General features: G+C 37.4%; 5 protein-coding genes and 1 long non-coding RNA gene across 16 annotated transcripts; 2 read left to right on the plus strand and 4 right to left on the minus strand.

Moving 5' to 3' along the window:
- Window positions 1–335: 335 nt before the first annotated feature.
- On the minus strand, window positions 336–151,733 carry LOC5567851 (putative ferric-chelate reductase 1 homolog). 2 transcript variants are annotated; one of them, XM_021842560.1, is made up of 9 exons: window positions 151,628–151,733; window positions 150,446–150,465; window positions 8,325–8,942; window positions 8,110–8,263; window positions 7,695–8,000; window positions 7,411–7,637; window positions 6,993–7,349; window positions 1,120–1,254; window positions 336–1,059 (listed from the first exon to the last, which is right to left on the minus strand). In XM_021842560.1, the coding sequence occupies exons 3-9, from the start codon at window positions 8,928–8,930 to the stop codon at window positions 922–924; spliced, it is 1,923 nt and encodes a 640-aa protein (XP_021698252.1). In that variant the 5' UTR covers window positions 8,931–8,942; window positions 150,446–150,465; window positions 151,628–151,733; the 3' UTR covers window positions 336–921. The 2 variants fall into 2 exon arrangements, with proteins under 2 accessions (XP_021698252.1, XP_021698253.1); XM_021842561.1 differs by having other exon boundaries at window positions 1,120–1,236; window positions 150,446–150,462; window positions 151,628–151,711.
- LOC110676064 lies at window positions 34,000–35,356 on the plus strand. Its single transcript, XR_002500038.1, has 2 exons — window positions 34,000–35,124; window positions 35,184–35,356. It is a non-coding gene; the product is annotated as an uncharacterized LOC110676064 (long non-coding RNA).
- Window positions 151,734–159,208: 7,475 nt separating the features above from the next.
- LOC5563943 (tctex1 domain-containing protein 1) lies at window positions 159,209–172,753 on the minus strand. 3 transcript variants are annotated; one of them, XM_021842564.1, is made up of 5 exons: window positions 172,676–172,753; window positions 172,313–172,527; window positions 172,169–172,245; window positions 171,519–172,015; window positions 159,209–159,499 (listed from the first exon to the last, which is right to left on the minus strand). In XM_021842564.1, exons 3-5 carry the CDS (start codon window positions 172,172–172,174, stop codon window positions 159,331–159,333), a joined length of 672 nt encoding a protein of 223 aa, XP_021698256.1. In that variant the 5' UTR covers window positions 172,175–172,245; window positions 172,313–172,527; window positions 172,676–172,753; the 3' UTR covers window positions 159,209–159,330. The 3 variants fall into 3 exon arrangements, with proteins under 3 accessions (XP_021698256.1, XP_021698255.1, XP_001648261.2); XM_021842563.1 differs by having other exon boundaries at window positions 171,519–172,018; window positions 172,676–172,751; XM_001648211.2 differs by lacking the exons at window positions 172,313–172,527; window positions 172,676–172,753 and having other exon boundaries at window positions 172,169–172,293.
- An 11,395-nt stretch (window positions 172,754–184,148) lies between these two features.
- Window positions 184,149–204,218, minus strand: LOC5567853 (PX domain-containing protein kinase-like protein). The gene is made up of 6 exons (XM_001651832.2): window positions 203,413–204,218; window positions 194,168–194,309; window positions 193,965–194,108; window positions 193,052–193,900; window positions 192,679–192,992; window positions 184,149–187,052 (listed from the first exon to the last, which is right to left on the minus strand). The coding sequence occupies exons 1-6, from the start codon at window positions 203,512–203,514 to the stop codon at window positions 186,621–186,623; spliced, it is 1,983 nt and encodes a 660-aa protein (XP_001651882.1). The 5' UTR covers window positions 203,515–204,218; the 3' UTR covers window positions 184,149–186,620.
- A 3,309-nt stretch (window positions 204,219–207,527) lies between these two features.
- On the minus strand, window positions 207,528–209,844 carry LOC5567856 (nucleoporin SEH1). Of its 2 annotated transcripts, XM_001651831.2 has the most exons (5): window positions 209,769–209,844; window positions 209,565–209,704; window positions 208,051–208,703; window positions 207,832–207,977; window positions 207,530–207,769 (listed from the first exon to the last, which is right to left on the minus strand). In XM_001651831.2, exons 2-5 carry the CDS (start codon window positions 209,673–209,675, stop codon window positions 207,594–207,596), a joined length of 1,086 nt encoding a protein of 361 aa, XP_001651881.1. In that variant the 5' UTR covers window positions 209,676–209,704; window positions 209,769–209,844; the 3' UTR covers window positions 207,530–207,593. The 2 variants fall into 2 exon arrangements, with proteins under 2 accessions (XP_011493333.1, XP_001651881.1); XM_011495031.2 differs by having other exon boundaries at window positions 207,528–207,769; window positions 209,565–209,782.
- Window positions 209,845–209,979: 135 nt separating this feature from the next.
- Window positions 209,980–260,952, plus strand: LOC5567854 (acetyl-CoA carboxylase). 7 transcript variants are annotated; one of them, XM_021842566.1, is made up of 12 exons: window positions 209,980–210,289; window positions 225,389–225,600; window positions 225,762–226,197; window positions 248,430–248,547; window positions 252,849–256,051; window positions 256,118–256,386; window positions 256,446–256,608; window positions 256,669–258,788; window positions 258,853–259,127; window positions 259,193–259,534; window positions 259,598–259,732; window positions 259,799–260,694. In XM_021842566.1, the coding sequence occupies exons 2-12, from the start codon at window positions 225,453–225,455 to the stop codon at window positions 259,928–259,930; spliced, it is 7,341 nt and encodes a 2,446-aa protein (XP_021698258.1). In that variant the 5' UTR covers window positions 209,980–210,289; window positions 225,389–225,452; the 3' UTR covers window positions 259,931–260,694. The 7 variants fall into 7 exon arrangements, with proteins under 7 accessions (XP_021698258.1, XP_021698260.1, XP_021698259.1 ...); XM_021842565.1 differs by lacking the exon at window positions 209,980–210,289 and adding an exon at window positions 225,080–225,173 and having other exon boundaries at window positions 259,799–260,952; XM_021842568.1 differs by lacking the exon at window positions 225,389–225,600.
- Window positions 260,953–265,167: the final 4,215 nt, after the last annotated feature.

The following is a 265,167-nucleotide window of genomic DNA, read 5'->3' on the forward strand; positions in this document are numbered from 1 at the left end:
GTCAAATATCAAACCACAACACAAAATGAACTAGCTATCGAAATGAATCTAAGTGGGGTACGTGATTTTCACGTAGGAGTGATGATCATCAACAGTAAATATTACTGTAGTCTCATTTCACCCTTACCAACGGTTAGATGATTGCTACCGTTGACAGGTAAATTGAGGAAAACTTCATTTTATAGGAACCCACATGAATTTTCACGTAGTCTTGACATGTAGATTATTTTGAGTGTATAATGAAAATAAATAAAGCATACAACAATAATATGATGGATGGCAACATTTATTTTAAACTGTCTTTTAGTTCTTAACATACTAGTGATCCTAATTCATGAAATGTTTTATTTAAGTACGACATGTTATTTTACGTTTTTTTTTTTCCTTTGTTGCTTATGTTATCAATAAGGTAGCCTGGCTTGAGTTTCGCTAACATACGAATCATTTAAAATACATAATAATACGAAACAAATACATCTAAATATCAAAAATTCGCCAGCTATGTCCCATCTCGCAGTAAATACTGATTCCCTGAATAATTGGTGGGTGTCCTGCAATTTTTTTTCTCTCGTTGCAAGATGGCACATTTCTGACTGCTTAACTGCTCTCAAATAATACACTTTGTCTAACGCGTCTCCACTTACTGTACAACAGGGATGTACCCTTTTTCGAAACTGTCATTGATTGTTCCGCGCGTACTACAAACGATAATAATTACTGCACTGTACACACTTATCTACACGAAAATTCTGCAAGAAGTTGATTTGAATTGTACAGATAAATCGACACTGTGCGCACGTTTCAAGCGATTGCGACATATCCGCTTCTTAAGGCGGTACTCTGTAAATTAGCACAAGTAATCAACAATCAAAGGTATACTGGTTTCCGCCTGGTAGATTCTGTTCTAGAACAACAGAGCACTTAGTTCATGATTTGCTTTTTTATACTCTCGACGGCGTCTTCAATCGGAGCTAGCACCGTGATAACTACTAGAGCCACCACAAACGCCACGATGATGAGTATGTAGAAGAACAGCATGACCTTCCGGAAGCCCGAGAACTGAAAATTCAAACATGCGTTAGTTATATCTAGCTTCAAGCGAAAAGCTAGAATACTCACAGCAGCATCCTGTTTGCGATCCATGGAGCTCATCGAATTTCTTGATGGAGTCATGTCTGCCATCTGCATAGAGGTCACGCGTTGGTTGTTACGCCTCTCGCTTGCGCAGCCGCCGATCTGTATCCAGGAGAAAATCTTATTAGGGCGTTTGGAAGCAAACTGTTCGGGGGGATGGAAATCATGATGTGTTAGTATAGGAAAGGAAAAATGTGATCCGATGTTAGGTGCTCTTCTGATGATTTTTACAGATGGTGCAATACTTTTTGCATTTGTATGATATTTACAAAATGACGAGACTCATGTCCTCAGAAATGTTAATTGCACACTCATAGTTGGAATAAATTCATTGATATTAGTTTAGGGGCACACAAGAGGATCAAAGGTAATTATTGTATTGTTGCAATAAGTGCTTCTATAATCCTGCTCTGCATGTTGAAACTCACGATTAAACAGAAACTAAACTATTCTTCTTCAAATAATAACGAGATCTTCTTCAAATAAAAACGAGATTTCTTTATTTCACGTAAAAAAGAACAATTTTGGAGTTGTAGATATTTCCTCAACATGCAACTGTTCAATAAAATCATGCTGAGAGTGGCCCGCCGGTCAACATTATATACACGTTGACAATTTTCTCGATTTTCCGGAACAAAAAGTAAGAAGACAGTTCCTGTTCTTGGCGTTCTTAATGAACTCCTGAAGGTTTTTTAAGCTTTTCTCTGCTTAAAAAACTGATTATGCCTAAGTAATTAATGAAGGTTCTTAAGTAGTTCTTAACCTTGTCTTCGTGCTCGCCACACGATAAACAAACGTAAAAATGGTAGACTGGTAGAGAAAGCTCTGAATTCAAAACTGTTGATTCTAACAGAACACTAAAAAGAGATGCTGACTCCCTCCTATTTGGGACGAAGAAAGAATTTCTCAGAAACACACATAAGGAAGAGTTTAGGTTTAATTTCAAAAGAAACAAATTTTAATGGCTTTTTAGAATATAACCGCCAGCTTAGTCAAACTTTTTGAGTTGTGTAATAAGTCGTTACATAGCAGATTTGTTAAAATTGATCAACGATCAACCGCGTTTTGTTGATTTGTTATCGTTAATTGTCATATGCATCTCCATAAATGTATATATTGTGCTACGTAGCACCAACGGAACTAAACATTGTCCTGTTTAACATAGCATTTGAAACCAACTTGTGTTTTCCTTCCTTCATAGTTCACAGATTTGGGTGGTGGAAAACGGAAGTTTGGCATACAGATGTTTGAAACAAAGATGTTTGGCCTAACAAACGTTCAGCCGAATTCTCGCGCAACGTTTCAAAAGGACCTATCTAACATTGAGAGGCTCTCTTTGTTCACTTTCTCTTTAATCAATAACTGAGTCACAACCTTTTCTGTTGCGTTTTTTTTTTTGTATGAAACGCTAGTCAAGGAAATTGCCTTTCGATCTATAGTGAAAAACTTCCAAAAAGCTTCAGTATTCCACTGTTATAATCTAAAGAGAGCGAGAGAGTAGAGAATCTCTCATTTGTACATAACTTCTTTAGTAATGTTCAGCGAGAATTTATCTTTCTTTAAGCAATAAGTTATTCTTTTCAGTTATACTGTTAACCATATCATTGATTGACAGTTCAACATCGCCAAACGCATTGTGCTAATGCTATATGAGCAAATATATGTTTTTTCCTGTGTTGTACAAATTACAAAAGCTCGACTATTGATACCGTAAAAATATTATTAGCACTTAGCTGAATAATATTTGAATCATATTGTTTTTGTCTTCTTTTGAGTTCTTTCGCATTATTACGCAAAGACACTCATTTGGTTTGCACTTCAGTCGTCGCGCTGTTGTATTTTGTACATCACTAGTGAAAAAGCTCGCTTTTCGTTCACAACAGCAGCGTGGTGGTTTTGACGTTGGCAAACCGCGTGACGACTGGAAGGTTAAACATCGATTTAGCCAGACATATTTATGCCAAACTTCTATTTGGCCAAGCGCACATATGCCATTTCTCCGTATGCCAAACGTCCATGTGTCAAACCTATTACCACAGCTTTTACTTTACTACACCCCAACCTCTTTTTACGACCGTTATCGGGGGGTCGTAAAAATAATCGGTCGTAAAAAAAATCAGGGTTATAATTATGTTTTTGAAAAATGCAACGTCTAGATGCGGAAATATTGATTTGACATATTCGGCAAAGTTGAAGCATGGGTTGAGAACTTTCCAAAATGGCCGTTCAAGTTTTCATATTTTGGTAATAGATGGCAACACTGCTCGATTGTTATCAAAAGAGCCAATTTTAAGGGGGTGTGATATGCAAATACCAAAAAAAAATTAAACATAACGATACCGAATGTTCCCCAAAGTTGAAGGAAGTGTTGCGTGCCATACAGTCGGTTGAATCACAAATGTTCATGTGGCTGGCAACACTGTTCAAAAAGAATAAAGTAAAGATTAAAACCATCAAACCTGAGCGGAACAGAAAAATATAATGCTTAGCAACATAGCAATACTCTTCAACTTTAATACAGTTTTTCATGAAGGATTCAAAATTTTTTTCTTAGCTGGCAACACTGCTTAAGTGAAATTGCAATACCAGGCAGTACAAGTGTGCATGCAACTATTGTTTTGCGGATATCTCAGGATCCTGACCACTTAGAAAGATGGCGTCTTCGACAAAGTTGTTCAATAGCTCAAGGACTATCATTATTCTAGCGAAGAGATTCGAGATTTTGCCACCAGGCGGTGCTAGTGAGCATAGAATTTTTGTTTTCCGGATAGCTTAGGATCCTGACCACTTAGAAAGATGGCGTCTTCGGCAAAGTTGTTTAGTAGCTCAAGGACTATCATTATTAAAGCTATGAGATTCAAAATTTTGCCACCAGGCGGCGCTAGTGAGCATGAAACTTTTGTTTTGCGGATATCTCAGGATCCTGGCCACTTAGAAAGATGGCGCCTTCGGCAAAGTTGTTCAGTAGCTTAAGGACTATCATTATAAAATCTATGAGATGCAAAATTTCGCCACCAGGCGGCGCTAGTGAGCATTAAACTTTTGTTTTGCGGTTATCTTAGGATCCTAGCCACTTAGAAAGATGGCGCCTTCGGAAAAGTTGTTCAGTAGCTCAAGGACTATCATTATAAACGCTATGAGATTAAAAATTTTGCCACCAGGCGGCGGTAGTGAGCATGAAACTTTTGTTTTGCGGTTATCTCAGGATCCTAGCCACTGAGAAAGATGGCGCCTGCGGCAAAGTTGTTCAATAGCTCAAGGACTATCATTATTCTAGCCAAGAGATTCGAGAATTGGCCACCAAGCGGCGCTAGTGAGCATAGATTATTTGATTGCCGGATAGCTCAGGATCCTGACCATTTAGAAAGATAGCGTCTTTGGCAAAGTTGTTCAGTAGCTCAAGCGCTATCATTATAGAAGTTATGAGATTCGAAATTTTGCCACCAGGCGGTGCAAGTGAGCATAGAATGTTTGTTTTCCGGATAGCTCAGGATCCTGGCCACTTAAAAAGATGGCGTCTTCGGCAAAGTTGTTCAGTAGCTCAAGCGCTATCATTATAAAAGTTATGAGATTCGAAGTTTTGCCACCAGGCGGCGCTAGTGAGCATAGAATTTTTGTTTTGCGGATAGCTCAAGATCCTGACCACTTAGAAAGATGGCGTCTTCGGCAAAGTTGTTCAGTAGCTCAAGCGCTATCATTATAAAAGCTATGAGATTCGAAATTTTGCCACCAGGCGGCGCTAGTGAGCATAGAATTTTAGTTTTGCGGATAGCTCAGGATACTGGCCACTTAGAGAGACGGCGTCTTCGGCAAAGTTGTTCAGTAGCTCAAGCGCTATCATTATAAAAGTTATGAGATTCGAAATTTTGCCACCAGGCGGCGCTAGTGAGCATAGAATTTTTGTTTTGCGGATAGCTCAGGATCCTGACCACTTATATAAGATAATAATGATTATAAGAGCCAAGAGATTCGAGATTTTGCCACCAGACGGCGCAAGTGAGCATAGAATTTTTGTTTTCCGGATAGCTCAGGATCCTGACCATTTGGAGAGATGGCGTCTTGGGTAAAGTTGTTCAGTTAATAAGCAAAATAGCCAAATAAAAGTTTCATGCTCACTAGTGCCGCCTGGTGGCAAAATTTTGAATCTCATAGCATTTACAATGATAGTCCTTGAGCGGATGAACAACTTTGCCCAAGACGCCACCTTTTTGAATAGTCATAATCAAGAGCTATCCGCAAAACTAAAATTCTATGCTCACTAGCGAGGCCTGGTGGCAGAATTTTGAATATCATAGCTTTTATAATGATAGCGCTTAAGCTACTGAACAACTTTGCCGAAGGCGCCACCTTTCTGAATAGTCATAATCCAGGGCTATCCGGAAAACAAAAATTATGTGCTCACTAGCGCCGCCTGGTAGTAGAATTTTTCAAATCTCTAAGCTTTTATAGTGATAGTCCTTGAGCTACTGAACAACTCTGCCGAAGACGCCATCTTTTTAAGTGGTCGGGATCCGAAGCTATCCGGAAACATACATTCTATGCTCACTAACGCCATCTAGGGGCAAAATTTCGAATCTCTTGGCTAGAATAATGATAGTCCTTAAGCTACTGAACAACTTTGCCGAAGACGCCATCTTTCTAAGTGGCCAGGATCCTGAGCTATCCGCAAAACAAAAATTCTATGCTCACTAGCGCCGCCAGGTGGCAAAATTTCGAATCTCATAACTTTTATAATGATAGCCCTTGAGCTGAACAACTCTGCCGAAGACGCCATCTTTTTAAGTGATCGGGATCCGAAGCTATCCGGAAACATACATTCTATGCTCACTAACGCCATCTGGGGGCAAAATTTCGAATCTCTTGGCTAGAATAATGATAGTCCTTAAGCTACTGAACAACTTTGCCGAAGACGCCACCTTACTAAGTGGCCAGGATCCTAAGCTATCCGGAAAACAAAAAATCTATGCTCACTAGCGCCGCCTGGTGGCTAAATTTCGAATCTCATAACTTTTATAATGATAGCCCTTGAGCTACTGAACAACTTTGCCGAAGACGCCATCTTTCTAAGTGGCCACGATCCTGAGATATCCGCAAAACAAATGTTTCATGCTCACTAGCGCCGCTTGGTGGCAAAATTTTGAACCTCATAGCCTTAATAATGATAGCGCTTGAGGTACTGAACAATTTTGTCGATGACGCCATCCCTCTAAGTGGTCAGGATCCTGAGCTATCGGGAAATCAAAAATTCAATGCTCACTAGAGGCGGCGCGTTTATAATGATAGTCCTTGAGCTACTGAACAACTTTGCCGAAGACGCCATCTTTCAATGGTCAGGATCCTGAGCTATCCGGAAAACAAAAAATCTATGCTCACTAGCGCCGCCTGGTGGCCAAATCTCGAATCTCTTGGCTTGAATAATGATAGTCCTTGAGCTACTGAACAACTTTGCCGAAGACGCCATCTCTCTAAGTGGTCAGGATCGTGAGCTATCCGCAAAACAAAAGTTCTATGCTCACTAGCGCCGCCTAGTGGCAGAATTCCGCTATTGAATGACCACCATATGTTAGCCCTTGAACTACTGAACAACTTTGCTGAACATCATGATGTTCTATTTTGAATACTTTTTAAGATAATAATCATTTATAAAAACGGTCGTTAATCTGAATTTCGGTCGTAAAAAAGTGGTCGGAAAAAAGAACCGTCGGTAAAAAAACGGTCGTAAAAAGAGGTTGGAGTGTATTAGAAATTGCAATAACTACTGTCTTAGCCCCAAGAGAATTCGATGAAACATTCTTCTTCACGTTCACCTCTATCAAACAATAAATGCACACACAAATTCCATCACCAGAAGTACTTACGGAGAAGATCAAATGCATAAACACGTGGAATGCCACGAACGCAACCAGAATGAAGTCCAACCATTCCGGAAGCTCAGCCTTTTGCAACTTAACAGCAAAGAATATGGCAACGATGGCAATGATGTGAGCCAAATTTCCTCCCAGCCAGTGCAGCCAGTTGAACAGTGGTCTCCGCTTGGTTCCAGGGTGTGGTCGGAAGTAGGCACCAATAGGTTGCAGGAAGCACAGAACTGTTGTAACCACACCCAGAATGGCGTGAGGGTTGTCCACTTGCGACCAGCCTCCGATTTCTACAAATATGATTATGAAACCAGCTACCGTCAGACACCAAGTCAGCACCATCAAAAATCTGTGCCACTGTAATAAAAATAATAGTCAGTACATCTGAAATCGGTGTGTTCTTCATAAGCTAGCATACAGCAAACCATTGATCCTTTCCACACAGCTGGCTTCCGACCCAGGTCTGACGGAAATAACGTGCCAAAAGAATTCCAAGTGATGCTGTTCCAATCCACGCCGTCAACATGAGAGCCCCGTGCAAACGTAGCAACAGTTTAGACATTCCTTGAACTGGTCCAACTTCGGCCAGAGCCAAAGGAACTCCGGATACATGGCGACCGATGTCGTGATACGAAACGTGTGTAGCTGAAACATTCGTAGCGTTTAAATTATATTGCTTCACAATCAGTTCACATCACTTACAATCAGCTTCTGATCCAGTTGCCAACAACAGATGATACTTTCCATTGATCAAATCAAACTTCTGTCCCTTCACGGTAGTAACGGCGTCCCGTTCAACCTTGCAATGGATCACACCATCAACGTACGATTTCTCCAACAGGCGAATGAAGTTCTGGGCAATACCCTGGCGAGATACTCCGTACGGTCCGGCGAATGTCCACGAAGCATAAGCATTGACAGTTCCCTGCTCGGGGACACATTCAACCACCGAATCGTCACCCATTTTGGCATCGTTTGATAAACCAACGGCGATATACGCTGGACGATCTGCAAAAACAAAATCAAATTAATCTTTAGATCATATTTAAATTATCATATTTCAATTTTACTACATATTATTCAAACCGCCCATTATTTCAAAACTTGACAAACTTACTGTATCCAGACTTCATTTCGAAAATATATCGCTCTCCTTGAACAATCGTGGCTACAACTGCACGACAATTCCGGGTTTCAACGCATCCCTCAGGGAACCCGAAGCATCCCTTGGTGTCTCCACAGCCTTGGTAGATTGGATCGCTTGAATCGGTCTAGAATCAGAACAAATCAATTACATCTTCAAGCGTTAAACTATAATTCTTAGAATATTACCGCAGCGGTGACACGTGGAACATACGGTGGCACAGTGGTGGTTGTTGGCGGTTGCCGGGTGGTGGAGATTCCAACCACTGGAGGAGGATTCTGGCCAGTTTCTACGACCTTCACTGGAACCGATTCCAATCCAACCCAAAATTTGTCGTAGTCTTGAGCGATTGTAGCGTTGAATACAACCTCTCCCTTGAAATTAGCGGGAGCGATCCATTCGAGAGCCAGATCCTTTTTGGTTTTTGTATTGGTGTGAGTGGCAGTGTTGCTTTCGCCACCGCAGTTGATCAGTTTGATAGCGCTCTCGTCGGTCAGTTCAAACTGACCCAGCACTTCGTTCGGTGGGAAACGGTTGCGGGCTTGAATCATGAAGCCCTTGAACACAACATTGGCGGGGAAGGATTCGATTTCGACCTGCAGCTGTTGGCCGCTGCCCACGACCGATGTGACAGGTGTTATCCGGAAAGGAGAGGCAGTCGTAAGGGGCGGAATACCACCACCGTGGAACGGAAGCATCGTTTCGCACACGCTAACCGGGGCACCATTTGGCAAAGTGATGATTGGGCCGATTAGTGCGCTGAGCACTAGCGCAATGCTCAGCATGAGCCTCATGATGAGTCGCGTCTGCAATGGGAGAACAGAAAGTAAAAGTTAGACTACATGTAGATATTTGTGTTAGTTATAAGAGACTCAAACATATCGAATGTGAATGGGTTTGAGTTGGAAATCACAATGTCTTATTTTCAACGAAGTAGCAATAATATTACACTGAATATATCGCCAAAAAATTCTTCCGTTTTAAGAGAAAATAGCACTGTACTTTTGATCTACGCATAATTTTCGTGCTTCCCCTTTTATCTAGGGAGCCGGACCCAATTCTTGGCACTTTTGATTCACTTCGGCAGTGGGGTATTTTGAAAGCTACAAAGCTTATATTTGGCCACAATATGCTCCTTATTGCCAAGTTTCAGACAATTCGGCCGAGAAAAACTCCCCATGCTGAAGTGAATCATGGAAGTGTCCAAGTGGTTCTGCACCCTATTTGGACTTTTTGGTACCAAATAGTTTATGTTCAAGCAAAGGTTTGAAAAACACCCACAAAACATAAATTTTGTTCAATAACTCTATAAAATGTATGTTTTCAAATCGATTCTACCCCATTACCCCGAATCTCATTACTCCGAATACCATTAACCCGAACGCCATTACCCCGAATTCCAAAACAAACATTCGGGGTAATAGAATTTGGGTGATGGCATTCGGGGTAATGGGGTAGAATCGTCATCTATAATTCGACAATCACGAGCTAAAACTGACCCAATTCCATACTCATAAACTTATGGAAATTTAATCATTACAACACTTGAAACAAAAATTAGTTTTTAATTGCTCAAGTCTTCAATAACATACAAAGATATCGACCGTGATAATTTTATTGTGAATTTGTTTATCGGCATATCGGTCCACTTTGCTCGAAGTAAGAGGGAGCATGGAGAAGAAAGCAATGAATACTAGATGGATAGGTAACGTAAGGGAACGGCGAGAGAAATTGGATTAGATGTTGAAGAGGCCATACCATATTAAACAGTATTACTTGAAACGTCACTTCCTTGTGGCTAACGTCCCCTATGGGAACGGCTTGGGTGTGTTTTGAGAATGACACTACCAAGACAGCCCAGGCTGACCGGATATCAACCTATCTCAGAAGAAGAGCTTGATGGTACAGGTCGGACTCGATTATCCGGAGTATCGATTTATTTTTCACTCCAAATAATCGAATCACTAAAAAAATTGAAATCTTTGACAAAAGAACTTTAATATTAACTTTTTTCGTTATATTATTTATATAATGCGGTGGCGTAGCCAGAAATTTTTTCTAGGAACAAGAAAGACCCCTATAAGAAAAAAATTTTTTTTGACTAGTATACACAAAAAACACTTTTTCAAACTTCCCTTTTCTCAAATACGTTCTAAAATGCAAAACCATTCATATTGTATATTGCAATACCAAATTATCTCAGATTTATGCAAGAAAATTGAAAAACAAGAACATCAAAAAACAAATTCCGGATAATCGAGTCTAAAATTCCGGATAATCGAATCCCGGATAATCAAGTCTCCAGATAATAGAGTCCGACCTGTATTACAATGATTTCAAACCTGTTTTTCTGTTAATTGCACGAATAATAAAAATATTTCCAGAAGAAAAACAATAAAAATTTAATATTTTTCAAAGTACCGTTCAAACTTGAATTTTTATTATTGCCAAAAATCAGTAACTAGAAGAGGCTTCAAGAAAAAATGAGAAAGAATAGGCATGTTCTAAAATAAAAATTATGAAAATCAAAAACTAAAATTCATAGATTTGCGAATAAGAATAAATCATTGTCTAAAATGTGTTCAGATTGATTTTAGATAGCTAAAAATGATGTTAAGATCGAACATAAAAATGTGGGTATTAGAAGTTTAACAGACTTTTCCACCTTTCTAGCAAAATCCTCGAAAATTCACCAGAACTATGATGTTTATTGAAAGCGAAACTATGAACTGCTTCCAAAACCATTCGCGAAAATCTTTCGAATCTACTATTCAGCTTTTTTTTTGTAGAGTTTTCTACAATTATCTGTCGCGGTCCATTTGGTCGATATCTGCGAAGATTTCTAACGAATATCTGACAAGGTTTTTGTAGATTTTCCGACGTTTTTTCTTTTTTTTTTTTTTTTGAGAAAGTCTCATTGCGGAATAGTAGAAGGGTTGAAGTCGTTTTTTACTCAATTCTGAAACCGTACATGGTTTTGTGTTAGATTTTGTTTAGATTGTTTATTGAAACTCTCTGACGTACTCTAAGAAAGATACTAGGTTTATTCTTGGCTAAATTCTTAGTGGATCATAGTACAATCTTGTATTGACGCGTTTGTCATCAATATCTGTGGTGGAAAACAAAAGATTTTCCGCAATTCCGCTGGTGGTTCGGTCCGTACTACGCCACCCGGACAGTTTTTTTTTTTTGTAGGTGATTGTGAATTATGTGAAGATTTATTTCAGACACTGCAATTTAATTAGAATTTTCCCTTTTGGGATGTGTGTTGTTGTAGAAAATATATTAAGAATTTAGTGATTTGACATGCTTTTCCAGTGCAGTATGGTGATACCTGATTTTTGGGAGAACACATACTTTTTTCGTTTTGGACTGTTTGTTTTTTGTAACATTTTGCATTCTAATTTCAAAGTAATAATTAACTTTATGCACCCAATATAGCCAGTATAGACGTGCTTAAAATAAATTTCATGTCAAGGCTGACGAAATCGGGCAAAAAACAATGCTAAAATCGGGGGTAGACAAAATCGGGTCAAAAAGGGTGCTAAAATCGGGGGTAGATAAAATCGGGGGTACACAAAATCGGGGGCTGACATCGGGTCATTACTGTATTTAACAAGCAGCAATTCACTACGGCAATTCACGTAACAGTGGTTTTATACTTTAAATAAATCGTTTTTTCTCTTTTCATTGCCGGCATTCAAAAGATTAAACTAAAAACAATTAAACATCAAATGTCCTGGCTCCATCGCCAGCTTTTCAGGAGAATCCTGACCTAATACCCCTTTCAATCCCCAACTCCGTAGCACTTATGAGGGTGTCACTGAGTCGGAGGCCTCTCGTTAAGTAAGTGCTACATCAACATTTCCTTCCCCAATTCCAAGTTACGGTAAAAATGGGCGTGAGCAGGAATAGTGAAATTCATGGATTTGGTATTTTTGTTCAGGATTGGATCAAATTAAATTAAATTGAAATGGATGGCAATCAACACCTTATTATTGCACTTATCTGAAGACCCAAATAGATAACCTCACATCAGATCAGAGACATTAAACTTTCTTCAATTTCACTTACACGCTCGTTCAGATCCACTCTAAAATGAGTAGATTTCGACTCACTTCGGAAAGTGGAACTGCTCAAAAGTGAGTAAAGCCATTGTTACTCACTCTAGAGTAACATTGTCAAATGTCAGAATTAGAGTAACACTTACTCACATCGTTTAATCTGAAATTTGCGAAAGTGTGACATACTTCGAGCAAAATAGACCGATATGCCAGTAAACAAATTATATAGACCTGGATACTATTAACTCTGTAAACATTGTACGAGTACCTGGCCATTTTTTTATGAGTGGTAACAAATTGGCTGATATGGAGTAGTGTTTGATCTTTCGGCCTTGACGCTTGCTCCTGCGGGGGCGGGCGATGAGGGCAGAATCAAACATGTCGCGCGTCGGTAGTTACGAGTGAAAAAGTGCGCGGTCCGTTACTAGTGTTAGATCTTTCGACCTTGACGCTTGCTCCTGCGGGGGCGGGCGATGAGGGCAAGATCTCGGGTCGCGCGCTTATTTTCTCTGAGTGCTTTTATAGTGCCGAGCAAACGAGTGGAGCTGAAAGTGGATTGTTGCTGCTCAGTCAAGGATGACGGATCAATTGGTGAGCTACTATTATCATGCTACTATTTCTAATATATAAAATATGTATGACTGCACATTTAATCGTAAATATGATTTTTCAACAAACTATGAATGGTTCGTCACTGTGAGTGTCGACATGAACTCTGATTCATGAATTATTATTTAAAAAATTACCTAAAATTTTACCTATATTTTTGTAAATAAAAAAAAAACTTTGAATTGTTCGACACTACAAGTGTATACTTGCGAAAGGTTCACTCTATTCAACAAACTTTGGATAGTTCGTCACTGTAAGTGTCGGCATAATAATTGTTTATCATGGTCTAATCGCTTATCAAAGTAAATCCTGTGACCCAACGATCCTCCCCATTAACAAAAATCCCTCCCAGTAACCTTTGTGGAGATGCAGAGGCAAACACGGTCTCCAAATAACAAAGGTTATACACTAACATTCCTTCCCCAAATCCCACCTGACTGCAAGGACGTGGCCGGCGCCGTTATTGACCCTGTATAAATAGAGGCACTGAATTATGCACACTGAAGAAGATTACGGCCAATCCCAGCCGAACTTCTAGTTGATTGTTTGTGCATTTTCACTGACTTCGGTCAATAACGGAATAGCAACCATTGATATGTGTAGTCAGTCTAAGCTAAGCTAAGTGGTAACAAATTGGCTGATATGTGATCTCACAATACAGCATCCAAGTTAATATTGTTCTTGAACCATCTTTTTAATTTTTCAAGCTACGGGCGAAGCATTGAATACATTGTTTAAAAGTAATTCAGCACAGACATCACCAAAACTGTTTGAAGTCATGTCATCAATCAAAGTTGTATATTACTGAGCTATTTCCAGGGGTTGCAAAGTATCCAACAAATGTTTCTATGCAGAATTGCAAGATCTTGGTTATAGCATTCGCTAGCCACTGATCGCTCAACCGCTCAGCTACCTATCATACGCGCTGATACAATGTCGATAGTTGTGAGTACGACTACGGGACATCGTCCAGTTTTAGCACAAATACGTTAAAGAGCTTCAGGTTCTATTTACGTTTAGGCGTGTTACAATGCCCTTTTAAAGACGCTCCTTTCGCTTCTACGTTTTCATCCATGGGAAGCCTTTGCTAATTCCTTCCATCATTCTTTTTCTTTTCCTATCTCGTCAAGTGAGATGATAACGTGTAATGAAGAACGTTCCTCTGGAAATGATCTTCTAAATTTCGGTTACATTGTTAAAATCAGTAAACACAACGAAAAAAAACTAAAAACAATAGTTTCAAAGTATCAAAAGTACGATTTCTGCTAAATAATCACAATATCTCTGACTCACCTTATGAACACTTGAATGCAATCGTTGATTATTTGTTATAATAGAAAACCAATCACTATATCTAATTCAATAGTGAACTTTTCAGAAAAAAAAAAAGCTCCCTCTACCTATCACCATTATACTGCACCTAGCTTCAATATTTAATTTTCCAATCGACCGAACTGCATTCCAGTAATTTTAATAAACAGCACTATTCAGAGGCAATCAGCCGTAAACCACACCGAAGTGCAGGGCACTCCAGTACCAAACGAGAATATTTCGTCGACGCTCCGGTACAAAAAAAATCCTAATCGCTCAGCCCCGCACGCGATCCAAAGTTTACGGCTGATCAAAAGTTACTGGACGTGGTTGAGGCCTAAAATGGTATAAAATGCCTAGGACTCCACCCAAAACCATTTTCATTCACCAGACCAGGTCACCAATTAGTAGCATAAATCAATGAAGGTATAAAAATTCGGTGCAAATGCCGCCAACCACCGGCGCGGTAACAGCTTGGCCAGTGAATCATCCATTAGCACCAGAATAGAAAGGAATGGTAAAACAAACTATCGCCACTATTCGCTATGTACCACATTCCCGGTAGAAAAACCGACGCATATAGGATATTTAACGTTCAATGGGACGTTTGAAGCCGTCACTCCTCTCTATAGCGGGAAGTGTGTGACCTGCTGCGTTTTTTATCGCCGCAGTGTAGCAGAGCAATGTTTTGTCTAGTGAGCGGTGCTTCGTTTACCGTTATTATATAAAAAAAAATAGAATTAGGATTCCACTTACTAACAGAATAATTAAACTGTGTCTTAAGAACAAGCTTTTGGTATTCAAACATATTTTCAGGACAGCCATGTTGTATGCTGTACCAACATGGACTAGCTATTGAAATACTAGGAAAAAACTCTGCGTAAATTAAACTTTCCGAAAAAATTTTACTTTATATTCAAAACTGACCATAAATGTTTTGATGGCTATATTTTATATAATAACGATAAATGAGGCACCGTGTGGTGGAGAACAGTGTAGCGCCATAAACGTACGGAAGTGAACCGGCATCCAAAAAGGAATCACTGAACTGAATGAAAACATTGGCTGTGAGCAACCCACCGAGAATTGGTAAACACAAAGCACGAGAGCACACTATTCACTGCAGTGGATGAGGCGGCGATTCTCTTTCCTAAACAACGAGAAGGGGTTGGTATCACGTGCCCACCACCACACTATTAACGGTCACCTCTGGCAATTGCTGCCACTAAGGCGATGAGTTGATACCTAGAACAAGCGACGACGACGAAACAGCGATACGCGTTGACCCCAACTCAAGACGGGAAAAATGAAAATTCAGGCCAAGGATTTACGAATAATTTAGCGATCACTGTTTGACGCTGCTATTGGGGGTTCGCTTGCTTGGAGAAAGAAAAATGCTTCGTAACAGTTGTAAATGAATAATGGATTGACGGAAATAGTAACATAGTGACCGGCATATGAAAACTAATCTGAATTCAACAAATTGGTTGAGTTTAGATTGTAAATGGTGGCCATTTATAGAATGTTAAATTAAAGAGGGAAACGCTTAAAAAATGAGAACAAAAACAGATTTGATCAACTGAAATTTTAATTGAAATGTGAATATTCTTCATTAAAGACTAGTTTAATATAGAAGTAGCATTATTTATGGTGGTTATGGCAAAGGAAAACGATACAATAGTCATAGCAGTAAATGCACAGCTTTTCAGTGAGATCATGTTAATGATAACTGATTATAATTCCGGTCCTGTCTAGGATATCGATTTCCAGGGCATAGACTATGTTAGGATAAGGGACCGTCCATAAATGACGTAGCATTCTAGGGGGGAGAGGGGAGTCTACGATTTTGCTACGAACCATGTATAAGGTATGGGAAAATAGGCTACGATGGGGGAGGGGGGTGTCAAAAATTGGCCAAAAAATGCTACGTCATTTATGGACGCTGCCTAACAAAAAATCTAAATTGGCATGTAAAGCCTTCACCTTAACCAACATCAATTTCATAATGGTGATGAATCGGAACTACATATGTTGAACAATCTAATGCGGCTTTCAAACAAATGATCCCGATAGTCGTTATAGCTACAAATTGTTAAAGCAAAACATACACCGTATCGAGAGTGAGCACAACAAATGACACACATTAAACGGTTGACCTCACAATTGGTGATTGACGAACTCCGTTACCTGCAGCGAAGCGCAACATAATAAGCAATGACATGAACTAATATCATTATTTTCTCTGGAAGTTCCTCGAACCATATATAAACACAGTCAGTGTGCATACATATGTACCATACTCTATCGGGTCATTATGATTGCCATTAGGTATGGAATTGGAGCAAGTAGATATCAAATGTACTAGGAAGGTAGAGGAGGTTGAAGCTAAAAATGTATGTTTTTGTTCACAAATTGATTTGATGTCAAATTCATAATTTTGACATAGATTTGGTGGAAAAGACAGATAATGTGAAGGAATTATAAAAGAAGCTAGCGTTCACGTTACAACAAAAATCGGAATAGTTAATCAGAGGCAACGTGAAAACATAGGTAAAAGACTGGCTTCAGACAAACAGATGTAAGTAAATTTAATGGGAGCTTCGCGTTGAACCTGTTTTTGACATCAATAATTTTCCTTTTTTTATTCTTCTATTAGGATCACTCCAAACATTGCATTCATTTTCCATATCTAGGTGTTCTGTGTTAGCGAAAAATTATCATCCTAATTTATTAAAACTGAATTGAGGCCGTAGCAGATAAGATTTTTTACAGGTGAGTTGATTTCAACAGCTCATAAAAACACAAGCAAAACGCTTTCAATAAACTTAACCTTACTTGACCTAGAAATAGAACGCATTTATGGTGACAATGGATTTTTTTCTTAAATAATGAATATTTTTTTCGACCTTTGTTCCAATGCACAGTGGTCCAGGCATCAGTTTTACGCGGAATAGACTTATAAAAAAACACATCTGTTTACAATTTTATTTTGTCTTTTTAATGCCGTCAAAAAATATCTTTTGTGTTTGCCCCAAACTGAGATATTCACAATCAAAGTAGGCATGTTTTGTGTGAAAAACAACAATAACTAATAAATGCAAGGTGATACCGAGTTTCTTCAATCACCAAACTACGCATTTTTCAAAGCTCTAAAAGTTTTTCATAGGCTACTTTGATGAGATATTTGAATTGAAAACGCTAGAGCCAAAGAACCAGTTTTGTTCGGACCACCCTATGTCACCGTAGGAAAAAAGTTCTAAATCGGTCAATTTAAGAGATACAAAAAAACCTTTTTTCGGCAAAATTGCTTGAAACTGAATGGTCTACAACTTTGCTGAAGCATGTGGAACTTCTATAGAAAAGAAAGTTAGTTACACAATTTCTATGAAAATGTGGTTCACCCTAATTTTCAATAACATCAAACAAAGGGCTTAGCTAATACAAACAACTTTGTAGAAGACCGTTTTCGTTTAATGTTTCATTCTAAAGCTCAAAATGCATCTTTCTGCGTAAAACTGCTTTCTGGACTTAGTGCAATGTTTCAACATTGTATAATCTATGTAACTCATAAGTACTATTCCAGGGAAGGAGCTTCAGAAGCATTTTCAAAATTTTATTTATTTATTTTTTTTTTTTTTTCGATATGGCGGAGAGGCCTGTGTCACCTGCAAACAAAGATTTTTGATCAAACTGCATAGCAAGTTTTTGATCTTTTTCACAATTAGTTAGTAAACAAAATTGTTCCCATTTTTCAATGCCCAAATTGGACTCAGAGTTTTTTTTTTTCTAAATTTTAGATAATTTCCAAAGGTCTTGGAGTCAGGATCCAATTGAGAAATTTTATGTTTCTTAATTAAGAAAATCATTTTTAAATTCCTTTTGCAGATCCTGCCATATAATTGCCATTATATACAACCTTTGCACCCGTTTTTGCATGAAACTTTACCCTTTGAAGAATTTGTCTCTTCGTTTTTCATTCACAATGAGCATGGACTCCACCGAAACGCGCTTTAGTTTAATTTGCTCTTAATTAAATACATCTAAGAAGTTTTCCGAAAGTACTTTTTGGGGTTTCTCTGAGAAGAACTGTAAGTTTTTAAAAGAATTCCTATAAATAATCATCCTGCAATTTCTTTAGGAATTTCGTCAAAAATTCCTTCAGGAAATCCTCCAAGGGTTTATCCACGGATTTTTTATAATAATATCCTTTTCAGAAATTTATGTAGTCCTATAAGTCCTACGATTTTCCTTTGGATTCTGCAGATTAGTTTTTTGTAGTGTTCTTAAACATATTCATTGATAAATTCGGTTCCGGGTCATTTGGCCGAATGCTGTTTGGCCGAATGCCATTTGGCCGAAAGAATCATTTGGCCGAATGCCATTTGGCCGAATGCCGTTTGGCCGAAATTGAAAACAATAGTGAACTACAGTTAGCATGCTGTCAATGCTGAAAGAAGAAAATTCTAAATGCATGTAATTATTTCGCTTCTTTGCTAGCGGCCATAGCTGCCAGCAGAAGTTTTCGCATTGCATTTGTAGTCAGCTTTTGACAGTAACTTAAATGGTGTAGAACTTATTCGTTCATCTGTAGCATCGGTTTGCTTTAATGCTTCGAATCGTACTAAGTAAATTAATTGATAGATCTAGCAACCACGAGTTTTCACAACGGAAAAACAGTGAGAGCTAGTGTTGGAGGAGAATAACATCTCAGATAGGTTAATCCTTGGGCCTAATAATGTGTTCTTATATAAGACTCTTACGAGCGTATTAAAACCCATAATTCCAATAAACTACGAAAAATATTCAAAGATGAAAGAACAGCTTATGATCAGAAGAAGGAAAAACCTCTTATAAAAATTTAAGCGAGTGTAATGCGAATAATTATTATATCAGTATAACTACAAAGAAATTCCGATGATTAAATGAAGGTTTAATTCCCAATTAAAAATAAGCTTAACTATTGCCCATAGCCTATGTTTGAAAGAAGGAAAAATGTCTGATGAAAATCACTTAAAACCCTAGCATACCGTTGGTAATCCAGAAACGAACCAACCATTAGCTTAGAGTCTTGACGCGACTTCACAACTTCGTCCTGAATTAACGAATCGTTTTATTTATTCACTTGGAGCACTAACAAAGCAACAAACATGACCAAATCATAAAAAATCAAAAAAATATTTAAACCTTTCTCATCAGCGTTGAAGCAATTTGATTATATTTTTTGTTCGTAATTCGGCCAAACGGCCTTCGACCAAACGACCCGCACAGCCAAATGGCGTTCGACCAAACGGCATTCGGCCAAACGGCATTCGGCCAAACGGTGTTCGGACAAATGGCCGGACACCGATAAATTCTAACCATAAAAATAAAACCTGAAGGAAGCATTGGATGGAGTCCTGAAAAAATCTCTGAACATAATGTGTACCTGAATGAATTCCTGTTTCAATATTTGGAAGCATTCTGGCATTCCAGGAAAGAAGTCACAGAATTAATTTCTGGACAAATCAATGCGAAATGATTTCTGCATAAATTTTCCCAAAAGTTCCTAATAAATCCATGCAGGAGTTTCTTCAAGAATTTCTTCTAAACATACTTCAGAAATTCTTTCAGTGAGTCCTCCATGAATTCACCCAGTTTTTTTTTGTTCTGAAATTATTCCTTGCAGAAATATATGTGATATCTAATAAGTAATATCATAGGATATTACGTTTTGATTCTACATACTACATTTTGGTAGTGTTATTGGAGATATTCATAAACAAAATTAAAATAAAACCAGAATAAAGCATTGGATAAACTCCTGAGAAATGTCTGAACTATGTATTTATGTATCCTTGAAAGAATTCCTGTTTTGATGTTTGTAAACTATTCTAGGGAAGTTGCAAGATCAATTCCTGACAAACTTTGTTGTAATAGCTCGCGGAAATCATAACATAATGCTTCAGGTTATTCTGGCTAAATTTCCAAGTTTCAAAAATTTGTTCATGAATTTGTGGGGAACTTTTTAAGAAATCTTTAAAATAACTTCAGGGAGACCTCTATGTATATCAAATTCTTGAAAAAAAATCTCTGATGGAGACCCAAAAAAATTCCTGATGATATCCTTGAAGAAATAATTTTAAGATTTCTTAGGTGATACCTGAAATAATTCTCTGAATAATCAAAGAAGGAAATATTCAACAAATTCTAAAGCTATTTCCTTTTATCTGAAGAATTCTGCAAACTTGCTTGCAGTAGCCCCAACAGTATTCCTGAAGAAATTCATATGATAATATCTTAAAACTACTCAAAACAAACTAATAAAAAAATCCTTAGAGTAATATCTTGGGGAATCAGCAATTTTTAGAAACACCTTGAACAATGTTTAGAAATGTTCTCTGAGAAATTCCTGATGTGATTTTGAATCTGTTTCCATTTCATTTATTTTCTGAAAAAAAATTGCAACAGAGTTTTTGAGGAGTCGTTGGATAATTCTCTGAACAATTTTTTTTGCATAGTCACAAATTGCATTTCATCAAGGATTTCTAGAAAAAAAAATGAAAAAGCGATTTTAAGTGAGGTTAAACTTTACAGGGAACAAAAGAAAAATAGTCTTGCAGTGATTCTAAAATAAAATAATTCCTGTAGCGTTACTATGGGTTTAATTTCCAATCTAATTTAAAAGGGAATGCATAAAAAAATCTAAAAAGTTGTAGAAGTATACCCTAAGGCAACATCTAAGACTAACACTTTGAGAAATTCTTACAAACTTCCCAGTTTGTTCTTTGTTCAAATTTCTGAAATAATCCATAACATAATTCCTTAATAATGGAAAAAAAAAGTTTGTCGAGATATTTTAGATAATTTCTCGAAGATGCCTGGAGAGCAATTCTTTGTGAAATTGTTGTAGAGATTTTATATAAATTCTAAGGTGAAATAATGGAAAGACTTCCGAAAAAAAAAACAATTGAGGCAGAAAATATTTAAAGATATTGCTGAGCACTCGATGGAGAAATTAAAGATACTCCCAGGCACAATTACTGGATTACATTATTGTGATGGATATTGAAGAAATTCCTTGAAGAATCTGAGGAAAAATATATAGTTGAAAATAACGAGGAACGATTTTTTTTTGGAGAATACCTGGATAAATATTCCAAGATATCTGTTTATATTATTTGGCAAAAACATGTTGAGTTTCATAATAGATTTTCGGCAGATTCCTGGCAAGATCCATTGCGCATTGTAGATGAAATCTTCCAATAATTGCTTGTAAGTCTTTTGCCAAAGGTCTGATATTTGGTTGAACTCCAAGAATTATTCAAAAAGATTATCATGATGCAAATAAACATAAACATGTTTTTAGAAATTCAAATGAAATATTCACCTTTGCAGCAAAGCAGTCAATTTTCATTTTTATTTTCCGTCAGCCAGGGGGGAGGTCAACGACCCTAGGTAAAACTTGCAATATGTATGTTATTAGCTGTAAGGAAATTAAACAGCTGTGTCCTTCTGTAAAATATTTGGATCCATTAGAGAAACATAGTCCGATAACAATTTTATTAGTATATTTTACACCAACTTGGACTGCTTCAGCCATTGTGGTGGTTCAATATCAAAATCAGTGAGAGACACTACTACTAGAAGTAGGTGCATTTTCTGATATTTTTGTTGGAATTATCTATTAATAAACAGATGGAATAGAAGTTGCCTGCAGCGGCAGGAGTTTTTTCATTGATTTGAAACAAGTAGAACGGTTATCCGTTGGAAGATATTTTAAAGGAGAGGAGCTGAAACTGCTTGCTACAATATCGTCATACGCATTTCCTTGGGTAAATCCATTCGAAATTGAAAAATTCGAACGGCTACCCGACGAACGAAAATAAGCTTGTTAACACGCTAAGTACCGACATGGGCAAAAAATGTGGACGGTAACCTTCGCACGACGATATCTCAGCTGATAATCAATCAATTTTCATAATTTTTTCACCATTGCAACCGTTTACTATCCTGGATACGTTTAGTGAAGACCGACTGAAATTTTATGCCACCATGGCTGAGAATTGGCCGGATCAAAAAGTTCCACATTTTTTGCCCACCTTACAAGCTGGTTGCTGGTTGTATACAAGCGTTGCATGCAAGTTGGTTATTCCGGAACTAGGTTTGCGGCCGGATATTTCAAAATTTTGACCAGCTAGAAGGGTTCTGTCTTCGGGAGAGTTGTACAGGGCAGTGCTCGCTTCCTTATGGTATATGTAATGATACAAAATTCCACCACTACGTGGCGCTAGTGTACATAAACACTTCCGGTTTACTGCTATTGAAGGATATCTCAGAACCTAAATGAGATATAAAATTCCTGTCTTGGAGAAAGTTGTTCAGAGTGAGCCTAGCTTCCCCGAGGGACCTAGCATAATTCCAAATTCATCCACTACGTGGCGCTAGTGTACGTTAACACTTCCGGTTTGTCGATATTGAAGGATATCTCGGAACCTAAATGAGATAGAAAATTCCTGTCTTCGAGAAAGATGTTCAAAGTGAGCTTAGCTTTCCTGAAGGACCTAGCATAGTTCCAAATTTATCCACTACGTGGCGCAAGTGCACTTAAACACTTCCGGTTTACTGCTATTGAGGATATTTCGGAACCTAAACGAGATAGAAAATTCCTGTCTTCGATAAAGTTGTTCAAAGTGAGCCTAGCTTCCTCGGGAGACCTAGCATAGTACCAAATTCATCCACTACGTGGCGCTAGTGTACGTAAACACTTCCGATTTACTGCTATTGAAGGATATCTTGGAACCTAAACGAGATAGAAAATTCCTGTCTTCGAGAAAGTTGTTCAAAGTGAGCCAAGCTTCTCCGAGAGGACTAGCATAGTTCCAAATTCATCCACTACGTGGCGCTAGTGTACATAAACACTCCCTGTTTACTGCTATTGAAGGATATCTCGGAACCTAAACGAGATAAAAAATTTCTGTCTTCAAGAAAGTTGTTCAGAGTGAATTGAGCTTCCCCGAGGGACCCAACGAAGTTCCAAATTCTTCCACTAGGTGGCGCTAGTGTGCATAAATATTTCTGGTTTACTGCGTTGCGCTAGCATAGCAGTAAACAGGGAATGTTTATGTACACTAGCGCCACGTAGTGGATGAATTTGGAACTATGCTAGGTCTCCCGGGAAAGCTAGGCTCACTTTGAACAACTTTCTCGAAGACAGGAATTTTCTATGTCGTTTAGGTTCCGAGATATCCTTCAATAGCAGTAAACTGGAAGTGTTTACGTACACTAGCGCAACGCAGTTAACCAGAAATATTTATGCACACTAGCGCCACGTAGTGGATGAAATTTGAACTTCTATGGGTCTCTCGAGGAAGGTTCCGAGATATCCTCAATAGCAGTAAACCGGAAGTGTTCATGTACACTAGCGCCACGTAGTGGTTGAATTTGGAACTATGCTAGGTCTCTCGGGAAAGCTAGGTGTTGGACTTTCCCGTTGCACTCGCGAGACACTTATTCCGGAAGAGACTTTAAAAGCGCTGGTGATACGGTCACTAATAATTTATTAGATTTGAACTGAAACTTGTATTAATTTTGCGGACTGTATTTCACAAGTACGTAGTAACGGTACTACAAACGATCAAAGGGTACCGATCCCGGCGGTGATCGAAATTAAACTAAACTCTTCTCCTACTCAACCCAGCAGTGATGCTGTGAGAGCTGCTCACTTGTAGCCTATCTCTTCGGCGTGGCCGAAGATTTGTAGAAGCAGCTGATCGTGGTCACTCACTAAGGCATCTTTTTCCTCTTCTACAGGGACGGGCATAATTATGCGTATATTACTTCCTAACATTCCGCCCGCCTTGAGTTCACTCAAAACTAGTTCAAATTTAACTAAAACTAATTCACACAACTTAGAATATACTGAAGATCATCTTCGGCTCCCGCAACCCTTGTCGACGTTGTTGCCTTCGCAAATAACGAAACCTCTGCTCGATGATCTTGGCCGTTCGTCGTGATTGGCAGCAACACAAGCGATACCTTGACCATGACTCGTTAGACTTGTTGACTACTACTGACTGTTCCCATACTTCCGCTTCTTGTAAACATCCAAATGTTGTTTGCCAGTAGCATAGATCTTGATATCCTGTAGGAAGATAAGATGGCTTGATTCCGGTACGTATTCGATATAAGAGGGACATAACTTAGGAGTCGCCCCCTGGCGATAACAGATGAATTTCTATCGGTGCCAAAGTGTGCCCCAATGGGGGCGTGAAAGTTTAGCGGAAGTTGGTGTCCCAGTGGAGTAGATTTCTGTCAGCTGAGGTGATGAGGCTTGGTCAAGTGTTCGATGACAGACGTTGGCAGTCTTGAAGATGATCCTGGTAAAAGGGAATTCGATTGGCTTCTGCAATACTCTTTATATTCAATAAACGTAACTTATGATGCGGCCCCTGACATAAACGACATGCAGTGTCGTGTACCGCCAATTTTGCCCCAAATGGGGCCATACTTAGCTGAGTTGACCTTCAGTAGGTCAAAACGATGGGCGCAATCCTGGTTGCAGAAGTTGGTTGCAATCTGTCGAAGAATAACAGCGATTGGGATCCGAATTTGAAATTGATTTAAACGACGTAACTTAGTTGTCGCCCCCTCGGCAGATGTGGCTAAATTGCCACGATTGCCAACGATTGCCCCCAATGGGGGCGTACTTAGCTTAGTTGAACAGGTTGATTGTAAACAGATGACTTGCTCCGAACATATAAGGTACCGTGGGGTAAGTGGATACAGAAAAATCAATAGTCAACTTCATTGTTATGTACAACTAACGTAAATAATGTAATTCAAACTTTTTTTCTGTGGATAACAAATGAGGGACTAATATTCTTCAAATCGTCATTTATTTCAATTTTTATGATTGTTATGTATTGATTATGAGGGACTTGAAAATTTGCGCCAAATGATCCACTTGCCCCACCATGATGGGGTAAGTGGATCACCAATAACAAATATCTGTTCTCAAAACAAATGTGGTGTAATTATGTATAGTACGAATGCTATTACGCTCGTTCTTGCTGTTAGTGCTAGTAATGTTACATTTTAATACTTTGAAATTAAAAAGTATCTTTATTTAACCAAAATATATGTATAAACATATTGTATACATTAGTTCACACTAATTCGACAAAAAAAATATTGGAACTAGAATAATTTGAAGAAAATTCATCCATTTATACACATAAATTATATTGAAGTATTGTAAGATTATTCCTAACGATGTTTTATAAAAACACTCGTAGTTTAAAAATATTAGCTACATTTACTTTTGAATAACAAACTGAAATCCTTTTATTCTTTTTATGAATATATTTGTATCATCTGTCTAGAACAATTTATATGCTCAAAAAAGGTACGATTATATGCTTTCGAGTGGAAAATTTGTATATTTTGCTCTTCTACAACTTAGCTTAGATAAACCACGAAAAGTTTCGTGTAAATTTTAAAATTATTACTCTTTATACCAGAAAGGTTAAAATAAACTTTTAGGTGGATTAATTCAAATTTTCTTTGTTCAATTTGACAAATTTAAGCTAGGCATGAATAAAGTTAAAGGAAAACAACATTTGCGGATACTAAAACTTATTAAAATTATCGTAACCAGTCTGCCAATAAATAATAATAATACTTGATCCACTTACCCCACCCCATTAAAAAGTAGGGGTAAGTGTACCATGTACAAGATATCTGTATTTATTTATAAAAATCACATATTTTTCGATGTGATTCATTCAATTAGAACTGAAATGCTCACCACGTGTCGAAAAAACTAATAGTATTTGACTTTAGACAGAGATACTGTGGATTTTTGATTGATGGAAAACAATTTTCAAATTAATTAATTTTTGCAGCAAACAAGTTTGCTTGTGTTGGTGTACGTGTAGAACCAGTTTTGCAATAGTATCAGTGTGGGCGTAAGAATATAACCTGAAACGAAGCAATGGTGCGAAAACATTAAACATATTCAAGTATTTATGCTTAATATTGACGAATGATCCACTTACCCCACTGATACACTTCCCCCACTGTACCTTACGGCATCCACGCAGAATTCAAATTTGGATGGAGACTGTCGAATGGAGAACGCATCAGAATGTTCCGAGACATGATGATGAAATAAAGGATGATTGGATACATAACTTCAGGGTTGCCCCCAGGCAGTAGCGACGATCTTCATCGCAGGATGCCTATAGATGCCCCGTATATGGGGGCTAAAATACATAGTTGGCATTACAGCGATTCCTCGTGTTGACAATCGTAGATGGGCAGAATACAAATTTTTGAAATTGCTCGGCGGAAATGGCCGTCCTTGGTGCGGACAGTAACAACTCTCATGTTCCCATCTTGACCAGGGTAGATCTCCGTCACTCGCCCTAACTTCCACTTAAGGGGTGGAATGTTGTCCTCTTTCAATAGAACCATAGTTCCGACATCAAGATTATTTCTGTGCTTAGTCCATTTGTTGCGATTTTGGAGGGTTGACAAATAATCGGTTGACCACAGCTTCCAGATTACCTGGCTGAACTTTCTGCCATCTGGAAAGCCTGCCTTCCGTTAGGTCCATAAGACTAGGTTCTGATACTGCGGTGAGCGGGCGTTGTATCAGGAAGTGTCCTGGTGTGAGCACTTCAAGGTCAGCTGGGTCGTTGCTCAGTGGAGTCAGGGGTCTTGAGTTTAAACATGCCTCTATCTGAGTAACAACTGTGTGCATTTCGTCCGGCTTTAGCAACCTGTTACCGATCACCTTTCTCATGTGACCCTTTAACGATTTAACCGCAGCTTCCCATAATCCACCAAAATTGGGTGACTTGGCCGGTATGAATTTGAAGGTAATAGAGTCTTCTGCGGTTTTGGCAGACAATTTGTCTTGGAATTGTTCCTGCCGAAACATACGATCTAATTCGCTTAGTTGTCTTCGAGCTCCAACAAAATTCGTCGCATTATCGCAAAATATTTCCACTGGCCTTCCTCGTCGGGCAACAAATCTTCGTAGAGCCGCAAGAAACGCATCAGCTGTAAGGTCCATCACGACTTCTGCGTGAACAGCCTTGCAAACCATGCAAACGAACAGGCAGATGTAGCATTTTATCGGAGCGCTCTTTCGAGTTGCGGGTTGCAGTTCAAATGGTCCACAATAATCAATTCCCACACGTTGGAAAGCAGGGGCTGGCGAAACTCTTTCGAGAGGAAGATCTCCCATGAGCTGTTCGTGAACTCGTGGTTTGGCCCTGAAACATTTCACGCATTGGTGTGTCACTTTGCGTGCCAGATTTCTGACATTGATTGGCCAGAACCTTTCACGAACGCAGGAAATCATCAACTGCGGCCCTGCATGCAGAAGTCGGTGGTGATAGTCGATCAATATCAACATAGTTAGTGGATGTCGGCTGTCCAAAATCATTGGGTGCTTTCGCCCCTTTGAAACGGAAGCATTACCTAGCCGCCCGCCGACGCATAGTACCCCTTCAATCATCACAGGCTTCAGATTACGGAGTTTTGATGTAGAACGGACTTCATTCTTTGATGCAAGGTCTGATAGTTCCAATGGGAAGCATTCGGATTGGGCTAGCTGCACCAAATTCAGCAGAGCTTCTTCATGATCGGCTGCCGTAATTATTCCCGATTTTCGCTGCAACCTATTACGAGGCTTACAGTTGAACAAAAAACGGCGTAGCCAAGCTGTCAAGCGGATGAGACTCAGTAGCGTTGAACACAGTGTGAAGAACTCATTTGGAGGCACAACTTGCAGTGCTGCAGACACTAGTGGTTTCTCTTCCAACATTACCGAGTCAAACTGTTTTTCCGGAATCTGCGAACTAGCTGGCCAATAATAAGTTTCTTTCTTCAGCCAATCTGGACCACTCCACCAAAGAGAGTTATTCGCTAACTGATCTGGGGTGGCTCCACGTGAAATAATATCAGCGGGATTGTCAATCCCTGGAACGTGGTTCCACATTCCACCCTTCGTTGCATGCTGTATTTCCGATACGCGATTGGCCACAAAAGGTTGCCATCTTGATGGGTGTGATGAGATCCAGCATTTCACAATTGTAGAATCAGTCCAGAAGAAAAATTTCGCAGCTATCATCATACTACTAGAGACGGATTCGTATAAGTGCGCCAACAGAAGCGCTGCCGATAATTCCAGCCGTGGTATTTTTTTTTTTTTTTTCTTCTAAGCAATGGGGGGATAATCTGCTCAACAGACGCCGTGTGGGGTTAGGGACCATTTACTACATGCAAGCAGTAAACAGGACTACACCCCCGACCCACTAAACCATTTCCATTGCCGCCAAACCCTTCGTCTCTCCGGGACCACCAAGAAGGCATTGCTTCGAAGAGGGGCTATTGCACATCGCATCCTCCAGGTTAGCTGCGTAGCCATGCAGCAACGAACATCGATGACACGCTTAGGGGGGTCCACCAAGGTAGCATGCTGGCGCTTTGCCAGCTTCCCAAGTGGTCCTCACCTCCCGTTGTCCGCTGAAAGCGGGCAGGGTCGACCACTACGCCCGCGCCCAGCTGCACCGCAGGTATCAAGAACTGATACTGCGGGCTTCGCAATTTGACCTACTGAAGGCTCAGGCCCTATCAGCTAGCACCAGCTGGGATTGCTGACGAAGGGGCCTCCACCTGCCCCGAACAACCAGAGGCTCGTATCCACCCAGTAGGCCGGCGCCACGACAGCAGCGCTACCAGGATGTTCTCCCCGCGGCCACTTAATCGCTGTAAGGGTCGATTTCGACCGTAGGGCACCGGTATGACCTACGTGGCCGACTGCGAACCCTTGGACCACCTGTTGTTTAGCGTCTGCACTAGCCACTCCTCGAGTCCACTCGCCACCTCCTTTGCAGTTCCGAGACGATGTGGGTGATAGCCGATGAAACGGCATTCCAGCCAAACTCGTCTTCACACATCCTCTGGACCAAATTGTCCGGAGTCGTGTCCCGACCGCATGTGGCTAACATGCGGTCACGCATTGTGCGGAAACGCGGGCACACGAACAAAACGTGTTCCGCCGTTTCCTCTAAACCTGCACAAACTGGACATTCGGGAGAACCCGCATGACCGAAACGGTGTAGATACTATCTAAAGCAACCATGGCCCGAAAGGACCTGTGTCAGGTGGAATGTTAGTTCCCCATGGCGCCTATTGACCCAGATATCTAACCTCGGAATCAACCTGTGAGTCCACACTCCCTTGGTGGAACTGTCCCACGCACGCTGCCATTTGACCATGGAGGCCAGTCTGGCAGTCCTGCGTATGCCTCTTGTGCCGCGCATTTCGAAGCACTCTATGTCTTCCATGATAAGGATACCAATAGGCACCATACCGGTGATGACGCAGAGTGCATCGTGTGACACGGTACGGTACGCGCTCGCAACCCTCAGGCACATTAGCCTATAAGTACTCTCTAGCTTGCTACGGTAGCTCTTGGTACTTAAGGCCGTGCCCCAAGCCGGGCCACCATACCTCAGTATGGACGAGGCGACACTGGCCAGAAGCTTTCGCTTGCTGGCGTACACCGCAGAGCTATTGGACATCATCCGGGACAGTGCCACAATAGCTGTGGAGGCTCTCTTGCAGGCATAATCGACGTGGCTACCGAAGGTAAGCTTATCGTCGATCATCACCCCCAAGTGTTTGACGGAGCGCTTCGAAGTGATCGTGCAGTCGCCTACACTGATCACCGCTTGCTGCACCGACTTTCGGTTGTTGACAACAACCGCCTCAGTTTTGTGGTGAGCCAATTCCAGTTTCCTGGAGCTCATCCACTCCTCCACAATTGCGATCGAGTGGGCTGCAGTCAATTCCACTTCTTCGATCGATTCACCGTAGACCTCCAGCGTAATATCGTCGGCAAAGCCAACGATGACCACACCCGCCGGGAATTTTAATCTCAACACCTCGTCGTACATGACATTCCATAACACCGGGCCCAGGATGGAACCTTGCGGGACTCCTGAGGTTATGTGAAAGCACTTCCGACCCACCTCTGTGTCATAGACTAATACCCGATTCTGGAAGTAACTTCCGAGAATCTTGTACAGGTACTCGGGTATCCCCAGACGCAGGAGCGCATCGGCAATAGCCGCCCAACTGGCACTATTAAATGCGTTCCTTACATCCAGAGTCACTACTGCGCAGTAGCGAATCCCCCTCCTCTTACGCTGGAGTGCTATCTCAGCGGTTTTCTTAACCGTCAGAATAGCGTCTACGGTGGACTTCCCTTTCCGGAAGCCGAACTGGTTGCTTGAGAGACCATTTACACTCTCAGTGTACCTCAACAGTCTGTTGAGGATGATCTTCTCGAGCACCTTCCCCGCCGTGTCAATCAAGCATATTGGTCTATACGCCGACGGGTCACCAGGTGGTTTCCCCGCCTTTGGCAATAGTACCAGGCTCTGCCTCTTCCACGCATCTGGAAATACTCCCTCGTCCAGGCATATCTGCATAGCAGATCTGAACATCCCTACAAGTTCCTCATCGGTTACTCTATCCTCATCGCCAGCCCCAATCCCCGGCTGTCCTACAAAAGGAGGCCATGGGCTAGGGTTGTGGCGCGGAAAGAGCCCCTCGATGATCCCCTCCAGCATCTGTGGAGATTGCTCCGTAGGAGCAATTGCACCTCTTGTCTTCGCCATAACGATCCTGTAGGCATCACCCCACGGGTTCACGTTGGCACTCTGACAGAGTCTCTCAAAGCAGTATCTTCCAACCAAACCCAAGATACCCAAGAACACCCAAACCCAAGATACCCAAGAACACTAATCAACAGAATCTTCCACTTGTACAACACAAACCACCATCAACGACAGCAACAACCCGCCTCGATCACAGAGTTTCCCATCCAATCACCACCAGCAATTACAGTCAATCAATCGAATCTCTCGAACAGAGGATGTTCGTCCACGATAATAAGGTCCAACACTGTGTCATCACTACAACCAATTATCGAAGTCAACAACAATCCCTCAACGCCTGAAATCATCAGTCAACCAGCAACCGACTCTCCATCCCGAAATCCATCAATCGTTATTTCAACAACAAACCAGAAATCAAACCGCATCTATCGATCCATTCCATATATCGCTGGACTGTCGGAACGAATCATTCGGGTTCTAAACAGAGACTACAACAACATCATGATAACATGCAGACAAACCAAAACAATCCAACGCTTCCACACATTTGTAAAAGACCCTATCGATAAGCTAGATCGTAGTAAAATAATATACAAAATACCTTGTAGCAACTGCCAACAGTGCTACATAGGTATGACAAGAAACAGATTAAAAACAAGATTATACGGACACAAAACACACACCAACAAACTTAATAGATTAACAGAGTTAGGGTACAACAAAACAGATGCAGATATGCTATCACTAAAAGAGAAAACAGCACTTATCGAACATTGTATTGACCACGACCACCGTTTCGATATGGATCGCGTAACAGTATTAGACAGTAGCAACCACATAAATACACTTACCTTTTTGGAAATGTGTCATATCACTAATACACCACATACAGTAAACCATCGCACAGATATTAGTAGCTTAAATTCAACATACGCAGCCATCCTACAAACCATATATGAAACATTTCAAGATCGTCAAATTTCAAGTCAACCACCATCTTCGAACCAACCGTTACCGCCTTCAGATGTGTAGTGCAGTTAAAGTGGCTATATTAAGTGAAATTCAAAGAAAAGTTGCTACGTTTCACTTAATACTATATGTAGGTTCTATCGTAGTAACATACTAAATTATAAAACTTAAATTTACGTCTGTTCACAGCCCATGTACAAATTCCAAAACCTTGACACCAACAGTTATATGTTAACATACACGAAGAACGATTAAGTAGAATGTAAGTGAACGAACATAACATGTAACAAAACAAATAACATTCCCCTAATTACAGTATCCCCAGAAGAAGACTCGATTCTGAGTCGAAACGTCGGGAAAAATCTAAAAACATCGTTTTGATTCCTCCCAAGACTGCAGTGCCGAATCCAGTAGCTATAAAATTCACATCAGTCGAACCTCTTTCTTCTTCGTTCAATACATTATCATGGCCTCCGTACAATATGGATATTTTCGCTACATAACTGACACATATGGACACGAAGCAACGAAAGCAATGAAGGAGTACGCTCACTGCCAAAGGAAGCTGGCGAATATGTTGAGCCGCAAGAAATTCCTCCTCGCTTGCCGGAAGAAAGGAATCTTCCCACCCCACATCTCGAAAGCGCTGAAATGCGCACACGAAATGATCGCTGAGAACGGTCCGTTCGTAAACAAGGTGGACCGTATCATGACTAGATTCAAAAAGTCTGTACTCAATCTGGAAATAAAGCAAACGTTCTACAAAATCAACATACTTCACCAGAACATTCAGCAGTTGCTTCCTAAAATCATTCAACTAACGAGCAAAACCACCGCAGACAGATTTGCCGATGTTCAAATCGTAGCATTCCAAAGTCATCTTCAGAATAAGAATAAAACCACATCAAACAAACTGCGCAGAATCACCAATGGACCTGAAGAACCACATAATCTAGTTAGCTTCAACGAGAATGCCGTACTCAATGCTACCGCTATCCAAGTTCCAAACGAAACGTTGCATCTTCTGAGTCTAGGACCAAAATTTTCTCTACCCTACACCGACATACCACAAGTACCACTTTATCACGTCATGGCCGATGTGGAAAGCATACTCAAGACAGACCACAGTAAACAAGTGCAAGATCAAAACAGATGCAGAATCGTCAACGTAATGAGCAACTACATACACGGTTTCAATCAGTCCATCAAGTGTTATGATCCGGTCGTGCGCTTCTGCACATCAGCTTCGCGCACTACCACACGCTTCCTCAAAAGATATCCCGATATTTGTGTCCTATCCGCAGATAAGGGTAACAGAACCGTCATAATGTACAGAGAGGATTACAACCGTAAAATGAGGACCCTGATAGAAGTTGATGACACCTATGTAAGAGTGAGCAGAGATCCAACACCTAGCTTCCAATCGAAGAACAACAACATAGTAAAGAGACTAAAAGATCTGAAGCTTATCGACGAATACACTGCTAAGCAACTAAGCAGACACGATTCGGTATGCCCAAGGATCTATGGCCAACCAAAAGCCCACAAACCTGATCTACCCCTCAGACCTGTAATACCCAACATGACCTCTCCTACGTACATGTTGTCCAAATTTGTAGCTCGAATTTTGCAAGATTCGCTGAAGAGCAAATACAGCACCATCAGTTCATTCACATTTTGCCAGGAAATCCAAAGCATTCAGCTACCAGATGGATACATTATCGCTTCTCTGGATGTCGTGTCACTTTTCACAAACGTACCTCGGGAGCTCGTCAGAAAAACTATTATGGACAGATGGCTAGAAATCAACACTGACATCAACATGGATCTGTTCATCGAACTCATCGAGTTATGCATGGATGCTAGCTTTTTCAGGTTTGAAGGGCAGTATTTCAGACAGATTTTCGGCACAGCAATGGGTAGTCCACTTTCGCCCATCCTCGCAGATATCGCTCTCGACACAGTCATAGACAAAGCTATGTCCTCTCTCCCTTTTCCAATTCCAATATTGAAAAAGTATGTGGATGATATTTTCATTGCTATCCCTGTCGATGCCATGGAACTAGTTGTACAAGAGTTCAACCGCCACGAAGAGAGGTTACAATTTACAATCGAAACCGAAATAGAAGGAAAATTACCCTACTTGGATATGACTGTCATCAGAACGGAGGATCAATCCCTACATACTGAATGGTTCATCAAACCCATCGCTTCAGGAAGGATACTAAACTGGCATTCCTTTCACCTACCGAAATACAAGGTAAACGTAGCAAGAAACTTCATACACCGTGTCTGTTCTCTGTCCACCAACCTAAACACCACAGCGAAGAAGGCAATCGTACAGAAGCATCTCATCAAAAATGGATACCCAAGAACACTAATCAACAGAATCTTCCACTTGTACAACAACCAAACAAACCACCATCAACGACAGCAACAACCCGCCTCGATCACAGAGTTTCCCATCCAATCACCACCAGCAATTACAGTCAATCAATCGAATCTCTCGAACAGAGGATGTTCGTCCACGATAATAAGGTCCAACACTGTGTCATCACTACAACCAATTATCGAAGTCAACAACAATCCCTCAACGCCTGAAATCATCAGTCAACCAGCAACCGACTCTCCATCCCGAAATCCATCAATCGTTATTTCAACAACAAACCAGAAATCAAACCGCATCTATCGATCCATTCCATATATCGCTGGACTGTCGGAACGAATCATTCGGGTTCTAAACAGAGACTACAACAACATCATGATAACATGCAGACAAACCAAAACAATCCAACGCTTCCACACATTTGTAAAAGACCCTATCGATAAGCTAGATCGTAGTAAAATAATATACAAAATACCTTGTAGCAACTGCCAACAGTGCTACATAGGTATGACAAGAAACAGATTAAAAACAAGATTATACGGACACAAAACACACACCAACAAACTTAATAGATTAACAGAGTTAGGGTACAACAAAACAGATGCAGATATGCTATCACTAAAAGAGAAAACAGCACTTATCGAACATTGTATTGACCACGACCACCGTTTCGATATGGATCGCGTAACAGTATTAGACAGTAGCAACCACATAAATACACTTACCTTTTTGGAAATGTGTCATATCACTAATACACCACATACAGTAAACCATCGCACAGATATTAGTAGCTTAAATTCAACATACGCAGCCATCCTACAAACCATATATGAAACATTTCAAGATCGTCAAATTTCAAGTCAACCACCATCTTCGAACCAACCGTTACCGCCTTCAGATGTGTAGTGCAGTTAAAGTGGCTATATTAAGTGAAATTCAAAGAAAAGTTGCTACGTTTCACTTAATACTATATGTAGGTTCTATCGTAGTAACATACTAAATTATAAAACTTAAATTTACGTCTGTTCACAGCCCATGTACAAATTCCAAAACCTTGACACCAACAGTTATATGTTAACATACACGAAGAACGATTAAGTAGAATGTAAGTGAACGAACATAACATGTAACAAAACAAATAACATTCCCCTAATTACAGTATCCCCAGAAGAAGACTCGATTCTGAGTCGAAACGTCGGGAAAAATCTAAAAACATCGTTTTGATTCCTCCCAAGACTGCAGTGCCGAATCCAGTAGCTATTTGGTACCAACATTAGCCAGATCGACATCTAGCACGGCCAGTGCCTCTAGCAGGATTTGACCTCGCTGGTTCGTGATGCGGCTTCCCCATTCCACGGCCCAGGCATTGAAGTCACCCGCTATTACTACTGGCCTTCGCCCTGTCAACACGGTCGTCATGCAGTCCAGCATCTGCGTGAACCGCTCGGTCGACCAACTCGGAGGCGCATAGCAGCTACAAAAGAGGACCCCGTTTACCTTGGCGATCACGAAGCCCTCGTAGGTAGTAGACACCAACTCCTGGACGGGGTATTTACCCGTCGTCCATATCGCCGCCATTTTTCCGGATCCATCCACGACCCAGTTGCCGTTGCCGGCGGGTACTCGGTATGGGTCCGATATGATGGCGATGTCCGTCCCCCACTCAGCAACTGCCTGGTACAGCAGTTGCTGAGCTGCGTCACAGTGGTTCAGGTTCAGCTGCGTTACCTGCACTGTGACTTTTCGTTAATGGCTCGTTTGAAGGTCGGGCACCTTGAGCCTCCCGTTGGATGATTGTTGTTCACGGACTTGCCGGAACAAATCAAGCACTTGGGAGGGTTCTTGCAGCCTAGTGCCTTATGACCTTCCTCACCACAACGCCTACACAACTTGGTCCTATCAGGGCCTTTACAGCCCCAGGACTTGTGTCCAGGTTCCCTACACCTAAAGCAGATCACCGGTTGCTCATGTATGTTCAGTGAGCATACTGACCAACCAACCTTGATCTTGCCTACCTTAGCGGACTTATTTGCGTCCGCCACAGGTAGGTGTACTAAGGCCACCTGAGTACCTGCCGGACCTTTCCGTAGCTGAACGGCAGCGGTGGGCACCTGAATCTCGCACTGTTGCCGCAGTGCTGTGACGAGCTCTTCTGCGTTGGTGATCTCGTCAAGGTTCATCACCTTCAGAGTCACTGACTGCGTCAGAGCCCTCACTTCGACACCCTCGCCAAGGACCTCTTCCGCCAAACTTTTGTAGGCGGCGCCCTTGCGCTCCTTGTCGCGCTTAAGCTCGAGAATCATTTCACCTGTACGAGTGCGTCTGACACTGCGTACGTCGGCTCCAAGATCTGCGAGCTTCGCGTCACTGCGCATCGCCTTCAGGACTTCCGAGTACTTGGACTCTTCCGTCTTGATGATGATCGCATCACCCTTTTCGCGCTTGGCACCTACCCTCCTACTTTTCTTAGGCCTGGTATCCCTGCGCTCCTGAACTTCCTGCTTCTCCTTCTTCTTCTTTCTCACTACGGTTGTCCAGGGGGCGTCCCCCCCTGATCCGCCCTAACCTGTGGTGATTGAGGACCTCTCAAAGGTCGCAACCCCCTGTTCCCATCACTCCGTGAGGGGCCAGCCTTTTCGGGCCCACCCTTCTCGGCTTTCCGGGACGCCTGGCTGGGGTCCGATTTTCCGGCACTTCTGCCGGTTTTCGGGGTTAATATCCGCCTGGCCTCAGTCGCCTGGGAGTCAGTCGCCAGCCGTGGTATGGATTGCCCTTTCTTACGCTTACTCAGGTCTTCCAATGGCGCAACCTTTGATTTAGCCATGATCAGGTTTACTGAAACTTGACCGACTTGGTCTACACACCGAAAGTATACTGCAGCACCGTACGCTTTATCGCTTGCATCGCTGAATCCATGGAATTCGCAGGAAACAACTTCCTTCCCAAAACTAATCCATCGAGGAACCGAGACAGTATCTAATTTGCAAAGATTTGCTCTAAAATCCAACCATTGTGACTGAAGCTCGTCGTTTAGTGGTTCATCCCAGGAGTACTTCGCTCTCCAAAGCTCCTGAAGAAACAGTTTGCCTTGGACGACTACTGGACCAACCAGTCCATATGGATCGAATAGGCGTGCTATCTCGGAGAGAACAATACGATGCGTGATTGATCCGCCAGACCTGCAGTCTGGAACCTTGATCCAAAGTGTATCCGTAGCTGGCTCCCATGTGAGAAATAGCGTCTTTACGGTCGCCTTCTCGTCTAAATCCAGCATTTCCCTATCATCTCGTAGATTCGAGGGAATCGCCTTCAAGACCTTTGGATTGTTGGAATTCCATTTTCTAAGGTTGAAACCTGATCCTTTCAGAAGCTCCAAAACCTCCTTGCAGAGTTGCTCACCTTCTTCAACTGTATGCGATCCCGCCAACATGTCATCGACGTAGAAGCTTTTCTTGACCACCGTTGAGCCTATTGGATATTGCGCTGCTCCATCGTCTGCACACTTGTTCAAGCAACGAGTGGCAAGATACGGTGCTGAAGATGTACCATACGTTACAGTTGTGAGCTTGTACGTCTTTAGCTTATCTTGAGTTGCATCTCTCCAGTAGATTTTATGCAGTTGCTGATCTGCCTCACTCTGCCACACCATTCGATACATTTTCTCGGCGTCTCCTACAACAGCGAACTTGTACAACCGGAATCGCAAGAGAATGCTCCGCAGATCGTCTTGTACGACAGGTCCAACCATTAGGACGTCATTCAACGACACTCCCGTGTCCGTGGAACATGACGCGTCAAACACAACTCGCAATTTAGTTGTAGTGCTGTCTGGCTTCAACACTGAATGATGTGGTACGAAGTATTCCGGCCCAGCTTGTTCATCGTCGGTGTCTACCTCTTCCATGTGGCCCATTGAGAGATATTCGTGCATGAATGCCGCATACAAGGCCTTAATTTCAGGATTTGCATCCAGACGCTTCTCCATCGAAAGATATCGTTTCTTCGCTATTGCCTTAGACTGACCTAGTTTCTCTAGCATATGTTTCCTTTTCGGCAGCGTTACTCTAAACTTTCCATCCGGATCTCTTGTAGTCGTCTCCTCAAAAATGGATTCACATGCAGATTCCTCGATTGACAAACAGCTCTTGGTGCGGCATGATTCCAATTCCCAGAATCTAGCTAGCTCTTCATATAGCTCTTCCGTAGTTACCGACGAAGATGCTACGGTATTGTAACTCACGACGGATGTTTCTGGAATTCCACCTGCCACTATCCACCCAAGCTCCGTGTTCCGCAGAATCAATCCCGTATTGGTCAGCTTTCGTTGCGCATTCAACAGCAGATCGTAGAATATAACTGCTCCCAAAATCACATCGACGACTCCAGACTCATTAAATCTTGGATCCGCGAGGGCAATACCGTTCGGTATGTTCCAGGATGAAACATCGAAGCTCTGCTGCGGCAGGTTCGACGTTACTTTCGGAAGCACAAAGAACTTCAGCTCACACGACACATATGATGAATTGCACGACGAGACTGATGCTAGTACTGCTTGCTTACTAACCGAGGAACAACCACCCACTCCTTTTACAGGCAGATTCTCTCGAAGACGTTTGAAATTCAGCCTTTGCGACAACGTTTCAGACATTATGCAAATCTGAGAACCGTTATCTAACAAAGCTCGAGCAAAAACGGTATTTCCGTGGCGATCACCGATTTTCACGATAGCAGTTGATAAAAGTGCAATATTAGATTGGAGGTGTGTTTCAGGAGGTGTAGCAGTGTGGTGTACAGTTGGAGTATTGGTGGGAGGTGACCGTGCATTCGCTGAAGATGTACTTTGTGTTTGTGTAGACTGTGGGTTTTGATGAGACGTGTTCCGGTTTTGGGTTTGACTAGATTGCTGGGGTGAATTCGCGGCTTGAGGTCTTCTCAGTGGACCTTGAGAAGGGGGTTGATGTGCAGTTGATTCCTGATTCACAGGGGCTGTGTAGGGATGTAGAAGATGATGGTGATGTTGCCCACACTTGCCACACGACGCCCTCGAACAATCCGAAACAAAGTGCCCTGGTCGTAGGCAGTTCAAGCACAAGCCAAGCTTCCGAACAGTCGCCTTCCTGTCAATGACCTTCATCTTTCCAAAGCGCCTGCACTGCTCAATGGAGTGCGGTCCTCCACTGCAAACTTGAAAATTTCCATTGGATGGTATTGCTGCGTGAACCACAGAACTCTTGATAGGCCGCTTAAAGTCGCTGCTTTTTCTAGAGGACGTAGACTGCAGTATTGCACAATGTGTTTCCAAAAACTCCACCATGTCCTTGTACGACGGAATGTTCTTAGAACTATGGTGCGTTTCCCAGTGACGAATCGTATCATCATCCAGCTTCTGGGAAAGCATGAACGCTAACAAAGTGCTCCATTCATCAGGCGTTTCTCCCAACTTCTCCAACTGCTGGAGGTTGACCTTGAACGTCGTAAGGATGTGACTCAGTCCCTGAAAACTTTCGAATTTCATTGGTGCCAAAGCGAAGATTGCTCTCAGATGCTCCTGTGCAATGAGTTTATGATTCTCATATTTAGATTCCAGGGTGGACCAAGCCAATGTGTAATTGGCGGCAGTAGCTTGAATCTGGTTAATTTGGAGTAGGGCATCATCTCTCAACGACGAACGCAGATAGTTGAATTTGTCTATCATGTTCAGCTGATTATTATCGTGAATCAACGACTTGAAATTGTCACGAAAATTAATCCATTCAGAGAGCTTCCCTGAAAAGGTAGGAAGCCTCAATTCTGGATATTTTATTCGTGATGGTTGGCACACTTCCGCACATAACTGCCGGTCCACTGCAATTTCAACGTTCCTGGCTGACTTCGCATAGAGTTGCTGCTTCAAGCGAAAGTATTTGTTTTCAAACTCCTTGAAGATTTCCTCGTTTTCCCTCCGACGTGCTTCTGCCATAGACACTCGGTCGACAATCTCTTCGCCAGCACCACCCGCAGCACCTTCATCACCATCCAAATCCTCAGTTAGAACCTCTATCTTCACACGCACATCACAATATTTATCGTACACTTCATCTAATTTTTGCATACGAAATTGCAAAACACCTCTATCACGTTCTTCTTCGTAATTCAATAAAAACTCCTCAATGTTTTCCAACGTAATCCAAGCATGACGCTCCTGATTCACAAACGCTCTTAGATCAGTCACTGGCATATTGGCTGGAATCACTTGAATTTCTCACTGAATGTAAGCACAACACACTCCCGAGACCTCAAGCGACCGACCGAATTGACTGAAGACAGACCAAATTATCAAATAGAAGTACACTTCCCAGCAATCTTTAATAGTGCCTTCAACGGCAATAAATCATAAACCCCGGAGAATCTCAAACACGTTCTCCACAGTGTTCTACTAAGTTAAGGTACAATCTTGCATGCAACTTTATGCTCATCAAGAGCTTTTATGTTTCTACCTTCGGTAGAACTTGAATTGATGGGCGCGATATGCAGACCAATCCAGACACCTCATCCACTCAATCCCACACACACTCTACTTAGCTGACGTCCTCCGGTGATCTCCAGATGTCCACTCCAGGCTATGGGTACAGGAACGGTGGTCCACAGAAACAACGAGCGATGTCTCCGATCCTCTGGGTAAATGCAGCAACCACACACGTATATCCCAATATCCACAGCAGCGACGGCAAAGAATCACCAACAACGGCACGTTTCTTCTTCGACTATCCCGGTCAATCACACAATCACTCTCCCGATTAGCGTCACCACGCCGGTAGGACAAAGCGTATTGTCAGCCAGGGTTGCCATTATGCCAGATTAATCTGGCGCTGCCAGACTTTTTATTGAGAAACAGACGAAAAGACAAACTACTCAATTTGCAAGACTTTTCCAATTCCAGCCAGACTTTACAGCAATAAGTAAAATATTTAAGGATTTTCTAACAAACATTATTGCGGCGCCTAGTAAAAAACATACAGTGGCGGAGAAACGCGCGTTTACCGCTACGGCTATCTGGGCCCCTATGCATGAGCATATGCATTTCAAAACGTCAAGCTAAAGTTTTAGTGTTTGCTTGACTGAAATTCTGATTAAAGTGAATTTATATCAATTTTTCATTGTCAGATTATTCTTTTGTCACCGTCGAAAATTGGATCTAGTAGCATTCCTACACAAAGGTGTTTGCCAGATTTTGCAAGACTTTTAATTTTGGATTCGCCAGACATTTTCCAAAATGTACTGGTATCCCTGTTGTCAGCAGTTCGATGACCGAATCGAACCCAAGCCAAGCACATCGCGAACAAGCTATCTCTAAAATGGCAAATCCGGCTCGTCAGGACCAAATGTTGGACTTTCCCGTTGCACTCGCGAGACACTTATTCCGGAAGAGACTTTAAAAGCGCTGGTGATACGGTCACTAATAATTTATTAGATTTGAACTGAAACTTGTATTAATTTTGCGGACTGTATTTCACAAGTACGTAGTAACGGTACTACAAACGATCAAAGGGTACCGATCCCGGCGGTGATCGAAATTAAACTAAACTCTTCTCCTACTCAACCCAGCAGTGATGCTGTGAGAGCTGCTCACTTGTAGCCTATCTCTTCGGCGTGGCCGAAGATTTGTAGAAGCAGCTGATCGTGGTCACTCACTAAGGCATCTTTTTCCTCTTCTACAGGGACGGGCATAATTATTCGTATATTATTTCCTAACACTAGGCTCACTTTGAACAACTTTCTCGAAGACAGGAATTTTCTATGTCGTTTAGGTTCCGAGATATCCTTCAATAGCAGTAAACTGGAAGTGTTTACGTACACTAGCGCAACGCAGTTAACCAGAAATATTTATGCACACTAGCGCCACGTAGTGGATGAAATTTGAACTTCTATGGGTCTCTCGAGGTAGCTAGGCTCACTTTGAACAACTTTCTCGAAGACAGAAATTTTCTATCTCGTTTAGGTTCCGAGATATCCTTCAATAGCAGTGAACCGGAAGTGTTTATGTACACTAGCGCCACGTAGTGGATGAATTTGGTACTATGCTCGGCCTCTCGGGAAAGCTCGGCTCACTTTGAACAACTTTCTCGAAGACAGGAATTTTATATCTCATTTAGGTTCTAAGATATGCTTCAATAGCAGTATACCGGAAATGTTTACGTACACAAGCGCTACGTAGTGGATGAATTTGGTACTATGCTCGGTCTCTCGGGGAAGCTAGGCTCACTTTGAACAACTTTCTCTAAGACAGGAATTTTCTATCTCGTTTAGGTTCCGAGATATCCTTCAATATCGACAAACCGGAAGTGTTTATGTACTACACTAGCGCCACGTAGTGGATGAATGTATTACTATGCTAGGTCTCCCGGGAAAGCTAGGCTCACTTTGAACAACTTTCTCGAAGACAGGAATTTTATATCTCATTTAGGTTCTAAGATATGCTTCAATAGCAGTATACCGGAAGTGTTTACGTACACAAGCGCTACGTAGTGGATGAATTTGGTACTATGCTCGATCTCTCGGGGAAGCTAGGCTCACTTTGAACAACTTTCTCTAAGACAGGAATTTTCTATCTCGTTTAGGTTCCGAGATATCCTCAATAGCAGTAAACCGGAAATGTTTACGTACACTAGCGCCACGTAGTGGTTGAGTTTGGAACTATGCTAGGTCCCTCAGGGAAGCTAGGCTCACTTTCAACAACTTTCTCGAAGACAGGAATTTTCTATCTCGTTTAGGTTCCGAGATATCCTCAATAGCAGTAAACCGGAAGTGTTTACGTACACTAGCGCCACGTAGTGGACGAATTTGGAACTATGCTATGTCCCTCGGGGAAGCTTGGCTCACTTTGAAAAACTTTTCCGAAGACAGGAATTTTTTATCTCGTTTAGGTTCCGAGATATCCTTCAATAGCAGGAAACCGGAAGTGTTTACGTACACTAGCGCCACGTAGTGGATGAATTAGGTACTATGCTATGTCCCTCGGGGAAGCTTGGCTCACTTTGAACAACTTTCTCGAAGACAGGAATTTTCTATCTTGTTTAGGTTCCGAGATATCCTTCAATAGCAGTAAACCGGAAGTGTTTATGTACACTAGCGCCACGCAGTGGTGGAATTTTGTATCATTACATATACCATAAGGAAGCGAGCACTTCCCTGTACAACTCTCCCGAAGACAGAACCCTTGTAGCTGGTCAAAATTTTGAAATATCCGGCCACAAACCTAGTTCCGGAATAACCAACTTGCATGCAACGCTTGTATACAAGCAGCGGGAGGTGGGCAAAAAATGTGGAACTTTTTGATCCGGCCAATTCTCAGCCATGGTGGCATAAAATTTCAGTCGGTCTTCACTAAACGCATCCAGGAGAGTAAACGGTTGCAATGGTGAAAAAAATATGGAAATTGATTGATTATCAGCTGAGATATCGTCGTGCAAAGTTTACCGTTCCACATTTATTGACCCGTCGGTACTTTACGTTACAAAAACCTTCGTCGGTATAAGCAGTGTTAATGAGCTATTATCATCATTTACATTTTACATGATGGGTATTGTTCTTAAGCAAGGGGAATTCCGGCAACGAAAAACATTACCATTCATCTACATGGTACGAGCCTCGAAGACTCGCCTACGCGAAGGGCATTCCCAAAAGTTAGACTTATGGTTGCACCCGCAATTTGCACATAAAAACTTTTTGGTATTTTCCTTCACAGGACAGATAACTTTAGCGTGGAAAGAACCTCCACAAATCATGCATTTAGTATCCATGCGGCAATGTTTCGTACCATGACTTCATTTTTGCTAACTTTTAATAATGATTACTTGGACTGTGGACAATTCAAGTAAATCATTTATTCCATTTTTGATCTATTCAGGTCACTTAAGAGACCTTTCAAGACAACTTTGAACAAACGTTCAGTTTTGTCGTCATAAGTAAAAAAAATTGCGCTGATTCTCTTTAAAATGTTTGAGAAGAAGTTCGTGATTTTTAAGAGTTTCCGGCAAAACTCAGCAGTCTCCTTTTATTTGCGATTCGGAAGGAGACCTCTATTCCCCTAATGGAGTTCAAGATCTCCTGCCTAAATCCCCCAAATTTGGAACAACTGACCACGATAGGCAGCACTCTTTGCTTCCTTACTTGAATCAAAGAGCCTGGGCTAGAGACTGCTTCAATTTGGTGTTCGAAAAATTTGTCTAGAGCATCGAATTGATTGCTCATTATCAACATTATCCATTTCACTCTTGGAAGAAAGTTCGGATTCCGGAGAAACGTCCTTCTTTCCATTCTTGCCGCGTTTAGTGACAGTTTTAAATCCCACTTTTTTGAAAGGAGGTTGTGAATTCAGAGATTCACCCTTCCCTTTGTTTGTAGTTGCAACCATGTTTAGTGAATAAACGAAAGAAGACGTGACCTTCGACAGTTTTTTTTTTTTTTTCAAGATGGCGACCACCGCTAGGTTTCGCCAACGGGTTCAAATCGAAGGCACGGTCCAAACAAGGATCGAAAAGGGATCATTAGAAGAAAAAATAGTACTTAAAGCATTGTTTTTGCAGCTCTGAGAAGTTCTGTTTAATTGCCATAGGTAAATTTAAAAACTTCCGAGAACAGAAAGAATTTGTGTACGCACAGCACGTGGGTACGATGCGTACTGATGACCGCAGTAACACTTCATTATACTGTACTTTCTATAGTAAAATAAAATAACGTATAATAGAAATGCACTAATAAGTAGCTTGAGATTCATCAATTCTTGACCTAGATTCGTAACCCATGAAGGACGCTCTACCAAAAGAACATTGAATTGAGTTGAATATAGTTGTCATCTATCAATCAAGTTCATTAGATACCTACTCTATATTATCAGAGCGAATTCAAATTAGTTAGATGTGATGATGCCTGTTCCTATAATAGTTTGAGGCTCATAGCAGTCACATCATCATTCCTCTACAATAATGGCATGCCTACACATTCGACGGTGCGGTCTCACTTGCTCAATGCATGTACAACATGAACAGCAAGCAAAATTAATGACGCTGCACACATTTTTCAACCTTTCTATGGAAACTGCTTCACTGTCTGGCGTGGTCGATGCTATGCTAGCTAGAACCAGGTAGGGGGCCGTTCATTAATTACGGGATTATGGGGAAGGGAGGTTTGATATTTCTTATACGCCATACAAATTATGTTTATTTTTGATACAGAAAGTTTCACCTGGGGAAAGGGAGATTGAAAATCGTAAAAAATATCCTATTTGAATGTCGTAATAATTGAACGGCCCCTAAGCACCTCCGCGAGCAAACGAGTGCTTCAGTTTCAGGCTCATAGTCGAACACGGCACAAGCTCGTAGCACGGATCTGTTATCGAGAATTTTATACGATGCACACATAAAATAATATGAAATAATAAATCTTGCATGCAGGGAACATAACAATCAGTCCAACAACCCACCTAGCTTGTAACAAAGGTTGAAAATTGGAGCAATGAACTATCCCTCCTCCAAAGCGCTTCAACAATCGCCACCCACCCAATCACATGGAAACTTTCTCGTTTGGATGAGGTGGCACTGAAACCATCCTGTTTAAGTGGATTATTTTTCCATTGGCATACTGGAGGTATTGGACATACATCAGGGAGTCTATTTTTCCTAATTTATGTCTTGAAAATAACAACCAAACGAATTCGTTGACTGCCCTAATTGACCCTAGCAGAAGAACGAATACCAAACCATGTATTTAAGTCGAATACAATATTAGAATACCTTTTTATAATGCCTTTATTAGTTCATTTAATATTGCGTTCATTTCTTATGTCTAGGTGTTCTGTGTTAAACAGCACTATCATCCTGAAAAGGTATAACAAAATTAAAGTTTCATTAAACTTTTTTAAACAAAATTTTACATTTCATTTGCCGAGCAGTTCAGAATTTTTAAGTCAGATGTGAAAATATTGTATAATATTAGCCCCAGCATGCTGACTTGAGGAACAACAGCTCTTACAGGAAGTCTTGCAGACTTGGAGTTCTGATAATTAACCTGAAGTGAACGATTTGACAGATAACTTTGGATTATTCTAACAATGTATGTTGAAAAATGAAAGGTATTTTTTTAATTTTACAATCAACCCTCCATGCCAAACACTGTCGAATGCTTTCTCTATGTCTAGAAGAGTAAGACCAGTAGAAAAGCCTCATATTTGTTGAAACAAATCAAATTTATTACACGTAAAAATTGATGAGTGGTCGAATGTTCATGTCGGAATCCAAACTTTTCATTGGCAAAAATTGAATTTTCGTCGATGTGGACCATCATTCTGTTCACAATGACTTTTTCGAAAAGTTTACTGATGGAGGAAAGCAAACTTTTATTTATTTATTTATCAATTTGCTGTGTTAAACGACGTATAATCAAATTGGCTCCAATGAAAGCTATGGCAAAAACTGATTTTTTTCCAAATAGGGCCTACTACCAAAGACACCGTGACACATGAAAAGAAAGATAGACGCGGTTCTCAACTCATGACGGTGCAGCTATTTGTTCTCATTCAATATGTGCCTCTACATGTATTCTACATATTGTTATAATTTGATTGACTATCTAGCGAAGATAATTTACCTCACCACCTGACCCAAGCACGGTGCACATCAAACTACAACAGGTCCTTTACTGGAGCCGACTTCTTGAACATAAATACACTTATACATATGTGCCAGTCATTATTCCATGCTGCCATGTTTACCACTTTAATCCGTTCAATTCACAAACATGTCACCCGGGTCAATCAGCCAGCGGTGTCAAAGTTGGCAACCAGACAAGTTTTGAGGGCCTCGGCTGTTCAAGTAAATGCTCTATGCTGTTGAAATGTTTGAATGATTTATGATTCGGTTGTTAAATTGAGTCAACAGTTGATTCGCACACAATATTTGATTGGATCTCAAGGTGGTTGACATTGGAAGGGAGTGCCAAATGGAGCGGAAGCGGTGATCATGCTAGAGTCAGTCGTGATAGCATGACTAAGGGGAGGGAGGTCTGAGTCGATGTGGGATATTGGAAGGTGCGGTTGAAGCATTAAATTAATATGTGTTATGACAAATATAAATAAATTAATTTGAACTACAAACTAATATTAAACCATGTTATTAAGATGATGATTTTTTTAAAAATCTGCGCTCTTGATCACATTATTTCTCAAAATATATAGAGAATAGCTTATCAGTAGCTAGTTCTGTGGTGACAGCACAGTTCATCAGATCACCATATAATACATAATCACCATGATAATAGCTAAACAGAAATAAGTCGAAGTATTATACCTCAATTTGATACGTGATTGTTATAGTCTGATCGTGGTGTGATACCAACAACAGCGAGCCAAAAATTGAAGAATCATTAGTCACCATCAGCCGATTATTTCGTTTACATTTTTCTCGTGACTTATACAGACAAACATATACATATTGGATTATTGAACAAACAAAATGGATGACCTTCGAATGAGGTTATGTTATTTTAACAATGTTGACTAAGAAGCCTTCGGGAATTGTTAACGACAGTTTTTGATTTTTTTTTTCACGACGTTTCGGTTCATTTGGAACCATTTTCAAGGTCATATACGGACCCGAACGTTGAGAAAACTAACGTATAGAGGAAAACTATCATTTTCAATTCCCCGAATCCTGCTTAGCCAACTTTATTTCAATGGCATGTGGACATGTGGCATAATGAGCGATTTTCGCTGAAATTAGGCAGCCTAGGAAATTAGGATGGAATTTGAAGCGTCAAAAAGTAGCATAAGATCGAATTTCAAGCGTAAAGAGAATTAGAAACGTGAAAAAGTTGTTAGTTGTTCTCAGGTTGGTTTATCCGTGGTTCTTCACAAGGCTATCAATAAGGATGACGGAAACCAAAATCTTACGCCATTTTTGAATTCCTGTTTGTTGAAATGAGCATGAGAATGAGCATTAATGACCGTACAATTTGTAGTTGCTACTCCGTGGTTGACCGGAATAATCAAAATTGAACCAACAGATGTAGCTTGGGATTAGCATACCATTCTCAATATAAAATTTCGCGAACTCCTAGCTGAGTAATGCCAATAACGGCACCGGCCACGTCCTTACAGTCATCGTGGAAGGGAAATCATTATCGTCATCTACTCATCGGTCTCTTTCGAAAAATATTCATATGGCATGGGTTTCAAATTATTTTCACAAACCGGAAGTCATCATCTTGAACTTCAAGATGGCGTCAGATATCGATTTCCGGCATCTTCTCATTGATCCTGTTCCAGAAATACCCATATTACATTGGCTCTCGATAGTTGCCCTCAGGCAGGAGCGTTCGTTGGAAATTGGAGCGTAAAAAGTGGTTTGGCTATATATTGTTAAAATGAACAACTTTGCAGAAAACGGCATTAAGTATTGAAACAAACTAGCTATTGCGGTTTATATAACAGTTTTCAGCATATTACACACACTTGTAACTAAACAAGAGGTAAAAAGATGCAAATCAAATACATTGGGACAAATCCTGCTTCTCAGCTGTTAAATTATGATATTTTTCACATGTTCACATGAGTTTCGTGTCTTACTCATATATTTTTCCAGAAGTTATCACATCCCAAGTTACCAAATAGAACTTTCAGTTGACAGCCTTTGCTCAAAGCCTTCGGACGTATTTTCACTTTGCTCCCGTGCTTCGTACTCCATACTGATTCCGTGATGAGTAGTGTAAGGAAGAATACTCTTGTGGTAGATTTTAACGTTCTTCCAGTTCGACCCGATGTCGGTAAAGTTCAAAACTTTATGGAGAACGAGATTAGTTTGAACCTCGCGGATGTCATTAGTGTTCAATTGCACAACACCCGCAACTGTGTGTACATTGAGATGAAGAACAATGACATAGCGTTGCGGTATGAGAAACTTAACAATCTCAAACGCATTTTTGTGTATAAGGACCAGCCGTTCAAGATTCCCGTTTATGTGGATAGCGGGGCAGTCACTGTCCGAGTTTGCGACCTTCCTCCTTCCTTGCCTCATGCAACCGTCGGAGACCATATGATGAGGTATGGAGATGTTCTCTCCATACAAAACGAGCGCTGGAAAAATTACTTTGGCGGAGTCTACAACGGAGTGCGAGTTTTGCAAATGAGACTCAAAACATCGATTCCATCATTCATCTCAATTGAAAGCCACACCGCTACGGTTCTACACCCAAACCAGAACAAGACCTGCAGATATTGCTCTAGAGCAGTACATCCCAACCAAAAATGTGTGGATGTAACCGCATCCGAAAACGCGGCAAAAACAACGACAGTCACAACTGCAAAATCTACATTCAACGAGACAGATTTCCCATCGATGCAAGCTATCCAACCATCTTCTTCCCGCGATACTTTTAGTGAAATTTTGGCCAGCGCCAAGCGTTCACTTGCAGAAAACGAGGGCAAACAGAAAAGTAAACCTACACAGCAACCGAAACAACAAATCGCAAACAACAACGCCGATGACGATGACGATGACGACGACGACGCGAACGATGACAGCTCATCCTCTCCGTGCGAAACCTACGATGGGACCAACAAGCGACGGCTGTCAGCTAAGCGCGGCAAAGAAAAAAAGAAAATGTGTGCCACTCAGGGATCCCAAAGCGATTGTGATCCCAATTCACCTGTTATTTTCAGTTTGAAAAAATAGTTTATTCGGCCCCGTGAAGCTTTATGGCGTTTGGGCCTTTCAAATAAATAGAATTGAAAAAAAAAAAAAAAAAATAGAACTTTAATTCACCCTCCGTGCTTACATTAGCGGGCTATTGGTTACTTGGGGTTTTTAGGAGTTCAAGATTGGTTTAGAGACATTTTTTTTCTATTTGATTTGTAGACAACATATGCTTCTGATTACTTTTTACGTTTCAATGCTTATATTTATCAAAGATGGGTAGAAGGAAAAAGATAACCGACTTTTGTCTATTCAAGGCGACTGCCGCTCTTGTGAGCCAAAAGTTAACTAATACGTAACGTTCTCTTAGTGACCACCAAATGTAGAGGTGTTGATTTATGACATTCACGTTTAAAAAAGCTACACAGCCCACACGGGGTTGCTCGATATTTCCAATCACCTTTGAATGCCACAAAATGTATGAAAAACAAGAAGAAACCAACACAGGAGCGATTTTGTAGCATGTTTAAATATAACACAAATTTTGTGTTGTTTCGGAAGAGCCTGATTTTGTGTAAGTCGTACTTAAATGATTTTTTTAAGCATGCTTGTTTTGTTTCCTTCCTCTTTATTGTCATTTTTCAATTGCACGATGATTTGAATTCAGCCCGAGATACGCGCTTTTGACTCAACAGATGACAGTAGTGTTCCTATATAGCGTGTCGTCGGCAAAATGTATGGCAAAACATAAAGTCGTTTTTCTTTTTCCTTTTAACCATCTTCGTATTTATGCAAGTTTTTTTTTTGAATTTTTTAATACAACAGCCTATTATTTTGTACAAACAAGATATGAGTCTAGTCCAGACATGTTTTCTTCAAAAAAAAACTCAATGTTAAACTAAAAAAACGCTAACCATTATCAACCCAAATTTGAGTTCGTTTATCTACATACAGTATTGGACAAAATATTTGCAACGTTTTCGATTTTCCATTCAAAATGGTCTACATTAGAGGGTTCGACCTGAGTCCAAAAACAGTTTTTCTGTAAGGCTATTAGATTTTCAGATAAATAGTTTTGAATTTTTCGACGAAAATTACAATCCAATGAAATCATTATTACTTTTAAACTCGTGATTGAAAAATCATTCAAAAACATATGTTAAAATTCAAATTATGTATGATGTTCTGTGAAAATTGAATTCATATCGGTCCATAAATAACTGAGATCAAGCTTTCCAAAGTTGACCATTTTGTATGAAAAATCGAAAAAGTTACAGGTGGTAAAAAATAGAAAAATGACTGTTTCTGATAGATTTTCTTGTACCTCATTACATGGTATCAAGATATTCTTGGAGTATGACACTAATGTATTTTGTATTTTTATTGTTACAGTATGTCAATGTTGAGAGTTTTTAAGAAAACCAGAGAATTTAATGTAAGCACAAGGTATACTTTGAATGAAACATACTGCATAATCGTAATATTTTACACAGATCGTTATATTTATCTATTAGAATTATGTGTGTGGTAAATATATTTCAATTCAATTTTCTAAAACTCATCAAGAGAAAGTCTCGAAAACGTTTTTTTTTTTGCTTTATTTCAATACATGCTGATGAGTTGTATCACAGTCTGTTTTGATTTGTAATACCTCCTTCTTTAACGCTACTATATTCTCTTTCTGATGGATAATTGAGGCTTTCATTGTCTCAAATTCATCAGAGATAAACTGTTGCAAATTTTTGATAGTTTCCATTTCAGCTTCAAGTTTCGATAACGACTGCTTAATTTGGAACGACATATCATCGATCCTTGAGTTTGTTCTATCACTTGCTTCGAGGATACCGTTACGTACCAGCTGTCGTAGATCGTTTAAAGAATTTATCATTTCATCGTTCTCACTTGGTATAGCTTCACGATTCTCACTAGAGTTTATTCTTGATTGTTTGTGACGTTGAGTATTTGTTTTTTCAAGTTCGTCGGGAGAGTCACTCAATAGACCTCTATTTTTGTTGCGTCTAGACATACCATTATATTTAACTAATTTCTACTTTTACTATTGATACGAACCTAATTGATAAGGATTACTTTTGAAAAGAGTGGATTTTTTAGACAATAAAATCATAAAGAACAATCAACGTTCATGATTTGGCCATAGAAAACATTTTCCCTAAAAGCAAATTTTGAAAATGAGTTTTTGTTTCCAAAGTATATTTTGACAAAGATGAAATCAAGGGGACCATAATCAACCTTTTGTGAGATTTCTTGTTGTTGCTCTCCATTTATCCCGTTTTTATTCCTTTAGCTAATGTTAGTCAACACTTTATTCTAGGAACTTTGCGATCGAATTGTTAAGCTCCTAGTGTTAAACATAAGCTACGCTAATGACTGAAGAGATCAATCGACATAGGTTAAAACTCTAGGCCTTACTCAAATATTTCTACCATAAATCAATCGATTATAAAATAGGAAAGTCTCCTAACCCGGAATAATATACCAATTCACAGTTTCCGACTGATTTTAGGTTTCATCAGTTTCATAACTTTTAATTACACCCAAAATCGATTCGACATCTGCATGCAAGCGACTATTGGACACCCATCCCGCTAATCATGCTAATTATGAATACCTTACACCATCAATCACTCCAAACCGGCACCTACCAACAAAATTTACATTTAAATGCACAACAACGTTAAAAGCCGATAAACAATTTAACTGTTCTACAAAAGCAAATCATCGAATGCCGAATGGCTACACCACTATGATCCCCTACCCGTGGAAAATGGCTCTTGAAACAGTTCCAAAAGCGAATCGAGCCCCTCGAACCAACCTTCCCAACATGAATTGTGCTGACTGAGGTGGCTCATCGCTCACCATAATAGTTCGCTTTTCACCGAAATTCATTACCTTCCTCACCGATGATGGAGGTTAATTGAAATATTCGAACGGTTGTGCGCGGCTTACCCATAAGCCAGGCCAAGCCACGAATCTAACGGCATAGCCTGAAGAGCTCACCGAGTGCATTCCACTGCTATACAAACTTGCTGGCGATATTGATTGTTTTCTTTCATTGACTGGGTCAACGGCTTAACTGCATTAATTTACGGATAGAACACAAGACAAAAGAATATGGGCGCGCACAGTGGTACAGAAGATCGGAAAACTGGTCAAAAATGCATTTATTTGTTATGCTGGGCTTAATGCTTTCCAGTTCAAAATAATTTATATAGAAGCAAACCATGTGGATTATACACTGATTAAATCGATTTTTCGTCGCACAAGAAAATTTTTTTAATTCGAAATGTCCATCGTTATTATTACAAATTTCCTTTCAAAAATGCTTCACTCTTTTAGGCGTTTTCCGCCAATCTCAATGAATAGCCTTTTGAAGTTGAAATGTTAGGATTTTCCACATACCATCCTTAGCTATATTTGACCTAAAACAAAGTTAAAATATTCTGGACTAGTGGGGTGGGGTGTCATAGGGCAAGGGGTGGTTCGATCAGCATAAGTAAATGCCCCTTTTTGGTCGACATCCATGGTCCATTACTCGTGTCCTAGTGGAGTAACTTTTATAAAAAAAATTGAATGATTGTGAAAATGGGTAAAAATTTTAAATACAAATAAATAAAAGTATCATTTGGAACCTGGACAAATGACTGTATAATAACAACACATGGAATGCATAAAAAGGTGCGTCCCTCTTTGAGTATGCACAACACTTGGCATTATCAAAATTGACCCACTATTTTAAGACTATTAAATGTCATTCCATCTTATATACCAAACAGACCAAACAGTCCTTAGTTTAGAAGTCTGATGAATTTTTATCCACAATTTCTAGGGGCTTCAAATAATTGAAGGTGTTCAGTTTCTCCTGTCGAAAAAAGTCAATAATTGTTATAACGGGCAGCATCAAAGTAATTTGAAGTACGAAACAAAATATTCGAAATTTGTAAATTTTTAGAAAGAGATGTTCAGCTTTTATACAAATGAGTATAAATTTAGAGAAGACACTCTGACAATCTGCATTTGAACCATAAAACCGCCGATTCCTGTCGCAGGCAGTGAAACGTGACAGCATATCATAGCTACAAACGAGCAAGTACAGCTGTTGTTAGAGCCAGTGTTTCCTTCAGAATAAACATCAGTGCTCTTGGCGAATGCTCATCAGCCGACCTATCTGGATTGTCATTTTAATGTCCTACGTGGATGTATCCTCCGATAAAGCTTAAGTCAAGCAGCACCACCGTCAGCGAAACGATGCCATCCGGTCGATAAACGCAAAAACCCAACAACGATTCAATGGCGGCGAAGCTCGCCTTCCACTGTCACCATCATCATCGTCATCGCCGACGGATAGATACCTATCAAAGCATCATTAACACCACCGGCGACCGGCAAGTGTTTGTCCATCCACCAACATTATCTGACCAGGTTGAAAAAAGAGTGAACACTTGACAAACGAACCACCCTGGACGTGGTCATGGGCGTAGCATGGATTTTCATCAGACGGGGCGACGACTTTAGAAGTTCTTTCACGAATTTATTATAGCAAAGGTCGTTTCGGTTTATTCAAAATGGTGGACCTCTCGTTCGCCAGCTAGCCACACAATTTGTGGTAAAGCTCATTTGTCGAATAATTTTAGGTATTTCTTCACGTGATATGTCTCATGTTTCCCATGGAAGACTTATGTTGAAATCTTCCATTCGAAGGTTAATTTTGAATTTGACCGCCATCCTGAATTGTGTCAGAGAAACCGTGTTTTCACCATTTGCGCACCATTCATTTGAAATTCTGATATCACGAACAAAAAGCTGATAATAACTGAGTTAGAGCAACAAGAAGAAGTAGGTGACCAATTGTATTTACCCAATAAAATGAAATATTTTCTAAATCATGTTCTATGGTTTTGACGTATATTGCGAGAACAATGAATGCAAACTTAATTTTTTGTGGAACAAAGTAACAATTTTTCAATCGTTGGTTCTTTCTTCGAATCAAGTGAAGAATAGGAGTATCATCTCTAGTGGAAAAATGTGGTTTTACACGCTATCTTGATTTTAAGTAGCATGTTGGATTTTGAGGTAAAATGATTTATAGTAAGATCTTTGACAGAATTCTAATTGTTTGGGGAGCTCCAAAAATTCTTGGAAGATAAATAATGACACAAATCTTTTATGAACAAACGCTGAAGAAAATCTGTGAGAAATTCAAACAAATAAAGAAGATATATCCAATTCTCAGGACGATTTTTGGAAAAATTTTTTAAAGAAGTTTGATTGTAAGAACGACTTTTATCCTGAAAGTTAATTATGACGCAATTTTATATAAATATGAATGCTGAAAAGAATCTTTGAAACGTTTAAACTTCGTGGCAAACTAGGTGGTTTTAACTTTTTTTTTGTCTGCCAGAGGGAAAACCTATTCCTTCTCCTCGGGTTACGCCCATGGGCGTGGTGCTGTTGCTGGTGTCGATGTCTTCGGCGGAACTGTTGTGATTGCTGTTAAGATTAATGCTATGGTAGGTTGAAGGCGGCCGGCAGCTTCTCCCAAAGCGCTAACACAAGCCAGGCAACCTACCTGCACAAAAGCGCGAGGAGGTCCGATAATGATCACCGCGTACAACGAACGGAAGGGGTCAACCTACCTACAAGAGTGGTGGTAGCCATCAGTGTGCTACAAACTAAAATGACTCGGCGACAGCGATGACGGCGATTCGGCGTCAAAGCGAGACTAAATGAGTTACTAGCCCAAAGCTGCCAGGTGTAGGAAGGAAGGTCGATCTCAGTGAAGGTAAAGCCAAACAGGAAGCAAATTTGCTTCCAGAGGTAGGCGACATGATTTGGCGATGTGTTTTTATGGCTTTGAAGTTGAATTCCTTGAACATACTTTAGATACCAAGTTACGTCTCCACGTTTTCTATTTGTTTGACGTTTTGACTGAATATCAAAATTTTAGGATGTTTGCTTGTTAACACATTTGAGTAGATTTCGAATTAAAAACGTATATTTCATTCATCAAAAAAGCATCTTTTAGAATTACTCGAATTGAGAAAAAATACTAGAACTACACTACCATGTCCAAAAGACGATATTTTGCAAATTTAAGCTTCTTGAGAGCACCCCACGCAAATTTCTACTTAACCCAAAATTCAACTAACACGTAGATAAGTAGAAAAATAAACAGTACCGTAAAATGGGGTGTTAAGGGATGAAAAATAAGTTCAACTGGAATTTCAAGCAACTTCCAGTATGTCAATAATTGAACAAAGGACAGTCCTACCATTCTCTCATCGTGTATATCAAAAGCCAAATACATTTATGAGGATACTATGACAGATTTCTGAGATAATCATTAAAATATGTGATTTTTGACGGAAATGCAAAATGGGGTGTTAAGGAATTTGAGTTTTGTAAATAAAACCCTATTTTGCCTACAACAAAACATAATCTTTTCGGTCAATAATTTTGATGCTTTCATTCAATTTCAAACTTAATCAGATTTTACTTCAATATAACAGTCGACTCTCCACATCTCTGTGTTCTACATCTCGATATCTCTCCCTAAGTCGATGATTGCTTCGGTCCCTTCATTCTGCATACGATTCATCTCTTCATATTTCGATATCCTCCTTACTCCAATATCTCGATGTGTTCTTGTTGATTTTTTGTTCCCAATTTTCTCTCCATGTGTCGATATTAACATTATCAAAGGTAACTACCAAATTAACGTGGTTCATAACAATTTGGAAACTCTAAATAAAGTATGTTTGTTTATTAATTTTTCTAGTAACGGAATTATTTTCAATCTAGTGTTCTTTAAATTTATGTTCTTTGTCTCGATCTGTCCCATTCGATATCCTTCGATATCGAGATGTGGAGAGGCGACTGTATTAAACTTAGAACTCCTGCAAATGCAAACCATTTTGTTTTAACTGCTAAATTTTGCATAGTTATTGATCCATTTGGGAGCTAACAATACATCGTAAAATTGTCTTGAAATAATTTGTATACTTATATTCAACAGAATCATAACCTATACACTTGCAGTTTACGGATCCTATAAGCTATAGAGCAACTTCGTTAATAAGCTATCATATAAAAATAATTTCACCAAGCTTTTAGTTTTAATAATGCAAATAGCCAATTTGCCCTGTAAAAAAACACTACACTAAACTACGTATTTGCATTCAACACTCAGTGGCATTTCGAAAAAATACTGAAGAAAAGTGTTGCAGTATGGAGCAGAAATCTAACACACACTCTAAAGCATAATGCGCTCAGTGTTCGATGAGGCCGCGAAATTTCTCAAAAAGAGCTCGGGAATGACAACATATTATTATTGTTTTCCACTTCATAGGATTACCACTGAAAGGATTAATGGCTTCAAAACCATTTCCAAATAAAATAATCGTTCCAACATTTCAAACATTTTACTAGTGCGATCGAACAAGTTTTTAAAACAGTATCAAGAAAATCCCTTATTTACTTTAATACGTTGTTCCTACCAGTTTTACCGATTTTCGAGATTAGACATTTTTGGTGATATTCAGTAAAAAATATAATATACTCCTTAACTGTTACAATGTAGTTTTACTTCACGGAACAAGCCAAATGTTTATTGGAGTATGTTACGACATAAATTGAATGAATTCAGTAGCTTGGAAAAAGTAGAAAAGATAATCCCTTAACACCCCTCTTATTTTCAAAAAGAGACTTTTTCCATAAAAATTATCAGAAGTCGAAATCTAGATGAAATTTTCAAATGTTTTTGTCTGCGTTATGATCTCAATTAAATATACTTATCATCTAATATACTCACATATTTTTCTTAATATTGTTTCATAGTTTTGTAGTTGAATGAATTTAGCCTACAAAATTCGAACAAAAATGTTTTGAAACGTTTTCAATATGTAGACTCTACAATACTTTATTTCAAAAGCTATTCCCTATCACATAATGCAGTTCACAATCCTCCGAACAAATGAAGCATTTCAGATGACTCATATATGGACTTTCGACGTTTTTGTGACTTGTCAAACTTGATGGAGAAGTTCAATCCCTTAAAACCCCACGAGTCCTTAACACCCCATTTTACGGTATTGTTCTTCAGATTGCCAAGTATCTTCAGAATAGCGTAAATTGTTCTCTTACCAAGAGTTGAAGAAATGAGATTGATTTCTATACAGAGTTAATGAAAAGAAAAATGATTGAAAGCGTTTTTTGGGTTTTTCTAATAAACGGGTAAAATCAACCACGTTTAGAATGCTACTAATAATGAATAAAATTTCTATTAATATCTAAATTTCTTTTCAAAAACAAAGTGAAAATAAAAATTAGGGTGTTAGAAGCGAAGCGGTGTAAGAGACGAAAACCTTGTTTTGAGAAAAAACGACTTTGAAAAGTTTTTTTCAGAAATTATTCATTCTATACAAATTGTATGGGAGTCAATAAATCAAGCCAATCTTCAATGGTTCATTTTATTTTTCCTATTGGACGAAAAAAATCACCTCAAAATACCGTTGAAGAACTTGAAAACAGTAGAACTTTTAAGTATACTTAACTCAAAACCGACCAAAAGGTCACTTACACCCCTTTGCGTTTGGGCCCCTCAATTATGCTATTGATACTACTTATTGATCATACACAGTACAAACGAAAGCTGAAAGATTATGACAAATTGAATGTAACAAAAAGCCTAAATCAAATATGACAGATATTTATGTGCGATCTCAAAATTATATTACTGCTGGTTTGAAAATAAGCTTTATGCAGCTAGCAAACTTGGATAAAAATGGAAAAAGAATTCTATTTGATAATGGAACTTGCAATCTCTAGAGCGATAACTACAAACTCTCGGCTATGTCACCATCTAAGAAGTTAATGAAAGTTGAACACGTTCTACCCAAGATGAATATAGGTATCACATGTTTGCTCCGATGGTTGACGGTTTCATCGAGAAGTGATTGAAACAACAGTGAACAATGCACTTTAGGCGGTTTCCATATAGACTGGCGGCCACAAATAATTTTACCATATAACGTCAAATATCTTTTGTCAATTTATGATGCGAATATGGTTTTTTGTTTTCAACAATTTTTCGTGTTAGGGGGGTCCGTAGCCTTGAGGTTACGCTTTCGCTTCATAAGCGGAAGGTCATGGATTCAATTCCCAGCCCCTCCAAAAAAAATAACCCGTCCAGCCACCAGAAGACGCCGCACGGAGGACCGTGCTTAGGAGGGGAGCACATCCATCCTCCGTCAGTTTCAGATGGTGACTGAGACAAACTGACCCACTTCGCAGGCAGCTAGCCTCAAACGACTCAGGAACACGGCAAAACGAACCACCGCGAGAGCAATGGACTATGGCTTATGGAAATCGATTGGACCAACAGCAGAGCACTCTCCTACCTGCTCGGTGTGAGAGCAAAAGAGCAGAAGAGAGTGAAAGCAGATGTAAATATAGATTAGTTAAAAATAGAACTGTATCGGTAAGGAAGATACAGATAAAACTAATTCCGGCACAGTAGTGGCCACAAGCACGGAGTGCCTTAAAAAAAAAAAAAAAAAAAAAAAAAAAAAAAAAAAAAAAAAAAAAAAAAAAAAAAAAAAAAAAAAAATTTCGTGACAAACTTTTGAAAAGAGTCTGTAGTGAAATAATGAGTTTTGTTACTATGTTAAATATAGGGCATTAGTACGAAAAATGCTGCGAAAATTATTATATATATTAGAGCTCATATAGTTAGGGTTATATGAATCATATTGAGATATTCAATTATCCCCTGAAATAGTATCAGGTTGTTATTGAAAGAAAATTGTTAAAGCACTGAAAAAAGTCAAAATTCACTGGATGAAAAAATGCAAATATGTGCAGCTAAAATGTTCACCATCCTCTAGTTTACATCTTACATCTTATCCCTTGGAAATTGATTTTGGCCTGGGACAACTTGGGACAAAAAAGTATTGGATGTGCAAAGTATCGATAAAATTTAACTGATTTTTTTTTTCAGTGTAGACCTTACATTTACCCGATCTAATACAGTACTGACCCGATTTTGTCAGCCCCCGATTTTGTCAGCTTTTTGACCCGATTTTGTCAGCTTTTTGACCCGATTTTGTCAGCCTATTTTAAATTTGTCAAAAAATTGTTATCGTCGTGTTTTACCACGTGTACATTAACATTGATGATGATGTTTGATGTCATGCACGCATGGGCGTAGCCAGAGGGGGCAATGGCAATGCCTTTTATTAAGTGTTCAAAATCGGTATTACCAATATAAGGGAGGGGGAGCCCCCGATAAAAAAAAACTGGCTACGCCCATGTCCATCGCCCTCTTAAAAGTCCATGTAACCATGTAACACGTCAAAATTTGAAAAACAGGAACAAAATAAAATGACCCGATTTTGTCAGGTTCCCCATTTTGTCAGCCTAAAATTCATCGAGAGGCTGACAAAATCGGGTCCTTACTGTATATTTATTTCATTTTGATTTTCCAACAAAGGTTTTTTTAATAAGCTGTCAAACAGTGTATAAAGATCTAAATAAAATATTACGATTTATAAGTATATTTCCTCCAAAGTGTGCCATGAGTAAGCATTACATTTTCTATTTTTATTAAAACTTTTACTTTGACATACTGTATCATTGAAACAACAAAAAATCTTGCTCTTATATTCCAGGAAAATCTATGAGAAACAGTAAGTTTTTCGATTATTGGCCCTTGATCGCCCATAGTGCAATTTGGAGCGCCTGATTTTTGAGCGTGGCTAGGTTTATTTAGTGGCAGATTCATGTGAATTTCTAGCAAAATAAACCGAAGTATAGTTGAAAGAGCATTGATTGGTTGACAGATGGTCAGATTTTATTATTATAAGCTTTATTGAGGAGATTTTCAGCCCGTGGCTGGTCAGATTTGCTTCAGCTGTTTGGTTGTTCGCTTGTTATTTTAATATGCCTGCTACAATTTTTCGTCGATATGCAAATTGCGTGCTGTTTAATATTTACAAAATTTTGTTGTCTAGGAACAGATAAATCAAGAAAATATTATCGATTTAATAATCCTTGAACTTATTATTTTTAAAATGGTAATAAAATATTAAGTTCTACTTGCCAAATTGGTCCACAAGACGAACCTGTAACGGAAAAAGAAAAAGAAATATATAATCGTATTTTAAATAGCAATGCATTATATCGTTCGTTGTGTGAAAATATTTTGCGACAGCGAGCTTGATTTAAAAAAAACTTGTAGATCGTCGCAGTTACGGAGCGGAACATTTCGTATAATGACGATTCACATTAGGACGTTTCGCATAACTTATGGATAGACGTTTAGCAAAATGGTTGTTTAACATAATGAGAATTATATGCCTTCATTAAAATGCTATATGTTCTTGTACGAAATATTCATTATGCCAAACGTTTGTATACTAAATGTCTTATGCAAAACGTCTTTATGCGAAATGGGCCTCCTCCCGCAGTTACTTTGGTGTATTTTTACGATCATTCATTGGACAATCAGAAATAATGGCGCCGAATATACCAAAACGATTTGATGTAACTGCTATGATAAACAAACATTTAAAAAGGTTCTTTTAATATCTACAGCTCCAAAATTTCACAGTACTTTATTATTTAAATACACGTACCTGTCAAAATAAAGTGGAATAAAATGGTGTAGTACTCAATTCGGTTTTCATTTACTGATAGGTATTCCACTGAACAGCTTGTGGATTTATTATTATTATTGTTATTCAGATCTGTATATCGTATAAAAAATATTTTGAGGCTTTGCAGGCAAACTTCGGACGGAACTTCAGCTGTTTCAAGAAACAAAATAATTAAAGAATCTAAGCGTATAGTTTTCAAAAAAAATACACAATACACACACTGAGGATAATATAACTTCAAAAATCATATGAATAAACTTAAGATTTTCATAAAGAATGATCCATAAAAGGATTATGGTCGGTTTTACCTTAGTAGACAGTCCTCTATAGTCGCACTAGGGGCTTTTTGCGGCCGTTTTGTTATAAAATGTTGCAAAATATTTTTTGACATGAAGGTCAGAAGCTATTTATCTGATAACCTTTGATTCACAGCTTAATTTTATTCAATAAATGTTAGAATTAAATAGTATCGCTTTAAAATTCAGCTCCTTTGCGCCTATAGTAGATCTATTGTTCTTATAGCAGCACTACTAAGAGAAACAATGTTTTAAATTAATTAACTCATTACGCGTGGTAAAGATGGACAAATTATGGGTGAAATTATGAAAAAAATCCACGTGCTCGGCTGGGATTTGAACCCAGGACTCTTGTATGCTAGACGAGCGCTTTACCAACTAAGCTACCGAGCCACTTGGTGACCCAATAACTGAGTTGGTTACAAGTTTAGAATTCAAATCCCTACAGACCACGCGGACCCCTTTCATAACCAATATCCATCCATCTCTTGTTCCTACACACGCGGAGCGAGCGAGTGCGATTTATTTAGTGTTGAAACTGTTTGCCTATCGTACCTACATCGCTTCCACAACAACTGTATTGTGGAAGAGTAAAGATGTGGGAAGGCTATCAACGTGTCGTTCTCACTCAAGTGACGACATGACTACTACAGAGAGGCAGTACACTCTAATATAAACTGACACTTATATTAAGCTGTTCGGTAATCCAATCCGCATGGTTATTAAATTAATTAACTCATTACGCGTGGTAAAGATGGACAAATTATGGGTGAAATTATGAAAAAAATCCACGTGCTCGGCTGGGATTTGAACCCAGGACTCTTGTATGCTAGACGAGCGCTTTACCAACTAAGCTACCGAGCCACTTGGTGACCCAATAACTGAGTTGGTTACAAGTTTAGAATTCAAATCCCTACAGACCACGCGGACCCCTTTCATAACCAATATCCATCCATCTCTTGTTCCTACACACGCGGAGCGAGCGAGTGCGATTTATTTAGTGTTGAAACTGTTTGCCTATCGTACCTACATCGCTTCCACAACAACTGTATTGTGGAAGAGTAAAGATGTGGGAAGGCTATCAACGTGTCGTTCTCACTCAAGTGACGACATGACTACTACAGAGAGGCAGTACACTCTAATATAAACTGACACTTATATTAAGCTGTTCGGTAATCCAATCCGCATGGTTATTAAATTAATTAACTCATTACGCGTGGTAAAGATGGACAAATTATGGGTGAAATTATGAAAAAAATCCACGTGCTCGGCTGGGATTTGAACCCAGGACTCTTGTATGCTAGACGAGCGCTTTACCAACTAAGCTACCGAGCCACTTGGTGACCCAATAACTGAGTTGGTTACAAGTTTAGAATTCAAATCCCTACAGACCACGCGGACCCCTTTCATAACCAATATCCATCCATCTCTTGTTCCTACACACGCGGAGCGAGCGAGTGCGATTTATTTAGTGTTGAAACTGTTTGCCTATCGTACCTACATCGCTTCCACAACAACTGTATTGTGGAAGAGTAAAGATGTGGGAAGGCTATCAACGTGTCGTTCTCACTCAAGTGACGACATGACTACTACAGAGAGGCAGTACACTCTAATATAAACTGACACTTATATTAAGCTGTTCGGTAATCCAATCCGCATGGTTATTAAATTAATTAACTCATTACGCGTGGTAAAGATGGACTAATTATGGGTGAAATTATGAAAAAAATCCACGTGCTCGGCTGGGATTTGAACCCAGGACTCTTGTATGCTAGACGAGCGCTTTACCAACTAAGCTACCGAGCCACTTGGTGACCCAATAACTGAGTTGGTTACAAGTTTAGAATTCAAATCCCTACAGACCACGCGGACCCCTTTCATAACCAATATCCATCCATCTCTTGTTCCTACACACGCGGAGCGAGCGAGTGCGATTTATTTAGTGTTGAAACTGTTTGCCTATCGTACCTACATCGCTTCCACAACAACTGTATTGTGGAAGAGTAAAGATGTGGGAAGGCTATCAACGTGTCGTTCTCACTCAAGTGACGACATGACTACTACAGAGAGGCAGTACACTCTAATATAAACTGACACTTATATTAAGCTGTTCGGTAATCCAATCCGCATGGTTATTAAATTAATTAACTCATTACGCGTGGTAAAGATGGACAAATTATGGGTGAAATTATGAAAAAAATCCACGTGCTCGGCTGGGATTTGAACCCAGGACTCTTGTATGCTAGACGAGCGCTTTACCAACTAAGCTACCGAGCCACTTGGTGACCCAATAACTGAGTTGGTTACAAGTTTAGAATTCAAATCCCTACAGACCACGCGGACCCCTTTCATAACCAATATCCATCCATCTCTTGTTCCTACACACGCGGAGCGAGCGAGTGCGATTTATTTAGTGTTGAAACTGTTTGCCTATCGTACCTACATCGCTTCCACAACAACTGTATTGTGGAAGAGTAAAGATGTGGGAAGGCTATCAACGTGTCGTTCTCACTCAAGTGACGACATGACTACTACAGAGAGGCAGTACACTCTAATATAAACTGACACTTATATTAAGCTGTTCGGTAATCCAATCCGCATGGTTATTAAATTAATTAACTCATTACGCGTGGTAAAGATGGACAAATTATGGGTGAAATTATGAAAAAAATCCACGTGCTCGGCTGGGATTTGAACCCAGGACTCTTGTATGCTAGACGAGCGCTTTACCAACTAAGCTACCGAGCCACTTGGTGACCCAATAACTGAGTTGGTTACAAGTTTAGAATTCAAATCCCTACAGACCACGCGGACCCCTTTCATAACCAATATCCATCCATCTCTTGTTCCTACACACGCGGAGCGAGCGAGTGCGATTTATTTAGTGTTGAAACTGTTTGCCTATCGTACCTACATCGCTTCCACAACAACTGTATTGTGGAAGAGTAAAGATGTGGGAAGGCTATCAACGTGTCGTTCTCACTCAAGTGACGACATGACTACTACAGAGAGGCAGTACACTCTAATATAAACTGACACTTATATTAAGCTGTTCGGTAATCCAATCCGCATGGTTATTAAATTAATTAACTCATTACGCGTGGTAAAGATGGACAAATTATGGGTGAAATTATGAAAAAAATCCACGTGCTCGGCTGGGATTTGAACCCAGGACTCTTGTATGCTAGACGAGCGCTTTACCAACTAAGCTACCGAGCCACTTGGTGACCCAATAACTGAGTTGGTTACAAGTTTAGAATTCAAATCCCTACAGACCACGCGGACCCCTTTCATAACCAATATCCATCCATCTCTTGTTCCTACACACGCGGAGCGAGCGAGTGCGATTTATTTAGTGTTGAAACTGTTTGCCTATCGTACCTACATCGCTTCCACAACAACTGTATTGTGGAAGAGTAAAGATGTGGGAAGGCTATCAACGTGTCGTTCTCACTCAAGTGACGACATGACTACTACAGAGAGGCAGTACACTCTAATATAAACTGACACTTATATTAAGCTGTTCGGTAATCCAATCCGCATGGTTATTAAATTAATTAACTCATTACGCGTGGTAAAGATGGACAAATTATGGGTGAAATTATGAAAAAAATCCACGTGCTCGGCTGGGATTTGAACCCAGGACTCTTGTATGCTAGACGAGCGCTTTACCAACTAAGCTACCGAGCCACTTGGTGACCCAATAACTGAGTTGGTTACAAGTTTAGAATTCAAATCCCTACAGACCACGCGGACCCCTTTCATAACCAATATCCATCCATCTCTTGTTCCTACACACGCGGAGCGAGCGAGTGCGATTTATTTAGTGTTGAAACTGTTTGCCTATCGTACCTACATCGCTTCCACAACAACTGTATTGTGGAAGAGTAAAGATGTGGGAAGGCTATCAACGTGTCGTTCTCACTCAAGTGACGACATGACTACTACAGAGAGGCAGTACACTCTAATATAAACTGACACTTATATTAAGCTGTTCGGTAATCCAATCCGCATGGTTATTAAATTAATTAACTCATTACGCGTGGTAAAGATGGACAAATTATGGGTGAAATTATGAAAAAAATCCACGTGCTCGGCTGGGATTTGAACCCAGGACTCTTGTATGCTAGACGAGCGCTTTACCAACTAAGCTACCGAGCCACTTGGTGACCCAATAACTGAGTTGGTTACAAGTTTAGAATTCAAATCCCTACAGACCACGCGGACCCCTTTCATAACCAATATCCATCCATCTCTTGTTCCTACACACGCGGAGCGAGCGAGTGCGATTTATTTAGTGTTGAAACTGTTTGCCTATCGTACCTACATCGCTTCCACAACAACTGTATTGTGGAAGAGTAAAGATGTGGGAAGGCTATCAACGTGTCGTTCTCACTCAAGTGACGACATGACTACTACAGAGAGGCAGTACACTCTAATATAAACTGACACTTATATTAAGCTGTTCGGTAATCCAATCCGCATGGTTATTAAATTAATTAACTCATTACGCGTGGTAAAGATGGACAAATTATGGGTGAAATTATGAAAAAAATCCACGTGCTCGGCTGGGATTTGAACCCAGGACTCTTGTATGCTAGACGAGCGCTTTACCAACTAAGCTACCGAGCCACTTGGTGACCCAATAACTGAGTTGGTTACAAGTTTAGAATTCAAATCCCTACAGACCACGCGGACCCCTTTCATAACCAATATCCATCCATCTCTTGTTCCTACACACGCGGAGCGAGCGAGTGCGATTTATTTAGTGTTGAAACTGTTTGCCTATCGTACCTACATCGCTTCCACAACAACTGTATTGTGGAAGAGTAAAGATGTGGGAAGGCTATCAACGTGTCGTTCTCACTCAAGTGACGACATGACTACTACAGAGAGGCAGTACACTCTAATATAAACTGACACTTATATTAAGCTGTTCGGTAATCCAATCCGCATGGTTATTAAATTAATTAACTCATTACGCGTGGTAAAGATGGACAAATTATGGGTGAAATTATGAAAAAAAAATCCACGTGCTCGGCTGGGATTTGAACCCAGGACTCTTGTATGCTAGACGAGCGCTTTACCAACTAAGCTACCGAGCCACTTGGTGACCCAATAACTGAGTTGGTTACAAGTTTAGAATTCAAATCCCTACAGACCACGCGGACCCCTTTCATAACCAATATCCATCCATCTCTTGTTCCTACACACGCGGAGCGAGCGAGTGCGATTTATTTAGTGTTGAAACTGTTTGCCTATCGTACCTACATCGCTTCCACAACAACTGTATTGTGGAAGAGTAAAGATGTGGGAAGGCTATCAACGTGTCGTTCTCACTCAAGTGACGACATGACTACTACAGAGAGGCAGTACACTCTAATATAAACTGACACTTATATTAAGCTGTTCGGTAATCCAATCCGCATGGTTATTAAATTAATTAACTCATTACGCGTGGTAAAGATGGACAAATTATGGGTGAAATTATGAAAAAAATCCACGTGCTCGGCTGGGATTTGAACCCAGGACTCTTGTATGCTAGAATATAAGTGTCAGTTTATATTAGAGTGTACTGCCTCTCTGTAGTAGTCATGTCGTCACTTGAGTGAGAACGACACGTTGATAGCCTTCCCACATCTTTACTCTTCCACAATACAGTTGTTGTGGAAGCGATGTAGGTACGATAGGCAAACAGTTTCAACACTAAATAAATCGCACTCGCTCGCTCCGCGTGTGTAGGAACAAGAGATGGATGGATATTGGTTATGAAAGGGGTCCGCGTGGTCTGTAGGGATTTGAATTCTAAACTTGTAACCAACTCAGTTATTGGGTCACCAAGTGGCTCGGTAGCTTAGTTGGTAAAGCGCTCGTCTAGCATACAAGAGTCCTGGGTTCAAATCCCAGCCGAGCACGTGGATTTTTTTCATAATTTCACCCATAATTTGTCCATCTTTACCACGCGTAATGAGTTAATTAATTTAATAACCATGCGGATTGGATTACCGAACAGCTTAATATAAGTGTCAGTTTATATTAGAGTGTACTGCCTCTCTGTAGTAGTCATGTCGTCACTTGAGTGAGAACGACACGTTGATAGCCTTCCCACATCTTTACTCTTCCACAATACAGTTGTTGTGGAAGCGATGTAGGTACGATAGGCAAACAGTTTCAACACTAAATAAATCGCACTCGCTCGCTCCGCGTGTGTAGGAACAAGAGATGGATGGATATTGGTTATGAAAGGGGTCCGCGTGGTCTGTAGGGATTTGAATTCTAAACTTGTAACCAACTCAGTTATTGGGTCACCAAGTGGCTCGGTAGCTTAGTTGGTAAAGCGCTCGTCTAGCATACAAGAGTCCTGGGTTCAAATCCCAGCCGAGCACGTGGATTTTTTTCATAATTTCACCCATAATTTGTCCATCTTTACCACGCGTAATGAGTTAATTAATTTAATAACCATGCGGATTGGATTACCGAACAGCTTAATATAAGTGTCAGTTTATATTAGAGTGTACTGCCTCTCTGTAGTAGTCATGTCGTCACTTGAGTGAGAACGACACGTTGATAGCCTTCCCACATCTTTACTCTTCCACAATACAGTTGTTGTGGAAGCGATGTAGGTACGATAGGCAAACAGTTTCAACACTAAATAAATCGCACTCGCTCGCTCCGCGTGTGTAGGAACAAGAGATGGATGGATATTGGTTATGAAAGGGGTCCGCGTGGTCTGTAGGGATTTGAATTCTAAACTTGTAACCAACTCAGTTATTGGGTCACCAAGTGGCTCGGTAGCTTAGTTGGTAAAGCGCTCGTCTAGCATACAAGAGTCCTGGGTTCAAATCCCAGCCGAGCACGTGGATTTTTTTTCATAATTTCACCCATAATTTGTCCATCTTTACCACGCGTAATGAGTTAATTAATTTAATAACCATGCGGATTGGATTACCGAACAGCTTAATATAAGTGTCAGTTTATATTAGAGTGTACTGCCTCTCTGTAGTAGTCATGTCGTCACTTGAGTGAGAACGACACGTTGATAGCCTTCCCACATCTTTACTCTTCCACAATACAGTTGTTGTGGAAGCGATGTAGGTACGATAGGCAAACAGTTTCAACACTAAATAAATCGCACTCGCTCGCTCCGCGTGTGTAGGAACAAGAGATGGATGGATATTGGTTATGAAAGGGGTCCGCGTGGTCTGTAGGGATTTGAATTCTAAACTTGTAACCAACTCAGTTATTGGGTCACCAAGTGGCTCGGTAGCTTAGTTGGTAAAGCGCTCGTCTAGCATACAAGAGTCCTGGGTTCAAATCCCAGCCGAGCACGTGGATTTTTTTCATAATTTCACCCATAATTTGTCCATCTTTACCACGCGTAATGAGTTAATTAATTTAATAACCATGCGGATTGGATTACCGAACAGCTTAATATAAGTGTCAGTTTATATTAGAGTGTACTGCCTCTCTGTAGTAGTCATGTCGTCACTTGAGTGAGAACGACACGTTGATAGCCTTCCCACATCTTTACTCTTCCACAATACAGTTGTTGTGGAAGCGATGTAGGTACGATAGGCAAACAGTTTCAACACTAAATAAATCGCACTCGCTCGCTCCGCGTGTGTAGGAACAAGAGATGGATGGATATTGGTTATGAAAGGGGTCCGCGTGGTCTGTAGGGATTTGAATTCTAAACTTGTAACCAACTCAGTTATTGGGTCACCAAGTGGCTCGGTAGCTTAGTTGGTAAAGCGCTCGTCTAGCATACAAGAGTCCTGGGTTCAAATCCCAGCCGAGCACGTGGATTTTTTTCATAATTTCACCCATAATTTGTCCATCTTTACCACGCGTAATGAGTTAATTAATTTAATAACCATGCGGATTGGATTACCGAACAGCTTAATATAAGTGTCAGTTTATATTAGAGTGTACTGCCTCTCTGTAGTAGTCATGTCGTCACTTGAGTGAGAACGACACGTTGATAGCCTTCCCACATCTTTACTCTTCCACAATACAGTTGTTGTGGAAGCGATGTAGGTACGATAGGCAAACAGTTTCAACACTAAATAAATCGCACTCGCTCGCTCCGCGTGTGTAGGAACAAGAGATGGATGGATATTGGTTATGAAAGGGGTCCGCGTGGTCTGTAGGGATTTGAATTCTAAACTTGTAACCAACTCAGTTATTGGGTCACCAAGTGGCTCGGTAGCTTAGTTGGTAAAGCGCTCGTCTAGCATACAAGAGTCCTGGGTTCAAATCCCAGCCGAGCACGTGGATTTTTTTTCATAATTTCACCCATAATTTGTCCATCTTTACCACGCGTAATGAGTTAATTAATTTAATAACCATGCGGATTGGATTACCGAACAGCTTAATATAAGTGTCAGTTTATATTAGAGTGTACTGCCTCTCTGTAGTAGTCATGTCGTCACTTGAGTGAGAACGACACGTTGATAGCCTTCCCACATCTTTACTCTTCCACAATACAGTTGTTGTGGAAGCGATGTAGGTACGATAGGCAAACAGTTTCAACACTAAATAAATCGCACTCGCTCGCTCCGCGTGTGTAGGAACAAGAGATGGATGGATATTGGTTATGAAAGGGGTCCGCGTGGTCTGTAGGGATTTGAATTCTAAACTTGTAACCAACTCAGTTATTGGGTCACCAAGTGGCTCGGTAGCTTAGTTGGTAAAGCGCTCGTCTAGCATACAAGAGTCCTGGGTTCAAATCCCAGCCGAGCACGTGGATTTTTTTCATAATTTCACCCATAATTTGTCCATCTTTACCACGCGTAATGAGTTAATTAATTTAATAACCATGCGGATTGGATTACCGAACAGCTTAATATAAGTGTCAGTTTAACAATGTTTTATTAAACAAAATATTTGATAATTAAGCACTTTTTTACATCAATAGAAAGTTTTTGACCCACGGTTCAAAGGAAAAATATGTAAATTGTGAAAAAATACGGGTTTGATTTGTGTTTTGCCTATGCCGTGAAGCTAGTGCTACTACAGGAACAGAAATTATAAATAGTGCTACTATAGGCACAAGTGTTCCTAAATACAAAAATATCAGTTTTTGTAGTTTTCATATTATCCCCACAAAATCAAGAAACATTAGAACTCAAGAAAATATGCTTTAAAACCCCAAATTTGAGTAAACCTGAGTTTTTACCTGTAGTTGGTGTTCGCGCCAACGCGAAGTTTTTGAGTTGTGAGTCCTTCCCACCCCTGTCCCATGTAACCTCGAGCCGCCGCGAGTATTTCGGCCTCTCATCCCGACCACTAACAACCACCCCAAATAACACACACACACACACCACGTCGTTAGTTTTGCCTTGCACCCCATCCATTCGAGCGACATGATCAAACATGTACCTGTGCGCAGTCAAGCCGACCAACCATCCAGCTATGTACAGCGTGAAGCAGCACCCAAAAGAGTTTCCACTACCACCACCACAACAGACACCAGTTAGCAGACCGATTGCAGCATCCAGTATGTAGTAAATAACAGGCAGTGGAATTTTCCACCCTCGTCTCCACAACGTTGTGCATGCAACGCTTTTGGCTACCTGCCACCTATAAAGGGAGCTTGCATGCGCAAGGAGATTCATTCAGTTTTCATTCAACCTTTGTAAAGTTAAGACAATATAGAAGTTTAGTTCAAGTTACCAAACCGCCTTTCCCTCCACCAGTGGAAGCCAAACAGCCTTTTTGAAGGCCTTTGAAAACGTGAGTAGGGGGACAAGTCGGCCATTGTGCCGGCCATCTTTGGATTCCGAGATGTTTCACCTTAAACCACTAAACGGAAATTCTCATAGCACTTAAGAGGAACCATACACTGATACAAGTGTTGAAGTAGTGAGAACCATGAACAAGTTTTTAAATTTACTATTCCAATTACGATTGAGCTTGGGGCCCAGATAGCCGTAGCGGTAAACGCGCAGCTATTCAGCATGACCATGCTGAGGGTCGTGGGTTCGAATCCCGCTGGTCGAGGATCTTTTCGTAAAGGAAATTTTCTCGATTCCCAGGACATAGAGTATCTTCGTACCTGCCACACGATATACATATGCAAAAATGGTCAATCGGCAAAGAAAGCTCTCAGTTAATAACTGTGGAAGTGCTCATAAGAACACTAATCTGAGAAGTAGGCTTTGTCCCAGTTGGGACGTAACGCCAGAAAGAAGAAGAACGATTGAGCTATCAAGAGCGCCTTATACCGTTTTGACTCATATTCCGAACACTTAAGGTCAGCAGTGACTTCAAATGCATCTGATAGGCATAAATTAGGTGATATTTGTGAAAATTTAAATTCCTTTACAAAGTCTAACCCTTAGCTGTTGGGTGTACCGAAAAAAATATTTATTTAGACTTGTTTACTATTGTTTTTACGTTATAGTATGGAACAACATTTTGATTCAAATACCGAACACTGTGTTCATTCTGTCTCATATTTCGAACACCTTGACTCAAATTCCGAACAGCACGAATAAATCTTATTCAAATGAATAATTTCGCAAATAAATTTATCTGAGCTAGTCTTACTGGTCTTCAACTAGAGAATCATCACTACTCCAAAGCTATAAAATAGATTTGAAAACGTTAAAATTTAATTGCAATTGACAGCCATTTCGTAGTGATTTGATGACATATTTCAGCGAAACATTTCAACCAAGTCGCCATACAAAAACCGAGTGTTCGGAATATGAGTCTGTTCGGAATTTAAGACAAAACGGTATTTGCGTTTTGCTCCCTCTCGATCCAACCGCATCGATAACCGAGCTGTAAGCGTTCGCGCTTGACAATCCCAAGATCCTCGGTTCGATTCTGGCTTGCTGCAAGTTTTTAACCATGATATAGTAATTTTTACTGTCGAAATGGTACCATGGTAAAATTGAATACACAAAATATTTGAAATAAATGCAAATTTAGTTTGCACAAATCAAGTGGCGTTGTGTATTTAATTTAACCCTCTAACATAGTATTTAGTAGTATTGGCATTAACAACTCGTATTCATTGTATATAGGGTAGGTGTGTCAGTTATGGCCATAATTGATAAATCCATTACTTTCGAATTTTTAATTATTTTGTGGGTTGAAGTTGTAACATACCAATTATATCTTCATCCTGAAACATTATAAAAGTTTCAAAATATGAAAATCTTCGAAAATGTTCATATAGCGAAAAAGGGAACCACTATGGCCATAACTAGTACACTTTCTCTTTTTAATGTTGCATTACTTCATTTAGTCTGATATGAATAAAGCATGCAGAGAAATTGACATGATAATTTTCGTTCACTTTGTACACGGTTGATTATATCCTTCGTTCATCTGAATGAGCCTGAGAACCACCAAATTTATACCACAGCAGGGTGAACTTTTCGACCGGAGCATACAACAAATTAACCACAACCAAACCGAGTCATTAAAATACCGTATCGGATTGAATCTACCAAACCAAGGACATTGGCCGTATAATTGATGACTGCCGTCATCAATTCAGTTCACTTTACTAGCTTTCGTGGTCACTTGTCAGGCGATATTTGGTCAAGAAACACGATAATAAATGGCAATCAATAAATCGCCTGCCAAAATACGTCATTCCGCTCACCCATTACCTACTTTATTCTGCCAAATCTCCTAGAAAACAAAGTGCGAAATAATAAACCGGTGCCACTCACGAACAAAACACCTGTGCTAGAGGTTTAATGGAGTGCTAGTAGCGTTGCTTCTCATCTCTTCTTGTAAGGCTTTAAGTGGTACCAACAATCCGTCTATCAGAAGCACTTCAAATATGGTTGAAAGTATGGAGTTTATCTATACTTAGCCTAGGACTCTTCAAGATTCACCGTAAAGCATAGATGAATGAAGCCTCATTGCTAAAACCGGTCTATAATCTTGGGACTCAAACAGCATCTATGACTTACAAATTACTACGACATGCTGCATTCCTACTTTTGATATGTATAAAACCAAATGTGGCTGCACCGAATAGCCAACCGGTTGTAGCATTTATGTTAATGTAAGGTGTTTAATTGTGTTTTCTGCTAGATTAATTGCATTAATAATAAAAATGGGCACGCATTAATCATTCACACTTTTCCCTGGTGTGCCGGAATCATGTGACAGTCTTTATCGGACGAATGCGTCCGATCCATACTTCCGATCGGAATACATTTTAACACATGTTTTCGTCCCAAGCACCAAAATAACGTTATTTACTCAATTTTGAGTTGCTGAATCCACTTCCACTTTGAAAAATAACATAGCACGGGCAGTTTTTGAGATTTGGCTGTTGAATCTACATAATTTGCCTATTTCAACCGTCTTGCATGCAAGTTTGTCAGCTTGTATGGCAATTTATTTGCCTAAATTACCACACAATTAGAACTTTGTTAGTAAAAGAATACTAATCAACTCACAAAGCCTTAATCAAAACTTTTGGATCTTTTCTGCATGCTTGATGGATTATATTACTGTGGCGACCGGTAGCTCAAAATCGTGACGTGTAGGAGAATTTTTGAGGGTGGCATCGGATTCAACAAGCCCCAAATTCACATATAATTACATTATGTATAATTCCATCGAGTCATGTTATGTCATTCAGAGATATGGAATTGGGTGGTGGTATTCGGGGTAATGGCATTTGGGATAATGGGTTAGAGTTAAATTCAATTAACTATAAGTGGGTTTGGTGACCGTATGATTACTGTCATCATGCACTTAGGCAAAATATGCTAGGGAGTGGTTGTTTAATTCCCACTTGTATTACTCAAATTACGTACTATGCGAAAAATGACTGTATATTCTCTTCCTGTTCCTGCGTACAGCTGTACCTAGCCATAAATCGTGCTCCTGGTCGTGCAATGCACAAATACATTTTATATCGACTCATGTCGGGCATATCGCACCTGGGAAAACATTCTTTCGAAATGAAAGTATCAATGAGAGATTAAGAGGGGGATTAATCGATTCTTTTGACAACTATTTGTGTGATTGATTTTTCCTACCAGTAAGATGGAATAAAACTGTTTTAACATAAGTAGCAGAGAGGCGTAAAGTAATACCTAGCCAATGTCAATAGGTACATGAAAATTACAGGAGTTACCTGCAATGCTGTTCGGAAAAATAGCAGTTCACATCAGTTTTAATACATTTTTTTTAATTTGACGCGTTCTAGTTTTGTTTTTATACAAGCAATTGAGATGACATTTGCCCCTTAGAACTACAAATATGGTCAACTCTCTAGCTACAAAATACTTAACTAATTTTTCACATCGCCTGCCGGAAAGTAAGATACAACGTAAAATAGTTCGAGATAATAGATGTTTTCTAAAATATCGTTTTAAATGATTACAACCGACCCTTTACATCTCGATAATGAAGAGATTATCGAGACAGGGAGAGCGAAACAAGGAACTTTTATTGATGAATTCTAGATTGAAAATTGCTCCGACACTAGGAACATAATAAACAAACGGAAGTCATTTCATGTTCGCTTGTTTTGGATCGCTAAAATGAAACTAAGTCTCGCTCATTGTTTTTAGTCCATAACCTTGGCAATACATAAGCCAAAACTACCAGTATTCTTTCTAAGCTAATCTTGTGAACAAATTCAAAGATCAAAACTCATAATTTAGTTGTTTCTTGCACGCTTCATTCATTTTGTGCAGAGGATGATAGCTTTTTTTTAAATAATGTTCATATTCTAAACCGGTTAAATTTTTAGATAAAATATACACAATTTCCATAATATTACTATCAATTAAATAATTGTAATTCATTTGACCATTCTAAGAGCTAATCTGCCCATAACTGCAAAACAGTCACATTCGACATTTTTGATAAAATGGAGTTAATACCATGGAGAGTCATCAAATGATAAATACTTTCGATCAACTTACTGAAATCTGTGAGATTGTTCTAGAAAATTCGAAAAAAAAAATACCAAGTTGTTTTGTCACATTCGTAATTATAACCGCATAACAGTCACATTGAGATTATAAATGGGCCTCGTAATGTGATAGCAATGAAATTTATATCAGAATTATTTTCTGACAATTCACCTAGTATGCGATATGATTTGTACAAAATATTAGCGTCAAATAAGCACTTTTGAGTTCCTGGTAATTTTTAGAAATTTTAGTTTCCTCTCATACAGCCATAAAATGCACACTTGGTATTCCATTTACTCAATGCCTACTTTTGTCTAATGTTACAAACATGCATTTATGGGCAGTAATATAGTAAACTTAACATCGAATATAAATAGATTTTAAACAAAAAGATTTCGTTAAACATTTCCAAACTTCTGAATAAACCTATTATTTGTGCCGTGTTGCCAGGCTGGGCTAGCAACAAAGTGCCCTGTTGCAATCCAACTCAACTAAGTGGAACTGTTGTCTTCGCCAAAACGACCAATGGAAGTGGTCTTTTTTGACAGGCAATTGGTTTTCGTGTTGTACTTTGACCTGACACGTCTTGTCTCTGATCAACATGTGCAGTAAAAAATGGGAATCACATCTAGACAGGAACATAGGGAGTAATATCGAGATGTAGAGATTCGCGATGTGGAGAGTCGACTGTATTACTATAAATTGATAAGTCCTCTATACCGAAATAGTGTACAATTAACAATCTTTAACAATATTAGTCAGTTGGCGTCAAACCAGTCGTACAACTAATTAGGCTACCTATTGGCCCCAACAGTCTCTGAATTCATCCAATACGGTTCCAGATTACTAAGTCAAGCGTGCATTAACAACCGTACAAAATTCAAAACATACTCACGTGCTGTGCTCACGTTTCAATTAACGGGCAACGATGAATTTTCCCATGGTATCGGAATAGCAAAGCATCAAATCGGTCAGGCGTAAGTATTTTTTGCGTTAATATCTTCATAGCTTTTGTGTTCAGCATTCACCAGTTAGATCTCCATTTCAAGTACACAAAAAACCACTTCAACTATTCTCGCATCACTTAACTATCGCCGTTACAACCGCCACCGCACCACGCGGTTTAATGTCCAAGACGAAGTGTCTACCGGCAATACCTCTGACTGCTACGGAACGAACCGAGTAACGAAAGGAATGTCGAGTTACCTAAGGAGCTCCAAGCGCGCTCCAAGTTTGTTTATTAGTTTTACGATCAGGTGCTAGTGCCGCGAGGAGAAGTCAAGGATCTTGCGGCTCAATTATCAATGCATTCCTTTCGGCAATGTTTCGAATTTAGCCGACTGCGGTATGGCAGAGAACTGGGAATCAATGTGAATAGAGTTGGGCTTCGTACGATGAATATCACGTCAGGAGTCACGATATGTCCGACCTGGTTGATCATTAAATTCGAATGTAAAATGTTTGTTTTCCTCACATGTAGAGTAGATTGAAATATCACGTCAATCAACTCAATACAATATACTCCCGTGCAAAAATTTTGACTCACACCATCATCCCCACTAATAGAATTAAAAATCGAAAAAATAGTCATTCCAACAGTGGTTATCACGCTCAATTGTATGGGTGCTCTAGTGTAGGTTGTGAACCTTAGAGCAAAACAATATGCACTCTGTCTCAGAAAACACCCAGAACCTGGGTAGGGCTTTGTTCTACTTCGTCGTAAGCGCTATTATTCGTCGTATCAAACTTTAAATGTTCCACTACGGCGGATATTCAAACTTACCTGCAACATAGATTCATTATCCAAGTGTAATTTTGTGAAAGCTTTTATGGTTCGAGCAATTGTACACCAAAAATGCAACAAAAATACTGCATTTTAGTAAATAACTTCAGTTCAATTATCCACTTTGCACTTTTTCACTGAAATCGCATGGACAAACAATATTTGAGAGAAATGCTTGGCGATCGACTGAGCCACACCACTTTCCAACACAAGTTTCTTCTCGCCCCCGTGGGTGACTTACTTCGCCGGGCACTTATTTTCACTATGGAAAACCTTCGTACTTCTTCACTGAAGGATTTCATTCCAATCACACGCCATAAAACTTCAATAAATCATCAAATTTTACGAAATTTCCTCAACCACCGCGTATAATTGAGAATATAAGTAAACAATGTTCAATCCGTCGTACTGAGAAAAACTATAAGGGTACATCCCTATGGGGTTGTACGAACTGGTGACGTAGGACCACGTAACAATTGAAAATATATTGCATCCCAACGGCACAGCAGCAGCGTCCTCGGAAACATCCTCAAATTGCCGTATTGTCAATAAATCGTAATAAATCAATTATTGTATGCTGCTATGAGATGAATTAAGCAATTATAGCAAGTATGTGGTAAACACATTAGGGAATATTACACAATTAACTCTTTGACACATTTGTTGGCTCTGGAAAGGGCCGATTGAATTGTTGAATTTGCGTAACACGGACACATTTTGACGGCGCACTGGTTGCAATCCTCCTCGCCCGATGAGATTTGCGGTGCGGATGACGATGTGCGCTTCAACAAGCGGCTGTGGTCGATTTTCTTCAGCCATCTCGTACAAACAGCTTGCCTTTGGTAGCGAGGAGCTGAGCAGGTTTGGAGGAGCTCTTACCAGCTCGAAAGCGAAAACAGAATGAAACCGAATTCAACGAAGGAGGGATGCTTTATACCCTTAGAATAGCAGATGATGCTCCTCCTTTCAAATTCTTCGTTTTCTTATCTGGGAAATAGGCTATATGAAACTGATGTCTGGGTAAGGGATGTACAAGATGAACATTGTGCTGTTATTGCATCCCGACGGCACTGCAGCAGCGTCCTCGGAAATATCCTCAAATTGCCGTATTGTCAATTATTCGTAATAAATCAATTATTGTATGCTGCTATGAGATGAATTAAGAGATTATAGCAAGTATGTGGTAAACACATTAGGGAATATTACACAAATAACTCTTTAATTTCGTTTCAAAAGCATTCTAAACATGTCGCAATTTTGTTACATGTGATCATTTTCGTAATCGAAGTGTTCTCATAAAATATGGCAAATCAAAGACACTGTCGGAAATTTCACTCTAGTTTACAATCGTTGTGAAGTGTTGAGCACTCACCCCGACGGCACTGCAGCAGCGTCCACGAATAGTCAATTATTCATAACAAATTAAATTTTGTATGAAGCTGCGAGATTGATTGAGAAATATAAGATCTAATAAGGTCGGAAATATTATATTTTCAACTCTTTTCCACAAATGTGATGGTCCTGACAAGGTCCGATGGCAGATAAATAGCACTGCGGGAAGTTATCACTTGATTGCAATGGTCAACCGGGAAATCCTTAACGCAAACAGCAACAGCAACGGGTAGTGGATCCCCGGGCTCAAGTCGAAATCTGAAAACGATGCTCACTCTTGGAATCTCGAGCGATTCCGAAGCGCGATTAGCAGCAACTCCTCGGATCAGCAACTCTGGGGGCTTCTGGTAATTGGCTCCTAACGGGCTTGCTTCTTGACCGCCGATGCTGAATTTATCACGGGTCGAAATCTGGGAGCGCGGATAAATTTGCGGCGGCGACGACGATGGCTTGGACGCTTCTCCGAGCAGCAGTAGTTTGCCGCTCGGAGAAGCGCCCAAGCCGTCGTCATCGCCGCCGCAAATCAATCTTGCGTCTTCCTCTTCCGACGACACAAATTGGACGCGGGTGCAAAAGCAAAGCGAGAATGACTCGCCCGACCGTGTTCACAGTCCGACCGCAAAAAGAAGACTGAGGGAAGAAGCAGGGACCCGTTTGCTTTTATAGTGGGAAGCGACACCGTTGAAAAGTGGTCGAACGTGATTGGTTGGATAAGAAAGGGGTCAACATTTATCAAATTTTCAATAGTTTAACAACAAAATTCAATTTTCGGATATATTACTAACGATGCGTAGATACATTTCTGATCGAATGATACTAAAATCGTAATAATTGGTTCATAAACAACTGAGTTATTAACGTTCAAAATCTCCCCTAATTTCGTTACATGTCTCATTTTCCGTACTTTTAAAGTGCACCCCAATATAGAAAACAAAGACGTAGTCCTACGTCAAAAAAAAAAGCTTGTGCGCATCAATGTGTGCGCGACGCTCGACGTAACAATACGGTTCCTTTGATTGTGTTGTTTTCGCTGTACTGTGAGCAAATGTCATAATTGTACGGTCAAAAGCAAATGTGTTCGTATGTTTGGGCTGAATTTTGATGACGTACAATGAATTTTAAAAGAAATTAGTATATTCCATCATGCTGAAGGAATGGAGGGAGATGCCCGTAGATCTGTATATTCTAGTAAAACATTTTATTATAGCGTTGATATGTTCTGTTTCAACCACTAAATACATCACAGTGAGCCGTAAATTGTGAGACGAATCTGGAAACTGATTGCGACGGAGTTGAAAACGATACGACGGATTGAGAATACGGTAAGATGCATTTTCTTTGCATTATTTCCAAAAAGAGATCAAGATTTATCAAAATGTTATTGTACAATGCTAAAGCCGTTTTGAAAAAGAATTGTTTGGCATCGGTTTGTATCAGCATCATTCACTGCAATACTGGGAAAATTACAGTTCTCACTGATCAATGCTTAATACGATAGATACTAGCACATCACCCTAATGATTCTGGAAAGTATGTGCAAGTTTCGTTAAGGAAAGCAAAAAAAAACTGTGTATGATGAGCGTATGCAAGTGTTCGTGTGTTCAAATGTCACCAAGCTATCCAGCTTTTTACGCTAGCCATAAAACATACAGGTGATTCGATTTTGACATGTCTTGCCAACATATTATATAGCTGGGTCTAAGTAGGCAGTACCTTACGCTTGTTGATTAAAATGTCAAAATTTTTCACAACATTTGATACGGATTTCTACTCTTCTTGATTTGTTTTACATTTATCATTATTATTTCAAAGATTTAATTGATTTTTTTATATTTTAACTATCAAGATGCCTTTCATGTTGCCTGTACGTGCATGGACAAATGTTAGTTGCCACATATGAACTTTCTGAAACATTGGGACTATTGCCGAAGACCCTTGTTATTTGATGTTGTTCAAGAAGCAGCTTGATTTCCAATCGATAGATTCCACTCAAATCGTATTATTTTTCTCATGCGCTCCTATAACGCAGATATGATTATAAGCATAATCACAGCAGAAAATTGCAAACGTATTCAAGAAGCTGGAAGTAAAAATAATACTTCCCTCCATGAAACACAGACTTCACCTCTTATTGCTTAGCCAATAAAACTGGTAATTGTGCCAAAAATTCTCACTCCAATATCTTTAAAGACTCGCGGCTGGCTTTTATTATTTGCAGTGTCTCTCAAAAGTTGGATCAAATTTCAATACACAATCAGAGCTATCACGGCTAACAGCCCTATTTAAGTCTTATAATCAATATCAATATAACATAGAGGGTTGAAGGTTACCAACCTTCACATTAAATTGGCCATCTTGAGTAGTAGAAATGATAATTCTAATGAAAATTAAAATTTCACATCTAGAGGATTTAACTTTTTTCTTGTACGATCTGCAACTGATTATTGAAAGAGCATCAGCGATCAACGTTTTAGTAACAGTAATCCCTTTGATCACTGAAAAATATTCATAGAGTCAGTCCAATCTGCATACAATTTATATGATTCCGGCTACTACTTATTAGCTTCTGTTGCTTTTTATCCTAGAATTGTAAAGCAAAAGATTAAAAAATGGAAGAAAATCTTATTTACATTTCCTGAACATTTGAGTGAAAATGCCTGACATTGAATCGTCAACAATGAAAATTTTCATCATCTCATAGCTTGCTGCGATGAAACCATAAAAAAACAGTGTACGCTAGAAAAGTCAAAAGAGGGTGATTCAACAATTATAGCAACCTAGCGTAAAAAGCTGGATATACCCGTATAGGCCTATTCACATGACGTTCCAAAACAGCTGATAGGGAAGCTCTTTGACAGTTCTTCTATGAAAATGACAGCTTCGTGTATGCACCGGTCCTCCACCAATGTAAACAAATGCATAGACGGACCTGTCACATGAAAAGGCCTATTGTTGGATTCTGAAAGACCTGCTCCTTTGCTCCTTTTGTCACAGTGTGGCCCCGTCATACGTATGATAGTAAGAGCTTTTTGTTTTGCACTTCCTTGCCACTAGATGCAAACTAGTGATCCTTTATAGAGAGATAAGCGAAAGTAAAATGGAATGATTTGGCAACAGACCAGCAGTGCTGATTTTGCTCGGCGTCGAGAATAATATTGTAACACGGACATGAATTCCTCATTGCTAAAAAGTGTATTTTGTTTCGTTATAGATCTTTGAGCTACATATCCAAACTAATAAACAGCCGAAAAAATCAACAATTAATAATCGCATTGACAAAAATTTAAAAAAGAAAAGTATTTCATTTTTTTGCTTCATACAAAATTACTTTTACCGAAATAATTTCAAGCGGATTACATTACTCTTCAAGAAAAGTTCAAAACAAACATAACGCATGTTCGTTTGGCTCACACTTTGACAGCTCTCGCTGCTCGATTGGCTCACACTTTGACAGAAATGTCAGTTTCCGCGAATCTCTCTTATAAAGGATTACTAATGCAAACGAAAACCACGTGGTATATCTGTCAGAACACTTGATAGCATTGGGAACAAGGGTGGAACTGGCCGCTCTTTACTGCTACCCCAACGTGTCACTGGTACTAAAAGGTAAACAACCATACAAAATTCCGACAACCACAGTTTTTTTTTGTTTGAAACTAAAAATCATTCGATAAAAATGTGTTCACTGTGTTTCGGTGGGAGAATAGAATACAGTGAACACATTTTCCTCTAAATTTTCTTGATTTTGAACGAAAAAACTGCTTTTGAAAATTCCGAAATCAATGACGGATCCTGCCCCCTTAAAGCTGTAATTCTGTTAATAAACGATGGAAATGCTGTGAAAAATCAAAATTATTTTGTATTTTCTTGACTATTTGATGTAAGGTGGTTAGTATAATTAAACAATTATTCAATCTGAATAATTGTTTAATAATTTCAAGGTTTCAACACTAATGAACGGTAACATCCCAACTTACAATTTTAACGTATAAGCCAGAATTATTTGCCTTCTGATATATAACAGTTGAATTAAAGCAGCGAACGCTGCAAATAATGAAATTGACAGATTTAACACGGTAGGTATTAACGCTAGCTGTAACGGACGTGTTTTGTAGCTACAAATCTCAGCTAAATAAATTTCGCCTGTTATCGGTTTTGCTGTTTTCGCTAAACTGTAACTCAACACCCTAAAATTGGAAACCTCTGGATATCTGGAGATCGTGAGTTCGATCAAAAGTGGAAAAATTTATTTTAATTGTGTAGCTTTGGGAACAGCAATTTATGAATTAAATTCCGGAGACCTTTTAAATAGTGTATACATGAGTTAAAGGCAAAATGTGTAATTTTTTTGACTTCAAAGTTTGAGATATTTTTAAAACCATAAATTTTGTAGAATGAGTTAGCCATATATTTCTATTTTATATTAACTACTTAGGCTGATGTAAGTATTAATTTTATTTTATGTCCGAGAGCACTTAAAAGGCCTAAAGCGGGTTAAATTATTTAGGGTACAAACTTGGCTACAAAAAAATATCATCCAAAGAAGTTAATTTTACGTGTTTATTTTATTTTTTTCTTTCGAACAGCGACGAAAAAAGAAATGCTTCACTCTTCAACCACCTTAAAGGTTGTTCTAGGAGTTCTTTGACTTTGACAAATTTATTATCCTGATAGGGTAAACTGATAGGTTTTCCAGCCCTTCAAAATTTTCGATTTTTTGAGGGTCGTGATAACATGAAAAAAAATATTATAGGTATCAGCTTCATCTCAAAACCAATCCTTCAAAGATAATTACAGGTATTTTTTAGCGTTTCTGCTATAATGAATTCTAATTTGTATATATTACTTTTGGTTATTGGAATATTAAACATTGTCGATTTTTTATTATTTCAAAATGACATCGTTCTTCATAAATAACGGCTTATCTTACTCCAACAACTTTCAGTGTAGATGCTCGGCACCTTTATCAAGTATCGAGTTTTACAGCGCACGACCGAGGGTGAGAATTTGGAATGTGGGGACCAGACCTGATACAGCTGAACATAGAACAACTTGGTTACTATGAACTGTCTACCCAAATTAGCCCCTTTATTCTACGTATAAAAATGCATTCTTATACGTATAATAAGGGGGTTAATTTGGGTGGCTTTTAATAAAAAAAAAACTTCCTGTAGGATGTGGTTTGCTACTCATGGTGAACTTTTGTTGTAAATGTGACATTCAACTAAATTACATTTCTTTGGAAAACATTTGGCTTGGATGGTAGAGTCAATGACTTCGATCCGTAATTAATTAAATCGAAATTAATCTAACAAGATAACTATATTTATGATGTATCACGTGAGTTTAGAAGAGTCAACTTAGCTGACAAAAATTGACTTGCTTCCATTTCAGATCATTTTGTCACAATCAATCCTATCTGCAGAATCAGCCGGAATGATAAATATGGCACCATGCGACAGCAACGACGCAATGCAATGGCTCAATGGATTTTGTGAGTGAGGCTTGGTGATCAACTGGGAATCCTAAAATATTGCTCATAGCATACAGAAAGCTTGAAGTTTGTTCAAGAAATAACAGTACACCAATGCAGATTTCTTACATATTATAATGTTGTTCTAGCATTTATAACCTCCAGTATTAGTATATGCCATACATACTGCCCCCTTTTCAATAACACAATTCATGTGAATTAACGTCAATATGACCCTCTGTACAATCATCTGAAAAATCCAAATTCGACTAAATGTCCTTTCGACTAAATGTCCTTTCGACTAAATGTCATATATTTTTAAAGCAATCAAATTATGTTCGACCAAATGGATGTTCATTCGACCAAATGTACTTTCGACCAAACGTCATTCCAACAAACATCATTCGACTAAATGTCATTCGACCAAATGTCATAGATTCTATGAAATCATACTGCACTCGAAATATGAAATATGTTTTGGAACAGGGACTACTTTATTTCATCCGTTAAACTCTTATGACGGTTCTGTTGACATTGACGTATGTGCACTGGTAACTTGACGGTATGTACTAATCTTTGTCAAATCTAAACTATGTGTTTCATTTTTATAACTTCTCAATGAATTTCTAAAACATTCACGGCATGCTATCGACTGAGCATTTAGATCACTGGAATTATATGTTTTAATTCCCTGAAGAAGATGGAATTAACACAGAAACGTTGAAAGCAAAGAATTTAAAAATAATTTGATTGCTTTGGTTACTGCGAAACCGAGAAATCCGCCAGTCTCCTAAAAGAATTCATAAAGAAATCGTTGCAAAACTTCAGAAAGTTTATATAAATGCATACAAATCTTCTATAGAACTACAGTATGGCCCATAAAAAAAATGCGAAAATCGTTATATCATGTTTTATTGTAGTTTTTACATAGAAAATATGAGTGAAACATAAATATTATCCATTACTTGTATTGTTCAATCTATTTAGACTCAGTTTTTCACTTTGGACATGATTTTTATCTGTTACTTTCACCATACCAGAGAGGAATTGAGAGCATGCCTTCAAATTTTATCATGCGGACATCGAGTTCAATATCTGTGTGATGAAAGCTTCTAAAACATCAACGATGGCGTGAGATTCTTCACAGGCCTTGTCTCCAGCATACGCCCATATCAAATGATAGAATTGGTGCATACCTGGGTAATTGGAGAGTTAAACATATTTTCGAGAAGACGGCTCATTTTGGAGAGCTTTGATTGAACCTTCATATAAGTGTGATAAGCGGCTCCGTTTTGCTAAAAACCTATGAGCTAGTATTGATATAAGTTGTCTCTAGCCGAAGGAACAAATTTCATCCTCAAAAATCGGTAATAGGCCTCCGTATTTATTTTTTATTCAACCTTAACAAAAAATAAAGGCATATCAAACCTATAAGACGCAAATGCCCTCAAAACTATGACCCTGGCAAAATATTTTATTGTGATCATGAAAAACACGTTCTCTAAGAACTCCTCCATCCTCTGATACCAAACAAACTAAAATTTTCAACAATAAAGTGTGATTTTTGAAGGTGGAAAGTTTATCACCAGAGTATACGACAATCAGACGCTGTTTCTAGCTTTGGGCGGACAAAACCTTTGAACTTATTTGCTTTATTACATAATTTAGGACAGTAAGAAAAATATGACAAAAAATGTTCTGGATAGCGAAGTTGTGTCAGAATATACTACAATAATCAGAAATTACATTTACTATCAAAAACAATGAAAATAACGTTTGTGGATGCTATATTCACGTTTAAACAATTTTCGCATTTTTTTTATGGGTCATACTGTATTGAGGGCATCCTTGAATAAAAATCTGAAATAATATTTTGTGAAATGCCTATAATAATCCAAAAGAAAATTAATCGACAAATTGATGAAGTTAATTCTAGGTCAACTCAAACTTCGCTGAAAACTTGCAACTTTTTAATCTTGTCATGAACAGATCTTTTCTTTGTTGTGTTTGAACAGTTTGGCCTGCACAAAAAAGCACAGCAAATTCTTTATTCCTATTTTGCTAAAATTTTCAAGCTAGCTTGCTGTGAATTTGGCATACTAAGCTATTTTGAAACAGTGCCATCGGCGCATTTTTCAATGGTAGGCAAAAACGATGTCCTTATCTTAAGAACTTTATGGAATTTTACAACACCCAAAAACTGATCTGTTTTGATGATAATCTAGGAATGTAGCTTGAATTTGAAATCATTCGATATTCGTAAGTTGAAATTTGGTTCAATTATAGATTCTTATTGATATACGGAACCAGCACAATTATCTAGCCTAACACTGATCTAGTACATTTACTAATGGGACTCATCAACTCCTAGCTGAATAATGAAATGCCTGTTCAGATTTTTTAACATTTGAGGCATGACCTAATTTGAGCTTCATTTCACAGTAACTCTACTAAGTCTTAATGATGTACACAGTCATACAATTCTACGACTGTGGTATCTCGGCAAAATTACACAAATGATAATGGAACCAGCTCAGCTCGCGTATGAAGCTGATATCAAACTATCATTATTGTCATCTGTTCCTGATTCCCTTTTTTCTACACCATTACCGCACCGTATTCGGAATAAACGCTGAGATTTCAATTAATTTCAATTTCCCGCATCGCTGCAGCGCTCTTTTCCAAATGAAAACAAATGCAGCTTCTGGTATGCTGCCGTCTGATGGCATTCTGCAATGAGATACAGTTACCCCACAATTGTGGACGTTTACACATTGTTTATATGAAATACAATGTTAACCATACTCCTAGAAGCGTTGATTCATAACTGTGGATCATTGAAAATTACACCACAGTTATGAATCAAAGATAAGACTATTCCCAAAGAAACGCCAAAACGTGTGCTTTCAATAACAAACCATTGGTTTGGCTCATAAATAAATTCATGATTGTGTGTACTGATACATAATATGGATCGGTTTGATCCATGATATGGATCCTCCTCTCTAACTGTCCACATTTTTAAAATGGACAAGTTTTGAATTTTCTATCGAAATTGACATTTTATCCCAAATTTAGAAGTGTATTCCCGAAAACAGCTATATTATGCAGTATTAGGGAGGTAATTTTGTTCTGTCAGTTGCACGCTATTTTGTTTTGAAAAATGACCCTAGTTGATCCATAACTGTGCGGTTGCTGTACCCGTTTCGAGTTAGTGTCGTGAAATAGATGAACATCCAAAAAACTACCATGATTGGAACTTGATCATACTTGATGCTGTTTGCTGCTTCAGCTTGGGGTAGGTTTCCATGTTCCCCCATAAGCACTCTTCAAGCCAAACACATGTGTTGAGCTATTTTGAATGTTTTACCATCTCTGCTCTACCATCCAACGTTTTCATCATCATCATCACCATTAGCATCATGATCATTGTTAACCCAAAAACACCCCATTTTTCATGCCATTAAATCACACATTCATGACCAAGACTAATCCAGCCATGAAATTCGGCTAATTTGCCGGTTGTGTTGGATAATGGCTTGGAAATGTATTATCTAATTAAAGCGTTTAATCTTCTTTCCAATCAATTGCGCTTTCGATGCTATATGCAGCATTCTACATAGATGTAGCAAGGTAGAAGACAGATAAATCTTGAGATGATAGTTTAATTTTGTTGAGACGTGGGAAGGGAATAATTGTTTAAATATTGCATGACTATGAAAATAGTAATGAGAATCGACAATTGAACAACCAGAAGTATAGGAGAGCACTTTTATAATTGAAAATTATTGATAAAAAAGAGTACACAAGCTAAAACACAAAAGAATACTAAGAATTGAAAACAATTTGAATAAAGAAATTTTTGATGAAATCATCAATTGATGTGACATAGATGGTATCGGCAAAAACGGAAAAAGTTTCTAAACAGATTGTCAAATTTCCTATACACACGTCTATGTAAAATGGCAAAACTATGCACACGCTGACCAATCGACACACAAGTTGAAAGTAAAAATTGCACGTGAAAAGTCGGTCGATTTTTTTTCTCCATTTGATTCTGGTACCCTATCCCGGCAAGCGCCGGGATACGATTTTTGGGCCGCACCACCAGGGAAAAAAATACCTTGCTTGAAGTGAAAGCCCGGAACGAATGGATGAGTGCGTGTGGCGAAATTCGGGCACCGAAAAAATCGCTCTGTAGTCCGTGAAAAGAAACAGTAAAAGCTATCAACATCGTTGCAGGTTGGCGGTTAAAAGTATGATTTCAAACAAAAAAAAGCGCTGATTGGGCAGAAGGAAAATTGGATTGCTTACTGGATGGATTGATGTAAGCTCTTAGCGCGGTTAAATATATACATTTTCTCCGATTGATTGGCCAGTTTTCGACGATTTATTTCCACACAGAACGAGTTGTAATTTTAGACATAGCGTTATCTTAAAGATGAACGTGGAACTACTTAGAGCTCAAATTTAGATAAGCTCATTGCATGTTTCCTCTTCTTCTCGTTCGTGAAATAGTTTTCACACTGAAGTAAAGCATGCTACTCTGCTTTATGTTCTATGATTCATTTTAAAAAGATCTGTTTGATTTTATATCATGATTTTTTTTAATAACCTATAATTTTCAAATATTTGAAGTATAAAAAGATTTCTTTAATTGTATTTTGAGGAAAAAATGTAACAACTTATCATTTATATTAAAAAGCAAATATTCTATTTAGAATAATGGCGTACCTCTTTGAATTCAATCATATCAAGACATAACAAATCAACATCATCAATGGATGGAATACATCCTCCCTAACATGGCGTTATTATTTTTAATTGAGCTTGTATGAAATAATCATTTCTAGACCTACTTATATACATCAACATTATTTGAAAGGGATTGGAACAGGGCCATAGCAATTTCGGTTACTCAAATTACATCACATTGGATAACGATGGTCCAGCAGTGACGAGATGCAAGGTTTCCGGCTTATGCCATATAGGTTGCAAAACCATTGTAATGGGCGCAACATGCTGTAATAATAGGGGTGTATAGTGGTGTTTTGTTTATTTCATGCTTTAAAAAAGAAAGATATGTTTATTTGAGATTTAAGTAATTATCAGAATACTAGTAGTAGAACTAGTCAAAACAATATATATTCCTAATCTCGTTAAAATCCATTTGTAACATTTTATGGTGTTGAAAATTGATCTGTCACGATTTTTATCGTCTACGAAAATTGTTAGATTCGGCTGGTCAGTTTTTGAAAAATGTGTCTAAAGTGGAAATAAAAAGGTTCCATCTGCACGCAGTGCTTCGTTAAAGCTCAATCAAAAGTTGAAGATGCATCGTAACCAAGCCTCAAATTTAAGGGAGTACAAGTCTGGAGAGCCGGACAGCGGATCGGGCTGAGTGTTTAATCAGATGGTCACTCGCTGGTGGTGACCAATCGATCAGATTTTCAGTTTGAACCGCTGCCTGGTACTCTAGATTTGTGCTCTTGAGGTTTGGCTTCGATTCATCTTCACCAAGAAAATCGTTTTTTTTTTCGTCGTCGCGTCGCCGAAGTTTTTTTCTCGTCTTAGTTTGCAGGCGTTCTAGGTGCAATCGAGTTCAGGTTTTCGCCTCGACGTAGTAAAATTTTGTTTTTGTAAAATGAGCATGTTGATGAAAGTAGCTACAGCTGCTTAATGAAGGATAGATAATCAATTTAGTGAGCTCGTTTTATGCTTTTATTTTAAATGTACAATATATTATGACACGTATTTTTAAAATGACAACGATGAGAATGTTACTTAAATTAATTGATTTAACAAAATATGAATAGTTCGTCACTGTCCACTGACCACCCCCATCCTACACAGTGCGCCTTATGCACTTTGGGCGCATATCAGCACGCTTAGCGGCAAATGGTTGACATAATGACACGTGCACAGCGGCACATGGTTGACATAATGACACATGGTTGACATAATGACACTGAACTGAAAATTAAAAGAATTTTCCATGGTTTTTTAATATTTGCGTCACTCTTAGATTTTTATTCATGAAACCTGAAAAGCACAGTATTCAAATTATTATTACCATTTGTTTTTTTTTTTTTCAATATTAATTTTATTTCAGGTTCACGAAACTAATCAATTTCAGGAATGGGCATATGCCCTTGATAGTCTAATCTATGATCCAAGCCCTGATCCAACGGTAACCGGTAGGGAGGGTTCAAAATGCTATTTGGGTCTTAGATTCCATAACCCATAATGGTACCTAAAGAAAGATGAAGTTTTCTAATGTTCCGAAATATCCAAAATTTAAGAAGAAAAGAAATTGTTTTTCACTACAGTAGGTTAGAAATGGCAATTGACGGTGATAAAGTAAATTGGCGATGGAGATTGTAAAGTTCAGCGCCATTAATGGATACTTTTCTTACTCGATTGTGGAACTATGAGTATGCACTATTCAGACGTTTTATATGTTTTTTTTTTAATACGTACTAAAATTATTATAATTTCTATATTACATGATGAACCAACAGGTTTAAAGTTCCTAGTTCTGAAAGCAGGGAAAATAAAAAAACTATGCAAGAACGAAAGTAACTTGAAAAATTGCCTTTGTAATATAAGCTGATTTTCTCAATAAACTCTCTTAATTTACAGTTCCATCTGAATCTCGTAAATCCGTGTACAAAAATTTTATCTGAATTTGACAAACAGACAAGCCCAGGACGACAGATGCAGAATGAAAACGGCTGAAGTTGAATTCCTGAAAATTATTTAAATTACATAAAAATAACCTTGCGAGCCAATTTGTTTGACGAAACCAAACCCCGAATTTTCAAGAACATTGGTATAGAGAATCAAACAGCGCTCTGAGCTGAAAATTTGAACGATGGATGGCATGCAACCAATCGATCAAATTTTCAACGCGAAAGGTTGTCAGGTTCTCTAGATCTGCAAAATTAGATGTTTGGCCTTGTTTTATAATCACCTTAAAAAAGCAAAATTCAATTCTTATATTATCTCAAACTTGTAGAACGATTGGCAAACGTGAAAAAAAATCCAGATGTCAATGTTTACTGAGACCGTTTTTCCATAATTTCAGTTCATTGGGTTTAATAGCATTTTGGTTTTATAGCCTGGCGCACATTGGCGCACTTAAAGTACAGCTTGAAATAATATGCGCCGACTGAGGTGTGAAGAGTGACCACCTTAGTGTCCACATAGACTCTTATACATTAACATTACACACTTAAAATAAATTGCAGAATTCTGTGAAATAAATCACCGAATTTGAACCGTAAACAACAACAATACAGATTTTCCTGTGAAATCTACTATTTTACTGACAAAATCCGTGAAACAACCAATTTTACTGTAACCCTGTGAAATACTAACGAACAGTTCGGTAACAGCATTATTTTCACCAAACTTCTGTGAAATCGTGTGACAGCCGCTCTGGCAGGCATGCGCTTCTTTTTATTTGAGTTTTTACACACCACTAACAAGCAGCGAAAACTGGCTTAATGGTAGCAAGCCTGCTTCCTGGTCGGTAGGCCGGGAGTTCGAATCCCGGTCAAACCATTTTTTGTTTTGCTTTATGATTTCGTTCGATGATTTTTCACCGAACCTTCAGCTGTTGAGCTGAACTTACAGATGTTCACGTTGTCTTTAGAGCACTGATAGGTGATTTTTTGAACTGAGGTTGCATGAATCGCATCACTTACCAAGGTGAATTCTGATCATGCAACTATGATGCCTCCCTACTCACAAAACTCCTTTCCATGACAACCATTGAGATGCAGAGGTGATCTCGGTCTCTAGTAACGATTGTGTCACACTAACATTTCTTCTTTTTCCTGATGACCATAAGGACGTGCCCGACGTCGTTGTTGTCTTTTTAATGGCTGTAGTTCTTGAGCACGAATAAATCGTATTCAAATGAATAATTTCGCAAATAAATTTTTCTGAGTTAGTTTTACTGACCTCGAACTAGAGCATAATCACGACAACCGAGGAATAATATAGATTGGAAGATGATTGAATTGAATTGTAATTGACTGCCATTTCCTGGTAATTTGATTTTTTTGTCTTTATTAGTGTTTTTTAACTGACGCTAGTTCAACACTTCGCAATACGCAATACAAAAATCGAGTGTTCGGAACATGACTATGTTCGGAATATTTGTGAGTCTGTTCGGAATTTGAGACAGAATGGTATATTTGAGCTATGGGAATTGATATTTTGCCACCTAGTGGCGCTAGTGAGCGTCTAACTTCAGTTTTGCAATGTTTCAACAGCCTGGCCACATGGAAAGATGGTATCTACGGCAAAGTTGTAGTAGCTCAAGGGTTGTCTGTATTTGAATATAAAATTACACTTTACTGATATCTCAGAATCTTGACCACTTAGAAAGATGGTACTAGTGAGCATTATCATACAAAGTTCAATACCAATTAGTAGCTGGCGGCTAAATTTTGATTGAACTAGCTCGAACAATGGTAGCCTTTGACTTACTATATAACTTTGCGGAAGACGCCATCTAACTAAGTGGTAAGAGTCGTGAGATATCTGCAAAACAAAACTTTCAATCTCATTAGCTTCACATGGTGTTAGAATTTTGGAGTCTCTTGGCTAAAATAATGATAGCTTTTGAGCTACTGAACAACTCTGCCGAAGACACCATTTTTTTCTAAATGGTCAAGAACCCGGGATAACTGAAAAACGAAAATTCATTCATTCATCATTCCTACAGGATTCCCACAGTATTGTCACTGAAAGCCCAGGATTTTCACAGGAATCTTATAATTCCCAATTTAACCATTGCCACAGGAATGCCAAAATCTTCGCTGGAATACCAGAACCCAAAATACATACACACTAGAAATCACACATCTATACTGTTATCCCAGGATCCACACTGAAATCCAAAGAAACTTAAAATGCCCACTAGTATCCTAATATCCACACTGAAATTATAGGATTCACACCGGAAATCCAGCACCCATACTGAATTCCACGGATCTACACTGGAATCCTAGAATTCACACCAGAATCCTGATGGAAAAATTAAGAAATTCTTGGCTAGAATAATGCTACTGAACAACTCTGCTTAATACACCGTGTTTTTAAGCGCCTGGCCTGACATATCTGCAAAACAAAAGTTTCATACTGAATTGCCGCCTGGTGGCAAAATCTTGAATCAATTAGCTCCAGCAATGATAGCCTTTGACTTACTGTACTGTAACGGGTACCCCACGGGTCGAGAATGTTTTCGTGAAGGAAATTCTCTCGCCTTTCTAGGGCATAAAGTATGTTCGTACTTGCCTACACATGCAAAAATGGCCAATCAGTTCTCAGTTAATAACTGTAGAAGTGCTCATAATAACACTAAGCTGGGAATAGGCTCTGCCCCAGCTGGGACGTAACGCCAGAGAATAATAAGAACATGATTGTCAATGCTTTTCCAAAATATGCTATATATGTCCAGAACATATAAAACATCTATAAATTAGTACAGTTTTCGAAAACCTGCATCACCATCTTTGCAGGCCGAAGAAGCCTCAATAGTGATTGCTAGTTATTCATCTTAACTTGAAATGAATACAACAAAATGAAGGCTACTTCCAACCAACAAGTAATTTTTGAATCGTTGCGCCATAATAAAATTATTCACCCTCGTCTGTCGTCTGGGGCAACATAGAATTTGTAATTGGGTTGAATGTGCTGGGAGATTTAATAATTACGCAATGAAATCGTCTAGGAACAATAAAAACAGACTCATTCATCTGTGAACTTTTATTCAAATAGGAAATTCAACCTTGTTATAATTATGAATATGACAAAATTAGTGTGCATCTCATTCTAACCTTCGCTGTACGCCTTCCTCCTCCTACCGGTATGGAACACAATCATATCGCGTCAATGAATGGAGTAAAAATCTACGATGCGATGCCGGTGGTGAATGCAACAACTCATGCAAACCTGTTTCGCATATGCGAGTAACCTTGGAATTACGTTAAAATAATAAAACCGATCGGATAGAAAGGAAAAATAACAGCTCTGTGTGGAGTCGTGTACTCATTTCATGCAAGCGAACATTTTAAAGGAACTAATTCAAAATTTTAATAGAACTTGTTCAAGATTTCATATTATAATTGACTTTGTTCTACAAAAAAAAAGAAGCAACATCTTAATTTGACATGATAAGAACAAACCAAGGGCAAAATATCGACAAATATGAATTGCAAAATAAACTAAGATAGAAAATAGCAAACACAATTATTTTGTTGACATTGATAAGAATCTGTTTAAAAATTGAGTTGCTTCTAACGGGAAGGGCCATATATAAGGCATAAAAAAAAACTTCAATGCAAGCACTTTTTGCTACTGTAATGATATTTTCAGCTTTTCTTGAATGCCTTAAAAACATCCAAATTAGTTCTAACGACAAAATTTAATTTTGTTTTTGATTTGCCATTCACCTCTATCCGGGATACTGTTACAATACCCAACAGCTCTACAAGCAAGTGAACCCAACATTCCTTCGTAGTGTGTCTGCATGTTCACTATACGGCTCAACCGCAAATAGGAAATGAAATGAGCCCACCAACCGGCCAATAATGTGCATTGATTGACCTTGCAACATTTGCCGGGAAAATGATGCTGTCATTCTCGCATAGCCTTACAAATGAACTGGTTGGTCTTGATTTATTGCTTCATAAACGGTATGCATTTAGCGATCAACGATGACAACCGCTCGGTGACGGTGTTATTCCATACAATTCATAGAAATGAACCATATGAATGTGGGATTCTGTACGTACACTGCCGTGAAAAAGTTTGGAGTCACCTACTGAAGAACATACAAAAATGTTTTATCCATATTTCTGTGATAACACGCCTAACTGAAAACTCTCTGTGGTCACAAGTTATCTTACTTCGTAGTTATTTCGAACAAAATTATTTTTTAATTTTGCTTACTTAATTTTTCTTGAAGTTATGAGACTACTCAACAATTGCACTGAAAAAACATGACTACTTTTCTGGGCATCGGATCACCCAACGGCTTTAGAAACATTATCTTATACTATTTAAACAGTACTCGCAAAACATTGGCGTAAGTATCGTAAAACTATTCAAAAAACAGTCATTCAAGTCATCGTGCAAAAGCTAAGGGTAAGCCTCCAGTATGGTGTATGTATCGTGCAAATATTTAGGGTCACCTGCGATGCATGCAAATCCTTTTTGTTAACATCTCTACCATGTTTTCGAACATATTCGATAGTCTATGACTCATCCAAACGCAAATAATGGTGCGTTCATAAATGGTATCTATTTCTAGAGTAAGTTCTAGTGATCCCAGATTTCTCCGCGAAAATTTTGCAAATGATTTTCATAGAATATAAGATAACGGTTCTGATGCCGCAAGAATTTAAAATTATGGTCAATCGAATGCTGAAAATATCTGGCATGTTGTTTCAGTATTATTTTTAAGAATTATAACAGCTTCAAATAAATTTTAAGCCAAGAAAATAAGTAAAAAAAAGATCAAAATACCTACAAAATAAGATTAACTATTAACCTTTCGAATGAGCCAAAGAAAGTTTTAAATAGACGAGACATAGACAAAACATTTTTGAGAGTGTGACTCCAAAATTTTGCACGGTAGTGTAAAAGTGTCCTCATCCGCCATCGTGTTGCAACGTGTGGCCATAGATCGACGTGACAGCACGGACGTGGGTATCGGACTCATTAGAAGCTGATCGAACCGAATGCGACCTTTCGATGATGCTTGTTTGGGTTAGTTGAACTGCATTGGCCATCAATTAATTGGACTAATTGAATTTATACGGTAATGGAATGTGTCACAAGTGAATGATTTAACGAGATTGGATGCTATTTACTCTACCTATCTTGTTCTCACGAAGTAATGTCTTGCGCTGAATCAATTAGCAAGAGATGTGCTTTTACTATTTCTAATAATCGCTTCTTCTAGGGAACAGATGGCGCTAGTTGCACATAATCTATTGTTGAGAAAAGTGCCAGATGGGGTAAGCAAATATAAAACATCTAACTAAACATTTTGTATGTCTGATGATTGACACAAAATTCAAACTATAGAAAGATCTATTTTATGAAGTAAATTAATTACCATCTTCACTATCAGTGATTTCGAGTAGTTTTCCCTATTTAGGGAATCATTCTTTTTTTAATTTATGCTGCAGGTGCTCATCCCATATTTTGGGATAAAATAGAACATTTTTTTACAGATTTTCATGTCCGGTATTAAAAATATCATCAATTTCAACTAACTCAATACAAAGAAAAAAGTATAACAATAAACTATATACAGTTGTGTTCAGAATAATAGTAGTGAAAGCCGATTTTCATACAAAATGCTCAACTTTGGCATGCTGTAACTTTGTTTCCATATGAGCAATCGGCAAGAAATTTTGGTAGTGAACTACAAATATGCTCAATTTCATTATCACAAAATTTGAAAATTTTTACACTACCGGCTAAAAAGTTAAGTACCAGGTGAAATCGCTCAAAATAATAGTAGTTTTAATAATTTAAATATCTGCTGTATTTTGAGTTTTAGAATTTTTCTTTATACATCGTTTCAACCATTTCCACCCAAGCTTTAAATGTATAGACAATACAATTTTTTACTAAATTATTGCTGAACAAAAATTTACAAAAGAAAAACTACTATTATTTTGAGCGATTTCACCTGGTGCTTAACTTTTTAGCCGGTAGTGTGAAAATTTTCAAATTTTGTGATAATGAAATTGATCATATTTGTAGTTCACCGCCAAAATTTCATGCCGATTAATCATATGGAAACAAAGTTACAGCATGCCAAAGTTGAGCATTTTGTATGAAAATCGGCTTTCACTACTATTATTCTGAACACAACTGTAGGTTCATGTACACACAATTTCTATGAAAGGTGTTTTTAGGACTGTACTCTGGGATAAAAATTCGATTAATCTATTTAAGGATAAAATTGATAACACGTTGAAGCTATGATCATTTCTTTCAAAAACATTTCTATATGCTGAATTTATGAACCAGATAGCCGTAGTGGTACGCGTGCGAGTTTAGACTCCAGAGCAAATCGGCCAGCTGCATTAACGTGTCGGTGTCTTTTTTAGACTAAGTAATATATCATAGACTAAGCATGTTTCAAACAAACGATAAAGAAAAGGTTGAAAGCATTGTACATTGTAATTGCAAAACTAATCATTCTCATACAAAATTTATCATTTAATTGACTTAACTTAATTCATGACCTTGGTAAAAAATAGTTTTGTAAATTGAATTAATGTAAAAAAAGAATTCGAAAAACAAATTTTTAATGTATCGATTAATTCCTGCAAATATTATGAGAATCTGATATATTTTCAAACTCTTTTTATACGTGTTATTTTTTTAGTGAGGGGGAATAGGAATTCATAGTGAGAAAAATCATATCCAATGTCAGAAAAACGAGATATAAAAGAAAAGGTACCCGAGGAGGAACAAATAACTCCCAATAACTTATTCATACCATATTTTGGTATCATACCAAAATTAGGTATTGTTCAGTTGTCAAAACCTCAATTTAGCATTATAATGGTATTGAAAAAAAATCTTTAAAACAATTAAAAATGCTTCATTGAGGTATTAGACAGCTGGAGGTATTGAACTACTATTGAAAAATTTCACTTTTATATGAAAATCCATCAATTATTATTGAGGTATTACAATACCTGATCTAATTATCAGTCTGGTATTCGTAGAATATGCTCAAAATATCATTTGACGTATTTTACTTCTTATGCAGGGCTCATTCATACCTCATTCAGGTTGTAAGTATTGGAAATTATCTGGTGTGGAATACCTTAGTTTGGTATTCAGACGTTATTTTCATCTGCTCGGGAATTGAGGTAAAAGGAACACTCTCGTGAAATTCAGTGAAAACCTAATTATGAATGGGTGTCAAACATTCTGAAAATATTAGAGTATTTTACTCAAAAGTTGTTTAAACAGATTTTTGAATTTAATTCATTTAAGGCAAGTTTTTTATTGGTGGCAACTAGCTTCAAGAATTTTGTGTAAACAAGGGACAGAAGATGAATCATTAACTTAACTGTTACAATCACAAGGTGCCCTGATAGACCGTTATCATGAGAAAACAAAACTGTCAATGGAACGCTGTGGAACGAAACGCAGAATCAAAACAAAACAGTGAAAAAGGTAACCAGAAACACGTTTCTAGGGTGACTAGATGTTCAAATTAAAAATGAACCCCGATGGTTTGCATGAGGTACTGTTCAAATTAGCGGGAGTGCACGGTAATTGATTTCGTTTGAATTATGTTAGAGTTTTCGCCATCAACTCAATGTGCTTCTAACAAAAATGAAACAAAAAATGTTATTTCTAAAAAAAAATGATATAATTATGATGTAATTTTGATATAATCCCCTGGTCGGGATAGAGAGTTGATTGTATACGGAACAATTTACTTACTTGTCATACACATATTCCTACGTATACTTGTAACGAACGTTTGAGGCAATTACCTGTAAAAAAAAAGAAAAAAGGAATAAATTATTACAATTTGTTTTACGATTAGACAAAAAACAAAATATATAAAACCTTGCCTCTCCTATTATATTATAGAAGAATGACTTAATGAATCTATTGCGCACCAAACCATTTTTTCGATTCTCAAGCTGATCCTGAGCGCCAATCTCATAATTGAACTAATTTTTTGAAACTATTTGCTTTTCCAGGTCTGTATGACACAGTTAAGGTAAGGTATGACACAGTTTCGCAATCTATCACATTTTATCAAAAAGTAATCAACCGAAATAGTGACGGTAAAAAAAGCTGAACAACGAAATTTTCTATAATTTATTGATATGCGACGTGCGCCCTGGATATGCTTTGTAAAACAATGATTTTCCGTAACATTCACATGTTAGTTAAGATTTTCGATTTAGAGACATAACAAATCATATGCTGTAGTACAGATATTCATAAATCAGGAATTCGTCACCCAATTTCAACCTTCCAATTATTTCAGGGTCTGTATACCACCACCTTGTTTTTCCACATTTTATAAGAAAACGAAACCAGGTTGTCTCCACGCATATTTATTGGTGTGCCCTCTGCTTCACCCACATCCGAAAAACGGCCAGATGATTCATTGCAGGGTACAGATTTTTTTGTTGGGTACGATACTTACATGATCAGAATGGGGCTATGAATAGGTGGTATGTGCTTATATTTTTTATTTCCGTTTTTATTTTTATCCTATCCGCCTTTTTCTATCATCCAATTCCTACTGGTATTCCCTATTGCCCAATGGTCTAGAGCTTTGAAATTAAAGGTCTTCTTCTGAAAACTTAAAGAAAGGAAGGCAACAGCGCTTTGATTGTGTAAACATGCATAACATAAATTTCGTATGGTAAGATACATAGATTATGTAGAAGGGGCCGAAGCAATTGTAGTAGAAAAAGTACAGCTATTTTACAAGACCAAGCTGAGGGTCGTGAATTCGAATCCCACCGGGTGCAAGGTTTTTCCGGAATTCTGAATGGTAATCTCTGTCCCACGTAACGCCAGAAAGAAGAGGAATTAGGTATGAAGATCAGTTCACCACTTGTTGTTCCACGGTGCGTCACGTGATTCTCTCTAACTGGGTGGTGAACCCAATTTGGCCTCTTCATGTGAAACCATACCGCATAAATACACTTTCAAACTGGAAACCTTCGAAGCATCAATGAACGCTCTCTCAGTGGCAAAAAACAAATACGGTCACACACCCGCAGCCAGTTTGGCGTGGATGAATGAGAATACACCGGGTCTGACAGAGATAAGTCTTGCCGGGTCCACGATGTATTGGGTTATACGAGAGAGGGTTGCAACTTGAACTCGAGCAGGAGAAAACTGTTGCGGAATACCAAATTAAGGTATTCCATACCAGATAATTAACAGTATTACTACCTGAATAATAACTACTAATAATTACTACCTCAATAAAGGTTATTACTACTACCTGGTAATTTACTACCTAATAAAGTGAAAGTGTTAAATAGGTAAGATCCTATAAATAATGTATCATGCATATGCTATGATATACATACTGATAATTGAATTAGATATTGCGATACCTCAATAACATATGCAGCATTTGCATACGAAAATGAACTTTTTCAATCAATCCTTAATAGCTTATCAATGTTCTAATATTTTCTAAACAATATTCTCAATACCATTAAAAAAATAATATTTAGAATACCTAATAATGGTTTGGTCAATACCTGAATTATTGACCATAACCCTTTTATGATATACTGTATGCAGCTGCTAGTTATGCTCTTCTACTCGGGCAGTGGCGTGAAGGGCGTTGAAATAAATCGAAAAAGTACACCCTGTGCTCCAATTGCTTTCGCTGTTGCTTGGCGGGGGTCTATGTCTGGTGGAAAAATCAGGTCTTTCGCTGCCGGCTCGTTGACTTTGGCATCAAATTGCAACGCATCTTGCAAATAACATAGACGAACATAAGGGAAATAAATGTCAAATACACCTTTGGAGTGAAAAGCGCCATTCAAATACAACCATAATGAAGAGTACAGTGTTCGATCGATTTTGGCAATACATCCGAAAATATATTGTTTCCGGCATCAAACAGTCCTTTATAATTATACTAACACAATTAATAGTGGATGAAAACAGAAAAAAAATTGCTTAAATTGTTCGGTATGTTGTCAAAATCAAACCATGCCCAAAAAAAATGGTGCCAAAATCGACTGTACACCACCTGTTACTTCTATCGAAAAAAGTGCTTAACATGTATTTGTAGCACTTTTATCAACATGGAACTAATTTCACTTGTAACGTCTATCGAAAAAAGTGCTTAACATGTATTTGTAGCACTTTTATCAACATGGAACTAATTTTGCGCAAATGATGTTTCGGTACTCAGAGGAGCAGTTTATCTCGTAATTTAAAAAAACTTTAAAATTTTGAAATCATAAAAAACAACTTGAAAAATGATAAATTATCATAGGAAACGCATTAAATCACGTTTTCCCCCCACAAGTTTATAAGAAGTGCGTTGGATGATTATGTTTATCTCTTTGTGTGGAGATACAGTTGCGCTTGAGAGAGCTCTTACTGTATCGTTTATGGCATGCAACTATAAGTTGATTTCTCACGCTTCGCATAATTGAGCCGGAGAGGAGTTAGTTTTTGCTCACTAAAAATGAGTTCATTTTTTACTTGTTTTGATAAGCCGACGATGCTTTGAATCGTGCGAACCAAGATGAAAAAGAACTATCATATCTTAATAACAAACATAAATGAGACGAACGCAAAATTTTTCGCAAGGTTAAGGTGAAGATGAATCGAAGCCAAACCTCAAATTTTCAAGAGCACTAATCTGGAGAACCGAACACCCGTTTGAGCTGAATACTTAATCGATTGGTCACCACCAGCGAGTGACCAATCGATTAAGTTTTCAACTTAAACGGATGTTTGTTTCTCCAGATCCGTGCTCTTGACAATTTGAGGTTTGGCTTCGATAAATCGTCACCTTAAACAATGTCAACCAAATAATATCGTAAATATGCTTCAAGTAACATAAGGGGTTATGCATAAACCACGCGATCTAATTTTTTCAGGAACCTCATGCCTTTATGTGATCTTTTGTCCATACCATTATTGTATGGGCTGTTGTCTTTCGTCATACATTTCCGTCCTCACTATCGAACAGATTGATTTTTGGAAAACGCCTGATGGATCGCCCATTTATAATGTCGCACTCGTAGAGGGAAGGGATGATGTCGATTGTGTAGTAAAAACATGTGTTGAATATACGAAATCTCCGTACAAAAAAGGAAGAGCATTGATTCTATAAGTGATCTAAATTTTAATTTTAACCATGACAAAATTTCTGAAATTAATCAATCAGGAACTTTAAAGCATCTCAAAAACAAACTTTTCTGTAATCAAATTCCACAAGATTTTTCAATTTGAAAAACTACAGTTTAAGTATTTGTTTAGCACACAATATATATTAAGAATTGTCGAGCTATATAACATAACCCAAATTTCAAATAGTATCTTTACTACTTGACATTAATAGGAATCATTCACCTCAAATCCGATAAACATTAAAGCACTCCACCGGCTTCACCCTTATCAAATCAACGCTCACATGCAACCCACTTTTCCAGCAAAAGGCCCAAACCCAATCAATCGGTTATCCATTTCCTTGTCCACGTGATGTCTGCTGGTAGGAAGGTAACAGGTTCACGAAATGCGAATAATGTGCCACCACGTTATGCGCACCTTCCAAGCGCAACCCTAATCATCGACCAGAGAATGCTGCACACCTGCTTAGGTACCGACAGTATTGGACAATACATTTGCTACTTTTTCGAGATGTCCATACAAAATGGTCAACTTTGAATGTATGGAACGATTTTAATGAAATTTTTACAGCACGTCAGACAAAACTAGAAGTTTAATAGTAGTTTACGGAACAAGTTGCAGAATGATGATTTTTACAGCACGAGTCGTAAATTTATCCTACGAGGCTTGCCGAGTAGGATAATTACGACAAGTGCTGTAAAAATCGAGTTCTGCAACGAGTTACGTACAACATTTTTTGCAATTTCGTAGAAGACCACTTGAGGGAATCAAAAATTATATAGGAATGCATACACTAACATTTTACAATTTTGAGGAATTGTTGTGTTATGATTCATTACGCAACTCAAAACAGTTGCGTAATGAGAAAGCGTTGCGTAATAAATCATTACAGCACTGTTTTCAGTTAGGTAATGACTATTCCCGCACTGCATACTTCAGTGCAGGAAAGTAGGCGGTTTCATGACAGATTGGCGTGATGAAAAACAGCCTATTACGATGAGAAATTGCAAAAAATATATTTTTAAATAATTTTCCCATCCACGACTTCGAAAATATAACTTAAGCATTTAAGATTATAACAAAAATATGACTTAAATGATGAAAAATTGCAAACTATTAATCCCAAAATACAAGAGACCTACACATAAAGTGTCTTCAACAAACTTGTTCATCTCATTTAAATGTACAATTTTGCAGGTACATCGTAGCTATTTCTTCAATGCTTTAAATTACCGTCGTGCGGGTGACATTGGGCCATAAGGCTGACTTTGGGCCAAGATTTTTACAGCAAACTAAAAACAGGATAATGAATACAATGTGGTAAGCTTAAAGAATACGTCATAAATAGCCGCTGGATGGATATGGATTAGTTTTTTTGGCTCCCGTACTCCACAGAAAAAAATCCGTTCTCGTATCCGTGAACAGCAGACGTGAACTCGTCAACAACAAAAATACACCGTGAACTAGATCATGTATATGTGACCATTTGTGGTAGTTCATGGTGTATTTTTGACAGTTCACGTTTTCCAGAATTCTTTTTTGAGCGTGTAGTACGGAGATGCATCGAAAAGGGCGGTCAAAGTCACCCCCTAGGCCCAATGTCACCCCGCACGGCGGTATGTCAAAAACTAAATTTTGTAGAAAAATCACTTTGATTAACCCATTATTGCTTTGCACTCGTTAAATAACAAAATAAATGTTGAAATTGAAGTAACGTCTGAAGTGCAGAGAACATTTCATTTAAATTGATCCACCAGAGACCTTCAAAATTGACCACAATCAAACAAAAAAAAACAAAACATCCAAATATATTGTCCAATACTGTATATCGAAATGGTAGTGAATGTCGAGGAGCAAGTCAACTCCGGAAGTCATAGTCGGAAGCAATAAAAATTGATTTTACGCTCCTTTCATTTCGCTGGCTAGCTGCTGGCGGCCGGTGACGTAAAAAGGTGATCCATGCAAGTTATAATGTATAAAATCTGTTAGTGCCAAATTGTAATAAACCAGTGAATCAATTGTCATCCAGATTCTACCCCATTACCCCGAATCCCATTACCCCGAATGCCATTAACCTGAACGCCAGGAGATGGCAATTGGGGAAATGGCATTCGGGGTAATGGGGTGTTACTAGAAAACCGGAGAATCTCCTGCATTTCCCACAGCTACCTTGGAAGTAGGAGTGTTCTGTTAGTGATGGATGAGGTATTCGACTAAATGGATAGCACTGTGGTAAGCGGTTAAATCGATAAATTCAATTCTAGCGATGGATAGAACTGATGATGTTTGCGTCATAATGACGCAGAGAGATAGAGAAAAGACAGCTATTAGGAATAATGTTACAAATATGTGAAAGGGACGGGCCTGGGATTGAACCCTTGAACTCCTGCTTGCAAAGCAGAAGCGATAGCCATTATACCACCAACCCCGTGACAGTTTGATTCACTGTAATAAACTTAAAAGTAGGAATGTATATAATCAGATATATATTTTTAGATAATCAATTTTTCAATTTCATAAAACATAATTCGCACACCTTTGACCCTCACTTACTACGTCGTTTATTAGATTGGACTCCGGAATACGTTCTTCCAATGAAGCACAGGTGTACAAAAACTGAAATACACCCCAAAGTGTTGCAAAGATTTGTTCTGTGAATACCACACACCAAGACCAATCAACCCCATCCAGCAATTGTGGCCGAATTGCTCAAGCGTGAATTCTTTTTTACGTGTCATCGTAAAAACTCCCACTCCAAGGTAGCTGACAACAACTGCCTAAAACGAATGACGAATTTCGATTACTTCAGCCAAATTCAGTGCTAAATGTAAAATAAATTCCACGCTCAGAATTGTGTAATGAAAGTAAATGAAACCAAGACCGCAGCAAAGCGTGAATTCAACGTTTGGTGTCGGTTTTAGCGTCTAGTACGGCTAGCGTTCGTGCGACTCAGCGGAAATTGAAAACCTGAGCAATAAAATCCCTTTACGCATGATTAATAGTCATTTTTGGCGAGAACAGACTACCTTGCAAAGTGTTGTTCAGTCTCCCTCCAATTTTGGTAGTCATTCAGTACATTCTTGTTCCAGTACTACAGATTGAGAAAAATCATTTATTTTGTTTCAGATGCTTGTTGATGATGCCATCCAACAGTTTAGATCATTCTTGAGTGTATCACAGAAGAGTGCAAACGTGTAATCGACCATCACGGATTTGGGCCAAATTTGAATCGAATGTTGGTTCACTTGATACGCGCAGAAAGCTTAATGTTTATGTCAATCGCAGGGCTGGTGGCGATCAAGTAACCAAAATAAAGACATTTTTAAGACCTCATGCCTGGCAAAAATAAAACGAAAAAAGATAAAAAAAATAAAGCAAAAGGAGACCAAGAAGCAATCAAAAGCTACTAACAAGGAGCCAAAAAGAGACCAAACAAGAATCAAAAACAAACATAACAGAAAGCAATGACTACTCAGATAATCCAGACATTCATTTCTCTAAGTTCATTTTAAGAATTTCCTTGGGGATTCATTGTGTTATTATGGCATATGAACAGCAAAATCTGAATTAATTAACTCATTACGTGTGGTAAAGATGGATAAATTATGGGTGAAATTATGAAAAAACATCCATGTGCTCAGGTGGGATTCGAACCCACGACTCATGTATGCTAGACGAGTGCTTTACCAACTGAGAAACCGAGCCAACTAAGCAAAATCTAGCCACGAGTTTTTTTTTATTAAAACCCATTCAATTTGTCACAATGTAATCAAAACCAATACCAGTAGCGAAAAGTCATTGTATGCATGAACATCTAGAAATACATTGTATGGATATTTCATCGCAGTTTTCACAATAGAGTAAAAAGAACAATATGGGCTTGAAAAAAAATTACACAAAGGCGTGGAAAACGTGGTAATGGATGACAATGGAAACATTCACTGTAGTACTTCAACGAGTCAAGGTTAATGATCATTGAAGACCAAAAATTTGTTGAAATTTGCTAAAAAAAAATACATGATTGGCAAGCTATTTGTAATTGTGGTGAAAAGATCTTTATAACCACTGGTACAATTATTCAGTAAGTGCAAGTCAAAGAGTATGTGCAAAGATGGCTTGTCTTTTCCCAAGTAACCTAATAGCACTTTAATTTGCCTTGCGGGCTAATATAGTGCTATTATAAGCTGACATGCCCTATATTAGCCGAATAATATCCCTATAAGGTCAAAAAGGCGAATAAGCGGGCAAGTGGTTACTTGGGTCGAACAGAACTACACGTTTTCTGTAATTTTCTGGCCTGACTTTGCATCATACTACTACGAAAAAGTGGTTCAGAAAAACATTAAAATTGTACCAAAGAATAATCTTCTAAACACTCTAGAGCTATGTCCAATTGAACGATCTTAGGCTATCGTGAAGCAAAAACTCGTAAACATAAGGAGAGGCAAATAATAAGAAATATTTTTCAAAAGAGGTCGAAAAGGATACCAAAACTGAAATTGTTGGCGTTGTGCAAAATTATATTAATGGAATAAAACGCAGAGTTCGAGCATGTGTACAAAGAAAGGCAAAATGATGATTTTTTTACGTGATTGTTTCGTAAATTCACTCATTTTTGTATTATTTTTCTTTACTTTACGTTATGGAATTTCGGAGAACTCCCCAAGTATCCAAATAGCACTATAATTCACCCTGCGTGCTAATATAGTGTTAGTATACAGCTGATATGCCATATTAACTGTATAATAGCCCTATACAGCCAAATACTAGTGGTTACTTGGGTCTGCTGTTGTGGATGAAGCTGCTAGCAACGAATAATAAACATGATGACGAACAGAACCGAAGTGGACAAATCGACCAATGGGGAAGACAAACAACCTGGACGAAGGAATCAAGCAATTTTCAGGAGAGCGAGATACAATAAAGGACGAGGTGGACAGTTGACAAGCATAGCAGATGAACAAACCTGAGATGATATTTCAGCTAGCTTTAAAAATCGAAGACAAGTTTCATAGAAGTTTCCAAGAACAAGCTTACTCAGCACAACGTCTTCCGATTCATGTGCATTCCTCAAGGATGCAGGATTGCAGGAGAGCGAGCCTTGTGAATAGTGATTGGATATGTCCAAGCCCTTAAACAACAGTTTGATACCTGGGGGAGAATGGAATGCAAACCCCTGTCTCCAGCATTCCATTTTGGTTGCTAACTGATCAAAGCGTGTTGGTAAACAAACTCGTTGAAGGTGATTTGTCTGTCATAAATGTCACCTTCCATAGCGCTCAACTTGGCGTGCGAGTCCGCTTTATCATTTTCCGGAATCAAGCAGTGAGAAAGGACCCACACCAAGGTGATGGCATATTACACTGTTCGACAAAAAAGTAAGAGGTTGTTTCCGAGATACGACCGCCAAGTTGACGTTGGATAACGTTAGCTTCTTCTATTTGCTGGCTTGAGACAGTCACAAACTTATGAAACATTTCTTTTGCTAAAAATCCAATTAATTTTCACACTATTTGTTGCATGTCAATTCTGATTTATTTTAGACATTATGTATTATTATTTTGTATTAATACAAAATAATCACTTTACATATATTCAGAAGCTTAGGCGATTATATTGAAGAATTGTTTTTCAAATGTATTAATTCAAAATAACTCTTTTTCATTGATTTTGTGGCCCTGAAAACGGGAAATTGGGGAATATTACACAATCAACTCTTTAAAACACATTTGTTGGCTCTGAAAAGGGCCGATTGATGAATTGTTGAATTTGCGTAACACGGACACATTTTGACGGCGCACTGGTTTCAATCCTCCTCGCCCGATGAGATTTGCGGTGCGGATGACGATGTGCGCTTCAACAAGCGGCTTTGGTCGATTTTCTTCAGCCATCTCGTACAACAGCTTGCCTCTGGTGGCGAGGAGCTGAGCTCGAAAGCGAAAACAGAATGAAACCAGATTCAACGAAGGAGGGATGCTTTATACCCTTAGAATAGCAGATGATGCTCCTCCTTTCATATTCTTCGTTTTCTTATCTGGGAAATAGGCTATATGAAACTGATGTCTGGGTAAGGGATGTACAGATTAGCATTATGCTGTTATTGCAACCCGACGGCACTGCAGCAGCATCCTCGGAAACAGCTTCAAATTGCCGATTTGTCAATTATTCGTAATAAATCAATTACTTTATGATGTTACGAGATGAATTAAGTGATTATAGCAAGAATGTGGTAAGCACATTAGGGAATATTATACAAATAACTCTTTAAAACACATTTGTTGGCTCTGAAAAGTGCCGATTGAATTGTTGAATTTTCGTAAAACGGACACATTTTGATTGCGCACTGGTTTCAATCCTCCTCGCCCGATGAGATTTGCGGAGCGGATGACGATGTGCGCTTCAACAAGCGGCTTTGGTCGATTTTCTTCAGCTATCTCGTACAACAGCTTGCCTCTGGTGGCGAGGAGCTGAGCAGGTTTGGAGGAGCTCTTACCAGCTCGAAAGCGAAAACAGAATGAAACCAGATTCAACGAAGGAGGGATGCTTTATACCCTTAGAATAGCAGATGATGCTCCTCCTTTCATATTCTTCGTTTTCTTATCTGGGAAATAGGCTATATGAAACTGATGTCTGGGTAAGGGATGTACAGATTAGCATTATGCTGTTATTGCAACCCGACGGCACTGCAGCAGCATCCTCGGAAACAGCTTCAAATTGCCGATTTGTCAATTATTCGTAATAAATCAATTACTTTATGATGTTACGAGATGAATTAAGTGATTATAGCAAGTATGTGGTAAGCACATTAGGGAATATTATACAAATAACTCTTTAAAACACATTTGTTGGCTCTGAAAAGTGCCGATTGAATTGTTGAATTTTCGTAAAACGGACACATTTTGATTGCGCACTGGTTTCAATCCTCCTCGCCCGATGAGATTTGCGGAGCGGATGACGATGTGCGCTTCAACAAGCGGCTTTGGTCGATTTTCTTCAGCTATCTCGTACAACAGCTTGCCTCTGGTGGCGAGGAGCTGAGCAGGTTTGGAGGAGCTCTTACCAGCTCGAAAGCGAAAACAGAATGAAACCAGATTCAACGAAGGAGGGATGCTTTATACCCTTAGAATAGCAGATGATGCTCCTCCTTTCATATTCTTCGTTTTCTTATCTGGGAAATAGGCTATATGAAACTGATGTCTGGGTAAGGGATGTACAGATTAGCATTATGCTGTTATTGCAACCCGACGGCACTGCAGCAGCATCCTCGGAAACAGCTTCAAATTGCCGTATTGTCAATTATTCGTAATAAATCAATTATTGTATGATGCTATGAGATGAATTAAGAGATTATAGCAAGTATGTGGTAAACACATTAGGGAATATTATACAAATAACTCTTTAAAACACATTTGTTGGCTCTCAAAAGGGCCGATTGAGTTGTTGAATTTGCGTAACACGGACACATTTTGACGGTGCACTGGTTTCAATCCTCCTCGCCCGATGAGATTTGCGGTGCGGATGACGATGTGCGCTTCAACAAGCGGCTTTGGTCGATTTTCTTCAGCCATCTCGTACAAATTAGGGAATATTACACGGACGGTGACGGCTGTGCCGCTCGATCTAATGAACCAGAATGACCGCGCTAGCCTCCCGCATGGCAATGACAGCGGAGCACTGGCTGGTAGCGACGATTTCTGGCCGAAAACGATTATGCTGGCTGGTGCACTCAAATGAGCGGCTTCAGTTGCTGCGGCTCCGAAATGCGTGGTTCTTCGGTTCTAATGCGTGTTGTATTCGCGTCCTATTGAAAACTGAACTGAGGACGCGAATGACTCTCGAAATTTGCTCGCCGACCGTGTTCACAGTCTGAAGGCAAAAAGAAGAATGAGGGAAGAAGCAGGGTGCGGTGCGCTTTTATAGTGGGAAGCGGAACCGAAAAATGTGCTTGAACGTGATTGGTTAGATAAGAAAGGGGTCAACGTTTTACGATATTTCAATAGTTTGTTGCTAATAATCAATAGTGTCCTGCATTTGGATCGACGCGTAGATAAATTTCCAATCGATTCATGGATAAATATTGAAAATCTATCGATAAATGACTGAGTTATTAGCGGTCAAAACCTGACCATTTTTCGTTACATGCTCAATTTTTCGTTTTTCTGAATTGTACCCCCATATGTTGCCGTAAGACGTTATCCAACGTCAAAAAGTCGATCTGAAAGCACAAAGACCGGACAACCCGGGCTTGACAGTATAAAAATAAACAAAAATAATGGCGTTTTCAGAATGTTCGTGTCTGCCCCAGGTCATTTTTAAAATATACTAAGAGCCGTCGCATGATATGTTTTGGTGTAAGAACAGAAATGTCCCCAATGACAGGTTCCTCCGGGAAATTCCGGTGGTCACAAAAGTGGCCACTGTAGTCAAATATCCACTTAAGGTCTACAATAGCCCTATTTAGCACAAAACATGAAAAATGAACCATCGCACGATATGTATTGGAGTTCAATTTCAATTGTCCCTAATTACAGGTTCCCTCTAGAACATCCGGTGGTCCCGGAAGTAGTCACTGTAGTCAACTATCCGTTTTGAGTCTACAGTTGACCTATTTACGACAAGACATGAAGAATGAGCCGTCGCATGATATGCTTTGGTGTCAAAATCGAAATGTCCCCTATGCAAGGTTCCCTCGGGGCACTTGGCGGCGCCATGAGTGGCCAAATCTGTACAAGACTCTTTTTTAATTTATAATAGGATATTTTATGATAAGCTAGGGAGAAAACAATATTGCGCGACATATTTTGAGTGAATAAATTGTTTGATCCCAATTCGGATCCACTACCGGCACCGATTCCGGGGAAATGGCCATATCTTGGTTGTTTCTGGATCGATCTTAATACTTGGCGCACCAATCGCTTTAGAATTTGATCTTCTATCTCCATGTGTAGTAAAATTTTGAATTTTTAGCCGAGACCTTTACTAAAAACATGTCATAATTTTACTGCATAAGACATGCTTCCGGAAATCCGGATTATCACCGGTATCCGGTGGTCATAGTTCATCTCCGTGGATTCACCTCAAAACTAGATTAGTTGACCCGTCCATTACTTCTTAAAGAATTGAAATCGGTCAATTTTTGTCAAAGTTACAGCATTCCAAAGTTGGCCCAATTTTTGCCTGTCCCAGTTATTTTGACAACCCCCTGTATATCAAATATTCCATCATTTGCGATACTTCAAAAATGGGGAGGGTGCAAAAAAAGGGGGAGGGCTTCCTGCAAATCTTATTACAACTCTTCATATTGGACTTAACGTTTTAAACATTATATGGCACATGAATTCCGCTGTCCTGAATATAAAACACTGTGTCGGTTTATTGATTAGATTAGATTTTTAAATAAAAAATGCAAAAAGTTCAAGTATATTTTAAAAATGACCTGGGCAGACAAGAACATTCTGAAAACGCCATTATTTTTGTTTATTTTTATACTTTCAAGCCCGGGTTGTCCGGTCTCTGTGCATTCAGATCGACTTTTTTTTGTCGAACAGTGTTATTGATTCGATAGAGCATTCCGAGTAGCTCGTATGCCGCTAAGGAAATAGAGGGAGTGCTTTACCGGCTTCATCAAACGAACTCTATGCTCTATGGAGCTAAGCTGTCCATAAAGGCATAACTGTCCTACATGGAAATAGCAGGCATTGATAAAATAAGGCTCAATGTTTGAAGTTTGCCTTCTCATACAAATGTTTTACGCGTCGCCGGAGTGAAATGTATTCGTTTTGATTTTTTTTTTTTTTTAGGATTCCCCATTTTGTATGGCAATCGCCAAGCTCAAGCAAGTGGATTCGTTTTACGCGTCACATTAGTGAAATGTGTTTTTTTTTCTGATTCCCAGCTTGCCGAAATTGTGACTTCAGTTGAGGATGGATTACCAACTGATGAGTTCGTCTCATGCTTGTGCAAATAAAAATTTGTATCATGGCAATGTTTAAATTGTTTAATTGTGAAACAAACTATGGATGGCTCGTCACTGTAAGTGTTGGCATAAGACTTTATTCCTGTTTGAAATGAGCCTCTCGTACATGTTCTTTTATTTATTTATCGCAATCATTTAAAATAACCTATGCGCAGTTCGACATTAAAATTGTTGACGCACCAACAAATAACTTATTCAAATCGAAGCTACATGAATCGCACCACTTACTAAGGTGAATCCTGAGCATGTAGATTTTGATATCTCCCTGGCCAGCCATGGAGGTGATCTCGGTCTCTAGTAGCAATGGACATCACACTAACATTCCTTCCATTCCTCTATGACCGTAAGGACGTGTCCGACGCCGCTATTAACATTACTAAGAGTCCTCGAAATAGTACATTGAAATGAAGATGGTATGCTACTCCCAAGATACTTCTCTTGGTTCCGTGTACAATTTTGATTATTCCTGTCAATAACAGAATAGCAACTACGAATTGTATGATCATCAAATCATACAAATGTTTATAATTTTCGTAAAAAAAAATGAAATATCGATCAGAGGCAATTCGCTTTGATGCGTAATGTATAGCCGCTAATTCTGCGACATATACGAAGCAAGGGTTCGGAAACTTATGAGCGGCGCTATGAAATTAATTAAATACACCAAATCCAGTACATTCATTTGTTTTTGACCCGTTGGATACGCTGGAGCTTCAGGATTGAAAACAAAAGCTACCGTATTCAAAGACCGATAAATTCGTTATTCGATATAGCTTTATGAGATCTTCCGGTTTGGCTTTCCTCCACGTTTCTGTGAGTGAAGGCATTAAGTTAATTTGTAGCTGGCACCAAAGGTACTTCATGTGCTTTCCCCAGGTGCATATAGAGTCGAACCAGACCCGTAAAACCATGAGTGAGTTTTTACCCAAAAAATGAAGCTCAATCTCTACTGAATCACGCTTCCTAGAAACGACAACCAGTTTTCTCCGAAGAGCATTCGATTCCCAGCTTTACAGACAAAGTAGACAAATTGTCCAAGGTTTCTTGCAGAGAGCCTAGCAAATTTTCCGCCTCTGGTCCTGTAACAGAAATGACGGCATCATCCGCAAGTTGTCTTAGCGAGCAATCTCTCATAATACATATGTAGGGTAAGTGTACCAGTTATGGACATAGTGGTTCCCTATTTCGCCATACGTAATAACTTAAATGTCTTCAAATTATGAAAATTTTTGTGTGTTGTAGTAGTTAGATTTAAGGTATATCTTAATGTTAAAGTATTCAAAAAGACTTAAAATGTGAAAGTTATCAAAATGTTCCCTATGGCCAAATAGGGAACCACTATGGCCATAACTGGTACATTTTCCCTAGATGCAGCTAACGTAAAAGTTGTAAAGAAGGGGGCTTAAGCACGACCGATGTAACTGATTCGAACATTTTCTGAGAGTTTTTCTTTGGCTAGAGTTTGCTGTGCTCATACTTTGCGCCAGTTTTTTTACGAAATACCTAAAAACATCTCGAGAAATATCTTCTCTTTTTCGGAAATTCTTTCATAAATTTCCCGAGAAAATTCTCAATCAATTCATTTCTGTTAATATCTCACGAACTAATTCCAAATGCATCGAGAGTTTTATGTCAATTGTCTTAGAATTTGGTGGAGGAAATCCTGGAAAAAAATATAACTTGTTTATTATGAACCTCGTGAAGAAAAAACTTATTAACTTCTGCAAGGGTCTCTGAAGGACCTTTTTAACTCTGAGAAAGTCTGGGTGGATGGTCTAGATAAATCACTGAAATAATTGTTGAAAAAAAACTAACGAACAAAAAATAAATAGAGTTACCGGCTGTAATCGCTACATAAATGTGCGTACAAGTAATGGTAAAAATTACTGCAAACACTGGAATAATTTCTATAATATTACCTGAAAGAAAACCTTAAGAGAGAATAATCTTGTTCAGAAATGAGTCCAAGAAAGATAAACAGATAGTCCTGTAGATAGATACTGCAGGAGTATTTCCTGAAAGAAAGTCTGTAAATGCATAGAACATAGAGTTTGATAAAGAAGTCATAGAGGAATGCTGGAAGAGTTCCTAATTTTCTGTACGGACTAATTAAGAAATTCCTGGGAAAATCCGTTTTATTTATGTAGATTTCGATGAATCAGCGTAGAAACGCTTGGAGCAATTCTTGTAGGTTGTTCTAAAACAAAAAAACTGGTAGGATTTTTTTTAAACAGTTTGTTTATTCTCCTCCTTACTTTAAAGACCATTTTACCTAAAAATGAGACTTTATATACCCTTTTTAGTAATAATGCATAACATTTCTAGCATCCTCGGTTTTGCGACTGTGAGATAGAGACCTCTCAGCACTTGCTTTGTAACTGCTTAGCATCCTAGTAATGATACATCTTTTAATTGAAAAACTACTCTACAGTAGACTGCCTAAATCTGCACAGCATCATAGGCTCTCTATCCTAGTGAAGCATTACCTAAAATACCGCGGAGTCTACCTGAGACACATTAATGCCATAAAAAAGCGCTGCTTCTGAAGCCACTCGATATCAAATCTGAAACACATGTACTTGGATACGCATATACGTACCAACCCCGGAGAGCAATAGCCACGTGCAAGGTAATTTCTCGCAGTTAAACCACTCCAATTAATTTGCCCAAAAACCAGCCCGCGCTCAGTCTGTCTGTCTGCACTGTAGTCGCAAAGCAGTTGACGAAATATATGGTATGGTTATGGCGTAGGCACTTGCCTCTAAACTGCGCTGACAGTCGAGCAAAACCATCCGAAATGAAGAGCTTTCGTTCCTTTTGGAAATGTGAGTGTATGTACTGCAAAGATACCACAGACAAACCAACTTAATTCTGATGAATTTTCTATGAATCACACAGTCATTTCGAATGTCTAATGCTGCATATCTCACAACCAGAGGCGCACACATCGTTTTCCTTCGTGTTTGACGTTTCACACTAGAGCCTTCTGCAGGCATTGTTGGGCTTCATGCAACTGTGTGATGGATTCTGAAGAAAATTATTCTAAGTGCAACGTCTGTTTGTCTGTGGAGACGCGTTGACTGCCTAATACGCATCGCGCGCGATATTGTCGCCGACAATTTGCAATCTCGTAAGAGTCATTAAAGTTTTAATGAACAACTGGGTTGGTACTCACCGAAAACGCCGTTCATTACTGCCTGACGCTTCAAGTTTCGGTTTAGCTCACAGGGGTTTTCAGAACTTGGTGCGGCGATGCTCGACATCGAAATCTTTACCATGTTGAGATAGTTATTTTCGAACCCCTCATCCATTGCAGGCAACCAACAACCAAAGGGAAGAGAGCAGTGCACAAGCAGTGTTCACCATCCCAAAAGGCTGCAATGAAGAACCTAAACTTTATATGGACGTGTAGGTCCTACTTATGAGCGCGGTTCGCTGCAGTAGATATTTGTCGCAAACGCTGTGTGTACTCAGCGGCAATTTTCGGCTTGGTGAAACTTGACTCGAAAGATCATTATGCAATGCAAATTAACTTTGGTACTTGCAATTTTCGCTTGTGAGCATAATAGCTTCTGCAGCCAAACGGTACACTAGTTTGCAAGCATATTATTGTCGATTGATTTGATGTTTTGGGGATAGTTTTATATAATGAGTTCGGTTTGACTAAGTAGACAATTGACTGGTTTCATGCATATAATTATGAAAATGTACAATAAATAAGTCACATACAAGGTGAGGTAATATAATCATAGTCAATAACCCATGCTTTCTTAGGAGGAAGGCCAAGATCTAAGTCATTTATTTAAAATATGATGTGTGCAACGCTTCCCACCATAAAATGAGCTTTGAAACTTTTCTATACTTCTAAGCTTTATAAAGATTCCACTGTGAAATTTTAGGAATAAATTCCTAACAAATTAATCGTGAGCCACGCAGTATTGACACACTCAAATCTCAATCCCGCGAGTGCAGACTCATTAGGAATCTGCTTGGAAAATCTCATGCTCGAGTTTTTTCGTGCAAAACCACTCAATCACACTCAAGCCATCAAAAATTATTCAGTCATATATCCCGTCAAAAAGTCGTGGAAACAGAAAGTTGTTGTTTAAGTTAGACAGGATTACTATGATTCTTACAGTTAAGTTAAAATTATTGCTTGGTGTGAGTAAACTGTGGAAATACGAGTCAATGCGTCAAACAGATGAGCTAACTCATCCATGATTTTTTTACTGCTGAGTTGCGTAATTGACAACTAACGCATGAAAAATTTCAATCATGAGTTATTAGAATTTGAGCTCACAACATTAGAGCCACGTAAGGAGCTTCAAGTTAACCTTGAGCATTCTAAACAACTGAAAAGTTCCGACTTTCTGTATTTGTTTTTTTTTTTTGTTATTTCATTAGGGGAATCAAGATTTCCCCCCAAATCGCAAAGAAAGGAGACTGCCGCCTTTTGCCGGAAACTCTTAATGGTCGCGAACTTCTTCTCAAACATCTTGAAGAGAAGAAGTTACATTTTTTTACTTATGACGACATAACTGAACGTTTGCACAAAGTCTTCTTGAAAGGCTTCTCAAGGACTATAAGTCACCTGAAAAATGGAATAAATGATTTACTTGGATTTTTTCCAGTCCAAGTGATCATTATGAAAAAGAGAATCCAATCTAACATTCTTCAGAACAATTCAAAAAACCTGGAGGAAATTTTTAGAATCCCATTCAGTGCCGTTGGTGCCAAAAGTGGGATTATGGTACAAAACATAGCCGCATGGATGCTAAATGCATGATTTGTTGAGGTTCTTTTCACGGTAAGGACGTCTGTCGTGTAAAGGAAGATACCAAAAAGATTGTATGCGCAAATTTTGGGGGCATCCATAAGTCTAACTTCTGGGTTTGCCCTTCGCGTAAACAAATCCTCGAGACTCTTACCAGGCAGATGAATGGTAACTTTTTTCGTTCCCGGAAGTCCAAACTCAAAAGAAAGGTTTATGATGGAGGTATTCTATGAGCGTTCCCTTTATTATTAACTGTGAATTTTCTTTGTCAGTTTACTATTTTCAAATATGTATATCGCAAAAAACTCAAAGATACAAAGATACACGATGTCCTGGGATGTAGAGAAAATTATTATTCCGAAAAGATCTTCCACCTGAGACGTCACGAGTTTTATTCAGTGATACTCTCTAATGCTCGGTGGTGTTGATCTCGGTAAAAACTTCAAAAATGCCGATTTCAAGTCAATCATTATGCCAAACAGCCATTATTCCAAACGACCATTATCCCAAACAACTGTATACCAAATGATGTTAACCTTTCTTTGCTAACAAAACTTGATATTGACAATGCTCTCGAAACTTTAACTAATTCCAATGTTGAAGCCAGGAGCATTGCAATTCCAAAATGTGAAAAAAAAGTTCGAATCCGTCAGTATAGACGATGATCTTAAACTCTTTATCCGTCTTGAAAACGTGAGGATAAGGAAATTTCAACGCACTTGCGATCCTGCTATGAAAACTATAAGGCATGTTATAGCAATATGGACTAGCTCTGCAGAGGTTTCAAAATAAAATTTTGAAAATGATTCTGAAGCTTCCTTCTTGGTGTAGTACTAATGAGTTACATAGAATATCCAATGTTGAAACATTTGAACAAATGTCGAATAATATTATTAATAATTTTAGACAAAAAACATTGCTATATTCTATTGTCACGATAAATGTATTATATATCTAGGTTGAGTTAGATTAAGCAATGCATATGATTTGAGACTATGTGTACTATTATAATAAGGTAATAATAAATGCAATTTCAGAACATTTTTTATATTTTCTCTTCGTATCAAGCCGACACTCCTGCATTACTTGCATTTAATTCAATGATGGCAATCCGGAAAACTGACTCACCTAACTTATCATAACTGCTAAAGAATACCACACAGATCACTGCGATGTAAAGAGCTTCCAACCACATCGGACAAGTTAACCGCACACGAAGTGCAACCATTGTCCAGTCATCGTTCGTGAGTGCCTTGCATCGCACATAGCTATGCACTCCTGGAATAGCCGCAGAAATTCCAGCAACGTGCAACATCATGTCATATACATGACGTACACAATACGCCTAACGCATAGCAGCGAAGTGCTACGAAGTCGGTATAAGTTGATGGGAAATTCCCAGCAACTATCGGAATCACTGGGGCATACCACACTGCAGCACATAATAATTGCCGAAAGGTATCAAACGAATGGAATGACTCACGGTCGATCTAGTCAATTGAGTTACGATAAAACGATTCATATAGGAACCCCTTCTGTGGGAAGCAAAGATTTAAAAATGATCAGGACAGGAAGTGTTGTGCGATCGCTACACGATCACCATCGTCAACTCTGTTCAGACGTGAAACACTTCTCATCCGATCTGCCATAAATTAAACTTGTTGCTTGACTCTCGGTTCAGTGAAGTAACTCTAAATTCACTCTCAGAGACTCTATGTATCAATGTATTTGACCATACATTACGTTACTTCCCAACCGTTTACTCAGATGTTGTATATCTTTTATCGCCTACTTTGTGTACAAACAAAATCAATCAACACTAATGCGATGAAAATTAATTACTTGAAGGTTTATAACACAAACTGATAACAGCTTTATGCAATATTCGTCGATTTGTTGTAACAAAACGCTTCACAAATTGAATGTAATCCATTTCCAAATTGCACAACACATTTTTGGATCTGATCGACCGCAACAAACCTCCATCCATTCACAGTAACCAACCAACCTAATTGCATCGTTCAGCCAGTCAATGTCAATTCCGGGGACATATTTATCCATTCAAACTACATTCGCAATTTCACTGTCAACGGTCAGTAATTTGGAGTCACTCAATTATTCCAATTTGTTCGATTTCCAAATCCCGATACACCGCAACTCAACATACCCATTACCACCTGCAATTCGATTGCAAAGGATACACCACATCGACACAATTACGCCAAGTGTTACCGCACTTTGCTCTGGTGCTGCCGCCACCAGTGGCAAATTGCGATTACAGATCACGTACAATTGCCATCCTGTCAAGGTTAAAAATAGTCATTTTTGCTAGCGCTGCTGCCGTGGTTGCTCGCGCCCTCTTTTCGTGGCTACTGTCCAAACGCATTCCCAATCGAACCCAACTAGGGTAAATGGTCCAATTTTGGGATGTAACTAAAGTTGTAAGCCATTAAATGTAATAAATTTTGTATTTAGGAAACCGTCGGAAATCAAAACGCCGAAGTCCAAAACGTTGAATGCTAAAATGTTAGAAGCACGAAACATCGAATGCCAAAACGTCGAAAAAGAAGAATTGGACGGGATCGAAAAATTCGTGGAAGAATAATTCACTTCCTAAACCACGTCGAAAGGACAAAACGCTGAATGCAGTTATCAATCTTTTTATGAATGATAATTTTATGAATATGCATTTTGATTTGTCTTTGAAACGTACATCCTTTTCCATTCGTAGGTTTCACAGAAGTTTTGAGAATATAATTTACAGTTTCTATATTTTCAAAGCCAATTTATTATTGTTATGAGTGTAGTCATCAAGAATCTATAGTGTCTATCTAATGCAAAAGCTGATTTCTCGTGAATATTTCCCTTCGCATTCTATTAAAAATGAACGTAGAACGACTAATTTGTCCAAATTTTATGCAAGTTCTAACAATCTGCACAGTGGTTCTTGAATTCATATCTATGTCCAACATATCCTCGATTCAGAATTCATGCTATTTTGATGATCTTCCACATCATTTCAAATTACAAGAAGATCGAATCAAACGTTGCACAATTTTCTAGTTTTCGAATAGGATGAACTTCGAGGAGGGAGATGAACGATTGAACAATTACCCTAATAGAGTTAGCAAATTTCATATTCAGTTATAATAACATAAAATATTTTCAACTTTTTTTTATATTCATTAACGAGATTTCGCTAATTTCATCTCGGGACCAACGGCTTTACTTCCCTTCCGAAGGAAGTTGTTGTAAAACTTTTTGCTTCATAAGTAACTATTTCGGAGATGGGATTCGATCTAAGGTGAGAGATATGTGTTCTAACCACTACACCTGGCCCGTCTTTAAATATGATAGTATTTTTATTATTACGGAGATATTAGATGAGTCACAACTAGAGCACTCACCCTACAACAAGCTGAACTCTGTAGCAAACCATCATCATCATCACACACAGGCTCAATTTACATTCCAAACAGTGAAAACCGGTTTAGCAAACAAATCCCAGCAAACGGCGTACCGCTGACCAATCACCGCCGACCAGCTTGCCACCAAGCACCACAAATCGGAGTTACGAGATGGCCGTGTTTGGTTTGCATAGTAAGTATTGCATACTATTTTATTACTTATTCAGTTCGTTTCTCAGCCATTCATTCAGAACCGAAAGCATCGATATGGGTCTGACTGATACCCAGATTGTTGGATTATTTTTAGCCGATTTGGTTTGATTTTGATTCTGCGAACTTAGTATTCAATTGAACTTTCTTAACTCATTTCAATTCACTCATAGGTCTATGGTTCAATAGAGACCCTTTTATCGGGGAAAATAGTTTTCAGTTTTTTCTTATTCCCAAATTCATTATGTTAAATGACATGACATTTTTTCATATAATCAAGGACTTGATAAAATTTATTGTAAGGAAACCCAAAATGATCACAATAATAACAATTATGAGTATCTTACTCAGTGTCATATCAGAAAAAACTGGAGTAAACTTACAAATGTTATTTATATTGTTATGTATAGATATTTCTCTGAATATTGTTTTGCGGTCATTCATATTCTGATCCAAATGATCCTACAGGGACTCCCTTAAGTATTTTTCAAGTATTTTCTCAAAAAAAAACCGTAGAAATTCTTTACAGGATTTTTTTTTTCTGAAAATACTCCTCAGAGTCTTTAGGTATTTCTCCCAAAAAATTTCTTCTTGTATTTTTCCAAAGATTTCCCCGGAGGTATCGCGAGAGCTATTCCACAAAAAATCTTTAGATATTCTTCAAGGAGAGTCCTGTCCTCAAATTCTAGGAATTCCTTCAGAGATACGTTAAACATCTGAAGTTTCCTCTAGAGACGAATTACATGTCATTTACAGAACTCGGTCATCCTCGATTTGCAGTAAATTTTTCACATGTTTTCGGTATGGTATGGAAAACACTGATTTTTCCATAGATAAACCGATAATTTTGACTTAAGAATAACTTTTGAAAATGGCCTATGAGTTTTTGTATGCAATTCATTTGAAAAACACCTAATAACATCTATAGGATACGGATGTTTGGAATGAAGTTTTATAATGGAGAAACCTAAGGTGGATTTTCAAAATTTTGTTTTTTTTTGTAAAATAAATAGGGGAACATTGTCCAATTCGGACCAAGTAACAGCTTTATTCGTCATATCTTTTCAGCACGATGAACTGCATGAACATTTTTATGCTAATTCATTGTTTCCTTTTGTTTTTTGGTGATCTACCGTATGTCTTAGTTATACATACTAATACGACTTCCTTGATTTTCTACCAAGTCAAAAAGACTTTTACGGGATGGAGCTTTTGGAATAAACTGAGTACACGTTGAAAATCAAGAGGTCCGGATTGGACCAACACAATTGTTGTGATGTTCGAACTAGTTGAGCACAAACAATGCATAAACATATCAGAACCATATGGTCAGCTAAAAACATAGGCTCCGGGGATTCCATTATAAAATAACAATATTGTTATATTGTTACATTGAAGCTTGGAAATAATTTTGAAAGACAGTACACTAGAGAACTTCAAAACAACAAACTAATATGAAAATCAAACGAAATAACTGAATGGCGTCAAATTTATTGTGTAAGATCCAAACCAGAAATTGAAAAACGGTACGCACGATCTTTATAGTAGCGCCACCAATATTGAGAAATGCTCGATGGTCCGAATAAGAACAGAGTCCAAATCGGACCTACGTTTTGATGACAAAATGGGAGTCTTAAAGTTATTCCAAACAATGATGATTATCTTGATAACCTAGAAGAATTTATTTTTGAGTTATTTCAAATTCAATGCAAAGTTTACAAATTAACTAATAAAATAGGCCTTTTCATTACTTATTCTATGGTCCTTCATCAAGAACGATAGGTTTTCAAGAATATATGCTGTATTTCTCTCTCTATGAATTGCTTTCTCTCGATAGATAATGCCGAATAATCAATGAAAAAGGTATACTTTATTATTGATTTTTTGCACTAAACTTGTAATAACTCGAATATGGCTACTTCTAGAGAGGTGATCATGATAATCATTATGGTTAAGAATAATTTCTATATTCTTATTTTATAATCAACACATTTAGAATATCCAGTGAGAGTTGTTCTTAGAGAAAGTTTTGTATTATAAATTGCTCCATCATAAAATTTTGTCCAAAACATATGTTTCCTATACAGATTCGGTAAAAATTTGGAAAATATTAAAAAAGAGGTTCTTGTGTAACTTAGAATTCAAATTTTATTTTTGTTATTTTATAATAAAAAAAAATAAATATTTCTTCCTTTTTTTTGTAGTTCAAATGGTTCACTTCAACTTTTCCATAGACCATTTTTCCCTAAAATCAACAGTTGCGCAACTAGTATTTTTGAAACATATTGCATAGGCCAAAAGTTATTGTTGAGTCAATGTGATCAATTTCTCTACGTAAAACACTTATTCTACCATACTGGAACAATGTACAAAATGTATTCCGATTATCAAGCACAATTTTAAATTTCTGGGTGGAATTCGTCTACATGTTCCTGTAAGAATTCAGTCAAGATATTCCGCCAAAAATTCTACCAAAAACTCGAACGAACTCTTTTAGAAATTTCTTATCCAATTCCTCGATAAAATACTTAACCATAAAAATTGTTAGTTATTCTGGAGGAATTACTATAGGAATTCTTGACAATATCACGGTAAGTTCTTGAGGTCTTCACGGTAAGGTGTCTTGAGAAAAAAGGAGGAATTATTAGAAGCTTTCCTAAAGAATTCGCTTTAAAAAAAAGATTTTATAGGAATCTCTGGAAAATTATTGAAGGAAAAAATGGAATGCTTTCTGAAAAATTCGTAGAAAATTTCTTGTGGATTTTTTGAGGATTACTAGAGGTTTCCTGAATAAGCTCTAAAAGATTTTATGGCAAATTCCATGTGAGAATTTGGAAAAATGGAGAATTCCTGGTGATATTTTTGGGCCACCATCGAGTTGATTGATGTTGTAGAAATTCCAGGAGAATAATCTGTGAGAAATCACAGAATTATTTCTGTAAGGTGTCTGTGAAGAATAATGTAAAAAAATCCTTGAAAACGGTTCAAGGGATCTCTGGAAAAATGAATAGAACCCTGAAGGTGTTCCTGATGGAACTTTAAGAATAATTTCAGAAGGTATTGCTGGTTTTGAAGTCTGGTTTGGAAGCTGGTTTGGAAGGAGTGACTGGTAAATATCTGGATAAATCACTAAAACCAAAAATGGATAAATATTGGAATAATCTTAAAACGAAATCCATGAATCACTGGAAAAATTTTCTCAAAAGTTTCTTGCAAGAACTCCCTGAAAAATCCCTATGCAATGCCTGTAAGACCTCATGAAAAACTCATTAAGTAATTTTCAAAAAAAAAAAATCCATGAAGAATCTCTGTAGAAATGCCAGAAGAAATCATCACAGATATTCCTGGAGGAATTACATCAGTTATTTCTGTAAAAATCCTTGAACGAACTTCTAAAAGAGATTTTCAAAACTACATGCAATAATTCGTGATATAATGACAAAAATTATTGAAAAAATGTTGATCGTAGGCTTCTGAATTTTCAGTCACTCTCATTATAGTGGATTCATCCCTCACAGCCATTTTCAGCGAAATTATCCGTCCACAAAACAATGCGAAAATAGATAATTGCACATTTCCACAGCTGTGAGAAGTTTGTTTTCTCGTTCTCCTATCCATGGAGAACTTTTCCTGAATCCATCGCCACGAGCAGCAGTTGCTTTCATGCACCAAATTAACCACTACTTTCATCAAGTTGGTGTGGTAGCATAGATAGCGTGCACGCATCGTGGTTGTTTTAAGCAATGTTCTAAGTTCGAATCCAGTCGCCGGCACAAGTTTTTATTTATCCACATAAATATTATTCATAACTCCCGGGAGGAGTTGGTGAGCGAAAATATGATGGAGGGAAAAAGAAATCATCCCCAGAGTGGTGAGAGTGATTTTCGGTTATCCTCCATCGTAACTCTAGGGAAAATTAGTGTGAGCGAAAAAAGCATTGTAGATTAGCGTGAGGAAGCGAAAAAGCATTGTAGATTTCGCATCATTGATACGAAAATTCAAAACCCTGGTTGGACGTGGTTTTCATCATTTATTTTTTTGTTTCAGAACATAAAGATGAAGAGATCTAGGGAAATTTCGGAAAAATATCGGGCAGGAGTAAAAATTTGTGGAAGAATTATTCAAACAAGTTCAGGTGATATGCCTAAGATAATCTCTTTTTTTTCTATGTTGGAGGTATTCCATGATAAATCCCCATAGGTACCGCACATTATGGGATTAAGAATTCATAAGAGAATCTTTGGAGCTACGGATTTTGGCTAAGCAGCTTCGAGAAAATTTATAATGTATTTTTTTATTTGTATTAACGTTTCGACCACGTTTCTGGTCTTCTCCAAGAGAAACTGTAATATATATTGTTTTTTGGGAGCATATGCTTAAATAATCTAATTTACAATCGGTGTAATCGTATTTTGTCAAGAAAAATGGTACATCGATCTAAAATAAATTGCGTTAGGATCATGTACAAACTTTACATTTTATTGGAACTTGCCTCTGGAAAACTGAGATCTTTTGCGGTTGTCTTGTTCATATAATCAAGGTTAGTTGAAATTACGCCTTACATCCGCCCTCAAAAAAGAGGGAGGGTATATGAGCCATTCCGGGTATACTATCTTTTAGCCCAACTTTTCCCCTGAAAGTAGATTCAAAAAAATCGTAATTCGGTTGGCCAGTTTCTAAGAACGAGTCATTTGAAGCACGCCAGTATCGTCCCGGGCTTTTGAGGGTTAATCGGCGTAGCATTAAATTCGATTTGCATTTTCTTATAGGTATTCCACTAAAAATCTCGAAGATTTATTATCATAGACAGATTATGAAAACGGCAATGACCTTGAATTTAGTAAAAAGCGGGAGTTTGGTGCTTGGGACTAAAAAAATGTTCCGTAGTCTAATCCAACTGCTAAATATTTTAATTAATCACTAAGTACAAAGAAAATAAATCAAGTGTTACATCTGTTTGTCAACGCCGTTGTTATTAACATTCAGATACGAAGACATACGACCAGGGGGGTGAAATGAACCAATAATAAGCTACCCAACATTGATTCAACATGGCGTCCAGTGTCTTTGTTTTGATTCTTTTGGGACTGACAAAATATATGATTTTTTGGATAGGAGACATCAATGGTACCTCACTGATGCGTAAAACATTCAACAAAATGTCGAAAAGAGGAAAAGCGTCATCAAATACGACGATTCAACGCAATATATTCAAGTACTGGAAACTAGCACTACCAGCACATGAGCCGTATGCTCGAAAATCAGGAGCAAGTTAGGGCAAACCGACCAGAAAGTGGGTACCAAAACGCGAAGTACCAAAAACTATGTGAGGAAGAGCCGAAATGTTTGCAGGATGACAGCCGTGTCAGTCCTATGCATACGACTTATTCGGTTTTTGTAATATGTGTAATGACTTTAAGGTGCTTGCATACCTCAATAATTTGTTATTCCACGTAAACATTTCTATCTAAAATATCTCTCTCGTACAGTATCTTGATGTGATGTGATGTGAGATTCAACCATTTAAGGACGATGTTCCACACTGAGAGGTGTCCGTCTCTGGGGAATTTCCCCTTGAAACTAAAACCCCATTTTGTGGCAAAAACTTCAAACGTATTCTATGACACTCTCATGCAGATTTGTAAAGGCTTACCATCGTTCAAATCTAAGATGATTAATGATTCCACAATTAATGATCATGTTTTGATGGCTTCAAGCCGCAAAAGATTTGTACCCTAGTCGCCTTTTCTGTAATCAACTATAGGACTCGTAAATTAAACCTCCAAAAAACAAGGAAATCGATTCATTCTCGCTGTTTTGCGTGGTTAACCTTAATGTAAATTTCCTGCAAGCCGGTTCACGATTTGTGAAAGCTTCGACAACTTGAAATGGTAACCGGCGTTAGACAATTTTTCGGGTTTGCTTCACCTCACTACTTATAAGTGGTGGCCGTTCGTCGGTTGATTGTACTGTGTTCAATGTCAACACAGATATTCGACACGTCGTTCGGTTGTAGTTCCGGTTTTTTTTTTTTTTTTTTTTACTTATTTGCCGCATGGACGCTATACGATTTGGCGTAATTCAAACGCCAGACGACGAACGTCACCGCGATCGCAATAGCGCAAATTAAAAGACACTCCTACCGCGGTAGGTAAATGGATAATAGGGTGAGTCGTAATAGTTCTTGGTTAATATATGGATCATATGTTTTCAGTTGGCATTTTATTTAAAAATGGAAAAATGCCAAGGTTGTACGAATTTTAAAACCGGACTATAATCCTGCCAAAGCCATCCAATGAGTTTTCCATCCTCTATCGGTAAACTATTTCAATAGTTATTTTGAACAATACTTGAACTTTTAAATTTAACAAATTTTATTCGTATTTTTAAACGGTCCTGTTCGTTAATACATAGAAAAAATATTCGACAGTTTTGGCATGAAACTTTTATCATAAATTTTAAAAACTTTAAATCTCCAACATGCATTATCAATCATACAAGTCAGGTTAATTATCAGAATTCCAAGTCTGACAGACTTCCCATAAGTGGCAATGATCCTCTAGTAGCACTCTGCGATTAATAGTGTACAATATTTGCACATCTGATTTACCTGAGTACCCGCAAGGATGTCAACAATCTTTGTTTGCGGATGCTAGAAGCCTCTCCACGAAAATACGATACCTGCATGTCACCTATAGAAGATTACTTGAAGTAGTCATGTTGTCACGGTTAGAAGAGCTCCAATAGTTCTTCTTCTTCTTTTGGGCGTTACGTTTGCTTCTCAGCTTGGTGTTCTCATGAACACTTCCATAGTTATCAACTGAGAGCTTTTTTTGCCGCTTGACCATTTTTACATGTGTATATAATGTGGCAGGTACGAAGATACTCTATACCTTGGGAAATCGAGAAAATTTCCAACCCGAAAATATTCACGATCGGTGGGATTCGAACCCACGACCATCAGCTTGCTTTGCTGGACAGCCGCGCGTTCGAAAAATTAGATAAAATTAAGTATCTGGGAACTATGCTAGATGAAAATTTAACTTTCAAAAATCACATTTAGAGCATTACTGCCAAAATCATTTTCACCTTCCGACGACGGAACAAGATTAGTGTTGTGATCAACTTCGCGTTTCCCATACAACATTGAACCACCCTAATAAATACAAGAAATACTACGGTGACTGTGATGATGATGATGACTAGTGCTAACTAAAAGTTTATAGCACGGTGAGTAGTATAAGGAAACGTGTTCTAGATTCGTCGTGATTGTAAAGTATTGCCTGCGATGATGGCGACTGAATAGTCATGACGGAGAGGGATAACACTGGTGTGATGCTGGGGTATCTATCGAGCGTATGATCATGATGTAGGATTATAATAGTGTCGATGGAGAGGTTGCTCACAGTCAAGGTCAGTTGAATGGAATAACATGACACTCACTTTTGGTTCCGATACCCGAGCAGATGAAAATTACTGTACCAATTTCAGGTATTCAGTACCAGATAATTTGCAATTATTACTATCTGAATGAAGTATTAAAGAGTACTGCATAAAAGGTAAAATACCAAAAATAATATCTCATGCATATTCTACGAATAACAATCTGATAATCTGATCAGGTATTGCAATAACCTTATTAATACATGATTTATTTTCATATAAAAATAACATTTTTTTTTTTAATTTAAATGCAATATCTCAAGTAGTCCTTAATAGCTTAGCAATATTTTTCACTGAGGTATTTTCCTTTGTGTAAAAAACAAAATTAATACCCTGAAAGTACCAAATCGTGGTGTAACTAATGTTTGAATAATCGAAAAAAAAAATTACTGTACATATGAGCCAAAAATGATATAAATATGCATTTCAGTTCATGGTCAGGTAGCACATGGGTTTGAAACAGAAATACAGAAATTCCAAACGTGTTTATTCATATATTTTAAAATCGTCATTAATGCAAGTCAAAATTCTTCGACAACTCTTAACTCTTAGAAAATTTTCAACATTAATTGGCGAAAATAAACGGAGCCAATGTTGATCAACCAAAACAAGTGCTATGAAGACGACGTGACGTGGATGTTAAACAAAATATGTCAACAACCGAATGCCTTCGCGCGCTGATTGTTGACCACCATCACCATACGGTTCTCCGCCATGCATCCAAAAAGAGACACCAGCAGCGCTATAACCGAAGCAAAGGTGTTGTTTGTTTTGTCATTACTAGCTGCATCAACTCGCCTTACTCTCGAAATGACTGCATCACCGCCGATTTCCATTTTGCATAATAAGTTCCCTTTCGAAACGTATGGCGTGGATGATCATCTTGGTTTGTTTGGATTCACCATGCTCTCTCATCGACTCATACAGTTTCGTATCGTCTTCTTAGCTCTCACTCTATTGGCATTGCCGTCCTAAACATCCCCCTACCTGTGGATATAGCACTACAAAGACCATTCCGTTTTGGTGTAGGTATCTTCTACCAACGAGCAATGTTGTACAATGGTGTGACAAGAAGATTGCTCAAAGTGTCACGCAAAATAGCTAAGAAACCAATAAGTGGCACTCCTAGTTACCGCCAGCACTTTGTGTATTTTGTCTACATTGCATCACATTTTGACCGCCAAAGGGGGAATTAAATTAAGCGCAATGGTTAGCTTCATTGACAAACTTTAATCGCATTGGTTTTGGTGGTGTATGACAACTAATTTCGCTGTTTAGAAAGAACACGTATGACCTAGTGCCAAACGGTATTCCAACAGGTCACGATTACTTGCTGCAATTTTTTTTAATACATAATTTGATTAAGTAGTCTGAACATTTATAACGAACTGGCAGTGGAAATTGGCGCTGATTACCCGAGCAGGAGAAAATAACTACTGAATACCAAATTGAGGTACATGGGTTACCAGATAATTTCCAATACTTACAACCAGAATGAGGTATGAATGAGCCCTGCATAAGAGGTAAAATACCTCAAATAATACCTTCTGCATATTCTACAAATACCAAGCTGATAATTAGATCAGGTATTGTAATACCTAAATAATACTTGATGGAATTTCATATAAAAGTGAAATTTTTCAATACTAGTTCAGGCGAGTTATTCTTTCCTCCTCGGGTAGTGGCGCCTCAAGAGGGCACGAAGTCATCAAAAGTTCCTTCCTCAATCCAACCTCTGTTTTGAAAAATTATTTTTAATTTTAGGGATTCCAGGGATATACCGAAATAACGTGAATACCTAGAAACCTAGGAATACTTAGAATCCCATATTCATCATCAGAATACAACATGTTGTAAAGAAATCGCACAGGATGCTTGGGAGCCTCAATAATATTCGTAATTTCAGTTTTATGATTATTGATTTGATTTTTGGTATCTTTGTGGGATACAGATGGGGATTTTTTGGGGAATTTTTGAGAAGATAATTTCATAAGCTTTAATCGCTGAAATTTTTGAAATGTACTTTTTTTCGTTTTTGAGTTATGGCTAATTTTGTAAAAAATGTGCAAATGTGCCATTATGAGCCTTTTCTTTAAAAAATCATAACTCAAGAAAGAAGCATCGTAGAAACAAAGTTTTTTTTATGAAAATGAAAGCAAATTTTCTCAGGAATAAAAAAAAATAACTGGAAACAGTTATCCACAAAATTTTCCACCGTTGAGAAAATTCGTAAAGAAAAGCCGGAAAAACTATGTTCCAATGAGTGGAAAGCTTTAATTGGCCCAAACCCGTACCGAAATAAAAAAAACAATCCCCAGATTTCAATCTAATTTTCAAAATTCGTTACACACAGGCAATGGCGAAGATAGAAAACTACACATAGACATATATTTTAAAAAAAATCATCATAAAATCATGCAGATAAAGGGAATGTCAGATTCATCACAAATTTACACAAAATCGTGTAAATTCTACAGTACCTACATGAATTTGAGTGAATGTCGTGAAATCGTATAGAGCCCATGCTTGATGTATAATGGAAAAGTAAATGATTTCCCTTGATTTGTAATATAAATATGCCAATAAATATGCGAGAAATCCAACATATCCTTTATGTGCATGATTTTGCGCTGCATTTTACATGGATTTTTCTTTCTGTGCAGCATCAGTTAACCGCTCACTGCTACCCATATGTAGTAAACACACATGTACGAAAGGTTGTTTATTCATACCAAAAGTGTAAAAAACTCTGAGGGTTTTGTTTTCGAGTGTGCTACATGTAGTAAAGCTAAGCGCTTTTTTTTCATAAATACATAAACGTAACATTAAAACCGTTGACACAAAAATGATCTGTATTTACATATATAACTCACTTGAAATAGAAGCATGAAACTAGCTCACCAAATAATAATCCATCGTTGATAGGGCAATTGCCAATCACTCTCAATTTTAATCACCAGCACCCTAAACAATCACGCTTGGGCTTCCGAAGCTCACTGCCCAGCAAAGCTCGAAAACCGGAGAAAAATAATCACTTCGATGATGAACAAAAAAAACGAAATTGCTTGCTTTGGCTTCCGAGAGGTCATACAATTTATTTTGCAAATTCATCTTGTAGTAAAAAAAAATCATTGTCTATTCAGCATTTGAGGTACCTACAAACCTACAAGTATATTGTGGGCCTTAGGATAACGCTGAGTTTCAGATTGCTTATCTGTTATCAGCAAAAACCCTTAATGATACACAATACTATAAGAAACAAACTAATATTGAATGTTTGAAAAACACACATTTTTGTCTGCCAGAAAAATGAGGAGCATTCAAAGTGGATCAACAATGCACTTGTTAACAAAAACAACCCCCTTGATTTGAAAGGGAATTGAACATAAAAATGTTTAAAATCCGTGATATTTTTGTTTTTGCACAAAGATCGTCCTTTTTACTGGCAGCATCATTTTTCTTACAAAAAAATTTTCAAATCGCGATAATTTTTTTTCTTTTGTGATAGTTTTGCACCATTCTAGTACAAGTTCTCAGAAAACTCTATCTGTTTTATTGATACAGTATCGAACATAAAAATGCACCGAAGCCGTTTTCCTATACAAAATGGTCAACTTTAGATAGCGATTCTTCTCATTCTTTCAGTGACGAATCACAAATTACCAGAATTTTTGGTTACTACTGATAAGTAGTACGAAAAATATTGATCCCAAAGTTACAGATGGGTAGAATTTTTACCCAAAAAAAATACACCAAGACAAAAATTGATCTAGCAGAAAAACTATGCGTCGAACTAGTTTGGTGTCTTCGGCGCATTTGTTACTCATCACCTATTGAACAAATGTGCTGAAGACACCAAGTTGATTCGACGCGTTGGTGATCTTCTCATGGTCTACGAAAACAAAAACTCTTATGAATTTCTGAACAAATTCTTTTATGACAAGATCATTTGTTAATAATTTCAAAGATCCTGGAGATTTCTGGGCAGAACTATTTTTAGCTGTGTTCAATTTGTCCAACTAAAATCTTATAATTTAGTAATAATACATCTTCGAACTGTTTAGTAGAATACCTATAAGTAGATGAAAAAATCGAATTTAGTACTATACCATTTGATTTCACTAGAGTTCGTATCCTTTGACAGATACGCGTATTTAGACCTCAACTGTAAGGCCGTTTGAATTGATTGAAGATGGCCTTACAGTTGAGGTCGAAATACGCGTATCTGTCGAAGGATACAAACTCTAGTGAAATTAAATGATATAGTACTAAATTCGGTTTTTTCATCTACTTAAAATTTAGAGTATTTTTTTCAATTTTATAAACTTTCACTTCGTTTTTTTTATTTAAGAAACACCCTTCTTATCAGGCATTACGATCTCATCTGATCACTTTGATCATCTTCAGATGGTGTAGAAATATTATCAGCAATACAAAAGCGCTATGATATGATGCCATCTCCATCTGATAATGATCTTGACGCTTGTTTGGTGGCATCGTGACTAATTCCTGTTTTAGATTTGATAATACTGTTGTACTATCAAAGCTTTTGTATAAATATTTTAAACGGCTCAGATGTCTGATGCTACTAAATAATTCACTGCAATATGATACATATATTAGATCCTTTGATAAACCGCTGAAAATAGTGTTGAAGCTGATTAGCTTCAGTCGTTTTGAAGTTCCTTATGCAATACGTGATGTGCTATTTTTATTTTAAATAATACCATAGAGCACTTGCGTTTTACAACGTTTGGATATCTTGTTCACACTGAGTCGTAGGGACAATATAGCCAGTAAATCTTAAATGGAAGCTTAGATTCTCCTTACTTATTCGGTGGTGAAGTGTGGGCTAGACTCAAATTGCTGGGATTTTCTGTCCGAATGATGAAGAATTCCCTCAAAATGAATTTGTCTTCAACAATAAAAATATATAGTGGGAAACATTTCCCTAGGTTTTCTATGATTTTTTTTAGGTCATTGAATTGGAGTGTGTTATATAAAAAAAAATATCTGTCTTGTATTGTTGAATTTTTGATATACAATGAAGCATTTTTTTATTTCTTTGAACAATTTTATCTTTCACAATAACAAATAGTTATCCATACTCATTCAATTCTATGTGTTTTTTCATCATTTATGATGATTGGAATGAAAGGTTTCTGCTATAGCGCTCCATTACTTGAGGATGCTTGTGAGTTGCATTTGTGGCCCGACATGAAATACAAACACATTTTGAGCTAAAATGCTAAACTAAAATGCTCCCAGACCCATACTGCCGTGAATCGCAAGTCAGTCCAATCTGCATTTTTGTCAAAATTCATTTGATTTCAGTTTTCAACATATCTTTCAATGCTCTTACAGCTGCCCTAATGAGATGAAAAGATTTGTTCGGAAAAAGTAGGAAAAAAACAGCAAGTCAAATTGTCCTGTAATGAAAAGTAACAGCATATCAGTCCCACTACAGATTTCCGCACCGTGTAACACAAAAATGAATCGTGTTCTGATCATTTTTTTATTTTTCTCAGAAAGATATCGTAGTGAAAATTAAATTGTGAAAGTTTCATTAAGATTTGAATATGTTCCAATCCTCTGGAATTTTTTGAATATTTGTATGGTAAACGAGTTTTTTAAACTTCACAGAGCATTTTCTCAATGCCTACTTTTTACAGATGGGGCTGACTTGCAATTCACGACAGTATAAACATACGAAAAATAAAATTTGATTTCCTCTTTGTACTAATCATCTACTTACTTCCGTTGATCGATATCTATTAGATAATTCAGTTGAAACAGATATCCGTGCGTGACAGCCGGGCTGTTTGTCACCTTTCTGTTCAGGCTTCCTTATGCACGGATTACTCAGGTGAGAAAAAATCATCTTGAATCAAGTGAGTTAAAGACACCGTTCAAAAATCGACCAAAGAGCTCTAAGATAATGTCTTATTATTTGATCCGTATCATGCTCAGATGATCGAATGATGAGATAGAATGCAATGCCTGCTTCTAATGGATACCAGGGGTCCATTGGACCCCACAGGAAATAGCCCAGTAAATAGGGCTAGTGGGAGATACAACATTTCGGTACAAAATGGTTTAGATACAAACAGTCCAAATAGAAAACGTTGAAAGGATAAAAGATCAAAAATTTGTTTCTTTGTAGGAAATTCTCACATTTTTCAAAAAAAGAGTCAACCTTTGGATTGAAGAAGGAAACCTTTTGTACTTGTGGCTGTTGATCATATCGATGTGTTTTCCTCCGACTTTTCGTCATAGATTGCGTAAAATATCTCATGATAGTTTAGACTAAAATTGCGCAGTATTTCTAGTGCTGTTAGAAGAAAAATGAGATGAATAACAATCTCCCAAATAGGTGGCGCTAATGTGCATTATATATTTTAAACTGTTAAATTTTAAAATCTGTTGAGTTCGAAGTTTGGTGTGTTGTTCAAGGATTCTTGGGCCGGTTAATTCAAGCTTCTGCCAATAGGAGGCGCTAGTTATCTTTGAATATTTCAAACTTAATTTTGAACTATGATGATAAGCTGATAAGTTGGAAGGCTGATGTTGTTGGTGAAAAATGTGCGTTATATTGAAGACTACACCTTGTATTTCCGACAATTTTTAGTTCTGTTTGCTAGAGTGAACATGAGATATCTCAAACTTATCGTTTGAAAGATGGATTTCCCTTCCCTTCCCCTAAGACATGAAGTTTTTTGTACGATAACGCTGATGACTTCGGCGAAATTGATTATTAGGTCATAAGCTTTTTTGCTCTTGTGTTAAATTAAGAAACAAGGTAATTCCTACAAACATGGCGTGTAAAATTCCGATTGCTAGAAATGCTCTAGGAAATACATATTACAAATCGACGTGCAAAATCTAGCTTTCCTTTCATCCTATATACCAAGCTACCTACATATATAGGATAAGTTATAATGAAAAGTTATACTTTTTATTTAGCCAGCACAGATAAAAATATTTAAATTCCAATGTAGTGTAAACTGAGGCATAGAGTAAAAATAAACCAAATTCATTTATTGTTACGGCATTTCGTTTAGTTTTCAACCAAAGATGCTTGCATGTTAAATGAATTTACACAATTTAAAAATTAAGCGATTTATCGTTGACATTTCAGTTAATTTTGATGCTCCAAATATGTGCATGAAAATAAATATAAATTTACAACATATTTTTAGCTGTGAGGGCTAATTAATCCCTTTGGTCCGTAAACCATAATGATCTTAATTATACATATCAGGTAAAACAACACCACAGTATAGCAAGTAAACACTCGGAGCGAGAAATTAAAACGCGTATTTCATTTTGGTTTGTGTTCGAGCTAGGCGTTTCAAATTATCAATATCACATCACAGTATATTAGAAACGCTTTAAGGCTGTACTATGGCAGCACTATGATATGTACCTGGGTTTGACTCAAAACCCTGTGATAATGACATCAAAAATTGAGGGGCCCGAACGCATAGGAGTGTAAGTGATATTTAGGTTGATTTTGTTTTAAATATACTAATTAGTTCTACTGAAGTTTTTAAGCTTAACAACGTGTTTCTAGTTTTTTTTCTGTCGATCATAAAAATGATATAGAAGAATCGCTTGTTTTTTGGCTCCCATACTGTTCGTAATGATTGAAAATTAAAAAAAAACTTCAAAGTCGATTTTCTCACAACAACATTTTTGTCACTTACACCCCATTGTGTCCAACCCCCTCAATCATCAATTCTAGTTAATTAGATACAAAACATCGCTGCCATGCACCATTATATGAGATATACAATTATTAAATTAACTAATCCAGCCCTCTGTACTAATTCACGAACCGAAACATCTGGCCGAATCAAGATTTTACTATCCCAGTTTACCAAACATAACGACAGTATAATGAATGCAACCAGTACCAACACCGTCTGTCCGGCAAAATTAAGCATCGAAAACCAATTCCCTGTGGGCCTAATCAGCGCTGCTCTGCAACATCCACGTTAACCCTATCGCATGTGCTCAGCGCCATGAAGTTTTAATCTCTGGTAAATCTTCTCCTCATCTGATGCTGCTGCGTTCGCTGCTTCAAAACATGTGTCTGGTTCCCACCGTCCATCTATCCGTTTATTCGTAGACCTCGGTAATGCCAAGGGGATGTAGTGCCGCAAATTTGTGTATAATGATAGAACATTTACTCTTGGAATAATGATTATTGGTAGATAATTTTTCACTTGACACCAAATTAAGAGATAAAAAACTTATCTTTCATTTGGAAAATGTATCTTCATGTAGCGATTTTTTTCGAGTAATATTTTTCTATCACAGACACCGTTTATAAACATGTTGGACCTCATTTTGAACACTCCACTGCTCGTAGGCATTTACCCTATCCCAGGACTTTGTTCAGTCTTTGTTTTTAGGTTAAATCAATTCCACGCTATTCCTATTACAGAAAGAGTGACTGGACAACCGACACTGATTGCTCCCTGCATAAAACTAGAGCTGGTGCCGATGAAGAATCTTAGTCTTCCTTGGTCGAGTGGTTAGAGTCCGCGGCTACAAATCAAAGCCATGCTGAAGGTGTCTGGGTTCGATTCCCGGTCGGTCCAGGATCTTTTCGTAATATAAATTTCCTTGACTTCCCTGGGCATAGAGTATCATCGTACCTGCCACACGATATACGAAAGCGAAAATGACAACTTTGGCAAAGAAAGCTCTCAGTTAATTACTGTGGAAGTGCTCATAAGAACACTAAGCTGAGAAGCAGGCTCTGACCCAGTTAGGACGTAATGCCAAGAAGAAGAAGAAGAATTGTGAAGATTCTCGTGAATTAAAAAAAAATGAAAATGTATCGGTATAGTCAAGTAAATTTAAGTCAAATTGACACATTCTAAAGAACAATAGCAATAAAATTGATGCACTAGAAATCAAATGAAATAGCCTATAAAAACCATCCAAAGACACTGTGTACAGATTTACGATGTTCCAAAACAACGCCGACAACAAAGACCGGGAGAATCCGCGGAACATGTCGGTCGGTTGTTCACGTAATAACCATCAAAACTGCTAGAGTCCATTATTGCCGGAGAGCTTCCAGCCTACAATATATCGCGCATATCTCACGAATTAGCGAGACAGGTTCACGTTCCTGTACCCTCCGACGCGCTCCACAACTCGAAATCATGCCATACAGGTTTTATGTGCAAGCATCATCAGCACTTTAGAAGTCACTAGCACTGGCAGCGTTCGTTGGACTATCAATGCCGTGTCCGTCAATCATTCGTACATTCCATCATAGCTGACCCAGCCACTCTCGGAGACTTGGACCAAGCATGTGACCTACGAGTAAATATGATGCTGAACGGCTAGATGATGCATGAGTAGTTAGCTTAAAATGTCGGTGACATTGTTAGATGGTGTGAAACTGCGATGTCTTTCTTACTGATACGTAAGAAAGCCGTAGAGTGAGGGAGCATATCGACTTGAGGGGTCGTCCATTATTTACTTAAAAGGTTATTGGAGGCAAGGATGGTTTAAGACAAATTATTTTAATTTAATCTCAATTAGACTATATTTTTTTTTCATTAGAGATTTAAATGCCAAACCTCACACTTGGAAAAATTCGCAAAGCATTTTCAACAGCAGGATCTTACTTGTTTTTAATTATGAATCGTGGTTTAACGTCTAACCAGCTGAGTGGAAGTTTAACAACTACCGATAAGCTAAACATTACATATACTTTGCAATTGGATTAAATGGACAAATTGATGTGAAGTTTTGCGAAAAAGTTACACGTCTTCTCAGTGAGAATCGAACTCACGACTCCCTGATCACTAGTTAGGGCACGTTACCCCTACGCCATGAGAGGACTCATGAACGCAGAAGTTAACCTGAATTCGATTTCAGTTCAATAATCACGTGGTCCTTTTTCGCAAAGTGCACCTCTTTCGGAAGAATTAGATGCTCATTCAAACACAACGCTTTCTATATATATCCAATGCCTAGCCCGAGAGCGCATTATCTTTTTAGGTATTGAAATAGCACACCACACTAGCCAGCAACTGTGCTGGCTGAGGTTTCTATTGTGTGGGCTTCCAATGGGTCGCGACGTTCTCAAACGACCGATTACGGAACATGAGTCCGTTGCAGCACACGCAGCGAACTGGACTATAGAATTTCATACATTTTGCCTCATGAAAGGTGGAACGATTATTGCAATACGAACGCTTTATGTATCGTTTTAGCATCACTCCACATCAAGGCGTCGATAGGCGCGTGGTGTACGCTCGGGCCTATCGATCGCAAGGTTCTTGGTTCGAATCCAGGTTACTGCGTAAACGTGTTTTGTTTTCAAATTCTGGTTTCATAAGGCAAATTTATTAATTTCAACCCGATTTCTTGTGGCGGATTTTATTTGATGAGTGTTCTTTAGGATTTACTTGTTTTCCCTCTTAGAGAAACCCTTCTACCATTGATTTGGTCTTGACAGACTCTAGTCACCTTTGTAGCCGATTGGTTACTCACTCTTACTTCCTGATCATGTCCCTGATACATTTTGAGCGATTCCTATCTTTTAATTATTTGAAAGCTGACTGGAATGCATTAGTATAAAGAAATACCTAAACGATAATCTTGCCGTTAACATTTCTTGACGATAATCTAAAACACTTATTCCGTCTTAAAAGTGTTAGCAAATAACCCTCTCCTGGCTATTATGTTTTGAAAATTATAATGCGAGAATTGACAACAACAACAGTTTTTGAAATAACATATATCATCTTGATTGGGTATAGAGACGAACAAGTGAACAACTGAAAGTAGATTATCATTTTTAATTTGAAAATATTCTTAACAAATTTTCCTGCCAGAAAAATAACAAGCTTGTACCAATTTTGAAACCGACTGACGGAAAAAAATCAAGTGGTTTGATACAGAGGTAAATTATTTATTAGAATTTTTAAAACCATGTTAATATTCAATTGCGTCATGATAATATTTTTAAATAATTCTTGGAGTTAAACCAAAGTTCAAATTTCTGCCAAAAAATCATAAAAAAAAATCATAGCAGAAACCATTTGCAGCAAATCTGCCAAAAATCCATAATGAAACTCAAAAGGTTTTTGCCAAGCCTCTATTAAGTTAACTTGAAAAATTTAATTCAAGAATTAGAGACAATTTATACCGTCCTGTGCACATAAGCTGCACAGACCGAACAAGGGGAATGCAATAATCAAAAAAAAATCAAGAATCGTTTTTCACAATTAAGAAACAAAAATTTTGAATTTAAGATTTCTCAATTGGACCCTGGCTCTAAGCCCTTTCGGAAATTATCTAAAATTTCGAAAATTATCTAAAATTTATCTAGCAAAGAAAATACTGGGAATTTTGAAAAAGTATTTGTATGTGATGGCACCATCGCGAATTCTCCTACATTTTTCTTCAGGCATTATCTCTTGAACTTGATTGGAAATTACATCCACTATTACGCTTCAAGAACTATATTTTTCAAGAATCACTTTAAGAATATATTTCTTCTGTTCCTTGTATCAACAATTCATCTCGTTTCTTAATATATCTTCGGTAATCCTCCAATATGTTAAGAATGGATCCTGATAATCTTTCGAAATTTTGCTTTCAGTGACTCCATAAAGTCCTCCAAAAATCCATTTAGCTCAAGTTTTCTCTTGAAATTCTTGATAAAATGCAACTTGTGATTTACCAAAGAGATTGATTGGAGGATTCTCTGCGAACTCCTCCATGGATTCTTTCAGAAATCCTCTCAGAAGAAAATTCACCAAATTAGGTACTTCACAGAGAACATTTCCAAAGGACTTGGGATTCCCCAAGAAAGAACTCTTAGGATTTTTCCAGTAATTTTCTGAGATAATATCTTAGGAACTTCTGCAAGAATACTGATTGGTTTTCTTAAAGGAATTTTGCAGAATTCTTCAGAAAAAAAAGGATTTAGTTTAGGAATTTTTTCAAAGCATTTTTTCTCGATTTTTTTTCAAAAATTACGCCAGATTCTAAACAAAAACATCTTATAACTATTCCTACAAGAATTTCTTCACGAATTTCTCAGGGATTTCATCGAAGAATTTTTCAAGAATTTTATCTAGAAATTCTCCCTGGAGTTATTCCAATGATACCAGAAGTACCTGGGACCTTCCTTATCCGAGGGGTTAGAGTCCGCGGCTACAAAGCAAAGCTATGCTGAAGGTGTCTGGTTTCGATTCCCGGTCGGTCCAGGATCTTTTCGTGATGGAAATTTCCTTGACTTCCCTGGGCATAAAGTATCATCGTATCTGCCACACGATACAACGAATGCGAAAATGGCAACTTTTGCAAAGAAAGCTCTCAGTTAGTAACTGTGGAAGTGCTCATAAGAACAGTGCAGCTGAGAGGGACGAATGACCCTCGGGTTAAAGTCCCCCTCATTAAACAACAACAACAACTGCAGCTGAGAAGCAGGCTATGTCCAGTGAAAACGTAACTCCAAGACGAAGAACCAGCAGTACCTAAAGTACCATGTCTTCCCGGGTATTATACCAAAATTAGTCCAGGAATTGATTTTGTAACACCCCAAACATATTTTTATCAGAATTCCTTCAAATATTGAAACAGGAATTTTTCCAACTAAAAATAGTTCAGATATTTTCCAGAAGATTTTGAACAGCTTTCTTCGGATTATTATACACTTCCAAAAACTAATCTGCAGAATCAAAAGAAAATTTCTCAAGATATTACTTTGTGTACTCAATAAATTTTTGCAAGGGATATTTTCAGATATAAACAATCAGTATAATGTTTAAAGTGATAGTTATACAAAAAAAATAAAAAAAAGTGAGAAAATTATTTTTTTGTTATTAAATTGTGTATGTATTGTTACTAAATTTTCGCCAAACAAATTTCTAACACCGTGACAAGTTTAACCAATTACCCTATTCCATATTAAATTCATGTTAAGGTGAATATGCTTCGAAGCCAAATCTCGAATTTTCAAAAGCACAAATATAGAGAATCAGACAATCGTTTGTGCTAAAAATTAAACTTTCTGCTCACTCTCTGGTAGAGACCAATTCATTGAACTTTCAGCGCAAACGGTTGTCAGGCTCTCCAGATTTATGCTCTTTGAGGATTGGCTTCGATGTATCTCCACCTGTTTGTATTTGAAAGAAAATGATTTTATGAAACAATATTTTATTGTTGATCAATTTTTGTTTACAAAATCTGAGAGACTAAGATAACAGAACAAAATAAAATATTCGTGTCAACCCTATTGAAACGTTTAATATACAGCAGGCATTTAACACTTTAAGCATTCCGTTAGCACCGACGTGTAAATCACTGTTATTAATAGTGGAATATGGAAAACAGTACAATCTGTTCATTCATCACTACCGTTCATTAACATATTCTATCGTATTGCATACACTTGTTAGAATCGCGTAAAACCCGACTCTTTTTGGAATGAAGGTCAAGCCGCGTGCCGATCGCTATTGCATAACGTACTCCCTTGAAAGGAAAAATTGACGCAATGTCGCATTTTTTTATTGCAGACAGGTGCCATTGCTCTACCTAAGTATTGCTCAAAGAGCGTTCCAAATTAAAATGCATCGTCGGCTCAAACACCAAATGAGTCTAAATCATTTATAATAGCCTAATGCAGAGAAATCCATTCAAGCGAACGAGCCAGATCTGAGCCAGAAGGTGAAATAAACCTGTTGCCGAGAGCTGAGCTTGCACTAGCTGACCAAGTGTCTGGTTAGATAGGTATTTTCATACCGTGATGGACTGCTACTCCGGACAGCTGACCATTAATCTCGATGCCATCTAAATTGTAACACAGATTTGAGCACGCACGGTACCACCGTGGAATTCCAGCGGACCAACAGGTTTTCCTCCAAGCAATCTGTTATGATGTCTGAGACTTTAATCCAGTCCCCTCGGGCAAACTGGTTTTCGGTTTCACTTTTTAACTCTAGATTCACAGCTCAACGAATCAAAACATCAGTTTTCATAACTACGGGAGGGTAAAGCGAACACATTTCTGGTCTACCCAGGGTCTACCAACCTCACGTAACAATAGGTCATTGTTTGTACGGATTTATAAAGGTGCTATGTCATAAATTTTGTCAGTGAGTAATCAAAATTTGCCACCACATCGACTGCTAAACTCTGGCAGACCAAGTGCAGGAGGTGAAGGATGACAAAAAATAAACAGTCGATTTTATCTGCATCACTATGAAGGAATATAGGTTCAAGAAGTTGGCAGCTTAGCTTTTGACAGTCGTTGAACCAAGGTTCCACAGGTGGCTGCCCGGGAGGTACATGCATATTGCTGAAATCTGACTTAATTCACTTGACAGTACTATGTGGCCCTGGAGTTGAACTTTCAGGACTGGGTCGTGATTCAGTTCTTAGACTAGAAAAGCAACTACCTAACGACTATTTGGAGGGTTTAACTCAATGTAGTCCAACGACCCTGTAGTGTTAAATCCAATAGATGGAAGTATGGATCGATGGCGTGGAATGTTTCCGATGTATACCACTAATTTGTCGCGCTGACTATTTTGTGGTTTGTTGCGAGGAGAAGTCGCGCTGAACCTTGAGTGTAGAGCTTGGATGGGTACAAGGGGGCAGAAACAAATGTCGGTTGCAATCAAGTTTTGCTAAATGACCCACATAATTGTACACCCCCTGTTGGTTGAGTACGCACAAGGTTGGTTGGATTCCCGTCGATTGTAATTATTTCACAGCAAACTACGCGCTGTATATGTACTTTAGGGTGTCCCAGTAGACTGATGCAAATTTTGAAGTTTCTGCTCCCCTATGCTTAAACGATGTCAATTATGATAAAAATCATTCTCCCAATATTTGAAGTGATTTTGAAGAGATTTGGTTGTGCACACGGTTAATTTGAAGTTTATTTGGAAATTACTATGGAAAACGAGAACCTTTGGTTTTCATTCCTCTAACTGATCGTAATAATAATCTATGAAAAAGTGAATATACTCTTCTCATGTTAATTATTCCCTGCTATTACTTTGCCGAAGACCACATTTTGATTGGACGTAAGGATAATTTGTTATTATTGATAACAAAGTCTAGATCATGCCGAGATGATCATTCAATTACTTTCAGAGCAACACTGCTTTTTTGCTGTAGAACATAGTAGCCTGGATTACTTTGATCTATTCTACCCGCCAGGAGCACCACTGTTGCCTGCCGAGCAGTTGATTAGGCATGCAAAATGCAAACCCACCTTATGATTATGTATAGCAATTTATCTAGACGTCCAATCGAAATGTGGTCTTCGGCAAAATTGTAGATGAAAGGATTTCACATGAGTAGAGTTTTCCATAATATATTATGACGACGAGATAGAGGGCTGAACACAAAAGGTTGGCGTTTTCCATAGTAATCTCCATATAAACTTCAAATGGCGTGTGCACAGTCAAATTTCTTCCGAATCACTTCAATCTTTGGGAGGATGCTATTTACCATAATAAAAATCGTTTGAGCATAGGGGAACCAAAATTTCAAAATTTGCATCACTGTAGTGTCCCAGTTAAAATCATGGTCCGAAAAGTCAAGGTGCTAAACACTAGAATGAAAGATATATTCCCTGCATCTTTCTTGAGTAGGCGGTCAATTAACCACTCCTTCCTTTTCCCTAGCAAGGACGTGGCCAAGACAACTCTAGATTGTTGGAGGAAGCGTCAATCTTGTCTAAGAGTCAAATATTAGTCCCAAATCTCTGGCTTTGGTAACGGATGGGAAGGAGGCAATCCTCATACAATGGTCTAGGGCTGTACCACCTACGAATTTGTGCGGATTGCATAATGCTAATGCTAATTAGAGAGGCTTCTGAATTTAGAGGATGCCAACAATTAAAAAACACTTGTGATGGCGTGCCAGAAAGAAGGTTCGGCATTCTAGTACTTGAAATCAGTGGTTCTAAAGCTGTCGGATGCGAAGATAAAATAAGATGTCCTCAAATTAAGAAACTGATGAATGGTCCTGCGTTCAATACAATTTTGACGTCGAATGAGTCAAGAGCGTGGAAAACTTTTCAGAACGTATTAAGCAACTTTTTGGGGAACACCAGAAGTCCACATTACGGACATGGACATGATTCAACTTTTGCTTGAAAATTATGCCAAAATAGGTAAACATTCTAAATATAAAATTTACATAAGCTTTTGCTAATTACTATTTATCATGCCATGTAGGTGTGAACATGTCTTTGAAGAATCATTCTTTACACTCGCACCTGGATTTTTACCCGAAGAATCTAGGTGATGAGAGTAACGAACACGGAGAACGTTTTCACCAACAGATAAAAAGTAAATAACGGCGTTATCAAGGTTTCTAGGATGAAGCAATGATGGGTGATTATTGCTAGCTTCTTTATCGCGAAACAAAAAGTGAGCATCATAGACGTATTGACTCGAATCTAGATCATTTATAAAAGCAGGTACTCATACAAGAATAACCATAACTTCCACAATCTGATTTTAACCATCAATCGATCATTTTCTTTTATTTTTTATTTACTTTCAGTGTAGCTTAAAAATTTGTTTTCATTTGCCTTAAATCGAGACTGAATGCCAAATTTTCTTACAAAATAGCTGAAAAATTAATACAATTGTCAACAATGTCATTGATACTTTAAAACTAGCTAGATTAACAGAAATCTTTTGTTCTGATGTTTGATGGCAAATTGTTTAGCTCTCATTTCATGTGAAAGATTCAGAATTGGAGCTATACTGAGAAAGATATCAGCATTTTAGTAATAAAGGTTTTTTATTAAAACTTTATTTTTCAAAAAAGAGTATCTCGAAAACGGTACTACTTGAAAATTGTTGGACCTTATTTTTGGTACAATTTTACATCGATAATGGAGGTCGAATGGTAATGTAAATGAAATTTGTTTTATTTTGTAAACTAGTGTTATGTGCCTGTATCGATTCATCCCAGTAAACACAAACTCGTATACGATAACGCATAAGTGTACATAAGTGGAGGCGATATACGTACATGTGTCATAAGGCTTCATTCAAAATGTACGTATATCGCCTCCACCTTTGTACTCTTATAACTCATTATATACGATCGTGTGTTTACTGGGATGTGTGTATTTGTCGATTACAAAATTCTTGATAAAATAGAGAAATCTGAAAGAATATATTTTCTAATTAACTCAATCAGCAATATCTCAGCCAACTGACAATATTTTTTCGATTTTATTCAACAAAAATATTCTTTCTATAGTGTTTTCGAGCTGGAGCTTCATGCTATGGAAAAAAATCTTACATACCTATAGCTAAAATTATTTATTATTTAACAAAAAATTACCCGGAATATGATTTTTATAGGTTTTTAAATTTATGCAGACAAACAAATTTAATATTCAAAAAGCAATTGCCCGATAATTCTGAAAGCAAAATAGAAGAAATATTGAAAATATAGTAGACTTTGAAAACATTTTCACAAAACTTAAAAATATGACAAATCTTATCAAGAATGTCAATTTTCCGTTAACCGATCTAGTGGAACCTCTGAACGATTTTGTTGAAATTCATGTGTTCTAATAGATAAGCATATAGAGACGAACCAGCCAAGGGCTGAAAGTCTCTTTAATAAAGACAATAATAATAAAATAGATAAGCATATCTGTAAGTCTAGGGTTTAGCACCTTAGCACCATGGATCTTGTTTTTTCTAGGACACCCTAATGTTCATGTTGTTCGTATGATAATGTGTCCCCAGTTTGAAGGTGTAGGAGCCAGGAGGAAGATGATTCTGTTGCTATTGGCGCAAATGCGACACAGCGAAAGTGTAAATGACACGTAAAATGAAGCGTTTGGCAAATTTTAATTACACTTTTATTCGCTCATTATGCATACGAGGGCAGCGGACGTATTTAGCGTTCATGCCAGGAAGAAAGCAGTTAGAGCCCGATTAGGAGCGGAGATCGTTGCACTTCATTGGTTTGTGTCGACGATACGTGACAGTTGGGAATATTGAAAGTTTTGAAGAAATGAATTGATTTATGGTAAATGAAAGCATTATATTCAAATATACCACAGAGCTTATTGGCAATGCCTTCTTAAACCATACTAGGATGAGAAAATTATTTGCATTTAATACTTGCATTAGTCAAAATTATCCAGAGATCTCTTCAATAATCCAGCCTGGAAAGAATCCGTAGAGTAGAAATCTCGCATAGATTCGGTACTACGAAGTTGAAAGAGATTCCACAAATCAATCGCACTTACGAGAAATCTTGTAAGAAACTGACAAAGTATATGCGAGAAAAGAAGCAAAATATATTTCTTTCCCTGTTTTTCTCAAACAAAATCGAATGAACCATCAGCAACATCGTAGTCGCGAATTCCATCCTCAGAGCTGACATTAAGTCGATTGCTCCGATTTTGATGTTTCTCGCTTTTGCTTTGGTTCTCAGGCTCGTTACCATCAATCATTAGTTTGATTACCAGTAAAACTCCAATTTCGGATGTTGCATCTAAATGTTATGCAAATCGCATAATTTTTCTCTCAATCTTTTCATTATAACAAACATGAAGTTCGATTACGTTTTGTTTTCTTTCTTAATGTTACGTTGAATTGATCTTTATTTCGATTTCTATGTGTACTCTTGTTTCGTAATCATTTACATTCAACTGCTATTTTATTTGACTATTAATTAATGTAGTAGTTACATATCAGCTAACACACGATCGTATGTGATAGGATATAAGAGTAAAAAAAGGGAGGCGATATACGTACATTTTGCATGCAGCCTTATGGCGCATGTACGTATATCGCCTCCACTTGTGTAGTCTTATGCGCTATCGTATACGAATTTGTGTTCACTGGGATTTGATTAAGAAATTTTGGAAAAACGCAAGAAGCACAAGATATTATTCTTTCATGTTGAAATGAACATAGCACATACAGTATTCATTGCTTGTACGTGCTATGACTCAAAACGTCCATGAAGATGGATATTTTCATCTTAAGTTGGACGTAAATTTGAATTGACGCCATTTTGATCTTTATCAATATTTTGAAATCTAGCTTTTTACGAGCGCTAATGGCTACCGTAAACAGGCTCGCTTTCTGGTAGGGATTAAACAATTTGACGTTTAGCTTGGGTCCGTTCAATAGGAAACAACCCAGGCCAAACGTCAAATCGACATTTCCCTACCAGAAAACGAGCCTGTTTGCGGCAGCCGTTAGCGCTTTAAAAACCTGGATACTTACTTGCAGTTACCATTTTTAATGACACTTCTCGCTTAACTTTACAAAAGGACAAGTAACTATGAGATATTCTCTCCTCTATCGCTCTCTTTCGATTATAACAGTGCAATACTAAAGCTTTTTTTAGTATGGATCGAAAAACAATGTCCTTGGCTAGCGTTTCATACAAAAAACAGAAGAAGTTAATGCGGCTCAGTTATTGATTAAAGAGAAGGTAAACAAATGAGACTGTTCCTGCTTATCATCTTAGTGTTCTTGAGAGTACTCCTGCAATTGTTAAATAAGAACTTTCTTTACCAATCTTCAACTTTTCCTCTTCATATCGTGCTACAAACAGGAACACTCTATGCCCTTATTAGACGAAAAAAAATCCAATTCAAAAAGATCGTTGACCAGTGGAATTTGAACCCACGACACTCTGCATAGCCTTACTGAATAGTGTTTACTGCTAATGCTATTTTGGCCCTTGATTAAAAGCTAATCTGCCCATAAACGCATAATTGTCCCATGTGAATAGGAAATCCAGCAAACATGGGACTGACATGCGTTTATGGGCAGTAATGATGTTCAATCTTAAGTTTCGTTATAAGTAAAGGTCCCTCGACCGATTTTCCTGCCAGAATTCCCCAGTGTTATTAACATGAAGGGCATTAGACAGTTTCAGCACTAAACCAAAAATATGACACATTCCCATTTGTTCAGTTTACTTTACTAACCATCATTTTTTGTGGAAATTTTTAGGTATGCGGAATTTCGTATACATCCTAACAATATGTAATGTGAAATCTTCTGAACAAGCTCAAATGAAAAAGGTTCAATATGTCAGCTGAATAGCGCGGCAAGTTATCGCTTTAGATCTCTCAAACGGAAATAATTTTAAAACTTGAAATCAATTGTTTGTCGAATAAGTATTTTTGTATTGTTTTTTTTTTTTTTAATCAGATACCATCAGCACTCTAAAGTCATTTTCCAGTACAAACACTCAACTTCTCCAAGTGTTTTGAGCCAAGAGGTATATGTGATATGGTTCAATCGAAAATAAACAATGGAGAGTGAATACAGCGTGATTTCTGCTTTTCACTTTTGTATTAACTTATAAGTTATTCATATACTCAACTGTTCGTGGACTAATTCAGAATAAACAGTAGTAATAGTTTATGCAAAATTATATTCAATTTTTGTGATAATATTTGATTGGTTTTATGTCAGGGTCAAAGCAAGAAAGCAAAATAAACAAATAAATTGTACAAATAAGTGTATTGTAAGTTTCATTAATATCAACAATGTCACCACTCCGTAAAAGAAATAACATTGTAAAGAGCACAATAAATATGTTTGTATATAGCAATGCCAATCATGTGTATGAACAGAATAATATAATGTTTTTGATAGGTTTATTGATTGATCTGGCAAAGTTAACTTGATAGTAAGCATTGATAAGCTTTGAGAGCTATCATATTTAATTATGCATCATAAAAATCATAAGTTACATCAAGAAGCTAACTTCATTTTCCAACAAATTTCCCTTTAATTCCTGAGAAAAAAACTCTTCTCCTAGACATGGCGTCCCCACTAGAACAGAGCCTGCACACTAAGCGCTAAGTGTTCTATCTAAGATATTAACTAAGAGATTGCTTTATTTGTCGCCACTATTGCATTACCGTAAAACGGGGTATCTTTGATAATGCAGATTACTTTGATAGCGCAGGCTCCACATTATAAGAAACGAAATAACATAAATTCCTTCAATCAGTTAAGAAAAACGAATGAAAAGTAAAAAGTAAGGGTATGACACTTTACATCAGAGCTGTTTTCGTTGAAGCGATAAAATTTGATGCTTTTAATTGGAATAATAAAAAATTATTAGAATTTAGCATTTTTGAAACGCCTACAAAAAATCTGATTTAGGATCGCTATTTGTTGAAGATTTAAATAGTTCGTCACTTATCACTGACTGCCAAGTTATAGTAGAACTTGAATTCGTTCTCAACTCTCTTAACGAAGAGCGTTTTTACAAATTCGAGACATGATTCCAAAAAAAGTAAGATAGTTCTCATATAACGCTAAATGCATTGAGGTATGCAACGTCCTATATACTTTCATTTGATTTTTTTTTTCAAAATAAATTCATTTTTATTACATAAATGACTGATTTAAATTGAATTCAATGTCGCAGCATGAGAATCAGTCGAATCAGAAATATAATTTTATATCAATTCGTATTGCCCTATAATGTTGCTTGTAATTTTTTTTTTCAACTTTGGTATCGTAATCCGAGGGCAAATTTATACCTGGAGTGCTTTTGATCAGGTCTGTACCAAGTTTTTCTGCTCAAGTGTAAACTACTGAAGTTATTTGCCCATAGAACCGTTTATTCTCGAATAACCTGCTTATGTCAAGGGGAATCACCTACATTTAGTCGTATTATGCAGATTTTCAAAGATGCATTTTGCAATTGAATGATAAAAAACACGATTTGTGAGAATTTTGACATCATTTGTAGATTCAGAAGATCCAAATTTAGTAGATAGGAAAAATATTAATCATAGACTTGCTTTGTTACATGGGGATCAATTTCGCCCCAGTGTGTTATTTTAAATTTTTGATATTATAACTAATTTTATAACATGTTGAATATTATTTCATTAAAAAACGATTACACAAACTGGTAAAGATCAATATGGTTCATATTTTGTAGAAATTAAATTGACAGTAATTGGATTCCAAAAGGAATGAAATAATAAAAAGCTGTAAAATAATGATCAATTTGCCTCTGAATTACGGTATATATATTTTTATTCGATAAAATGTATCTATAAAATCTAAGATATCAAAGTTAGCCCGTTTCACGATACTATATTGTAAGGCAGACACCATGATGCACAGAGAAGACAAGTAAATTTTCAGTACGGAAAGTTCCTGGACCGTTCGAGAATCGAACCCAAACACCTGCATCGCTTTGCGTTTTAGCCGCTAACGATACCACTAAGCTAAGGAAGGTCCTCTAAAAAACCCAATATATTCACTTAAAATTCAGTAAATATGTCAAATGAACCGTTCAACCTGTTTGAAATCAACGTGTGACAATTTAGGCGCATTGGAACAACAAGCGATAACTTACCTGTTTTGTTTCTTTTACTGCTGGAATCCGCCAAACACGATGATAGATGATTGCACAAATTTAAAAACAGAAGAGAATACAAATCAGTATGAACTAATCGCTTTTTAAAGGATAAAAATTTGAAAAAATAAGTGCCTCAATATAAAAACGTCTAATGAAATGTTTTATTAAAGATCAACTTCCGTAGTAAGTAATACTCTGAATGGCTTTTATCACATTTTTTTTCTGGAATAATGTTCTATGCCGCAAGGTAAACTACAATAGTCCAATAGTCTTAAGCTTCATAATCTTTTGCTTGTTCGTTTGTTGACGACAATAACTAAAACAACCAGTTCCAGTTCAAGCAGTCGCGAAAAAAATTCACAGGCCATTGTTAAAAATATTATCGTTTTTAATTTCATTTCACCACGAACCTCGCCACGCATACACAATAGGTCACATAACTAATATCCGACAACACCTAAATCAACTGTCGCTTTCTTTCCATCCACAGGTGTATCCAGAGGCACACACATACAAACATTTATGAGCACGCGACTCGTTTTTCAACTTTAAATTCCACGTTTCGAATCCATCGAGGACCCTGACATCATCAACACTTGGTGCTTTCCATCAGTTTCTCAGGCACTAGATCTCGCATACAGCTCCCAAAGCGACGCAACCAATCAACGGTGACTAGGCAAACGTTCGCACTTATAAAGGCAATGATTGCCACTTCAGCAGCAGTTTCACGACACTGAATTGTTTGTCTAATATTTTCACCACCATTGCCTCCACCAGTATCAATGTTTCCGTCAAACAAACAACTGCCACCTTGGCAGCAACAAAAGGCTCTTGACTATATTGTAGCCAAATGTACGCAAATGATCCTAACTATTGATTGGTAATTTATGTTTGTTCACTGAATTCCATGAGTGTTCAGCAGATTCAACTCAACATTCCGATGGTATTGAAAAGTATCGATGAAACAATCCATTGATGTTTTATGCAAATTTACAGTTCGCATAGAGCATGTATTATTCCACATCAACACTATGCATCATAGATTATAATAACCACAGTGAAAAGTAATTAAAAAGTATCTATCATAGGCGGGAGCACAATACAGCACAGCTACAAACACATAGGGCATCGCACAACACACACAAAATAGAGATGGAAATGTGATGATCCGAAACACACCCGCAAATTTGTAGAAGATCCGAGTTTCCGACGACGTTGACGACGAGCGCGCTACTTTGAACCACTCTTTCCGAAGCCACTTCCAAGACTGCTGGCTGGGAAGTTAAGCCGATCGTAGAGTGGTGCAGATCGGGCTTCTCAAAACCTCAATCCAGTCGGTTAGTCATCATCGTCGGTGGGTGATTTGTGGGGCTAAACCCGTTCAACGCCACCACGTTATTGGCACTCACCTTTGGTTGCGCCGCGTGAGTTTTCTCCCTAGCAGGTTTCTGGTCTACCTACCTGCTACAGCGTTGGAAGTCACCAGGTGGAACTCAGCGCCCCAAGCGCCGTTGGTGGTGAACAGGTTGCAGTGCTTGAGGTAGCGAGCAGGATAGGGTGGCTATCAATGTATCAAAATTGAACAATGTTGCAATGAAAAGAGTACATAATGGGAACTCTTTGTTGAGAATCAGTCAGTCCTGTAGATACAATCTTTGAACAAATAATGAATAACGAAAAAAAAGTTGGAAATGGATAATAGCTGCCATACTTTAAAATAAAACAGATCAAAAATCATTCTATTATTATCTGGATTCATTGCTTTAGACCTGCAGAAGCTATTGTGAAAATTGAAGCTAAATCTACAAACGTTGAGGTGCAATGGGCTACGAATCACATGTTCATGTGAGTAAACAGAAAAAATCTAAATATGGCGTTCAATATATTGTAAATTGTCAAATCTTAACCAAATTCTATAAGAAAGTTTCACGCTGAACAACTTTACCACAGACTGCATGGACTTTGAATTTTTTTTTCTCAGGCAATGCAGAATTTGTTCTCATTTCGTTTTGAAGTACGATCAAAGCAAGCTAAGAAAAACATCACATCTGTATCGGTTCATGATCGACAGTGTTTCGCAAGTTGTAACTCGATAAATAACAGTAGCGAGCGAGAGCCCCAAAGAGAGAGCGATGAGAAACCCCATTTCTTTGCTTATTTACCATTGGGGGTTGGCGTTTTATGTTACTGACATGATTAACAATCCTCGGACATACTATAACGATACTGTCCTCCAGGTTTGGAGCTTGTCTAGATCCCAGATTTTTAGCCCTAGGCTAGTTCATCTCGAGACTAACGGCTTCACTTACGAAGGAAAAACTTAATAAATTTTCCCAATCACAACTCCTGTGACAGTTTTTAATTATACCTAAGGCTTCGAAAAATGATATGCTGAATCGGAAAAGAATTACTTGATTTTTGATTTATTTGATAATTTGTAGATTCTTAAAATAAATACTATACTTGACAAGTATGCATCGTCATGTCTACCTTTCTCAAGTGATATTCATTAATCGACCTAATGACTCTGGTACCTTTTACTTGTTCGTAACTACGATACTTCTGAGCTATTAATACTGGCTGCTGTATGCGCTGCAGATACACTTCCCAAACTGTGGACTGATTAACGTATTATTTTAATGCATAAGCCTTTTTCATACAAATTGGTCAAGTTTGGGACCATGGATCTCGGTATCTGACGCTCCCATCAACCAAAAATTCCAAAACAGCTAAAATTCCATTATAGCACTCGTCGTAATTATCCTGCTCGGAAAGCCTCGTAGGATAATTGTATTACTCGTGCTGTAAAAATCAACATTATGCAACTTGTTTCATAAAATACAATTTTATGTTTTAGAAAAGTATTGCATTTTGCTATATATGTACAGGGGATAGGCAAAATGATTGAGATTTGCAAAATGTTGCCCAAATTCAAATGCTCATAACTTTTTGGAAAATGGATAAAATTGGATGCATCTGGAAGCATTGGATGGCAAATTTGGTCTAGTTTCAGGAATTTACTTGATCATGCATATTGGCCATCGAACACCGGAGATGTTTTGGATTTTCCGAGGTCATGTCCAAAACACTTTTCTGTCGCTTGTAATTTTGTGCGGTGTGAAGTTCTTTAGATGTTAACATTTTTCTAGGAAACCAGATCCAATCAATGATTGAATGCAGGTGGACGCAATAAGATTTGTTGGAAATCTTCCGAGATATGGCCATTTCCGTAAAACTTGTCCCGGAAAACATGATCAGTCACGTTTATATTTCCAATCATGTATATTTCAATCGAAACTATATCCAAGTGGGCATCAAGTTTTAATATGATGCTTCCGGGAAAGTATTCAGAACCATTAGATGCTCTGACCAATTTATAGTGGGTTCTAGGTACCCTGGGGAAAGTGACCAATTAGGAACATGTGCGGTGCAATATCAATGTGGGTGTAAAATTGTAAGATTTTTGAACGTGATGCTTTCGAAAGCACATCCAGAACCACTAGCTGTCCTGACCACTCTATAGTAGGTTCGAGGTACCCCTAAATTTTATCGTGCAATTTCAACCAAATTTTATTTGAAATGAAAGTTGAAGTCCTATTTTGTATGCTTGCTGGATTACATCAAAATAAAGTTTGATAAATCATACATTGAATTTCATGTAAACATCAATTAAACCAGTGTTTTATACAACTTTGGCGACTTGTAGCTAAAAGTGTGACGTGCAGGGACATTTCTGAGAACGGCATCAAATTCAGCGACCCCAAATCTACTAGAGACACATAAGTAGCATACTAGTTAAAAGATATTATTTTAAATTTTGACAACAACTTGAAACTATAGTCATACTCAGACAACCAAAATGTACCTAAAACAAAATCATCTGGTGGCTTTGCATGTGCAAAATTTCACTTATAAGATGTCGCGAAAAGACCTTCAACGTACAAAAGTGGAGGTGATATACGTGCAATGCGAGTGTATAAATTTTCTTCCCAACTAAACTGTGATCTTAAGCGACGTAACTTATGATAACAAATGTTCATTTGACAGCTGCTACGGATTAATTCGACTTACTTTGTACGATTGTACGGGATGAAACAAAAAAGGTTTTATTCACCGTGTTATGCGGGTTCGATGTAATTTGTACACACTCCGAAAAAATCATGTGATTTTACGTCTTTTGGATGCACATAAAAGAAGCGAACTGTATGACGTGAATTTATGTCACATTTCAAATACCATACCGTCTGATTCGGAAAATGCGGATCATAATGACATCGTTTTCGTGTCTTTTAACGTGTAAAATTACATATTTTGGTCAATACATCTTCAAGGACACATTTTTGTGTCGTTTTATCATTTACATCATGTGTCATTCAATCATACTATGAATTACGTCCACAGTAATTTCCATTATTTTTAAGAGTGTATGTATTAACGAGTTATTACCTGAACGTCAACTGGAAAAGTTGTTATAGGATCACTAAATTGGCCACATTAGGTTGCCAAAGTGGTGTAAAATGGTAATTTATCAATGTTTAAAAAATATGTATTCAAGGATTTATCAAACATTTTAGAAATCTAAACTACCAAGTATGCAAAAGAGGAATGAAATTATCATGTAGGTTACAGTTGGGTTTAAACAACAAAATCAAATTTTGATTGAATCAGTCTTTATACAAAACTATTTGTTTCTATTTTATCACAAGATATAATACTTTTCTAAAGCATCAAAAATAAACTTATGAGCAACAAAAATATTATGAACATATGTAATAACTCCATATGTTCATAATATTTTTGTTGCTCATAAGTTAAACAAACAAATCCTGCATACATGCTGGTAAAGTTGCATGCAGGTTGGCTGAAATCGACAAATAATACATTTTATAGCCCATATCTCAAAAACATGACGTGTTATCATATTTTCAAAAAGCAAAAGATATAGCAACCCTAAATTAAGTAAATAGCGGTGTTTTAGCGCTTGGGACAAATAGTTATGTATGCAAAATGTTGCAAAATGAAGATTTTTCAGCACGAGTCGTAAATTGTTGAAAAATTCTAGCTTTGCAACGAGTTGTATGCAACCTTTTTTGCAATTACGAAAATAATTGTTATAGTTGGATTATTTCTAGACGCATTGAACTTATTTCCTCTCACAATCGCTCACATGAGCCAAATTCGGATCGTCCAATTCCAATAGATATTGAATCCGAAGCTAGTGACTAAGGCGTTTAAAATTACAGAGAAATTCGTTGAAGTCAGTCAGATATTATTTTTGCCAACTCCCGAAGCAGAACAGAAAAATACTACCGTGACATTTTTCTGTTTTTCTGTTTATTCTGTGAAAAAAGTAGGCAGCTATGTATTTCATTTATTAATAAAAGTAGCCTAGTGTGTAACGGAATAGAAGAAAATGTTTCGCATGGTTTCATTAATTTAGTGGTTTTAACTTCCTCACCAATATTTGCTCGACAACTACCAGCAATGAGTATCGGCCCTTCTATTCAACCCCAAGTGAGTTCCATTTTTGCTAGAAACTTGTTTTGACTGTAGACTCACTATGGTAACCGTCAGCCATTGCTGCTAAACCTAGCACGTGAGGAGCCACAGCGTAGGTAGTAGGAACTCGGTAGCGGCCGATGGAAGTTACGACTCAACACGCGATCCTGAATGAATAAAAAAAAAAACAACCTGTTGATCGTTTGTGGTGTTGTCACTTCTTTATGACGGCAACGATATCTGGTTGTGAAAGTTGGCAACATATCACTCTCTGTATCCGTATATCTGTCCTATATAAGAGTCTTAATAATACATAATAAAAAAAATTTAAAGTCGTTGCATCAATATTCTCATACTTTTTAATTACGTAAAGCATATGAGGCATTTTTTTTTTTGAATCTGATAAAATTCAAGTTCTACCAAAGACCTCCGTGTTCCTTGAAATTGCCCAATAGTTTATAGCACATAAGGTAATAGAACAAAATCACCAAATGCAGTACTAGAAATTGTACCCATTCTAAATCCAACTATTAGATCTCTATTCGTCTCTGGTTCTATTATAACTAGGTTTTCAAGGATAAGAGATGAATTTGTTAAAGATTGTTTTGTAAACGTTTCAAAAATGCTAAAATCTTGTTTTTTTTTCGATTCTATCGAAAATAGCTCTGAAATTAAGTGTCATACTAATACTGCAGTGAACTCTCCCTAACTTGATATTGAATGGACCATCGAGCTAGGGAAGTATCGAGATACAGAACAAATGTTTTTCAAATTTTAATTACAGTCGACTCTCCATCATCTCGGTGTTCTACATTTCGATATTTTTCCCAACGTCGATGACTTTTTCGGTCCCTTCATTCTGCATACATTTTCACTTTCCATATCTCGATATCCTCCTTATGTCGATATCTCTCTATCTCGATGTGATTTCCATTCCCAAATTTCTATTCGTATGTCGATATGCTCTGCTCATTATCAAAGGTTACTAGACTAGATATCAGTGATTCAAAACAATTTTCGATGACGAAATGACGTCTGTTTGTTTTTAATTTTCCTAACAAAGAAGTGATTTTCAATCTAGTATTCATTAAAAAATGTTCTTTTTCTCCTCTTCTCTATGGTCCCTTTGATATCGAGATGTGGAGAGTCGACAGTAGTTCATTATTCAATAGTAAAATTTGACATATTTTTCTACGCCATACTTTTTGAACTATACACAAAAATAATGTCATCCTAAAATGGATTGAAAACCTTAATTTTACTATCAGCATAATTATAATATTCAAAATAATGAAATTTATTTACTATTATTTTGAGATCAGAATTTTTTAAAGAGGTAAATTTGCACAGAAAACGAGCTAGAGAGGTAAAAATGCACAGGAAACTGAAACGGATCGCATCGAGTTAGAGTGATATAGACTTACAGCATGCTACAGGGTGTCCGTAAATTATCCGAACAACAAAATATTGGAAAGAATATTTCTCATTAACGAGAAAAAAAAAGTCAATTTCCACGTACCTTTTATAATGCATCTGCATGTGAACAAAATTTAAATTTTTTAATAATTTCAAAATTATTGTTTGGGCAATAATGAAGCGGGAACTTCGGAAGAGCAAGAAGACAGTCAAAGACAAGAAGGACATGTTTAGAAAATGGAAAAAAAAACTGAGAAATTGGTACCGGATGACACTGTAACGACTTTGATGGAGGGCATCAAGCGAAAATGCCTTCAATTTTACACTCAAGGCTCCATCGATTAACTTTTCTTTTGATTTTTGAAGTAAATATATGTATAAAACTACCCTAACATTTTGGTTTGATTCTAAATATTATAAGAAAATTGGCATGATATTTTCGGAGTCGCAATAATCTCGTGTTCGCCCTTTATTACAGCAGTGTTGCCAATTTTGATGATTGTCATTGTGCTTTGAAAGGTCTTCTAAAAATAAAGCAATTGTTTTTCTATTGTGCTTTAAATGTGACGTGGGGACTAAATAAGTAGCTCTATGAAGTCGTAAGTTATTTTTAATATTAATACTATATTAGTACTTGCGTCAGGACGAACTTTAATCCAAAAAAAATCTACTCATATCAGTTCCCTTCAAATTTAAAATATTTTTCTCCAAAAATATCGGGAAAAAATTATTTTATTATATCTGTAAAATTGTTACTCCAAGAATAACTTGATTTTTTTCCATCATTTTCTGATTGATGTTGCTTTCGAAGCACAAGCCTGTTATGAAAATAAAAAATATAGATTATCGAATTCTTCACCCAATTTCTAACAATCATTGATTTTGATAATCTCAAAAAATCGACCGTTCTAAACGTTGTTCCCTATTCGTGAGCAATAAAATTATTTTGGAGAATATTTTATTATCTTAACGTTGTATAATACTAGTCGAACGATGTACAGAAAACCGATTGAAATTTCATTGATAAGTAAAAAAGATACAGCATACACAAGGTGTCCCCTTTATAAAATGAACAGTCCTTAGAGGAGTTTTCTATCTTAATTTGAAAAGAAATAAAACCAAATGTTTTATCATTATTTAAGGTGATCTACATGATCTTGGATAATAGACTGGAATTAGAAAATTGCAAGGTTCAAAACCAGTGAGTTTGACTTCCATACTAAAGCTTAAAAATCGGCGTTCGCTAAGATTGCTCAACACATCTAATTTGGTTTTGATATTATTTGATATCAGATATGAATTAAACTTTCTACTTAAGAATTCTTACATTAATACAATAGGTCATGTAGGAATACTCAATTTGTTCAGCTTGATTGCGTAGCGGTATGCTATAAAATTTTGTACGAATAATATGCGGACATCTTGTAAAATCAAGGGACCGCGAATTTCATCGAGTTAGGGAAAATATCAAGTTACAGAATATCAAATGAGTAAACTGTATTTCTTTTTGCATTCATGTTTCTTAACTGGTTGACAGAAATTATGTTATTTCGTTTAGTATGTTATAGGTCACGCAATATCAAAGTTCCCCGCATTATTAAAGATACCCAATTTCACAATACTTTCATTACATTCTGAAACAACTAGCAAAAAAATACACTATAACATTAGGTTCATTAAAAAAAACGTCGAGAATTCCAATAACCCTAAAATGAAAATATGTTTCACAAAATAGTTCCAAATAAAAAGAAAATACTTCAGTTAATTATTAAGAGATGTTAGATATATGACGAATAACCACGAGTTTCGATAATTTTTCGGATATTTCTAAATAAAATAAAGATATAGTTAACAAACACTAAACTATGCTTTATTAGCCATATAATCAACGATGAGCAAATGTCATTAAACAGTAATAGTAACATAATTTGAATTCCATGTAAAGTAAATAATTATCCTAACCTTTATCAATCAAAATATATCGCATAGATGGTTGCAACTGCAAATAAGCTCGGTGACGAATCGTAAATACACGACACGTAGCTATCTTTTTCCGGGTCCCACAAGAACTGGGCAATTGATTTCAGTCCTTGCATGTACCGCTCGCCCATCGTAACGGTGACAACGATTTTGTATCTAGAAATACAATAAAAATAAGAGGTGTATTATTTGTAATTCTTCTTTTAAAAAGTTTAAACAACTTCGCAATAGAATGAAGTTTACTTTAGCGTTAGTTGTTGCAAATATTTTTTCAATTGCTCTTAGATCACGTTTGCAGTATAAAAGTTGATTAGACAATGGATGCTGGTGACACAAGCCCCTATGTTGAGTGGAAAGTTTTCATCCACGTTACTGATTTGCCAAAGTTCACTGAATAGGTGCACGTCGCGTACTTGTGACAAAAGTTTGGCATGGAATTTCCCCCGGAAATCCCATCTTGTCATCAGATGGAGTTTGCAAAATGTTAACTAATCAAAAACAAGCAAAAATCAAGATCCTCAAAGCACCCTCCGGCTAAACATTGCTACTCCATATCGGGAAACTGGCTCGACAGTAAGTAAATGGGAAGAACGGTACCACATACTACATTTTCCCATATAATCACATAACATCGGCACCAACGGCATGTGAGAAGCAAGAAAATCCTCTGAAAGCTGGAAAACATAAGCTTGTTTTACAACGATGTATAGATTAAGCTACAAACATGAGGCTTTGGCGTCGTACGACAGCATGAATATTATGGAGACATTCTCTGGTGGCAGGAAACGAATCAAGTATTAGAACCTACGTATGAAAATCGGAATACAGATACTGCTCATTATGTTCAGCAAAATTTTCAGCAGCAGATATACGTTAATAATAGGGCGATATATGAAGGGTGGAAATCTTCTAACAGTACCTATTTTGAAGTGCTGATGAGAAATGTCAACCACAGAATGAATCTATTGTCTTTTTGCAGAATGCTGTCCAATACCACTCCACCTTCTATACTATTTGTCCACATTCTAGCATCTACAAAGTTTACCCGTAGCCTTGGCAGAAATGGTTTTTTATTAACATGCTTTTAGTGGAAAAAGTGGAACCATTAAAAAATTGGGGGGTATCATAAGACCATATCACCAATTCAATACAAAACATTCAACACAGAACTATTGAGCATTAGGTTTTCATCTAATGCTATAGCTTCCTCTGAGGAAGCTAATGTTCTGGTGATGTCAAAACCAATTTATAGGAAAAGGCTCGATTTTTTGTATCGCCAGGAGGGGTATGGTCCCGTTTTCAATTCTAGCACTTCCTTCGGTGCATCTGCATCGGCTCAGGAACACAAATTTTTTTTGAAAAGGGACGCAATCGCAAAAACTCATAAATATGACATGATATGGCAAACATATTTGTGGCCGATAGCACTGCGGAACACGTTTTTGTCTCAAGCACTAAAATACCGCTATTTACTTAATTAAGGGTTGCTAAATCCATTGCCGTTTCTAAATATATTGTAGCACGTCTAGTTTTGAGATAGTTACTGCTAAAAATGCAAAATTTGACTATTTCAGCCAACTTGCATGCAAGTTTGCCAACTTATAGGGCAATTAATTTGCTCAATTTGCCACAAAATTCATACTTCATGTGTATAAGGGGCCCAGATAGCCGTAGCGGTAAACGCGCAGCTATTCAGCATGACCATGCTGAGGGTCGTGGGTTCGAATCCCACTGGTCGAGGATCTTTTCGTAAAGGAAATTTTCTCGATTCCCAGGGCATAGAGTATCTTCGTACCTGCCACACGATATACACATGCAAAAATGGTCAATTGGCATAGAAAGCTCTCAGTTAATAACTGTGGAAGTGCTCATAAGAACACTAAGCTGAGAAGCAGGCTTTGTCCCAGTTGGGACGTAACGCCAGAAAGAAGAAGAAGAAGAAGAAGTGTATAACAATACTTATCAACAAAGTTCGTAATACTTTCAAAGCTCAAAAGTTATTTTTTGTTGGTTCAAAAAAGTTTTTCATTTTTTCATATGAGAGAAGCGTAGTATTTTATATGAAGACTGCAAACTTGTTGAAAAAATCGATTCGATCTAAATTTTATCGTTGAATTCCAAATAAATTATATCTGAAAAAAAAAATTAAGTCCAATTTTACATGCTTGATGGATTTTATCACAAAAAAAGTTTGATAATCATACATTGAATTTCATGTAAACATCAATAAAACCAGTGTTTTATGCAACTTTGGCGACCTGTAGCTAAAAATTGTGACGTGCTGAAACATTTCTAAGAACGGCATCAGATTCAGTGACCCCAAATTTACTAGAGACACATAATTTGATCCTTGAGACAAGCAAAAATGTCATTTTTGTTACGCTGTGTAATCTATATTGAAAATGCCCTCAGTGATTCCGGTAGATCTCTAAGGACACACAAATTATATCACTGTCTTCAGAATAACACTAATGATGAATTGAAATTAGTGACCACCATTTATTCAATTAAACATAGAAACAAAATCAAACTAAACTTAAACCATAAAAAACATGCTTAAAGTGAAGATGCAACAAATCCAAACCACAAATTTTCAAAGGCACAATTATGAAGAACCAAATATCCGTCGAGGCTGAAAACTTAATCGATTGTTCACTCACTGGTGTTACTGGTGCTGTCGAATCGATCAAATTACCTAAGTGATTCCATCGGGAATTTGTTCTAAGACTCTTTTAGATATGTTTCAAGGAAGTCCTATGTCTTCCAGGATTTTATGCGACGATTCCATCAATTTCCTTAGTATATCCTCCAATATTTACATTTACATCTTCAAAGATAATATATAATATTATAAGATCACCTAGAGTAACAACTAGATTAGTGAAATAAAGGAGGAACTCCTAGTACAGTGGGGATTCGCTCGTTGGAGCTCCGCTACATGGAATGACTCGATGGTTGGATGTTCGCTGGTTGGAAAATATTCTAACTAAATAGCACTCGAATGTCAAGATAAGATGTTAAACTGACTTTGACGCCTGAGCACCGTCGCCTTGAAATCTCCATATAAAGAACAAATGTGCATATATATTTGCGAATCGTAACGATTTACTCTCCAGTTGGAGCATTTTCACCAGCTGTCAATCGTTCCAATTAACGGGTCAGATTCGTTAGATGGAAGGCAGCCGTGTTCTAACTAGCGAATCCTCGCTGTATAAGCTTCGAAATAAATTAGGGTAATCCCTGAGAAAACTACTGGAGTTAGTATTGTTATAGTGCTCAAGGATTTCCTGGAGAAAGTACTCTAAGCATCCATTGAAAAATCAGAAGAAAGGAAGAAATTCAGGAAGAATTGGTAGAGGATTCTCTAGAAGAGTGTTACGAGTGGATACGAGTAACTGACACTAAAGAAGACTGCAAGTGGTAGTCGAAATACGCGTATCTGTCAAAGATAAGCATTTAGGAGCGGAATTAAAAGGTACACGGTACTCCATCTACTTTTAAGTTTCTTTATTTGAGATTCTGCTCAGAGGATTCTAACATTCATTAAAGAGTTGTTCTCTAGAAGAATTTCTAGAGAAATTCCTTCATGAGCCCCTGAAAGTATTCCTGATGAAATATCTGTACAAATTACTAGAAGATTTCTTGAAGTTTTTCCTCGACACATGCTAGACGAAATTTCTGAAGAACCTGCTGAATAGCTTCGTTGAAGCCTTTGATTTTGTACTCTACCGCCTGTGATAGACACTCAAGAGTCCTAAAAGACTTTCCATTAAAAATAGAGACTTTTTAGAGACGTCCATTAAAATTGAGTCTCTAGACCAGCCCTACACCAATTTCTGAAACTCAAAACGGTTAAGTTAATCTGTATGTTGAACGACTTCAATATAAAAACATGAATAAAATAAGCATAATTTGTATTAACGCTCAAGAATCCATCACTCAATCATCAGCAATCATCGAAAATTAAAAACCAGTTTTTCGTTCAAATTTCCATAAATCTGCATGAAAATCTATCATTGCATCTGAGACATCAAGTGCAATGCAGTGATAGATTTTCTTGAGCATTGCATCAATATTAAGCAAAAAAACTGAATTTGGAAATTTATAAAACGATGAAGGTTATTTTTCTCTTAAGGTGCCAATAAGAAGGGAATTGTCAATTGAATTCAATTAGTAAACATATAAAATCTATAAAACATTAAAACTTCAGTCGTCGCGCTGTTGTATTTTGTACAACACTGTTGAAAAAACTTCGCTTTTCATTCACAACGACAGCGAGGTGGTTCTAACGGTGGCACACCGCGCGACCTATGAAAGGTTAAAGAAAACTTACATTACTTACATTGATTTAAATGTAAAATTGGTTAACGTTCATAATGGATTTAAAGCATTTTTGAACGTTACAAAATAGTTTGACTTCTGATGATGAAATCCTTAAGAAGAACGGTAAAAATATCTAGTATATTCTAAAGTAACAATATCAGTTTTTATGGGAAAAGGGCCCCCACAAGACAATGACCCCTGGCCTCCAGTTTTGTAAATTCGGCCCTGCATAGAACCCTATATGGGAAAAGATCAAAAATACAAAAAATAACTTTTTTAGGAGAAGGAGAATAGCATAATATTTGAGTTAATAATAACAATAAATTAAATGAACAATAAATTTGATGAATTTCAACATCTTAAAGACCATTTTGAACTATCTTGAACAAAAAGATTTATCGGAAATTTCAAATTGAGCATAATTTCTACCTGAACTCACACAATATGACCAGCCCAAGGTGGTATGTCGTGACTTATTTACTGACATAACCTTACACATTATTTAGAGTAAATATTAGAGTGGTTCAAAAAATCGTTTTTGCTCCACACCGCTCATTCAATTCTAGACCAAATTCTGAGTGTCCTCCCAAAATTTGAGCTTATTTGGATAAAAACTGAGACTGCACAAGCCATTTAAAGTTTATATGGGAATTACTATGAGAAAAGTAACCAATTCATTCAATCGGTCATAGTGTTTGCCCATGTGCTCTTGGGGATTGGAACTACATTGATACTGTGAGATACATTCATCAGCTATAACTTTGCCGAAGACCGTTTTCAAATCGGACGCCTCAGTAATTAGTTATTGATTTATATCCAGTCGCAAATTCTTCAGCAGTGCTCATTTAATTTCTGAACAGGCAACATTGCTGCACCTGGCGCGAAAGATAGCACGCACAAATCATGGCTACTATGTTTTACTGCATATATCCAGTGATGCCTGCAGAACAGCCCAATAATTATACCCAAAGTTTTACAACTCATTCAAAAACCAATAACTAATTACCGGGGCATCCGATTTCAAAACAGTCTTCGGCAAAGTTGTAGCTGATTATTGTATCTCACAGTATCAACATAGTTCTAGTCTCCAAGAGCACATGGGCAAACACTATGACCGATTGAATGAATTGGTTACTTTTCTCATAGTAATTCCCATATAAACTTTAAAGGGCTTGTGCAGTCTCAGTTTTCATCCAAATGAGCTCAATTTTTGGGGGCACACTCAGAATTTGGTCTAGAATTGAATGAGCGGTGTGGAGCAAAAACGATTTTTTGAACCACTCTAGTAAATATACTACAATTCTTCAATCTATTTAATGTTCCCAATCCTACTGAATGATTCAAATCATTGGAATTCTTTATGAACATGTAGCTTCTTAGGATACTAGAAATATTAATTATCTGAAACAATTATATACAGCCTCAACCAGTACCGCAACCAGGATTTGGTTCTAGGGGGGGTTTAAGAAAGTAAAACGGGTGTAAAAGTTGAAAAATTATAATATATTTCTATATTAACATTCAAAAAAGATAAAACAACATTTGGCTTCTTTCGTTAATTACAGGCATATTTTTTTGTGTAAACCTACAACGTTAGTTAAAGAGAGTATGTTTGAAATTATACGAAATACTTCTGTGGTGAAGCTTCATGTTCCAAAACATATTTAATTCTTTTCAAAAATTAGAATAGATTTTTTTTTTCAAATATGAAGTTTAAAACAGTTCATAAGAAAAAAAAACTTCTTCCTTCGTGGTATGTTTGAATGTTCATAATTTTCTTCACTAATAGTTATATTTGGATGCACATAATTCGCATGGTACTTAAAACAGATTTTACCATCGAAATTCGTACCAATTTGCACAATTTGTTCAAATTATTGAATTTTTGTTATACATTGAAAGAATCCTTTGGAAATTGCCTAAATTTAGGCGTTTTCGGTAGTATTTTTAAATTATATTTTTTTATCATTTCCATAAATATTGCATTGTTGCATAGTGTTTTGATTTTGATCCGAATAAGCCGATCGAATCATATTCGGAGAGTGTAACAGTTCGCGAACCATAACAGTTCATGGTATATCGCAATCGGAGTGCCTTATGAATGTAAACATTCACTCTCGTGGCATGAGAGCGTTCAAGAGCAGCAACTCTCAGAGACTGCAACGGTATCGAGCCATTCGGGTGGTTTATGTTTTGCATAAAATTGGTAAAAACTTTCATATTTTCTGGTAATTCAGGCTCTAACAACTTAATTATTATCTATTGGACCATTGAACACCCCTTCAATTGCAAACATAGCACAGAAAATGAAAAATATTCGCCTCTGTTTCTTGATCAGAATGAGAGTGGGCCAGCGAATGTTACAAGTGTTGACACAGAGGGATCGGTGACAAACATCCCGGTTAAAAAGTCAGTGATTTTCGTTAGCGATCGATATCGATTCGTTTTGAATCGTTGGCGATCGTCATCGCTGGACAAAGATCTATAAAGAAAATGGTTGATCGGGAGTGGGTGGTGTCTGTCTTGTTTTCGTTCATGGCTCGTTATCTTCCACGAACGATAAATGTCATGCGTGTTGCATGAATGCAAGCGGATAAATGGGATGAAATTATGGCTCGTGTGTCAATGATCGTTAAATTTTCCAAAGCCTGCATTGCTGAGAATTTTGCAAGCATATTTGGATTCAGAGAGCCCAAATTTAAAAAGTAGAGTTGTTTTCAAACCCAAAAATAATAATCGTTTTGACAAATGATCAATTTCACCCCGAAATGGGATCCTCTGATTTTTTATATTAGAGATGATTTTCAGCACTAAAATCACATATGTATGGAAATTTCGGTACATGAGCCAATGACGCGCACCGTTGTACTTATTTTCCTGCATTTTGTTGTTTGGGATTGTTAACATTATAGAAAACAGACCACAAAAACCGTGAAAAATGATCAATTCTACCCGAAATTACGGTACCATTCAATCACTAGTTACCCATTTTTTTTTACATTAAGTACACAGCTAAAAATATGTTGTAAATTTAAGTTTATTTTCATGCACATATTTGGAGCATTAAAATAAATTGAAATGTGAACGATAAATCGCTTATCTTTCAATCAAATGCACTTTACTTTTACACGATCATGTAGCTTTCAAGCATCTTTAGGTGAAAATTAAACGAAATGCCGTAACAACAGATGAAATTGGTTTATTTTACTCTATGCATCAGTTTACACTACGTTGGAATTTGAATATTTTTATCTGTGTACTTCTTCAAGTTTTTCAAGAAAAAAATAATTTTTCAGCTAATTAAGTTGCAGAAGGAAATGCTGCGATTATTATAAGCAGTTGATCAAAGGGGAAGCAGCATTGTAGATTCTTAAACATACCCAACCCAGCTAAGGGTCGAATATTTGTGGCTTAGAAACGGTACTGCTTTTCTAGAACTTTGTTCATAACTATTGAAAGCTAAATAATTGTTTCACCAAGAATTTACGTGTCTAGAACGTCGTAAAATTTGGATGAATGTTGAGCTTCCTACAAGATTGTAGAAGCTTTGGATGTTAAATATTGTGTTTCAAAAATATAAAGTGTGAAGTAAATTTGTCAGTAAAAGTGAGTAAATTGCGTTTCTATAAAACTTCTCAGAAGTTTATGAATGAGAGAGCCACAACTGAAAAGAATATAACTGTTTATACAACTTATTGCTCCAGTGTTCGTAGATTTGTGTTGAATTTCAAAAATATTTATGGTAATATAAATATTTTTGGCTTTTTATGTTTTGTATGGCATTTTCTCTCTTATAGGCCTTGCTGTTCACATTTTTTTTATGTTTTTGTGTCAGTTATTGAAATTGTCGTGTCTGTTTTGCAAACTGTGCCCTCCATAAATGTAAAATCGTAAGTAAAAGTGTGAGATTACGTCGAACCAATTTGCTATCTTAGCCGCATTTTTTCCTCAACTTATGACAAATTATTGCGATGACGATGCCACCGTAATCCCGCTCTTCAATTCGAAATCAGACACTTCAAACCACATATTCGTTGTGCGCAATACAAATGAGTAGATTTTTTATGACTTTTTATTGAAGGGATTTTCTGTCGTGGGCGGGTTCATCACCACATATGAGTGGATTGGTGATTGCACAAAACTCGTATCATAATGAGCTTCAAACCATATTAAGACTATATAGGACTATTAATCATGGTAATGTACACACTCTTTAAAGATTTTTGCGTGTAAGCAAATGAATAAAGCCTATACTGCCGTGTATAGGCCATGTGTATCCGTGTCTAGGATTTCCTGTTCCGATTCTTAAGCTCTGCCGCATACGTCAATATAAAAGTACTGATTTGATTTCAACTTCATTGGAATGGAAACGATGTAGATAACTTTAGAAAAAAACATTGATAAATTGTGACTATAACAAAAAACGTTGCAGCCTCCGAAACTTTATATTTTCATCACAATTAATAATTTAATTATCTAGTCGCTCCTGTCAAGCTTATTCTCTAGAACCATTTTTTTTTCACGTGAAACGCAGCAAATAGAAGCAAATGAATCAACAGAATCATAAGTCATTAATTTAGAAAAGAAATCTTAAAAATGGGTTGAACGATATACAAAATGATTGTTGAAGTGCTCATCGAATACTTCTTTTTCTTCTTCTTGGCGTCCTCACGGGGACAGAGCATGCTACTCAGCTTAGTGTTCTTATGAGCACTTCCACAGTTATTAACTGAGAACATTTTTTGCCAAAGTTGCCATTTTCGCATTCGTATATCGTGTGGCAGGTACGATAATACTTTATGCCCAGGGAAGTCAAGGAAATTTACTTTACGAAAAGATCCTGGACCGACCGGGCTTTGCTTTGTAGCCACGGACTCGGCTAAGGAAGGCCCCGAAGGCATCGAATACTAAGTTGGACAAATAGTTTCTGCCTAAATTGGAACGTCTTACTAGATAAAAGAATTCAAAACGTTTGTATGAATAAAATGCGACATACTGCCATGGGCTGATCGTATCGTGCGAGTGTACGTATAAAATGATACAGGTCGGACTCGATTATCCGGAGACTCGATTATCCGGGGACTCGATTATCCGGGATTCGATTATCCGGAATTTTAGACTCGATTATCCGGAATTTGATTTTTGATGTTCTTGTTTTTCAATTTTTATGCATAAATCTGAGATAATTTGGTATTGCAATATACAATATGAATGGTTTTTCAGTTTTGAACGTATTTAAGAAAAGGGGGGTTTGAAAAAGTGGTTTTTTGTGTGTATGCCGGCCAAAATTATTTTTTTCTTGTAATGACCCCTACTGTTCCTAGAAATAATTTCTGGGTACACCACCGCATCATATAAATAAAACAACAATAAAAGATAATATTTAAGTTCTTTTATCGAAGATTTCAATTTTTTTTCTTAGTGATTCGATTATCCGGAGGATTGGATTATCCGGAGTGAAAAAAAAATCGATACTCCGGATAATCGAGTCCGACCTGTACTCAATTTGAAACATCTGAAAAATCATTCGTGTTAAAGATGTGTCAAATTGGTCTTTAAGCCGTTGAAATTGATTAAAAGAAGTGTAACTCTAATATTCTCCCATGAAAAAATTGTTCTCCTGGTTGCACGCTGGTGATGATCAATCGATCAAATTTTTGGCTCAAAGCGCTGTTTGGTTCTCTAAACTAGTGCACTTGAAAATTTGATGTTTGGCTTCGCTTTATAATCTTTATAATCATCTCAGGCCAGTTCAGTAAGTTAAGTCAGATGTAAACATGTCTTATCACAACAACTTTAACTAGTAGAGTTATTATTCATTCAATAGCGTGGGAAATGACATATATGAAAACAACATACGGGGAAGTGGAATTCAGGGTTCATAGTTCATTCGAGTTAATATTATTTTGGGTAAAAAGGTAGAATCGATATGATATGCCCAGCACTATTAAAAATAACACAGCGTAAAAAAACACTTTTGCGTGTCTCAAAGATCAAACTATGTGTCTCTAGTAGATTTGGGGTTGCTGAAACTAATGCCGTTTTGAGAAATGTTCCAGCAAATCACAATTTTATGCTACAAGTCGTCAGAGTTGTATAAAATACTGGTTTCATTGATGTTTATATAAAATTTAAACAATGATTTATCAAACTTTACAGTAATCCAATCAACCAAACATGCACGCTCAAAAAAGAGTTCTGGAAAACGTGAACAGTCAAAAATACACCATGAACTACCACCAATGGTCACATAAACTAGTAATCCTTTATAGGAGAGATTCGCGGAAACTGACATTTCTGTCAAAGTGTGAGCCAATCGAGCAGCGAGAGCTGTCAAAGTGTGAGCCAAACGAACATGCGTTATGTTTTTTTTGAACTTTTCTTGAAGAGTAATGTAATCCGCTTGAAATTATTTCGGTAAAAGTAATTTTGCATGAAGCAAAAATATGAAATATTTTTCTTTTTTAAATTGTTGTCAATGCGATTATCAATTGTTGATTTTTTTTGGCTGTTTATTAGTTTGGATATGTAGCTCAAAGATCAATAACGAAACAAAATACACTTTTTAGCAATGAGGAAGTCATGTCCGAGTTACAATATTATTCTCGACGCCGAGCAAAATCAGCACTGCTGGTCTGTTGCCAAATCATTCAATTTTACTTCCGCTTATCTCTCTATAAAGGATCACTAACATAATCATGATCTAGTTCACGGTGTATTTTTGCTTGTTGACGAGTTCACGTCGCCTGTTCACGGATACGAGAACGGATTTTTTTCTGTGTGCGAAATAAAACATTGATTTTCTTTTAAGATGGAATTGAGTTTAAATTGCAAGATTAAATGTAGATTAAATAGACTATATCAATATACTTGGAGTCTCCATACAAACTTTTTCGTTTCTCTGGTATGGCAAAGTACAATACTTTTCTAAATCGTAAAAAAATACTTCTAAGCATCGAAAGTTTTACGAAAATTGTAGATAAGTATTGTTGGACACATGAAGTTTGAATTGTGAAGCAAATAAATCACGATACAAGCTGGTAAACTTGCATGCAAGTTGGCTGAGAGCGTCAAATTCTGTCTTTTCAACAGCCTCAAAAACTAGACGTGCTTATGATATTTCTGAAAATGACAATGGACTCAGCAATCCTAAATTAAGTTAATAGCGGTATTTTGGTTTTCGAGACAAAAATGTATTCCGCAAAGTAATTAAGATTACACGTCAAGTAAACCAAATTTAAACGATGTAAAAATGTCATTTTTTCATTTGGCTCAATCTCTAATACTACAGTCATGTAAATTTAAGTCTGAAATCATGTAAAAATGTGTTAAATGTCATGTAATCACACAGGATCCACCTGAATTACATGACATACAATTGAAGTTTACATGGCATATCATGTAAATTTCCATGATATTTCACGCTCCAATTATGTGCATTATATGCCTCAGAAATTTACACGTTTCGTTCGAGCTGTGTGGGAAATCGAAAAAAAAATCTTTGACCGACGGGATTCGAAACCGACACTCTAAGCATGGCTTTACAACAGAGCAGCGTGTTTAGCGCTACAACTTTATGGACCTCATCACTAAGATATCTGTAAACTATAAAACAATAAACTGTGATGCTAAAATAAATTGCAGTTTGGCCTCGAATAATCAATTTAATCAAATTCTCTCAATATTACAATACTTTTTATTCGCATTTGAGTATTCAAGTTATAAGGATCTCGAGTACTATTCCTTGATAGAAAGATCTCGACAGCTCTAGTTTTAAACAAATAACTTTATCTCATTCCACAGTGTGCACATACGAAGAATAAAAGCATCATAATATCACTCTAATACTTACCGATCAAAGTTCAACTCCTTGACTTTCGATTTTACGTCCTCACAAATTTGCTGGCAAAGGGATGGCGCAAAATAGGAACTGTATTCCACCCCCTGAAGTGCTTTGTCTAGTGCTTCGCGCAGAATAACTTCGCACGCTTCCCGGTTAAAGGGGTTCTTCGATTGAAGCTGATAGGACGGTTGATACTTTAGCAGTGGTGGCGTATCGTTTGCTACCATGGCACAAATTGGCGGGGGCAATGGAACGTTATTGATGACCTTCAAGTTGGTTATGGCCAGACTAACCTTCCCCAAATTGCTGCTATTGGCCCTGTACCGGTTGGTAATATTGAATGCAGAGCCGAAGAATCGTCCTGGTTTTGGTCCTGGAGAGGGGTTTACGTTTGGCGATGGCTTACGGGGAACAAGTGCTGTTGCCGCTACCAGTGTTGGAACCGTAGTGGCTGTGGCCATGGCTGCTGAACTTGGACCCATCGTTGTTGTCGCTGGTTGGTGCTGCTGCTATATTGCCATTTCCAGTTTAATTACACAATTTGTCACGTGTATCAGAACGAGACAGGAAGAACCGGATGGCGAACAAAGTAAATAATAAGATTGAGGATAAAAGTTTTAATCAGCACAAATATCAAAATAGCAAAAAGAACAAATTACCTCCATTATGGCGAAATATTGCAAGAGTTAGCTCCGAGCACAAAGTATTCACCAACCAGCTGGCACTAAGCTACACGCTGATGCACGTGAGACGAGAGAAAAGATACTAATAAATAGTTCCTTGTCATGCTCGTATTATTGTACCTCAGTCCGAAGAAAAGTTAGTTGGAACGAAACTTTCCAAATACACTTGCCCCGGCCGCAAACTTGAGGGACCTTTGTATTGTCATCGTGTTTTTCCCATCAAATAATATATAGGTAAGGGTGCCGTTTGAAACGGAAGCACGGATGTACAGTTTTTGTCCTTAGTAGTGCGGTTTTGAATAGTGCTTAGAAGTAAAGGAAAAATGTACCTCAATCTAGAATAATTTAATGAAAAAAGTAATGATTCAACTATTTGAACATAAACAAAATTTGGTACAATATGCTTCGCTCATAGCTCCACAGTTTTCCAGGATATAAATGTACTTTAACTCAACAATATAACCTGAAGTCCAGGTTATTTACCCTTATTATTTGACTTCAATTGATCACACTTTTTTCAGCATTGCTGTAACTGTAACACGAAGCCTACGCTTCAAATGTGGGTTATGGGATTGCTTATTGCGTGGGAAGAATGAAGGACGGCATGTCAATCCTTTCCGCATTGACTCTATATAATGAGCGTCCGAAAATGTCGTAACACTCCTAAATGAATGCATGTATCGATCCGTATCTTGCTCATGTATTAAAAATACTCTACGAGGGACTACGATAGAATCGATTCGATACAATCATTATAACGCCAACCATGGACACCCCCTTCTAGTAGAGCATGTCGAATGCAAAAGGAAAGAAACATCTTCGTGTCGTTTGAGGTAAAAGTGGTAGAACGAATGTGCTGTGTCCGCCTGTCTAAGTAGACCTTCATAGTAAGCCGAAAGTTTGATGATCTGAGAAGTAAGTTTCGTTATATGACAAATTCATAAACATGTATGAACAATTTTATTAAAGTTGTAAATGTGATCTATTGAGTGTTGTTGCTTCAATAATTTACTATTAGCCATAAGGTCATACTTTGCTTTGAAGGAATCCATCGTCTCCATTTTTTTTATTGAAATTGTCTTTCTTTGAATACAGTGAGATTCCGTTTTTGGCAACAAAGTCGAAATTTTCAGTTGCCAAAAACATGGTTCGGAACCCATATTTTAAATTTTATTTTTCAACTATTGGTTTTGAAAACATCATTAGATAACATTACATTATACTTATGGAATCATATGGCTTCGAGACTTCGGAACGGTTCACTTCAAAGCAGTTTTCCGTAGGGTTGTAGTATGCTACGAATCTATAGCCCCGTAATGTTAATTGTGGCAAACATTTTACATACTTTTTACGCCCAAATATCTTCAATAATGGATCTTTATGTACACTATTTATATAAATGGGCCAAGTAAAATCAATAATCGTATAAAAGACCTTTATTAAAAAAACAACAACATTATATTAAAACTGTGTTTGAAAGTTTATTATCTTAAAACTGTGTCTGAAAGTTTTCAAAATTCAGTAAGTTTAGAATTGCTCCTTTAATCTATGTTTTTTTGATGAAGTAAAGTATTTCATAATGAATGATTGACTGTAGTCAAAAGGGCAAAAATAAACAAAATTAAAAATGATATGATCTATAAATGCGGCTTGTAATTTTGTACAATATATTTTTGAATTGAAATGAGTTATAATTGAGCTTGATATATGTTTTATGTTTACCTTATGAGATCAACAGTAATTCACAGGATCCCGCTATGAAACCTTAAGAGCCTGATAGGTATCTTAACGTGCTCATAAGGAATCTACAGGAAAACGCAAGGGCTTTGTAGCATCTTGCTAGGAATCCTAGGATCTCGCCTGGAGCACTCGTCTAATTCCTCTGGAAACCTTTTCAAAATCACTAAGATTTCGCCAGAAATACTCAATATATCACTAGGAGTCCATATCATCCCGCTAGAAAATTACAGGACGCCCTATCAATTTTATTAGGAATCACGAGATGTTGGACATAAACGCCAATAACCAATTATACATTCTAAGGATTCCACCAGAAACTCTCAGAAATCAAATCTGCAGATATCCTCAAGAATCCGTTAAAATTTATAAGAAGTCATATACCCAGCTCGTAAGGAACATTTTGATTATATTAAAACCTGTATCCTTGATTAAAAATCTTGAATAGAATTCTGGATCATCTTTCAACAAATGTAACGTCTTACAGAATATACAACAAAGAGGGAACGTAGCTCTAAATAGTTGGACTGTTCGTATTCGTCGTGGAGCCGGTGGAATTCCTTACAAAATATATAGAATATAGTAAAATATGCACTCTTTTCATGGATTATATATTGACACTTCTGCAATCCTCTAGAATAACGCAATTTATTTTCCTTAAAAGTTATAACACACGACATATTACTGTATTTATATCTATTACTGCGGTGTGTTTTTATGTTTTTATACGCAATTTATGTAAATACATAATGATAACAACAGTGAGCCAAAAAGTAGAGACGAAATTTATGATCGTAACTCTATGTGAGTAATAAAATTTTTGTTCTTTTTTTTGTCGGTGCTTGTGCTCAAACAAACTGTTCCAAATATGAAGAAAAGTGTTTTTGGTGTATCACCTACCAGCAGACTCAAGTGGGCTAATGACTGAGTATGAATGCACAAGAAAAATATTGGTCTCTAGTGGAGATACTAGTGGAGATTATACGCCACATGAATTCATTTATGACCAATGACCATCCCGAAGAAAATGAGCGCGTACGGGAGCCCTTAGTAGTTGGTGAGATTTGGGGGAATATCGACGAAAATGAAACTCTGGAATGTAATTGGTGTGGAGTTGACCTCTTATTCAAAAGATTAAAGCAACAGACACGAACATATTTACAAAAATTAACAAATTTTAATGGTATTCAAAAATGTTGCCAAAAACGGATCCATTTTGTTGCCAAAATCGGGGGGTGCCAAGAATGGAGCATGCCAAAAACGGAATCCCACTGTATTAAAGAAAACAAGTTGTTTGGTTTTCTAACAAACAGCCAATTACATTCATACCGTTAAGTCACCAGTCACCGTGCGGCCTCCATTCACCGTGCACATATACAAATTCCTACAGAATATTCATACAATTTTCACAAATTATTCTTTTGTCAGCAAAATCAGATAAAACTGTTGAAATGAAGTAGTTTTTGTCACAAAGCATTTTGAGAAACCTAGTTTATGAAGTCAAAATCATGTGAATTCTGTTTGATAATGAGATTTTTCAAAACTCTTAGTAGAAACGCCAAAAATTCACATTTTTCATTTTAACGTTTGAGTATGAAATGTTTCAAAAATTCAACAAGCTTTCACTGTGGATACTACTAGTAAGATGTCGTATGAGCAATGAGGTTAAATGCAAATTAGAATGTTTTATTGTGTTTCAGACGAAACCCAAATGCACGGTGAATGGACCCTTTTCAATATATATGGTTCCTATTACCGTGCATTCGTGTAAAAGGCATGAAATTATTAGGTAATATTAGATTTATTGTTATGTCGTGTTTAAATTACTTCATATTTAGTTCTTGAGCAACTATGGAATGGTTTGGACAATACAGTCAAACCTACTAAAACGATTTTAATGAAAAAATGATCAATCAGGCAATTTTTAAACTTTTTATGGTTTTTTGCTCCATCAACAACGTTTCTTCAAGATACAAAATTGAGTCATGACGAAAACTATACGAACGGTGAATGGTGCACTAGTGTGCAAGGTAAATGGTGACATAGAACGGCGACCTTAACATGACATTTTCAAACATAATTTTTGAGCATTTTTTGTTATGCATCACTAGTTTTAGATTTTTCTCTGAATTATGATATAATTACACGCTACGTAGTGGTATTTTAGTACACCTCAAATTATTTGGAAAAGTTGTATAATTATTTGAAGTGAAAATTTTTCTTAAATGCACGGTGAATGGTAGCTTAACGGTATAACAATTATTTCTAAAACTTGTTTGAAACCTGGATCGAAACTCAAAAAAAATCAAATGTTCATCGAAACGATTGCCTGGATGGAGTATGTGGTGGAGTTGCTATCATCATTCATAGGCGTATGAAACATCTACTTTTTCCGTTACTTTGGGTGTTTATATTGAAACACAGCTTAGTATAACCTCTTCGATGCACTTGGCAGCAAGTTAATTTGCTTGACTCGCAAAATGTCTATTTTTTTTTGTCATTGGAAACTTTAATGAAAACCATCGCTCGTGTAACATTTCGCAAAATAATTCCAGCGGCAGAATTTTATTTGATGAGTGTTCTTCAGGATATTTCTCAATTCAATACCCTGCGTGTTTTTCCTCTTCTAGAAACCCTTCTAAGATTGATTTGGTTTTTACCGACTCTAGTCACCTTTGTTAACCAACTGGTTAATCATGCTGATTTTGATTCGGATCATGTTCCTGTTACATTTCAAATATCCCATGAAGCGATTCTCAATCCTATCAGCTCCACATTCAATTATTTATGAGCCGACTGGAATACATATGAAACATACATCGATAGCAATCTTATTGTTAATATTTATTTGCAAACAAAACTGATATTGATATTGACAATGATCTTGAAACTTTAACTAATTCCATTGTTGAAGTCAGCGGCATTGCAATACAAAAATAAGTAAGATTTAAATCCGTGATTATAGACGATGATCTTGAACACTTGATCCGTCTTGAAAACGTAGGATAAGGAAATTTCAACGAAAAGATCCTAACTTTTTTGTTTATCGTAATGATCGACTTGATGGGGCATGTGGGGGAGTTGCAATCATCATTCATAGGCGTATAAAACATCAACTGTTATCGTCATTTGAAACTAAAGTTTTTGAAACTTTAGGTGTTTCTGTTGAAACACAGCTTGGTAAATATACTTTCATAGCTGCCTATTTGCCTTTTCAATGCTCTGGGCAGCAAGTTAATTTGCTCCAAACTGACTTGCAAAAATTGACTCGCAATAAGTCAAAAAAATTTGTCATTGGTGACTTTAATGCCAAACATCGGTCATGGAATAATTCTCAAAGTAATTCCAACGGCAGAATTTTATTTGATAAGTGCTCTTCAGGATATTTCTCAATTCAATACCCTGATAGCCCTACATGTTTTTCCTCTTCTAGAAATCCATCTACGATTGATTTGGTCTTAACCGACTCTAGTCATCTTTGTAGCCAATTAGTTACTCATGCTGGTTTTGATTCTGATCATGTTCCTGTTACATTTCAAATATCCCATGAAGCGATTCTCAATCCTATCAGCTCCACTTTTAATTATTTACGAGCTGACTGGAATACATATGAAACGTATGTTGACTCTAATCTTGATGTAAACATTTCTTTAGAAACTAAACTTGATATTGACAATGCTCTTGAAACTTTAACAAATTCCATTATTGAAGCCAGGAGCATTGCAATTCCAAAATGTGAAGTAAAATTTGAATCCGTGATTATAGACGATGATCTTAAGCTCTTGATCCGTCTTAAAAACGTGAGGAGAAGGTAATTTCAACGCACTCGTGATCCTGCTATGAAAATTATATGGCAGGATTTGATTTTACCCCATTACCCCGAATTCCATTACTCCGAATGCCATTACCCCGAATTCCAAAACCCCGCACGACCCATCACCCCACTATGGGCCAGAAATCAAAATTTCGCGACAAAAGTCCAAAAACCCTTTTTCAATGAAATGAATTATTGAGATGAATTTCTCATTAATGACAACATATTATTTGATTAATTACATTATTTCATTGCACTTTATGGAGCTCAATATTGTCTAAACTGTAAAACTTGAATTTCACCCTATCCTAAGAAAATTTGGTTTGAGGGGAAAAATGGCTAGAAAAATTATTGTGAGCACATGTTTGGAAAGCAAATGAAGTGCATTTTACATGTCTGGTATAAAAATAAAGTAAATTTTAAATTTTAGCATTGATTTTACAATGTACCAGTAATATTCACTATATTTTTACTATTTCACCTTAAAAGTTAAGGTATTCCACCGTATTCGGCTTGCAACCAGTATGAGGTGGAAGCCTAGACTCCACTCTTTCATGTGCTACCAAAAGTTTTTGCATATATTTGCGGATGGCCGAGATACATCGGTTTAAGTACATGCGATAATTTAGTCGATTTTTAACCCCATATTTTAAACTTCGATGCTGTTCATACAATCACAAATTAAATAAGTTTGATTGGTATAAACTAACTAAAGCAATCATACTCCACTACTTTTGAGCAAGTTTCCGTTCATAAACTAGGTGACATCCAGAAATCTGGGTTGAGTCGGTTGAAAAATTACAAAAAAAATATAATTTTGCTAATTTTCCACAACAGAGAAATCTGTTTGAGGTTCGCGATATAGGGACTAATGCGTAGTTTCTGGACAACATCCATGTAAAAATAACAGCTCGAAGATTTATTAAAAAAAAACAGATTTTTGAAGAAATATGAAACGGCTGAGATTGGTATGTGTCTATGTTTTTCTGTTCAAATCGAAGTGGCTTCAATTTAATATAGACATTTAGTAAAAATTTTCTAAAAAATATCAAATTCTGTTGGTTATTTTTTAACCAGGATTAAATTATTGGTATAATGTTTTACAAAATTTATTTAAAAAATAGGTAGAAACATCGAAAATTTGTCCGTTTCTAAGTTTGATGGTTCACATAGAGTGAATTGATTTTCCCTTATAGATTATAAAATAATTGGGCAACCTCCTGTACTATCTTCCTAAACTACGTTGAAATATCAAAAAAAAAAATACAGTATAAACGATTGAAAGAAAATAAAAATAAAAAAGACAGCACCAAATGGCCAGGTCAATGGCCATCAACGAAGAACGTCAAAAAATCGTTTGAATCCTTTTAAATTCCTGCCAGAAATTTAAGCGTAATGTTGTCGGGAGAATGTTAATAGTTTAATCAGATGAACTATTCATTTGTACATAAAACAATCATCTTATTCCGGCGAAAAGAAATGAAGATTTTTAATTCTACTTGATTTATTTCAATTTAAAATCAATTTAATACGATATCTGGACAACAATTCACGTTTCTTATATAAGAACTTGCTCCACGTAATCTTATAATGGATTTCATAAGCTTGGGTTAACCAGATGTTCTGATGTTTTAACATATCAAGTTAGGCCTCCATTACAGCTAAAATATTTCTGACAATAATGTTTCGAAAGTGATTTTGATTGAAACGCTTCAAACAATTTAAAGTGTCACATTTTAAAACAGCATATCATATACGAATATGTGATTCATATTATCTTGTTCCATTTTGGACCCTATCTATATAACTTTCTGATGATTGTATGGCTTTTCCATAGGTAATGCACAGTAACAATATTGCGTTATAAAATTTTAATAGTGTATTAAATGCAAATGTACGATTAAAGACCAATAAATACATCAAATAAACAGTTGCCAATGCATTCCAAACAACTATGATAACTATGATCACATTTTGCATGCAATTTTTAACTTTTCTGAGAAACTTAACAGTGTATCTTCAAAATACTTTGAAAAGTTTGAAACATATCTTTGAAAATGTACTATATATTTTTTTAAAATGATATATGAGCGAATTTGAATTAATAATGCCTTAATTAACATACCGTCATCCCTCCATGAGTCGATATTGAAGGGACCATCGACTCATGGAAATATCGAGTCATGGAACAGCAATGCTATGGAAAGTTGTTTGAAGGGACCATCATAGTAACCATGAAATTTGATTTTTAGTATAGTTCCATGAGTCGATATCGAGTAATGGAACATCGACTCATGGAGGTTTAACTGTATTTTCCCAAATACTCTCAATCCTTATGAATATTCTCAATTCAATTCAAAATGCATCTAAGTCATCCCAAACATGACATTTTCATGCTTCTTCAAGTTTGTATTACTTTTAGGTTCATTTTCGTTCATTTTAAAGGTGTTTGGAATTTTGTCGCGAAATTTTGTTTTCTGGCCCATAGTGCACCCCGAATGACAGTACCCCGAATTTCAAAATCATTGGGAAATGTCATCAATATCATCATGTGAAGATAATTGTGAATTCGGGGAAATAGCATTCGGGGTGATGGAATTCGGGGTAATGGTGCATTCGGGGTAATGGAATTCGGGGTGATGGGATTCGGAGAAATGGCATTCGGGGTAATGGGGTAGAATCCTACTTAATCAAGAAACGTTTTGCAGATTTAAGAAACAAAAATTTCTCAATTGGACCCTGGCTCTAAGCCCTTTTGGAAATTATCTAAAATCTTGAAAAAACCTCAGAAGCCAATACCGGCATTGAAAGAGGAAAACAAAATATCACTAACTAATTGCGAAAAAGCTCAAAAACTTGCTATGCAGTTTGAAAGTGCGCACAATTTTAATTTAGGACTTACTAGTCCAATTGAAAATCAAGTTACTCAGGACTTCGAAAATATTCTCAATCAAGAGAACGTTTTCGAAAATGCCTGGGAGACTGATTTGGAAGAAGTGAGAACTATTATTAAAAAAATAAAAAATATGAAGGCTCCTGTCGATGATGGAATTTTCTACATCCTCATCAAGAAACTTCCAGAAAGTAGCTTATCACTTTTAGTTGATATATTTAACAAATGTTTTCAATTAGCATATTTTCCTGACAAATGGAGAAATGCTAAGTTTGTTCCAATTTTAAAACCAGACAAAAATCCAGCAGAAGCTTCTAGCTATCGTCCAATCAGTTTGCTTTCCTCCATCAGTAAACTTTTTGAAAAGGTTATTTTGAACAGAATGATGGCCCACATCAACGAAAATTCAATTTTTGCCAATGAACAGTTCGGATTCCGCCATGGACATTCGACCATTCATCAACTTTTACGTGTAACAAATTTGATCCGTTCCAACAAATCTGAAGGCTATTCTACTGGTCTTGCTCTTCTAGACATAGAAAAAGCAATCGACAGTGTTTGGCATGAAGGTTTGATCGTAAAATTAAACAACTTTAATTTTTCAACATACATTGTTAGAATAATTCAAAGTTATCTGTCAAATCGTACACTTCAGGGTAATTATCAGAACTCCAGATCTGAAAGACTTCCTGTAAGAGCTGGTGTTCCTCAAGGCAGCATTTTGGGACCAATATTATACAATATTTTCACATCTGACTTATCTGAGTTACCTCAGGGATGTCAAAAATCTTTGTTTGCGGATGACACAGGCCTCTCCGCCAAAGGACGAAGTCTGCGTGTCATCTGTAGTCGATTGCAAAAAAGTTTGGATATTTTTTCTTCATACTTACAAAAATGGAAGATTTCTTCTAATGCTTCCAAAACTCAACTAATAATATTCCCACATAAACCAAAAGCTCTTTATTTGAAACCTTCAAGTAGACATGTTGTCACGCTGAGAGGGGTTCCAATAAATTGGTCAGATGAAGTTAAGTATCTAGGGCTCATGCTAGATAAGAATTTAACTTTCAAAAATCACATTGAGGGCATTCAAGCCAAATGTAACAAATATGTAAAATGTCTCTATCCACTTATTAATAGAAAATCAAAACTTTGTCTTAAGAACAAGCATTTGATATTCAAACAAATTTTCAGGCCAGCCATGTTGTATGCTGTACCAATATGGACTAGCTGTTGTAATACCAGGAAGAAAGCTCTGCAGAGAATTCAAAATAAAATTTTGAAAATGATTCTGAGGCTTCCTCCCTGGTATAGTACCAATGAGTTACATAGAATATCCAATGTTGAAACATTGGAACAAATGTCAAATAAAATAATCAATAATTTCAGGCAAAAATCGTTACAATCTTCTATTGCCACGATTAATGCATTATATGTTTAGGTTAAGTATATTGAAAACGTCTTTTTTTTTCTCTTATAAGCAGGTGAAATCAACTCACCTGTAAAAAATCTGAACTGCTGCGGCAAATGAAATGTAATATGTTGTTAACAAAATGTTAATAAGATCTTAGATTTGTTTTACCAAATTAGGATGATAGTGTTGCCTAATAACACAGAACACCTAGATATAAGAAATAATGAATAATAATGAAATTAAAAAAAAAAGCAATTTCAACGTACTCGCGATCCTGCTATGAAAATTATATGCCAGCATACTTGGAAGGAAATATTTGTTAGAACAGATTTGATCAAATTCGTCCCAGTGATCAATTGTCCCCCGGATTACGGTACCAATGGTTGTATTGTACCAACAAGATTGGACTATGAAAGAAAACGTCTATTTTCTGATGAAAAAGACATGCGCTATTTTTTGGTGGATAGATCCTAGATTAGTCGATCTGCCAAATTTCAGCTTTGTATTATAGATAAAGATGAAGAAATATACCAGAGATGGTGTTTATGCTCCATTCGAAAGATTTTAGCTGCCGATCTGAGGGATAAATGCTAAACCTATGTAAAAATCAAATGCTTTGTTTGAAATTCCTAGCATCATTACATAATGGCTATTACTAGAACACTACCGCAACAACTGAAACACGTGTACCAAACATGGCTCAAGCGATTTAATGCTCAAAAAACAATATAATCACTGTTTTTATATTTTTCCCTCATAGTAAAGCAACTTTCGATTGGCGCCAAAAGATCTCTTTTAGAACTTTTCATTATTACGTTATGATTCTCTCAGGATTCTCATTAGAATGCTCTCAAGGTTTTCATCAAAATGGTCTTAGGATTCTCACCAGAATTATCACTTGACTTTCGTCAGAATCCTCTCAGGATTCTCATCAGAATACTCCCAGGATTCTCATCAGAATCCGTTCAAGATTATCTACAGAATTTTCTCAGGACATTTATCAAAAACCTCAGAGGATTTTTTTCAAAATCCTTTCAGGCTTCTCGTCAGGATACTCTCAGTTTTCTCATTAGAATCTTCTTAAGTTTCTCATAAGAATCCTCGAAGGATTCTCATCAGAATCCTTCCTAGATTTGTATCAAAATCCTATCACGATTCTCTACAGAACCCTTTCACAATTCTCATCAGAATCCTTTCATCAGAATCTTTTTGCAATTCTCATCAAAAAATCACTTATAGAAAGTTCTCTCAGTTCTTCGGAATTCTGTCAGGATTTTATCTTCGGAATCCTGCCAGGATTTTCATCAGTATACTCTTGTGATTCTCACCAGAAACTGCTCATCACAATCCTGTCAGGATTCGCATGAGAAACTCCTCAGCTGTCTCAGCAGGATCCTCTCAGGCTTCTCATAAGAATCTTCATTAGTACCATCTCAGTCTGCTCATCAACCTTTCAGAATTCTTTAAAGATTCACATTTTTAGAAATCGCATCAAAAACTACTTAGGATGAACATCAGAGTATTCACAGGATTCTCATCCGAAACTTTCAAGATCAAAATCCTCTAAGGATTCTCGTCGAAATTCTCTCAGGATTCTTATCAGAATCGTATTTGGATCCATATCAGAATCGTCTCAGAATTTTCATCAGAATCAGACGTCTCTCAGAATTTTCATCAGAAAGATCTCAAGATTCTTATCAGAATCCCCATAGGATTCTTATAAGAACCCTCTTAGGATAATCATAAGAATCTTCTTAGGATTCTCATCAAAAACCTCTCAAAATCCGAATTTGCTCATGATTCTCATCAGAATCCATTCAAGATTACTCAAGATCCTCACCATAATGCTTTCAGGATTTTTAGTAGATGAGAATCTTAGTCAAAATACCAGAATTCTTATCAGAATCATTTCAGGATTTTCACCAGAATTCTTTCAGGATTCTTATCAGAATCCACTCAGAATTCTCTTCGAAATCCTCTCAGGATTTTCTACAGTCTTCTCAGGATTCCTTTCAGAAGCATAATAACAATCAAGACGCTGTGAATTTCCATGGGCATTTCTTTTACTTTTCTATATAATGAAGTGTACTATTCCATGTGACAAATACACCCCTCTTTTGTTGTTTATTTTCATATTCTGTAGATTTTCCTCTCATTTTGATTTGTTCTGCGGTATAACGTGGATGAGTTTTCTTTAAATTCCATTATCTGCGTCGCCTAGAGGACCCATAGCTACCCTTCTGCTAGTACTTTGTTGTTCTGAAATAAATATATTTTCCGTAAAATTTGAACAGCGGATTGATTCGGTTCGGACTCTGTTGTAATTGCAATTTCCCTTATTCTACCTATCGTATAAAACAAGACGAGTCGACAGGACACGAAACAACTAATGTAAATTATTGGGAATACACGACAATTGCATCGTTTTGAATTTAACGAAACGTAGAATAAGGGGAAATATCGACTTGAATGAATACATCAGACAATATATTTGATCGATGTGTCTGATGACATATATTTTGTCTTTCTCGTATTTTTAGTTTTCCTTTTTTGATTCTGTAGATTTTAGAAAACTGGAATTTTGCAACGTGTTTTCATAATATTTATAAAATACTGCGTAGAAAAAAAAACATTTATTTCCGTGTCATAGTGGACTGACAATAGAGACAATATATCTAATACTTTGTGTGGTTCATAAATGTTGGGGTATTTTTGAATTCTATTTGATGATACATGCTAGATAAAAAGTGTTGTTAATGTTTATTTTACCACAGATATATTTGGATTGTATGCGTATATAATAAATGATTTTAATATATTACGTTGCCGAAGCTAGTGTTGTTGATGTGGTAAATTTAAGCCATGTATGATTCTTAAAATGATTTTAGGAGACAATAGCCTGTACCAAAGACATCATGATTCTTATAAATTTAGTCCGTTATCAAAAATGTTGTTGTTTAACCATCGTTTTTAATTTTCGCCACCCATCAAAATATGAATAGATTTTTGTTGATTTGTTATACTATCGAATATGTTACACTGGTTGGTATCATTTATTTTGTATAATGTTTTTATAAAAGAGGAGTTATATCAGGATACAAATACGTTCACATAAATCACAATTATAAGAGATAGTGATAAGTTTTCCGTTTTGGAATAAATATATGAAGTGTGTAGATGTTCTTTTTTTGGTTACTAGAAACATGCCAACAACTATATTTGAAATGTTTGCCCCGATTCCAACAGACTTTGTACAACGTGACGATTTGTACACGTGCACGAAGTATCGTATGGCACTAAATATGGACTGGACAGTATAAATAATGATGAAGGAGTCAGAAAGTGATGATGGAGCCGACTATGCATGTATGATTTTTGATTGAAGCATTAATAAGTATTTCGCTATTCTTTATTACAGGGTTCTTCTATAACACATGCAGTTTCCATTTGTTACACAAAAGTTCGCATTTAACATTATTTCATTCATAAGATCATTTCCACTTGCCAGTTTTGATTCTTTCAATCAAAACTCGTTCAGATAATAAACGACGTACCATTTCGAAGACCAATTTGAATGTTAAATACGGAGTAACATAACATCACAGATTAAGAAACGACCCTGCTGTGGATAATATGACCATGCATGGTTTAGCACGTAAAAAATGTTTGGTAACAAAAAATGCAAGGCTTGCAAAGATTCCCCAGAAAGGGATCAATCAGAATAACTTGCAAAGAAAGTAGATAAGTTTCATATTAAACAAAATTTTATAGGCATATGATTGATGTCTTTTTTACAATAATTTCACATAACAACAACTACAAAAAACTATTTAATATCTTTGTTATGCCTAGCCATTGAATGTGCCTATCTGTGCTTGGTTTTTATAAGTGTGTTTGTGTTAAATTTGTTACTTCATTCATAAGTTTATCATAATTAGTTTTCCTTGTTTAAAGCCATAAACGTGCAGGAAACATATCCATTTCGATTAAGGTCGCCAATCGTATTTAATCCGAGAAAAGTTATTTGGCTGTCCAATTGAATAATATTTAAAATATACGTAATTTCAAACGCGTTTTATAATTTGGTTTTGCCCTAGAGTCTTCTTCAATGCTTACTCGGTGGTAATATTCCACAAATGCCTTTTAAAGAAATGATAAAAAAGATCGATTTCCAAATACATAAATATTACTAACAGGAAGTTAAAATGAAACAATTGGAGCATACCACCTAGTAAAGCGTGTCTGTCGATTTTAACAGATCAATTCAACAACAACTTCGACACTTTCAGTCATATAAATAATTCCGGTTGAATTTCGGTTACCTACGAGTTGTTTGTAGTTTTATTAGTTTATCTATAGAGTACGAAAAAATTGGTCCAAAACTCTTCCTTTAGTTTAATGCTTGTTATTTTGTAGTTTTTGGGTGTGGTTGCACAGTGTTTATGTTGGATCGTACGCTAGATTAGGAAGATATTCAATTTCCTACACACGCCTACCTTCAAGTTTCACTGAAATTTCGATCAATAGGAAATGTGAATCTACACATAATGTTTCCTTCTAAAACCTTTTCTCAGTTATCGCTTATGTTGATCTTTTTGAGTCCACTTTTGTTAAAGTTACAAATAGATTCCAGCAGGGCACTACGATTGGAACTGCTGTTATCGTCGCCGGAAATTGACTTGACCATTTGTCTTCCATTGGAGGACCCCAAGCCAGTTGCAGCAGCTTGTTCGAACAGTGGCAGAGATGATGGCGGTGGAATCGGTGGAGCAGATGGGGGCGGTAACGGTGAAGAAGCACTTCCGCCACTGTCGGTTGCATGCGGTGGAGGTGACATTAATGCTGCTTCATGTGGTGAGACGATACTGTTCGCACTATCTGACTTTACCATAACAGCACCGGCGGATCCAGAGCTTGCACTCACCGTTACCGTTTGCGGAGGGCCATTATTCAGTTGCAATGAATTTTGGGCTCGAAGCTTGGCCTGACGTTGTTCTTGTTTCTGTAATGAGTTTTTGATATAAAATAATTTGAAGTCAAATTAATCATTGGAACAAAATTGATCAGTTCGGAATCAAGTGGCAATTCATTTTAAGGGTGCTTAGGGGCTGTCCAGAAACTACGTGGTCTCCCCCTATAAATGATCACGTGTTTTATGGACAGCCCCTTCATAGATTGGCCTATAACTGCAAGTTATACCCCCGAATTCTAAAAATCCAGAATCCATCAAGTCTATAAGAATATAAGTAAAAATGGACACAACGAGCTTGAAGTTTGTAAGGTAGCGTGGGACAAGTGAGTAAATGTGGTAAGGAAAAATAACTTATATATTTTAGTGTAGAGAAAAGATTCATTTTGCAGCGTTTAGTGGGGCAATAAGAGCGCAAGTCAGTCCAAAGCCGGGGTCAGGTATAGATAATGGCCGTAATAGTCTATGCGGACCGCTTGAACACCATCGAAAAGGATAGGAAGGGTTGGGCTAGGGTATGGGGAATTGAAAAGACTTGACACAGTAATGTAATTAATGCTGCAAAATGTAAATATGCTGATAGCTATTTAATTTGAGTTTTGAAGTTTGATTTGACTTTTTAAAATTCAAAATAGAACGGGAATTGTACAAGAAAGGTAGAAAACGCTGATCGTTTTTTAGAAGTTTAATAAACAACAAAACAATAACAATATGGAAGTGATGCTAAGGTCTGCTGATGGCACGGAAGTTCGTACAGTTCCCGAACCTCCTGAAATGTTTTGGCTGTATCTTTCAGGAATCCATCCTAGTGTTAAATCAGAGTCAATTGAGAAACTGGTTAAGGACTGTGTTCATTGCCAGGATCCAGTCACGGTATACCAACTAACATTTAGTGCAAATGTAAACATTCTCTAGGCCCTCTTTATACGGCTTTATGCTGAGTAAAGACGCTGTACATACGAACGAAAGCTTCTATGCGATCCTTTTACCAACAAATCTGGCGAATCTACTCAGCTACTTTTAAGCTGTGTTGGCAGCTCTTATTCATACCGATCATTGCTCTATCTCGACAGTTATACGACAAGTAGCTGTGTAACATCTTCGGAAGGCGCTTTCTCAACCATTTCGCAACTGTTAAATAATTATTATACAGCTTCGCTGTATTATCGATTAAATATTATTTTCAAGCTGTTTCACAGCTTCCGGAATTCATATCATAAGTATCTGAATTTAATGTTCCCAGCGTTACGTCAAACGCAATGTTTATATCCAACAAGCTGAGTAGATGCGCCACAAGTTGTTGTTTTACAGCATACTGCTGTATGCTCGCTGTATAACTAACGACAAAGCGCTTCTTAAATATATATTGAGCAGCATAACAAATCATATTGTATCCTAGCTAGAAGCAGCCGGATTGATGATGGCGAGTTTTATTCCACATCATTACGTTGCTATCTTTTACGATGTTGAGTTACAGCTTAGTGAAAGCAGCGAAAGCGATAACTGACGAAATTTATTCAGCTCAGATTTGTAGCTGCAAAACGTTTGCGTTACAGCTGTATTAACGCTAATCGTTTTATTTTAACAGCTTTCATTTTTTGCTGCGTTCGCTGCTTCAATTCAACTGTTATACAGCACAAAGCAAATAATCTTGGCTTATAACGCTAAAATTGTTAGTTGGGAAATTATTCTGCTGAAATATCGATATTTTGTTACCCTAAATACCTAAATTTACTTAAATTGCATTGCCATACAAATCCGGGAAAAGTTCATAACTATCTACCAATACTAATGCACAGTCGTGAATAGCATAGCTTCTATAGCTGTCAATATACTTAGGTAATAGTCTATGCGGACCACTTGAACACCATCGGAAATGATAGGAAGGGTTGGGGTAGGGCATAGGAAATTGGAGAAGACTTGACACAGTAATGCGATTAATGCAGCAAAATGTAAATGTGCTGAGAGCAATTTAATTTGAGTTTTGAAGTTTGGTTTGATTTATGAAAATTCCAAACAATTGTACAAGTAAGAAAGAGCGAGCTGATCGCATTATAGAAATTTAATAAACAACAAAGTAATAACAATATGAGAGTGATGCGAAGAACTGCTGATGGCACGATGCGACGCTTTAGGAGCTTTTGATAATGATTGAACATTACTATAAAGAACGCAATTCAATCGATGGTGACAACTTTACAAACTTTATCTGTTTTTATTATGTACAGATATGAAATTATAGTTCAGTTCACTGATTGGCGGTGCTGATTTATATAAAAATATTTGATATTATTAAAATGAAATGTGTTACTTACTCATAATGTTAATACTTCCCTGACCAGAATTATTCTGTTTTGAGCATCCTTTTCGAAGCTATTCTATCCAGTTATCCATTGACTGCTTACAATTCTGAAATTATTCTTATTGTGCATGCTCATGCATTATATTAGTAATAATCATAATCATGCAACAGATAAGAAGGTGAGAAAGAGAGAATATAGGAGCAGTGATTAGTAATGAGTAATTATGTAGTTTTGTTAGAATAATAAACAATTAAACAGCACTAATGAATAGCTTAAAAAATGACATTACAGCAAAGCTGAGCCTTTCGGATCATAAGACCGATGTATAAAAATAATTTGTTTCGAAATTGTCCGTGTGGTCTTCTAGTGCCCCTATTAGATCAGAATCAGTCATAGACATACATACCGAATGTTCGCCATGACCCTATGACCAACATTTGTATGTGTATAGCCTTAGCTGATGTGGCTTTTCTAACAGGTAGTTCTTCCACTCATTGATTGTCTTCAAAACCTTGTCAAGTATAAAAAATTGATTTTATTTCATTTATGACTACATTGAAGCTACATTGTACTTATTGAGTATTAGGTATTATTTTATGTTTTTATCACTATTGATATTATCAAGGCCAGAATTCCCAGTGAGTGAAGAATTTTATAGTACTAGAACACCATAGAAGATCACTAAACATTACCTAATCATGGAACGGCTTTTTGCTCTATTATTTTAAGTAGATGCTATTGATCTCCCTTTGCTCCTATCCGCAACCCGGTGCACGCGCCCTGTTTGTTTTCGAAAACCTCGTAGAAGATTACAAACCGTCAATGGCATTCCCAATTACTACCCCACATTGCACATTCAAGGGTCTGACTGTGCTCCTAACCCACCCTCAGTTTGTAATCTTCTCGCCAGTTTGAAATTATATTTTCCCGAAGTGAAAGTAATTTTGATGAGTGATAGCCGTACTATGCAGTAGTTTAACCAGAATCTTTAGGGCAGAAGACAAAATCTAAATTTTGTAATAAAAAGGTTGCCATTGCTTTGAAATTCACCCAACATCTAATCAAAGCTACTAACAACAGCGATCAATTATCAAAACTCATCGCTCCCTGAAAAATATAATCCCAAGCCCAGGGAAATTGAACCTAAATGTCACTTAATTTGCAAAAACATGATTTGTGGGAACTTCAATCTTCAGCTTTCTGCAATGACATTTTAATATAACACACTTGTCATGGACCCGAATAGGATGAAGCCCATATCTTTCATGGACTGATTTTTTTTTTCATTAACAACCGCAATCTATTTCCATATAATTAATGGCATCGACTCATAGATCAAGCGTAAGAAGACGGCTTTTTGGTCGAAAGTACCATTAACAAATTCAACTATCAACTATCTTACTTGCGGATAACTGAATTTTGCTTTACCAAAAATAACCATCCCAATCTTTATTCACTAATTTTCTATGCTAGTCAGGTGCAAGACTAACGGAAATCTGAATCAAATAATGAATTTTCCGATACCTTGTTGAAAACAGTTACTTGTTTTACTATCAGGATGACCGAAGTGAGTCTACAAAACATGGTGTACTGCCATTTTCATTCTTAAGGCTTCCCCGCCAACCGACTTCGATAGCAGTCTCAAGCGAACTCTAAAAAAATTGAAATTTTGTCCGTCGCCTTCTGCCGTTCAGATCTGATTCATTGATACTGAAAAATGAAATTAAATTCTAAACAGCTTAATATAAACACTCCGTATCCCTGTAAAGTTATTGAAAGTGTGGAAAAACCGTCTGCTAAAACCACAATTGCTTCAAATTGGTCGATGGGCTATCGTGATCACTTGGTTTCTAATTGCTGATCTGCTCTGATCACGTAGGGGCTGTACTGATGAGCGTCAATCCTCAACGAGCTAGCCAGCTCACCGCCTACCTCTTAGCTGAGCATCAACGGTGCCTAAAATGATTTCAATGTGAATGGTAACCTATTGTGCAGTAGTTTCAATAGAATCACTAAATCAGAATACCCAAAATATCTTATTGTAATAAAAACATTGCCATTGTTTTGAAGTTCATTGAACCTCTAATCAACACTACAATATACAGCGATCAAAATCATTGCTTCCTAGAAAATATAATTTCAAACCCAGGGATAATTCACCACTTTTATACACATTACACTCAGGCAAATGGACTATCGATAAACATAGGAATCCCTTATAAAAATTTGCCACAAGAAATCGGGTTGAAATTCAAAATTTACCTTGTGAAATCGAAATTTGAAAGCAAAAATAGTTTTCGTGGCAACCTGGAATCGAACCAAGGACCATGCCTATCGACGCATTAATGATTAGTGAAGCTAATACGATACATAGTTCGTATCGCGATAATCGTTCCATGTTTCATAAGGCAAAATGTATGAATTTCGATAGTCCAGTTCGCTGCGTGTATACATAAATCCTTCTTTCGGTATAGTTTCGCGCGAAATATGGGTACTTTACGGTATATGACGAAATTTTAACATAGCTTGGATTCGACCATAGTCATAATCCTTTTTTTTTTTCAAATAGGCTGTTCTTTATATCATACCAAATGGTCATTATGTTAAATGACCATCATGCCAAATAGCTCTTGATCATTTAATTGATTACACATTGAATTTAGAATCCCAATCTCGGCTAATTACAACCAAGATATGCACAGCCTAGTATTCGGCAAACAAATTTCATGAGATCTCAGGAAATAAAAACCGAGTATCAGTAAATCGTGCTTCGTTACTAAACAACCAGACAATTTGTAGGCTGAATCTCGGTTAATATTGAAAAATCAAGATTCGTACATCAAAATCCGTAAAAAATCTTGGAGTTTATGATAAACTGCTTTATACCAAACTGAACTGATTTATGCTAAATAGCCTTATGCCGAATGGATTTTTACCATATGGACTGACCCGAAATATTGTATCATAATCAGACTGAAAGAAAGATACAACACTGTATTGTGCAAACTAATCGTTCGCACATATTTTAAGATTTGGCTAAAAGAAGGCTGTAAAATTATAAATCAGAATAGTAATGAATCTCATAATTCTTGGTTTGTGCTAACGTAAGAACTATCGTACATTTACAATACACGACGTTGTGTCCAGTCTCGCGTCGTGTATTGTAAATATAGTAATGAATACCTATTTATTGAGCCAAATAATCGGACCAAGACCATAATAACAATGAAAACAAGTAAATACTGAAAATAGTCTCACGATATCTAAATTTCCAAAGATATTGAGAAGAATAGATAGAAGTCACAAAATACTGATCAATTTCATCCCGTTTCAGTAATTACTTGTAAATTACTCACCGCTTTATGTTTGATTTTCTTCTTCTCTTCCTCCGAAGTCATCATCTCTTGCACCCTGACTAGACGTTTTTGATTTTTGACCGATTTCTGCTCATCTCGCACACGATTTTCCGTTTTCTGGACTGCATTCTTCAGCTGTTCTTTGGCATTGGTTGAAAATTTGAGATAAGGTTTCTGGGCGGCAATCGCCATTGCGTACTGATCGTTAAAGCTCGCAGCATATTCACTGAAGAAGGGATGAGCGGCCAGTTGGTCTAACGTCGGAAGAACTGATTTGCATGCATCTTTCGAAAGAATTGATTCCAACAGGGACTCTGCGTAAAAGAAAACCGTATTAAAAACTATTAGAAGACATTTGGATACAACTACTTACTCAAACTATCAGGACAGTCGAGGATTTGTCTGGCGTATGAATCTTGCAAAGGATAACCCATGCACATTTCGTATAATAGGTGTCCAAATCCATACACGTCGATAGCTTCGCATGTGTTTATTTTGCTATGTTGAACAAAGAATGGCCGATAGAATGAGGGCACACCGAAAATGAAGTTTTCTACATCCATCAAACGTGCCACGCCATCAACAATCAACACATTACCACAGTGCACGTGCCCGCAAGCCATGCCTTTTGAATGCAGAAATCTAATAGCCTCCAAGATTTGTCGTGCATAAAGTGCTAACTCTTTTAATGGTAGCGGAGCTCGGCCCTTAGGGCTACCATATTTGGACAAGAACGGATTACACGGGGACGCTGCACAAAGAACATCTTTCAAACTGCCTTGTTTGTAAAACTTTCGGATAACGAGTGCTCCGCTATCATTCGATGCGATATATTCAATTGGAGCAATGAACGGGTGTTGAACGCCACCAAAGTTCTTCAACACATTGTGAATTTCTTTCTCGTCGATATACTTATCCGGTCCAAATTCAGTCCACGTCAAGATCAAGTCGTCTTTTCCACTTTCTTTCGTATTGTAGTCCTTCTCGGTTGATGTTGTTACACAAACCTGAGTTGTGTGCTGTTTGCCGTGCGATTGCGAACTTGATTTTATTAAATGATGTTTGGTGTTGGAATGTCCCGGCGAGTGTTTGTTTCCTTGCGGTTTGTGCACTACTTTGAAATAATGCTTCCTCAACCGCCATCCTATTGGACCCAAAGATTGACCCAGTGTATAGACGCCGTCCGTGCGTAAGCACATTGACGCATATTGCAGAGCGAGATCTGTGAAAAGAATAAGTGAGCTGTAAGTATCTCCAACCATTCCGATATGATCTCAAAAACGCACCATGGAACGGCGTCGAGTAACTGTCCGGATCAATGAACTTTTTGGTTGGTAACGATGATGCCAAAATGGGATTCATTAGTACTTGATTTATGAACTCTTGCAATGCTATTAATCGATCAGCTATGAAATCAGGGCGCATATTACCTGGAAATTAGATTTGATTAGTGTTTCTTAAAAATTACAACGCCTTCAACGGAACATACCAATAAACTTTTTTCCGGGAAATGACAAATCGATTCCTGATATTTGCAAGCATTTGTTAAGTGAAGCGAAGTCATTGTACCGCCTTAGAATACGCCAGCTGTTTTCAGGATATGGTCCTCGCTGTGCTCTTAACACGTATTCCTGTAATTGAAAAATAATTTAAAATATTATATATGTATCACGCCTTCTCCAATATCTTTCAAAAGTTTAAATTGTGTTGGGAGTTTATCCAAACAGCAGCGCGAGAGGTGATAGGTAATACTCAGAGACGATCTAGGAAGGGTTGGTTTGATGAGGAGTGCCAAAAGGTTACGGATGAAAAGTATGTTGCCTAATATTAGTGTCATGTACTCGGCAGTACTGGATATTACTGTTGATGATGAACGTTCATTATATCCCAAAGCTGAAGCAAATTAATGCTTTCAAAATTGAAGGACTTTGATCGTTGGAAAAACAGTTTAAAATAATGCATCAAAAAGAACCTATATTTTAACCGGTCCATCTTTCTACGGAACGAATTTCATAAGCATGAATTTTTAAGTATGAAACCAAAACATGTACATGTAGCAGGTGTAATAGTTCATGATGGATGTAGTTACAGACATTGAATCATAGACAAATTATATATCTTTGAAGGCAAAAAATATACTGAGAACAATGAAAAAAGCTTTTTGCCAATAATTGCAATATCTATATATCAAACTCAAAAATTTGAAATTTCAATATTTATACTAAATGTAATTACTAACAACATTATCAATATTATCAAGATTATATGGCATTATTTTGCGTTATTCATACATTTATTCATTCAAACAAAAGGTTTCTGTTAATCTTTACGATATACTTTCTCTCATTTATAAAATATTAAGTGAAGATGAATCGAAGCCAAACCTCAAATTTTCAAGAGCACGAATCTGGAGAACCGAACACCCGTTTGAGCTGAAAACTTAATCGATTGGTCACTAGCTGGGTGTGACCAATCGAATAAGTTTTTAGCTCAAACGGGTGTTCGGTTCTCCAGATTCGTGCTCTTGACAATTTGAGGTTTGGCTTCAAATCGTATTCACCTTTAAAAAAACAACATAATGATTGCAAACCGGTACACATGCCAAAAATGCGCTGAAAACCCAAGAAACAAGATAATCGCAGTGAAGCTAGCTCTTAAAATAGCATCGGATTAGTGAAAGTTATTGGAAAATCAATTCAAAAGGCACCGAAATTGTAGGGTACCGTCGATGGGGGTGACAATGGGTCTAGGGGGTGAGATTGGGTCAGAACGGAAAAATATGATTTATGAAATATTTTACTCAATAACGCTGATATTACAAAAATTAATAATTCATATGTTAGGGAACATATTATTACACGTAATTCATCACAATATACTTTTTTAGAAATAGTAGTTTTTGTTTACTATATCAATAAACTTGTATGTTGAAACTAGATAATCATTAAATTTATCCTGTGTATCACACATGTACTTTAAGCTCTATCATTATATTAGTAGAAGGTTGAAAGTCGTTTCATTACACTTCACACGTATTTCCCGGAATCTATTTGATTTTTCCACAAAAATTTCATTTTTTTTTCGGTACGGTGTCTAAAACATCAAAAATGGGGGTGAGATTGGGTCAAGCAAGAACGATAGTAAATGAAATTGCAAGTCCACTTTTTTACATTTTACGGTGTCGGGTGTTCTCTTTTTTCATTAAGATGTGTCTATTCTTTCTAAATACAGCATCTCTGAAACATCAAACAAGTCTACTTGAATATTCCGTGCATTGAATAACAATGCAACGCATTTTGACAACTTCTCAAACCAGCAATTGTGTTTCTTGCGCAGCAACATCGTAAAATTTTATCAAATAGATTTTTTTTGAATTTTATTATTTATCACATCTTAGATATCCTTTCGTCTTGATTGCATCGTATTTCATCAATATTTTTCAGCTATGAAAGGTTTCGCAATCATATTCTCAAAAACAAGTTATTTCAATTACAGTGACCCAATGTCACCCGCTCTATGGGATGACATTGGGTCATTTTTCATTACTGTGAATAAATATTTTTCTTTAATTTTTTAAACAGTTGTTAATGTGTCATCAAAGAACATGCACACCAAATTAAAAGTTTATTGGAGTTAAATTGCGATAGTTATTCAATAAATAAATCGTTCATATCCCTTTTTGACCCATTCTTACCCCAATGACGGTATACATAAGTCAACAAATTCACTTTTTATTCGGCGACTATTGGTCCAAGATGAAAAACACTAGTCTATTTACATTAAAATTGTCATAATCAGTTCATTGTTTTAGATATGTTAAAAATCACACAAACTGACATGGAGGGAGCATAACTTCAATACTTGAACATGTGTGGCAATGAATGTGTATTGCATATAATAAAATAAAGGTTTTTGGTATACCGCAATAACAGGGAAGCTCTATTGCAATAACAGGACAAAGAGCTTCAAGTTAAAGTCAAACAAGTAAGTTTTTTTTATTTTTTTTATTTCACTGTACTCCAGAGAAAGGATAGGCGAAGAGCACCAATTTTTGACCCAGCACTAATGTTCGACTCATCCATACGATTTTGGCCTACTTTGTATGGATATCCGAAAATTGGCACAGAATTCTTGTAGGTCGAAAATTAGTTTCAACACTTCATATTGCAAAATACGACATAGGGTAGCTGTACCAGTTATGGACATAATGGTTCCCTATTTCGCCATGCATGGTAATTTGATAATCTTATAATTTTCAATCATTTCGTGTGATCATGTAGTTTGATATCAAGTATATCTTGATGTTAAAGCATTCAAAAATATTCATAATGTGTGAGTTTTGAGAAAACACAAATGGCCAAATAGGGAACCACTATGTCCATAACTGGTACACTTTCCCTAGTGATACAACAGAGTTTTACACGGAATTTCTCTTGTTGGCGAGTAACGGGAAACGAATTCTTGTCTTCTTAGGAATTTTGTGCCGGAATTCGATCATAGGAGCAATTCTCGCTGAAACCAGGCTGGCATCGAAACACTCCGGCACACATCATTAGAAGTTCAATTGTATGTCAATGATCGCCAGTATATGCTAAAACTAGGAAATAATCGTTTCAGTTAACTCAAATTGGTGGACCCCTCGTACGCCAGCTAGCTAAAAAATTTGCGAATACGCCCATTTTTGATAGGTAGTTCTTCACATGATATTTGTCATAGGCAGCGTCCATTAATTATGTAACGCTAAAATTGGAAATTTTCGAGCACCCCCCCCCCTACGTAACGCTTTTTGTATGAAAATTTTTAAATTTGTGTATGAGTCGTAACGCTTGAGCCTACTCCCCCCCTCCCCCTAGAGCGTTACGTGATTTATGGATGCCGCCATATTTCCCTTGGAATACATAGCAAACTTATGTCGAATTCGTTTTTGAACCCAGGTTGGAACTGGCGCAACCCGTTCTGAATGACAGTTTCAACCCCAACCTCATTCAGGTTCGACCGAACTACAATTTGCTTGACGTTTGTTTGTTTATGTGTTGATCACCGACCCAGTTCCTAAAAACGAACACGACATTAGTGACATGGTATAGAGGAAGGATGTAGCTTAAAATTAAAGCTAAGAAGAAAATTGACGGCAATTTTTAATTTCGTCAGAAAAAAACGGGTTTTTATCAACAGCGGTTCTCGTTTTGAATTCTAAGATCACCATCAGAAAGCTGAAAAAAACTGAGGAAGAGCAGCTACTAAAACCACGTGAGCAATGGTATTTACCCTATGAAATGAACGATTTTCTAAATCATGTTCTACGATTTTGACGTAAATGGCGAGTGCAATCAATGCAAACATCATTTCTCGTACAACAAAGAAATAAGTGATCAATCGTTGATTGTTTAAAGTGTAAAAATCTGGCAGCCTCAATATGTTGAATTTTGAGGCTACCGCTGAAAACTGGTTGAGCTGGTTTTCATGTTCATCTTCTTACTCATCTTTTTCCGTTACGTCCTAACTGCAAAACAGCCTGCTTCTCAGCTTAGTTATTAGTTTTTAAAAAGGGTTATCGAATAGGACTTTTGTTTTATAATGCTTATTGAGTACCAGAATGATTCTTCGGCATATCTTCGAGCTCGGGAATAGCATAGAGTAATTCAAAGGATTTGCCAACAGTCTGCAACGAACCTTGTAAAGAATCTTCCAATGAGCTTGCCAGGAAACCTTCTAGTTATCTTAAAATAAATCCATCTCAATCTTCAAGGTTCATCAAAAGATTCTATTCAAGAAATACATGTACAAATTGTGCCCAAAATTTTTGGCTCTTTTTCGACATAAATAGTTGGTACTAGAGTGCCTATAAACAAGAATGACATCATGTTCCAATTTTGACAGGAGACCAATTTGAATGCGGATTTGTATGAAAATGACAGTTTGTTTGTTCCAATTTTCCATTGACGCCCACGCTACTCTTATTCAAATCCACTATGGGTTGTACGTTTACAAGAATAGTCGTAGGGTAGGACGGGCAAGATTCGTTAACATTTGAGCGGTGTCGTGTTATTTATGTGACCATGGAAACAAATGAATTTGGCTCCGCTCAAACCAAAGACAATTAAAGACCCCCATGTCCCTTGCAGTTGCCCATAATTTTATGGCTCGTAAGGTAATCTAGAATACCGTTCAAAGTGTACTGCGATCTGTCAAACTTGGATACCTTTTGCACTACCGAGGGACCAAATGCAGTACTAGAAGTGGTACCCAATCTGAGCCCGAGTGGGACGGACCTGCTCAAACTTCAATTTCGTGAGCTCGTGCATCGGTCCATAGAATGGACCAATGCACGGGTTTCCTAATTTGACGTTTGAGCGGTACCGAATTCACTCGTTGCCATGGTCACGTAAATAACACGGCACCGCTCAAACGTCAAATAGTGAACTCATGCATCGGTCCATAACGTCATATGGACCAATGCACGAGTTCACTAATTTGACGTTTTAGCGGTGCCGAATTCACTCATTTCCATGGTCACCTAAATAACACGGCACTGCTCAAACGTCAACGAGTGAACTCGTGTATTGGTCCATACTGTTAAATTGAGGTTCATCCAACTACTATTCTGATGAAAGAAATTAAATATAAGAAGATTTTGAAATAATGGGTAAATTATCATAACTGTAAAAATATTGAATTTCATAATAACGAATGATCAGAACAAAACAAGTCCTTTGCTGTCTAGCAATATTGCGCCCACAGCAACAATGGCTTTGCAAGATGCTGTTGAGTCCAATTAATTTCGATCATGCTCACCAATACCAGTATCAAGAAGAGATAACACTAATCTTCCTGATAGTGTTGTTACGCAAACGGGCGGACTAAAAAGGGCTCAACCGTTCCTAAAAAAAAGGCTCAAGACCTCTTAGGCCCTTCTCTAATGTTTGGCCAAATTCATGCCAATTGAAAAACATCTTTTTTGTTTAGTCATTTAATTCAATGACCTTTTTATTGTTCAGAACCTGTTATGTTTAATGTTTACGGTTAATAGAAAACATGTTATATGAACGGTTCCATGTGATTTAAAATAAAAAAAATAGTGGTCACATTCAGCAAAATCGGTTTATTCTAAATGCGGGGAATAAACCTGAAACGTAAAGCGCTCAAGTAAAATTTCTCTTTTTTACCTAAGTAATTTTGATAGCTGATCCAGTATGAGCGAAGTGTCACTTTTACTTGCACGAAAAAAATCATTTTACCTAATGTTTGAGTTGATTTTACCCAAAATTATGTAGATCGATTATTCTTTCATCCAAAAATCTCTCGGTATTCTCTCTCTTCCCCACCAATGTTGTCAAAAATAGAGAGAGCTGCACCTACCCAATGGGGGTAGTTTGGCCCAATAAGCCAAATTAGGGTAAATGCATTATTCTCAAGCTTGGGTTAAATGAACTCAATTTTGCATTGAATCAAACCAAATTTAAGTAAATTTTTCTTATGGTTTTAAAGGCAAAGTACCTAATGGAGGCCTTGGAAATTTAGCCAAGTTTGGGTTATTGCTATTAATTTGTGTGGTTTGTGCTAACGTAAGAACAACACGACATTCACGAAACGCGACGCGAGACAAGATATAACACTTATAGTTCTTACTACTCTAAAAGAACAATTTTATGAGTGCACTTGGTCCACTCTGACTGAACTAAACAACTTCGCTCAGTAATTTGGTTCACTCTAATTAAACTTTTTTTTCTTCATGGTCAAGCTAGGTTCATATCTTTGAAATAAACAGATTACCAACATCATTCGTCATCAGTATCGTAAATATTTCAAGAAACCATATCTTCAATTTAGAAATCAGATATAGATGCTTGCTCATTAAAGTTTTATTAGATCAGGAGGTCAGGAGATCAGGACATTGAAGACCAGAAATATTTGAATATGCGTTTAATCAGAGTGGACCAAGTGAAAATCTTGAGAACCGCCCAAAATAAACTATTCCAATAATCTGGTTTTAGGATATTCCATACAGACACCATATAACTAATACTTATATAACTCTATCGAAATCTGGAATCGACTTAAAAAAAAAAATGCAATAATCAATCAATTCATTGCCTTTTGACACTTGGTCAGCTCTGTCTGCACAGAAATTGTTGTAAATTCTTATCACCTTTCCGAATATGGAAAATAAACAGGAAACTAAATTAGAAGCATCGAAATATGTATTATTTATAAAAAATCAATTGATGGATATGTAGAAGAACAATTCCATGTCGAAAAATCTGACAAATCAGTTGCAAGCGCATTGATCGTTATCGTCGTGGTGGTAAAAAGCAGTTGGTCCACTCTGATTGCATGCTATTATCTATTTTTATTAATCATCCATAGAAAATTTGTCTTCATAGTGGCTTTGTAAACAACGTATATATCCATTCGATTGCTCAGTACAACCAGCTTCCACTTAGTTATCAATAGATTTTAGGGCGAGATCATAAATTAGGCGAGTATTGTATGCAGTATTGATTCGTGTTAATTTACTAACATTGCCAAGCATATTATTTCCCGCTTATTTTGTATACTTGCCCCATCAAATTTATTGAGTTCATCAAGTACTTGAACATAATAATTCAATCATATATATATAAAATCCCAGAGTTGTCTGTCTGTCAGTAACGCTTTGAAATATTTCACCGAAAAGTTTCACTAAGAGCTACAACAGCAATTTTAGAGCACTACATCTGTAAATTTGATGGCTAGAACATTAAGCACTACAACAGTTTTTTGACAGAATATTGTAGAGTTTCATGGAACACATTTCTTCCTCATTCGTAGAATGTCCTAGAATTTTTCATTATTGTTGTTTTCATTTTTGGGAACTACTCTTTTAAAAAAAAGTTAAACAAAATCGAGCTCCTCTGGATTAATATATCTATGTGTAATTTATACTGATGCTGCAAAATCAATTGTGTGCTATCGTAATCAATACATGCTTATTTTTAAAAAAAGTTCATGTTGCATCAAAAAGCTTCATATTACAAAGCGAAACAAATCAACATAAGAGCAGTTTTTCAGAACGTGTTGATATTACACACATGGTGTGTTGGTTGAAACGCTAGATTTTGCTTGAATCGTTCTCAATTTTGTGTGACTTCGATTCAACGTGTTGTTCGGTGATTAAATCGTAAATAAACCACCTCTAAGCAAATTTTAGTTCGGTCGAACTTGGTTTGGGTTGAGAGGTTTGACATGTGGAAAAGCAATATACACATGAATCAGATTATTGTTCTCCAAATCGAGTTTTTATTTAATTTACAGTGAAACTTAAAACATACTAAAAACAAAATTTCATGGTTACTATGATGGTCCCCCATAACAGCTTTCCAAAGCATTCCTGTTCTATGAGTCGATACTTTCATACGTCATTACAACTGTGATTTTGAACGACAACAATAAATTATGGAACACTGCAACAGCTATTCAGTAGTATATTCGAGGTTGAGTTAATCTCTCTGTCGTTTTCGTTTTTAGGTACTGGGTCGGTAATCAACACATAAACAAACAAACGTCAAGAAAAGTGTAGTTCGATCAAACCTGAATCGGGTTGGGGTTGAAACTGTGATTCAGAATGAGTTGCGCCAGTTCCAACCTAGGTTCGAAAACGAATTCGACATAATTCATAAAATGTTCTGGAATTTTCGAAATGTTTCACAGTTGAAGAAACACTACAACAGCATTAGAGCTGTAATTATTCCAAATTAGAACATTACAACAGCATTAAGGTCACGTGCTCAATAGAGTATGGTCAGAGCATAAATTTAGTCGATTTGGCGGTCATTAGGGGTTGTCCATTAAATACGTATGTGTTTATGGGGGAGGGGTCTGTGTTTAAATTTCTTACGCGTTATATAAATTATTTTTAATTTTCATACACATAATCCTAATATTGGGGGAGGGGGGTCTAAAACCCGCCAAAATTGTCTTACGTAATCAATGGACCGCCCCTTAGTATCATGCATGTCAATGTCGGGCCATGGTAATAAAATTATAACCATTATCCTCTACTTCTAACGCTACAGCTCCACTATGACGGAGTGTGTTTCTCAGTTTATGTAATGGACCGATGCACGAGTTCACTAATTTGACGTTTGAGCGGTGCCGAATTCACTCGTTGCCATGGTCACGTATATAACACGGCACCGCTCAAACGTCAAATAGTGAACTCGTGCATAGGTCCATACAAGTAGCAATCGGCTATTCTGATCATTCCATCCATGCTGGGTGGCAATGCCTGTTGCATAGCAACCAACCCAACAAGGTCATAGTAAGCTGCGACCCATTTTCAAATTGTTCTTCCTCTTTCAATTTTGCACATCGTGCAGTATAGTCGCATTTAAATAAAGCTCCTTAATTGTTCTCGAAGTATTCGCGTTTTTCAATTCCGAGTTCCGGTAACGAAATCCCAATAGTTTATTATTTAAAGAGCACGTTCACAGTAATGTACAGAGCAATTTATTAGTTCATATTGTTATTTTGCAGTTAAACATAAACATTATCAATCTTTGAAAGATTATGCATAGCTTTCCGCTTCCAAATTTTGTTTGAGCGTGGCTAGCCACGCTGGGTAAGCTAGTCTTAATTATAATTTCAAATGTATTTCACGAAACTTCGTGGACTGCATTTATAGACCTCGAGGCACGTGGGCCGCTGTTTGAGCACCACTGTTCTAAAGTTTATTGGTAACGGGGTTTAACTTACCGTATGCCCATCGATGTTCTGCGCTGTTTCAATGGTACAGGTGATCGGTTCCGTATCATCTAGAACGACCTTTTGTTCGAGTCGTTTCTCAAATATAGCCATTTGTTGTTGTCGATATCACGCTGAGAACATTCATCGGACATTTTTTCCGATCCCATGTCCCACACAATCCAAAGATAAAGAATTTCTCCTTTTTATGCTGATTTATCTAGTCACTAGTGCAGTTCTTGGTTGGTACTGTATAGAGTATACGTCAGGCGATACTGTAATTCCATACGCGATGTTTAGGAAAGACTTATTCTAGGCTCGAAAGGGATCAACTAGATCCCCACCCACAACAGAAGCACTATGAGGAATTCAGGATTTTGACTTTTTTCACCATACAAATCCTTTCGGAACCGCCACTTTTAAGAATTCCTTCATTTTCATTATATTTACGCAAACAAATGCTATTTAAAACTTGATCCAGATAAGTTTTTCGTAGGAACTGATTTTTTTACTTCTCTTAACACCAGGTTTCCTGTTGCAGTAATTACTCACTATCGTATTGGGTTACGATAGCTTCTTCGACAGTCAAGGATTCAGTAAACCAATCTGAATAGCTCGCTCATATGTTCTTACGGATGGATGTGATTTCGACAGAAAGAGAACGGAATTTACTTCTTAATTCTCACACTTTTCAGCGATAATATTCACTACTGTTTTCTGCTGATATGGAGAAAAATGACGATTGAATTGATTTTCCATTTCCACAACTGCACCCACTCCCCCTGATAAAAGTTGTTGAGGACTGACACATACGCAGCAGCAAACGATGCAAAAATCGTCATCAGAAAATGACGTTTCGCTTTGTTGTGCTTTTCCGTTTCATGATTTGAGGGTGATTTTGTTCTGATGATGGCGTTGTTAGCCCTATGAGGTTGTGACTTTGCCAATGAACTGGATTGGGAACTGGATACGCTGGATAAGGGCCTATTAATAAATTTTCTTAATGGCGCGGCCAGGGTAGACGCGAATTGCGAACACGGTGGCTTGCGAATACCCTTTAATGGGTAAAAAAATACCCATTATCGAATAGCAATCATTTCTGTCATAAAATGGGGGAATTTCACAATCATGAGATGGGTAAAAAATACTCTTCCTTTTAATTCGCATGAAGTGTAAAAACGGGTAAAATTTTACTCATTAATGGGTGAAAAATTAGTTGGAATCACAAAATAAATCCTGCACAACTATCAGTTGACGGAAGAGCCACTCGTTGAGCCGTTAAAATTAATATTAATGATCTATCTTCCAGGACGCCAAGTACCCGCAAATAAGTATAATACTGTTGGCGAATACCATGCTCATATAGATCCAGATCTTTGACCGAAAAAATGGACGAACCTGGAAAGAAGCTGGAAGCAACATTCACAGACCTGTGTCTTTGATTGTTACTACTAAAATTTATAACCGAAGGTGTACTTAAATGACAAACATATTGAAATAATGTTTATTTCGGGCTTCGTAGCCGTGTGGTTAGCGGCGTCAGTCGTTTAGGCGTATTGTGCTACGAGGTGTGGGTTCGATTCCCGCTCCAGTCGGTGGAAACTTTTCGTCAAACGAAAAATTCATCACTGGGCTACTGGGTGTTCCGTGTTGTCCGTCGCCTAATGTTAGTGATTGTCCAGTCTGTGCAGCCTTTGGCTGAAGACGGTGTAAATTGTCTTTCTTTTCTTCTATATTTTTACTGCAATATATATATAACCATTTCTGGGCAGAAATTTCCCACGCATCGAGATAGGCGATTCCTTTTCTTGTCAGTAGCAAACCAGGCTTGAAGCGTTATTTTATTTATCGGACAAACACGAGTTTTAAGGCCGGTTTGCTACTGACAAGAAAAAGAATCGCCTATCTCGATGCGTGGAAAATTTCTCCCAAGAAATGGTCAAGAAAATCACTTTTTTCTGATCGCAGTACGCAGTTGAGAAGAAATGTCACTTCAAAGGGGGCTCTCTGTAGGAAATTTCTTGACCCTTTCAGTAAAGGAATTTCTTTACTTTTCTTGAGCGAAACAGCATACTTAGCTTTAGTTGATTTTCGCTTACAACATGATACAAATGTGCATACTTACTTATTTGGCTTTATATCAATTATCTTGATAAAGCCTCGCCAACAATAATTCGCCAATTCACTCGGTTCATGGACGCTTCTCTCCATCCTCGACTGTGACCCACGCTCTCCAGGTCCTGGTGCACCTGGTCAATCCACCTAGCTCGCTGCGCCCCACGTCTTCTTGTTCCGACCGGATTCGTAGCGAACACCATCTTTAAAGGGTTGTTGTCCGGCATTCTTGCAACATGCTCTGCCCAGCGTATCCTTCCAGCTTTAGCTACCTTCACGATACTGGGTTCGCCGTAGAGTTGAGCGAGCTCGTGGTTCATCCTTCGCCGCCACACACCGTTCTCCTGTACGCCACCGAAGATCGTCCTTAGCACTCGGCGTTCGAAAACCCCAAGAGCCAAATGTGCATACTATAGTACGAAAAGACTTCACATGAACTTACTATTATGCCTGCAGTTTGTTTTGGAATGGATCATTCTGCTCCACCAACGGAGCGCATGCTGCCCCAACCGGGAGCTTAACAGAAAATGTTTTGTAAAATATAAACCATTGTGTTATTTCGCCAAATCATCTTATCATCAACTGGCCCAAGTTCCAACCATCTGTTTATGATTAGAGAGTGCAAAAGATTTGAATTTATCAGTTTCAAAATAGCAAGCAATATATCCGGAAAATAACATGCTTTTCGAATTTATATCTCCCTGTTTCATTATTGGGATGATCGGGGCAATATGGGCCGCCTAAGGAAAACGCCATGGAATGCATAGAAAAACAGCAAAAATTATGGTTTAAATGCAAGTGACTTGTACTATAAAATGTAATCTTCCATGTTACGTCGATAATTAATGTTAACATCAACTTGCAAATTATTTCAGGAACTTTTTGGAAAACCATGTTTTTCTACGTGGTCATCAACCATATGGGGCATTATGAGCCACCCTACGGGGCAGAATGAGCCACCTCATTCAATCGAATTATTTTTATTTGAAACAGTATAGATAAGAGTTAGTGGTGAAGAGTACATTATTCGAAAGCAAATTGTATTAGCTTTGTTTGGAATTTTTGGTTCTAGCGGCTTATTTTTTGAAGATACATAATACATAGTAAATAGACCATGATATACTAGTACTAAATTGCGATACTTGGTTCAACGTATTTTCTAGCAGTGTTTCACTTGTAATGGTGCATAAAGATGACTATGCAGTAAAAAAATAATCTGGTATATTTAGGCAATGAATTTTAATGTTCAAAACATTGTTTGTTTTGCTTAAATCTAGGTGGCTCATTTTGCCCCGCCCCTTCGTTTTGAAAATAATATATTGTTTTTCAATAATTTTGCTTGCGAACAAATCTAATTTTGCTCACGAACTGTTCATTATGATCAGAAGTTTCAATTGGTAAAATTTACCAGAATTATAAATATAATTGTCTAATAGGCTTAATTAAAAACTGCCAAAATTATAAGCTTTTCATGACGAAGAAAAAAATTGTACATTTTTGTAAATATCTTAAGTGTTCAAACGAATATTCTTACGGTTTTTATTGTGGTGGCTATTTGAGGCATCCTTTAGCAGATCATAATGACACTAGACATTAGAACACTGTTTTTGAGGTCAAAACCGGGGTGGCTCATACTGCCCCGTGTGTTATTATTGCCCCCATTGCCCCTATGTAGCAAATTCCCAGGCAGTCCATTATTTGCAACGTTTCATAAATCTACATAGCATTTTTCATTCAATACTTGTTTATTCCAGAGTAATTGGCAAGGTGAGTTTTGCCTCGACAGTGTATATTACCCCAGGCACCCCTAAAGTTTCTTCAAGATACGGAATGTTGTACGCAGTGTAAATGGTCATGACCGGGTAGGTGTTAAAAAAACATTTTCGGCGTTATGAAATTTGTGAAAAAAAACCCCTTCTGGCGTATTTTGGCTCCAAATTTAAAGGAGCTGAAAAAACTCTGTCTAGAAATTCACGTCTCGGGAATTTTGATAGAAAAGGAGAAAACTATTATTGAATTACAACTAAAACATTTTACTGATCATCTCAATGAAAATCCACAATAGTACATTACCTCATTCAGTGTCTCGGCACCTGAGTGGGATGACTAATAGTTCCCCGTTTGTAGTACTTAGCAGTAGCATTGACCAAGCTGGACAAGTTAAGCGACGGAGCTATGGAATTTTCTTGAACCGACGACTGTGGGTTTTCTGCCTTCAGGACTGCGGCACATCTCCAGCTTTTCAGATAATTCACTAAAAATCATTAAATGAGTTATTGTTATTATGCAGATATTAGTTCATGCGATTAAAATTACTTTTCCACATTCGAACGCAACCGTCATCTCCAGTTGAGGCTAACATCGTGCCGGTAATGTTCCACGTCACCCGCCAAACAGTGCAGTAATGGTCACCGAACTGAGCCATCTGTTGAATGTCCAGCCGAGAATTGGAAGTTGGTTCTCTGTAAAAAGTATGACATGAAAAAAGTAAGGAACGTGAAATTCTGCTTCAATAATGAATCTAGAAAATCTTACAGCGTTGGCTTCAAATTAAATATTTGAACATCTTTGCTAGCCACTGCGAGAATATGGTAGCTTCTTCCCACGTTGGGAGCGAATGCAATGTCATGCACCGGTTCTATGATGGAGTTGATAGTTTCAGTTCTGGCCCAACGCCGGGAGTTTTCGCTATATTCAAATATGAAAACTTTTCCTCCTGAGCTCTGAGACGAATCATCGCTTCCAGCAGCAATCATTGGGGCATGTAAGCGGAACATCGATTGATTCCAGGATAAACAGCTTAGCGGAATTTTAACTGCTATCTCATGCGATAAAGTCCATTGAGATAGATTCATGATATCGGGAGCTTCATAGATGCGAATGATTCCATCGGCGGAGCAGGTTGCCAAAACCAGTCCTTGGGATTTTGGAGCAAACTTCACATCCGTAACGCTTGTTCTCGAGTCGACTAGATTTGTACGGCGGACCCAGCGTTTCACCGGGGACATTGTGGGGGAACTCTTTTCGCCTACTGTTTCCTCCCACACCGAGACGGTTCTATCGAACGAACAAGTTGCCAGCACTTGACCGAATTCGGGATGTGCCCATGATAGTCGCCAAACCGAACCGGAATGGGCTTTCCAACTTGCGGTAACACTCCACACACCGGCGTCATTCTGATCCCAGACCTGGAAATTTGAAAAGAAAATGTGTGTGATGTATAAAGAGTTTCATTCAACTTATTTAACGAATTCAATGGATAAAACGCATGTACATACGGGTAAAGGAGAAAAATGAAAAATGAATATCAAATTCTACCATTGAAATAGAATATTCGAAAGTATATTTTTTATTTGTTTGTTTGAAATAAGAGTTAACAAAATAGCTCATTTTGTACGGCAAAAATTCAAGAATAACTTATTATGCCATTGCAATTACATACCAATAACAAAAATATTGATGACAGGAAATAACAAAATAATTTATTATGAAGATATTGGCTACAAAATAATAACAAAATGAATTCTTCACGTGGATTCAAAATAAGGGTAAATTTAGCTGTCTTATTTTGCAATTTACTCTTGCCTTTATTTATGATAAGTATACCATTTTATAGTATTAAAATGGCGAAATAGGATATTTTTTTTTTTTCATTTTTATGCCATACAAACTAAGTTTTTTTGATATTTTAACTTCTGTTCATACCAAACAAATAACATATTTTGATATTGTTAATAAAAAAATGATTATTTAGTATTAAAATTCGTAGGAAGATACTCTATGCCTGGTTTGTGACCCTACTCTCGATTCCAGAGACTTATTCGCAGAAATAGTAAACGTATACAAGGTCGATCTGCTTATTTTAAACTTTGTGCTAGTGTACAAAGCTAAAAAATAAATTGCACTGTCATTGATGCTTCTTTCGCAAAATTTGGGCCTTCAAACTTTAGGTAGATAGCTGAATTTGGATTCCAATCTGTTTCACTTTATATCAAGCTCATCCTTTGTTTGGTGCTCATCTTACCCCGTATACTCCTATAGATCTTTACCTTCACATATTGATCACTGGAACAAGTTGCCATTCGCTGTCCATAATAATCGTAAGCAACGTCGTGAATAACATCTTTGTGTTCCGTATGGATTGCTTGATTCTCGAACATTTCTAAATGGATAATATTTTGCTATATTCCTACAAATTAACAGAATAATTAACAATCTTTTGGAACAACAAATCGACCGCCGAAACCACGCACCACCAAAATCGTTGTATCAAAATTTCGTGTTGTGACAGATTACTGATCTAGATGAGTTTGGGCTGTTGTGCCAAACTCACTGGGCAGTAACGTCATCATCATCATTGCTCGGCATGCTTCTACGCGATCGTCATTAGTAAATTGATTGACGGACTTTTCGCTTTTCCTTTTCGCCAAAAACACCAAAAACAAAGTTCGCTGACATTTCGATCTCGGTTTCTCTCCAAGACCGAATGTGCGGTTCGCGTTTTTTTCTGCTGGCTAACGGCATTGTGCAAAATGCGTCTTTAAATATTGTGCGGAACGGAGGATTAACTAGTGCGTTAACGGTTTAGTTCAGTGCGTGGCCACGGAAACATCGGAACTAGGAGTGAAGTGGATTTTTTCTTGGTGCGATTCGCTTTTCCCCTCAGAAGGAGGAGCAGAAAATAATTTGTGAAGCGCAGTGAATCAGATTAGGAGAAAATCGATCCGCGTAAAGCCGTTCGGAAGAAAAGGCGCTAGGAAAAATATGGATAAGTGTATGTTTGAAATTTCTTATCTATCATTGAAATGAGATCGAAACCTTTATTAGTTTAGTGACAAATAAATTGAGATAACAATCGATGAAAAAAGATAACTGATTGATAACGTGCGTGGCTGGACTGGGAAGTGACAACCTTATTTTCTGTGACGGCATCGTTGTCCAATTAAAATATGGGCTCAGCTTTTTCAACCAATCAGCGTCGATGGTGTGATTCTCGTCATCGTCATCATCATCAGCAGATTGGACGCACTCGCATTGGTGTGTGAGTGTTTTGATTGCTTCGTCTCGCTTGCTCCCACTGTACCGGTAACTTCGATCCGATCCCGAATGATGTATACCCATCTCTGTCTCACCGTTTAACAAAACAAATTGTGCGCTAATCCACCTAACGGTGTGATCATAACAAGATTCAATGGATTCAATAAACATCTAAAACCCACCCAGATAGGGTTTCGTTCTACTTCGTCGTAAGAGCTACTATTCGTCGTATCAAACTTAAAATGTTCCACTACGGCGGGTATTCCAACTCACCTGCAACATAGATTCATTTTCCGAATGTAATTTTGTGAAAGCTTTTATGATTCGTCCACCTGTACACCAAAAATACAATGAAACTACTGTATTTCGATAAATAACTTCAGTTCAATTATCCACTTTTCACTTTTTCACCGAAATCGCATGGACGAACACGATTTGAGAGAAATGCTTAGCGATCGACATCAGTCACACCACTTTCGAACACAAGTTTCTTCCCGCCCCCGTGGGTGACTTACTTCGCCGGGCACTTATTTTCAGTATGGAAAACCTTCGTACTTCTTCACTGAAGGATTTCATTCCAATCACACGCCGTAAAACTTCAATAAATCACCAAACTTTACGAAATTTCCTCAACCGCCGCGTATAATTGAGAATGTAAACAAACTTCAATCCGTCGTCCTGAGAAAAAAAAAAAAGCTTGTGCTCATCAATGTTAGCGCGACGCTCGACGTAAAAATACGGTTCCTTTGATTGTGTTGTTTTCGCTGTACTGTGAGCAAATGCCATAATTGTACGGTCAAAAGGAATTGTGCTCATATGTTTGGACTGAATTTTGAATATCGAGTAAGAGCACTACATAATGGCCTGCTTTTCCTATTAAAAAACAATGCTGAAAAGTAGCACTTTTCGGTACTGTTTGGGAGGCATCAGCCAAATATCCCAGCCTATTCTGCAATAGCATCTGATTTTATATGTGACGTGCGATCCAATACAAGTCTGGTGATATTGTCGGCGCGATAAAAAGTTAGAATAAGTTTCTCACCGAAGTTATTTTTTCTCAGAATCTAAGCGAGATAGATTGAGTGGTCAGGATCCTGAGATATCCGCAAAACTAATGTTCTATGCTCACTAACGCTCTATTTCGCATGCAGTTTTTTAGGAAGTCGTAAAAAATATAACGGAATACTTGTAAGAAATAGAAAGTCAAATGATAACTGTAGAGCGTAGACTTTCAGCAGTAAATTTTTGCAGTAATGGAAGTAATATTTATTCATTCCAACTCCTCAATAAATAAGTACGCCTACTCCGTCTGAAACTATGCAGAATGTTTTACAAGGCAATGCATCAGACTTAAATCATTTTTTTTTTCAACAAAAAATTCTTCCAAAAAATACTAATTTCTAATAATAATTTATTCTATCTTCTACTTCAATTGTTACACCAAAACACACATTATTTGAAAGTCAAACATGAAATCTGTTGGATCAGATAGAAGCTCCCAATAGCTTGTTTATAAAATTTTCAGGGAATACATCAAGGAGTTCTATCTACCACGTGTCCAAACAAACCAATGAATTTAAGTTTACTCAAAGGTCGAACGCATAGTTGAGCTTAGAAATAGTTGACAACGCCGTGCACGGTGCTCCCCTGACCGTTATTATCGGAAAAAAGTCTCTATCAAATCTGTACTTACAGTCATTTTCTATAGCTATGCTGAATGTCTGGGCAAAATTTCAAAAAAAAAAATCGTAGGACCCGTTTTGAAGTTATGCCCTTTTGATTGTATAATTTCACAAACTCAAAGGAAATCTGAGATATTTAAACGGTTTTTTTTTTCTTTGGTCGTGATTATCAGAAGAAAAGTGCAATTAAAATTTGTTTCAAAGTTTTTTATCTAGTTATTTGTGACTTGTGTGCGGATTTTTGAATAAGATCACCCAGATTTTGAGTTACGCACTGTTGGAGGTGTAACCATTGAAAATATTGAATTTAAATAGATTAATTATGCATTATACTTAATACTGTTAAAACGACTGGTGAGCACAGAATTGATGGAGATTTTTTTTTCTGATAGTGACGGTCAGGGGAGCACCGTGGCTACGGTTATATGGGCCCCATATACCGTTTTGATTCATATTACGGACACTTAAGGCCCCTGTGAAGTATAACCGATTGAAAAGCATATAAATTGAAACATATTGCATGATACCTGTGCGTTATCAAACTTTTGAAACACTCAACTTCCGAACGGTGGGCGAAGATTCGGATTCCAAAGCTTGAATTACCTAAAATAAATAGGAATTAATGATCTTTCCATGATTCTTATTCCGGACGCAACCGCACTTTTTCTTCATTTTACGGACACCTTGTTTCAAATTGCGGACAACTCACGAAAAGAAAAACTTTAATAGTTAGTTATAATTAAATTCCCGCATTCGTAAAAGCAACGTCAAAGCAAGTTGCGCTCTATGAATTTTCATGCATTGCTATTTGAAATTCATATTAAAACGCGCCTAAAAGTAGGGAAATTTCAAACAGGAAATTTTGAAACCTTTCCCATACAAAGTAGAGTGTCCGGAATTAGAAGCTGTCCGGAATTTGAATCAAAACGGTACACTCCCGTGCAAAAGTTTAGGTTCTCCCCCTTAAAAACATACAAAAGTGATTTGTCGATATCTTTGTGATTACACGTCCAATTGAAACTCTCTATGGCGCATTCGAAAAATAATGAGTTATTCTTACTTCGTAGGCATTTATCCAAAAACATTTTTTTGAATTTTGTATATAGTTAACTCCCCCTTACTCGATATTCCGTATCTCGATATCGAGTTAGAGAATCATGGTAAAAGTTGGTTTTCATGGCTAACTCGATGGTCCCTCGGATCGCAGTTACACTGGTTTTGTGTTCTGAAACTCGAATCCCCCCCTTCAATATCGAGTTATGGAGAATTGACTGTATTAAATTTTTACTTAAAGTAGTGATATTTTTCAAAAAACACACTGAAAAAACATGGCTAATTTTCTCAGCATTGGATCGACTAAAATGTTGAATCAATGTGTCATTAGAATCATAATCTTATATTCTTTAAAGAGCACTTACGATTTTTTGCGGAAAAATCTGAAAACTATTCAAAATTAACAAAACAGTCATTCAAGTCATCGTGCAAAAGTTTGGGTTCACCCCTCAGTATGGTGTATCGTGCATAAGTTTGGGTTCACCTGAACTTACACAAACACGAAAATTCTGTGAAATCTCAAACCAATCATGTACGCGTCATTATTTGTGTTTGAAAAAAAAATAGGGAGTCGATGCCGGTTATGGACCCTTTGCGTATCATGGACGCCCTACAGAAAAACATAAAATTAACACACACACAATGTTATTCCTATGAAAATCCACCGGGGGAACTTCGATTGCATTGTAAGTCAGTAGTTTCAGGCAATATATTTGGTTTGAGACGCATAAATACAGATATTGTAACAGTTTTGTAAATGAAACCACACAAGAGGGTCCATAATACGCATTTCCAGGTGGGTCCATAATAGGCACGTCGGCAGCAAGCCGGATTACATGGAAATCAAATGGAGGGTCCATAATAGGAAACGTCAAATTTGTAAACATTCCTATTATGGACCCCGGGAGGGTCCATAATAGGCATTTGAACAATTGTTTTCCAAATGTATATTTCGCTAGAAAAATCGAATGATTAGGGTAAGTGTACCAGTTATGGCCATAGTAGTTCCCTATGTCGCCATACGCGATAATTTGATTGTTTCTACATTTCGAAACGTTTTATGCGTTTTGGCAGTAAGATACAGGTTATATATTGATGTTAAAACATTGAAAAAGATTAAAAATGTGAAGGTTATCGAAATTTTGCATATGTCCAAATAGGGAATCACTATATCCATAACTGGTACACTTTCCCTATGTATGTTTTATAGGCGTACTATGAAGTAAAAACGTTGAACTTGTTGTTAGACTCCACAAAATGTATATGCGTCTTAGATATCATTTCGAAAAAGCGTCGAGAATAAATTTGAGCTACTAAGGGGTCCATTACTAGCATTGAAACTTAAAACCAAAGATTTAAAACAAGGTGTCATTAGATCGTAATCATATATTCTTTGAAGAGCACTCATGAAATTTTTGCGGAAAAATTTGAAAACTATTCAAATTCTATGAAGCAGTCATTCAAGTCATCGTGCAAAAGTTTGGGTTCACCCCTTAGTATCGTGCAAAAGGTTGGGTAACATGAACTTCCTTAAAACATAATATGTGAAATCTCAAACCCGCCATCTGCGCTCAAGAAAGCTTTAAACTTTTGAAATCGGTTGAAAAATGGCAGAATTATTGACAAAAATTATTTGCGTTCAGCTCAGGTAAACCCAAACTTTTGCACGATACACTTCATACTAAGGGGTGAACATAAACTTTTGCACGATGACTTGAATGACTGTTTCATTGGTTTTGATTAGTTTTAAGATTTTTGCAAACTGTTTAGCTAGCTGGCGTACGAGGGGTCCAACCTTTTTGAGAAAACCGAAAGGACCATCCTTTAGTTTTAGCACATACGGTAGAAGCACCGATTTTGACCATACGCCAGTTGTAGCCATAGTAGATTATACACCGTTTTACATAGCCAATCAGCATGAAACATTTTGTGTTCAGTAGATAACATTCACATGACAGTGCTACATTCATTTACTCGTCCGAATTGATACAAAATAAGAAAAACAATTCATTTTCCTTACATTTTTAACTCCCATACACCTAATTTGGCCAGGGTGCTCCTAATTTGGCCACTCTCGTAAGAAATCAATGTGATTGGCTAATTTAGGAACCGAAGTTAAGTCTCTGGCCGAAACTGGTTCTGGTAGCCTGTATTGACCAACGATATTTTCAAAGCGAAACGATGGTTTAAGCTCAGTTTCGGCATTTTACTCACATAATATGGGTTGAAAGCTTGTATATAATTTTTATTGACATTTACTCTTAGGCTGGCCAATACCGGTGCTTTTACCCTACTAACGATCTGTGACATAAAATTAGAATTCCAACTATGGGTGCCGATTGCGACCTGGTTTCAGTGGCTCTCAAACGAATCTCTGATTCAATTCTAAAAAAAATTCTGTTGAAACAAATTTGGAGTAAAAATTTTCAAGTATCGAAAAACTTTTAGAGAAAGCCAGAGGAGGTTCAACTTTTTTGGAAGAATTAATGTGGAGTAATTCACAGAAATACAAAAAAAAATCAAAAGTTTAAAAAAAACTCTCCTTGTATGTGTTTTATGAGCTGAGGTTTAAGCCAAAAAAAAAGTTATTTTGATTTTCGAGCTACGAAAAAATATACCATTTTCCAAAACGTATCCCGTCTAAAGGCGGGGTTGGGTATTAGAGGGTTATCATGTTATTTCATAAGCAAATTGTTGTTATTATTTTCTGTCCTTACAAATCTTAATTCAATAAAAGTAGCCAAGTCAATGAGTTTAGAAATCGATATTCCATTTGCTCGGAAGGAGCGTTCAAAGTGCTATTTTCTGCAGTATAGAGTATAAAATATGATATTTTAAACTTGTGAGGCCACTAAAAATTGTTACAATTTTCTGACGAAAAAAGTGGTGTGTTGATGAATGACTTTCTTCAGCAATGGTGACTATTTTAGTTTTTCAATTCAGTAAAAATTACTATTGAAAATACAGGTGCGCTCATAAAAATTTCCATAGCGATTTTTATCAAGAATCCTTAAGATTTTTTTTTTGAAAGAATGTTTGCCGATTTTACCAAAGGAATTTTTTAAAGTACAGTACGGGAAATCATAAACAATTTACTGTTAAAAATCCTAGAACAATCCTTAAAGGATTTTCCTTGAAAAAAAAAATGGATTGCCAATTGATGGAAGCCGAAGAAGTATCTATGGTGGTATTCTGGAAGAAGTCGATGGAGGAGATCGATGTAATAATTTCTGGATAAACTCTATGCGATTCGATTGAAAATGTTCAGAATAAATGTCAACAGTAATCGTTAGCGGATTGCCTGTTATAAATTTGGTGAAGAAATGTAGGTATGCTATATCCATGTAAGATATAGGAGACTAAGTATGCCAAGTAACAAATTAAGAATCTCTAAAGTAATTTATGAGATAATATTTTGAAGAATTCCTATCCACGAAAAAAAATATCCTAAAAGGAATAAAAAAAATCTCAAATTAGTTCCTCAAGAATCGCCAGGAGAATAATAGAATTATCTGTGAAATTATTCAAGAAATCACTGGAGGATTTCCTGAAACAAACATATGAGAGATAACTTTATAAAAACTTCTTTGGCAATAATTCCTGGGCATACACGTGTTACAATTCTTTGAGAAATATATAGGAGTATAACAATTCCTTGGTAGTAGCTTGGAGGAACCCCTGGAGAAATTTCTATTGATTTTTATCGAGGAATCTTTCTAGATCCGTGGAGTGGTTACTGCTGGTCTTATAGGCATTCGGAAGTAATATCTGAAGGAATTTGTGCAAGAAACTTTGATAGAATTTAAGGAAAAACCCATGTAGGTATTCCAGGACGAATCCCTGAAGAATCTCTGGAAGGCTTCTAGATGGAGTTGATAGAGAATATCATAAAGTCCCTGGAGAAATACATAGACAGGGTGTCTACTACCTGGAAAAACCTGGAAAACCTGGAATTCTCAGGGAATTTTATTCAACCTGGAAAAACCTGGAATTCTCAGGGAATTTCGGCTACACTCAGGGAAATTATTTTGAAACAGTAATAGATAGTAGAATATGTAAGTTCTGTGTCAAAAAATGTCCTCAACCATAAATTTTGTCGGCTGCGCCGCTATCAAAACGCTAGTTGACATGTTCAGTCATTTTAACGATTTCTAATTAATCAGTATAAAACATGTTTAGACAAGGACTTAAGGTTGCCAAATTAGTAAAGGCAAGTACAGTTTCAGTTGGGTGTCGTTCATGAGCAGTTGATAAGTTGAAAACTTGAAAAAAAAATACAAAATGGTTTTTTTGGATATTATACAAAATAAATAAGCACCTGGTGCAAAATTCTAGAGGCTCCAGAGAAACCTACAAAACCTATTAGGCGACTATTCCACAAGTTCTTAATGATATTTTTCTCAGATCTTCAGACTGCTTCAGGATTCCTAGTAATTTCTCCAATGATTCCTTTTTGAATACCTTCATAAATTTCTTCAGGGATGCTACCTGCGATTTTTCAATGGACGATTAGAGGAACTTCTTTAGGATTTGGTCCAAAAATCTTAGAGCGCTCTAACGCTTCCACAAAAGTTTATTCGTTTCGACACTTTTCCACAAAAACCTACAATAATTCCTAAGCCGATTTTTTCATTCATTCCAGGCATTTACATAAGGATTTTTTCAAATATTTATTCTCGATTACTTTCAGGAATTGCTCAAAAATTCTTCAGGCATTATTCGATGATGTCTATTATAAACTTTTCAAAGAACTCCTCGATAATTTTTTTTCTTGGATTTCTCATTAAGTTCCTCCAGATGTTTTTCTTGGAATGTCTCCAGCATATCATCAAAATATTGTTGCTGTGGTTCAAACATTTCTCTGATATTTTTTCTGTAAAATTTTACAATCTCCATAGATTGTTTAAAACTTTATTCAAGGTTCAGGGATTCGAACCAACTACTTCAATTATTTTCTTCAAAACGTCTTGTAGAACATTATTTGGAGATAATATTTGTTTATATTTTAAGAAGGTTTCTTTTTCCTTGACACGAATGCACCCTTCTGGTGTAAAGTGTCATTAATGAAAAAAAATCAAACATTTAGGAGGTCTTTCATAGATCCTCGAAGGAATTCAAGAAAGTCGTACTTAGAACTCACACAAAATTACTCCATGATTTTCTTTCGAAATTCATTTTTTTTCAAAACAATCTAAAAATTTTGCTTGAAATTTGGATAAATGACTAGAAAATATATAAAGATTTCAATGAAAATTCTTCAAATAGAAAAATGGAGGAATTACCACAGACAAACAGACGTCACACTCTCATCGCTGTCCATCGACGAACTTTTTAACGATCGATTCGAATATATGGTAGGTGGTCAATCGACCACCCGCAGCGCTCGCGTCGTTTTTGTTCGTGTTTGACGTTTACACACTACCGCCATCTGTTGGTCCATTGGCCAACTACAGTGTTTTTAGCATTGGGCGTACATGTTTTCGCGACTATGATTTTGATCGCGATTTGTTCGAAGTGTTACGTCTGTTTCTCTGTTGAATTACTGTATGAGTTTGTGAAGATACTCTAAACGGAAATGAGAAATTAGAAAAAATCCAGATTGGATTAATGAAGGTATAAAACATTTTTTTCGGAAGAATTATTTCATGAAAGTTCATGAAAATTCATGAAAAATTTCAAAACAAACTCCTGAAGAGATCTGCGGAGTAATACGGGAAAGAAATCTATAGTAAATCAAGCTGTTATACTTGTAATGTCATGAGAAATTACAAAAAGGGTCGTAGAATTATACATAGAAAAATGTCTGTTCAACGTAGCAATCAAACTCTCATCTCGTGCTTCCTGTTAGGTATCTCTTATTATTCACAATACAGTTGACTCTCCACATCTCGATGTTCTACATCTCGATATCTCTCCCTATGTCGATGATTTTTTCGGTCCCTTCATTCTGCATACATTTTCACTCTCCATATCTCGATATCCTCCTTATCTCGATATCTCCCTATCTCGATGTGATTTTCGTCCCCAATTTTCTCTCCGTATGTCGATATGCCCATTATCAAAGGTTACTAGACTAGATTTTAGAGATTCAAAACAATTTGCGAAAATGAAATGACATCTGTTTGTTTTTGATTTTCCTGGCAACGGAAGGATTTTCAATCTAGTATTCGTTAAAAATTTGTTCTATGTCTCGATCTCTCCCTATGTCGATGGTCCCTTCGATATCGAGATGTGGAGAGGCGACTGTATATGTATAGTCTCTTTTTTAGACACTTCTAGGTGTCTAATGTAATTATTTCTAATACGATCATACTATCAGCCTTGATTTCCCCAAAGAAAAAAATGCAAAACGCTCTCCAGAAAAAATATTGTGCGTACGTCAATGAAGTCCATACATCTGAATCACATTTTAAGAGAAAAATTATGAGGCCCTTTCAGATCACTGGATATATGGTTTATGGTTTATAAACATTCTTGATTTTCGTGGTAAACAACAAAAATAATCTTTTTTTTCTAGATAATTTTATTTTCGAACATACCTTTCATTTGAAAAAAAAAGGTTTTTAATCATCTTTAATTAACTATTCGTATGTTTTGGGGAATTTCTTTAACCCAGATTTGTTTTTAAACCTGGAAAACCTGGAAAACTCAGGGAATTTCATTTCTGTAAATGAGTAGACACCCTGATAGAGCAATCCTTGGATAATCCCTATAGGAATTCCTTATGTACCATTAAATTATATTGTAGAGCATTTTTTTTTGTAAAAGTATCAAATTTTACGAGCCGAATTATTCTTCGACGTGAAAATACAAAATCTGGGCCACACAACATGCCTATTGATTAATTTCGTTGTCAGCTTTGGGGCTTCATTTTTATGACTTGTATCAAGTTAAGCCTCGGCCGGAGTCCAAATCTTTCAACTAACTACAAGACAATGCCATGTGCAATCCAAAGACTGTCTCCTACAAAAAGGACTAGTTACTCCAAACTCCAGAAATTAGAATGCTGTAGATTTTGCCTCGTAACGCGTAAAGGTGATCCTACGTTACGGGTTTTTTTTTGGTAGGTGGAAAAACCTTGATTCATTTGCTCAGGAATGACGAGCCTGATTGAGGTTCTAGTTGATTTTTTGTTCATCTTCATCTTCATCTAATGCCCAACCCCGCCTTTAAACCCAACATCGCCTTTTGGGACTTTGTTTATTTTTTCTTAGCTCGGAAATCGAAATGATTTTATTTTTGGCCTACATCTTGGGCGATAACACGCATATTGGAGAAGCTTTAGAAGACTTTTTAAACATTTTTGTATTTTTGATAAATAAAAAAAAATTATAGCCTACAAATACTTAGGTCTTATTTAACGTGTGATACAAAAATATGTACATTTTATATTTTTCTACAATCAACCTATTATATAAGAAGAGTCTGGAGGAATTGAAATAATTTCAAATTGATTTTTCCGTTACATAGAATATGTTTCAGAGAAAAACTAAGATATTTTATATTTTCAAAAGCACTTCAAATTTTTTTTTTCATTGTTAAAAATCGGTACCCAGAAGAGGCTTCAAGAAAAAATGGAAAAGGATAAATATGTTAAGACATAAATAATAAAATAATCAAAAACCAAAAATTCATTAATTTGCGAATAAAAATAAAAAATTGGGTATTAGAGGGTTACCTCCGTTCAATCACGCAGTAGCCATCATAAATATATCTAGTCAATCTAAGCAGTTAACCTAAGTTACGTTGTCGTAGTCTGAAGAAGTTTATTTATATATTCAAATATTTTTAATATGCAAAATGGCTGAATATTTATCATGCTATGGTAATAAATTTTGTCATTTTTCTTCTTGGGTCATCTCGCGACCTTGACTTGATAATTATGTATCAGATGCTTCTGTTTGCTATGTTCGCCAAAAATGTAATTCCTCCACCGTCTTCCTTATCGGGAAAAGCTCTAATAACACATTTCATTGCACGAAATGAATAACCTGATTAAGTGAATTTATAGCGAATTCCGAACCTTGTGGCTTTCCATGTATTGTAGGACAAAAGTCAAATGAAGTACCGATGTGTACTTTACGGTTTATAGGACGATTTTCTTTGGACCGACGCAGCGTCTTGTTACACAGGTCGCAAACAAGGCATTGAGTTTAGTCGTCACTTGAACCAGTTCGGTGTCGGTCGGGTCGAAATAATTTCATCGTCTCTTACCGTGGGAGCGGCGTGCTCCTAGAGTTCTGCGTATTCAACCGAATCAGTGCAACGATACCCTATTTCGTGGGTGCGATCTGAAGGTGAATTAGTGCTAAACCTATATTGTAGATTATTTGCATTTCTCTTTGGATCAGGGTTCAATAAACCATGGATTTTTAGAGGGGAGTTGTTTTCAGTTTTTTTTTATACCTCAATCAAAGTGTGAGCAACTCAATCTAATGAATGATGTATGAGCTGCCTTTTGTGAATATGGCAATTGAATTGCTGAAAGTGACTGTGTCAGCTAGGTCACCGTGCCGGACTGAATGTGAAAACCCCAAAAACGTGTTAGTTGTTAATGAACGATAAGGAAATGTTGCAAATTTCTTCAATAAGTGTCCAAAACAAATGTTAAATATTTGCACTAACGCTTAAGCAATAGCAAGTCAAAGATTATGGTACCTTCTATCAAACCCAGATAACATATACCATTTTACCAAGTCCGGAAGACACATTTCATATTCGCACGGTTTCAGTGGATAACGAAGATAAGGCTTTGTGATAAGCACACAAATTTCATCCAGCTAATTTTCTGTACGCTAGATCACCTGTCTCTAACAGCGTACGCTCTGTTATTGACCTTGATGCTCTGATTGATCCTGAACTGAATGGCTCCGCGCTTTCTCGCTTGACACTGTTGCTGATTGCTTGCGCTGAGAGTACCTATTATATACGCTACAGTTATGCAACTTATCGCTTACACCTAGAAATCATCCGATGTCATATGCTTTTTTCGGGTGCTTTGTACAATTATTTATTGTAAAAGCTCTGGCTTTGGCCTGCCTAAGAAATTTTTTAACGTACGGGAATCCCTATATGTACCGCAAATACGTCGAATGAAAACCTTCAATTCATATTTTGTAAGAGAAATTATGAACTGAGCAAAAACCCTTTTCCGCATTTAAAACCGCCATGATCAATCTAATTGATTTATAGTGAGAGTGGTCGGATTAGGTTAGGAAATTTTTGTATAACAGTGTTTAATCCACTATGACTATAATTAGCGCTATGGCCAAAAGCGCTGCTCCCACCCTAATCGAAAGTTCAACGCAGACCAGCATCAATGTCTGAATTGTGGTTCGATCCTGAATTAAATGTATTTTTATGATGCAAAATATATTGTATGTTGCTGATAGCGAAATAATAAGACGACCGCTCAGCTGATCAATTGAATAGGTCGCGCATGATGATTGAGTGCATGAGGTGATTGTTGATAAGAAGCGATTACTCTTGCACAGGAACCACGCACGTTGCTAGTGAGTGGTGCTCGGAGAAATCTTATGACATACGCATGCGGAAAATAAAAAAGTTTTTCCATAGGCTCAATAGATTTAACCCTCTAATAACCAACCCCGCCTTTAGACGGGGTACACTTTGGAATTTTGTGTATTTTTTTCGTAGCTCGGAAATCAAAATGATTTTATTTTTGGCTTAAACCTTGACTCATAACACGCACATGAGAAAAGTTTTTTATGACTTTTGAAACTTTTTTGTATTTTTGAAAATTGTTTGAAAAATTGTATTCTTATATAACCTACAAATGCCTGGGGTTTATTTAACGTGTAATATGAAAAATCGTACCTTTTATATTTTTCTACTATTAACCCATAACAGAAGAAGGGCTTGGTGGTATTAAAATAATTCCAAACCTGTGTTTCCGTTAATTATACGGAAAATAAAAATATTTTCAGAAAAATATTTGAAATTTATTATTTTTAAAAGTACCGTAAAAACTTGAATTTTTATTGTTGCCAAAAATCAGTAATTAGAAGAGGCTTAAAAAAAATGAAAAAGGATAGGAATGTTCAAAAATAAAAATTATAAAAATTAAAAACCAAAATTCATAGATTTGCGACTAAAAATAAATCATTGCCCAAAACGTGTTTAGAACGATTTTAGATAACTAAAAATGATATTTAGATCGAAAATAAAAATTTGGGTATTAGAGGGTTAACTCTCTACTCACTTTCATCGATCACCTTTGAAAAACGGTTGATAAAAAACTCTAAATGTTACGTCTATTTGTCTATGGTTATACTACGGAAACTGTACCGTTGATGCGGTTATGCAACTTATCGCTCACATTACTATTTCTCGATTACTTTTTCAAATCGACGTAAGTATCTTTTATACGGTTTTGAGAAAATTAATTAGGAAAAATCACAATCTATCTTCTAAAACTGTTTTAAAATGAATCACCTTTTTAACATTTTTTTGCCGTGTACTTCGCTCAAATTTTGCATGCACTCAGCTCACGTTCAAAAACTAGGTAGTTTCTATTATTTCCCACAAAAATAATTATAAGAAAATGATAAGCCGTTTCATTCAGTTACTTTCGACGTTTTTCTACCAGTGCAAAATCGGCTCAAGTAGTGTTTTGTTTTGATTCGTGGTTAAGTCACTTTGTCTCTCCATACAGCGGGGCGGCGAAAGTAGTGGTTAGGTTGCGAAAGTTGAAAATGTTACTTTCGTCGTTTTGTAAATCCGGAAATTAAACGTTGTAAAAGTGAAAAGTTGAGTTGGTACAGAGCGGTACGTGTAGAATTCCGCCTGCTTAACGCGTAGGATCGATAAAGTGAGTTTGTATACTTTTTTGACTTGAGTCTGTATGAATAAGTTTTCGAGATTTCTATTTTTATAATACGATAAATGCAATCTTTGAATGATGTACAATTTCACGAAAAAAAAAACAACACAATGCCTAGCTTTTACATTGCGAGTTCTACAAATATGCAAGATTATGCAATAAGGACTTTGTCTTTGTGGAATAGTATGCAAAGGGATTAAATATAATAATTAACGTTTAGTTCAATTTTATAATAATAAAAATGTATATGCAAATGAAACTCAAGCAGAAAGATGTTTCTAAAGCATGATAATTTATACGTAAAAACCCTAATTCCAAGACAAGCTTCAAAACAATTTTCAGCATCCAACATACGAATCAAACCGATACAAATACAATACAGACTAACAAATGATTATGTCATACTATTTGTAAAATTCAGCGTTTTTTCAAGGACGTTCCAGTGTTCACAGTATTCAAATCGTCCGGAGCTAGCGTGATCAAAGCTGCTTCCACATCGAAAGTGCTAAACCAGCTCAGGTCGGTTGACTTTATAATCACATTTCGCCCGGTCAACCTTGATTTGTCCTGAATCGTTTGACTTTTCTACTAATATAAAACATCTCATAGGTTCGCCATGATCTTGGCTTGGGTGTTTTCTTCCTCATCTTCGATGCTAATCGGTGTTGCCGGTCGATGATTTGTTTATAAAGTGATAGTGACGAACGTAAGCTCGAGCAAGAGTGCTATCAATATAGACAGGTTACTTTTTACGTAGGATTAATTTCTACGTTGATGCCTTCAGTTTTTCATCAGGTTCTGGTTGCAGTGCATATAGCAAAATTGACGTGTAAATCTCGAACAGATTGAACACTCTATATGACCCGATTTGATAATAAATACTTTTACCGTTCAGTTCTACAGCTCTGAATATTCAGGCTGTTAATGATATTCATTGAACTAAACTCATTTGAAGTTGAACCATCGGCCATCGAGGTTGTGTGTACAATTGTGCTGTGTGCTGTGGAAGTGTGAATTTAAAAAACTATCGTTTCAATTGATACGTACGTAACACAATAATTTAATTTCGTATCAAATAAGTTAAATAATTTACGTTCGGAATGGTTTGTTGATAAATATTTGTAAAATTGTCTTTTTCGGGGCTAAGTTGAACACTTGTAATTGTCTAGCTGAACCTCTTTGAAATTCGATCCATTGCATAACAGTCCATACTGCTATCATCAAAGGTTAATTGTCACTTTCTTTCCATATCCATCAGGTTCACTTACTATAGTTCGCGATGAACATGATTTGATTCGTTACTAATCGCATTACCGCCCCAAATGATTACGTTGGTGCTTACTGGTGTTGTTCTGTTTGTCTACATATTCCTACAAAAATGGTGGTCTTCCACGACATCTGATGATTTGGCATCACAAATTTCTGCAGTTTCTAAAGCCTCGAAGGACAAGCGAAAACACCCGCCTGACGGTATTACATATAATTCTAACCCATGTTGTTATTTACTATCCTGATTTTTATATATTACTCGTTTCCAACGTTTTGATTTTGTGTACCTTTTTCTAATTCTTCCTTTTTCAATCATTGCTAATATTAAATAGCCACTCACTATTTTTTGTTTCATCTCACAGGTGATTCGGCAGCCGAAAGCTGCGATACAGAACCGCCCGTCATCAAAAAAAGCAGCCAACACATCCACACCAACGGCAACGTTGAACCTGAAATTGCTATCGATGCCGTTGCGCAGCAGATAAAACGCGTTTCATTTTCCAATGCAAATCATATCTACGAGGATCAGGAATCTTCGTCAGAAAAACTCAATAATCATTGTGCATCGAATCATACTAGTAGCTCGAGTTTAGATTCGGTGAACGAAAACGTTGCTGGGAACGGAATGGATTCCAATAGTGGCGATGGAGGTGGCGGGGACCGACCGAATTTTATCGTCGGTGAAGACGGTCTGGAAGAGAACGAAGCCAAGGATGAGTTTCCCCAGAACACGCAGAATGGCATGCAATCGCACGCAGCTTATGAAGTAAATCTCAACGAGAAGCGACGACGCTTGAGGTGAGTGTTTTTGCCGCTTTATCCTAATGAACAGGTTTATGTGTAGGTATTTTTGCCTGCGCATGTCGTCAATGAGTTGGCTCTATGTACAAGAGTTGATTATCCAATGCTTGTGGAGGAACTATTACCTCAGTTTGGATGTACGTGCGATTTGACCGATAGATTGAATAGATTGACGTAAATGATGATAAACACAAATATTGACATTTGCCTCTTGGTTGGTAAATGAACGTTAGCGGGGTATTTCACTCATGGCAGTTTAATTTCATTGCAAAATAATTTTGAGATAAGGTAAATCAAAGTTTTAATCAGTCTAGTTGTGCTTTTATAAAATTTCAATATTATTGAAATAGATACGTATATCCGTAAGTAATGTGAAACATCATTATTTTTACAAAACAAGGTTGTAACCACTAAAAGTTTTCATTAGCAATTTTACTGACTGTAATTTGATTCTGATTATTAATTTGAAATGAAACAAATCCAAGTCTTCTATGGCAATGTGATGTGGTGATACGTAATTGCGTCAGCGCGAAACAAATTGATCCGGACAGACAGAACACATGATTTGCTTACCGATGATGATTTATCAATTTATGAATGGTGCTTCAGCTTCTACAAACAGTATAAATAAAAACAGAATTTGCCAAAGCACCTTCTACAGCATTGAAGTAATTATTATGATTAAAAAAACTGACGACTCTTGGATTGAAAACTAGTAATAGCATATTGTGAAAATTTTCTTGTAATCAGTAAAAAAATTGAAACGTTCGCTCAGAAAAAAAAAATATTTGTTTCTCTTCAATATTTTAATTGTTTTACAAGTATGTATTAAACATTAATTTGTTTATGGTTTGCCTTAGTTATAACACCTTAAAAAAATGAATCAGATAAGCCGATGCTATTTTGATAAACAAAAATTATCATTTCTGATACTTTTCTTTACAAGTTATAAACTGAAAGATTTCGTTCGTTTGTATGTTGTATTTTTGCCTTTCGCGAATTTTGAGTAATTTGCTTTAAGCTGACAAAGACTGATCTCTGCTGACTGAGCTCGAATGATGAATGATTCTGAAAACCTTAACGTTAAAACATGATTGTCGCAAATTGTCAGTTTCAATGAACAGGTTGGAAAGTTTGCTTAAAAAAATGATAGCTTGTATATGTGCTTATGTTTTATGAATACACACATAAAATCAATTGAAACAACACATTTCAACAATTTATATGTTTCATACCTAGATATTGTGTGACATTCCCACACTAACTGAGTTACCATCACAGGGGGTCTGTCTGAAGATTTCCCCCTTGTAAGAAACAGAAAAAAAGGCCACGATTGACTAATTTGTAACCCCTGAAATTGCGATGGTTGCAATTTTTCTTTCGTTATTTAAAAACGATTCAAGTGAGAGTGCAAAAAAACGAGGATTTTTTCTGGTACTCTTTCTCTCTCTTGTTGCGATGCTCACCATTACTCACGCTTCAAAAGAACTCTTGAGCGTCCTGCCCGAACAAGCAGTCCTCGGGGAGTTGTGATGGCAATCTTTTTTGATGGAATTTTACTCTGGTGTGTTTTGTGCTGCAATTTTCATAATAATAAATCTACGAGCTGTTTAGTAGAATACCTATAAGTAGATGAAAAATCGAATTTAGTACTATACCATTTAATTCCACTAGAGTTTTTATCCTTTGACAGATACGCATATTTCGACCTCAACTGTAAGGCCGTCTTCAGTGTCGTGTACTAGACTCGAATTTTTCGCAATTTCCAATTTTCATTGCATCTCTGCTTAGCAGTTTTTCGCTCCCTCGCAAAGAGGCAAAGGCAGCACGCTGTTCTAGAGTATGTCACCGAACTCTGATGATGTTGAGGAGTATTATCAAGCTTGCCATCGGATAACGAATCGGAAAGGCCTACATCAAATTGACTTTGCCGCTTAAATTAATATTACCATTCTTGACACTTACTTCCAGCATCCCTGGATATCACTGCAGCAAGCAGAAGCTCAAACTGACCATGTTTTGATTAATGAACGGCACTTCTTCGACAATATCGGCGTCAGGGCCCATGGTGGCGCCAACATCGACTTTGACCACTACTTTTTTCTTCTTCTTGGAGATAGTGCTTCATTAAGCCCAAGCAGGACAGTTCGGTTTTGCGTCGTCCGATAGATTTTGCTCACGGTTTCGCGCGTGTTTTCGTCGTCGTTGATGACGGTGTAGGCACGTTGGATAATGGCGATGGAGGAACGATTGGTTAGACCAATGGATATTCCCTAACCTCAAATCTACCTGTTCCAAGAATAGAAATTTATGAATTTAAAGCTGAAGATGAATCATAGCCAAACCTCAAAGAGAACAAATCTAGAGAACCAGACAATCGTTCCTTGCTAACTTTATCGATTGGTCACCACCAGCGAGTGATCAATCAATCAAGTTTTCAGCTTGATCCGTTGTCTAGTTCTCTAGATTTGTGCTCTTGATAATTTTGAGGTTTGGCTTCGATGTATCTTAACCTTAACAACAAATGCGCTAATTAAAAGCTATTTCAGTCATTTGTTAATTGCATTAGATTACAAATTGACTAAAATATCAATTTCTAGTGTTGTAGCACAGGTAAAAAGTGAGATTATGAGTCGCCTCTGGGTCAGACGAGGAGGGTAGACTGATTATGGAGAAGAAGAGTACAGGCCGGATAGCATAGTGCTCGACGGAATATAGACAGAAGGGCGGGAGCAGCAGAGCTGCGCTTGGAAGAAGCGGAGAGTGCAGAAATGGAACTAAAGATCTACCAAAGCTCAACGCTACACCGCGAGTCGAAAAGTGCATAGATAAACATAAGAGTCGGACGGATATGAATTGCACTGAGAGCAAAGGTACGGAGATTCAAGGCAGTCGGAAAAATGACCATGTCGGTATGTTGGACAACAGTTACTGATTACCTCACAATTTCTGGGGAATTAAGCAATGCCGTTCAACAGCTCAAAAATCGAAACATATTCTGGTGGATCCAGGAAAGTTGATCGTTTGTCTGCATCGGCTGATAGTTAAAATCTGGAAGACAAAAGAATAACCGGAGAAACGGAAACAAGGGATTAATTATTTGTATTTTTGAAATTTGCATAATACATAGCAACATACCCTATCTACAAAAAGGACGACAAATTAGAATATGCGATCTAGCAAACGATTACTAATCTCTTAAGATTAAATTGGTTGAGTTTTCGTAGTGATACAGCAGCTGTCTAAAGGTAGCAAGACATTCTGCAGCTAGTGGAAATAAAGCAACCATTTTTTTCTGACTTAGCATCATTTAAAACGGCGCGGAAAATCTAAAACAAATCTAACGAATCTAAAATTTTCATGAAACATGATTCACTAGTATAAAAAATGTTAATAGGGAATTTTGAGAACTTAAATTTTTGTGATTTTGTTCGGATATGTGCTACGGTGGAGCGTGGGTCACCTCCGATAATGAAGAGCAGCCATGAACTTAGTGAATTGACGAAATATTGTTGGCGAGGTTTCATCAAGATAAATGATGTCGTACCAGATGAATAAATAATCATTCAGTAAAAAAAGTATTTTTTCGTCGTGAAGTGAGTGATGTGACCTATACGCAGTGCTGGAAAAGTTCGCATCACGAAGCAGCTCACGAGTGTATACCAACGCATAACAAACATCACAGACTCGGGATCTGGCTAGGTGTGAGTAAGCCCGCACCCGTCTGCTCGGGAGAACATGTCAAAAGAAGTAGCAACAAGCTCGCGAGCGTTTACTCGCGAGTAACCGAGCAAGGTGTGATTTATTATGTTTTTGACAGACAAATTAATTGTATAACCATCATATCGATAGTAAACTACTAGTTTGTAGTCAAAAGCCCTTGAAAACCATAAATCTCGGAGGGTAAGCAGCTTTTTTCCCAAAAGCACAATATGATTCTGAGCAGCTCCGAACACGTTCGCGAATCACTTTTTGCTTCAGTTACTCGGGAGTCGACAGATGCGAGTAAGCCAGCGCTCTGACGCTCGGGAGCGTTTGGTTTTGTTATTGTTCCAGTTCAGATGAAGCGTTCGTAACTTTCCATCACTGCCTATACGACGGAGATTATACATTTTTAGTGTTTTATTGATAGAAACATTTTCGACAACTTGTCTCCATAAGAAAAAAAATATATTAATTGAAATAGAAAATTAAATCTGGCCGGATTTACAAATGATGTTACCCTTTCCATATATTTTTCGATAAATATGAGTGTAAGCTATTTGATTGTTGGTAATTAAATTGAAAATTAGATTTTAATTACCAGAAGTCACTTTAAACTGCAGTAATACCCTCATGCAGATGTATTTGTTTTTCATATTTAAAAAAATAGTTTCACAGAATATTGTAGAGACATTACATGAATATGAGAGTTTATAAAGCTACTTCTTGATGTTATTTTTCTTAGATCTACTATACTGCCCATAACTGCATAACAGTCACATTCGACATTTTTGACAAATTGGAGTTAATACCATGGAGAGTCATCAAATTATAAATACTTTCGATCAACTTACTAAAATCTATGAGATTGTTCTAGAAAATTCGAAAAAAATACCAAGTTGTTTTGTCACATTGGCATTTGTAACCGCATAACAGTCACATTGAGATTATGAATGAGCCTCATAATGTAGTAGCAACGAAACTTCTATCAGAATTATTTTCTGACTATTCACCCAATAAGCGATATGAGCTGTACAACATTTCAGCATCAAATAAGCTCTTTAGAATTCTTAATGATTTTTTGAAATTTTAGTTTCCTCACATACTGCAGTAAAATGCAAATTTGGTATCCCATTTACTCAATGCCTTCTTCTTTCTGGCATTACGTCCCCACTGGGACAGAGGCTGCTTCTCAGCTTAGGGTTACTCAATGCCTACTTTTGTCGAATGCTACAAATATGCAGTTATGGGCAGTATAAAGGACAAATAAACTACACATGACTGACATATTTATAAATCATTTGGATTTCAAGCTAGACATACTGATTTTTTGATCCACATTGGTTTTTAGTCATTATACATCTATTTATATGTCGTTGAATCAACTAAATCCCAATAATAAAAAATGAATATATTTTTTTTTATTTTGATTTGTTTTGTGCATACGTTGCTTATTGTTTCGAATACATTTTACTTCATGCAACCACCTTGATCGTAATCTCTCGATATGATTCAACAGTTAATCGATTTCTACACCAAGAAACAAACTGTTATACATCCATTGAATTTATCCATTTATTTGTTTATTTCAATGCAGTGTGATTTTTAAACAACAAAACTTCGAGTAGAAATAATTTGTTTTGCTCGATGATTGTTCAATAAGATCTATATGAACGCTACATTTATCAATTAACTAGATGTTAACGAGAAGTAGGGGGCCCCTACTAACTACCAATTCAGTTTCCCTCTAAACCTGATTTTCCCTTCGTGTATACATTAAAGTTTTCAAAACCTGAATTTCTACTGCTATGAGAAATATTCATCATGATTTTGGGGCCCCTAGGAACTCAGGGCCCGGTGCGGACCGCACCCACCCTAGCTACGCTACTGCGGCGACGTAAACACGAACTGTCTTCCTCAGGCTCTACGAAGCACTCCCAGAAGACGTTTGCTTTAGGGTTTCGGAGATGTCGTTAGAGAAGTTACTTCGATGCTTAGGGGTTTTCGAGAAAATTTTTGGAAAGATCACTCAATTGTTGAAATTCACTATTCAGTAAACATTGTCATTGTCTTTTGGCCACCTTCAGAGGCGCGTCCTCGTTCGAAACCATGGGTAGGACAAACGGAGTACATTTAATTATTATTTCCCAAGGAATTTCTGCACGAATATACCTAAGAAATTTCTCCAATATTTTGCTTAAGATACCTCAGGAATTCTACCTGATTTTTCCGAAGGAGTTCCATAGAAATGTAATTTCTACAAAGATTATTTCGGAAATCACATAAGTTCCTCTAATTTTTTTTTTAAATTCTCCAAGAAAACTTTAAATTCTCCAAGATTTTATCCAGTTATTCATCCATAGATTTCCCTAGGACATCCTCCAAGATTTCTGGTTCAAGATTTCTGAAAGAAAAACAATAACTTCTCCTAGTGATTCGCCATGTCCTATATGTATTTCAGGATTTATATAAGATTTATACTAAAAATGTATCTGAAGATACCTTCAGCGATTGCTCCAGTGGTTCCTTCTAAGATTTCTACAGAAATTCCTCCACTAATTCTATGAGTTCTTCTAAAGTATGTCTTGACAGTTTATTTTTCAGGAATTCTCTCTGGTAATGCCAAGAAAAAAATTCTGAAAAATAAATCCGTGAGGTATTTTTGATGAAAATCCAAAAGTAACCTCTGATTAAACCAATGTAAGTCTTGAAGCCATCCTTAATGAACAAGGACCTCTGAAAAAACTTCTCGTTTAGTTCAAACGCGCTTCCTTTCATTTTTCGACTATCCTAGGAACCGTACTATCGTTCCTTTTTTTATTGGTAGTTTTTTTTTTCTTACGATCGGCTATGTTTGTGTTTTACGCGCATTATTATCTTTGTTTACAAACGATGACCCTGGAGGGATCGATTTTGCTTTTTACTGGCTATTGAGCAAAAACAAAAAAAAATACTACCGCACAATCGACAATTATTACTCCAAATACTATTTATGCAATAAATAAACTGTTGCTTTCTCTTTTGATTGCCGGCATTCAAAAGACTAAATAATTACCACCTAATCACAAATGCTCTGGGTCCATCGCTAGCTTTTCAGGTTAATCCTGACGTGACCTTATACCCCTCCCAACCCCCATCTCCGTAGCACTTATGAGGGCGTCGCTGAGTCGGTGGCCTCTCATTAAGTAAGTGCTACATCAACATATCCTTCCCCTATCCCCTATCCTAAGTTAAGCCTGATTTGCTGCTGAAAAGGAATCGCTAAAGAAAATTCTCGCCGATTCCTTGCAGAAATTTCCTACAGCGACTCCCGTTTGAACTGACAGTTCTTTTCAACTGCGTACTGCGATCAGAAAATAACGCTTCCTTGATCGATTCCTTGCAGGAATTTCCCATGCATCAAGATAGGCCAAGAAATTACTTGTCAGCAGCGAATCAGGCTTTACGGTAATAGCGGGAATAGCGATATTCATGCTTTTAATATTCTTGTTTATTATTAGAACAAGGTATACTCCCCTGCCTTGTTCCTGAAAGCAGTCAGGATGAGATTATTAAAAAGAAACATGAATTTTGCTGGTATCGAATCTAATACCGTAACAACGCTAACGCTAAAATATTTTTTTTTTCTCGATTTTATTTTTAGTTTCATTTGTTGAATTAAAAATTCATTTGATTAAATCAAAAATGTCGAATGATAAAATGAAAATTGTTGTCATTATATGTTTACGAAAAATTTAGTGAATCAGTATGCATGGTAAATCGCTGTCTTGGAAAGTAATAATAAAATTTAAAAAGGATTATCAACAGTGCAGGTAAATTGCGAAGGATTTATCGAAAATGTGGAATAATTTCCAGGCCAAACCAGATAACGCAGGAGCGATCGTGATAGTATTTGTAATTTCACAGGAAAAAAATGCATCCCCTCATACTTCTTAGCGCGTGTTTTCGAGTAATATCATATTGTTTAAACATATTATTTAAAGAGACAATTTACACCGTCTTCAGCACATAGGCTGCACAGACTGAACGATCACTAACATTATGCAACGGACAACACGAAACACCCAGTAGCCCAGCGATGAATTTTTCGTTTGACGAAAAGTTTTCACCGACTGAAGCGGGAATCGAACCCACACCTCGTGGCACAATACGCCTAGACGACTGACGCCGCTAACCGCAAGGCCACGAAGCCCACGTATTATGTTAGATTAATCACTAGAAATTATTGTACAAATTATTTATCAAATAATCATGAATGTAAAAGTAAAATATTAAACAAATCATTAACTCATCAAACATGATTTTTTTTTTCAAAACAACTACTCTATTTACATCAATGCATAATATTTGTAAATTCTACAAATCATAATTGTTGTTTCAACAATATTTAATTTTTGCCTTTGACAGCTGATCATCTTGAGCATTTTTAGAAACACAAAATTATTTTTTGAAATAAAAAAAACATATTTACCGTGCTGCATCAATACCCGGACGCTTAAGTCAAAAGAAATGTTCAAACTTAGATTTAGGTATGTTTGGTTAAAATATTTTTGAAGTGTTATTATCCAACATATTTTTACACTTCAGATCTTCATAAAGCAGGCATTACAATCTCATCTTAGCGTAGGGATCATCTTTGCATAGAGAAAGATATTATCTTCAATCCAAGAGCGCATTGGAAAGATAATATCTTTCCATATTTGAGACAATCGATGATCCGAATATTTTGACAGCTGCGTAAAATAGGTGAATTCGAATAAGAAGTATGATGAGAAATCTAATGAGTTTTTTGTGTTGATGCAAACCTTAATTAACCCCGATGTTGATCCCTTTACAACTATGTTTTATAATGTGGGGATGCGGCGCCAATGACGACCAACTAAAACCATTGGCATTGAAGAGTACTGAAGGCACAGACATGACCCTTGGCCGAAACTGAAAACTTTCCCCTGCATGATTTTTGCATTTGACAAACAATACAACGCATGCTTGCTTAGTTGAAAAGATTTTATCGATGATCAAAAGAGCGAGAGATTTTGGTATAAATTCGATCAAAGAGCTCTTAGATGATATCTCTTTATTCGATCCCTATCTTACTCAGATGATCGAAAGATGAGATTATATGTAATGCCTGTCATAAAGTGACCAAATTTTCGATACTATTCATGATTTTTACAAGTAAATCAAGGAAATATTAGAGCGTGTCTTGTCTTTAAATCCGGACACCTGCTCAAATGATGGTTTTAAATCCGGACATTTTTGGATCATAATCCGGACACCTGTGTTTTTATATGGTATTTTTGCATATCTTTTCAAGAAAATCATACAAACTCGTCGAAATAACATTTTTTAATCAATTCGACGTACATTTTCCCTTATATTGTCACAGAGAACAACACGTAAGTGATTTAATTACCTGACCTGAAGCGCGTGTGGCTTGAACTCGTTAACGTGTGGCTGGAATCTCAGATATACACAATTAATCTTACATTACATCATTTTCTTATAACTCACAACACTTTACAAGAATATATTTCATGTCTTCTCTTGTTTTATGTATCCAAAATATCATTTTCACTAGTAAAAGTGGGTCTTCCAAACGATGTCCGGGTTTAAAAACACTGACCCGTAATCCCGGACAGTCTCTTTATAGTCCTTTAATTACACATTTGCTTCATGATTCACAACAGCTTTGTTACGAAACATTGAAAATATGTCTCTGTTTTAAATTGTGTTCTAAACACTTCATATAAATATACTTCACACACTCTTTCTTCAACCTCTGGTTTGGGTTGTGCGTTCAAAGATCGTAAATCATCCATTAACATGGACCACAAAGGAATGACGTCCGACAGAAACGATTAACGTTTTGTTATTTTTATTAATTATTTGGCAATGTTAACTAGATTGAAAATGGAAGCATAATAATCTTCAATGTTTAAAGTATAGACTACGAAAAAATACCAAACATAAAAACATTCAAATTATGCATAAATTAATCAACATTATCAAAGTGTCCGGATATTGATACCGTCCGGATTTTGATTCACCACGGTATTGGATTAAAATTTGTTGACTTTATACAGAAGCCTTTATAATATTTTCCACTGCGTGTAATATTTCTTGAATCTTCATTAATAAATAATTTTAGTCGTAATTTGTGGGGGCCCTGGGTCATAACCCCTCGAACCCCGCAATCGGCCTTGTGTACAAACTACCAAAAAAACATAGATATTTAATTTTCTAGTCACTCAAAACCAATAAAAACCCGCCATAAATAAATACATTCGATATTCACAGGTTATCCTATATCATAGACTGACTCCACTTATTTATCTATAGGGTAAAAGCACCGGTTTTGGCCAGCCTAAGAGAAAATGTCAATAAAAATAAAATGGGAAGCTGTATTCATACTACAAATATGTCAAATGCAAGCTTTCAATCCATATTATGTATATAAAATATCAAAACTGAGCAAAAATTATGTTTTCGCTTTGAAAATCCCGTTGGTCAATATAGGCAATCGGAACCAGTTTTGGCCAGAGATTTAACATCGGTTCCTAAATTGGCCAATTGCATTGATTTCTCATGAGAGTGGCCAAATTATGAGTGCCCTGGCCAAATTAGGTGTATGGGAGTTAAAATTATAAGGAAAATGAATTGTTTTTCTTGTATTTTGAATCAATTTGGATGAGTAGGGTAACTCGGTGTAATACGCCCCAGCGGGGCAATACGCCCCTCTGAATTTTCACAGGAATGAGACTATATTTACACGTTAATATGATTACATTTCTTAACTATTCACGAAAAAATGATGTTGCGCATATATGTTCTTTGAGAAGTATAAACAATCAATAGAAATTCTAAAAATATCGAAAATCAGGTTTTTGGCGTAAAATTATGCGTCTGACAAGCAAGCCTTGCCGTAAATGAAGCCCTTCCTTTACTATTGTATTTATTACAAAAACTTTTACCGGAAGACGACTGCTAATGGACCTCTTTAAGCTTAGCAAGTGGTGGAATTCTCCTTGGAAACATTTCTACAACGCTGTGAACCTTTTTTCTATGGGAGGGGCATATTGCCCGGGTTATTTTGAAATGTAAACATTGGAACGGTTTACAAAAAAACATCTTGTACACTTTTTAGAAGCAACCTGGAAAGAGAAAGTCTCATGCAGAGCATGACCAACTAAATAAGCAACACATTGACATAAAAAAAACTTTAAGAGTGATGCATTTGCTACTGCGATAGAGCAGTTTTTCCTTAAGGGGGGGCGTATTACACCTTTTTACCTTAAATGAATGTAGCTCTATCATATGAATGTGATCTATTGAACACAAAAGGTTTCATGCTGATTGGCTATGTAAAATGGTGTATAATCCACTATGGCTACAGCTGGCGTATGGCCAAAACCGGTGCTTCTACCCTACATACTAATAATGACAATTTAAAGCTGAAAGTGGTGATATTAATGCTAATTATGCCCAATTCAGTGTAGTCGAAAGATCTTTTCAAAAGTTCATTGATTGTTGCGACTTTTACACCTCTAAATTTATTATCATCGCAGTCGAATCTCGCATACGATTTTGCAGTGCAAACGTATAAAAGCAAGGTCTGTCTAAGCTAGATTGTTTCAGCTTTTTGATAGTTGTCCAATTTACCTACCTATCTAAACAAAACTTGTTGTGCGCAATTGAATGATTTGTGCGCAATACTATGTTAATCGTTAAGTTTAATGGGGTGCAAAAAGTTGCAGTGAAATTGTACTTGAAGATGTAAGATGTCAAAATCATCACAGAAATCTAAACATTGGTGAAAGACCCAATAAATTGTATGACTGCTGACAAAATCATGATTTGAGCATAATCCTTCGCATTATTATATATTTAAATCTTCTACACGCTGTTGTTGTTATTGCTTCTTCGATTACTTCTTTAAAAATCCATATGACTTTAGTTTAAGTCCATATGGCTCGGTTAAGGTCGCTTAGCTTTGCTTAAACCCCCAGTACAAATAACAGCACAGACCACAAACAAATGGGACGACGGCAGGTTATTTCACGTGAGTCGGCTCGACTGGCCCGCCGTTGCTGATGGGAGTTCGATGAGCGAAGAGAGCGCAAAGGCACAAACCCGTTGTCGCGGAGCAAGTACCTACATGGCGCAGGTTGTTCGGTGGATACCTTGCGGCTGTTTCTCCGATCGCGAGTAGACAGTAGCATTCGAGACGTGGCGGATTTCGGTAGTGCGAGTTTCGGAGGTGACCGCGATTGAACAATTTATGGCAATGTCTACAAATGACACTTTGTGGAGTAGTCTCTTAATTTAATGTGCTTGCGGTCAGTTGAGAGAATTTTGGAAGTGATTTGGATTAAATGTTTTTTTGTGGCAGCATAATGCTATACGAGTGATGTGAATTTCAATTGGATAAACGGCTAGATGTGGACCATGTCTAATAATAAATTGTGTTGAATGCACAGCATTAAGGCGTGAAGCATATCAGTTCAGATATCGAAGAGATAACACCACGGAGTCTAAATTTAATAAATAATCAATAGTTACTATTTTGCAACGATAAAATTCACCTGTTATAGCCAATTTAAGGCTTAACACGAATGAAAGTTAACAAAATTGCAACTTTGACCCCAATCGACACTCAATTTTAAGAGAGAAAGTCTCCGTTCACCATTTCCACAAACCAGTTACATATTCAATGTTGATTTTGTTTTGTTTGTACGTCAGGTGATTTTCGAGTAGCTTTTATAGACGAGAGTGTAATTCAGGCTCACAATCATTTCTACTGAACGGTCGGTGACTGCAAAAATCAATAAGGTACAATATACAAGGTGTGAGTCCTAAACGGAAATATTTATGAATAAATATCTTCCCAAATTCTCTGGTAATGCAAACGAAACCTGTGGCATTTGACTACAACTTCATATTTGAAGATCATCATAAAGCTACAGTTTTTTTTTATTGTGTTTGTGTCGATTATTTGCAACGTGTTGCTATTCCAAGCTCTCGCCGATCTATGATTGTTCATCATTGCGTTAATTTTCTGCATTATGCAATACATGTTATGCTATCGCGATTTCTCTCTTATGGCCATCGTGTATACATTATCAACAGGCCGAGTGACTGGTATGGCACACGAACCGTGTAACACGATTCATAGTAATGACGTCGCCGTTAAGGCTGTCCCACAGCTCCACTATACTAATGTTGGAGCCGGTTTGATGGCGTCACTCAGCCTTCCTCTCCACAACAATTCCCGCTGCAGTAACTGGTTTGTGGAATTCCGCGTTGATTGACTACGAAAGTCCATCGCATGGTGAAGTGGAGAAGTGAAGCAGTATCCTCGAATCATCCGATGAAGCTATGAGTTAGTGAAGATCACAAACACAAACTTAGGCAGCTTATACGCGTGGACAGTCGCGTTTCTGCTGTTTGGCGTGCCATGTGCTCCTCTCGCGAATGTATGTTCGTTTCACATCCTACGTATGATGTTCAGACTTGAATGGAGAGTAAATTTTGCTCAAACTTTCCGCTATGACGGTTTGTTTTGTGTGTTGTTGGGGCCAGTTCAAACACTGATATTCCCTTCTCATCGTACGATACCATCATTATTATCGGCGAAGAGGATAAATTGTACAACCATGATTACCACGATGATAGTTGTTGCATTTGCGGGTTTCCACAGTGCCAGTAGAATATCCCACTTCAATCGTAGTTTTGCTACCGTTGGTGATGGTGTGTCCTCTGTTATAAAAGAAGATTAATGGAATCTTTTATTTTCTTGATAGTTGAATCGAAGTGATTATCACCGTTGATATAAACTATATAGGACCAGGAAGCAATAGAAAATTCAATCAGTGCATGGTTACGACCGAAAATACTTGAATTTATTGAGTGTTGAATAGACGTACAGTAAGCTAATCGTGAAAAATCGCAGAATTGTGCGGAAGTGTCTACTATTGCTTAATATATCTCTTGTGTTTCGGTGATAACAAACGAAGAAGCACTGAATCCATTGAAGATTATCGAGTGTAGCGTAGAGGATTCGGTGCTCATACTGTTGCTGCTGTTTAGTGCCTACGCTTTAGTGCTAGTGTCCAGAAGTATGCTAAAAAGACGTCCCAGCAAAAGGTTCGTTTTGGCAGAAACTGGCGAAGAAAGTACTTGGGACACTACTATGGACAATGACAACACTGGGAAACAGGCTTCCATGACATCACCGGTGCCGCCACCGGTCATCAATCTGGAAACGGCCGTGCCAAGCGGAAGTACGAGCAATAGCAGCAGTGTGAGCGAGGATGGACCCAGCAGTGGCAGTGGAACAGCTGCAAGTGGAACTAGTGGCTCTGGAGGCGAGCTAAAGGTTCCTGCCCTTGACAACTTGAAGCTGACCGAGAGCGGACGCTTGAAGTAATACATGAAACGTAGAGGATAAGTAGTAAATAATTCAAAACGTGTGCTTGTGTATGTGGTTGAATGTGTTATTGTGGGGTGTTATCGGTGATAGACCAATGTTTATCCAACATTCTGGTTACAATAGAATATTAAGTTATTGTGATACGCGCCATTATTACAGTTTCCAAGTGACATTGACATATCGAAGTAGGACAATGTGACAGTCTTCAAAGAGTAATGTAATCAATCAATTAACCATTTTTATTGAATGTCTCGAAGTCAACTTAAGCTTAATCGTTTCATTCGGAAATGTGTATTCCACATATTTTGATGTGGTACAATAATCGATCCATATGTTTTTTTAAATATTGTGATTGAAGAAAATATGGAGCACTGTATGTATTGTATACTTTACATATAAGGCTTGAAGCGTTTGCGAGAGTATCCCTTTCCATACAATGAGGAAAAAATTTCTATATAAAGCGTGTGCAAATATGCATCTTCTTCTTTTGGCACTACGTCCCTACTGCTAACGTCTGCTTTTAAGGCTAGTGTTTTTATGAGCACTACCGCAGTTATTAACTGAGAGCTTTCTTTGCCTATTGACAATCTTACATGTGTATATCGTGTGGCAGGCACAAAGATGCTCTATGCCCTGGGAAATCTAGAACATTTACAACCTGAAAAGATCATTGACCGGTGGGAATAGAACTCACGAGCCTCAGCAAGGCATTACTTGAAACTTACTTAACTTAGCTGTCGTCTACGAATATGCTACACAATCCGAAAAAAATCATGCGATTTTACGTCTTTTTGATGTACATAAAAGAAGCGAGCCAAATGACGTGAATTTTTCACCTTTTTAATACGATGGTGTCGGATTCGGGAAATGTCAATTATAGCGGCATCGTTTTCATGACCTTCATCATGTAAAATAACATTTTTCTTTCAATACATCTTTCAGAACCCATTATTACGTAATTTCATCACTTACATCATGTGGCATTCAGTCATAATGTGAATTACGTCCGGAGTGATTTTCATTATTTTTAAGAGTGTTAACTAAAGTTACGTGAAAATTGATCAATTTCTTAAAACATATCGTTTTTTCGTTCAATTAGGTTGTTCAGCGATGAAAAATTCATCGTTATTTGTATCTAGATCGAAAGAGCACATTTTTCTAAGTAGAGCACGATTTTATTGAGCTTCAGTATCACAATGTCGATGTTATTAAAAAATTAAAAAGATTTCAATCTATCGACTCAATGACAATCCAATTTACATAATAACAGCTCGTCCAGAAGTAAAACCGAACCTCGCTAAAACCGAGGGGTGATTCAAATACTAATAATAATTTCAAACGTGTTTTAAAAATAGTTCCACGTCACAACAAATTTTGAAACTTTGGATTCTATATCAATTTTTGGGGCTGTCCATTAATTATGTAAGGGTTTATGGGGGGAGGGGGGGTTTGAGATTTCTTACGTGCCATACAATTTATTTTTATTTTCATACAAAAAATCTTACCATGGGGGGAGGGGGGGGGGGTTGGAAAACCCCGAAAATTGTCCTACGTAATTAATGGATCGCCCCTTTAACGTAGATTTAGAATATGCAAGAAACTGGATACCCCTAAACTAGCCAATTCTTTACGTGTTATGTTGGAAGTATTCAAAATTCTGCTCCAAGTCTCAGTAGAAAAGAAAAAAGATTTTTTCTACACTCTAAACCAGTGGTTTTGACGGGGTATGTGGTCTAATGCAAGCCTGTCCGACCTTTTTGAATCGCGGGCCAAATCTCAGATTCAATATTGTGTGGCGGGACAAATTGGTTTAGCAAGGCAATTTCAAAATTTTTTGGTAATATTTTTTTCCGTAGCGTTAGGGGTAGTACTGGCACTTTTAATCTGTCCTAAGCTCCTTCCCAGCATTTGCTTCTATAAGCCTCTATTGCGTTCATCACAAAGACGTTCCTAAGCAATGATGCTCAAATGGTCACTGTGTACCCTAGCAGCAATCAGCCCTTACCGTTGTTTTGCAGTCTAGTAGTTCAGACTACTATCAAACTATGATAAGGCCTGAAATGCTACTAGAGTGGCTAGAGTGAAGAACGAAATAGTTTTATTAAAAAGTCCTCATTTCCCATTCCATTTCACTATTCAAACTACGATTTAGCACTACCATCAAGAATATTACAGAAAAAAAATGAATTCAAACTATTCTTCTACACTCGCTGTCATTATAAACACTTTTATCATGCATGTATGAAGAACTAGGCAACAGTGTTTATATTCAGAGAAATGATTGTAAAATGTATTTTGACCATTATTAAATTGATAATATTATACATGTATTTTTCATAAAACTATCACAATCACTTCCAATTTCAATTTCAAATTTTCATCAGCATTGATTTTATTATAGAATCACTATTAGCACCCTCACAATCACTAAATTTAATAACGGCGAGTGTAACGAGTGGGGCCTTCCTTCGCCGAGTGGTTAGAGTCCGCGGCTACAGAGCAAAGCCATGCTGAAGGTGTCTGGGTTCGATTCCCGGTCGGTCCAGGATCTTTTCGTAATGGAAATTTCTTTGACTTCCCTGGGCATAGAGTATAATCGTACTGCCACACGATATACGAATGCGAAATGGCATCTTTGGCAAAGAAAGCTCTCAGTTAATAACTGTGGAAGTGCTCATAGGAACAGTAAGCTGAGAAGCAGGCTCTGTCCCAGTGAGGACGTTAATGCCAAGAAGAAGAAGAAGAAGAAGAAGAAGAAGAGTGTAATGCATAGTTACACCAAACACCCATTCTTATGTTGCATTATAACACGATTGATCACACGTTGGCTTCGAAACTTACTGATTAGTACAAAGGATGCTAAAGCTCGTGTAAAAGAACTGAAACACCAACAACCAGCACTGGTTTATAAGCGGTTCCTCCGTTCGAAGAGAACCTGAAAATACGCCGAAACATATTAACAGATCCTCCGCCTGAAAGCAGCCTTTTCATGATAAATCATGAACTGTTGGAGAAGTGCCAAAGTATTGGGAAGGTGATATGTTTCACAGACGGGTATTATTATGGTGCACCTTCTACTTTGGCACCGTCAATCCCTGTGATCTTGGCCAGGGGGTATTATTTAATTAATGTGATAACATTTTCTTTTGGAAAATTTGAAATACATAGATATATTGATTCTACGGTAATCTTGTAGAAGATTCTGTGAGAATTGTGCTCATAATTTAGCCCGTATTCTTTTTTTTTTTTGCTGAGTTTAGGATTTATGAAAAGTATTTTCAGAAATGTGTCAGAAATATTCATATGAATTTGCAAGAATCAAATAGTATTATTTAAATATTTGCCTTTCTTAAGATGAATTACGAAATTTTGCGAGAACTCTGCGTGCGCATGGTTCTGAAAAAAAAATGTCCGAAGGATTTCGTCAGAACATCACCAAGACTCATTTTAGAATTCTGTTTTCGAATCTGAAAAAGTATATTTTGCTCCGAATTATGTAAGAAATTCCTTCTGTGAGAATGTTTTCCAGTATAATATTCCGCATTCGTTGATGGCTAGGATTCTGTGAGAATCTTGCCCAACATTTTGTTAGTTCTGCCCAAATATTCTGTTCAATTTATGAGAGACTGTTTACAATTGTATACATTATTAATCTGCTACTAGATATGCCCAATATTTATTATAATTTTTCTCATGTATAAAACGTGCTCAGGAGTCTGTAAGAATCCAATTTATTATTAAATGAGATTCTGTTTGGCTTGTAATTGTTTGTTGATAACATTTGTTGGAACCTAATAATTTTATATTGTCTATAATAAAAAATGATAAGATCAATTAATTTAAAGTTGTAATAATTAGCCAAAGAATTTAAAAAAATGTGGTAGAACAACAAACAGCCAAATATGGCAGGGTCTTCAGCGCCTCGGGCCGGATGCGAGCCGCGGGTCGAAAGTTTGTCAAGCCTAATCTAATGGCTATCGCTTTTGCGTTACATGCAGAAGGTCATGGGTTCAATCCCAGGCCCGTCCCGTCCCTGGAATCTTCACCATGAAAAAAATGCCTTATTATCAGACAAAATCATTCAACCAAGTATATTGTCTGTGCAATATAGGAGATACGAACATTGTCTTGGAGAAATATGTTTGGATTGAAACCTTTTATGTTGAGATCTGTGTTCAACTTCAACTTTAATACTATCAATCAGCTCAGATAAATTAAAAAAAAAAATGTTATGTTTTTCAAAATCCTTAATCTTTCTTCAGGATGTCAGAACAGTCTCTGAGACACACTTCTTTTTTCTGGTGTTTCCTCTCAACAAGGACTGAGTCTGCTTCTCAAATCAGCGTTCTTATGAGCACTTCCACTGCTATTAACTGAGAGCTTTCTTTGCAAATTGATCATTTTGCATGTATATATCGTGCTGTATGTATGGATATACTCTATTACCTGGGAAGTAGAGAAAATTTCAAATCCAAAGTATCCCCGACCAGCGAGATTTGAACACACGACCCTCAGCCTAGTCTTGTTGAATAGCTGCACGTTTACCGCTACGGCAATCTGAGCCTCGAGACACACATCATTTTGTAATTTCTCACCGAGTTTTGTGTGAGCATTTTACGCTGCCAAAACCTTCCGAATTTAGAAAATATTTGATCCTGTTTTCTGAGGAATTACGCCCAACACGTGGTATATTTGAAAATAGCCATCGCTTTTTGGGTAACGTAAGCACATTTGTCTTTCTTTGCTATATGTTTAACCCTGGGCTAGTTCGTTTCGGGACATATCATAAATGAGTATCTCGGATCGTGGGATTTAATCCCACGACCTCGTCGTGAGAAATATCTGTTCTAACCACGACATCAGATCAGTCCGTATGATGCAAGGTGTGTTTGCAATATTATTACATGTAAAATAGTTGTTACTGATCAGTCACACATATTAGGTCATTTACCGGTTTACACCGTAAAACTCGCTTCATCATTTCCAATCATTTTAAAGCTAATGAGATCCCCATGGCTTTCCAAACAATTCAGAATTAAGGCGAAGTAGGCCGTCATTGAAATTTGTACGTATCGTTGATGATCGTTGCTAATTCATCTCACGATTTCGAATCAAAGAAAATCAGTTGGATTTGCACTGACACAGCTGAAAAAGAATCAGCATACTTTATGCATGTTAGCGCGTACAGTGATACATTTTCATGTCAATATAATCTATCAAGACTGACTTTTATCACTTTGAAATGCAAGCTGAAAAGTTATCATTGTTGTCAAAACGAATGACGGGCTACTTAGCCTTAAGTCTTGGTATTATAGCTCATTGTGGTATGTGATTTTTATAGATTTTTTTTGTCGGGTAATACTGTAGATGTCCTTCACTACACAATTACACGAATTCCAAACTAGTTTTCTGTTCAATTTTGAGCAATCGAATAATTCTGCACAAACATAAGAGGTCTCGAGCCTTATTTTTTGGAAACGTTGTTGTTGAGCCCATTTAAGCCCACTCACGTAAAAACACCACTATCAGGAAGATTAGTTTTAGATCTTCCTGATACTACTATTGGTGAGCGTGATCGAGTTAGGCTCAACAGCTTCTTGCAAAGCTATTGTTTACCTATGTCGATGTGCCCTTTTTAAATGTTTGCCGAGAAATATTTATTATGAGCCTATGCATGCTATTAAACTTTTGACTTTTATTGTGCGCCCTGTTTTCAAGTTGCCCGCGGTAGAAAGCGAGACAGCACCAACACACGACGCACAGTAAAAGTCAAAAGAATAAAATAATGTATGGCACGTACAGAGGCTCATTATTTGATTAGTTTCGGATCTATCAACTACCTATTATGGGGCAAAATTACATTGAGCCGTTTTTGGCTCTGTCCATCTCTCTTCGTTCTTGGTTGCGATACACACTTCTTGTTTCAATAAACAAGACATTTTTGACGATTTTACCCCCTCCCCCTCCCCATCCGCACCATGGTACGATTTTTTGTATGAAAATAAAAAATTGATTATATGACGCGTAACAAACTATAAAGAAACCTTACCTCCCCCTTTACGTAATTAATGTGCGACCCCTTAACAGCGTTACAGCAAGGTTACACGGCAACGCGGAACTACTCAAATCTCAAATTGTTTCAACGCAAAACCGTAGTTGAGCCCAATAACCCAAATTTGGCTTAATTTCCAAGGCCTCCATTAGGTACTTTACCTTCACAGATCGAACGAAACGTGTAAATTTCTGAGACATATAATGCACATAATTGGAACGTGGAATATCATGGATATTTACATGATATGTCATATAAACTTCAATTATATGTCATGTAATATAGCAGGATTCAGTGTGATTACATGACATATAACGCATTTTTACATGATTTCAGACTTAAATTTGTATGACGTCATGTTTACATCGCATAAATAAAATTTACATGACGTGTAATCTTCATTATTTTTAACAGTGCTTGGAGTCTTAAGAGAAATTTACTTAAATTTGGTTTAATTCAACGCAAAATTGAGTTCATTCAACCCAAGCTTGAGAATAATGCATTTACCCAAATTTGGCTTATTGAGCCGAACTACCCCCATTGGGTAGGTGCAGCTCTCTCTGTTTTTGACAACATTGGTGGGGAAGAAAGAGAATACCTAGAGATTTTGGGTTGAGAGAATAATCGATATACTTAATTTTGGGTAAAGTCAACTCAAAAATTAGGTAAACTATTTTTTTTTCGTGTATAATCCGGTAATCTTGCAACATAAGCTTAATTTTTCATTCAATCTTCATCGTCACACACTGTAATCCGTTTTGGCAATTGATCATATTTGTATTTCTATATCGTGTGACATTAACATACTTTGTCTATACCCTGGATAATAAAGGAAATTTTCAGCCAGAAAAGGTTTTCGTTCAGTACTGTGAGCTTATGGACAAAAGGTCGAAAGGGCGAAAGATCAATTTTTATTGATTGAAAAGAACTCTTCTTAGAAAAAATCGTTAGAACCTTTTGTATTTCAACCTTTTGCGCTTTAGACGCTCCATCAAAGATTCTTGTCCCAATTCTTCCAAAGTCAATTTTGAAATTTAATAATGAATCATGGTCGTTTTAGAGAATATCCTCCGAAAGTTTGTTGGTCCACTTGACTTTAAATGAACGAACGTTCAGCGGAACTTTAAGGCAAAGAGTTCACTTTGAACCGATTAAAGATAATGGTTATGTAATCATGGACGGTAGCTTCAATTGAGCATCATCGTCTTGAAAGCTATTTCTTCTGTATCCACATCAGTACCTAATCAGTGGATACGTATAACCCAATAACAATCCAAAAGCGTAAAAAGTATACGTTACACCTGAATGAAGCACGAGCTTACCCCGACAACTGCCGAATTTAGTGGCCTTTGTGGATAGACTCGTGCTACCATACGAGTTGCTTTTAAATTTCCGTCCTCCGAGCAGCTCAGCGGCGCACGCTTATTTATTTTCCGTCGATTTTAATTGCACCCCATCGTACCACACTTTGTGGAACCAAAGAAACCGAAAAGTTATGGCATAACTTGCAACTGAAATCAGGGTACCATATATAAAAAATGCGAACGAAGTCGAGCATGGACGAAGAATCTCCAATACTTTACCGAAACAGCGCAAAACTGTTAGCTGTTCAGTGTCATTCAAACGTTTGGATGTGCAGCATCGGACCAAAGGACGCGTGCGCGGGTGGACTTTTTGAAATCTCAAGGTCAACTTGTATAGTGAAATACAATGTGCATCGTATCTTAGGAAACAATTATGAAATAGTATGCAAATGAAGGAGAAAATTGAAAAAAGTCGCAAAACCGGGGCAAAGGTTTTAGATGCATTGCTATGTCGTAGTGGCCAGAGACAAAGTCCCATTTTGGAAGAGGCTGTGAAAATTCCCCCTGACAAACAGGTCGATCACTGCATAGATGCAGAGACGCAAACTGAATCGATGAGGTTGTTAATTTTGAAACAATAGTTGCAGAATGGTTTCAATTACATTGATACATAGTTGCTTAAGTTTTATGTAAAGAAGAATTCATTGCTGATTTATTTTTTCTTTCTTCTCTATTTCAGACCTAGTATGTCCCATGGCACCGGACTAGGATTAGAACGAGGCCATGAGCGTGACTTTGTGCTATCGACCACCGAGGAATTCGTTAAGAAGTTTAACGGAACGCGAGCGATCAATAAGGTTAGTTCTGTGCACAGATATCCCGAAGAATTTGAGTGATTGAATGATATTATGCAAAAAATTGATTGATTTGTGCGGTTGTTGTCGAGTGCTTAAATTTCGTCTGCTTGGAAGCGAATAATGTCCTTGGCGCAGCAAGGTTAAAAGCGCTAATTATTTTACAGACAGCAGAAGCTTTTTGAACACACAATACATTGAAGCAACTTTGCACGGCAGCATGTGATTTACCCTCAGTAAAATCACTACGCAACAAAGATATTATTTAGCAATAAACATAGCGGTCCGTTGTCTACATTCGTGGCTACAATTTACCATTGGATGTTTTGCGACGCTCTCGATAAAATAGAATCATGTGAATTAATCAAGGAAGCAGCGAGGTGATGAAAAAAAAAACTGATTTAAAGCCGTGATTCGGGTTTTACAAGGCGGTGTAAAAAAACTGCTTGGAATGTTTTGATATGGTTAGAAATCTAAAAAGAAATATTTAAGTTTCTCGCTGGCGTTATATCCCTGCTGATACATAATATGCTTATATATCTATCGGTGGAGGGGACGGACCTGGTGTAGGGGTTAAAACACACGCCTCTCATGTCGAGACCCTGGAATCGAGTCCCATCCAGGGCAGGAACGTGTCAATGTAAATATAGAGTGTCGTGAGAATTTTACACATATGCTTTCCTCACTGTCATCGGACAGTGAGATGATGACAGAGATTTTTCTCATATTCTCTTTCATTTTTTTTCGTCGCTACGGCTCGCGACGGAATTGTAAACTTGATAATTTTAGTTAATTATCTGGTATAATTGTTGTTTATATTTCTGGAATCATGGAACAATATCCACTTAACTTATCAAACACATTTACTTCCCGAAATTCATTAAAATGAGATAGACATTTTGATAGCAAAACAACATTAAAATTGCTCTCCGTCATTGCGACGTGAGGAAGTGAGCGCATGAAATACCTATAGTTTCGGGTAGTGACGGTGAGAAGACTTCTTTCGTCAGTGTCGCAAGTCGGTCATGATACTTAACAGCCCTGGTCCCATCCCCGAGATAGTCACTCATGACATAAGAGTTATAGTGACGACTTCCTTCGAAAGGAAAGTAAAGCCGTTGGTCCCGATATGATCTAGCTCAGGGCTAAAAATCTCGTTAATAAAGATAGAAAAAAATCTATCGGTTCTATGAGTACTTATACAGTCATTAACTAAGAGATTTTTTCGCCATCTGACCCGTTGTGTATGTGTGTATTGCGTAACATACACAGAAGAACTATCTAGGGTTTTGTGAAGTTGGTAGAATTTCTAACCCAAACCCAGTTTTGCTGAAATTCATCATTCAGCAAAACGGTAGACGCGTTGGAATCTTGGTCCGATCGAGGATTTTTTTCCGGATTATAGAAGCTGTTTCAACATTCCATGGATCTTTATTTCATAGATCTTTGTATTTGTCTCACAGCCTGTGCTTGCCTTTGGGTCATAGATTTTTGTGCTTGCCTCACAATATAATAAGAAAAACAATCAATTGGAGAAAATCAATCAACAATAAATGGACACATGTTTTTAATTATGAATCGTGGTTTACGGCCAACCAGCCGAGTGGAAGTTTAACAACTACCGAAAAGCTAAACATTACATATAATCTGCAATTGCAGATTATATGTAATGTTTAGCTTTTCGGTAGTTGTTAATAAATGGACGCTTTAAGTTAGTAACTGTGAAGATTTCCAGTTAGACAGTGTGGCTTTTAGTCTACAACATCTGAAGAGCAGTTTTTGTTCCAGCTTGAGCATAAAACCAGAATGATAATGAAACAAAGCTTACTAAAAATTATGGAGAATATATAAACGAAACGCGAAGCGAGACATGAAATTGATTATATGTAGTTCTTCTTATTCTTTTGGGCATTACCTCTCCACGGGGCGAAGCCTGCTTCTCAGCTTAGTGTGCCTATGATCACTTCCACAGTTATTAACCTTTACGTTTCAAAAGGCATTTTCAAATAGCTTTCGTTAATTTCCATTCGATTATTTTGAAACCACCCTCAGTTGTCTTTAAGGGGGCAGGATCCGTCATAGCATTCGGAATTTTCAAAAGCAATTTCTTCGTTAAAAATAAATAAAATTTACAGTAAAATGAGTTCACTGTATTCTACTCTCCAACCGAAACACAGTGAAAACATTTTCATCAGATCATTTTTAGTTTTGAACAGAAAAACTGCTTTTAAAGTTTTGGCGATGTCGATGATTACGATGACGTAGCAATCCGATGCTTGTGAAAAAAAAGTTATTAAGCATAGACTATCTGGAAATTTTGCTCGATTTTGTTATTATTGTTATTCCTTTACGTGTGAATCAACGTCGCCTTGCCAATAGGTTTTCATTTAATAACTTTTTTCACAACAGTCGGATTGTTTCGCGGTCTTCGGCAATATTCTTTATCGTAAAAATACCTATCGAAGTCTGTGTACAGAATTTTTATAGAGGTTAATGGGCGACCTCTGGCGATTTTTCTTTGCACAAGTAAGTTTTTCCATAGTAAATCCCATACAAACTTTGAACGGCTGGCGCTAAAATATAGTTTCTCCGATCGAGCTGAAATTTTGCACAGTTGTTATGGGACCTAAATAAAATCCAAAAAATTGACTGGAGCGAGAACCTAAATTTTGTCCCACACTACTGGACAGCTACCGAAAACCTAGACATTACATATAATTAGCAACTGGAATCAATATACAAATTAAAGTGAAATTCGCAAAAAACTATAGGTGAATAAAATCGGAATTTGGTCCAAAAACAACGTAAAAAAGACCAGTAACCGGCTTTCTAAGCGTCCGGTAATTCGATACAGCACGGTACTAGAATCTATTTTTATCTAAATACCTTCTTCTTCTTTCTGGCGTTACGTCCCAACTAGGACAAAGCCTGCTTCTCAGATTAGTGTTCTTATGAGCACTTCCACAGTTATTAACTGAGAGCTTTCATTGCCGATTGACCATTTTGCATGTGTATATAGTGTGGCAGGTACGAAGATACTCTACGCCCTGGGAATCGAGAAAATTTCCATTACGAAAAGATTCTCGACCAGTGGGATTCGAACCCACGACCCTCAGCATGGTCATGCTGAATAGCTGCGCGTTTACCGCTACGGCTATCTGGGCCCCTAAATACCTACTTACTCAAAAATAAGATTACAACAAAAAATTAACGCTTATAAATGCAGAAAAAAAAACAAGATTGACCCGGAGATGTTGACCGTTTGTCTGCACCGTATAATGGTCTGAATATGGAAGATAGGACAGCTCTCAGACGAGTGTAAGCAAGGTGTTATAGGGGAAGGGGTGGTAAAATGAAGACCTTAAGGATATCATCTTGTTTCTAATAGAAAACGAAGAATTTCTATAGTTCAATCGCTCAACATCAAAAGTAGGGGTGTTAACTAAAGCAGCGACATGAATTCAGACTAAAATAGCTAAATTTTCACATATTTTTATCGCTAGCAAAATATGATGCAAATGTTCATTTTACCTGCACTATGTGGGTAAAATGAACAGCTGTTGGTGGTAAAATGAACATCATGCGATAAACGTGAGCAAAACAATTTTTTTTTTTTAAATTTTCATTGCATTTCTGAAAATATATCCACAGACAGTCTGTGATATATCCATTAAAAATTGTAACCCATTCAAAAAGAAATTTAAAGGTATCAGATTTGTCATAATATCATAACGATATTCACCTCACTGAAAAACCTCAAGACCTCCGAGCAAAAAGTTACGTCAGTTCTCATTTTCAAATGTGATTTTCTAAATTTTTAGTTTTCGTTGATATTTTCACTTCAATTAACTTCCGTATCAAACCTAACACACCGTTTTATGCTCTAAATCGTCCGTGCGTGTTAAACATTGATTGAAATTTGTTTTTTCTTGGGAAAAGCCACGTTGTTTATTTTATTACCCCTGTTCATTTTACCACCACTTCCCCTATGCCAAATCTACCAAAAAGGCGACAAATTGAATTTTGGCTTCGGCACAAATTCAAACTACTATTAGAACGTATGTACGTCACAGTTATAAAGAATTTCGCCTAGTCACACGTTCAAGACGCAAATTGCCTTTTTTTGTAATGTCCACTACGTGACTGCTTGTTGTTTCAATGACTTAGCAAATATTGTCTTGTACCATCATCAATCGCTATTCACACAGATGCTTCAAGTACCTACATCGGCTACGGTTACATTGCTTTCTTACTTACTCAGATTTTTTCTTCATACATCTAATGTGATCTTTTTTCCTTTTTAGGTATTGATTGCCAACAATGGTATCGCTGCGGTCAAATGTATGCGATCCATCCGACGATGGGCGTACGAGATGTTCAAGAACGAACGCGCGGTACGCTTTGTCGTCATGGTTACCCCGGAGGACCTTAAGGCCAATGCCGAATACATTAAGATGGCTGACCATTACGTTCCGGTTCCGGGTGGGTCCAACAACAACAACTACGCAAACGTTGAACTGATTGTGGATATTGCCCTTAGGACCCAAGTTCAAGCGGTTTGGGCTGGTTGGGGTCATGCTTCGGAGAACCCAAAGCTGCCCGAACTGCTGCACAAAAAGGGTCTGGTGTTTCTGGGGCCACCGGAGCGTGCTATGTGGGCGTTGGGAGATAAGGTTGCCTCCTCGATTGTTGCACAAACGGCCGAAATTCCTACCTTGCCATGGTCTGGCTCGGAACTGAAGGCACAATACAGCGGGAAGAAAATCAAAATTTCCAGTGACCTGTTTGCGCGCGGTTGTGTCACGACTTCGGAGCAGGGCTTGATAGCGGCAGGCAAGATCGGTTTTCCGGTGATGATTAAAGCGTCCGAAGGTGGCGGTGGAAAGGGCATTCGTCGAGTTGATCACGCCGATGAGTTCCCTGCTCTGTTCCGTCAGGTTCAAGCTGAAGTACCTGGATCACCTATCTTCGTGATGAAACTGGCAAGGGGAGCACGACATTTGGAGGTACAATTGCTTGCCGATCAGTACGGCAATGCCATCAGTTTGTTTGGTCGTGATTGTTCCATCCAGAGACGACATCAGAAAATTATAGAGGAAGCTCCTGCCATCATTGCAGAGCCTGAAGTCTTCGAAGATATGGAAAAGGCTGCTGTTCGATTGGCTAAAATGGTTGGATACGTGAGTGCTGGCACCGTGGAATATTTGTACGACGCAGAAGGAAGATATTTCTTCCTCGAACTGAATCCACGTCTACAAGTAGAGCATCCTTGTACAGAAATGGTAGCAGAAGTTAATCTGCCAGCTTGTCAACTTCAAATTGGTATGGGCATTCCGCTGTACAGAATCAAGGATATTCGTTTGTTATATGGTGAGAATCCGTGGGGTTCAACGGTGATTGATTTCGATGTTCCAACAACTAAGCCACGTCCCCGTGGTCATGTGATTGCTGCTCGCATTACATCTGAAAATCCTGACGAAGGATTCAAGCCGAGCTCTGGTACCGTGCAGGAGTTGAATTTCCGCTCGAGTCAAAACGTTTGGGGCTACTTTAGCGTGGCTGCCTCTGGTGGTCTACATGAGTTTGCAGATTCTCAATTTGGCCATTGCTTTTCCTGGGGTGAAAACCGGCAGCAAGCTAGAGAAAATTTAGTTATCGCATTGAAAGAACTTTCAATTCGTGGTGATTTCCGTACAACGGTTGAATATCTAATTACGCTATTGGAAACGAACAGCTTTTTGGAGAATACTATCGATACAGCCTGGCTGGATGCATTGATTGCTGAACGCGTGAAAGCGGATAAACCTGATATAATTCTTGGTGTAATTTGTGGAGCTTTGCATATAGCTGATAGGAAAATAACGGAGGCTTTTACAAGCTTCAAAACATCGATGGAAAAAGGACAAATTCAGGCAGCTAATACTTTGACCAATGTAGTAGACGTCGAACTGATATCCGAAGGCATTCGGTACAAAGTACAACCTGCTAAGACAGGCCCCAGCACATATTTTCTGGTGATGAATGGTTCGTTTAAGGAAGTTGAAGTTCATAGGCTTTCCGATGGCGGCATGTTGATTTCATTAGATGGATCAAGTTATACTACGTATATGAAAGAGGAAGTTGACCGGTATCGCATCGTGATTGGTAACCAAACGTGTGTTTTTGACAAGGAGAATGACCCCTCATTGCTGCGATCTCCATCGGCTGGTAAACTGATCAATTTGCTGATCGAAGATGGTGCTCACGTCGTTAAAGGACAACCGTATGCAGAAATTGAAGTCATGAAAATGGTGATGACTCTTACAGCTGGAGAAACCGGAACTGTCTCGTTTGTACGTCGGCCTGGTGCTGTTTTGGATGCCGGATCATTGCTGGGACACCTAGAGCTTGATGATCCATCTTTAGTTACAAAAGCTCAACCCTACAAGAATCCATGGCCTCTGACTGGTGATAGCGTTCAAGTTCCCGAAAAACTAAACCGAGTACATTCCTCGTATAAAACAATTCTTGAAAACACTTTAGCAGGATACTGTTTGCCTGATCCTTACAACGCACCTAGACTAAGAGAAATCATCGAAAAATTCATGCAAAGTTTGCGCGACCCATCACTACCTCTGCTAGAACTTCAAGAAGTCATCGCATCGATTTCCGGTCGAATTCCATTGTCGGTGGAAAAGAAGATCCGTAAACTGATGCAACTATACGAACGTAACATCACTAGCGTGTTAGCCCAATTCCCTTCGCAGCAAATTGCTTCCGTGATCGACATGCACGCAGCTACCTTGCAAAAGCGCACAGATCGCGACGTATTTTTCCTGACCACGCAAGGAATAGTGCAGCTGGTGCAGCGTTATCGCAACGGTATTCGTGGCCGGATGAAGGCAGCTGTTCACGAATTGCTTCGCCAGTACTATGCAGTTGAATCTCAATTCCAACATGGACATTATGACAAATGTGTGGCCGCTATTCGTGAGAAACATAAAGATAACATGGATGTCGTTGTCGGAACTATATTCTCACATAGTCAGGTAGCAAAGAAAAATCTATTGGTGACTTTATTGGTAGATCATTTGTGGGCTAACGAACCAGGTTTGACCGATGAATTGGCTGCCACTTTAAGCGAGTTGACTTCGCTAAACCGTGCAGAACATTCTCGTGTTGCACTTCGTGCCCGCCAAGTTTTGATTGCTGCACATCAGCCAGCTTATGAATTGCGTCACAATCAGATGGAATCGATATTCTTATCGGCCGTCGATATGTACGGTCATGATTTCCATCCAGAGAATCTGCAGCGTCTGATTCTGTCGGAAACGTCTATCTTCGATATATTGCATGACTTTTTCTACCATTCGAATCGCGCCGTTTGTAACGCCGCACTGGAGGTTTACGTACGCCGTGCGTATACATCTTACGAGCTAACCTGTCTGCAGCATTTGGAGTTGTCGGGAGAGGTACCGTTGGTACATTTCCAGTTCCTTTTGCCGACGGCGCATCCCAATCGTTACAAGTAGGTTAACCTATATTTTGTCTGAAGGTGAGCCCAATGCCAACATATTTGTGTGATCTTTTTCAGACTTCTTCCAGATGGGACGGAGACGGACAACATTTTCGATTCTTTCATGCGTACCGGTTGCATGGCCGCGTTTGATTCGTTCGAACATTTTACTCAATATTCCGATGAAATTTTGGATCTGTTAGAGGACTTTGCGTCGCCTTCATTCGTGAATGCCAAAGTATTGGAAGCCGTAGAAGCCGGAGACTCTGATCGTCGTATGAGTACGTCGATTAACGTTTCTATTTCGGACCCAATTTCTCGACCCGCCGAAACTGATGGGATTGCGAGTATGTGTGAAAAGTGATTTAATTTGCACCTCAATTGCTATATTTGATTCCCATTGTAGCTCACCCAGCGGAAGCAATTCATATTCTGAGCATTGCCGTTCGTGACATGGGCGATATGGATGATTTGCAGATGGAGCATGTGTTTGGATCATTCTGCGCTCAGCATCGCGAAGAGCTTTTGAGTCGTCGAGTGAGAAGAATCACATTTGCAGCACTTAAGAAGTGAGTATAACTGCCGAAATCATAATTGCAATTTCATTCAATTTATCTCTCTATTCACAGACGCCAATTCCCCAAATTCTTTACGTATCGTGCTCGTGATAACTTTGAAGAGGATCGCATTTATCGTCATCTGGAGCCGGCATGTGCCTTCCAGCTAGAGCTGAACCGTATGCGCACGTATGACTTGGAAGCTCTACCGACCGCCAACCAAAAGATGCACCTATATTTGGGCAGAGCCAAAGTACCTAAAGGTCAAGAAGTCACCGATTTCCGTTTCTTCATCCGTTCGATTATTCGTCACTCGGATCTGATCACCAAAGAAGCTTCGTTCGAGTATCTCCAGAATGAAGGCGAACGTGTTCTGTTGGAGGCTATGGACGAACTGGAAGTTGCTTTCTCACATCCCCAGGCGAAACGGACAGATTGTAATCACATATTCTTGAATTTTGTTCCCACGGTAATAATGGATCCGGCGAAAATAGAGGAATCTGTAACCAAAATGGTAATGCGTTATGGCCCTCGATTGTGGAAACTACGAGTGCTACAAGCCGAACTTAAGATGGTCATTCGGCAAACAACCCAATCTCCAACTACCTCCGTACGTTTATGCATAGCGAACGATTCAGGCTACTTTTTAGACATAGCAATGTATACCGAAGTGACCGATCCCGAAACCCACGTGATCAAATTCCAAGCTTATGGCAATAGACAAGGCCCACTGCACGGATTGCCAATTTCATCGCCATACATGACCAAAGATTATCTTCAACAGAAACGCTTCCAAGCGCAATCGAACGGAACCACATACGTGTATGATATTCCGGATATGTTCCGACAGATGACGGAACGGTTGTGGAAAGAGTTTTCCAAGGCGCGACCGACGGAAGATATTAGGATTCCCGAGAAAATATTGCTCGTATGCAATGAATTAGTGCTCAAAGGAGATACGTTAGAAGAAATTCAGCGACTGCCCGGAGAGAATAATGTTGGCATGGTTGCATGGAGGATTGTTTTGGCTACTCCGGAATTCCCTGATGGTCGAGAAATTGTTGTGATTGCTAATGACCTAACATATTTTATCGGTTCGTTTGGACCTCAAGAAGATATGCTATTCTGCAAAGCCTCTGAACTTTCACGACAACGCAAGTGTCCCCGAATTTATATTTCGGTTAACAGTGGTGCTCGTATCGGATTGGCAGAAGAAGTAAAGTCTTTGTTCAAAGTTGCATGGGAAGATCCTGATGAGCCAGAAAAGGGATTCAAATATCTATACCTGACTACGGAAGATTATAGTAAGATTGCGAATACGAATTCAGTCCGTGCCATTTTGATTGAGGACGAAGGTGAGCCGCGATATAAAATCACTGATATTATTGGTAAAACCGATGGTCTTGGTGTGGAGAATCTTCGTTACGCTGGAATGATTGCTGGTGAAACTTCTAGAGCATACGAGGATGTTGTAACAATTTCGATGGTTACTTGCAGAACTATCGGAATCGGTTCTTATTTGGTACGTCTTGGCCAACGTGTGATACAAATTGACAATTCTCATATTATTCTGACCGGTTTTGCTGCGTTGAACAAACTGTTAGGTAGAAAAGTGTACGCTTCAAACAATCAATTGGGTGGAATTCAAATTATGTACAATAACGGTGTAACGCACAAAACGGAAGCCCTGGATTTAGATGGCGTTTACACGATACTTTATTGGCTCTCTTACATTCCGGATGTCCGCGGAGGTTTGCTACCCATTGTATCGGCAAGTGACTCGATAAACCGACCGATTGATTTCATGCCAACAAAAGCTCCATACGATCCACGATGGATGCTGGCAGGACGTGTTAATCCTTCTAATCCCTCGGAATGGGAAACTGGGTTCTTCGATCGTGGCACCTGGTCGGAAGTGATGGAACCATGGGCAAAAACAGTAGTCGTGGGCCGTGCTAAACTTGGAGGCATACCAGTAGGTGTGATAGCAGTAGAGACCCGAACCGTTGAACTCACAATTCCCGCCGATCCAGCGAATCTTGATTCAGAGGCAAAAACATTCCAACAAGCCGGTCAGGTGTGGTTCCCGGATTCGTCTTATAAAACGGCACAAGCAATCAAGGACTTTGGTCGAGAGGAACTCCCTCTGATAATCTTGGCTAACTGGAGAGGATTTTCGGGAGGACAAAAAGGTAAATATGATCTAATAACTATAACGCAAAATCTTTTCATGACACGATTGTTTTTTCCCATTAGATATGTATGAACAAATCGTCAAGTTCGGTGCCTATATAGTGGATGGGCTTCGAGAGTACAAACAACCCGTCATCATCTATTTGCCACCGAACGCAGAACTTCGAGGTGGAGCATGGGCTGTGCTTGATCCAACCATCAATCCACGGTACATGGAAACATATGCCGACCCAGAATCTCGTGCCGGAGTATTGGAACCAGAAGGTATCGTGGAAGTTAAGTTCAAGGAAAAAGACCTCGTTAAGTCCATTCAACGACTAGATCCAGTGGTGTTAGATGTAAGTATCTATTAACAGTTTCAATTGCAAAGTATTATCTATAAAAATAACTACATCAATTACAGCTAAAGAAAAAGCAAGCAGAAGCGGCTGGCAATAAGGACGCGTTGGCGGAACTGGAAAACCAAATCAAGATGCGAGTCAACTCGCTATTGCACGTTTACCATACGGTAGCTGTACACTTTGCCGATCTTCACGACACACCGGAGCGAATGTTGGAAAAGGGATGCATCAGTGAAATTGTGCCCTGGCGAAGTTCGCGTAGCTTCTTCTACTGGCGAATGCGGCGGTTATTGCTAGAGGAGCATTTCATCAAACAGATCCTGGATGCTCAAGATAGCCTTTCGGTAGGACAAGCAAAATCGATGTTGCGTCGATGGTTCGTCGAAGATAAGGGTGCTACAGAGGTATGTATACATACATTATAATACTAGAAAGCATACAAATGTACAATATTTTCTCTCGTGTAGGCTTACCTATGGGAAAACAACGAACCCGTTGTAGAATGGTTAGAGAATCAAAAGAAGAGTGACTCAACAGTTTCTCGCAACATCTATGCAGTAAAGAAGGATGCAATAATCTCGCAGATTCAAAAAGCTTTAGAGGTATTTTCGTTAAAAAAAATATTTATATTTCAAAATTGCTTATTATATCTATTTGATTATTTATAGGAATGCCCTGAGATAGCTCTGGATGCAGTAGTCGGATTGTGTCAGGCACTCTCGCCTGCCCATCGTGGTGAGGTGGTAAAAACGCTTTCTCAGCTTGAATTTACCGAGAAGGAACATGCCAGTATGGGATGACCGCATTCTGGCTACTACAAGTAACGCACCAATGGCAGGAAATCAAAACGAAAAAAGTAGTACGTTTCGTGGTGATATTCCTGCGCATTAATGTTCATTTTCCGTTTTACCGGGAAACCAATGATGATCATATCTTTATCTTTGCTTCATCATCCAATTTAATCTAAGTGCGCGTTTTCCTCATAACGACACGATTTCCGTTCCATCAGCGTCTTATTGTTGCTACATATATTAGAAAGGTCATTTGGCCAAAACACAAAAAAATAAACGGATAGCTCGTTCATATAGCTCATACCAAATACGGTAAAAAATATGAATTAAAACAAAGCCTGTTTCTTATTAGACTGCACTAGTAAGAGTGTAATACATAGCTATTAATTTATCCGGCGTAATGACAAGACAATTAGCTGTACTTGAATGAACAAGAGTTAATGTTAACATAATTTATTGTTAGAAATTCAAAACACTCAATTGTGAGAGAACACGATTATTGCGATAACAACATTTTATTTTTGTTCGTTACATTCATCATCAGCTGTTTAAAAGGTTTGTTGTAAGGCGGGGTTTTATGCTACGGATATGTTAAAATTACACTATAAATTCGAACATCTGAAAATAAACCAAGGATACCGGGTATTTTTGTAAACTCTTCTAAAGGGGAAAACTGTATAGATTAGAATAACACTATAGCGTGCGGTAAGTCGAGAAGATGAGTTGTAGAATTACTTATAGCAACTTAGCTGGTTTTCTGTTGAGGAACACATTCGACGAAAAAACGACTCAACAGAAAACGTATCGAGTTGAGGCATATAATTCCACCGCAGTTGTACACATGTTCACTTATGAAGAAATCTTGTCTGCATTTAGCAGACTTATATTCAGTAAAGATACCATCCCAGCCAGATCTAGACTAACATTGCAAAAATAATGGTTAGATGAGAAACTAAATGCATCACCGAATCCTCAACTATTGTACAAACCAATGGAGATATGGGAAATATATGAAATAATTATCTGATGAACTGATTTTCGGTGTTCTTTGAAAGAAACATCACTACCTATAAAGATGATAGCCCAAGAGAAAATAAAACATACGATTTCGAACTTTGGCGTGCTTATTGGGTTCATTCTACGAGTGCGTGAAGTGAGAGTTGTCGGTGTCGCATAGCGAGGTGAAAATTCTCGACTCGAATGAAGTGACTCGCCGTGCATGGAGAGTCATTTCACTCGAGTCGAGTATTGTCACCTCGTTATACGACACCGACAATTGTCACCTCACGCCACTCGTAGAATATACCCACATGTTTATGTAGATAGATCTTTTATATAAGATTTTTTTTATTAGGAAAAAGTTACCTGGGCCTCCAAAAACTCCTCTTAAGAACTCTTCGAGAATTCCTCTAAAAATTCCTACAGAGATTCGTCCATAAATACCTCAAGATTCCAGCGATTTTTTTTTTTTTTGAGATTCCACTAGAAAATCCATTTCTAAAGGATTGAACAAAAACAAAGCTAGATAAGTTCGTGAAGAAATTTTTGAAGCAATCCCTGGAGAAACCTTGTTGTTTGAAAAAAGACACCTACACGTAAATGCTTCCAGTAGACGATTTGTCCTTTGAAGGAAGTGCCACACCAAACAACGGACTAGCATTCAACGCCCAATTTCACAATTAAAACGCGTTCCTGACGAAAAGTTTTCCGGGCTAAAGCGGGAATCGAACCCGCACTCTTTGGTCGATGCGGCTAAATGATTTGTAACTCTAGAAAAAAAAACCCTAGCCTAGAGTAACCACTTGAGGAATCTCCGGTTAAGTTCCTGCAAGAATCCCTGGCGAAATTTTTGTAGGAGCCTATCGAGGGATTCCTGAGGAAACCTCTAGAGGAATTCCTGAGGAAACCTCTACAGGAATTCCTGAAAAAAAACCCTGGAACATCAAATATGCTTTTTGGTTACGCAGTCTTTATTTTTTCAACGGTTTTTATAGTAAATACTGCGTAGACTGAAAACACATCTCATTAAAATATGCAGTTGTAGAGAATGTATTAGAATAATCCATGTCGCGATTTTCTTCGTGGTAACTCTGGAAGAATTCCTGCAAGAAATTCTTGAGATAATTGTGAGTTGTGAAACACCTGCAGAAATTCCTGGTAGAATCCCTGGAGCGATCCGGGAGGAATCCCGGAAGAAATCTCTGAAATAATTCCTAGAGGAATCTTGAGAGGACTACTTGAGAATATCTTTGTATGTTTTCGTAGAGGAATCGTCGGAGGAAATTCTGAAAATATCATTAGAGAAATATCTTGAAGAAATTGTCCTAGTGTAACTCCTGGAGACTCCTTGGAGGAAAAATACCAAAAGAAATCGCTTGAAAAATCTCTGTAAAAATTTTGGAGCTTTCCTGAAAGAATTCCTGAAACAGATCTTGGAGGATTTCTGGGAGAAATTCCTAGAAGAATCCTAGTAAAAATTTACTAAATTTACTGGAGAAATCTATGAAGGTATCACTAGAGACATTCCTGCAGGAATTCCTTGCAAAACCTCTAAAGGTATCCCTGAAAATATTTGTTGCAGGAATCCTTAGACGAATCCCTGCAAAACTTCTTTCTAGAAGAATTTCTGGCAAAAGTCATAGTGAATAAATTGCTGTAAGGATTAAGGTAAAGATTATCCCTGAAGGAATCTTTGAAATAATTCCTGGAGAATTCTTTGGAAGAGTCTCTGGAGATATTTAGAGAAGAAATCTCTGGAGGTTTTCTTGAGAGAACGTCTGGTGCCCTTTTTGAAGTATCTTCGAGCTTGCCACACGATATATCAAGGCAAACATAGTCAAATGGCAAAGCTCTCCGTTACTAACTGTGGAAGTGCTCATAAGCTGAGAAGCAGGCTCTGTTCCAGTAGATACGTAACGCCAGGTGTTTGTCATGGTGTCCATTCACATCTGGATGGGAAATCGTGTATTTTGAGCCGTCGCATGATGAAAGTTTATGACGGTCTGAAAATGTCCACATCACACCCTAGCGGAACCGGTTCCGGAATACTCCGACCAAATCCGGCCAAATCGAAATGTTGCTTTTTTGGTGTTCTTGTAAATCGGAATGAAAAACCATGAGATTTGAACTGTCGTTATATACTTATGTATGAACCAAAGACAAATTATATGAACTGCTGAATATGATATACGCCAGTTCCTTCTGAAACAGGTTCCAGGTTCCTTTGTGCCCTTTTGTTTAGAAAGGTCATTAGTGTGGGACAAAATTTAGATTCTCGCTCCAGTCCACTTTTTGGATTGCATTTAGGTCCCATACCAACTGTGCAAAATTTCAGCTCGACCGGAGAAACCATATTTTAGCGCCAGTTTGTATGGGATTTACTATGGAAAAACTTACTTTTGCAAAGAAAAATCGCCAGAGGCCGCCCATTGACCTCTTTAAAAATTCTGAACACAGACCTCGATAGGTATTTCGATGATGAATTGCCGAAGACCGCGAAACAATCCGACCCAATGTTTAGTAATTCTCCCAAATTACGCCTAATAACTCCTGGAGGGATTTTTCTCAGATCGCTCCAAATGTGTCTACAGAAACTTATTGTAGGATTTTCTTCAGGAACAGAAGAACTTTGACAATACGTCCAAGGATTACCCAGTTTTTTTTTTGCAGAGAAATATGGATAGAGAATTTTTCAGCAAAACATCTACAGTAATTCTTTCAGAAATTTGTCCAAGGATACTCCAGGGATTTCTACAAAGATTAGTCTAGATATGTCTCCAAGGACTTCTTCAGCAATTTATTCAGGCAATGCTTCCGAGATTTTTCCAGCAGTTTGTTCAGGAATTCCTCCAAAAAACCCTTTGTATGGTTCCTTCAGAAGTTATTCTATGAATATTTTCTTTCTAGAATTTCCCCAGAGATTTTCCCGGATATTCCTCCAAAAACTCCTACAAGAATTTCTCCAGGAATTTTTCCAGAGATTTAACCAGTTATTCTCAAAGGATTTTCTCTAGGGATTCCTCCATAAAATCCTACAGGGATTGCTTGATATCTTTCCTATAGGTTCCTCTTGGGTCTACTCCTGGAATTTTTTCCAAAGTTTTTCTGTAGTAATTTATCTACGGATTTCTCCAAAAAAATCTTCATGGAAGGAGTTTCTGGATAAATGCTTGAAGGAATCCCTGGAAAAATTCTGGGGAATATTTCTGAAGAAATTCCTGGAGGAATTCACGTTGGAAGAATTTCTAGAGGAATTCTTGGAAAGATCCCCGAAGATATTTTTTGAGGCCCAGAACACTCATCTAGATAAACTTCCAGGTGGATGCCTGAAGGATTTATAAAAATAGTAGTGTAGTTTTAAAAATCCTTAAAGTAGTTTCTGTAGCGATTTTGCGGAAGCTATCTCTATGAGATTTGCTGGAGAAAACTCTTGAGGAATTCCTTGGAGAAATCCGCGGAGACATCACTACAAGAATGCCTCTAGATATTTTTCTGGAGTAATGCTTGAAGAAGTCTCTGAAAGAATGTTAGGAGGAGAATCAGAAGAAACATCATGGGAAATCGCTCGGAAATACCTTGAAGAATCTTTGGACAAATCCCTAAAAAAGTTCATGGAGAAATTCTCATGGAATCTTATTAAAAATGTTACCGAAGGATTCCAGGCAGAAATCACTGTAGGTATTCCATTTTGAAACTCTTTAAGAAACTCATTGCGAAACCTCTAGAGGAGTCCCTGTAGAGATTTTTCTGAAAAAATCTCTGGAATATCCCTTGCAGAAATCCCTGGAAGGATCCCTGGAGGAACTCCAGGCAGAATTTCTGGAGGGATTGCTGAAGGTACTCCTGGAGCCCTATCTGATCGGGTCTGAAAAAGTTCATGGAGAAATTCTTATGGAATCTTATTAAAAATGTTACCGAAGGATTCCAGGCAGAAATCACTGTAGGTATTCCATTTTGAAACTCTTTAAGAAACTCATTGCGAAACCTCTAGAGGAGTCCCTGTAGAGATTTTTCTGAAAAAATCTCTGGAATATCCCTTGCAGAAATCCCTGGAAGGATCCCTGGAGGAACTCCAGGCAGAATTTCTGGAGGGATTGCTGAAGGTACTCCTGGAGCCCTATCTGATCGGGTCTGAAAATAATCTGGTTGCGATGGAGGAATCTCTGGCGAAATCGTTGTATGTATCACTGTAGAAATTATATTGGATAAATTTCTGGGTAAATACACAGAGGAATCTTCAAAAAAAA

This window comes from Aedes aegypti, chromosome 2 (assembly GCF_002204515.2).
Source record: "Aedes aegypti strain LVP_AGWG chromosome 2, AaegL5.0 Primary Assembly, whole genome shotgun sequence".
In the NCBI taxonomy this organism is placed as follows: domain Eukaryota; kingdom Metazoa; phylum Arthropoda; class Insecta; order Diptera; family Culicidae; genus Aedes; species Aedes aegypti.

What these genes read in the sequence shown, in the direction of transcription:
- LOC5567854 (XM_021842566.1), top strand. Translation starts at nt 225,453, where the DNA reads ATGATTACGTTGGTGCTTACTGGTGTTGTTCTGTTTGTCTACATATTC. An exon ending in GCGAAAACACCCGCCTGACG is followed by an intron (nt 225,601 to 225,761) that starts GTATTACATATA and finishes TTCATCTCACAG; the next exon opens with GTGATTCGGCAGCCGAAAGC. An exon ending in AGATTCAAAAAGCTTTAGAG is followed by an intron (nt 259,733 to 259,798) that starts GTATTTTCGTTA and finishes GATTATTTATAG; the next exon opens with GAATGCCCTGAGATAGCTCT.
- LOC5567851 (XM_021842560.1), bottom strand. Translation starts at nt 8,930, where the DNA reads ATGAGGCTCATGCTGAGCATTGCGCTAGTGCTCAGCGCACTAATCGGC. An exon ending in TTATGCATTTGATCTTCTCC is followed by an intron (nt 1,255 to 6,992) that starts GTAAGTACTTCT and finishes CGCCCTAATAAG; the next exon opens with ATTTTCTCCTGGATACAGAT. An exon ending in ATCGCAAACAGGATGCTGCT is followed by an intron (nt 1,060 to 1,119) that starts GTGAGTATTCTA and finishes TTGAATTTTCAG; the next exon opens with TTCTCGGGCTTCCGGAAGGT.
- LOC5567853 (XM_001651832.2), bottom strand. Translation starts at nt 203,514, where the DNA reads ATGGCTATATTTGAGAAACGACTCGAACAAAAGGTCGTTCTAGATGAT. An exon ending in CGACTGTCCTGATAGTTTGA is followed by an intron (nt 192,993 to 193,051) that starts GTAAGTAGTTGT and finishes TCTTTTACGCAG; the next exon opens with AGTCCCTGTTGGAATCAATT. An exon ending in AGAAAATCAAACATAAAGCG is followed by an intron (nt 187,053 to 192,678) that starts GTGAGTAATTTA and finishes AACTCATTACAG; the next exon opens with AAACAAGAACAACGTCAGGC.
- LOC5563943 (XM_021842563.1), bottom strand. An exon ending in AAGGAGTTGAACTTTGATCG is followed by an intron (nt 159,500 to 171,518) that starts GTAAGTATTAGA and finishes TTGTATTTCTAG; the next exon opens with ATACAAAATCGTTGTCACCG.
- LOC5567856 (XM_011495031.2), bottom strand. Translation starts at nt 209,675, where the DNA reads ATGTTCGAGAATCAAGCAATCCATACGGAACACAAAGATGTTATTCAC. An exon ending in CCAGTGATCAATATGTGAAG is followed by an intron (nt 208,704 to 209,564) that starts GTAAAGATCTAT and finishes TCAAATTTCCAG; the next exon opens with GTCTGGGATCAGAATGACGC. An exon ending in TTGCGTTCGAATGTGGAAAA is followed by an intron (nt 207,770 to 207,831) that starts GTAATTTTAATC and finishes AATGATTTTTAG; the next exon opens with TGAATTATCTGAAAAGCTGG.